Below are 288,358 nucleotides of genomic sequence, written 5' to 3' on the forward strand. Positions count from 1 at the left end.
TCTTTGAGATTCTGATTTCAAATACTGCATGATTCCACTTACATGACAGATTAAAATAGTAAAATTCACAAACTGAAATAGTGAATTTAGTGATTGCCAGGGACTAGAGAGAAGAGGAGATAGGAAATTACTATTCAACAAGCATAAAGTTTCAGCTGAGCAAGATGATTTAAGTTCTAGGACCACGTTGTACAAATAAGTCAACAATATTGTATTTCACATTAAAAAAATGGTTATGAGCTGAATCATGTTCTAAGTATGCTTAACACAATAAAAATAAAAATCTAAATATAAATACAAACAAATCTTCCCCTTAATATCCTTCCATGTTTCTACTTCAGCTAAATTTACCACCACCTACCCAGGAGCTAAAGGTCCCTGGCCCTCACTCTACATATTTTATTAGTTAGCTGATCTTAAATACTTCACAAATATGCCTCTTCTCCTCCATTCCCATTGCCAGTCCTCTAGTTCAGGTTCCCATCACCACTCACATGAACCAATTTAGTGACTTCTCACTAGAAATCCTATATTGACTCTTCACCCCATCCAATCCTCTCCCCACCTCCACCCCAGTGAAGATGATCTTTCTAGAGTTTAAATCTATTTATTTACTCCCTGGATTAATACCTTTCAATGGGTGTCTATGACCCTCTGAGTAAAGTTAAAAAACTTCTATCATGGCGTATGAATCCCTTCATGAATTAGTCTCTGCTGCCTTCTCTGGTCTCATTTCCCCAATCCTTTTCCATTCCATTGTACCGTCATTCCATTAAGAACAAACTATTAGCAGATACACAAATTTGCCAGGTTCTTTCATATCTCCCTATATTGGTAGTATTGTTACAACTGACATTTTCCCCTTTTCTCTGGCAAAGTCCCATTTTTCTACTTTGACAACTCATGGATGTTTCTTTCCTCTGCCTTGGATGTTGATGAGCCCCTTTTAATTCCTTGCTTAGCTCTTTCATTAATTACACTTGTTACACTGTAGTACAGTGACTAGTTTTCATGTCTGTTTCTGTATGAGACCGAGAGTGCCTGAGGGCAAGTTCTGTGTCTTATTATCCTTGTGTCTCCTGTATCTAGCAGAGCATCTGACCCATTCGAGGTCCTCGGTGAATAGTTGAAAAGTAAATGAGACTCCTCTGTATTTCCTAATTCCTTCCTATCAGAATTTCTTAAACAGTAAAAGGAAGAGGGGGTTATAGACAAATTCATTTAGATTGGGAAAGGTGAAGAGAGCTGACATGATAGGGTATGACTTTAGCAAATAAAATACTTGTGAGGTTCAAGATTACCAGCATGAAAAGAGCTTAGTCTGCCTTTGTTTTCATCTGGCTGTTTCAACAGGAAGTGTGCATGTTACCAAATGCCCTGAACACAGAAGTTAGCAAATTTCAGGGAAGGAAAGAAGTGGCAATGAAATATGGTTCAAAATCCTCATGTACCACCTGCCTGGGGCTCATTGTCAGGACCCCTTCATCAGGAGCTGGAGTGCACCCAGTCATGTGAAGATGATAGTACAAGTGTCATGGCTACTTTAAGCAAATCTTAAGCTTTCATCCTTAAAGGTCATGCAGTTAAAGAAAAGTGCTTACTCCTCCTGTCTTACTATTTACATTGGAATGAATGCACAATAATTTTCAGGCAACAGCTGTTAATAATTACAAAGAAAGCATTTTATGGCTGCCTAGCTAGACCATTTTTATGTTTGAGACGATGATGTGTGGGTTGACAGCTTCTTTCTCTACTTCACCAGTTTTACTTTTCTCACCTTCGCTTACATTTATTTCTATCCCAGACACCACACCTGTCCTAATAACCCATGACATGACCCTTTCTTGTTAACTAAAAGCTCCACCAAGTCAATTCAGACTCTGATCTTTGGTCTCTGAGCTTTGGCTAGTCTGTCATCGGTTGTCCAGGACATAGCAAGTCAGTCTGAAATCTGGAAAATAAAGCACAGCCTATAGAATAGCATATTTTCTTCCTTTTTCAGATTCTCTTTGAGAGTCATGAGAATAAATTGGGTGGGGACATGTCGTTAAATGGACTCAACTTGTATGTATGCTGGTGTGCCCTGTATTATTTTCAGAAGGAATAAAGAAAATGTTTAGATGCCACATTTGGTGAGGCAACATATTAAGCATGTCCATATACATTAACTTATTCAAGCTTCATAAGAAATCAGTAAGGCATTATTTTCATATTTTATAGATACAGAAAAAAGTTAAATCAAGTCACATAGCAAGTAAATGGCAGAACAGGTATATGAACCTGGACTGGTTTCTGTCAAAGCCTCTTGTAATATATGTAGCAAGCTGTGAGTTCATGGTTATTTACACCAGGAAGAAAGATATCTGGAGATGTGGCCACCATATCCTCAGCCCTTGTGCCTGTCTTATTTCTCAACCTTTAGTTTATTGTTCATCAACAGAAAATGCATCTCCCCTGACACTTTGGCATTTGACAGCCCGTCTTCTGCCCCTTTCATTTTCTGGTTACTTCCGACTTTAACTCAAGAAGAAAGGCATGTTTAATAGTGTCACGCATGGGTGCATACTCAGTCGCTCAGTCATGTCGAACTCTTTGCGACCCCATGGATGGTAGCCTGCCAGGCTCCTCTCTGCATGGAATTTTGCAGGCAAGAATGATGGAGTGGGTTGCCATGTCTTCCTCCAGGGGATCATCCCGACCCAGGGATCGAACCTGAATCTCTTGCGTCTCTTGCATTGGCAAGCAGATTCTTTACCCCTGAGCCACTTGAGAACCCCTCAATAGTGTCATAGTGTCAGATAACAGAACTTAGATTTGCTGTAGGCTCTCCTCCTTCCTAAAGGCACGAATTTGGATAAATGATCAAGCTCCTCAGGACTCAGTTCCCTTATATGTATAATAAGTAGATTGGATGAGTTTAAGTTTGCTCCCTGCGTAGTTAATGTTTAACCCTAATTGTGAGTTCATGAAATTTTCACATTAGGATGTAAATATTATTTAAACTCTAATTCAAGGAAACTAAAAATAAAAACTCTCATTAAGGAAATCAAGGCTCTGGAAGACTGAGTAAATTGTCCAAGGGCCCAGAAATAATAGGTGGTTGATCTTAAATTTGAATCAATCTTTTTCTTAATTTTTAAATGTAAATTTTTTTTTATTTTTTAACTGGAGTATAATTACTTTTACAATGTTGTGTCAGTTTCTGCTGTACAATGAAGTGAGTCAGCTATGCATGCGGGGGTGATCAGTCAGTAACCAAGTCCGGCTCTTTGGAACCCCATGGACTGTAGCCCGCCAGGCCCCTTTTTCCATGGGATTTTCCAGGCAAGAATACTGGAGTGGGTTGCAGATGGAACCTGCATCTGTCATGTCTCCTGCATTGGCAGGCAGGTTCTTTACCACTAATACCACCTGGGAGACCCAAATCAGCTATACGTATACATATATCTGGGCTTCCCCGGTGGCTCAGATGGTAAAGAGTCTGCCTGAGATGCAGGAGACCAGGATTCAACCCCTGGGTTGAAAAGATCCCCTGGAGAAGGCAAAGGCAACCCACTCCAGTATTCTTGCCTGGGAAATCCCTTGGACAGAGGAGCCTGCTTGCTACACTCCATAGGGTCACCAAGAGCCAGATACCACTGAGCGACTAACACGCATACATATATCCCCTCCCTTTGGAACCTCCTTCCCAAACCCCACCCCATCCCACCCAGCTAGGTCATCACAGAGCACCAAGCTGAACTCCCTGTGTTATACAGCAGGTTCCCACCAGCTACCTATTTTGTACATGGTAGTGTATATATGGGGCTTCCCTGGTGGTTCCACCGGTAAAGAATCTGCCTGCAATGCAGGAGACCGGAGCTTGAGCCCTGGGTCAGGAAGATCCTCTGGAGGAGGGAATGGCTACCCACTCTACTATTCTTGCCTGGAGAATTCCACGGACAGAGGAGCCTGGCAGACTACAGTCCTGGGAGTCACAAAGAGTCAGACACAACTGGGCGGCTGACTCTCAGTGCATGTATGTCGGCCTAATCTCCCAGTTTTTCCTGCCCTTCCCCTTCCCTCCACACATCTGTTTTCTGTGTCTGCATCTCTCAAGTCAAATCTTAACAGAGCACACAAATTCTTCATGAGCTTGGCCTGTCTACCTCTCTAGACCTAACTCTCACACTCTGCTTTATATTCTAGTAGCTGATGTGTGTGTACATGCTCTGAGCAAATCATGGACAGGATGCACACAAAATTTAACTTGTCTTCCACCTCTCTGGGCCCTTGCTGATGTTCATATATTTCCTCTGCGATGCAGCTTTACTTCCTCTCACCACTGGGCTAATTCCTATTTGTTCCTCCACAGTTTAGTTCATGTGTCTATTCTCTTACAGAAATTTTTTCAAATATTCTGGTTGGGGTAAATGCCCTCCTTCCTTGCTCTCTCAGCACAGCATGCAAACTTTCATCTTCAAATTTACTGCATTAAAGAAAAAAATGTACGAGTTATTCTGTCTCCCCCATAAGCTTTTGGCAAGAATGCACCTTGTCCTGTTCATCTTTGTGCTCAATAAATATTACTTGAACTCAACTGAATGGAGTGATGCCAATCACCGGACTTTGCCCTTGCATTTCTGAGTTATTTTTGGAATATGATTATATTTACACTCTCACATTGTGGATGGGGAAGTGAAGGCTATGTAACTGAGAACAGAACCTCAAAATTCTGCTTATTATCAGGCTTCTAAGAAGAGTAATTATGTGCACATTTTCCTAATGCCTTCACTTCCCTTTCACAGCTCTGTTCTCTCCAATCGACCATAACTCTAGCTGTCCTGGCTAAGATCTCAATGGTGACCCCATTGCAAAATCCTCCCCTTACTTGACTTCCTGTGTGATCACTTTCTCTATCTGAAATTCTCTTTTTCTTGGCTTCTGTAATACACAACTTAGAGTAACACACACACAGTCTACTGTTTTTTCTACCCCATCATGACAACCTTTTTCATTCACCTTTGGTAAAGCTTCCTCCTCTGCTTGGCAACTGGAGCTTTTCAAAGATCAGTCTTGGAGCCTGTTTATTTCTTACCTTACATTCTTTTCCCATGAGCTCTCATTCACTTCCACAGCTTATAAATAATACTGTGTATTCACCATGACTCGGAGGTTGCATTCTCCAACACAGATCTCCCTTGTAAGCTACAAAACTGTACGTACATTTATTTGCTATCTCCTCTTGGTTACGTGTCCTGCATTTTATCCCTTAAACCAACTCTTCATTTGATATTTTCAGTCTTCGCATCTCCCATGCTTCAAGTTGCTCATGACAGAAATGCCGATATTACCTTTGACTACTATCTCCTTGATAAGAATCTTGTGCCTTCCAGATGAATCTTGAATCTGGTTACATCTCCATGTACCCACAGCTACTCCTCTGTCTCAACTGTCATCATCTTTTACCTAGACTACAGCAGTAGCCTCCCCAGCTGGACCTTTACTCTCATCCACATCTGCCATAATCATGTTTTTCTCATCTCTTCTAATTCTTTTTACTTACAGACACCTAGAGTCATCTTTTAAAAATAAAATTTTAATTATAACGCTTCCTAAACTTTACAGTATTTACCATTTATCTTAGGATAAAATAGAAAATCCTTGAGATAGTTTATAAGGCATTGTACAATCTGGCTCTCACCTTTCCATTTCTCAAAAAAGCTCCATTTTGGCTCTAATCACAATCATAACTATCTCGTTATTCATGTGTTCCTGTGTTCATTTTTACTTTTTAATTATGTCCTTCCACCCTAGAAAGTAAATTCTATGAGATCAGTGTCCATGTCTGTGCTGTTGTTTAGCAAATCACAGAAACCCAGAACAATTCTTGGTGTGCAGAAGACAGACAAAAAATATGCAGTGAATAAATGAAGGAATAAAATAGTTAATGAAACTTTATTATGCATTGAGAATAGGTCATCCTTTAGGGTTGGAGAAGGAAATGGCAACCCACTCCAGTGTTCTTGCCTGGAGAATCCCAGGGAGGGGGGAGCCTGGCGGGCTGCCGTCTATGGGGTCGCACAGAGTCGGACACGACTGAAGTGACTTAGCAGCAGCAGCAGCAGCATCCTTTAGGGGCCCCTTCTGGGAAATTCTCCCAGTTCAAGAATCCTTAAAAAGTCTTATTTTTAAGAATTAAATCCAGCCACATCATATCCCAAGATACTCACTTTTCTACCATTTGTTTATTCATATGTAAAATTCAACTATGTGCCAAACACAGAGGTAATAGGACAGCAAGGTACAGTGAGAAGAAAAGAAGAGAAGGGTTATATGAAGCTAGTTGTTTTAATGCTCAGAACAAATATTTACTAATTTGAATATCAATGCTCTGGGATATTTCTCTGACATTTGAAAGATGATTGCTGAGGCCACTGCTTGAAGAAGGTGGTTCTGCCCAACTTTTTATGTGTGTGGTCTATGATGTTTGGGTTCTGATGCTTTTCCAGTCTGCATATGCTGTTAGGAGCATTGATACTGCTGCTGAATGTTAGTCCATTTTTTCTGTGATGACTCAACGAAGCTAATCCAATCCTTTTGGGAAACTGTGGTCATGTTTCTCTTTTTCTTCAGCTTTTTTTTTTTTTTTTAATGATGTAAGCTTTAGTCTAATATTGTAAGGAATCTGATCTGTATTTTTGTTAGACCAGTTGTTTCCTCATGCCCAAGGCAGTGTGGCCTTGTGGAATCTGGCTTAAAAATGGAGTGTTTGTGTTTCCTTACTTGCTCAGTTGTGTCCGACTCTTTGCGACCCATTGGAATGTAGCCCACCAGGCTCATCTCTACATGGAATTTTTCAGGCAAGAATACTGGAGTGATTGCCATTTCCTCCTCCAGGAGATCTTCCCAACCCAGGGACTGAACCCGCGTCTCCTATGCCTCCTGCATTGTAGTCAGATTCTTTCCCCTGCTGAGCCATCAGGGAATCCCCCCTACAAACAGACAGCCAATATAAGTAGTGGACTAAATTCCATATTGGTCATTATTTATCCAATCATCACTGATTTTTCTTCATTATGGGTAATCCTAAGCAGGAGATTGCATGATTAGCTCACATCATTGTGAGTCAGCATTTTCAGTGAGTGTATACTGTTGAACTATTGAAAGAAAGAGAATGCCCAGGGTGGTGATAAGAGTTGGGATAAAATCAAGGCATACATATCTTACTAAAAATCTTTATGTCAAAAATGTTAGAACTGTCAGGAATTCACAGGACTCGGTTATTATTTGTACACGGTTGTTTCTTCTCCCCAAAGAGATATTCCAGTACGTGGGTCTTCAAATTAGTAGATATGAAAATGATAGGTGTGAAAAACTGAGGCCTGGCGTGCTGCGATTCATGGGGTCGCAAAGAGTCGGACACGACTGAGCGACTGATTTGATCTGATCTGATAATTTCATTTATTTTTTATTACTAAATCTTTTGCTCCCAGGAAATCAGCACAGTTTTCTCCTGTGTGTATGAAAATAATGATTTTTGCACAGCACTAGTGTTTTATTGTACTGAGAACATCAAGTGAGAAGCTGACTCCCTTGAGCTTCCATAAATATTGTGGGTTTTTGTAGGTTGAACAAAATGTGTAGCATTAAAGTATTGCAAATTCCTAGACTGAAATCTAAGGCAAAGATCAAATCTCTTCTTCTTTTTTTTTTTTTTTGCTGACTCTGTGTATTTCTATTTAAACACAATGCTGATCCTGCCCAGGATGCTCATTTAAATGCTTCTTGATATTAACATCTTTACTTAAGTTTTATTTAACCCATTAGAAGGGTTTCTGGGTGGGGGGCGGGCGGGTATTAGGATACCATAGCAGTATAACATATTTTAAATCTTTTTCAGAATCCCTATTTAGTATTACTTAAATGAGAAAACAAACATGATAACTAAAATATTCACTGACAGAGATGGTCTACATTTAATTACATCTTCTAGATAAACTTCAAAGTGCTGTTGTTCTTTGAGCTTAAGCCTGCATTATTGAAATCTCTGTAAAATAAAAATTTCCCTTTTCCTATATTGGGTGGGTAATTTCGAGCAGATCTTTATTTCACAGCTAAGCTCCTGCTGCTGCTGAGTCGCTTCAGTCGTGTCCCACTCTGTGCGACCCCATAGACGGCAGCCCACCAGGCTCCCCGTCCCTGGGATTCTCCAGGCAAGAATACTGGAGTGGGTTGCCATTTCCTTCTCCAATGCATGAAAGTGAAAAAAAGCGAAGCCGCTCAGTCATGTCCAACTCGCAGCGACCCCAGGGACTGCAACCTATGAGGCTCCTCTGTCCATGGGATTTTCCAGGCAAGAGTACTGGAGTGGGTTGCCATTGCCTTAGTCGTCCTAAAACACCTGACCCGGGCTCTATGTCGTGTGCGCGTGCGTAAATGGATCCCTTGGTGATGCACAGCCCCACGCTACTCTTTCTGCCTCCCTCAGGCTGACCTGAGAACTCCAGGTGTGCAAAACCATGTTCCATGGAAAGAAAACCTATGTTTTTATTTTATTTTATTTCTTTACATTTCCCAGTGTCTATTTTGACAGCTTATCCGTAGTGGGTAGAGGGGGAAAGCACAGCTCCCAAGGGTGGCCCAGGAGCAGCTGCCACAAAACTTTTTCTTTCCTGCCCTTCTGTGGCACTTGTGCCAAAACAGCTCAAGATAAAAGGCATTTTCAGTATCTAGTGTATTTTTCCCTGGTGTTAAGGAATGAAAATTTAGAAAGGAGAAACCACTGGAGGAGACCATCACTGCTGAAAGGGCTGAGCAGGGAAGGTTCTGAGGAGCAGCCCTTTCGGCGCCTCAGACGAAAGGGTGCAGCCGGGAGGACCCCGTGGACAGAGTCCAAGTGGAAACAGTTCTCTCAGGCTGAGAAACTCCAAAGGTGAGGGAAAGGAGGAGAACCGGTCCAGGGGAGAGAAGGGGATTAACTGGAAAGCTTGACCTGATACTCTGAGTCTTCCTGGGGAAGACACTTCCTGTGAAGAGATGATCATCAGAAGTGAGGAACACGGCTGAAGAGACGGCAGGGAACAGCTGAAGCTCAAAGGCTGAGTGTTGATGGAGAAAGAAAAGTAGAAGACAAGGAAGATGTTAAGGGCCTTGCAACGGTTAGCAGGATGCCATGACTTAGTAATAATAGCTCATAAGCAGGAGAGGCACCATAGTTCATATTTAAGAAAAAGAATATAAAATGCCCAATACAGAGTATGTACAAAAATAAGAAGAATGAAGAAAAAAATCACAGCAAATGATAACTTACTTTTGCTATGTGACAAAAACACACAACCATGAGAACCTACTGCCAGGGCTCCTCTTAAGGCTTGGGAAAAACCCTTGCAAGAGAAGCAGTTAAAGCTTAAAACTTCACTAGATTTATGGCAAATCCACCTCTGGTCATAAAGGGTATAAATACCACTAGAGCAAAGATCTGGCCAGCCCACTCTCAGCATCTCAAAGAAACTTTCATCAAAGCCGATGTTGGATCCCTTTATAACACTGCCTCAAACTGTTCAAAATATACTCAGAGAAGCTCTAATTTCTGATTTTTTACAAGCCTCAAGTAAGAACATGTATATGAAAGCACTTTAAAAACTTGTAAATTACTCCCCAAATACTACTAAGTGCTTTTTTTCTGAACATTCTCATTCTCATTTACCACATTTATCTAAGACTTCAGAGAACATTTTTATTTTTACCCTGTATAAACTCCTTATAAGTTTATTTTATAATTACTATGCAGTATTTCATTTTTTACTAGAACATTGTTCTTTCAGCTTCTATGCTCCATATTTGAGAAAATAATATTGTTTTAGTCACTCTTAAAAAATGATTCTCCATCAGCTTTCATTTTTCTAGACTGAGGTTCTAATCTTGGCTTTCACCTTCTATTGGTAACTCCTTAATTCTCTTAAAAATGTACAGTTCTCATCTTTGTAGTTTTCCAAGGTTGGTTCTTGTGTTTCTTAAGTACTTGGCCAGAACTGAAGCCAGTGTAGAATGGAAAAAAAGTGTTATGGTTTTAGAAATTGTGTGTGTGTGTTTCCAATTTCCTTGATATGTATGCCTAGGATTTGCTCAGCCATTGGCAAAATTAGGCAGATTTTTTTTCTCCGTTGAATATATCCTTTTGACTCCCATTTAATAGTAGTTAGTTGGGATCATAGGGGAAATTTGATCAGAATAATCCAAGATACAGAGGGCATTTGGAAGAATAGGCAAGGGCATTCAAAGTACTAGGGAGAATTGATGCACAAGGCAAACAGAAGTTGATAGAAGTGGGACTACAATCTGAAAGAAGCACTTGAGAGCCCATAGCTGGGAAATTCAGGTCACAGAACACCGGGAGCACTGGTTAATTGACAAGATAAGAAGTTATGGTCCTAGAGAAAAAGCAGGAAGTTATGACACCAGGTTGATATAGTGGAGGTGGACCTGTACCTTGTAATTAGGTCCAAAGATTTTTCATTTGATGAGTGGCCGGTGTGCGACTGATGTCAGGATGATCGACTAGAAGGATCATGTGAAGTAGAGATTAGAGGAGTAGTTCCCACCCCTGTTTGCACATCACAGGAACCTGCAGAGTTTTAAAACACATCAATGCCCTTGGCCCACGGGCCAGTTGAATCAGAATCTGGGGGTGGATCTAGGCACTGGCAGGCTTTGAAAAATTATCAGTTGATTCTTACATACATTCAGAATTGAAAGCTGGAATGGAGCAGTGGTTCTAAACTGAAGTTTTTATGTTTTCTAAGTTTTCTAGGTTTTTATAATTCTACTGGTCGAGGTAATCTCACGCCTTTTGGAACATTTTGGGGTGAGATCTAGGCCTCACGAATTTTTTTTTTTAATTCCCGAAGTGTTTCCAAAGTTCAGGAACCTTTGGAGTAGAGGCATTGTGTCCTGTGACCCACCATGCATCACCACTAGAGTGAAAGGATATTTTGTGACAGCGCTTGTATGTTAAAATCATACTTCCAGCCTTAATTAAGACACAGAAAGGAATCCAGATACTGCTGTTGTCTTGGTTCTGATGCTTTAGCGCATCCATCTAATTTAACAAAATTAGAATAAAATGATTTTTGAGAACTGGAGGAGAAGTGACTTTTATGTATGAGAAATAAGAGGCCCAGAAAGGACAGAAGAATTGCTTGTTATCACTTGTGTAGTTAAAGACAGAGTGGGATCCTCTGACTCAATTCTTTTCCAATCTTCTTCCACAATGCTGGCTATATTAAAGCTCTTAGCTTTGAAATGACAAACATTAGAAGTGATATTATTTAATTTCTAAAATCTACAAAGTACTTGGACAGGGTCAATGTCAACTTGTACTCAAAATGCTAGAACACTATGAGGTATCCTTGAAGCATACCTTGAAGCATAAATGAAAAAACTCATTTAAAAACAAGTAAATTAAACCATTAAAAAAAAAAAACCCTAATACACAACATGGCATTTGTAAACTTGCTTTTTGGCATTTATAAACTTGCTGGTGTGAGAATTCTTCACACCAAAGAGATAGCCCCTAGGCAGCTACTCTGTTTTATTTAGGAAAACTGTAGTTGGAAGGAGTTTAGACCTGGGAAAATACTTGGGTTTCCTGAGGCCACATTCTAAGATGTAAAAGGAAGTTTTGCAATTGGTACCTAGACCCTCAATCATGTGGTTCTCATGTGTTTTCATATCCTCTGAGTTGGTTAGTCTAAGTCCTGAACTAACCCAACACTGAAGAAATGAAACAAAAGCAGGTTTCTTGAGGGATAAAGTTAATGGCATATGATTATATTCTGTTTGTTGAAACGTGCACACTTCCCTGTGTATTCACAGACTCAAGTCCCGGTATATGATCTTTGCAGAAAAATGTAGGGGGCACTTCCCACCTCACAGGGTGATTATCCTGTCACTGGGGTTTTATCTCCAGCTATTTCCTGTCTAAGATCTTTGCCAGGGCTGTGGTGATCAAGACTAGAGCTGACTTGAAGAAGGCATAGTGAATAGATTAGATCACAGCGCCAGGGTTTAGGAAGGTCTCCATGGGCTAAATGAATGACCACAATCTAAGCCGACGTAATTCAGTGGCAAGAGAAGAACACAAGCCCTTTCTTGGACATGGTTCACAGCACGGAGGGTAAGAGTGCTCTCTCACTTACAGCATTTGAAAGGCTGTTATTGAAGAGGGTTTCTAACCTTGAGGTTCACAGACCATTATATGCCTTCAGAGGGCTGCTTGTCAGCCTTTTTGTGTATGGCTGTAGTCTTTTTTTTTTTTTTTTTCCCAGGGATAGGGTCTATATAGTTCATTAAATTCTCAAAATAAAAACAAATAAACAGACTTAATACTTATAATTGCAAAAAACAAAAAGAAGTCACAGGCAGATTTTTTTTTTTTCAATATGAGAAAAGACATTTCTCAATTAAAGCTGTCCAAGATGGAATGTGCTAACATGGGAGGTTTCAAATTTCCAGACTGCTTGGCCAGAGTATCATAGAGGAGATTTAAGCAACAGATGAGTAGTCGAAATGTGCTTTTTGCATTTCTACAAAACAAACAATGTTGTACATGGAAAGAATGCTTGCTTACAACTAATGTGAATGCGGGTGGAATTAGGGAGTCTCGGGGTCAAGGCCCTCAACCACAGAGGCTGTGCAGGAATTGTAAGGGGGTGCCTCTTCTTGGCAGATCCCGGGTCACAGATTGTTAGATGAAAAGTCACCCTTGTGGTTTTGTTTTGCCTTTGGGTCTAGAGGGAGGACTCACTCTATGATGAGTTCCTTTATGATATCTGATAGACAAATAACCCACAAATTTTTGTAGGGAAGTAGGTTGAGAAAGAGGTAGAAGTGGGTAGAGAAATAAAACCACTTTTGTATAGTGGTTAAGAGCAGGGCCTGTAAATGTCCCTCCTGCCTGCATATTTGCTGGCCAATGTGTGATGCTGGAGCAGTCAGGGAGCTTCTCTGAGCTTTGGTTTTTCACATGTGGAATGAAAATGTCAGTAGTACCTACATTATAGGTTATAGAATCAAACAAACACAAAAAGTCACGTGAAGAATGAAAAACCCTGATAATAAAAAATTGGCTATATGATTGTTGTCATTTCTAGCTACTGGTGGAAGATGCTTGAATTCTATTACAAACTCATTTATCCACTGTGTGATGTAAGGAAAATTCCTTACCTCTCTGATTTTATGTTTGCCAACCATAAAATGGTGATTACACTTACATAAGACAAATTAAATACTGCCCTTAAAAACTAAGAGATTCAAAGGATTCTGACCGATCTTTGTTTTGAGGTTTTTTATTTTGCTGCTCTGGGTCTTGGTTGAGGCATGCGGGATCTTCCCCCCTCGTCGTGGCATGTGTGAACTTTAGTCGTAGTATGTGGGATCTAGTTCCCTGACCAGGAATTGAACCTGGGCCCCCTGCTTTGGGAGCACAGAGTCTTAGCCACTGGACTGCCAGGGAAGTCCCTCTGAAAGATCTTTCTTAGGAAGCAGAGTTCAACAATAATTTTAAAAGTTTAGGTTTGTATTAGTGTTTTAATTCTTAATTTTGAAGCAATGGTCTAGATTAGGTTTTTAAATCATCAGCAAGGTATACTGACCTGCCTTATCACCAAGCTTTGTTAGAGCCTCACCTATGTTTTGAATCTGCTGTCTGTAGAACTCCACCCAAAACTTTTAATATGAAACACCTGAGAGAGATTTTTTTTGTATATCTTTTTTGTGATTACTGTATCTTTTGAGGTTACTGCCTCAAGTAACCTAAGGGCCTCACAGTAATTCCTGATTTGGCCCCCAGCCAGCGCTAGGATTCCCAGAGCCAGAGAAGAACTCTGCCTTCCAAGCACTCAGATCCTTGGACGCCTCCTAATAGATGACAGACTCCTCTCCTGGGATGTTCTCACAACAGGGAGCAACCCAGCCAATTGGCTAGGGAGGTTGGTCATGCTTTGCAGTCTATTTATAAAGTTTTATTTTTGTCTTAAAATGAGGCCTTGCGTATGTGTATTTAATGTGTAAGAATGCATAATCTTTAATTAGTAACTGATGGAGCTTCATATGAAAGGTAATGGGTTTTTGCTTTTAAATCTAGCTTCAAAAGCTGCAATCTAGCTTCAAATGATGCATGTGAGAAAGCATGCATCAGGACAGGCCATTGCTTTGGCCTCTACTACTTGAGGTTTGTGGTAACTGGCTAGACCAATTTGTGCATTTGCTAAGTCAGTCATTTTCTTTATAACGTAAATTAGTACCACACCTGAGCATTTAAGAGGCGTAAAAGAACTGCTTGTAAGTGCTTTTCATTATAGATAACCATGAACATGCTCATTATAATTTTTTTCTCAGCAGCTCATTTATTAGCCTAGCAAGAAATCCATTTACCAACGTTGAATTAGCAATTGAAGAAATGTAATGAGAGAAAGCAAGTATCAAGGCGATCATGTTTTTTAGGTTGAACAGTTTCTCAAAGGGTTGAAAATACTAAGAGTGACATCAATCATCAACTTAAAGACACGCAAATGATCTCGAGAGGTTTTTCTTGGCTCTTGATGTCAAAAGATGTTACCAGTACTAGTCAGCTGTTACCAGAGAAGCCAGTGATGGGTTTGAAGTGACTGAAGAATTACCCTCCATGACTTCTCTGTGTGGAACAAATGCTTTCAAGGATTTGCTCATTATAATTCACTTTTAATTATTTATCACATCTTTTCTTGAGAGGAATCAGAGACTTTAAGTGTTGACAAGGCCAATCTTCAAATCTGAGTTCTTGGCATTCTTTGGAAAGAATGGTTTTTATTAGGTACTTATCTCCAGCCCAGGCTTCAGCTTTCCACCCAGTCTTCCATCTGCCATGTCCTGCTTGGCTGCTTTTTTAATATATTACTCATGTGAAATATTTAAGAGCTAGTCTATGCTGATTTGCAGATGTCAGATTTTCTTCAGGCTGTTTATCTCCTTCTGAAGTGTCTGGGAAATCTGCTTTCTAGCTGTTCTGTTGAGTTAAAAGTAAAACAATCAGGAAGGAGACAGTCTCTCACATGACTTTCCTTCATGACTAGAAAACATTTCTGGGACAACCAGCAACAGTCACTCCAGTCTGGAGCCATACAAGGAAGCATGCAGAGTCCTGACGCCCATCTCCTCTCTCAACCCGCAAGCTCACTGAGACTTGGCTTCCTCTAGTATATATATAGAACATTCCTTCTGAGAAGGGCTCCGTAGCTTAAAATTTTGCTCTTTGAACCTTTCCTTTCCCAAAGTGAAAGACCTGTTTAGAGAACATTTATACAACGTCTTACATTCAAGAGCAAAGGAACAAAGGATCACAAATATTTTTCAGTGTTGAAGTACTTTGAATTTAGGACTGAAGTCCAATCTTCTGACCACTGTGAAGTCGGGGAGAATGAGCCCCTCCCCTTTTCCTGTGTCCTTGAAAGTCTAACCATACAGGTCCTCTAAGACATCACCACAGCTCTCAGGGGACTGTATCCCCAGGCCTCTGCCTGCCCTGGCTGGCCTGTCACACATGGGAAGGACCTTCAAGACCTTTTCTTTTAGGACCCAGCTCGCCACCACCTCCCCTATAAAACAGTCCTGTACACTGATCTCACCAACTTGTGGCTGCTGCTCCCCTCACTCTGCGTACTGTGTCCTCTTCTTGTAAAGTCATCTTGCTTCATGCAGGTTCTTGACCCTGACTGGGTGCCTTTCAGGATCATCACACCCAGCGTAGTGCCCTGATAGCTATATACATTCGCAGCACAAATAAGTCTGTAGCACTGAGAGAATTCTAAACATTGGACTATTTTATCAGAGATAAACAGAATTAATGCAGATTTCAGAAATTACAAATTTGGAGAGGTCAGTGCCAGCCAATTACTCTGAAATAGATGGAAGAGAAAGATTATTTTAAATAAGATCAACCTAGAGTAATAATCTTAATCAATTATGTATATCAACAAATAACACATACCCAGTCAAAATTAATGCAAAATGTAAATAGGAAAGGTTTTTTTTTGTTTAAGCAGATGTTGTTTCTTACTTTTAAGTAGAGAAAATATCTCATACTAGGCTTTAAAAATGCTGCCTGATGGTAAGTCTTCATTTTAACTCAGCTATGTGGCAGGAACTGTCAAGGCTTTTGAGAACTGCTCCTTTTGAAATACTACCTCTGATCTGATATTAAAGAAGCATTTTAGACTGACACTGGTGAAATAAATATTTTTGTTTCCAGGAATTTCATAGGAATAAGAACAATATATACTTTAAATGGTAGAAGTAAGATAAACATAAGGTTATATTAATACACTAAGTAATTATGATCAAGGCTGATTAGAATTATTATACTACTTAAACCAATAAAACATTTAAATAGGAATGCAATTTTATTACATTTGGCCCTTGTACAACTTGCGGTTGGAAGCGCCAAGAGCCCCCAGGTTTTCCACTCTGCACAGTTGAAAACCCAAGTATAACTTGGTCCTTTATATAAGTGGTTCCTGCATAGCAACGGTTGGATATTTGCAGATACTACCAACCATGAATTATGCAGTATTTACTGTGGTATTACTGTAGCATTTACTGTTGAAAAATATCCACATATAAGTGAACACTTACAATTCAAATTCTTGTTCAAGGGTCAACTGTACTTTCAAATAGAGACAGGACCTGGATCTAGGTTAACATGCATTCTAGTAGAGGTTGTTTTTAAGGAATATAGAAGAATGGTCAGCAAATCCATAGTTAGACAATGTGGCACTGATTCATCTCACCACAGAAATGTTTCCATTGGCATATATTCAATCCAAACTTCAACACAATTTGTCCATTCAAGTAAACATAAGTTTTGAAATTGTGTCTACTCTTCTTGCTTCTTGAAAGATGTGCAAAACAAAAGTTTACAACTAGGTCACTTCTAAACTACACCAAATTTTCAGTAAAAGAAAAGATTGAATTAATGAGAAACTGAACATTTTAAAAGTTGAATGTGTATGGTGGGGGAGAGGTACTCAAAAACATCATTTACCATTTCATTTACAAATGCAAGTCAATTTTAAATGATTTTTAATCCATATATAGAGAGAGATGGGCGTGTTAGGATACAGAATTTTAATTCCAAAAGAAAGTATTCAAAATTGCAAGTTCTGATCAGTGACTCAGCAAATCACAAGGTCTTTCCACGTTGTCAGCATTTGTGTCACAGGATTCTTTGTTTTGCAGTTCTCAGGAGTGATCTCTGAGACTTGTGACAGCCTTAAGAACCTGGTACATTGACCTGAGACAATGTGAAATAAAAATGAAATATTCTCCAACCATGTGATGCTTGGACTAAAAATAACACATGTGCCTTTTCCAGTTCTGAATTCAGTAGATGGCACAACGTGGGTCGAGTTTGAGAAAATAGGTGAGGGGGAAGGAAAGGAAACGAAAGGAAAGTGAAGTATTCTCCCGGAGAAGGAAAAGTAACTGGAGGGTGGAGAGGGTAAAGATACAAAGAAGCTCTTATTTTGTCTCACAGTTTGGTTTTGAAACCCTTGCTCTCTCTTGAGTGTAGTTTATTTTAGAGAGTACAACCTCTCCCCACCTCAAATCTGGCTAGTCTGGTTTCCCATCTTCAATGTCATTTTACTAGAAAGAGGGGCTGATTTTAAGAGCCATGGTGGGCAGGAAGCTTGCTGACCTGGGTCCTGTTGGGAAAATTAAGGAATTTATGGTGAGTCCACCCTCCCTCTGAGCGCTTTAGTGCTTCCAGATATTCTTTCTTTTCTTTCTTTTTTTAAAAGTTTCATTTCTTTTTCTTCATTGGGATGGTCCCAATTATTTTCAAACCTTCTGAAACTCTTTATCCTACTCATCTTCTCATTCTAGGTATATGACTTTATCTCTTAAGTCACAGATACAATAAAGCCCATTTATTTCCCTTTCCTATCCTTCCAGCATGAATAACTTCACCCACCACTCCCTCTGCTCTTTCTGTCTCCCTATGGGAATCCTTTCTCTCCCTTTTATGACTTTGTTCAGTCGGTTATTGTTGGCTCTTTTAGAGCCATAAAGGACTTTACAGAATCGCCCCTTTTTCTGCCTCAAACTAGAGTCATCCCTTGGTATCTGTGGGGGATTGGTTCCAAGATCCTCCGAAGATGCACAAATCCACAGATGCTCAAGTCCCTTAACTAACATATAACCTAACACACATACTCCTGTGTGCTTTAAATCATCTCTTGAATACTTATAATACCTAATGCAATGTAAATGCTGTGTAAATAGTTGCTGTGTGCAGCAAATTCAGTTTTGCTTTCTGTAACTTTCTGGAATTCTTTCCCAGCATTTTCTATCCAAGCTTGATAGAATCCACACATGCTGCTGCTAAGTCGCTTCAGTCGTGTCCGACTCTGTGCGGCCCCATAGATGGAAGCCCACCAGGCTCCGCCGTCCCTGGGATTCTCCAGGCAAGAACACTGCAGTGGGTTGCCATTTCCATCTCCAATGCATGAAGTGAAAAGTGAAAGGGAAGTCACTCAGTCGTTTCCGACTCTTAGCGACCCCATGGACTGCAGCCCACCAGGCTCCTCCGTCCGTGGGATTTTCCAGGCAAGAATACTGGAGTGGGGTGCCACACATGAGGAACTCCCAAATATGGAGGGCCAACTGTTCTGCTTTATCTTCTTCCTTTTGACACCAAAATGTGTATAAGATTTGGCTCTATTTTCTCTCTTTGACTTCCTGATCTCTCTTTGCAAATTGACTTCTATCACCACAACCCCTGAGAAAATATGCTGGTTAGGATTGCTAATAACTTTATTACTGACAAGTCCAGAACCTGTTTCCAGGCCTTACCTTCCTTGACTTCTTTGTAGCAGTTACACTATTGATCATTTTTTCTTGATTTCTACAGTGTTACCTTTTCTTAGTTCTCTTCTTACCTGTTCTATGGCTCCTTCTCAATTTCTCTCATTCTTTCTGTTTATTCACCCAGGATTAATTTGGAATTGCTTATTCACTTTCATGTTCTCCCCCTGAGATAGTCGTTTCATGCATTCCCACCCTATCAATAATTACCACCGTGCCATCAACTGCCAATATCACATTATTTCTCCTACATTACTTCTTCTTTTGAGCTCCATTTAGGCATTAGTGACAGTAGCATTGACATCTATATGACTACAGACAATTTATACAAGTTCCTGAACTTCTGTTTTTTTCCCAGCTATAAAATGTTGCTATAAGATTAAATAATACAACATTTATTGTCATGTTCTGGGATAACAAAGGTCAATGAATATTATTTTTTATTACTTATGCTTTGTTGAAAGAGTTGAAGGTGAGAAACAATTTATGTATTACCTACTTATGTAGCTATCTTTGTAAGCTTCTTGAGATAAGCATCTGTGTCTTATAATAATGTGCACACCCAGGCATCTCTGCTTGGCACAGATGTGTTGTGGAGGAAGTTGGAATAGAAGATGTCAAAGAGGGGAAACACCACATCTGCTTACAGATGAACTAATATTGTGGAATAAATAGAGAGTATGACTGCCTGTGACAAACATGATGATTAGCAAAAATGAGGAAACAGAACTAGTCTCAAACTAAGCAACTCAAAATGCTGAGTATTGTTCCATTTCAGATCAGTCGCTCAGTCATATCCAACTCTTTGCAACCTATGGACTACAGCATGCCAGGCTTCCTGTCCATCACCAGCTCTCAGAGCTTATTGATCCATTTAAATACCAGCATATTCCAAATAAGAAGACATTGCCTTGCATCTTGTGCTGGTGAATTAGTGTTTTCTTTAAATTTATGCATTTAGAAGTATTAATAGGTAACAAATTATGTATTTTTCATCATATAAATAGTGAAGACTGAACTATGTTGAAGATATGATTTTCTCAGTGTTTTGTTACACTGAACCTCAAGCATTATAAAAATTAATTTATTCATTGATTTAACAAATCTCTTTTGCATATTGCTCTGTGACAGGCTTCCCTGGTGGCTCAGATGGTAAAGTGTCTGCCTGCAATGCAGGAGACCTGGGTTTGATCCCTGGGTCGGGAAGATCCCCTGGAGAAGGGAATGGCAACCCACTCCAGTATTCTTGCCTGGAAAATCCCATGGTCGAAGAGGCCTGGTAGGTTATAGTCCATGGGGTCGCAAAGAGTCGGACACAACTGAGTGGTTTCACTTCACTGTGCCAGGCATGGATGTATGATGGTATAGAATATTACAATACACAGATGCTGCCTCAAGAAACTTAAAAATATAACTACATAATGAGACAGAACATGTGATAGACATGTGCAACAGGTAAGAATGGAGATCATTTCGCTCAAAACAGTAAGCAGAACAACCCATGACTAGAGCTTGCCTTCCTTGGCCAAATGGCAGTAACAACTCAGGAAGGCTGATGAGTTAGCTATCCCAGACATCTCTCTCTGGGTCAGTATCTCAAGACAGCCTTCGGCTTCTGTGGAAACAATATAGAGACTCCTCAAAAAATTAAGAACAGTACTACCATATGGTCTGACTATTCCACTTCTGGATATTTATCCAAAGGATGTAAAAATGGTCATTTGAAAAAATACATACACCCCTATGTTCATCCCAGCATTCTTTATTATAACTCAGATATGGAAAAAACCTAAGTGCCCACCAATGGACGATAGAACAAAGAATTGTTGTGTAGTCACTGAGTCATGTCCAACTCTTTTGCGACCCCAGGGACTGTAGCCTGCCAGGCTCTTCTGTCCATGGGATTCCCCAGGCAAGAATACTGGAGAGAGTTTCCATTTCCTTCTTCAGGGGATCTTCCCTACCCAAGGATGGAACCCTCATCTCCTGCGTTGACAGGTAGATTCTTCACCACTGAGCCACCAGGAAAGCCCAGGATAGAGAATAGTGGAATATGTATACAATGGAATAACACTGGCCATAAAAAGAGAGAAATCTTGCCATTTTCAACAACATGGATGAAGTTCAAAGTTTCATGATAAATGAAACAAGTAAGAGAAAGACAAATATCATGATTTAACTTATATGTGGAATATAACAAACAAACAACAAAATAAATGAATAAACCAAACCAGATAAACATGTAGATAATGAGAACAGAGTAACGATTACTAGAGAAGAAGGGACAGGGAAGAGGGCAAAAGGAGTAAAGGGGGTCAACTGCTGGGTGTTGGATATAAGCTAGTTTTTTGCATGGTGAGCACACTGCTTACAGAAGTAGAAATATAATGTTATACACGTGAAACTTACATAATGGCATAAGCCAATCTTATCTCAACTTAAAAAAATCTGTGGCTCAACTCAAGACTAGAATCTGCCATATTTTCTTCCTCCTTACCAGCAACACTTCTCTTTTCTGTATCTTGTTCCCACAGGACTGACCTCTCTACCAAACCATTCCCACCCCACACCTAATTGCACTGTACTGAGTCTTGATCTAGGCATGTCCCAGGATCTCAGAAGCCTGGAGAGTTTTCAGACCTGGTTTGATCTCAGGTCTCAAGTCAGTCTTCGAATAGTTGAAGACATTGAATAGGATTAAAGTATTTGCTTGGGGAGTTGTCTTGATTAATGATAAAACCATTTGAAAGATAATCTGGATTTTAGATATTAGAGGCTGAAATGGTTATTATTTCTTTCATTCTTAAAAGGTTTAAGAATAAAATGGTATCTTCAAATGTTTGATTAAATGAATCTTATTAATTAGGTGCAATAAATTCAAGAAAAAAAATGGGGAAAAATTAGTATTTTACTCTTCAGGTATTGAACCTTCTGGAATAGTTGAAACTTATTCTTATATAGAAATCTGACTTAAAAATGAGTCAGCACTCCTTGTATTCTGGTCAGGACTTACTGTTGAAGTGAACCTTGTCTTATGAGGGAAGAGCCAGTGTTTACTTCCTTCTCAAAGGAACTGACTACAGTGTTTCTATTTTGGTAAGACACATAAACAGGTTTCAATGAGAGCAAAAAAAGCAGAGCATAACATGGTTGGTGATTTAACAAAAATGGGGATGGCCGTGGTCAGGGGAAAAACAATTCAGATCTATTTATTAGTACCACTTCCACTGACTCTCAATGATCCTGCTTTTAAAGTTGTCTGAAGAAGGAAAATTAGGCTGTTTTTGAAAATTCACTCGATTTGAAGCTTATGGTAGAATCGCAGCAGAAGTGACTGATAGGGAGTACTGAGGTAATGATCCAGTATTTGCTCAGACTTTACCTTCCAGATAACATTCTCTGCCGAATTTGAAGTTTCTGTACTTCGGACTACACACAGTCATAGTCAATATTTTCAAGAATAAAGGATGAGATGTCTTTTCAATTACCTTTCTTTGAAGCCTGAATGCTTAGTCTGTGAACATGATGTTGTATTTGCTGTCTGAGCTTTTTTTCCCCCCCTCATTTTAGGAAATTAATCTACCAAGGCAGCCACATCTTACTTCTCACTGTCAAAACAGGTAAAGCTCGGCTGTGAGACTGTGAGATATAGGGATACGGGCCGAGGCAACATCAGCAGCGTAGGCTTCCCCTGTTCTCAAGAGTGTGAATATAACTAATACAACAATCTAAGTGCACTGCATTGGAAGAGATTTATTGGAAACTTACAGTTCGATGGCTCATTCATTGAACCAATATGAATTGGCCATTTACTATGTTGACACGGCCTCTGACCTCACAAAGCTTGTAGTCTAATGGTAGAGACCATCAAGTAAACAGACATAACCAGCAAACACTTTGGAAAAGCGAAACACATGTAATTTTAATTCCCATTATATCATGTATAGCTCCCCACCACGCATGTACACAGACAGACCATACGATCCAAACTTGGGCTGAGGACGTAGTGTTATAAGGAGGAACAAAAGCTGGGGGCTAAAGAGTGTCAGACAAAAGCACAAATAAGTGCGAGTCCCAGTAAGAGCATTCGAGGAACCGAAACAAGTTCAGCATGACTGAAGCGAGAAAGGAAGTGGTAAAAGATGAGGATGGAGAAGTTGGCAGAAGCTAGATTATGTAAGGCCAGATAAGCACTGTTACCATGCGTTTGGTGTATTTGACGAATTGAAAGGAGAGCACTATGATTGGAACCATCTAAGTGCTATAGTTAAAATTAGTTGATAATTAAAACTAGCTAGTTAATAGTTAAAATTATAGTATAAATTAGAATTATCAGTATAAGCAGTGACCACTTTGAACATTAGAATTCAGTAAATTGATCCAGCTTGGGGAACTATGAAATAGCCAAGGATGTTCTTATGATCTGATTTGGATTAGTGTCTTGGGTGAATAAAAAAAAATGAAATGGAATTTAGGTGTTTGTTCAAGTTGTCTTCATACTGAATTGGATACAGAGAAGTGATGGACTCCACACAGCAGCCCCTGGGTGGACATTCACAAATATTCGAGGGCTTATTTGCAATAAGAGTAGGCTTAGTCTCTAGTTCCAAAAAGAGCAGGAGAAAGTCTGTGAAGCAGCTCGGAGTATTCTCCTCTCTCCCTAACTAGGGGCACCTCTCTGGAGGCAGAGGAATGAGCATTCATTTAAGAGGCTCTGAGTGTAACCCCTGAAAGAGCTGTAGGCCCCATAATGGGGTTCAAGGCAGAGTAAGACAGGCCTATGCAGCACTATGCAAGGTAGTTATTATTTAACCCATGTGGGTCAGAGGCATCCAGAGAGCTAGTCTGTAGTATGTACCTAAGAAAGAGTGCTATGGGTCAAAAAAAAAAAAAAAAAGTCAGGATCCAAAAGTCAAGAAGGAATCTAAGAGTCCAAGAACAAGATGAAGAGGAGTTTAAAGTACAGTAGTGAAGGCGTCTTGTTCAGTCACTAAGCCGTGTCTGACTCTTTGTGACCCCATGGGCTGCTACACAACAGGCTTCCCTGTCCTTCACCATCACCTGGAGTTTGCTCAAACTCATTAGATGGTTGGGCGGCATCACCAACTCAATGGACATGAGTCTGAGCAAATTCCTGGAGATGGTGAAGGACAGGGAAGCCTGGCATGCTGGATCTAGCCCATGGGGTCACAAAGAGTTGGACACGACTTGGTGACTGAACAACAACAATGGCATGTCACTGAGTCGGTGGTGCCATCCAACCTTCTCATCCTCTGCTGCCCTCTTCTCCTCCTGCCCTCAATCTTTCCCAGCATCAGGATCTTTTCTAATGAGTCGGCTTTTCGCATCAGTGGCCAGAGTATTGGAGCTGGGGTCCAGGCCTGGACTTTTTGCAATGAGCAGAATAACAATGCTTGGCTTCTCCTTCATTGGGCATTGATTGTATCTGCAGAAATCAGTCAGTCTCAGTTAAGACACAGGGTCATGGTAGACATGTACAAAAGTGAGAACACTGCTAATAGGATGGTCTTCACTGATCACCTGCAAGAGCAATCACCAAGAAAATTTGTAGTAAACCAGAGAAGTGCCTGTGATCACACATCTGGAACTGCTGACGTTGGGAACTGAGAGAGAAACCAAGGAAAGCTACAGCTGAGAGCCCCAGGGGGATATGGCCCCTGGAAGGGCCAGGCTGGGAGGCCACATGGCTTGGTGGTCTCTCTCCAGTTTTCTCTGAAATTCCAGTGGAAGTCACTTTTGATAGAGAAGAGAGGGGTAGAGATGGAAATAAATTGGAACAAAGAGACCGCCAGCTTGGACCAGCTTGGACCAGGCAGAGGAATGAGCATTCATTTAAGAGGCTCTGAGTGTAACCCCTGAAAGAGCTGTAGGCCCATAATGGGGTTGAAGGCAGAGTAAGACAGGCCTATGCAGCACTATGCAAGGTGGTTATGATTTAACCCATGTGGGTCAGAGGCATCCAGAGAGCTAGTCTGTAGTATGTACCTAAGAAAGAGTGCATAAATCAGGAAAATTAGGTACACGGTGATAGTGTATCCTGGCCTTCCGGCAGAGGGTAAGAGAAAAGATGGTTACCTAGGCCTTTGCTTACACCCGAGCAGAAAATACATTTACATAAAAGTCATTCCTTCTATTTAGGACCAAAAACAATTTGAAGGAATTTCTGGCAGAGTAGGCTTTTTTTCTTTTTAATGCCTACCATATGAGTTATACTTAGTGATTTGACTTTAGATACAGGAAACCTGTTTTTCTTAAATGAAGACAACTTATGAGTTTGTTAAAATAGGGAACTAAATATCCCTGAGTCTTAAGTTTTAAAATGAATAGAAACACAAATATATTAAGTAATCCTGCATGTGTCCTTTTGCTGGTTTTATTTCCATAGCGTACATTGTTTATCTTTTTGGAAAAAGAATTAAAATACATAATGCTTAAGTAGTATTATAGTGATGTTATTAATTGCAAGAATTAAATGAACTTCAGTTGGCTAAGATCTTTGATAAAATTTTAGTAAGTACAACCTTTAAGACAAATTATATTGAAAGTAAACAGGTATGAGGAAGAGAAAAATATCTCTAGTTAGGTAAAAGTAGTAAATGAAAACAAAGCTTAGATCTGAGTTTCTAGGTAGGACAGAAATAAATCATGTTAGAGTCTATATTTCTTGTGATCTAATATAATTATACTTTTGTATTCAAAGGGACATTTCATTTTCTCCAATACTCTGAGAAAAATTTGTCACAGAAATTATTACATAGGAGACATTTAATAATATGGTAGTGCACTCAATTCATAGTTTGAGGAGATGCAGAAACAGTCTTCAGATGGTTATTTCTTATAATAAACCTTTCTAAAATAGAAAGGAAAATGTTAAGGTGTGCTGGGAAAGCATGTCTGTGTTGTGCTCAGTTGATGGGTTGTGTCTGACTCTTTGCGACCCCACGGTCTGTAGTCCACCAGGCTCCTCTCTGTCTGAGTAATTTTCCAGGCAAGAATACCGTGGTGGGTTACCATTCCCTACTTCAGGGGATCCTCCCAACCCAGGGAGGAACCCGTGTCTCTTGTGTCTCCTGCACTGGCAGGCGGATTCTTTGCTACTACTGCCACCTGGGGAGCACCATATCTGTGTTGCCGCTGCTGTTGCTGCTAAGTCGCTTCAGTCGTGTCCAACTCTGTGCGACCCCATAGAGGAAGTTAAAAATGCATTTTTTAAAATGTGATCTGATTGCTGCAGTGATAAGCTGTTGAGAAGCTATGGTAAAGAGTTACCCCCTCAGGATTCAGATGAGCTTGTGAGAAAAAGAGCAGAGAAGAGGGTTCAAAACCAAACCTACTCCAAAATTGCAAGATTCTGAGTTATAAATGGATAGGAGTTCCTCGTATGGCCACTGCATGGCTAAGAAGCAAGGTCAAAATTTTTTAGGCTAATTACAGAGCTTTTGCAAACTCCCACCCAGATGGAGGTTCCTACTTACATTTTCATAGAAATGGATTATGAAAAAAAAAAAGCTTTGGGAAAAATTAATAGTAGTGGTTTTTGCACAGTAAATTGGCTCCTGATGTTATTTGAAAAGAATATAAAGTACTCATTGGCTATCGGAATAAAACCTACTTGAACTATCATTTTCCAGCCATCCTATTGACACAGCTGTCTTAACCTTCATGTGGCAAAGTGTGTGCTCACTAATAGTCACTGCTCATCACCATTTTGCTTAGAGGAGTACCTCACAAAGAAAAAACTGTGGTAAAGACTTTTTTGGACTTCCCTGCTGTCTCAGAAGTAAAGAATCCGTCTGCCAATGCAGAAGACACAAGAGATGAGAGTTCAATCCCTGGATCAGGAAGATCCCCTGGAGAATGAAATGGTAATCCACTCCAGTATTCTTGCCTGAGAAATCTCATGGACAGAAGAGCCTGGCAGACTGCAGTCCACAGGGTCCTAAAGAGTCAGACACAACTTAGCGACTAAACAATAAAGACTTTTGTATTTAAAATTAATTGAGATATTACTAGGTATAGATTCACATGCAGTTGTAAGAGGTAATATAGACAGATCCTGTTTACACACTTCCCAGTTTCTCTTTGTGATAACATTTTGCACACTCTAGTGTATCATCACAACCAGGATCAGGATAAAATCCACTGATTTTATTGAGATGTCCCCAGTTTTACTTGTACTCACTTGTGTGTGTGCATGTGTGTTTAGTTGTATATGATTTTATCACATGTAGGTTTTCCTGTATCTGTCACCAGTCATGATACTGGACAAGTACCTTTCCCACTGCCCTTTAATAACCATATCCCCTCTTCTCCCCTGCATACCTTTCACCCTATACCTCACCCCTGGCAACCACTAATCCATTCTGCATTTCCAAAATCTTGTCATTTAAAAAATCATATATGAAGTAACCTTTAGGATTGATGTTTTTCACTCAACATGATTCTCTGAAGGTCCCTCTAAGTTGTTGCAAATATCAGTGAAAGTAAAAGTGTTAGTTACTCAGTCGTGTCTAACTCTTTGCAACCCCCTGGACTGTAGCTGGCCAGACTCCTCTGTCCATGGAATTCTCCAGGCAAGAATACTGGAGCGGGTTGCCATTCCTTTCTCCAAGGGATCTTCCCAACCCAGGATCGAACCTGGGTCTCCTGCATAGCAGGCACTCTTTCCTGTTTGAGCCACCAGGGAAGCCCCTTGCAGATATCAATAGTTAATTTATTTTTATTGTTTAGTGGTGTCCCATGGTAGGGAACAGTTTGTGTTGAAAGACATCTGTTTTAACTTTTTGGCTCTTACAAATAAAGCCGTAATGACAATTTATGTACAGCATTTGGTGTGGGCATATGTTTTAATTTCTCTAGGATAAATGCCTAAGAATGTATTTGCTGGGTTGAATAGTATTGTTTGTTTAGTTACATAAGAAACTGCCAGCTGTTTTCCAGGGAAGCTATACCTTTTCACTCCCTGCCAGCAATGTATGTGTGATCTACTCCCCGCACATCCTCACTAGCATTTGGTTGTTACTAATTTTATTTTAGCGGTTCTGATAGGTGTAGTGCTATTTCATGATCATTTTAACCTGCATTTATCTGGTAGCTAATGATGTTCAATGTCCTTTAATGTGCCTGTATACATGGGGTAGCGAAGAGTCGGACACGACTGAGCGACTGAACTGAACTGATACATCCATATAGCCTCATCAGTGAAACATCTGTTCACATCTTCTGTCCTGCTTTGTATTTTAAAGTGTACAGCTTTCTAACTTGTTGTTTTTAAATTGGAAAATACATTGATACCATATATGAGTTATTGGTCATTGATTCATTTCAAACAGATGGCAACATATGTCCTACAGACATAATCCTTTTATTTGTACTCAAGAGTCCCCTGAGTACACAGCAAAAGAGAAATAGCTTCCAGAACATTCTCAAAAAAATTTTTTTTTTAATTTTATCAATTATTGGTGATCCTTAGGGATTCTAACTGGGTTTCCCTGGTGACTTAGATGGTGAAGAATATGCCTACAATGCAGGAGACCAAGATTTGATCCCTGGGTCAGGAAGATCCACTGGGGAAAGAAATGGCTATCCATTCCAGTATTCTTGTCTGAAGCATTCAATGTTCAGAGGAGCCTGGAAGGCTACAGTCCATGGTGTCACCAACAGTCAGACACATACACAGCGATTTTAATTATTTCAGTTAAATGTTTACTAAATTAGATCAGTAATGGAAAATAAATTTACTTTTTGACAAAAATACATTTTGGTTGTAGAATATACTACACTGCCCATTGACATCTAGGTTTAGCTAGAAGAAAGCTTCCAAAAAGAGGCAGCAGGATCTAGAAGATGTTGAACCTGTGTTTGGGGGCCAGACTCAGCAGGCTTGCAAGACAAGTGCCGATTGCCAACCTGCGGTGTGTGGTTTACTATCAGTGAATGGCAGAGGAGAACTGCCGGTGGCAAGAGGCACTGGAATCTCATCTTGAGCAACCTCAGCACAGCCCAGCATAACACCAGTGGCTGGGTGCTCAGTAGAAGTCTCTCTGCTGTTAGAGGATGAGGGGTGAGGAGTGATGACCAGGGTAGAGAAGATAGTGACATCTCCCCTGAGCCCTGGGGCCATACCTGTCTAGGGCCCAATATACAGGAGATGTTTCCAAGCCAGTGAAGACAGAGATGGATTAAATGGACTCACAAGAGGTGTTAGGAAGGAACAGGACATGGCTTTAAATAATTGTCTGGGAAAAGAAGTCTGAATGAGAGGAAAGCCCACACTTATATTGAGATATATTACATCTTTCTTTCTTCCTTCTTCCAGTAACATATCATTGAAAGTTTCTTTTAGAAATCATAAATGCTGGTGTGGGACTTGTTGATAGTGGGTAGTGAGGAAATGAATGATCCATTTATTTATTTATTTTGGAGACTATATTTGTCAGACTATCCACCCTCCTCTTCAAATACTCTCTAAGGACCAACACCATCCCAAATTTAAGGGAGAAAGAAATTCTAGACCAATAGAGTGAGTGACCAGCTGATTTGGGGGATGGACAAAAAGTCCCCCTATATTTCTCTATCTCCCTCCTCAGCTACCACACTCTTTTACTTGTAGTTTTCATAACCAAATGTCTTAAACAACTTAGTTCCATTTCTTTATTTCCTCTCACTCTTTGGCAGACATTTGTTCCCATCTTGCCTCCAATATAGTTCTCTCTGACTTAATGCCCTCCATGTCACTAAACCAATGAGCATTTTTTCAGTTTTCACCTTACTAGACCACTCAGCAGCAACTTTCCCCCTTCTGACTCTTAATGCCCCTCTTATCTTTCTATCTCTTGTTTTTAGACTTCTCCTCCTCTATTGAGACTTTAAAAGTTAGAGCCGCCCAAAGCTTATTCCTCAACCCTTTCTCTTAATCTACATCCACAAATATGGGATGGTACCCAGACCTCTTTTGAAACTAGCGAATTCTCTCCATTGAATCAAACTTGCCATGTTAATCAAACTTACTGTTTTTCACTTTTGCGTCTCAGCTCACCAATTCACTCCACAGTGTTATCTCAAGAAAGTAATATTGTCACGTCTCTGCTCTCAGATACAGACTGCTGCTGCTAAGTCACTTCAGTCGTGTCCGACTCTGTGCGACCCCATAGAGGGCAGCCCACCAGGCTCCCCCGTCCCTGGGATTCTCCAGGCAAGAACACTGAAGTGGGTTGCCATTTCCTTCTCCAATGCATGAAAGTGAAAAGTCAAAGTGAAGTCGCTCAGTCGTGTCAGACTCTTCGAGACTCCATGGACTGCAGCCTACAAGGCTCCTCCGTCCATGGGATTTTCCAGGCAAGAGTACTGGAGTGGGGTGCCATTACCTTCTCCAGGCTGGTTCCTGCTTATTTCTTTGACTGTCTCCAGTTCCAGGCTCCTTCAACACAGCCTCCTTTCAGCTGTTTCTGTCTCAAAGTCTTTGCTAAAACATTTCTCTCTGCTACGATCCTCTCCATTCTGCCCCCAACTTCATCTCATTGTTGCTGTCATGTATTAGTCCAAATGTTACTTCCCCAGGAAAGCTTTCTGACAAGACCAAAATAAGTCTGCATTTCATATGCTTCAGAGCCACCTGAACTCTTAAAGGCTATTCACTATTTTAATGTATTTAGGTAATTAGTTGATTGAGTTGTGTCTCTCTTACTGGACTTTAAGTTCTAGAAGAACATATGCCTTGGCTCTTAGCCCTCTCTGTATCTCCAGAGCCTAGTACAGAGTATGAATGAAGAAACCAACTCATCCTGGTCATTCAGGAACGTGAAAATTTTCCCCATGGCTCCCAGGTCCACAGACTGAGGCTTCCTTGCACAGCCAAGGGCATGAGGATCCTGGGATTAATACACTGGCCTGGTAAGTCAGCATGAATTGTGACTATCTCATGCTCAATTGTGCCAAGTTCAGCTTCTAATGATCTTCTTTTCTGATTATTTAAATAATTCCCAGAGGGCCTGCTCAGCTAGGAAGTTGTCTCAGATTTTATTTTTTAAATGTTTTAAAATGACATTTGTAGAGCATTTTATTATTTGTAAAATATATATATTTCCATTATGGCATTTGAATGCTCAGCCATCCTAAGAAGTGGCATATTATGCATTCTTAATGTCAGATGTCGAAAACTGAGGTTTAGAGGTTTTAAGGGACTAGCCCAAGGGACTGAGCAGGGACTTCATCCCAGATTTTGCAATGCCAAGTTCTGTCTTTTCCCAACACTAGTAATTGCTCTTGGCTTCTCTTCACTTGGTCAAGTCTGAATTTGAACGTTTGTGGTTAACAAAACCACAAGAATGATGTAGCTTTCATCACAGTTACATATATGGCATATACAAAATATATCACAACAGACACACACACACACATTCCTAATTTAGGAGAATACTTCCAGCTGTATCAGTCTTTCTTATACTTGAGAGAGATATTTGATTTACAAAGACTTTAGATGTTCATTTCAGAAGCCTATTAGCTACTACTGAAAAATGAAAAATATGGAAAAAAAAAAAGAATTGCAGTGCAGAAAATTAATCTCTTTAATTTTGGTTTACTAAGATTTCTTTTTAACTTGACATCTTTATTTTTTAATATAAATTTATTTATTTTAGTTGGAGGTTAATTACTTTACAATATTGTATTGGTTTTGCCATACAGCAACATGAATCCACCACGGGCGTACACGTGTTCCCCATCCTGAACCCCCTCCCACCTCCCTCCCCATACCATCCCTCTGGGTCATCCCAGTGCACCAGCCTCGAGCATCCTGTATCCTGCATCGAACCTGGACTGGCGATTCATTTCATATATGATATTATACATGTTTCAATGCCATTCTCCCAAATCATCCCACCCTCTCCCTCTCCCACAGAGTCCAAAAGACTGTTCTGTACATCTGTGTCTCTTTTGCTGTCTCACTTACAGGGTTATCGTTACCATCTTTCTAAATACCATATATATGCGTTAGTATACTGTATTGGTGTTTTTCTTTCTGGCTTACTTCACTCTGTATAATAGGCTCCAGTTTCATCCACCTCATTAGAACTGATTCAAATGTATTCTTTTTAATGGCTGAGCAATACTCCATTGTGTATATGTACCACTGCTTTCTTATCCATTCATCTGCTGATGGACATCTAGGTTGCTTCCATGTCCTGGCTATTATAAACAGTGCTGCAATGAACATTGGGGTACACGTGTCTCTTTCGATTCTGGTTTCCTCAGTGTGTATGCCCAGCAGTGGGATTGCTGGATCATAAGGCAGTTCTATTTCCAGTTTTTTAAGGAATCTCCACACTGTTCTCCATAGTGGCTGTACTAGTTTGCATTCCCACCAACAGTGTAAGAGGGTTCCCTTTTCTCCACACCCTCTCCAGCATTTATTGTTTGTAGACTTTTGGGTCGCAGCCATTCTGACTGGTGTGAAATGGTGCCTCATAGTGGTTTTGATTTGCATTTCTCTGATAATGAGTGATGTTGAGCATCTTTTCATGTGTTTGTTAGCCATCTGTATGTCTTCTTTGGAGAAATGTCTGTTTAGTTCTTTGGCCCATTTTTTACTGTGTCATTTATTTTTCTGGAATTGAGCTGCAGGAGTTGCTTGTGTATTTTTGAGATTAGTTGTTTGTCCGTTGCTTCATTTGCTATTATTTTCTCCCATTCTGAAGGCTGTCTTTTCACCTTGCTAATAGTTTCCTTTGTTGTGCAGAAGTGGTTTACTAAGATTTTTATCAAGAGTGATTTCCCCTTAAAGCTAGCTTTCTGGTGACAGTTATTATCTAAATCTTGGCTATACAAATATTTCGTTAAAAGTCAAATGTAAACTTAGGTCATGGTTCTAAAACCAATACGTTAATATGATTAACACATTCTCTGTGGGGTTTCAGAAAGAAAAAAAAAAAGATGTTAAAAGGAGCATGCTCAATATACTTGCAAAGTACAGACACTTGTCCAGACAACATCCATCATATTAATAAGATTCACCCCTCATTTAAAATCGTTTCCTTCCTTTTTCATGGCAAAGCACACATGGAAAGCTGGCAGGAGGTGATGGACCTGAGGGCTCCAGGAGTACCAGTCCACAGCAAATCTCTCTGAAAGCAGAGGGGATTCATTAAAAAAAGAAAAAAGAAAAAGGCAGAACAAAAGAACAAACAAAAATCCTCCCGGGTCACTGGAAAAGAACATGACACTATTTTAAATATAATTACCCTAACATAGAACCATTTGATTTTAGAAAAGTTAAACTGGGGAAAAGTTCATCTTAGGATAGAGGAAGCCTGGTAGCTAATTCTGTGTGGCCAATTCTTTTGTAGTTTACAAACATTACACCAAATCTTGGATGAAGGCATATCAAAGAGATTTTGCTTACCAGATATCTCAGATGAGGGAACATCAGGCCCTGTGAGCTTCAACACTGCTTGCCAAACATTCTGTGCTATTGTGCAACTCAACATATTTTAAAAGATGGAATTTTAAATGATGTGTACTTACTGACAACAAGATATTTCTTCCTTAAAAAAATCCTTGAGCATTTTAGAATCTCATTTAGATTCTTTCTGAATGAATAGAGAAGAATCAAGCAAAAACCTTTGTATTTTTTGTATGGTTTTTTTTCAGGCTTTGAAACATTGACTTCCATGTTCTAAAAGAAACAGTAACGCATTTCTGAAATGCATAATGTGATTTCAGATAGATGACTTAAAAATAGATTCACAAAATAAAGATTAATTCATTTACACAGAAATGGTATTTATAGACTCGCTAGCATTTATAACCACAGGAAAATTTGCTATAACAAAATATATGGATTTGATTTGGTAAGCTGAAAAAAATGATTTCCTGTTTATATCCCGATGACAGTGGAATGCATTACCGAGAGGTGACCTGTTAATTCCACATTGAGGATGACTCTCCAGATATTGGTGAAGCGCACAGTGCAAACAGTTTCACTGGCATTGCCTCAAATAAAAGTTTAAGTGCTTTTAAACTACTAATATTCTGCTGAAAGTTCTTCTCTAATCTAAGCATAAGATTAAGTTTTGTATTACTAAGAAAAATCAGTAGTCTAAAATTTAGAAAGTTTTTCTGAATAGCAGCAGTTGGGAAAAAACTATAAAGAAGTAAGTGGGATGGTTTTAATTCAGAATCATATTAGAAAAGCCATTTGTCTCTGTTTTCTGTAAATTCCTTCTAGTCCAAAAACATCTTGTCCTATAGTCAATGGTTTAGAAAAATCATGCTTTTATTTATTTTTTATTTTTTTATTTTTTAGAAATCATGCTTTTAAATGAGATCTCTAAAAATATAGTCTGTTGTCTGCATGGGAAAGTCTATAAAGAGAATTTTCATTATAATGAGTCATTGTTTTTAAAAGCCCCTATATATTCTTTGTGGTATCTGTATACCAAATGCGGAGAAGGCAATGGCACCCCACTCCAGTACCCTTGCCTGGAAAATCCCATGGACGGAGGAGCCTGGTAGGCTGCAGTCCATGGGGTCGTGAAGAGTCAGACACGACTGAGCGACTTCACTTTCACTTTTCACTTTGATGCATTGGAGAAGGAAATGGCAACCCACTCCAGTGTTCTTGCCTGGAGAATCCCAGGGATGGGGGAGCCTGGTGGGCTGCCGTCTCTGGGGTCGCACAGAGTCCGACACAACTGCAGCGACTTAGCAGTAGCAGCAGCAGCATACCAAATGCTGAAAATAACTAAATTCCTTTGTTACTGATAAATTACCAAAAAGTTGAACATGTTTAAACAAACGTTTTATTGTTTTTGTAATTTTCCTCCTAGTTGAAAAATGGTCAAACCTTAAGCAAATATCTTCAACTGGGTCAAATATAGTTTGACTTTGTTATTGTTTTTGTTCTTGTTGTTGTCATTTAACATCTCTTGTCACGATTGGCTCCATTGGAGATGCCCAGAAATGGATTCTTAATGAGTGAGATCACATGGTTGGATTGAAAAGTTTGTGTCCCATCTCCAGAGATGACAATGTGTGGCTTTATATGTGATACCAAATAGCAAGAATAGAATTGATTCTGTTTGATGGTAACCTGAAGTCTTCCTGGCAAAACATATTCAGAAGTATGAAGTAATATTTTAAAAGTTTTAATTCTTTTTGTTTCAGAATAAGCCTGTGGAATTTAAGCCTGAAGCTTCTATGAGGAGGTAAGCTGCCTTCAAAGATCTTAGCCCTTTTTGTATCTTTTACGTTTTTCCAGCAGAGAACTCATACTTGCTACAAATTCATATTTGTTAGTTTGACACAATGTGTCCTGAATTCAACTAAGGAAACTGTCCTTTAATGTTAATACTCTTTCCCTTTTTAGAGTATTCACCATCCACCTTCTCAGTCTCAACAAAGTAGATTTATTTTCTAGGGAAATTTTCTCTTAGATGGCCACTGCTGATGGATTAATCCACTCACATGATCTGTGCTGGACTTCCCTGGTGGCTCAGGTGGTAAAGAATCTGCCTACAATGGGCGGAGTTGGAGGAGGACCCGGGTTTGATCCCTGGGTTGGGAAGATCTCTTGGAGAAGGGAGTGGCAATTCATTCCAGTATTCTTGCCTGGAGACTTCCACGGACAGAGGAGCCTGACGGGTTACACTCCATGGGAACACAAAGAGTTGGGCCTGACTGAACGACTAACACACATGATCTATGCTAATGGATATTCTTGCAGGTAGGTAATTAGAAAGGTCTTTGACTTCCCTCAAATACCAGGTGCAGACCTTGCCTCTTGGACTGAGAAACCTTTCAGTGAGTCAGAGGAACAGGTTAATTGTGCTTAATCTTATGTAAATCAATTACTGGGAAATATTTGCTACTTATTCCATAATCATTCTCCCTGTTTCTCCATCAGCCTCCATATTCCACTCATGCAGCAAAGATCATCGAAGAGAGAAAACTCTACGACAGTGTTTACCTTCCACTCAACTTGAGAATATTCGTCTTTGTGCAGCGAATGTGTCCACTTATAGGCAAACAAGCTAATATTCTGAAAAAAAAAAAAAAGGAGTTGTATTAATGAACCACTGTTCACACAATAAATTCTGTCTTTTCCTTACAGATAGGATGTGATTGACTTATTGACATTGCACTGGACACTAGAACTTATTTGATTTCATTAGTGATGGTGGATTTTCACAGAGCCATCCACCTTGCATGCCTCATTGCTGGTGACCTTATAGGCAATTTGAGGCACACTTGGCAGAGGGTTAGGAATCTAAGTGCGAACTGGAAGCTTTAGTCTTGTGCAAGTGTGTTCTTGTTTTTGAGATGATGTAAACAGAGTCGGTGGAGAAGGCAATGGCGCCCCACTCCAGTACTCTTGCCTGGAAAATCCCATGGAGGGAGGAGCCTGGTAGGCTGCAGTCCATGGGGTCGCTGAGAGTCGGACACAACTGAGCGACTTCACTTTCACTTTTCACTTTCCTGCATTGGAGAAGGAAATGGCAACCCACTCCAGTGTTCTTGCCTGGAGAATCCCAGGGACGGGGGAGCCTGGTGGGCTGCCGTCTCTGGGGACGCACAGAGTCGGACACGACTGAAGTGGCTTAGCAGCAAACTGATAACACAGCAGCGACATCATTGTTGCTTTTAGGAAAACCTCATTTAACCACTTACAAATGAATCAGAACAAACCACACCTAACCAAATTGTGGGAACAGATGCTGCCTCTCATTGAAAGCACCCAGATAACCCTTCTATCTTCTCCATTTTTAATTTCTTTCCACATTCTTTCACTTCCATTTTGAGAAGTGGCAATGTTTAGAGAAGTCTTCTAAGTTTCTTTTTTGCCATTGCCCTAATGCTCCCTACATATCTGCTGCTGACTTGAAATAAAAGCAAACGGTTTGTAGAATGACTTACCTTGGCTCATTTATTTAACTACTAGACAAAATACTGTCTGAACTGTTCCCACTTGAATTTTGCCATGTATTCATTAGCTTGATTACACACCATTTTTCAGAATAGTTGTTTATTGAAAACAAGAGTATTGCTGAGGACCAGAGGTACTTCAAATACAGTGAGTGAACGCTGAGATTGATGCCCAGCAATTCCTTCTGACTCTGCAGCCCGTGGTCATGCTTTCTACTGAAGTTAAGAGAAATTTTTGTTGCTAGTATCCCACATCAGGAACACAATAAAATCTTCCAGTACATGCCTCGTCAGTGCTTACTCAATGGAATGGAGGTATAATTGAAAAGGGGAGCATCAGCATCATGGTTCACGTAAATTATAGACTGTATCGTTTTTTTGGCTTGGAAGCCCAACCACCATTTTCTAAACTGACACAAAACATACTTTCCCACAGAAACAAACAGCCTAATGTACAAGCAAATGCTTTTAACAGGAAACTGAATGCACTACACAGAGGCAAGGGAAGGTCAAATTAAACCCAATACATGAATAGACAATTTATACTGTGTATAGGGGGAATTTCACTTCAGAGATTGGGAGTGAGGAAATGCATTTTATAGGTCAGCAGAGTTGATCAGGATATAGTAATTCCAGATACACTTTGTGGAGAAAATGATAGGAATGCGTTTTGAAGAGGTGACTGAGCTGTAATTCAGAAGAGCTGGACAACAAAAATAGGAAGGATCACTTTCCAAAGCTGCCATATCCAAAGATCCAGGTTCAAACTTGAAAAAAAAATCATTTTACTGACCTTGAATAATTAGCCAAAATGCCATGGCAAAACAGATATGATTCCTTGTTAAGAACCATGGAGTTTCCATGGTTTCTTCCAGGTCTATAATCTGCATTTTTCTTGAAAAGATATTATTTTACTTACGTAGCTAAGTATTTTTAATAATTTCCTCTTCTTTTTTTTTAATCAGGAAAGGTACTTCAGGAAGTGATGCTGTAACAGAAATACTATTCGCCCATGGTCCTCTAATAGTATAGAAACTATTCTAGGCAATTTTATCCCCAAATCCTGGCTACAGGAACAAGTATGGAAGAACCACAGCACCCTCTAGCCTGCATGCCTTCATAGCCTGAGGCTGGGCTTTCTCCTACTGTAGGAAATCATTGAGCTTTGATAGTGGGAGATATTCTTCACACAATATGTTTTCTTATCATTTGTTTATGTAACTTATAGACTTCAAAAGTGTTGCTCTCTCTTCAAGTTAAAGGAAACAATTTCTCATTTTAAGAAAATGAATTACACCACCCCCAAGACCTCTATTCCACTTATCTGATGTCCCTTGGCAGTTTTAATTTTTAAAACCTGATCTGTGGATATTTTGTCCCCACTGAGGGGCTTCCCTGGTGGTTCAGATGGTAAAGCGTCTGCCTGCAATGCTGGAGACCCGGGTTCAATCCCTGGGTCGGGAAGATCCCCTAGAGAAGGAAACGGCAACCCACTCCATACTCTAACCTGGAAAATTCCATGGATGGAGGAGCCTGGTGGGCTACAGTCCATGAGGTCACAAAGAGTAGGACACGACTGAGCAACTTCACTTTCTTTGTACCCACTGAGGACAGAATTTGACAGCAAAACTTCCTGATATATATGAAAACGTCACCGAGCTTATTATGGTCATATATTTGGAAAAGTAAATGGATGTGCATATCATATTAGGTGGAACCATATTGCATTTCTGAAAACTTTAAACTGTGTTTGATCTACAAAACTGGTTTTTTTTTGTTTGGTTCACCTTGATATCTAAAAGGATAGAGAAACTAGGGAGAAAACCAGGAACTGGGAGACATATGAGAGGTAGGCTTACTTTTCTCCACACATTCTTTGAAATCCAAGGATATTTTTTTATCATACTCAAAAAATTAATATAGACATTTTATTTTTTATTTATTTTTTTAATATAGACATTTTACAAAGAGAAATAAATGTGGTCATAAGTCTCAGATCAGTTCAGTTCAGTCACTCAGTCATGTTCAACTCTTTGAGACCCCGTGGACTGCAGCATGCTGGGCTTCCCTGTCCATCACCAACTCCCAGAGCTTACTCATACTCATGTCCATTGAGTCAGTGATGCCATCCAACCATCTCATCTTCTGTTGTCCCCTTTTCCTCCTGCCTTCAATCTTTCCCAGAATCAGGGTCTTTTGCAATGAGTTAGCTCTTCACATCAGGTGGTGAAGGTATTTGAGTTTCAGCTTCAATATCAGTCCTTCCAGTGAACACCCAGGACTGATCTCCTTTAGGATGGACTGGTTGGATCTCCTTGCAATCCAAGGGACTCTCAAGAGTCTTCTCCAAAACCACAGTTCAAAAGCTTCAATTCGTGAGCACTTAGCTTTCTTTATAGTCTAACTCTCACATCCATACATGACTACAGGAAAAACCATAGCTTTGACTAGATGGACCTTTGTTGGCAAAGTAATGTCTCTACTTTTTAATATGCTGTCTAGGTTGGTCATATCTTTGTCTATATTGACTTATTTTTTCCTCTTCCCCCACAGTGCCCATGCTCTTCTCTCCTATGCCAGAGGCTAAATTTTTTAAAAATTATTATATGTTATAGGTATACAATATAGTGATTCAAAAATTTTATAGTTACTGTAAAATATTTGTTATATTCCTCTGTCTGTACAATATATCTTTGTAGCTTATTTTGTACCTAAAATTAGTACCTTTGAATTCCCTACTCCTGTATTGCCCCTGGGATTCCCTGATAGCTCAGACAGTAAAGAATCTGACTGCAATGCGGGAGACCTGGGTTCGATCCCTGGGTTGGGAAGATTCCCTGGAGAAGGAAATGGCAACCCAGTCCAGTGTTCTTGCCTGGAGAATCCCAGGGACAGAGGAGCCGGGCGGGCTCCAGTCCACTGGGTCGCAGTAAATAGGAAACAACTGAGTGACTAAGCACGTGGGCACATATTGCCCCTCCCTCCCCGCTCCTTACTGGTAACGACCCATTTGTTTTCTATGAGTCTATTTTTTTTTAAATTACATTCACTAGTTGTATTTTTTAGATACCATGTATAAGTAATATTGTACAGTATTTGTTTACTAAGCTAGCTGATAATCTATTATTTTCAAACATTTGGCAAATCACTGTTAGCAATGCATCCTAAGGAAATTTACCATCTGATTACAAATATCAATTTATAAATATATACACACAAGAGTTTTTATCATTTTAGGATGGTGGAAAATTTAAACAACATAGATAGGAGCCTGTATAAGTAGAATACAATGCTTTCTTCTATTGGAATACTATGTAGGCATTGGTGGTGGTGTTTGCTTTTAGTATGTTTTGTAATTTTTTTCTTCTGATAAGCAGACATGATGTACTGGGTAAAAGGAAATGCTGTATTGGGCCTTTAGTAATATGGTGGTGAGGTATGTGGCGTAGGGGGAAGGATTCTATAGCCCTGTGATTAGGGCTCAGTCTCTCAGTGAAGTTGTACCTCTGGACTGTGAACATCACAAGTGTTTCTCAGTTACGTGGGAGGGGATGCTAGAGTGGGCTGGGGCTGGCTGGAGTATTTCCTTCCCCAGCCAGGTGAGTTAGGTTCTAATAACACTCCAAGGTGTCCGGGTCTGGTTAACTCTGTTTAACCTGAGGGCCGGCCTCGTTGAGAACGCGCTGACATATTTCAAAATAGGCCCCTTCCCCCAATCCTGCTGGAAACAGGACAGGGTTTTTCTCCAATGTTTACTATGCGAACCTGCTTGAGCTCCTGGAAACAAACCTCGCGATACTGCGGGGGCGCCCTCTGACTGGGCCCCTGAAGTTTTTTATTCTCAGCGCTGCCCACACTGAGCCTCCAGCTGTGCATCGGTTACAGCCCCGCTTTCCTTCCCTGCAGCTGTTTCCAGAGGGGCTGTCTGGTCTGGAGAGTCGTGACTCTGTATTTGCTGTCTGCCTCTCCAGTCTTGGGGGCAGAAGTTTGCTGCGTGTCCTTCCCCTTTTTTATGGGTCCAAGAAGATTGTAGATTTTTCAGTATGTATAGCTTTTTACTTGTTGTTAGGTTGAAAGGGCTATGGCCAAGCTGTTTATTTAAATGCAAAGCAGCAAATGGCTTGAAATTTGTTTCTCGGTAAAGACACTGAGGTTCTTTCTAATGAACATTAAAGGTTATTACAGCCATTTTCAACAACACGGATGGGCCTTGAGGGTATTTTACTAAGTGAAGTAAGTCAGAGAAATACTGTACTTACGTGGAATCTTTAAAAAAGATTTTTGTTGCTGATGACACATAGCACTGGACCTTTATTTGGGTGGATTATTACTACCAAATCTAATTTTCCCAGGTCAGTTTGTGCATCTAACTTTTTCAAGGAGATTGAATATTTCTATTAATTTTAGTCACATTTTTATTGTGTACAGTTTTAGTGATTTTTCAGTTTTATTTGGACTGAGCTTTCTTCTAAGAAAGTCTGCGTATTTCAGTTATCCTTAAACTGGTGTCCTATTATAATGAAGTGGGGTCCAGACCACACGGAGAGACAGAAGAAAGACGACGGGTGCACAAAAGCAGGTAGATGTGGCACTGTGAAAATGACAGATGGCTACCTAACAGCTCCTGTTTTAGTGGGGGAGGAAAAGAACATCAGCTTTTGGAGAGAGAAGACTGTGTGATGTAGTTATTTTGGAGAGAGGTGAAGTCATCATATTAGCAAAGTGTGGAAGGACTGTTAAGTGTTCTTTTGAGATTTGTAGTCATGGATTTTAAGTGACACTAGCTGTGTATTTCCACCCCCACCCCCACCCCCCATTCCCTTACTAAGCTCAGGAGCATGGAAGACAGTTGACTTTCACCTGAGTTGGAGTTTCGCAAGGTGTTCCTGGCTGAGGGAGAAAGCATTACTCCCATAATTATGTCTTTTCTTCCTGGATTGTCAAACTTTTATTCATTGATTTTTTCCCTTTGGTATAAAATATGTCCAGTACCTATCATCTTTAAATAACACCAACAAATATAAAACAATATACAAAGAAACAAAACCTTTCTTTTACCAATTCCTCTTAAAAAGGCCATGTTACCACCCCATTTATCTGTTCCCTTCAACTCTTAACTTCTTAAAAGAATTTTCTATAGTCTGAGCTCCATTTCTCATTTCACATTTTTCCTTAACCCAGTCTAATCAGATCTCTCTCCCATCACTCCACAGAAATTGTGATTATCCCAGAAACAGTGACCACTACCATGCTAAATTAATAGTTCTCAGTCCTCATCTTACTTGACGTCTCAAGGCTTGACCACTTGAAACCCTTTCTCCTCTCCAATGCCTGGACACCACACGTCTTTCTTGCCAATTCCACCCTCATTTAACTGGAGCTCCTTTGAGATCTCCTTTGCATACATTTTAAACGTTGCAGATCACATTCTTGGGAATCACTTTATCTACTTTGTCTTTCTTAGGGAATCTCCTTTATTACTAAGGATTTAAATATTATTTATATTTCAGTCACCTCCATAAATAGATTTTCCAGTGTTGGAAAATCCTTGCGTTTCTAGATCCACCGTTGGTTATGATGTAGTGTTTTTTCTTGTACATTGATGAGTGTTGTAGGGTAAGGGAGTTAGAGAAGGCGAGGTTCAGAAAAAGGAGACCAGCACTTTACAAATGAGGTGAGATAATCACGATGATGTCATCACTCACCTACAGCCAGACATCCTGGAATGTGAAGTCAAGTGGGCCTTAGGAAGCATCACTACGAACAAAGCTAGTGGAGGTGATGGAATTCCCGTTGAGCTTTTTGAAATCCTGAAAGATGATGCTGTGAAAGTGCTACACTCAATATGCCAGCAAATTTGGAAAACTCAGTAGTGGACACAGGACTGGAAAAGGTGTTTTCATTCCAAACCCAAAGAAAGGCAATGCCAAAGAATGCTCAAACGACCACACAATTGCACTCATCTCACACGCTAGTAAAGTAATGCTCAAAATTCTCCAAGCCAGGCTTCAGCCATATGTGAACTGTGAACTTCCTGATGTTCAAGCTGGTTTTAGAAAAGGCAGAGGAACCAGAGATCAAATTGCCAACATCCGTTGGATCATCAAAAAAAGCAAGAGAGTTCCAGAAAAGCATCTATTTCTGCTTTATTGACTATGCCAAAGCCTTTGACTGTGTGGATCACAATAAACTGTGGAAAATTCTGAAAGAGATGGGAATACCAGACCACCTAACCTGCCTCTTGAGAAACCTATATGTAGGTCAGGAAGCAACAGTTAGAACTGGACATGGAACAACAGACTGGTTCCAAATAGGAAAAGGAGTACGTCAAGGCTGTATATTGTCACTCTGCTGATTTAACTTATACACAGAGTACATCATGAGAAACCCTGGGCTGGAAGAAGCACAAGCTAGAATCAAGATTGCTGGGAGAAATATCAATAACCTCAGATATGCAGATGACACCACCCTTACGGCAGAAACTGAAGAGGAACTAAAAAGCCTCTTGATGAAAGTAAAAGAGAAAAGTTAAAAAGTTGGCTTAAAACTCAACATTCAGAAAATGAAGATCATGACATCTGGTCCCATCACTTCATGGGAAATAGATGGGGAAACAGTGGAAACAGTGTCAGACTTTATTTTGGGGGGCTCCACAATCACTGCAGATGGTGATTGCAGCCATGAAATTAAAAGACGCTTACTCCTTGGAAGGAAAGTTATGACCAACCTAGACAGCATATTAAAAAGCAGAGACATTACTTTGCCAACAAAGATCCATCTAGTCAAGGCTATGGTTTTTCCTGTGGTCATGTATGGATGTGAGAGTTGGACTGTGAAGAAAGCTGAGAGCTGAAGAATTGATGCTTTTGAACTGTGGTGTTGGAGAACTCTTGAGAGTCCCTTGGACTGCAAGGAGGTCCAACCAGTCCATCCTAAAGGAGATCAGTCCTGGGTGTTCATTGGAAGGACTGATGCTAAAGCTGAAACTCCAATACCTTGGCCACCTCATGCAAAGAGTTGACTCATTGGAAAAGACTCTGATGCTGGGAGGGATTGGGGGCAAGAGGAGAAGGGGACGACAGAGGATGAGATGGCTGGATGGCATCACCGACTCAATGGACATGAGTCTGAGTGAAGTCTGGGAGTTGGTGATGGACAGGGAGGCCTGGTGTGCTGCAATTCATGGGGTCGCAAAGAGTCGGACATGACTGAGTGACTGAACTGAACTGAATGGAATGAGGTGAGAAGGGGCAGCAGTCAGATTAGTGAGCTGCTGCACTAATCCAAGAAAAGAGTAAGTATATATAGGCATATAGGTGGAAATCTACTGCCTTAATGGGGCCTATTCTTCTCCAAGGTTGTTCAGGTTAGTTATCTCTTAAAAGGCTGGTGTAAGGAATTCTGGAGATCGGCCAGAGGCTGGGACCAGCTGGGAGCTGGGCGTAATCAACCTTAATGTCCATTTTTTTCTTCAGGTGAGAAGACCCCTTTGTTTTGCATAGAATGGTGGGGAGGATAGGAGGGGAGTTTTAACTCCAGGCTATTTTGAGCCTTGTAACTTTCCTTCAAGTGTAGTTTGTGAATATTTTATTTAGGAATTTTGCAACTGTATTTATCAATAAGGTTACCTTTAAAATTTTTTTTCCCATGGGAATTAAACTCAATTTTTCAAAATAAGCCCTATTTCATTTTACTGTCATTTTTAATAGTTGTGTGTATATACTGATTTTTGGCTACACCGGGTCTTCACTGCTGTGTGCAGGCGTTCTCTAGTTGTGGCAAGCGGGGACTCTCTTTAGTTGTGGTGTGTGGGCTTCTCACTGCGGGGGCTTCTCTTGCTGGTGAGCATGGGCTCTTGAGCACAGTCGCAAGAGTTGTGGCACAAGGGCTGAGTTGCTCCTTGGCCTGTGGGATCTTCTGGGACCAGGGATTGAACCCATGACTCCTGCATTGTCAGGTGGATTCTTTACTACTGAGCCACCAGAGAAGTCCCCAAATAAGCCCTATTAAAAAAATTATTCCATATCGAAACTATTAGTTTTAATAGAACTTTTCTTTCTAGAAACAACAATAAAAGAAACAAAGCATTTTATAAAATGTGGTCCTGAACAAGTCACTGTAAATGAATAAATGTATGTTTAACTTCCACTTCCTCCAAGCAGAGGCTGCTTGCTGTTTCTCTGCCTTGGAAACAGTGTGAAAAACAATCCATAAGCAATTTTACGGAAGGGCTGCCAAAGCCAAGCTCAAGCCAGTTGGATGTGGACACCTCTTAAAAGAATTTGGGGGAATCTGACCAAGGAATCCAAGTTCTATTTTTAGAACAGATACAAAGGTCAAGTGGTCTCTGCCAAGCAGCAATGCCTCCTGAATCAGGCCCACCCTATGCTCACCTCTGCTAAGCTCCCAAATAAATCCTGATGCTTTCACTCCAGAGGAAGTGTTTTCTTTTTAGAGGTCAGTGTCCAGGGAGCTCTTTATGTGACTGAGTGAACACAGGCGCCACGTGGGTGTTTAAGGGTTGGAATCAAAGTATTTTCCTAATACCAGCTAGAGAGAATCCAGCTGTCAGTGGCTCATTTCTGGTTTGTCCTACTTCCCTACCATGCATTTGCAGACCTAGGACCACAGACTTTGCTATATCATTATAAGACCATCTGATGCCCATACTAACTTATGATTCACATTCTGTGCCTGGAAACGGCCCCTGTATTTAACCATAATTCCTACACAGAATCCACTGTTGCAATGTATTAAATACATGGTCACAAAACATGAATGGTCTGTAGAAGATCATAGTCTTTTAACCATAGTTATCATGTCTCACATTCACAGCCAGAATCCCCAAGGATTTTTTTTTTAATTGAACAAAACTAGCAATAATGTAAAAGATACATACACACACGTCTTACAGAATTGTGCACGGGGAAACTCCATTCGTTAAATGCCACTGAAGGTATATTTTGCTAAGTTGTTCCTCCAGCTGTTTTGTTTGGAGAATCTATCCCAGTAGGGCATGGCTGTTTATTGGGTGAACAGAAATGAGATCCTTGTTGCAACCAGAAAGTTTAAGTTCATAAAAAGGACCTGTAGAAACACTTAAGTGTTCTCAGGTTGTAGTAAACTTGGAGTGAAATATGAAACCAAACCAGCTGCAAAAAGTACATACCAGCCATCTCTTTGATGGCTAGCCTGGTACCCAGACGTGCAAACAGCTTCAGGACACTTAATTTGTTGGCCTCCTCCCATCTCGTGGCCTAATCTCACGATGTGTGAATTTCACAAAAGATTCATACCATTCTGCTAATTAGCTGTAGAGGATTTGCTCATACCCTTCCCAAATATGATCTTTTTAGTCTTGTAAGAGATGCTTACACATAATTGCAACTTGTTGGACGATGGAGGAGGACTGATTGGTGTTCATACAGGAGGAACCTGGAGAACCTAGATGCTGGGCATGCCGAGGAGGGAGATGAATTCCCAAAACACAAGCTTTAAGAACAACTTCTGAATGACTCCACTTCTGATAGTGACTGTAGTCTTGCTTGACGCTCTGAAAAATTTGCTCCGGCTGAAAGGCGCCCTGGATATGGAGCAGGGCCAGTCTGCTGCAGTGTGGGCGGTGGGCTCCGGTCCTCAGCGCGGAGTCGGGGCCCTGGACCGGAAGTTCTGCAGCAGCAGACGGGCGGCGGCGGGCAGCCCCACAGCTTTGGGGAATCAGCGCTTAGCAGCGCCGTCCGGGTGCCGACAAATCGCCCCGCAGTTGTGTCGCCAGGTGGCTGGGGACCAGGAGCCGGAGTGACGGGCTGCCGCCCCACTTGTGACTCTTCAGTGGACCTGGCAGGCAAGAGGGCTCCAAAGGTGCCTCCAGCACCCGAATACGAGGCGATTTTAATAATTATGGCTAAAATGTAGTGTGATTAATTAGCAGTTGTAAAGTATTATGTGAACATCAAGCAGATAAAATAGTGGAATCAATGAAATCCAGTCTGTGAGATTTAAAGAAAAAGAAACGACAACTGTCATTTTATATTTTGATATCTTCTCTCTTAGTTTATAATTTTGAAACACTAAAAATATACCAGACCCATGACCCCAAGTGTTTTAAGTGTGCTCACTTGTGTCCGACTCTTTGTGACCCCATGGACTGTAGCCCGCCAGGCTTCTGTGTCCATGGGATTCTCCGGGCAAGAATACTGGAGTGGTTTGCCACTTCCTACTCCAGTGGATCTTTCCAACCCAGGGATCGAACCTGTGTCTCTTGGATCTCTTGCAATGGCAGGTGGATTCTTTGCCAGTAGCGCCACCTGGCGCTTTTGAAGAGTTGATGCTTTTGAACTGTGGTGTTGAAGACTTGAGAGTCCCTTGGACTGCAAGGAGATCAGCCAGTCCATCCTAAGGGAGATCAGTCCTGGGTGTTCATTGGAAGGACTGATGCTGAAGCTGAAACTCCAATACTTTGGCCACCTGATGCGAAGAGTTGACTCATTGTAAAAGACCCTGATGCTGGGAAAGATTGAGGGCAGGAGGAGAAGGGGACAATAGAGGATGAGATGATTGGATGGCATCACCGACTCAATGGACATGAGTTTGGGCGGACTCCGGCAGTTGGTGATGGACAGGGAGGCCTGGCATGCTGCGGTTCATCGGATCGCAAAGAGTTGGACACGACTGAGCGACTGAACTGAACTGAGTACCACCTGGAAAGCCTGTGTTAAGTGTGAGGAACCCTTTTTAACATAAAGTAGTTAACAGGCCTTTATGCAATAAGTTTATAACTAATATCTTTTAATGAGAAAATGCATCAGAAAACGCTGTATTGATTTATTACTTTACTGGAAGAAATCTATTTTCTACTGGTCATGGACTGTGCATGGCAGGTGTGGTGAAAAGGTGGATTCTGGAGTCAAGTGGCTTGGTTTCTAATTCTGCTCCATCCGTTTCTCAGTTCAGTTCAGTCACTCAGTTGGGTACCAACTCTTTAAGACCCCATGGACTACAGCACACCAGGCTTCCTTGTCCATCACCAACTCCCGGAACTTACTCAAACTCATGTCCATCGAGTCAGTGACGCCGTCCAAGCATCTCATCCTCTGTCGTTCCCTTCTCCTGCCTTCAGTGCTTCCTAGCATAAAAGTCTTTTCCAATGAGTCAGTTCTTCACGTCAGGTGAGTTTCAGCTTTCAGCATCAGTCTTTCCAATGAATATTCAGGACTAATTTCCTTTAGGACTGACTGGTTGGATCTCCTTGCAGTCCAGGGGACTCTCAAGAGTCTTCTCCAACACCACAGTTCAAAAGCATCAATTCTTCAGTGCCCAGATTTCCTTATGGTCCAACTCTCACATCCATACATGATGTGAGAACATTCCCTCTCACAAAGGTAACAAAGGAAACCTCTCAGGATCTCAGTTCATTCATACTTAAATTGTGGAATAATAGTACTTATCTCCAAGAGTAGGCATGATGGTTTATTGGAATATATCATGATAAGCTTTTAGAAGTGTAACTGGCATAAAGTATATTGATTTAAAAAATAAAACACATTTGTCTTGGACTCAATTTTTTTTAGTTGACATGTAAAGTCCAGTGGGCTGGGAAACTTAGAGACTGAGATCTGAAGTCCTGGAGGTCAGGGACTGTGTTATTGGCCTGCATCCTCAGTCAACACCTGGTGAGTAATAGATGGCTGAGTGAATGAAATCAGAGGGATTTGGGCTTCGCTAGTGGTTTTGCCATGTGTGCGCAGCTGCCTAAGTCCCCTGACCACTTAACTGTAAAGTGAAAAAGCTTCATAAATTTGTTGTGAAGATAAAGTGAGTTAATGCATTCGAAGTACTTAGTGTCATACCTGGCACCTCCTGCATCAGAGACACGCAGGCTATTTGCAGGCAGTCAGACTGTGAAACTGAGAGTTTGAGTTGTGAAACAGTCTGTCAGCCTATTCAACTAGCCATCAATGTTATAGCTGGAGACCCCTGCCCAGGAAAGCAGTCTGTAACTTTACTGTTTCCTTACTTTCCCCTCTTCCCTCTGCTAACTAAATCAGAAAAAGAAGTTTCTAAGGCTTCTTTTGACTACTCTGGTGGGAAGACACTTCTGGATGCCTCCCCAAGAGCCATTCCTTTCTTTCTCATTCCCCAGGTTGGTGGAATTAGGGGACAGATTGAATTTTTGTTCCCAATTCTTCATTCTCTCTAATAGAATTACACACCCATTAACGCACCTTTTGGCACATGACTTTCTAGCACTTTCCACCGGAATAGGCAGAGCGTATATTCTCGCCTAGTTTGTATTGGACTTGGCCAGGTGATTTGTCTGGCAAATGTAATGTTACTGGACAGGACATGAGCAGATCCTCTAAATGTATTAGTATAAATTGTACCTGGCTTCTTGTGCACCTATCATTTGCCGTGAGAAGAATAAGCTATGTGGCCAGTAGTACCAGAATAAGAAGATACATGGAGCGGACGTGAAAACACACAGCCTACATTCAAGTCCAGTTGATCCTAGTCAAACCCAGCAGAGTCACAAATGACCTGTGTGTGTTAGTCTCTCAGTTGTGTCTGACTCTTTGTGACCTCATGGATTGTAGCCCACCAGGCTCCTCTGTCCATAGGATTTCCCAGGCAAGAATACTGGAGTAGGTTGCCATTTCCTGCTGCTGCTGCTAACTCGCTTCAGTCGTGTCCAACTTTGTGCGATCCCAGAGACGAGAGCCCACCAGGCTCCCCTGTCCCTGGGATTTCCCAGGCAAGAACACTGGGGTCGGTTGCCATTTCCTACTCCACACAAATGACCTACTCAATCATAATTAAGAAACAAATGCTTGTTCTTGTAAACCACTAAGAATGTGGGGTTGCTTGTTATCGAGCATTTTCACAGCAATAGCCAACTAATACAGGCAGCAGTCTGCCCAGTTCCAGGGGATGAATCATAATTGGTCTAAGCTAATTTTGTTATTCTTTTCAATACAGTTGATTTCCAGATTCTCTTGGAGGTAGGAGTGTCCAAATGACCCAGACTGGCCAAAGAAATTTGCAAAGGTATTTACAGGGGACTTCTGGAGAAGCTTTTTCCTTCTTGATAAAAGGCATGGTGGGGACTGGAAGTGATCTTTCCCTCTTCTTCTTTGCTTGAAAATTCAGTGGGCATCTTGAGACCATAAATCGAAAGACACAAAGATGTAAAGCTAACAGCTAAGGATCAAGGTTGTGCATACATGTTCAGTTGTGTCCAACTCTTTGTGACCCTATGAACTGTAGCCTGCTAAGCTCCTCTGTCCATGGGATTCTCTAGGCAAGAATACTGGAGTGGGTTACCATGTCCTACTCCAGGGGATCTTTCTGACCCAGGGATCAAACCCACACCCCTGGTGTCTCCTGCATTGGCAGGTAGTTTCTTTACCTTTGCACCATCTAGGAAGCCACACAGCTAAGGATGATAGAGCAAATAAAGTCTAGGCTCTTGATGACATGGCTTAGTGGTTGACCAACATCCATGACCGCCAATCTCTACATTCTTTGTTTAGTTAGATTTTCTGCTTCCCAAGGCACTCCTGACCTAGTATACTTGAAATAATGTCAGTTTAGTCATCCTAGGCACTGTTTCTCTGAGGTGAGTGATGAAAGAGAAAAGGGAGCTGTATGATTACAAGTCTCCTCACACAGATTCTAGAAAACTTTATTTACTAGGTTATTAGAACCTTGCCTTTGTCAAAGTGTTTCTAATAACAATGAAGTAGTTAGCTTATGGGTACCTGTAACCAAAAATGTTAGGGACTGATGTGGGTTTAGAAAAGTACATCCTGGCCACTGTTGCTGCTGCTGCTGCTAAGTTGCTTCAGTCGTGTCCGACTCTGTGCGACCCCATAGACGGCAGCCCACCAGGCTCCCCCGTCCCTGGGATTCTCCAGGCAAGAACACTGGAGTGGGTTGCCATTTCCTTCTCCAATGCATGAAAGTGAAAAGTGAAAGGGAAGTCGCTCAGTCGTGTTCGACTCTTCACGACCCCATGGACTGCAGCCTACCAGGCTCCTCCGTGCATGAGATTTTCTAGGCAAAAGTACTGGAGTGGGGTGCCATTGCCTTCTCCGGGCCACTGTTGGAGACATCTATATCAAATGGCAATTTCTGAAAAGGAAGCCCAGTCCACAGTGCAACCGTATAGTAAGAGCGTCTCTTGGAGGGTTGCTAGGAGTGAGCTGTCAAGGGTGTTCAGGAACTGTGTGATGTGTGTGATTCCACCATCTTCAGTTTGCACTGAGTGTATCCTCAGTGTGAATTTGGAGTTTGTGTGAATTGCTACTAGATGAAGGGGGAAGACTGCCAATGGGGTATTACCTGCAAGACTTTTTCTTGGTTGAGATGAATGAAGAGTTAAATACATGAACCAGGGAACTTGATGCCTACACAGGTCATTCTTAGAAAAACCCTCTATGATGTTGAAGTCTGTTCATTTTATGAGTAGTGAGGCAAATTGTTCATACAGGCAGTTTGAACTCTTTACAAAGTCAGTCTCAAAGGAAGACATAAAACAGAATGCCTTAGTCAGGAAAAAAAAAAAATTCTTGGTGCTATGCTCCTGCAGAATTTCTCAGTGTTGGAATGAGCATCTGTGAGGAGCGGTGCAGCCTCCAAGCCAGCTAGCCGCATGAAATCAGCCTGTCCAATTAGTGCTTCCCTTTTAAACTGGCTGTCAGATCTAACCAGCAGGCATGTCCACAGGGAGGGGAAAAAAGACATATAATGAACTTAAGAGCACAGTAAAAATCCTTGATGACATTTTTCCTTCTTTGGTAAAAAATGTCTTTCTCTGATTTATGTAAGAACCTCAAGGGCACAGGACATACCTGGCATTCTATGCTCTTTACTGCTGACCGTGGGAGTAATTGCTTTCAGTACTTGCAAGATCCCAATATTAAGAGCAATTGGAATGTGTTCAGAGAGTACTGGAAACAAGGGCAACCAGCCATCATAAACTGGACACTGAATTTTGGAAACCCGACTCCTTCAGCAAAGTGTTTGGTGACCAGGAAGTAGATCTACTAAACTGTAGGACTGTTCGAGTTGCTGTAACAAAATACCATAGACTGGATAGCTTAAAAAAACCAAACATTTATTTCTCACAGTTCTGGAAGATGGGAAGTTCAAGGTCAAGGCGCCAGTAGATTTGGTATCTGGTGAGGGTCCACCTCCTTGTTCATAGGTGGCTGTCTTCATGTGTCCTCATGTGATGGAAGGGGGTGGTGGAGCTCTCTGGGGTCTCTTTTATAAAGACACTAATCCCATTCATGAGGGCTCTGCCTTCAAACCTAAGGCCCCACCTCCAAATACCATCACACTTGGGGATTAGGTTTCAACATACAAATTTTGGAAGGACACAAACATTCAGGCTATACCAAGGAACAATGAAATCGTCACAGAAGCCACAGTAGGATACTTCTGGAATGGATTTGAAGATTTTCCAAATCTCTTGGAAAATGAAAAAGAATTAATGATGTTGATACTTAAGGACTGACTACTGGGGAAGTTCAGAGATGCCATGTCCTCCAGCTTTGATGGCCAAACCAAAGCCAGCATCCTGTTCCTTGAGTATGCAGGGTGAGCTGACAATTGAATTTTGTCTCTAGGCTGCCTAACTACTTTATTTGCTCAGACTGAGGTCCCATAATGGGGTCCATAATGCTTATGGATTAATTACTCCAGAAGATTAAAAATGTGGAGCAATGTCTTTACTGAGACATCAGATACGGCTAATGTTCTGGTCTATGTGGGAATTCTCAAAGGACAGTGTGACCAGGAAGTCCTTAAAGTTGTGCAAGATGGAAATTCTCAAGAACTCACAATAAAGCAATTTATTGGAAGAGGAGCCAGGAGCCTTCTGGCAAATATATGTTAATTAAGACATGAAAAAGATATGAAGATATGAAGATTCTTTAAAAAGGCATCAAAAGAGAATGTTCAAGAAAACCCTGCAACCATGATCTTATCAGTGATTAGAGCTGGTATTTAGATTGATCACTAAGAAAATATCTTCATAAAAAATATGGAACTCAAGGCTGGGCTATTATACAGTTTATACAGTTCCTAGAGATGTGGCATTTATCCCAGCTGGAATTACATGCAAGGTTCATAACTTACATAGTCACATCAAAGTGTTTGAAGATTTTGTTTCTCCAGAGCATGTTAATGCTTCTGGCTAACTAGGAATTCTGGTATCTGTCACAAACTTATACTAATCATGAAGATAAATTAAGGTGAAGAATGTTATTTACCACAGAGTGAAAGATGCACTTGCTATACTGAAGACCAGAAAATCCAGTTTGGACAAACCCTAAGGGTCCCAGAGATGCCTTAACTCCTGCACAATGAAGATAAACCCTTCAGGCAGGATTCCCTGGACCTTGAAAGTCATGTTACTTCATCCTTTTTAAAACCTACCCAACTTTTGAAGAATACATAGACCTACCCTGTCTAACATATTTCTAGTGTTTATAGACACTAAATGTATATATGTAATTTCTATTTAAAGAGCATGCATTCTTAAACTGTGACAAAGTTTTTACTAAGTACTTAGTATAAAGCTTTTACTAAGCTGTAAAAACAAAACTTATCAGCCCGGGAGCACTATATTTGGATTGTGTTTTGCTTTGTGTCTGTCTGATTACTCCCTCCTCTGCCCTTGAGTGAAGAATAGTGAAGATGCAATTCTCATTGTATCGCATAGGATTGGCATTATATAGAATTATATAGCAGAAATGAAATAATTCTTGGAGTTAATCATCATTGTTTAATAAATTTTTTATTTAAATAAAGCTTTGATAATTTTAAATGCTAAGCATTTGCATTAAAGTATTCATATAATTTAAAAAAATTATACAGGATACCTTTGCTTAAAAAAAAGTGATGCAGCATTAGAACATGTAAGGCATAAGCTAAGGGAGTTACAAGGAGAAATAGATGAATCCATTATCATAATTGAAGATTTCAGTGTCCCTCTATCAGAATGGACAGACCCAGAAGGCAAAAAAGCAGCGACCTCAATCAGTTGAACCATAGTTGAACCATCAATCAACTGGATATAATAACATCTACAGACCACTTCATCCAACAATAGTAAAATATACAAGGACTTCCCTGATGGTCCAGCGGTAAGACTGTGCTCCCAGTGCAGGGATCCTGGGCCTGGTCAAGGAACTAGATCCCACATGCCACAACTAAAGATCCTGCATGTGGCAGTTAAGACCCAGCACAGCCAAAACAAACAAACAGCAACAACAACAAAAAAAAAACCCACAAAAAACAAAATTAAAAAAAACCCATAAAATATGCATTCTTCTCAATCTCACAGGGAACATTCACCAAGACCACATTCTGGAATACACCTTAACAAATTTAAGAGAATAGAAATAATGAAATGTCTGCTCTTTGACTATGGTGGAGTCTACTAGAAATCAAGAGAAAAAAAAGGTAATTGAAAATTTCCAAAATATGCTATGATTAGGCACCATTTCTAAATAACACATTAGTCAAAGAAGATATCTCACAAGAATTTAAAAAACACTTTCAACTGAATAAAAATGAAAATGCAGCTTATTAAAATATGTGAGATACAGTGAAAGCAGTGCTTAGAGGAAAATTTATAGTATTGAATGCACATATTAGAAAAGAATAAATTTCTATAATCAATAATCTAAGTTTCTACCTCAGAAAACCAGAAAAAGAAGAGTGAATTAAATTAGTAAGCAGAGGAAAAGAAATAATAAAAATTAGAGCAGGCATCAATGAAATTAAAAGAAGTTACTATGGAAAACTGGAGGTTTCTCAAAATATTAAAAATACAACTACCATATGATCTAGCAATTCCACTTCTGGATATTTATCTGAAGAAAACAAAAACACTAATTTGGAAAGACATATGCATGCCTCTGTTCATTGCAGCGTTATTTACAATAGCCAAGATACGGAAGCAACTTAAGTACCAGTTAATAGCATATATATATATATTTATATAAATTATATATTTTATATAATATAAATACATTTATATATTTTATATAAATAATATACCAAAATATTATATATATATATATATATAATGTTGCTCAGCCATAAAAAAGAATAAAATCTTAACATTTGCAACAAAATGGATGGGCCCCAAGGGGTATTATACTAAGTGAAATAAGTCAGACAGATGAAGACAAATACTGTATGATTTCACTTACATGTGGAATCTAAAAAACAAACATGGCAAAACAGAAAGAATCATACATACAGAGAACAAATGGGTGGTTGCTCAAGGAAAAAGGAGCGGGGAAATGGGAGAAATAGGTGAGGGAGATTAAGAGGCACAAACTTCCAGTTAGCAGATAAATGAGTCTTAGGTATGAAATGTACACTGTGGGGAATATAGTCAATAAAATGTCATATCTGTAGGAGATGACGGATATTTACTAAACCTATTGTGATAATCATTTCATGATGTATGAAAGTAGAATCATTATGCAGTACACCTTAAATTTATACAGTGCTGGATGTCAATTATAGCTCCAAAAGATCCAAAATAGAGCAAAAATAAATGAAATTAAAAACAGGAGATCAATAGAGAAAATCAGTAAAACCAAAAGCTGTTTCTTTGAAAATATGAATAAAATTGATAAGCGTCTAGCCAGGCTAAGAAAAAGAGCACACAAATTACTAACATTAGAAATGAAAGGAGAGACATCCCATGATCATTAAAGGGATAATCAAGCAATACTATACAACTCTATGCCCTTAAATTTGATAACCCAGATGAAGTGGACCAATTTTTTGACAGACATATTCTGCTAAAACTCACACAAGTAATACAAAATCTGAATAGACCTATATCTATTAAAGAAAGTGAATAATTAATAACCTTCCAAAATGGAAAGCACCAAGCTCAAATGAGTCAACTGGTGAATTCTACCAAACATTAAGGAAGAAATTATACTAGTTGTTTACAATTTTTTTCAAAGGAGAGAAATAGTGGGGATATGAAGAAATACTTCCTAACTCATTCTATGATGTCAGCATTACCCCAATACCAAATCAGACAAGACATTATAGGAAAAGAAATCTATGGACTGATGTCTGTCATGAACATGGATGTACAAATCCTAAAAAAAGAAATGAGCAAATCAAATTCAATAACATACAGTTGTGCCATAATATCCACAAGGGATTTGTTCCGGGATCCACTGCGGATACCAAAACCTATGGATCTTCAAGTCCCTTGTATAAAATTCTGTAGCATCTGCAGATAACCTGCATGTATCTTTTTGTATATTTTAAATCATCTCTAGATTACTTATAATACCTAATACAATGTAAATGCCATATAGATAGTTGTAAATACAGCTTAAATGCTAAGTAAAGAGTTGCTGATGCCCAGAAAATTCAAGTTTTGCTTTTTGGAACTTTCTGTACTTTTTTCTAATATTTTTGGTGCCAGGGTTGTTTGAATCTGTAGATATGAAACCCATGGATATGGAGGACCAACTGTATAAATGTACTATACACCACCACCAAGTGGAATTTGTCTCACATATGCAAGACTGGTTCAACATTTAAATATTGACTAATATTACTCTGTCACTAAAAGAGAACAATCTAATGATCATATCAATAGATGGAAAAGCTTTTGACAAAATCCAATACTCATTCATGATAAAAACACTCAGTAAACTATGAGTAGGGGGACCTTCCCCAACTTGATAAAGAATATCTACAAAAACAACCAAACCAATAAACACAAAATACAGCTAACAGCATACTTAATGCTGAGAAAATGGATGCTTTCTCACTAAGATTAGATATAAGGTAAGGCTTATATCTGACCACTCCTTTTCAGCATCATAAAGCACTGTTATTCAAATTATAAAAGAATTCCTAAAACTCAACAGTAAGAAGATAGTTTGATTGAAATGAGTGAAGACCTTAATAGACACCTCACAAAGAGGAAATACTGATGGCGAATATGCATGTGAAAAGAGGCTTCACACCATACGTCATCAGGGAAATGCAAATTAAAACAACAGTGTGATACCTCTGCACTCCTATTAGAATAGCCAAAATCCAGAACACTGACAACTTTAAGTGTTGCCTAGGATGTGGAACTTACTGGTGGGAATGCAAAACTACTTTGGAAGTCAGTTTGGTAGTTTCTTAGAAAACAAAACATTCTTTTACAATATAATCCAGCAAACACACTCCTTGGTATTTACCCACAAGAATTGAAAACTCACACAAAAACCTGCACATAGATGTTTACAGTAACCTTACTCATAATTGCCAGATCTGGAAGCAACCAAGATGCCTTCAGAAGGTGGATGGTAAATAACCTGTGTGATAGCAAGACAAGAGCATATTATTCAGTGCTATAAAGGAATGAGCTATCAAGCTATTAAAATACACAGGGGAAAGTTAAATGCATATTACTAAGTGGAAGAAGATAATCGGCAAAGGCTGTTTAATGTGATTCCATCTATGACACAAAACTATGTAGACAGTGAAAAGATAGGCGGTTGCCAGGAATTGTCGGGAGAGGAATTAAAAATAAAGTGATGTCATCTTAGATTATCATGTACTCTACTATCCCACTTACTGCTGCCACTTTCCAGTGTTTGACTTATGCCATATGGTAACGTTAGGACTTCAGTGAATTCTTCCACAGTTTCTTAAACTGGTCTAGTTTAAGAATTTTTAACATTTTCATGTCATCAGAACTTGGATGAGATATACTGTAACTATTGCATTAATTAACATTATGATATTATAAACATTATTGATTACTTACAGAGAATTACATAGAATTCACTTTGTGAAAAGGATTCAGGTTTTGTGATCAAAGATCTGAATCAGAATTTGATTTCTATTTTTCATTCATCACTTTGGGCAAGAAACTTCACTTCTTCTGGGCTATACTCTTCTGACTGATTTTTATGGAGATGAATGAGCTGTTTTACGGGCATTGCATTTTGTGAACTGCAGAGGGGTCCAGATAGATAAGTTTCTATTAATAGTACAGGTCTTCAGGCGCTCTGTGTGCAGTGACAGTGAGGCAGCAATTTTCATGTGGTTGATCTGAGGTAAAATATCTGGTTAGAATCTTTTCTTGCTATGTGACAGTTAGCCTGCCTGTATGTGATATTGATGTGTCTGCTCTGAAACTGTAAGCACTAGTTTCTAGTCCCATTGGCCTGTAATAACTTGACTGCATGCACCATTGCAAATTAGGAATAATATCTTACCTTTTCACAAAGTATAAACTCAAAAGTTTATTGAACAAAATTAATTTTTTGAACATCAGAAATTTCTAGGCACTCCTTGGGTTAGAACATGGTGAGTGTTTACAGGAAGATAAAGGTTTCCTGGCTTTCATGGTACCCTGCAAAAAAGTCCAAGCCTCCTGGCACTTTTCCTAGACCATGAGAATTAGATCTGGATCCACCTGTCTGGGTAATTGATTTGATCTGAAGTGATAATACAATTTCTCTTATGTCCCTGAGAGAGCTGAATTGTTACAACACAGACTCGGTCCCTAGGTTGAGCCCCAGGGTGCTGGCATGACCACTGGCAGTGCTAGCTCTGGTTTGCCGTCCAGACCTTGGAGACGTCTCTAGCTCATAAATGGGGTTATGTGGCTCCTGGAGTTATTTTAGTCACATAAGGAGCAAGGACTCAGATATATTTCTAAGGAGACTATTTCAGGAAGGGAGGGGGACAGGTACTACCCTTCCTTTTTATAAGCAAAAGAGAAAAACCACTGTTCGTCATCACTCCCTTACAGAGGGTCCAGCTACTTGTGTGAGACACTTGACCTGGCTCTTACTGTAATACCCTAGGTGGGGGGTCAGTGTATTTCTTGTATACCTGATCCAGAATACCTCATGTTCATATTCAGGATAAAATTGATAAATATTGAAAACCTCAATGGTTTTGCCGTAGTTATAAACTGATCTGCTGAGTTTCTAACCAAGCTCACTGATGATAAAGATACCCCTGGACTGTAGACGTCTCTTCATTCCGCCTTTTAAAACATGCTTCCCGGGTGGCACTAGTGGTAAACAACCCGCCTGCCAGTGTAGCAGATATAAGAGACCTGGGTTCGATCCCTGGGTTGGGAAGATCCCCTGAAGGAGGGTGTGGCAACCCACTCCAGTATTATTACCTGGAGAATTCCATGGACAGAGGAGCCTGGAGGGCTACCATCCATGGGGTTGCAAAGAGCTGGACAAGACTGAAGTGACTTAGCACACACAAACACACACATGCACACATGGCTAGTAACTTTATTTAGGGAGAAACTTAAGGGTATGGGGCAGGGCGTTAAGTTGAAGCTTACAGTGAGTGAGAAGTGAAAGGGTGGAGGACTAAAGGCCAGCCAGGACTTGGGGGAAGGGGTAGAAGACCCCACTCTGTCAGGGCACACTGTGACAGATTGAAGGGGACACAGAAACCAGAGGTCAGAGGTCCTGGAGGTGAAGGCTCTTTGGTAACTTATCTGCTGAAGTTCTAGGAGTCCTGCCCCTGGATGGGAGTGGGGTGTTCCAGAGATTGAGAGGAAGGTGGGTGTGTGTCCCATCAGGTCCAGGGAGGCTCCTCCCCCAGTAGCAGCTGGTCCTCTCAGAGAGACTGTTTTATCAGGACAGAAAGCTGCCTTTCATGGTAGGTCCTCAGCTACAGCTCTACCGCCAAGGGGAGGATGTGAGCAGGAGCTCCAACTTCCAGGGGGTGGAGGGGGGATGAAGATGTAGAAACCTCAGAGTATCACTTCTGGCTCCAACATCCAAAGATGGGAACACCGGCAGCAGAGCCCAGAGTGGGAGTCAGAGTCAACCTCAAAGCCGACAAGCATCACTATCTCTCTGATGACTCCAGTTTAATAAGAGAGGAAGTCTCCATTGTTCAGAGAGTCTTCAGTCTTCTATTCTCCTCAGAGATAATTCTTGGCGGGATGTTCAGAGGCTCCTGAAAAGTTAGAGGAAGGGGCAGAGCAAGGCACTATGTAAGGGCTGGAGCTCTTACACAGCAGCCTCCCACCTTCATTCAGCAAAGGGCCAAGGCTGGGATGGCCCAGCCCACATGCTGTCAATGTTGGGGATGATGTGGGCTCTCCAGCAGGTGGGGATTAGGGTCAGGATTGGGATGAAAAAGATAATCCCAGAGGCGAGGACCAGGAGGACCGTGGACTGCCTGTCTTCTTCGAAGGTGTTATACCTGGCCCTGCTATACCTGGCAGACAAGCAGGCTCAGCAGAGCCACAAGGAAGATGGTGATGCAAAGGGGTGCGGGCAGCCTTGCACTGCCTCTGACTACTGCTCTGTACACAGAGGACATCAATAGCCTCTCTCATACAAGCTGGGTTGGCAATGATTCTGTTTCTGAGGCAGGTGGGCACCTTCCACAGGGGCAGCATCCAAACATTCTACCCAGGTGAGCAACATTAGGACAATGGATGCCCTGGATTTGCCAGTCCATCGAGCCTATGGTGAGTTTGGGAAGAGGTACAAAGGAGACCAAAGAGCCTCCAGTGGTACGGGCAGAAGTGGGGATTGCTAGACTGCACAGCCATGGAGGAGGACTAGAGGCCCCAGCTGTGACCCAGCTTCACAAGACGGAATACACCTCATACAGGAGGTGCTAAGTTTGCAGGAGGCCCCAGCGTTGTAGTGAGGAAACCCACTTGCTGGCTTTGGGGACCACAGTAGTTCTTAAGAGAGCAGGTCCTGGAGCCAAATGGAGCTTAATATCCACTCTGCCACTTACTAGTACTATGGACTTGGGCAAGTCACCTCACTTTCCTGGATTATAGTATCCCACTAAGATCCTTAGTGTCCTACTCTGAAAATTAGAGATAAAAAGACTGCATTTTAACATGTAACTAACATGCTAAGGCATGGGCTAAATGGCACGTGGTGAGCCCTAAAAAAATGCTAGGTATTCCCATCATTATACCTCTGAAGTCCCTAAGACAGAGAGGTGGAATTCTCGATGTGATTCAGTGCTTTATGTTTGACCCTCCCTGTGCCATTCTGCACCCTGCACCCTCCCGACTCCATCACCATGCAGGTGCACATGTCCAGACTAGAGCACTGGGAGGGCAGAACCTGGAGTGCGTCTCTGTGGCCTGTACAGAGGTGTATTTGTTGAATTGTGATGCCTTTTAATTGTATAGAGAATTCTGCACACCATTTGTCTGTTAGTATATTCAACAATGAATTATTGCTATCAACGCATGGGTGCTTAGGCCCTCAGTTGTGTCTGACACTTGGTGACCCCGTGGACTGCAGCCCTCCAGGCTCCTCTGTCCACAGAGATTCTCCAGGCAAGAATACTGGAGTGGGTTGCTATGCCTCCTCCAGGGGATCTTCCCAACCCAGAGATCAAACCCAGATCTCCCACATTGTGTGCAGATTCTTTACTGATTGAGACACCAGGGAAGCCCAGGAACACTGGAGTGGGTAGCCTATCCCTTCTCCAGGGGATCATCCCAACGCAGGAATCAAACTGGGGTCTCCTGTATTGCAGGCAGATTCTTTACCAGTTGAGCTATCAGGAAAGCCCACCAAGGTATTACCATCTTAATTGCAGAAGATTTTATGTAGCATCCTTGTGATCAGGGACTCTCAGGGCTAGAAGGTATCTCAGTGATGACAGCCTTCTCCTGCCTCACTGATGAGTAAACAGATGCTTATGCAAGTTTAATATTTTGTCACTGCAAATCATTTATTAAAACAAAGCAATGCACAGTGAAAAAAATCCTATTAAACTTTTTTAGTGGGAGTAGGATGTGACAAGGAAGGTATAGGGGCAGATGGAGACAGCAGAGCCAGTTGTGACTGAGTTGAGGGTTGAGCTATGCTTTCTTTGCCCTCCAAGAGCTGCTCACAGGGGAGAGTTTATAACATCCTGAATGGGAAATACAGGTCTATAGTGACGGGCGTATAGATTACTCCTGCTGGAGATCTTCCAAATGATGCAGAGATATTCAGGGTGGCTGAAGTTCCCATTAAAAGTTGGAAGTGTTAAAAGACTGAGGTAAAATGTAAAATAGTGATTTATTGTCCTTGGTTTGAGATATTCCCAATTATTGGACATACCAATAAAGATGCACTTTCTGGTTAGTTTAGCTTCAATAGCCAATCATATCCCCATGATCCTTTATTTAAGGGACATGAACACATCAGTATATTTTGTGGTGTTCATTATTTCCTTTAAGTTGGCTTATATAGTCAATAGGATATTTTCTATCTAGGTTATGAATTGGGGGGATGAGAAGAGTTTTACACAGGTCAGATACACCAAAGGGATAGAGTGGAATGGATTTAGGCATATTCAGTTAGCAGGAGTTCCAAAGATCTTCCAGGTTTCGGGACTAGAGATAAAGCAGAAATGTAGAACGAATTATGTCACATAAGGGGAACCATTTGAGTAGGAGAGCTTAGTGCTCCTGCAGGAAAAATGGGAAAGGTCAAGATCTCAGAAGTCAACTTGGAGGATGACATCTGGTCCTAATGCAACAGAATAGGAGAGCAAGATAAATGCGAAGGAGGCCAAAGGAGCAGAGAGTAAGGTGAATAAGCAAAGGTGGTGTTATCAGAGCTGAAGCGAGATAAATTGCTTAAGAGGAAATGGTGGAAAGTCATGGGTTGTAAAACTCCAGGAGAACAGAATGAACTCATTAATTAACACCCCCTACCAAGTGAAGAATCTCAGTGGTTCTGGAGACAAACTAAAGATAGCTGAACAGAGCTGCAAAGATTTGGTCCTGCAATAATAGAAACAGCAGAAGTAGAAAATTTATACAATTTTAAACTTTTTTTTGTATTTTCATTTTGAAAGCTTTCAACCTATGAAAAATTTGCAAGAAAAATACATCGAGTATCCACATACTCTTTATTAGATTTATTATACAATGGTTAACATTTTACTAGATTTGCCTCTATCTATCACATACACACCCTTTTTTTTTTTTTCCTGAACCGCTTACATTATCTGTGAATTTTTGTCTATATCACACTTCATGCCTGAATATTTCATCATCTGTTTCTCAAGAACAAGGGCAGGGCTATGTGACAACAATTCACTTACCACTTTCAGGAAGTGTAACATGGATATAATTCCATGTCTAAAATGTGTATATATTCCAATTTCCCCAGGTGTTCCCAAAATGTCCTTTGTATCTTTTTCTTCAGTTCAGGATCTGACCAAGGGGCAGACGTTGCATTTAGTTTTGTCTGTTTTGAAAGTGAAAGCATTAGTCACTCAGTCGTGTCCAACTCTTTGTTACCCCATGGTAGCCCGCCAGGCTCTTCAGTCCATGGAATTCTCCAGGCGAGAATACTGGAGTGAGTAGCCATTCCCTTCTCCAGGGGATCTTACCCAAGTCTCCCGCATTGCAGGCAGATTCTTTATCGTTTGAGCTACGTCTGCTTTAGTCTCCTTTAATCTGCAGGAGTTGTCTGTCTTCTTTTCTTTCAAGACTGCTACTTTGGGGTCCTGAGTTCAGCTGTTCTGCAGAATCTCTGCCTGTTTTTTCATAATTGGATTTGGGTTAAACTGTTTTTGTAGGAGTACCACATAGGTGGCATGGTAGACAGCAAGCTTTGCAGTAAGTCATGATGCACCACAAAGTCCTATAAGCCTGCTGTGATTCTGCTTGCATCTTGAATATGTTTTGAAAAGAACAAGTGGGACGATTCTTCGGTGAACGAGGGATGTGCTGACAGTTGTGCTACACCTCCGTGACGTAAGTTGGATTCATCTTAAAATCCTACCTTACTCTCTGCTCCATATAGTATTTCAGGAATCAGAGGACTGGCTTCTGTTACTGATTACCAGATCTTTTTATTCTAGAGCTATACTTTGCACTTTTGTTTTCTTAAAGGAATGGATTTGAAAAACAGATACATTTGGCAATGTACATGTCAAGTGTTAACCTCAAGTTAGATATATTCTTGATGTAATTTATCCTCCAAGTGAAACTGAAATCCTTTTGTTGTTCAAGGGGATACATTTTAAGTAGTGTGGCTAAATATACCAACTGGTTTGCTCAGCTTTTATGCAAAAATTTGTATTTTTATGAAGAATTTACCATTCAGTTCCGTTCAGTCCAGTTCAGTCCCTCAGTCATGTCCAACTCTTTGCGACACCATGGACTGCAGCATGCCAGGCCTCCCTGTCTATCACCAACTCCCAGAGTTTACCAAACTCATGTCCATTGAGTAGGTGATACCATCCAACCATCTCATCCTCTGTCCTCTTCGCCTGCTGCCCTCAATCTTTCCCAGCATCAGGGGCTTTTCAAATGAGTCAGCTCTTCACATCAGGTGGCCAAAGTATTGGAGTTTCAGCTTCAACATCAGTCCTTCCAGTGAATATTCAGGACTGATTTCCTTTAGGATGGACTGGTTGGATCTCCTTGCAGTCCAAGGGACTCTCAAGAGTCTCCTCCAGCACCATAGTTCAAAAGCATCAATTCTTCGGCACTTAGCTTTCTTTTCAGTCCAACTCCCACATCCATACATGACCACAGGAAAAACCATAGCCTGACTAGAAGCACCTTTGTTGGCAAAGTAATGTCTCTGCTTTTTAATATGCTGTCTAGGTTGGTCATAAATTTTCCTCCAAGGAGCAAGTGTCTTTTAATTTCATGGCTGCAGTCACCATCTGCAGTGATTTTGGAGCCCCAAAATATAAAGTCTGACACTGTTTCCACTGTTTCCCCATCTATTTCCCATGAAATGATGGGACCAGATGCCATGGTCTTGGTTTTCTGAATGTTGCGAGTTAAGCCAACTTTTTCACTCTCCTCTTTCACTTTCATCAAGAGGCTCTTTAGTTCTTCTTCACTTTCTGCCATAAGGGTGGTGTCATCTGCATATCTGAAGTTATTGATATTTCTCCTGGCAATCTTGATTCCAGCTTGTGCTTCATCCAGCCCAGCGTTTCTCATGATGTACTCTGCATATAAGTTAAATAAACAAAGTGACAATATACAGCCTTGACATACTCCTTTTCCTATTTGGAACCAGTCTGTTGTTCCAAGTCCAGTTCTAACCATTGCTTCCTGACCTGCATACAGGTTTCTCAAGAGGCAGGTCAGGTGGTCTGGTGTTCCCACATCTTTAAGAATTTTCCACAGTTTGTTGTGATCCATACAGTCAAAGGCTTTGGCATAGTCAATAAAGCAGAAATAGATGTTTTTCTGGAACTCTCTTGCTTTTTTAATGATCCAGCAGATGTTGGCAATTTGATCTCTGGTTTCTCTGCCTTTTCTAAAACCAGCTTGAACATCTGGAAGTTCACGGTTCACGTATTGCTGAATGTTAATAACCACATGACATTGTGAGATGACTGAAGCCTCAGAGAGGAGACTAGGGTAGTCCCAAACCTTAATCACACTCACTGTCCTTTGCTTGTTGAGAGTAGTTTTCAACCACACATATTAATACACGACCTTCCTGTTTGCCTGAGAAAGGGGATTGTTTTCAGAATTGGTCACTAGAAAGATCGGGTTACCAGAGAGTTCAGATTAATTGAGATCTTGAAACCTACAACAATTTTTGTAGAATGAGGGACAGTCTTAAAAATATCATCTTTATTTATTGTTTTAGTTTTATGTTACCTAATACATTAAGATACTCATTTACTCATTGAGTTCTCAAACTTCCATTTGGAACTTACTTTGCTAGATGCAGGATGACAAATTGGCTATGATACCTGTTGGAACATATGAATATTTGCATGACCTTAGATGCAAGTCTAAAGATTTAAAACAGCTTACAGAAAACATATGATTTAACAACAACAACAGAAATAAGAAAAAAGGAAGCAAGTGCAACTGGGATGAAAGAAAATGCCAACACTGACATTCGTAACATGACACAGTGTAAGCTGTGTGATTATGTTTTAAAAGTTGACAATATCAAGTGTAAGCATGTTCTTACGCCAAGTGGGAAGGGGACAGTGAAAATTATAGAACAGTTGGAAGTGATGATTGCTGGGCAAGGTCCCAAGCAGACCAGAAAAAGCAAGATAAAAGCCAGGAGGGTGAGAGTAAAAAACTCAAAGATGTGCTCCTACACAGGGTGAAATAGCATCCTTGTTAAAGGTCAATGTGGAAGAGAAATCAAGCTGACCTCCTCCCATCTCAGTGCTAGGGGCTCAGACATCCTGGGAAGTTCTATATTTTAAGACTGGAACATTCCATGTTCTTCTGCTAACTCCACCGCCTGACTAAAATTCATGGACTGGGCTACTTGTGTTGCAAAATATATAGTTCCTCAGTGGTTTCTGGGAGCACTTGGAGCCTGGGAAATAGATTTGATGAAATAGGGCATCTCTGGCTTTTTATTTTCACCTTGACTTTGAATATAAGTAAAAACAATAAGTGTCAGCCTGTCTTCTCTTACCTTCCTTATGGTTTCACTCAACAAATGTGAGCACCTCTTGTGTGTCACATGACCTGCTGCTCCTTCATGCCGTGCATCTTTTTTTTTTTTTTTTTTTGGCTTTTGTTTACAGTTTCTGGGAAAATTGCTGGGAGCTCTGATTCTAATCTGGTGTCTGGGGTGAGGTCTGCAGGCTTAGGCCAAGGGCATCTTGAAACTAAGCAGGTGCAGTCCTCTCTTATTCAGAAATGGAATCTGTTTGAGCTACTCTTTCCTCTTCTCCCCACCACCAGTGGATGCTGTGATGAAGCAGCCAAGCCCCACATATCTGTATGAGCAGGGCCAATAGAATTCTGGGCATTTGGAAAATTACAACTTGAGGGACAAGAATGGGCCTCAGAGGACCATCTAGGGAAACACAGTTTTCTTATTTTAGAGATTAAAAAAAAAAAAATTAAGGCCTCAAATAAACTTAATACGAGAAGAAACCTAGTAGGAGGCCAAGCTGGCATGGGGGTCTTCTGACTCCTAGGGCAGTGGTCTTTCTGGCATGAAACACTGCTCACCAAATGAAGTTGGGCTAAGGGGCTCAAATTTTACAACTGCAGACAGGCATTTTTGATGGAACAAGAAGTTTATATTTATTTTCCTATGTTAGCTGGAATATAAGATCAATATTTGCACTTAAAGTGCTTATTTTCAGAGCAGGTACATTCATCCTTCCATTAAAGCAGGCGACCACTGAGTGAAAGGATTATCAAAACTCAGCCCAACAACGGGAGGAACTGGTGTGCCTTCATGTCTGGCTGTTTCATTTTGTGAACTAAGCGCTCTGATCTCCAAAGAAGTTTCCAAGCCAGAGGTATGTCATGCTTACATGTTTACATAACAGGTACCACACATTAGTATTTGTAAGACCAGATCCTTGGTGTTTTGGGGCGTGAGGTGGCGGTGGAGGCTATAAGACACCAGTCTGACATCTTAGTTCTGTGGTCAGAGTATTGCAGCTAGAAGAGGTCATTTTGCCTAATTATGAAATTTAGATGAATGAACTGTAACTCAGAGGTTAAGTGGTTTTGCTCATGGTTTTAGAAAAGCAGAAGCAATTTACACAATTTAATCACTGACTGCATCTGCATCCCTCTGCAGGCTTGTGTTGTATTCACACTCCCCACTGCGTGGTATACTATCAAATCCCAGCTCCATATCCATTTCTCTTTAGTCCCAGTGATAAGGAATCTTCCTGGGATCACATAGCCTTCCTGGGGCTTACCTTTTTCCATTTCATTTAGGCCTGCGTGGTGACACAGAATCTTGACTTTGGTGTGTAGGATAATCTTGCCATTTTCATGGCTATCAAGCAGCACCCAAGCTGACAGAGAAAGCACAGTTTCCTGTAGTTCAGATAAAGTAGCCTCACAGAAAAATCAGTGCCATGTACAAGACTTCAGTTAAACATAACCATTTGGTTAAAAGCAATTAATACGTTTCTTTTAAAGACTCCATTATTGTCATACTGCAAGACCTGAAATTATTTAAGACACATTATACATATTACATTCTATAATTTCTATACTGAGTGCTAGTCTGTGAAAAGGGAACAAAAATAAAGAGGAATTGCTTCAGCATAGGAACAGTGAGCCTTATCTACTTAATATGCAGCTATTTAATTAGCCTAGATTTTTCATTAAAATTTGGCATATAATCAAGTGCATAAGGGGGCTTCCTTGGTGGCTCAGACAGTAAAGAATCTGCCTACAATGCAGGAGACCCAGCTTTGATCCATGGGTCAGGAAGGTCCCCTGGAGAAGGGAATGGCAACTCACTTCAGCATTCTTGCCTGAAGAATTCCATGGACAGAGAACCCTGGTTAACTACAGTCCATGGGGTCACATTTGGAGAAGGCAATGGCAATCTACTCCAGTACTCTCGCCTGGAAAATCCCATGGGCGGAGGAGCCTGGTGGGCTGCAGTCCATGGGGTCGCAGAGAGTCGGACACGACTGAATCGACTTAGCAGCAGCAGCAGCAGCAATGACTAATACATGACCTCCCCCATGACTCAATTGCATAATCTCATACAATATCCAATTATACTTTTCCTATATTTAGAACATAATAGTACTAGCCAGACACATGAATAGGGAGGGCACACTTCATTTTACAGATGGGGGAGGGGAGCTGAAGCTCAGACAGATTAAAGGACTACAGCCTGGTCTCAGAGCCAGAGAGTTCTTGTTTGCAGCTGGGACTGGCCCTCAGTTCAGTTCAGTTCAGTCGCTCAGTCGTGTCCAACTCTTTGCGACCCCATGAATCACAGCACGCCAGGCCTCCCTGTCCATCACCAACTCCCGGAGTTCACCCAGACTCACGTCCATCGAGTCAAGACTGGCCCTAAACCTGAGCTATTCATCCAAAAAAATTTTAATCACAACTCCTTCCCCATTATAGATACGTTTATAATGCTAATTAGTTGCTTAAAGTGTCTGGGAGACAATGGATTTTCTATACAGAGCATAGGATTTGGTATTTGACGGATGAGGGGCTCCTATCTTAGCCCCGCTTCCTGAGAACGCAGTGACCTAGACACCAGGTACTTGTTCTCTATGGAGCCAGTTTTCCTCATTTGTCAAATTGGAGTAAATATCTGACATGGAGTTGGTGGAGTCCCAATGTGATGTGTGTGTGGAATACGCAGACACGGTAGGTGGTTAACATGTGGTCCACCCACAGTGAGGCTGAAGTTGTCTACTTTCTGAAGTACAGGATGCAGTAATGACAGCATCGAGTACTGGATTCATGCTTTGGCAGATGAACTAGACACATGAGGGAGGCTGGAAGGTGAATAATCCTTACGGGTTTGCTTACTATCATAGGACAGAAACTGAGGGATGGTGCTACAGACTTGCTGGACTGAGATCCAGATTTTAAGTGAGATTGGCTATCACCCTTTTATCTGTATAGCTGTCTCTGGGAAAATTTTAATTTATTTCTGGTATTGGAGAATAACAAGGTTGTCATGTTTTAGTGTGAGAGATCAATTCCTTGGAAAACTCCACATTTATAAAGCAATTATTCAGATTATTTAATAATCATTTTAAAAAGCTTTTTAAATACTTTGATTTGAAAGTATGAAGCCTTTCAAACACAACTGTAAAAAATAAGCACTTCTTAAACCTAGAGGTGCCATGTCAGTGTTTAAATATGGTAAAATAATTAACTGGTAACTAGGTCAGCTCTACTCTCCAGGCTGAGAATACTGGTCACCTGGCTGGCCTTGCCCCAGATAGTCAGGGCAGAGGTTCCAAATCAGGAGAGACAAAGACGAGAGGTTATTGTCTCTGCTGTTTGTAAAGCAGAGGTGTCATTCTGACATCCAGAGAAGGGTGGCTGAGAGATTTTGCCCAGGGACAAGAGACAGCTCTTAAGGATAGAGTTCTGACATTATTTTAAATAGAGTGAAGTTCAAGCCTAAGGTATTCTTGAAAATAATGGAGATTTTGGTGGTAAGCAACTAAGGCTAGTAGCTCTAGCAGAGCAGCAAGATAATCCATAAACCAGCTAGTTTACCAAAAGGAACCAGAAGAGACAGCTAAGGAGTCCTCCCAGGAATCTCAAACACTGGCCTCAGAGACTAGCTAACCTTGCAAAGGTACCTAAATTTAATGGATCAGACTGTGGAACAATTTATGTCCTACACAATGCAAAGAATGTTAAGTAATGGAAAATGGTGCAGCTGGCTTGTAAAAATAGCTTTGTGATTCTTTAGAAAGTTAGTTACCAATTGACTCAGTAATTTTGCTCCTAGATATATAACCAGGTGAAATGAAAATAAAAAGAAATGAAAGTACTGATATCTGCTACAGGATGAATGCTAAGTGAAAGAAAGTACTAATAAAGCCCACATATCACACAAATATTTTTATGAAATATCCGGAGTAGGCAGATTTATAGACACAAACCGCTGCCTATAGTGCCATAGTGGCTGCCTATGGCATGGGGTGGCACAGGCTCGGAGTAATGGGGAGTGACTGGTAATGAGTTGAGTTTGGGGGTGATGAAAACGTTCCAAAATTGACTGTGGTGATGGTACATGACTTTGAATATACTAAAAATGGCTGAACTATACACTTTAAATGAGCAAACTGTACAGTTTGTGAGTCACTTATATCTCAGTCTAGCTGTTTAAATGAAATGCATAGGCCTTACTTGGATACTGATACAGACATAAAAAGCTACTTACAGAGAACAAGATGGCGGAAGAGTAGGTGGACATGGAGCACATCTCTCTCCACACCTTCAGACACAGAAGTGCACACAGAACACCAGCTGAGAGCAGACAGGAGTACGTGAGCAGAGGAAAAGAATATATAGACCCACGCAAAACTCGGGAGGATGAAGGAACTAGGAGTGTTAGAAGGACCGGACCTGCCCTCGGCGGGTGGGGGAACTGAAGCAGGGGTCTGATCCCCACACTGGGGGCAATTGTCTGAGTCAGAGGAGAAACATTTAAGGCTGAGAATGAAACAGCTGCTCTGTGGCAGCCTAAATGGAATGAGAATCAGACAGTCCTTGCCGCAGCCATACCAACCCCAGACAGTGACACTGGTCCCCTGGAAGGCGCAGTGGCTTGGACCTGGAGTTTAGGGGTTGTGGAGCAATCCGGGGGGAGGGCTGCTGTTGACTGTGGAGAGTCAGATGGACGGGATATAAGGGAGGAGATTGTGGGGGAAGTGCCTGTGGAGGAAAGCCAGGCATCCATGGAAGCAAGGAGATACTGCTGAGTCACGTGTAGGGGGTGGAGCCATTACCATAGGCTCTCCACACATGCCCCCATCTGCAGCTGAACAATAGAGAGGCTGGCCCATCAAACGCCTGACACACTGAACTACAGATCAGAACCCCACTCAGGGTGTCCCTTTAAGTGCTTGACGTGATCTACAGAGTAGGAGCCCAGCCAGGGGGGCCCCTCTATGTGCCTGACGCACTGAACAACAGAGAGACCCCAGGCGAGGGAGCTCTCTAAGTGCCTGAACAGGCAGAGCTATGGAGAAAGACAGGTCAAAGAGGCCTTCTGATCGCCAGCTACAAGAGGCTCCAAAAAAGACTGATAGGGCCATAACTTCTGTGGCAGAGGCAGTCCGTGTCCCTGCACAGTGCCGCCAGGGACCCCGCAAGCCAAGCAGCTGAGCCACCTTCTCGCTCAACTCTCACTGGGGCAGAGCTGCCACAGGCAAAAAGTCTAGCGTCTATGCGCAGAGTCACTTTGGTCATGTCCAACTCTCTCTTTGTGACCCTGTAGACTGTGGCCTGCCAGGCTTCTCTGCCAGGATCGGGGGGGGGAGGTTCTCCAGGCAAGACAAGAACACTGGAGTGTATTGGCCCAATACTGGTTGCCATACCCTTCTAGAGCACTATATTTCCTGCTGCCCTAGCCACCAACTCCCCTGAGTACCTGGTTCTGCCAGAATCCCTGCGACCCAAGCAGCTGCACCACCTCCACACCTGACCCTCACAGGGGCAAACCCAAGTCCTCCAGGGCAGCCTCAGAGCAAACTCTGGTGGATGACCCACATGCAGAGGTGGAAATAAAACCACAATTGAAACCCAGGGGCAGTGTGGCTAAGGAAGAAGACTTAAAACCATCCCACCAGTTGTACAAGCTACAGATTAAATTGACACAATCAAACTAGGCAGACTCTGTGTCTATGGAAAATATAAAAGGTCATTGAGAGCACTCACAAAAGAAATCACGCTAGTTCTGATAGCCATGGACATTGGAGGCAAGAACACACAGGACTAGGACCAGATTAGAATCTGAGCTGCACCCACAGCAGGTCCAGAGATCAGCACAATGTTGAGGGCATCCTAGGGAGGTGAGGTGGACTGTGACTGCCAGCAACGGAAAGTACTCTGACAGCAGTGACTCAAGAAAAACATTTATTATTCTTATGTTTTGACTTGTTCTGTAGATTCTTTTGGATTTTTTTCTTTTCTCCCCTACCTCTGTTGTAGTTGTTGATTTTATTGGCACTATGAAATCTATTTTAAGCTTTTGAGTTTTTTTTTTTTTTTTTTGCTCACATTTTTTTATTGTTATAAACCTCTGCTTCTATGCTGAGCTTTTGCAGTTCTGTGGTTTTCCTTTTTTTCCCTCCTTTCCTAATAATAATAGGTTTAAATATAAACCTATTAAGAATGAACGGATGGAGCCAAAGCAAAAAGAATACCCAGCTGTGGATGTGACTGGTGATAGAAGCAAGGTCCGATGATGTAAAGAGCAATATTGCATTGGAACCTGGAATGTCAGGTCCATGAATCAAGGCAAATTGGAAGTGGTCAAACAAGAGATGGCAAGAGTGAATGTCATCGACATTCTAGGAATCAGTGAACTGAAATGGACTGGAATGGGTGAATTTAACTCAGATGACCATTATATCTACTACTGCGGGCAGGAATCCCTCAGAAGAAATGGAGTGGCCATCATGGTCAACAAAAGAGTCCGAAATGCAGTACTTGGATGCAATCTCAAAGACGACAGAATGATTTCTGTTCGTTTCCAAGGCAAACCATTCAATATCACAGTAATCCTAGTCTATGCCCCAACCAGGAACGCTGAAGAAGCTGAAGTTGAACGGTTCTATGAAGACCTACACGACCTTTTAGAACTAACACCCAAAAAAGATGTCCTTTTCATTATAGGGGACTGGAATGCAAAAGTGGGAAGTCAAGAAACACCTGGAGTAACAGGCAAATTTGGCCTTGGAATACGGAATGAAGCAGGGCAAAGACTGATAGAGTTTTGCCAAGAAAATGCACTGGTCATAGCAAACACCCTCTTCCAACAACACAAGAGAATACTCTATACATGGACATCACCAGATGGTCAACACTGAAATAAGATTGATTATATTCTTTGCAGCCAAAGATGGAGAAGCTCTATACAGTCAGCAAAAACAAGACCAGGAGCTGACTGTGGCTCAGATCATGAACTCCTTATTGCCAAATTCAGACTTAAATTGAAGAAAGTAGGGAAAACCACTAGACCATTCAGGTATGACCTAAATCAAATCCCTTATGATTATACAGTGGAAGTGAGAAATAGATTTAAGGGACTAGATCTGATAGATAGACTGCCTGATGAACTATGGACTGAGGTTCGTGACATTGTACAGGAGACAGGGATCAAGACCATCCCCACGGAAAAGAAATGCAAAAAAGCAAAATGGCTGCCTGGGGAGGCCTTACAAATAGCTGTGAAAAGAAAAGAAGCAAAAAGCAAAGGAGAAAAGGAAAGATATAAACATCTGAATGCAGAGTTCCAAAGAATAGCAAGAACAGGTAAGAAAGCCTTCTTCAGCGATCAGTGCAAAGAAATAGAGGAGAACAAGAGAATGGGAAAGACTAGAGATCTCTTCAAGAAAATCAGAGATACCAAAGGAACATTTCATGCAAAGATGGGCTCAATAAAGGACAGAAATGGTATGGACCTAACAGAAGCAGAAGATATTAAGAAGACACGGCAAGAATACACAGAAGAACTGTACAAAAAAGATCTTCACGACCCAGATAATCACGATGGTGTGATCACTGACCTAGAGCCAGACATCCTGGAGTGTGAAGTCAAGTGGGCCTTAGAAAGCATCACTATGAACAAAGCTAGTGGAGGTGATGGAATTCCAGTTGAGCTATTCCAAATCCTGAAAGATGATGCTGTGAAAGTGCTGCACTCAATATGCCAGCAAATTTGGAAAACTCAGCTGTGGCCACAGGACTGGAAAAGGTCAGTTTTCATTCCAATCCTAAAGAAAGGCAATGCCAAAGAATGCTCAAACTACCGCACAATTGCACTCATCTCACACGCTAGTAAAGTAATGCTCAAAATTCTCCAAGCCAGGCTTCAGCCATATGTGAACTGTGAACTTCCTGATGTTCAAGCTGGTTTTAGAAAAGGCAGAGGAACCAGAGATCAAATTGCCAACATCCGCTGGATCATCGAAAAAGCAAGAGAGTTCCAGAAAAACATCTATTTCTGCTTTATTGACTGTGCCAAAGCCTTTGACTGTGTGGATCACAATAAACTGTGGACAATTCTGAAAGAGATGGGAATACCAGACCACTTGATCTGCCTCTTGAGAAATTTGTATGCAGGTCAGAAAGCAACAGTTAGAACTGGACATGGAAAAACAGACTGGTTCCAAATAGGAAAAGAAGTATGTCAAGGCTGTATACTGTCACCCTGCTTATTTAACTTATATGCAGAGTACATCATGAGAAACGCTGGACTGGAAGAAACACAAGCTGGAATCAAGATTGCCAGGAGAAATATCAATAACCTCAGATATGCAGATGACACCACCCTTATGGCAGAAAGTGAAGAGGAACTCAAAAGCCTCTTGATGAAAGTGAAGGTGGAGAGTGAAAAGGTTGGCTTAAAGCTCAACATTCAGAAAATGAAGATCATGGCATCTGGTCCCATCACTTCATGGGAAATAGATGGGGAAACAGTGGAAACAGTGTCAGACTTTATTTTTGGGGGCTCCAAAACCACTGCAGATGGTGACTGCAGCCACAAAATTAAAAAACGCTTACTCCTTGGAAGAAAAGTTATGACCAACCTAGACAACATATTCAAAAGCAGAGACATTACTTTGCCAACAAAGGTCCGTCTAGTCAAGGCTATGGTTTTTCCAGTTGTCATGTATGGGTGTGAGAGTTGGACTGTGAAGAAGGCTGAGCGCCAAAGAATTGATGCTTTTGAACTGTGGTGTTGGAGAAGACTCTTGAGAGTCCCTTGGACTGCAAGGAGATCCAACCAGTCCATTCTGAAGGAGATCAGCCCAGGGATTTCCTTGGAAGGACTGATGCTAAAGCTGAAATTCCAGTACTTTGGCCACCTCATGCGAAGAGTTGAGTCACTGGAAAAGACTCTGATGCTGGGAGGGATTGGGGGCAGGAGGAGAAGGGGACGACAGAGGATGAGATGGCTGGATGGCATCACTGACTCGATGGATGCGAGTGGACTCCGGGAATGGTGATGGACAGGGAGGCCTGGCGTGCTGGGATTCATGGGGTCGCGAAGAGTCAGACACGACTGAGCGACTGATCTGATCTGATCTGATTATTTTTCTACATTTATTCCTTTGTTAGCTTTTCCTACTGTTCTTATATAAATCTTTATGTACCTTTTTAACTTTGCATATCTATTCTTTTCTTTCCTCTCAACAACTTGATAGTTTTGTTCTCATTACTTTATTCCCCAATTGGGACCTTGCTTTAGTTCTGTAATCCAGTTTGTGCTTTAGTTAGTTTTGTTCTGGTAGATATAATTTTTGGTTTCCTTTGTTCGCTGGGTCAATCTATTGTACTTTTTGTTGGACAGTTTTGATTTTGTTTATGGGTGCATATGTATAGGTGTATATTCAGTCTCTTTTTATTGTTGTGATAAACCTCTGTCTCTACATTGGACTTTTGCAGTTCTGTGGAGTTTTCCTTATTTTTTAAACCTATTATATTTTTTCTACAATTATTCCTTTGTTTGCTTTTCTTACTGTTCTTTCCCCCTTGCAGTTAAACTTATATAATTTTTGATTTCCTTTGTTCGCTGGGTCAATCTACTGTACTTTTTGTTGGACTGTTTTGACTCTGCTCATGGGTGTATATGAATATGCCATTATTTTAATTATTGTTTGCCTGCCTGATTTTGTAATTGCCATTTGTCTTGGGTTCATCTTTAGTTTCTCATTTTTGGATATTTGTTTCAATCTCACATTTAATGCCATAACAAACCACTTGTGGAATCTTCATTCCTGACCAGAGATCAAGCCCTGAGCCTTTGGAGTGGGAGCACTGACTCCAAGACCCTAGACTACCAGAGAACTAATCCTAGGGAGTATCAAATAGTGAGAACTCACACAAAGGAAACCACTTGAAGGCAAGACCTGGCATCATCCAACCACCATTAGCACCCTGTGCAGGACGCCTCCTCTAAACAAACAAAACAAAAATACAAACCCAATCATCAACAGATAGGATTACCAACTCACTCAGCCTTGCCCATCAGAGGAAAAAAACACAAAAACTCAGCACAAATCTCACCCTATTTGAAGCTTACACAAACCAGTGCACCAACCTTAGGAGGGCAGAAACCAAAGGGAAGAAAGAATTCAACCCTGAAGCTTGGGAAAAGGAGACCTCAAAATAATGAAAAGGCAGAGAAATACTACACAAATGAAGGAACAAAGTAGAAACACAGAAATTCAAATAAATGAAGAGGAAATAGGCAAATTGCCTGAAAAAGAATTCAGGATAATGATAGTAAAGATGATCAAAAACCTTGAAAACAAAATGGAGAAAATGCAAGAATCAGTTAACAAAGACTAGGAGAATTAAAGAACAAACATACAGTATTGGTGTTTTTCTTTCTGGCTTACTTCACTCTGTATAATAGGTTCCAGTTTCATCCACCTCATTAGAACTGATTCAAATGTATTCTTTTTAATGGCTGAGTAATACTCCATTGTGCATATGTATCACAGCTTTCTTATCCATTCATCTGCTGATGGGCATCTAGGTTGCTTCCATGTCCTGGCTATTATAAACAGTGCTGCGATGAACATTGGGGTACACGTGTCTCTTTCCCTTCTGGTTTCCTCAGTGTGTATGCCCGCTGGTGCACTGGGACAATCCAGAGGGAGGGTATGGGGAGGGAGGAGGGAGGAGGGTTCAGGATGGGGAACACAGGTATACCTGTGGCAGATTCATTTCGATATTTGGCAAAACTAATACAATATTGTAAAGTTTAAAAATAAAATAAAATTAAAAAAAAAAAGCAACATTGAAAATTAAAAATATTTAAAATTCAAAAAAAAAAAAAAGAACAAACAGAGAGAGACAAACACATTACTGAAATTAAAAATACTCTAGAAAGAATCAACAGCAGAATATTTGAAGCAGAAGAACGAATCAGTGAGCTGGAAGATAAGAATGGTGGAAATAACTTCTGAAGAGCAGAATAAAGTGAAAAGAATGAAAAGAACTGAGGATAGTCTCAGAGACCTCTGGGACAATATCAAACGCACCAACATTCGAATTACAGGGGTCCCAAGAGAAGCAGCTCCACTGCAGTACTCTTGCCTGGCAAATCCCATGGACAGAGGAGCCTGGTGGGCTGCAGTCCATGGGGTCACTGAGAGTCAGACACAACTGAGCGACTTCACTTTCACGACTGAGCGACTTCACTTTCACTTTTCACTTTCATGCATTGGAGAAGGAAATGGTAACCCATTCCAGTGTTCTTGCCTGGAGAATCCCAGGGACAGGGGAGCCTGGTGGGCTGCCGTCTATGAGGTCGCACAGAGTTGGACACGACTGAAGCGACTTAGCAGCAGCAGCAGAAGAGAAAAAGAAAGGGTATGAGAAAATTTTTGAAGAGATTATAGTTGAAAACTTCCCCAACATAGAAAAGGAAACAGTCAATCAAGTCCAAGAGGCACAGAGAATCCCATACAGGATAAACCCAAGGAGAAACACACCAAGACACATACTAATCAAACTAACAAAGACTAAAAACAAAGAAAGAATATTAAAAGCAGCAAGGGAGAAGCAACAAGTAACATACAAGGGAAACCCCATATGCTAAACAGCTGTTCTTTCAGCAGAAACTGCAGACCAGAAGGGAATGGCAGGATATATTTAAAGCACCGAAAGGGAAAAATCTACAATCAAGATTACTCTACCTGGCAAGGATCTCATTCAAAATTGATGGATAAATAAAAAGCTTTCAGACAAGCAAAAGTAGAGAATTCAGTACCGCCAAACAAGCTTTACAACAAATGTTAAAGGGACTTATATAGTCAAGAAATACAAGGGAAGGAAAAAGATTTACAAAATGAATGCCAAACAATTAAGAAAATGGCAATAGGAACATATATATCAATAATTGCTTTAAGTGTAAATGGATTCAATGGTGCAACCAAAAGACACAGACTGGCTGAATGGATACAAAAACAAGACCCATATAAACACTGTCTTACAAGAAACCCACTTTGGACCTAAAGACACATATAGACTGAAAGTCAGAGGATGGAAAAATATATTCCATGCAAATGGAAAGCAAAACTAAGCTGGAGTAGCAATCCTCAGTTCAGTTCAGTTGCTCAGTCGTATCTGACTCTGGGACCTCATGGACTGCAGAACGCCAGGCTTCCCTGTCCATCACCAACTCCCAGAGCTTACTCAAACTCATGTCCAGTGAGTCAGTGACACCATCCAACCATCTCATCCTCTGTCGCCCTTTCTCCTCCTGCCTTCAATCTTTCCAAGCATCAGGGTCTTTTCAAATGATCAGTTCTTTGCATCAGGTAGACAAAGTATTGGAGTTTCAGCTTCAGCATCAGTCCTTCCAAAGGACACCCAGGACTGATCTCCTTTAGGATGGACTGGTTGGATCTCCTTGCAGTCCAAGGGACTCTCAAGAATATTCTCCAACACCACAGTTCAAAAGCATCAATTCTTTGGTGCTCAGCTTTCTTTATAGTACAACTCTCACATCCATACATGACCACTGGAAAAACCATACCTTTGACTAGACAGATCTTTGTTGGCAAAGTAATGTCTCTGCTTTCTAATATGCTGTCTAGGTTGGTCAAAACTTTTCTTCCACGGAGTGAGTGTCTATTTCTTTCATGGCTGCAATCACCATTTGCAGTAATTTTGGAGCCCAAGAAAATAAAGTCTGTCAATGTTTCCCCATCTATTTGCCATCAAGTGATGGGACCGGATGCTATGATCTTGGTTTTCTGAATGTTGAGCTTTAAGCCAACTTTTTCACTCTCCTCTTTCATCAAGAGGCTCTTTAGTTCTTCACTTTCTGCATAAGGGTGGTGTCATCTGCATATCTGAAGATATGATTCCAGCTTGTGCTTCATCCAGCCCAGCGCTTCTTATGGTGTACTCTGCATAGAAGTTAAATAAGCAGGGTGACAATATACAGCCTTGACATACTCCTTTCCCTATTTGGAACCAGTCTGTTGTTCCATGTCCAGTTCTAATTGTTGCTTCTGGACCTGCATACAGATTTCTCAAGAGTCAGGTAAGGTGGTCTGGTATTCCCATCTCTTGAAGAATTTTCCAGACTTTGTTGTGGTCCACATAATCAAAGGCTTTGGCATAGTCAATAAAGCAGAAGTAGACATTTTTCTGGAACTCTCTTGCTTGATATCCAGCAGATGTTGGTAATTTGATCTCTGGTTCCTCTGCCTTTTCTAAATCCAGCTTGAACATCTGGAAGTTCATGGTTCATGTACTGTTGAAGCCTGGCTTGGAGAATTTTGAACATTACTTTACTAGCACGTGAGTGCAGTTGTGTGGTCATTTGAGCATTGTTTGGCATTGTCTTTCCCATTCTATTGTTTTCCTCTATGTCTTTGCACTGATCACTGAGGAAGCCTTTCTTCTATCTCTGCTATTCTTTGGAAGTCTGCATTCAAATGGGTATATTTTTCCTTTTCTCCTTTGCCTTTTGCTTCTCTTCTATTCACAGCTAGTTGTAAGGCCTCAGACAACCATTTTACCTTTTTGCATTTCTTTTTCTTGGGGATGGTCTTGATCTCTGCCTCCTGTACAATGTCACGAACCTCTATCCATAGTTCTTCAGGCACTCTATCAGATCTAATCCCTTGAATCTATTTGTCCCTTCCACTGTACAATTTGATTTAGGTCATACCTGAATGGTCTAGTGGTTTTCCCTACTTTCTTCAATGTAAGTCTGAATGTGGCAATAACAGAATGATCTCTGTTTGCTTCCAAGGCAAACCATTCAATATCACAGTAATCCAAGTCTATGGCCTGACCAGTAATGCTGAAGAAGTTGAAGTTGAACGGTTCAATGAAGACCTTCAAGTGCTTCTAGAACTAAAACCCAAAAATGATGTCCTTTTCATTATGGGGAAATGGAATGGAAAAGGAGACAATCAAGAAATACCTGGAGTAACAGGAAAATTTGGCCTTGGAGTACAGAATGAAGTAGGGGAAAGGCTAATAGAGTTTTGCCAAGAGAACTCACTGGTCATAGCAAACACCATCTTCCATAGCAAACACCCTCTTCCAACAACGCAAGAGAAGACTACATATAGACATCACCAGATGGTCAATACTGAAAATCAGATTATATTCTTTGCAGCCAAAGATGGAGAAGCTCTATACAGTCAGCAAAAACAAGACCAGGAGCTGACTGTGGCTCAGATCATGAACTTCTTATCCAAATTCAGCAATCCTTATATCAGACAAACTAGACCTTAAAATAAAGATTATAAGAGATAATGAAGGACACTACCCAATGGTCAAGGGATCATTCTAAGGGGAAGACATAATTGTAAATATCCATGGACCCAACATACTAGCACCTCAATACATAAGACAAACACTAACAGACACAAAAGGAGAAATTGACAGTAACACAATAATAGTAGGTGACTTTAACACACCACTCACACCAATGGACAGTTCATCAAAACAGAAAATTCATTAAAAACCACAAGTCTTAAATTATACATTAGATGAGATGGATCTCATTGATATCTTCAGGACATTGCATCAAAATCTAGAATACACTTCTTCTCAAGTGCTCATGGAACATTCTCCATGATAGACCACATCTTAGGTCACAAATCAAACCTCAGTAAATTTAAGAAAATTGAAATCGTGTCAAGCATCTTCTCTGACCACAATGCTGAGACTAGATATCAATTACAAGAAAAAAACTGTAAGAAACACAAACACATGGAGATTAAACAATACGTTTCTAAGTAACCAACAGGTTACTGAAGAAATCAAAAGGGAAATTTTTAAAACCTAGAAAAAATGACAATGGAAACACGACAACTCAAAACCTATGGGATGCAGCAAAAGCAGGTCTACGAGGGAAGTTTATAGCAATACAATCCCAACCTAAGAAACAAGGAAAAACATTAAATAGAGAAACTAACTTCATACCTGAAACAACTGGAAAAAGAAGAACCAAAAAAATCCCAAAATTAGTAGAAGGAAATAAATCATAAAGATCTGAGCAGAAGTATCTGAAAAAGAAATAAAAAGAAACAATAGTAAAGATAAATAAAACTAAAAGCTGGTTCTTTGAGAAGATAAACAGAACTGACAAACCTTTAGCCAGATTCATGGAGGAAAAAAGAAGAATCAAATCAACAAAATCAGAAATGAAAAAGGAGAGGTTACAACAGACACTGCAGAAATACAAAGGATTTTATAAGAGACTATTATGAACAACTATATGGCAATAACATGGATAACCTGGAAAAAATGGACAGATTCTTAGAAAAGTTCAATCTTCCAAGACTGAACCAAGACATAGAAATCATGAACAAGCCAATTACAAGCATTGAAATTGAAGCTATGATAAAAACAAAGCCCAGGACCAGATGGCTTCATAGGAGAATTCTATCAAACACTTAGAGAAGAGCTAATGCCTATCCTTCTAAAACTCTTTCAAAAAATTTCAGAGGAAGATACACTTCCAAATTCATTCTATGAAGCCACTATCACCCTGATACCTAAACCAGACAAAGACAATATGAAAAAAGAAAATTATAGGCCAATATCACTAATGAACATAGATGCAAAAATCCTCAACAAATTTTAGCAAACAGAATTCAGCAACACATCAAAAAGCTCATACCCCATGATCAAGTTGGGTTTACTCCAGGAATGCAAGGATTCTTCAGTATACAGAAATCTAGTCAATGTGATAACACCATATTAACAAATTGAAAGATAAAAACCATATGAGCATCTCTATAGATGCAAAAAGACTTTGACAAGATTCAGCACCCATTTATGATTAAAACTCTTCAAAAAACGGGCATAGAAGGAACCTACCTCAACATAGTAAAGGCCATATATGATAAGCCTACAGCAAATATTATTTTCTATGGCAAAAAACTGAAAGCATTCCCCCTAAGATTAGGAACAAGACAAGGGTGTCCACTTTCAACAATATTATTCAACATAGTTCTGGAAATCCTAGCTACAGTAATCAGAGAAGAAAAAGAAATAAAAGGAATCCAGATCAGAAAAGAAGTAAAGCTCTCACTGTTTGCAGATGACATGATACTGTACATAAAAAACCCTACAGATAGTATCAGAAAATTACTACAGCTAATCAGTGAATTTAGAAAGTTTCAGGATACAAAATCAATACACAGAAATCACTTGCATTTCTATATACTACTATGAAAAATCAGAAAGAGAAATTAAGGAATCAATCACATTCACCATGGCAACAAAAAGAATTAAATATCTAGAAATAAACGTAAGGAGAGAATAGAACTGTACACAGAAAAGTATAAAACACTAATGAAAGAAATCAAAGATGACATAAACAGATGGAGAGATATTCCATGTTCCTGGGTAGGAAGAATCAATATTGTGAAAATGACTATACTATCAAATGCAATTTACAGATTCACTGAGACCCCTATCAAATTACTAATGGCATTTTTCACAGAACTAGAACAAAAAATTTCACAATTCATATGGAAACACAAAAGCCCAAGCCAAGGCAGCCTTGAGAAAGAAGAATGGTGCTGGAATCAACCTTCCTGACTTCTCATTACACTACAAAGCTACAGTCATCAGTACAGTATGGTACTGGCACAAAACAGAAATACAGACCAATGGAACAAGACAGAAATCCCAGAAATAAACCCATGCACCTATGGGTTCTTTATTTTTGACAAAGGAGGCAAGAATATACAATGGGGCAAAGACAGCCTCTTCAATAAATGGTGCTGGGAAAACTGGACAGCTACATGTAAAAGACTGGAGAAGGGCATGGCAACCTACTCCAGTATTTTTGCCTGGAGAACCCCATGGACAGAGGAGCCTCGTGGACTACAGTCCATGAGGTCGCAAAGAGTCAGACACGACTGAAGCGGCTTAGCACGCACACACGCACTTGTAAAATAACGAAATTAGAACACTTCCTAACATCATTCACAAAGATAAACTCAAAATGGATTGAAGACCTAAATATAAGACCAGAAACTATAAAACATAGGCAAACATAGGCAGAACACCTGATGACATAAATCAAAGCAAGATCCTCTTTGGCCCACCTCCTAGAGTAACAGAAATAAAAACAAAAGTAAACAAGTGGGACTTGATTAAACTTAAAAGCCTTTGCACAGCAAAGGAAACAATAAGAAGGTGAAAAGACAACCCTCAGAATGGGAGAAAATAATAGCAAACAAAACAACTGACAAAGGATTAATTTTAAAAATATACAAGCAGCTCATACAACTCAATGCCAGAAAAACAAACAACCCAATCAAAAAGTGGGAAAAAGTTCTAAACAAACATTTCTCCAAAGAAGACATACAGATGGCTAACAAACACATGAAAGAGGATCAACATTGCTCATTATTAGAGAAATGCAAATTAAAACTACAATGAGGGATCACCTCACACTGGTCAGAATGGCCATCATCAAAAAGTCTACAAACAATAAATGCTGGAGAGGGTGTGGAGAAAAGGGAATGCCCTTGCACTGTTGGTGGGAATATAAATTGATACAGCTACTATGGAAGACGGTATGGCGATTCCCTAAAAAACCAGGAATAAAAGTGCCAAATGACCCACTCCTAGGCATATACCCTGAGGAAATCAAAACTGAAAAAGACACATGTATCCCATTGTTCACTGCAGCACTATTTACAATAGCTAGAGCGTGGAAGCAAACCAGACGCCCATGACAGATGAATGGGTAAAAAAGTCATGGTACATATACACAATGGAATATTACTCAGCCATAAAAAGGAACACATTTGAGTCAGTTCTGATGAGGTGGATGAACCTAGAACTTATTATACAGAGTGAAGTGAGTCAGAAAAAGGAAGATATAGTATTGTAATGCATATGTACAGAGTCTAGAAAAATGGTACTAAAGAATTTATTTACAGGTCAGCAATGGAGAAACAGACATAGAGAACAGACTTATGGACATGGGGAGAGGGGAGGAGAGGGTGAGATGTATGGAAAGAGTAACGTGGAAACTTACATTGCCATATATAAAATAGACTGCCAACAGGAATTTGCTGTATGGCTCAGGAAACTTAAACAGGGGCTCTGTATCAACCTAGAGGGGTGGGATGAGAGGGTGATGGGAAGAAGGTTCAAAAGGGAGGGGATATAGGTATACCTATGGCTGATTTATGTTGAGATTTGACAGAAAACAGCAAAATTTTGTAAAAATTATTCTTCAATAAAAAAGATTAAAAAGGAAAAAAGGATGTAATACGTTAAGGCACAATAATAAAAAAGGACTTACAATGCTATTTTTTTAAATAAAATAAACATTTGCATGAATACTGAAAGCCACATTCAGTTGAAATAGAGATCAGAAGAGAAAATAGAGCAGAGGCTCTAAGGGAGTGAATGGCTAAGAGCAAAATGTTCAAGGATACTTCATTTCCTATGTTCTTTCCTAGTAGCTCCTTGGCCAGATACCTCAGTTCTGCCATCTTCTGCATCTTCTGACTAGAAGTGATGTATTCAATGAAGCTAATGAATTAAGTGAGACAAAAAATTAAGAAAATATAAAGGCAATTTTAAGATCACAAGGTATACCCTCAAGAAGTTGAACTGAACCTCAAAATAGAGCTTTCAACAAAATTACAGGAGGACAAGTGCAGGGATCAAGTCTGTAATCATCATTTTTCCACAACCCTATCTGAAAAGAACTGAGCAAGGGACACTGTGTGACAAGAGAAAAAAAAGATCCATAATTGTTCTGCTTTGTACCAATTTATTCAGCAGTGTTTAGCATCCATGAAAACCAACAAAACGACCAAATAACTGGAGTGGCCATAAAGAGACATGAAAGGACGTTTAACCACCATAGTAGACAGTCAGTAGAAGACACTCTCTAAGTCTATAAATCATATAGATGTTTAAGCATATTATAGAAATTTATAAGGTTACTTTCAATGAGTACCAGTATAAAAGTGTAAACTCCAAAAACAGTAGAAATAGAATCTAAAAAAATAAAAATATTAAAAAAAGCCACTTAGAGCAAATTTGTGAACATTCCCTGAGATGTGCACTTATGATGTGTCCACTTGTTTTTGCATTAACTTTTTAATATAGATTTTACAGAAGAGTATCATTGAATTGCAAAACTCCTAAGTGATTGTTACGTGACTGAGTAGACACAGTAACACGGATAGAGTAACACAAGCTCTTCTTATTGGCTCTAAGGCTGTCATGAAAACCATATTTACAAGTATAGTACAAGTATAGTAGACACCTTCTCAGAAAGGTATGGGGTCAGATGATGTGAATTTAGAATTTTTCAGATTTTAGGCAGCTTGTATTATATAACATTCTCAATGAAGTCTGTGAAATACCACCATAATCATCTCCCTAAATTTCTCTATGAAAAATATACAAGACGGATGAAATCAAGACTGTAGAGAACCTCACATCAGTTCAAGTCATACTTGGCTACCAAATGAATTCTGAAATTAAAACACTATCTACAAAACCTTAAAAAACTTTTTATATCTCCAAATTGCAGATAAGGGGACTTATGCTATTTAAGTTCAACTTCTAGCTCTCCTTTAGGGCTGATATGTGATATGGCAACTGTAAAACATGATGTAAACCCAACTTCATATTACCAGTTATTTAAAAGTAAAGCCTGTTAATATTTAACATCTCAAGAACAGAAAAAACATTTAAATAGATTTGTGGAGTATCAACACACAATGAAAACAAATCAAAACGTGAAAACAAAGTGCAGAACCCTCCCCCATCCTCCAAGGCTCAAAGAGCAGCTATCCAGCTGTAGTCTACTTTCCTAAATTTTTTCAGTTCTTTTTCTTCTGATTTTGACAACTGATATATAATGTCTTCTTCCAAATCTGTGTTATTTGTATCCTGGATCTTTTCAGTGAAATTATTTTCTTCATCTGAATCATCACTTTCTTTTTCTTCCACCATATCGACATCATCAGGATGTTCTTCAGCACTTTTAACAATAACAGAATAAAATGCAATTACTATTGAAAAATATTTCTAAACAATAACTTTCTAATTTAAGATACTTATGAAAAAAATCATATGAACAAAATTAATGAAAATTGTTGTTACTGAATACACTTTTATTTGACTTATTTATTTGACTTAGTAATTCTATACCCTGTAAATACAGATTAAAGCTGAAGGAGAAACACAGGGAAAGAATATTCTGATCAATGATATCACAAACCATCCTGTTTCTCAAAACAGAGTATCTGAACACATGTGATAAACTGCCTTACCTCTTAGTCTCCTTAGACAGCAGGAGTGAGTTTACAAACATGGAGCAGAGGAAAGAAGCAGATGGCAGGACGTGGGCTGGAGTGCGAAGAAGCTAGAGTGAAACAGAAACAGGGTTTCATTTAAAAAGAGGAAATGCCAAGGCTTTTATCAACACCAGGTTCTGTTGATGAAAAACCAAAGAACTCCTACTTTTATGCAAACAACCCCTCCTCCAACCTCATCAGAAATCCTAAATTTTATGCCATTTAGTTTGAGAATTAAAGTTGCACAATATACAAATGATAATCCAAAAATTATTTGTTACAGATTGATTATCCAAAAATTCCAACTTTAGTTAAAGTCCTTTACTGCATTTAACCCCTGTCACATAGGTATAAGCAATTAATTTATACTGTTAGTTTCAGTATTATAATAAACTTATGTAATTAATAATTACTTACCTCACTAATTGCAGGTATGTTTTCTGTTAAGGGCAGCTGTACCAGCTCATTTTCCAAAGCTTCATTTAACTTGTCATTCTGTTGTTCCTTCCTGTGCTTTCCCAATAAGAAATAAAATGGGGTTGTTGGAAGACTTTCTTCTGCTAAGAGCTGTAAGGGTTAAAGAACAGGGAAATAATTTCAATAAAAAAGGAGGAACTGCCTCTGATCCAAGTACTACAGTAATAAAATAACAGGGATGAAAGGAATTGTAGGTTATCTTGTATGATTCTTTCACTTCACAAGTAAAGCAACTGAAACTAGTCCATTTACTCTGAGAAAAGCCAACGTGGACACTTAAGATGACTGTTGGGGGCCAGTGTGAGGCACTTCACCTGTGGCAAAGGTCATGAGGAAGGAGGCTCGACATACGCAAAGGTGGGATCGAGCCTCAGGAGTCCCCCTGGAAATCCTCAAGCATCTACCCCCATAACCAGAGCCTGCCTACTTTACTACTTTGTGCTCACCTACACCTCTGACTTTACGGGGGGCTGTCCCCCACCACCTCTTTCGGAGAAGGAGTTAACTTAGAACTCCAGTTAATAATAATTCCTGGGCGTGATAGGAGTGTTTCAACCTACAAACTCCTCTGAAGGTTCTCTAGCCTGCCTGACAGGCTTGTCCGGCCACATGTGATTGCTCACAGCCTCCCAACCGTGAGAGGCACAAGATGCTTTAAACCTTCTAAAAACAGGTTCCTTAGAAAAGTTAGAAAACCATTAGTATAAGTATAGTTGGCTGATTAGAAATTGTATTGGTGAAGGGTTTTTCATTTGTTGAGCCAATGTTTGTTGCTAAGTCTCCACATCCCTTGCCCTTACACACATTAATGAATATATAGAAGAAATAAGTATTAACCTTTGATATTAATCACGTTAGACCTTAGGCTAAGTAAATTCTTTCCATAACTAAAACCCACTACACCCTCACCCTACAGGAATGTAACTTTATTTGGGTGGCGTCTGTTTTAAGAATAATCACCCCTGGAGAAATAAGTGTCCTGGTTGACTGACCGCTGTCACAAGGAGAAGGTCATAAATTGTCAGCAGGCCTCCTGGCCAGAAGATGATGTAACACCCCTAAGACCTCTGTATACATTTGTATGAAGCACCTGACTTTGATAAAAGTCAGGACTGCTGACCCCACGTGACTTTTGCATAACATCTCAGTGTATAAAAGTAGACCATGGAAAATAAAGAATGGGGATCAGTTTCTCGAAATACTGGTCTCCCCATGTCTCTCTCTCTCTCAAACTCTGGCTGAGTCTCCATCTGGAGCGCGGAACCCGCCATGCTTACTAATTATGCCTGGGCTTCTAAGATCTGACCGGGGAGGCCTCAGTGTCTCCTCTCCTTCAGGAGAATGGAAGGACGCCTGCGGCCTACGTAAGTGGTGCAAGCTTCTTGTCTTGAAGTTTTATTGGTCTCCCGCGTAAACCAAGCTATCAGCCTCTTTTCTCCACTGAATTTTCCTGCTGAGCTATCCTCATTCTATTACTCTTTATATCTCTAATATCTAATTGAAGCTATTGTATCCTGATCCTCTCTGACGCCGTCCCTGCTTCGAACTCCCTGGATCAGCCGGGGCTGGACCCCGGCAGATGACAGAACAATATGTACACCTACCACTACTTCTACCCCCAGTCCTACAAAAACAGCAGCAAGGGGTTTTCAAAAGGGCACAGATCTACAGTAATAAAGAAACTGGGTGATGTGGGAAGTGGAGAGCAGGCTGAGGGGTGCTAACTGACCTAGTAGACCCAAGAGAACAGGATTCTAAGCTGGTGGTGGCCAACGCTAAGAAGCACCCCAATTTATGCTGTGGTGGTGGTTTAGTCACTAAGTTGTGTCCAACTCTTGTGACCCCATGGACTGTAGCCTGCCAGGCTCCTCTGTCCATGGGATTCTCCAGGCAAGAACACTGGAGTGGGTTGCCATTTCCTTCTCCAAATGTATGCTGTAGGATCTCACAATGCTCAAGAATTGGTACTAATAGTGCTTCTGAAAAAGGCTAAAAGAAAAAAAAGAAGAAAACCTGTTAGCCTGGTTACAGTCTATCTCTAGAGCTCTCGGATTTCCAGATCTCCTCCTCAGCCTCAGCAGAAGGCTGGCAAAACCAAGTGTGTCTTTAGACTAGACAGCTTGGTGTGTGGAGGGTGAGGGTGGCCGCGCAGCTGAAGGCAGCTGTGGTCCATAGAGGCTGCTTCCTGCAGTGCTGGCAGTCAGGTGACGCCTTTCAGGCAGGAATTTGGAAGAAGTTTACCTGGGTGATAATGACCAGTCTAAGAGAAAAAGTTCTAAAAGTAATGACTTCAGAGATTTTCTCCTAATAGCTCAGTCAGCTAGTGGAGACCAGAGGTCAAGTTCCATCCAGGCGAACTTTCAAAGGTGACCTTGCTCACCTTTAATTAAAAGCAGACAGCCAAGAATCATCAGACTCTGATGAAAATCTCCAAAACAGATTGAAAAGAAAAAACCTAATGAAAATAAACCATACAAGAGAGACCAAAAAAAAAAAAAAACCCAAACATATACAGAAAAGATCAGATGAAAAATAAGAAATCTCTCATACTATAAAAAACGGGAAAAAAAGAATTACTTTCTAAAATACTATATATTTTAATGTTTATTATCTGTACCTTCCTATTAGACTGTAACACTACAAATTTATAGAGACTTGATCCTTCCATTCACTGATACCCTAAATGTCTAGAGCATACAGTAATGATCAACAAAAAAAATGCTAAATGAATTCAATGAATTTTCAGAGAAAACTAAGTCAGGTTACAGATAAAGTATAACAGTATCTTCAAAGTTCTGAGACAAAATGATTTTCAACCTAGAATTCTACGTAACCAACCAATCAAATGAGAGAGAATAAAAACAAGTCCAAACCTGCAATGTCTTAAATTTACTTCCCATGGAGATATTTACCAAAGCAAAGGAGTAACCAAAGCAAGCGATAAACCACAGGATCTATTACAGGAGAGGTGACTGAACCCCCAGAATGGCAGCAAATGCAGATCCTAAGATGACCACTGTGTAGCAGGTGTTAGGTTTATAACAGGGCAATCAGTTCAGAGTAAAGCAGGTCAGAGGCTCTTGAAAACACTTCTTCAAGCTCAGCATACCTAATATGAAGACCATGAGAGGACGCACACACTGGGGGAACTAGGTGCCCCCAGTGTAGGAGGCCCAGGCTCGATTTCTGGGTCGGCAAGACCCCTGGAGGAGGGAATGGCTGCCCACTCCAGTATTCTTGCCTGGAAAACTCCATGGATGGAGGAGCCTGGCGGGCTACAGTACATGGGGTCACAAAGAACTGGACATGACTGAGCGACTGACACTCTCACTTTCACTAGATGAGAATAGGAAACTGAGCAATTGAAAAGATAAGCAATCATTAACTCCAGATAAAAGAAGCTGGTCATAAAAGGAAAAACAACCTGTTTGTTACTGCATGGCTCAGTTACCAATGGTGTTAACATTTTTAAGGATGAACAGTGATCTAAGATAAATTTATCTACACTGCAAAGATTAGGGACAGAATGTATGTGGGTGTATGTTGTGTATTTGGGGGGAGGGATGTGAAAGAAATTTCAACTTCAATAGATCAGAATTAGAAAATACCAAGTCTAATGCCTAGATGTGAAAAATCCAGAATTAGCAATATAAACATGTTTCTTAGAGACACAGAGGTAAATAAAAACTTCAACTAAAAAGTTGTGAGTGGGTATCTGTGTGGGTAATCTCACTTGGTGGTGAAGTTCAAGTTTTCTCACAAACGTCTCATAAAACTATTTGATTCTTTGGATCATAAGCATACATTACTGATATTACAAATTAAAACTACATTTTCAAAGACCACTATGACACCAAATGAAGCAAGAAGTTTCTAAGTATATAATTTAAAACTCCACTTCAGGGCAGGTAAAACATTTTTGTCATAGCTGAGTTTTGAAAGATAAACTTATCTTTGCAGGGAGGCAATGTGCATGATCTGAGCTACAAGTGACCAGAACGTACCTGTTTGCTTGTGGGTGTGAGTTTCTCTTCTGGACACTGTGTACTGAATGTCAATAAACTCTGAAAAGAGAGGTCAATTAATGATGCAAAATATAAACTGTAGATATTACAGTTAGAAAATGTCAACTTTTCATGCTTATATATATATGCTCACAGAAAATGTATTTAGTAACTGCTGTGACAGTTGTAAGATCGTTCTGAAAGAGAGAGAGATATATATATAGATATATATATATATAAAGTCAATTGATAGATCTAATTTAAGCCACTGATTTCTTTATGGTAAATCAAATAAAAAAGTTAAAAAAAGGCCATTCTAACAAATACAATTCAAAATACTCTAATTATCTTTTAGATCATATCTTTTTTACTGTCATGGAATGAATGAATACAAGAAAGAGCCTTTAAGGTGGGGGCTAATATACTCCCACCAATAATATGACTGTACTGAGCATACTAGATAGATGATTTGGCAGTGGGTTGAGGTGGGTAGGGAGAGAAGGGGTAATCCTTAACAATACTATTTCACACATACTAAATGACCGCCTTTTCTGAGGTGGATGGTTACCTGTGATTTTGTTAGGAAGTAAAACTGGGATCTGTTCAGCCACTGGTAAGCTTCTGAGGTGAACGATTCAGGGACATCTCGGGGAACAAACACTCCCCACAAGACTTCCTCTCTGCAGATATTCTTTTGAATATACAATGGCCTTGGCTCGCTAGGTTTAAATACAAACACTAGAGGAAAAAAAAACAGACAATAACATTTTGCTGGCAAAGGTTAGTTCTAGCCTCAGATTGGAGGCCCACACTCACCCTGGGACTTACCCCATTGAATAAATGGCCCAGGTTATGATTCTTTTAGGCTTTGATTCAGTAAGTATCTGTGATGCCTACTATGTGTCAAGCAGGTTAGGAATGAGGGATTTGAAGATGGAAAAGAGAAAGAAAAATTCCTATTTCTGAGAGCAGGGCCAACTGCAGAAAACAGACACCAAAACACTACAGAAGTACTTTTTGTCTTAAGCTCTAGAACAGACATCTGTGGAGCTTTAAGATCACAGAGAAGGAATGATTAAAGCTCCTTGGGGGTTGGGGGGTGGTTTCAAAACCCTTTAAGGAGGTGAAATCTCTCTTGGATTTTGAAGACTGAGTAGGAGATGGATGACATGCTGAAAAATGAGGGACGTCCTCAAGCTGGAACTCAAGAAAGAGCAGTGGTCAGGCAAGTGGCTTCTGATCCAAAGTTAAGTTTAACTCAAATTACATTAAAGATGTTAAAAAGAAAATTTAGGGAACAGATTTCTTTTGTCAAAGAAATATGTGTACTTACAGTCTGAACCAACAGAAGACTGAGCAATGGCAGCAATATTCTCTGAATTGGGATCAGGTTCCATAACTCTCACATTTAATTTCGTACTCCATTCCACTGGGGGAAAAAGGGATTCACTTTTAAGAAGAGATTTACCAAAATCTTCTTAAAGTAGGTACTCAATATTTATTGGGACAATCAATTTTCTTATTCTTAGGAAGAGGGATTTTATGCTTCCAGATAACACACAGTCAACATACTGAAATTATCTGTGGAAATCTACATTAAGATGAGGGGCAGGAAGCAAAAAAACAGTATTTCTTCCACATGCAATGAAATGGTTATTATTTCAATGCAACTATGGTCTCATGTTTTTCCATTACTGCTAAATGTGGGCAATGTTAACCAGAATTGTCATAGAGAATATTAAAAAAGTTATAAACATTCATTACTAAGCAACCACCATGTGTTCCAAACATACTTGAAAAAGTAAAATGCCACAGAGTCCATGTTTGTTAGGAGGACTGTTAATAGGCTCCATTCAAATTTAATGCTGACAGGGGCACTGCAGGTTAATATGCATTATGAATTAGAGAAACTTTCCACAAATTGTTATGAGGATGGAGAATACGGAGGGCGGCAGAGTTGTACACACTGAAGACTGGGGAAAACAGCAAGGACAATGGAAGTTGATTTGTTGAAAATTGGGCAATTTATAAACACCGCTGACCCTGAATAACACGGATCTGAACTGAGCCCGTCTGCACGTGTGTGCTCTCAGTTGTGCCCACTCTCTGTGGCCCCACGGACTGTAAACCTGCCAGGGTCCTCTGTCCATGGACCTTTCCAGGCAGGAATACCACAGTAGGGTCCCATTTCCTACTTCAGGGAATAAACCTTCTTCCAGAGAACAAGGCTGAGTCTCTTGCATCTCCTGCGTTGGCAGGTGGATTCTTTACCACTAGTGCTACCCGGGAAGCCCTTTATAAATACAGCTGACCCTTGAATAACACGAATTTGAACTGAGCGGGTACACATACACAGAGACTTTTAAAACAGCAAATGTTACAGCACTGTTCAACCCAAGGCTGGTTAAATCCACAGAAGGTTGTCTCTAAGTTATACGTGAATTTTTGATTGTGCAGAGGGTCAATGACCCTAACTCCTGCATCACTCAAGAGTCAACTGTAATCAAAGTCTATTATTACAGGCATAGCACTCCAAATTTTCCTGTGTGCTCTGATACTACTTTATAGCAAAAAATATCTTACATGCACAACTGAGCAGATTCCAACAGCACAGAATGCCATTTTCAGTGACACCAAGAAGATACTTGGAACAAGTCAATCTCCCAAAGCAAAGGTGCCTAGATTAAAACAAGGAAGTTAACAATTTAGTTCTACCACACTCAGGTACAAAGGACTGCAGACTTTCCGCCCTAAATTAAAACAAGGAGGGTAACAAGTTAGTTCTGCCATACTCAGTTACAAAGGCCTGCTGACTTCTTGCTTTATATTAAAACAAGGAAGGTTAACACGTTAGTTCTACCACACTCAGTTGCAGAGGACTGCAGACTTCTCGCCCTAGATTAAAACAAGGAAGGTAACAAGTTAGTTTTATCACACTCAGTTACAGAAGCCTGCAGACTTCCCGCCCTAGATTAAAACAGGGAAGTCAACAACAGTAAGTTCTATCACCCTTAGCTGCAAGGGACTGCAGACTTCCCGCACAGTACTAGTTTTGTGCAAGGCCGACTTTTAGATACACACGTGTTTTTATTCATAATCATCCTGCAGAAAAAGGGGGTAAGGAGCACAAAAGGAAAGGTTTATTCAGTTACTTTGTGTCTTTAGGAAAACAGATTTGATGACCAATTCTTTTCTAATATGCTGTACAGTACGGTAATTGGCACATATAGAGGACGTGTATGTGAAACATACTAAGTTACTTAAAACCTTTTATGCTTTTTTTTTGCCTCAAGAGGCAGATCTGCAATATGAATTGTGAAGTTTTATAAAGTAAATTCAGAATTAGATATGTTAGAAATTAGAAACAATTAGCCATTCTGTCCTCAAATGCTCAAGTGACCTGAAATAAAATGGAAGATATTACTGTTAATTCCCTTGCCATTATTAAAAATAATGAAGTTTGAGCATAACATTGCTTTTTTGAAGATGCAGAGAAAGTAAACATTGTCTGGATCTACTGAGCTTATGCATGGCATCTACTGTTGTGCAGTACAACCGAGAACACTAATGCACACGGTTTACAAACACAGCATTTCTTAGCTTCCCAGTATTTTGCTGAGCTGCTGGCACCACTGACACACCGGATACCTTTGGAGAAGGCATAAATTATTATTAAAGTTTATGTAGAAAGACTTGTTGAATTAAAAAAAAAATCCAGCAGTTTACACTCTCCCAATTATTTACCTACCTTATTTTCCCAGCTCGTTGACAAAATGTACATTTAAGTTCCCAAGTCTCTGAATCCCATATTGTAACTATTTCTTCAAAACTAACTGCTAGCAACGAGCCATCTTCAGAGAAACAACAGTTAGTTGCTTGGTATTTATGATAACTACCCACAAAGTCACAGGTCCAGCCAACAGCCTTTTCTGTGGAAATGTAGAGCATAGAAATAGTATATAGTATAACGCTAGATAATATTTTAGGGAATTGATTAGACACACAGATTAAAAAACAAGGAAGCAACAAAAACCTTTCCTCCCCCAAATTTAGTCACAAACCATTGACTGATATGAGATTCGTATCCCTTCCAAGAGACCTTGGCCTTCCCTCTAGTGCAACAGTAAAGGGAGCGATTGCAAAAGGAGTAACTTTTTTTAAAACTCTTTCCTCATAAAATGGAGTAATTAGCACACAATTAATCAAGAATGTCATAAAATAAGTAAAGATTTGGGAAAGAAGGAATGTAAAAATGTTATTTCCCAAATCATTTGAAAGTAGGCAGTGGTCTACAGAATTATAGTTGAAAAAATCCTCCCAGAATGGATATAATTTTCTTGAGTTAAACATACCAATTCTTAAACTTGTACACTACATATGCATACACTATATTTAAGCAACTTACTGTATATATCAGAATCATCTGTTAATATCCACACTTTGAAGTGGCCATCTTTACTTGCTGTAACCAACGTGGAGCTTTCAGATTTTTCTGCATTACAGAAACAGAGAGCTGTGATGTGGTCCTCATGTGGCATGTTAACCTTTGTATTAAGAACAAACCTAGTAGGAAGGAAACCAATTTATTTTTATACCAGGACAATATGAGATACTATCACTGAATATTAAGAATTCCTTACAAGTTGTACATTTTCCAACAGAATCATTAAGATTAGGCAACTTATATATTACTACCCATAAGGAGCAGCAGTTGAGTGCTCTGTCACTAACAGACAAAAGACGCAGAGAGTTCCGGCACATTACCTCTGGCCTCGTGTAACTTACATTAACACAGACGATTACGTAGTGTCAACTTACTGGTACACAGTGAGTATAAAATAGGGGTCTGTCCAAACATGACACTTGAAAGGCTACTACACTAAAGTACAGGAAAACTGCAGAACACATATACCTATTTTGAAAAAAAAAGCAAAAAAGGAAATGGCTATAAAGCCCCTCCTCGTGGCAAGAAGGTACAGAAACACTACCTATTTCAAACTGCCCTGGTCAGTATCTAATAAGTCACCCAAACTACCTCCCAAAGTTTGTTTCTGCCTCGACAGAACACTGGTGTGAATGAAAGGAACTCATGCTAGCCCTGTTTTCTAGAATATCAGGGCAGTGGTCCTGTCTGGCTGACAGATTTTTTAAAAGTCCAGGTTATGAGAGTGGTGTGGAGGGACTGTTTCCTCACCTGTAAAATGCAACAACAGGCTTATCTTGTGAAGATTCACAAGATAACTGGCACAGAGAACTAAGCCTAGGTCTTGACAAGCAAGGACTTGCTTGATAAATAGCTATTACAGCCATACTATGAGAAACTAGTGGGCTCCTTATCTAGTCGAAACTGCACCACACCACACTTCCACCACCTGCTACTGTCATTTTTCCCAAAGAAGGTAGTATAACATCAATGAAAGAGCCAAGGAACAAAGACAGCTGCATTCTAATCCTGGATCTGCCTGCAATTAGGTGTGTCCTTGGGGGTGCCACTTCTCCACGTTTCCTCATTTATGCAATGAAGTGACTCATAACTTGGAGGACACCACTGCTTTCTCAGAGCAGAAAGCTTAAAGGCTTTATTAGAGGAGTAACACTTCCTTCATTTCTCTTAATATAAATGTATCAAAAAGACCAATAATTGAAACCACAAGCTAGAAAGTCAAATAATTTTCTGCTCTGAAATTAAACAGCTATATAGGTAATCTTACCCTTGTGTTTTCTTATTATACATCCATAGTTTCATTTGCAATTCAAGCTCAGTTTCCTTTTCTTGACGTTGTTCCACCGTTGCAAGCCAATTACCATAGCAGCCAAATGCAGCCTTTGTTAGCTCAATTTGGATCAGACCAGAATCATTGATATATTCCTGCTGTATAATATCTAACTGATGGGTTAAAAAAAAATCCAAAATTTTTATTAATGTAAATATGTAAATGTTAAAGCATTCAAGGAATAATAAATAACCACATCATAAATATCTTCTGGAATCTAGAGTAACAGGCTTTTAGACAAAAATGAACTAACCATTTATGGTGATCAAAACTGCCATTAAAAAATGAAGCATATTATGTAACAAATTCAGTGGTGATAATTTTTCAACAATCTTGAATTTTAGTAATGATTATGCTCCATTTATAGATCTTAGAACAAAATCTTAGATTACAGTAATGTTTTTCTTTTGTTTCAAATAGTTTTATATAAAATCTCAAGACTAGATTTCACATCACTAGAAACAAAGAGAGCAAAAATAAAACCTACAATTTTTAAGGAGTGAAAAAAGAACAATACTGTAAACAGACGAGCATTTATAATTGTTTCCTTTATTTTATTTCCTCATCTACATCTAAAAATGTATTCAGTGTCTACTATTTCCAGGCATTGTATTAGAATGTACAAAGATCAGTACATTCTCTTTCTTTGAGAGGTTAAAAGGTATTGGAGGGAAAGAGACAAAGTGTTAGAGAGGCTGTAATAGAAATCTATAAAGGGTACTAAGTTGCTTCAGTCATGTCCGACTCTGTGTGGCCCCACAGATGGCAGCCCACCAGGCTCCCGCATCCCTGGGATTCTCCAGGCAAGAACACTGGAGTGGGTTGCCATCTCCTTCTCCAATAAAGGGTACTGTGGGGCACAAAAGAAAAAGTGCAAAGTCTAGACTGCATTTATTAGGATTACAGAAAGTGTTCCTCTTTAATCTACACTGAGAATTTTATCTTCAGTATGCACATATGACACTGTTTTGCCACAAAACACAGACGTGTCTGTGCCGTCAATCCACATATTCTCATATCCCATCCTTGTGACTCAAAGGTAGAGATGTGTGTAACAGTTAATTAGTGTTGTCTGAAACAATAAAAGAAGAGCCTACACAACAGTGCTGACTGGCTTTTACAGGCAGACTTCATCTGCAACTGTGGCTGTAAACAACTGATAATACAATGTTTGAATAACACAGGCACAACATCTTAAGAAGTCATAAAAAGCTACCTGACCCCAGTGGGTGCTATAAAACTTTCACTAGTTTTAAGATTAGTTAATGCATCAAAATCTTACATTGTATAACTGTTTATCACTTTGGAGAGAATAAAACTGCAGGTGGCCAGGTTTCCCGTTCAAAACCAAAGCTTTAGTTCTTGGGTCAATCATCAAACCAGTAAAGATACTTCTGTCTGCAAAAGAAGTGATGAATAGTAGCTGAAATCAGAAAAATATTCACTCTAAAAAATGTACACTATTCCACAGCCAAAGGTCTGCAGTACCTTTTACCAGGCCTTGAATTACTGCAGACGCCTCAAGGTTTCGGTGAATGATTGTTATCTCTGTGGGTAAAAAAAACAGTTAAACATAAATGAGTCAAATTTCAAGGCAAAAAAAAAAAAAAAAAAAAGGTGAATTTATATTCTTCTGATATATACCAGAATACAGAAGACAAGTGAGTTATGTTCTTGGGGTGTGACTGGAGAGTTAGGACTACTTTGTTATTTAACAGAAAAACCAGGGGTGTGATGAGGGCTTTTCATCCCACCTTTCAGTCCCTGTTGGAACCTCTAAGTTTTCTGCTGTGACTATGACTACACTGAAAATGTTAACTCAGAAACTTATTTGCCCCAAAAGAGATGGTTACAGTTTACTTTGAAATGAATCACTGCATTAATGGGTTGGTTGGCCATGCTCTCTGTTGAGGGGAAACCAGGCAGTGGGCTATGGGATTCACATCTCAGCTGAGTTATAACAGGATGACTAAATGTGTTGGAGGAATCACAAGACTGCCTCCATTTCTGTCAAAATCCCACACTGAGATAATAGCTCTCACACTGAGATAATGGTTATACCAAAGGAAAATCTCATAGCATTCTTACAAAAATGACATTATATTGTAAAAACACAAACGCCCATTTCAAAACCCTTCTTTTATTCCCCCAATCATCCTACATGAAAAAGATCTTTAAATATAAGTGGCATAACAATAACTAAATACACTTAGCCATATACTCTCATAAAAACAACTCTGGAAATGTAGGATTCTGGTGGCATCTAAGGGCAAGAAAAGGATGGAGAAAAGATGAGAAATGGAAGAGAAAAAAAGGCTGGTTAAATCCTATGCTACTCTTAGTTTGCTATTTTCCATTCCCTACAGACGCTAGCTAATTTATGACATTACACAAAATCATATTTCCTCACGACAACAAATTCAGACCTACTGTTATCGGAATGTGAAGTACAGAACAAATCCCCGGCTGGTGACACTGAGATATGTTCAATGGTAGCTCCTAAGCGGGGGAGGAACTCCTTATTCTTCTCTGCCGCCTCTCGCCACTCTACGAGGACAGACTCACGGCCACCGCTCAGCAGACTGCTGCCTTCTCATCCACCCAAAGAAATGAGAAAGAGAAAAAATACGAAGATATAATCAATGTTGTGATTTTTCCTATGTTAGAGAAAAACTATTTAAAAAAACGTGCAAACAAGTGTCTTTATATCTTTTAATAAACTTGGAAGACAAAAGATTTAAAGATCACTGATTCATGGATTTTTTTTTCTTTCTGGTTATGTCATTACTTCATTGCTGACCAATTCTGCCAATAACTAGAAAATCTGGGTAACACAAACATCCTCCAGGCCCAAATGGCTTCACTAGTGAACTTTTCCAAACATTTAAGGAAGAAATAAACCAGTTTTACTCTCTTCCAGGTAACAAAAAAGAAAGAACACTTCCCAATTTGTTTTGAAGACCAGCATACTTCAGCACCAAAACTAGTACACTCTTAAGAAAAGTGCAAGCCAATTTCTTAACTGGCAAAAACCACCACATGAAAACAGCAAGCTGAATCCAACGATACACTAAAAAGACAGGACATCACTGCAGGGTAAAGTGCACTGCAGCAATGTGAGGTTATTTTAATGTCTGAAAAATAAGCCAATGTAATGAACTCTACTTCGAGATAAAGGAAAAATAAATAAATCATCAGTATTTTACTATAGATGCAGAGAACATAAATGATATTATTCTAGACCCATAATAAAAACTCAGTAACCAAGTAGTGAGACCTTTAAAATTTCACCAAAACACCTATAGAAAATCTACAGGTAATTTAGTGGTGAAACACTGAAAACCTTCCCCCTGTGTTGGGAACACCGTACCACTTTTATTCAACATTAACCTGAGGTCCTAGAGCACTGAAATAAAAAAGGCTTAAAGATCAGAATGAAGTAACAAATTAGATGCTAACAAGATGGATGAACCTAGAATCTGTTATAGTTAAGTAAGTCAGAAAGAGAAAAACAAATACAGTATATTAACACATATATATGGAATCTAGAAAAAGTGATACTGATGAGCTTACTTGCAGGGAAGGAAAGGAGATGCAGATGTAGACACAGAATGGGCTTGTGGACAGTGGGGGAGGGAGAGAGAGGGATGAATGGAGAAAGTAGCATCAACACGTGTGCACTCTCGGGTGTGAGGTGGACAGCTGGTGAGAAGCTGCGTGCAGCACAGGGAGCCCAGTGTGGTGCTCTGTGATGGCCTGGAGGGATCGGATGGGGGCAGGGGAGGGGGCTAGGGAAGGCAGGGATGTATGAGTAATTATACCTGATTTGCATTGTTGTACGGCAGAAACCAACACAACATTGTAAAAATTAAAAAAAAAAAAAAAGAAATTAACGTGATTCAGCATTATTAACTGAAGTACAGATTTTGTTCACATCTCATAGAATTTTACGTTAGTGTCCATTATTTGTTTTCATACCTTATTCAAGACTCTGCTGCTGCTGCTGCTGCTAAGTCGCTTCAGTCGTGTCTGACTCTGCGACCCCATAGACGGCAGCCCACCAGGCTCCCCCATCCCTGGGATTCTCCAGGCAAGAACACTGGAGTGGGTTATTCAAGACTCTACATTGTATTTAATTGCACTGAGCAGTATCAGCTGCATGCAAAAAATTCCACTGAATTCTCTTTTCACTTTTATTCTATTAAAAATATTTTGTAATTTTCCTTGTTATGGCATCTTGGATGTACCTCTCATTCAAAAGTGGACATTTAATTTCCAAATATATGGGATTTTTAAAGGAGCTTTGCTATTCATTTCTCATTTAAAAGATTCTCTGCAATCACCCTCTGTGTTTTTTTCAGTCCTCTAACTTTTCAGGTCTTCTATATTCTTGTACTCCTCTGTACATTCATTCTAATAATTTCTGAGAGTTTGATATTGAAACTCTAACTAAAAATCTTAATTTATCGACTTAAAACAGACAATTGTAATATATATGGTGAAACTACATGTAACTTTGTTTTGTATTTTCCAGGTCTCCTGTAAATGTGTTATTTTCATAATTTAAAAAACAATAAAACTTAGATGCTCACAGAAAGCATGACTGGGTTCAAAGTGGAGCCAAAACAGTTTATACAGTTAATATTTAACCTAACTTATAAACAGTTCTAAAAACTGTTTGCACAGACAACTAATTTCTTTCTTCAGTTAACTCTTATACATATTCAGGGTCAATTCTAACATTTCACTGACAACCATGTACTATATTACTTCTTATTTACAAACATTCATGTGATTTAAAAAAATGACATCAAGAATTCAGCTCTATTAGCCAAGATGATCTGCAGTACCTCCTGTAAGAAAGCCCTGGTTCACAGTAGAGGCACTTGGTATTCGTTTTTTCTTTCTTTGAGTGCCAACTAATCTAACTATGCCTTCTTCCCTAAACCCAACCTGAAAAGGCCGATCCTGAATGTTCCAGGGCTTAAGGATAAGTAAGGCTATCAAGAAAGCTATGACTAATAACTAGCTTGACAGGCAGTGGGCAAGATGGGTAAGGACAACAAAAGAGAAAAGTCACAATGACAATATTTATCAGTTGATCTTGGTCCTGATTTGAGCAGGGGTCACAGCAGAGAAAAACAAACAGTAGGAAGGGCTGAAGAAACCACCCTGGGTCAGGAAACAATAAAGACACAGCCTGAAACATTACAGACGCATACATACAAAACGCCACAAACACCCTCCTTTGTACTCTGGGGGCTGGGGTGGGGGGCGGGGGCGGGTTAAAGAAAAGGTGGCCTATGTCTTCCATCCACAGGGTTAACACCCTCTTCCTTCTCCTTTTGTTCTCAGTTCCCGTGGACTCCAGCTGTACTACTCTAAGTATCAGGCTGCGTCCCACCCTTCCACACACCACTCCCCAACCCCCAAAACCAAAAGCACAAGTGGGCTGAGGATACCTTCTACTTCCCAAAGCTCCAGTGAGTTAAACCCAAGAAACCCTGTAGGAATCCAGAGCCCACAGTACTAAGACTTGTCCTGGCCGTCTCTAGGAAGACCTGCAGGAAGAAAATCCACCTTCTCCAGGGACACCAACCCCTGGAGCATGCAGCACCCCGTCCCCTGCATTGTTCGGAACCAGCCAAAATATAATGACATGATTTTCAGCACACAGGTGTAGGGATGCTAAAGTAACCAAAGGCAAAATGTACCCCAAATTTCTATTGTAGGTCATCCTATTTCCAAGGGGGTGTTTTTACTCATTACAGCCACTCTCATGCAGCTTAAATGGAACGAAGGACTGAATTAACTTCAAACAGTGAATGTGGCGATCTTATAGGTAAAAAAAGAAACTTTTGAACTAGATCTAGGTCCAAATCGAACTTACTAGCCATGTGACCTTTTAAGCAACTTAGTTCTCAACTATAAAGCTCATTTATGGCATCTGTACGACGAGAATAAAGGTGCCTATTATTTTTGGAGTCAACGTAATGAGATAATGGATGTGAAGCATCAGCAGTCACTTGCTCTTGATAAACTGTAGTTAGACTCATGGACAACAAGCACTTGACAATGTGCACATACATTAAAACAAAAAAGTAATATAATTTAAATAGGTGTGTATTAACAAGAGGCTTTATGACAGGTGTACAGTTTGATACTCTGAAGGGCTCTGAAACCTTAAACAAATGGTATTGTGCAATAAGCATTGTGCTAACTATGCCTAAAACGTGAGTAATATATAAGCGCTTAAAATTCATTTTGCCCAGGCAATTCTAAGTCTTTCAGACTATAAATACAATGAATTAAAATACTTGGTTCACACATTTCAAAAGTTCATTTTAATTATTAAATCTGCACTTACCTGTCACTGAAAAAGCCAAATCCATAACCAAATCATGATGCCAATGTAAACATGTATATGTATATTTCTTTTCATCATCAAAATTCCTCCTGTTGGAAAAAACCAAAATTCTTAATTTGGTCACAGGGGTATGTTTATCAAGCTCACTGGTTTTAATGTGCAAAAAGAACACTTTCTATTTCTAAACCAGTCACTTCTGCAAACAACAGGCCATCATAGTATCCTACCAGTTCAATATTCACTGTTGTTACTCTTTCCATTTTACTTAAAGGCTGACAAAAAGCTCTCTTATAGATAAAATGCACCTTTTTCACTCCTAGGGCCAAGGGTGGAAATCTTAAAATAGTAAGTGTGCAATGAAGAGTATAGTAATATAAAAAAGGGAGAAAAAAAAAAAGACAGGGAGGACGCCAGCAAAGCCTCATCTACTATTAGCAGCTGCTTTTCAGTTCTGTCCTTCTCCCTGTACCCAGGTATACCCCTGTTCTGCAGGACTAATCCAGAAGAAATAAATGATCATCAAGCTCTTCAAGAGTAAACCGACCAAAGACGAATTTTGCCATCCTTGTGACCAGTTGCTATGCAATCTTCCTTTGGGTGACATGTTACACATGTAAAGTTGTTCCTAGCATGTTTCTTATTTCTTGATGATGATAAGGTAAACCTAGAAGAAAAAAATTTTACCTTGATTATTAAAGACTTGGTGGGTGTGATATAGTTAAGTAAAAGGAGGTCCATCCTTATCAAGCCAAACTGGTGAGCTCTCAGAATGCACTGAATATAAATGTACGATTTTTAAGAAAAACTGTGACCAGGAATCATCAATTACATTTTATAAACATTTATTATTAAACAATATAAACTTTATGTGAATAACATTCTACCATAATTACTTATCCATGGAGGCTACTGAGAGTGAAATAAAGAACAGACAGTCCTTTCCGTGGTTTTCTACCTGGCCAAAGTTTGTTAAAATTTCTTGTTTAAGCTAAGTTTTTAGTATTAAGTATGGATAAGCTTCAGAAATTATATCTGAGACAGCTGGATAATCTGTTCAAAGATGTAAGGATCCTTCTTATACTGCAAAGGAAAACAGATGTTAATCTTCAGGCAGGGTTCAAGAGGACAGCGTCCTTTGAAGAGTGACTTCTCATGCTTAGCACTGTGTTGCTGTGTGCTGGGCTCAGTTCTGTCTGACTCTTCACAATCCCACAGACTGCAGCCCACCAGGCTCCTCTGTCCATGGGACTTTCCAGACAAGAACACTGGAGTGGGTTGCCATTTCCTTCACCAGGGAAACTTCCCAATCCAAGGATCAAACCCATGTCTCTAGTATCTCTTGCACTGGCAGACAGATTCTTTACCAATGTGCCGCCTGGGAAATCCCATGCTTAGCACTAGCCTCTTTAAATATATTATCTCAGTCATCCTTACAACTCTGTTCAGTTCAGTTCAGTTGCTCAGTCGCGTCCGACTCTGCAACCCCATGGACTGCAACACACCAGGATTCTCTGTCCATCACCAACTCCTGGACTCTACTCATGTCCATCGAGTTGGTGATGACATCCAACCAGCTCATCCTTTGTCATCCCCTTCTCCCCCTGCATTCAATCTATCCCAGCATCAGTCTTTTCCAGTGAGTCAGTTCTTCGCATCAGGTAGCCAAAGTATTGGAGTTTCAGCTTCAGCATCAGTCTTTCCAATGAATATTCAGGACTGACTTCCTTTAGGATAGAATGGTTTGATCTCCTTGCAGTCGAAGGGTCTCTCAAGAGTCTTCTGCAACACCACAGTTCAAAAGCATTAATTCTTCCATGCTCAGCTTTCTTTATAAACTCTCACATCCATAAAAGACTAGAAAAACCATAGCTTTGACCAGATGGACCTTTGTCAGCAAAGTATATCTTTGCTTTTTAATATGCCATCTAGATTGGTCATAACTTTTCATCCAAGGAGCAAGTGTCTTTGAATTTCATGGCTGCAGCCATCATCTGCGGTGATTTTGGAGCCCCCAAAAATAAAGTCTGTCACTGTTTCCCCATCTATTTGCCATAAAGTAATGGGACCGGATGCCATGATCTTTGTTTTCTGAATGTTGAGCTTTAAGCCAACTTTTTCACTCTGCTCTTTCACTTTCACCAAGAGGCTCTTCAGTTCTTCACTTTCTGCCATAAGGGTGGTGTCATCTGCATATCTGAGGTTATTGATATTTCTCCCAGCAATCTTGATTCCAGTTTGTGCTTCATCTAGCCCAGCATTTCATATGATGTACTCTGTATATAAGTTAAATAAGCAAGGTGACAACATACAGCCTTGATGTACTCCTTTCCCTACTTGGAACCAGTCTGTTGTTCTACGTTCTATTCTAACTGTTGCTTCTTGACCCGCATACAGATTTCTCAGGAGGCAGGTAAGGTGGTCTGGTATTCCTATCTTTTGAAGAATTTTCCACAGTTTGTTGTTATCCACACAGTCAAAGGTTTTGGCATAGTCAATATAGCAGAAGCAAATGTTTTTCTGGAGCTCTCATGCTTTTCTGATGATCCAACGGATGTTGGCAATTTGATCTCTGGTTCCTCTAAATCCAGTTGAAAATCTGGAAGTTCATGATTCACATTCTGTTAAAGCCTGGCCTGGAGAATTTTGAGCATCACTTTGCTAGTGTGTGAGATGAGTACAACTGTGCGGTAGTTTGAACATTCTTTGGCATTGCCTTTCTTTGGGATTGCAATGAAAACTGACCTTTCCCAGTTCTGGGGCCACTGCTGAGTTTTCCAAATTTGCTGGCATATTGAGTGTAGCACTTTCACAGCATCATCTTTTAGGATTTGAAATAGCTCAACTGGAATTCCATCACCTCCACTAGCTTTGTTCATAGTGATGCCCACTTAACTTTGCATTCCAGGATGTCTGGCTCTAGGTGAGTGATCACACCATCGTGGTTATCTGGTTATCTGAAGATCTTTTTTGAGTAGTTCTTCGGTGTATTCTTGCCACCTCTTCTTAGTATCTTCTGCTTCTGTTAGGTCCATACCCTTTCTGTCCTTTATTGTGCCCATCTTTGCATGAAATGTTCCCTTGATATCTCTGATTTTCTTAAAGAAATGTCCAGTCTTTCCCATTTTATTGTTTTCCTCTAGTTCTTTGCATTGATCACTGAAGAAGGCTTTCTGATCTCTCCTTGCTATTCCTTGGAACTCTGCACTCATATGGGTGTATTTTTCCTTTTCTCTTTTGCCTTTAGTTCCTCTTCTTTTCTCAGCTATTTGTAAGGCCTCCTCAGACAACCATTTTGCCATTTTTCGTTTCTTTTTCTTGGGGATGGTCTTGATCACTGCCTCCTGTACAATGTCACAAACCTCCATCCATAGTTCTTCAGGCACTCTATCAGATCTAAATCCTCGAATCTGTTTGTCACTTCCACTGTATAATCGTAAGGTGTTTGATTTAGGTCATATCTGAAGAGTCTAGTGGTTTTGCCTACTTTCTTCAACTTAAGTCTGAATTTTGCAATAAGGAGTTCATGATCCCCATTTAATGGTATCATCCCCATTTAAAATGTATGTTAATCTGAAGTGCAAGGTGGTTCAATAAACTAATTTGAATCATGTTAAGCCCAGATATCCAAAAGCCTATATTCATCTCTATAGCCACAATATAAATGAGGATAATCTAGAAAAGACTTTGGAAACCACATCTCAATTCTGACAGCAGAAATCTATGTGTGGATGGAGTTTTAGGCAGACAAGCTCCCTAGGATTTTGTGTGTAATAATTTTAACTCACTGTGGATTAAAAATTCTACCTTTATATCTTGTGGTTTCATAATTTTAATATGGTATAGAAATAGCTTTGGGTCACAGGATGAATAAAATTAAGATAAATAAAATTACAATAAACTCTTGAGTAAATAAAATAAAGCTATCAAAACGGAATTCTTACCTTGTTGTTGTTTTCTTTTTGAAAAAATAAACAGACAAGTAGAAGTCCCGTACTGCAGCAACATACTCCCCCTGGTATTGCAAAGAGAAGATAACATTCACAGTAACAGTTAACACCCTTTAAAAAGAAATATTCTCGTCACAATAGTTAACAAAGCAACAAAACTGTTTTGCTGATCAAGATTAATATGAAATGATATATTACAGTTTAACAATGGAAAGGATGTGCAATTGCTTAGTTGACTCTTTGTGACCCCCCCATGGACTGTAGCCCACCAGGCTCCTCTGTCCATGGGGATCTCCAGGCAAGAATACTGGAGTGGGTTGCCATGCCCTCCTCCAGGGGATCTTTGCAACCCAAGTCTCCCACATTGCAGGCAGATTCTTTACCATCTAAGCCACCAGGGAAGCCCAAGAATATTGGAGTGGGTAGCCTATCCCTTCTCCAGGGGAACTTTCCGACACAGGAATTGAACTGGATCTCCTGGGTTGCAGGCGGATTCTTTACCAGCATGATTATTGTATGGAAAGGATACTCCTACTTTTATAATAATCAGAAAGTTAAAGATTAATGTAGATCCTATATCCTAAAACTAGAGTCTCGAACTTTAAGTATAATGATTAAAACTTTTTCTATTATGGCACAATTTATAAACAGTAAAGTGCAATGTCTGACATGTATCTAACCACGTAACCATCACCACAATCAAGATTTAGGACATTTTCTTTGCCTCAGGAGCGCTCATTTGTTCTTTATTCCAGTCAATCCCCAATGCCCCTAGCCCTGCCAGCTATCACCATGGCTTACCTCTCGGCCTGTTGTATAACAGAACGGTAAATATTAGGTTGGTGCAAAAGTAACTGTGGTTTTGTATTGTTGAACTTTGCCATTTGATATTGGAATACATTCTTAAATACACGTGGTTATGTTATACATCATTTTAATGCATATTTCTCAGTTGATGTTTTTTGCTAACAACTTATTGCTTGCTGTTTATACTTATTTTTAGACTATAGAAACGGTATTAGACGAAAAGCAAATTTATGTGATTCTCTTATTTGAGTTCGAAATGGATCATAAAGCAGCAGAGACAACTCACAACATCAATAACACATCTGGCCCAGGAAAGACTACTGAACGTCCAGTGCGGTGGTTGTTAAAGAAGTTTTGCAAAGAAGACGAGAGCCTGGAAGATGAGGAGGGTAGTAGCTGGCCACTGGAAGTTGACAATGACCAACTGGCAGCCATCATCAAAGCTGATCCTCTTACAACTTCATGAGACTTTGCCAAAGAACTCAATGTCAACCATTCCGTGGTCATTCGGCATTTGAAGCAAATTGGAAAGGTGAAAAAGGTCAATGAGTAGGTGTCTCAAGAGCTGACCAAAAGAAAAAAAAAAAAAAAAATATATATATATATATGTATCTATATATACTTTTGGCACACACAGCGCAGCCGAGAGGAGCTACCCCACGTCCGACGTCAGGGGCAGTGGCTGAGACTGCCAGGCTGCAACTGCATAGGAACGGCCAAGAGGAGCTACCCCACGTCTGAGGTCAGGGGCAGTGGCCGAGACTGCCAGGCTGCAACTGCATAGGAACGGCCAAGAGGAGCTACCCCATGTCCGAGGTCAGGGGCGGCAGCCGAGAGGAGCTACCTCGTGTCTGAGGTCAGGGGCGGCGGCCGGGAGTGCCAGGCTGTGACAGCGTAGGAGCAGCCGGGAGGAGCTACACCATGTCCCAGGCCAGGGGGTGGAGACAAGCAACCCCAAGTCCAATGAGCGTGGGCACAGAAGGGCCTAGAGGAGCTATTCCACTTTCAAGGTCAGGAGGGGCGTAGGTGAGGAGATACCCCTCTTCCAAGGTAAGGAGCAGCAGCTGTGCTTTGCTGGAGCAGCCGTGAAGAGATACCCCACGCCCAAGGTAAGAGAAACCCAAGTAAGACGGTAGGTGTTGCAAGAAGGCATCAGAGGGCAGACACACTGAAACCATACTCACAGAAAACTAGTAAATCTAGTCACACAGACCACAGCCTTGTCTAACTCAATGAAACTAAGCCATGCCCGTGGGGCAACCCAAGATGGGCGGGTCATGGTGGAGAGATCTGACAGAATGTGGTCCACTGGAGAAGGGAATGGCAAACCACTTCAGTATTCTTGCCTTGAGAACCCCATGAACAGTATGAAAAGGCAAAATGATAGGATACTGAAAGAGGAACTCCCCAGGTCAGTAGGTGCCCAATATGCTACTGGAGATGAGTGGAGAAATAACTCCAGAAAGAATGAAGGGATGGAGCCAAAGCAAAAAGAATACCCAGCTGTGGATGTGACTGGTGATAGAAGCAAGGTCCGATGATGTAAACAGCAATATTGCATAGGAACCTGGAATGTCAGGTCCATGGATCAAGGCAAATTGGAAGTGGTCAAACAGGAGGTGGCAAGAGTGAACATTGACATTCTAGGAATCAGTGAACTCAAATGGACTGGAATGGGTGACTTTAACTCAGATGACCATTATATCTACTACTGCGGGCAGGAATCCCTCAGAAGAAATGGAGTGGCCATCATGGTCAACAAAAGAGTCCAAAATGCAGTACTTGGATGCAATCTCAAAAACGACAGAATGATCTCTGTTCGTTTCCAAAGCAAACCATTCAATATCACAGTAATCCAAGTCTATGCCCCAACCAGTAATGCTGAAGAAGCTGAAGTTGAATGGTTCTATGAAGACCTACAAGACCTTTTAGAACTAACACCCCAAAAAAGATGACCTTTTCATTACAGGGGACTGGAATGCAAAAGTAGGAAGTCAAGAAACACCTGGAGTAACAGGGTAATTTGGCCTTGGAATATGGAATGAACCAGGGCAAAGAATAATAGAGTTTTGCCAGGAAAATGCACTGGTCATAGCAAACACTCTCTTCCAACAACACAAGAGAAGACTCTACACATGGACATCACCAGACGGTCAACGTCAAAATCAGATTGATTATATTCTTTGCAGCCAAAGATGGAGAAGCTCTATACAGTCAACAAAAACAAGACCAGGAGCTGACTGTGGCTCAGATCATGAACTCCTTATTGCCAAATTCAGAGTGAAGTTGAAGAAAGTAAGGAAAACCACTAGACCATTCAGGTATGACCTAAATCAAATCCCTTATGATTATACAGTGGAAGTGAGAAATAGATTTAAGGGACTAGATCTGATAGAGTGCCTGATGAACTATGGACTGAGGTTCCTGACACTGTACAGGAGACAGGGATCAAGACCATCCCCATGGAAAAGAAATGCAAAAAAGCAAAATGGCTGTCTGGGGAGGCCTTACAAATAGCTGTGAAAAGAAGAGAAGTGAAAAGCAAAGGAGAAAAGGAAAGATATAAGCATCTGAATGCAGAGTTCCAAAGAATAGCAAGAACAGGTAAGAAAGCCTTCCTCAGCGATCAATGCAAAGAAATAGAGGAAAACAACAGAATGGGAAAGACTAGAGATCTCTTCAAGAAAATTAGAGATACCAAGGGAACATTTCATGCAAAGATGGGCTCGATAAAGGACAGAAATGGTATAGACCTAACAGAAGCAGAAGATATTAAGAAGGGGTGGCAAGAATACACAGGAGAACTGTACAAAAAGATCTTCACGACCCAGATAATCACGATGGTGTGATCACTGACCTAGAGCCAGACATCCTGGAATGTGAAGTCAAGTGGGCCTTAGAAAGCATTATTACGAACAAAGCTAGTGGAGGTGATGGAATTCCAGTTGAACTATTCCAAATCCTGAAAGATGATGCTGTGAAAGTGGTGCACTCAATATGCCAGCAAATTTGGAAAACTCAGCAGTGGCCACAGGACTGGAAAAGGTCAGTTTTCATTGCAATCTCAAAGAAAGGCAATGCCAAAGAATGCTCAAACTACCGCACAATTGCACTCATCTCACACACTAGTAAAGTAACGCTCAAAATTCTCCAAGCCAGGTTTCAGCAATACGTGAACCATGAAATTCCAGATGTTCAAGCTGGTTTTGGAAAAGGCAGAGGAACCAGAGATCAAATTGCCAACCTCTTGAGAAATCTGTATGCAGGTCAGGAAGCAACAGTTAGAACTGTACATGGAACAACACACTAGTTCCAAATAGGAAAAGGAGTACGTCAAGGCTGTATATCGTCACCCTGCTTATTTAACTTATATGCAGAGTACGTCATGAGAAATGCTGGGCTGGAAGAAGCACAAGCTGGAATCAAGATTGCCAGGAGAAATATCAATAACCTCAGATATGCAGATGACACCACCCTTATGGCAGAAAGTGAAGAGGAACTAAAAAGCCTCTTGATGAAAGTGAAAGAGGAGAGTGAAAAAGTTGGCTTAAAACTCAACATTCAGGAAACGAAGATCATGGCATCTGGTCCCATCACTTCATGGGAAATAGATGGGGAAACAGTGGAAACAGCATCAGACTTTATTTTTATGGGCTCCAAAATCATTGCAGATGGTGACTGCATCCATGAAATTAAAAGATACTTACTCCTTGGAAGAAAAGTTATGACCAACCTAGATAGCATATTCAAAAGCAGAGACATTACTTTGCCAACAAAGGTCCGTCTAGTCAAGGCTATGGTTTTTCCTGTGGTCGTGTATGGATGTGAGAGTTGGACTATGAAGAAAGCTGAGCACGGAATAATTGATGCTTTTGAACTGTGGTGTTGGAGAAGACGTTTGAGAGTCCCTTGGAGTGCAAGGAGATCCAACCTAAAGATCAGCCATGGGATTTCTTTGGAAGGAATGATGCTGAAGCTGAAACTCCAGTACTTTGGCCACCTCATGCGAAGAGTTGACTCATTGGAAAAGACTCTGATGCTGGGAGGGATTGGGGGCAGGAGGAGAAGGGGATGACAGAGGATGAGATGGCTGGATGGCATCACTGACTCGATGGACCTGAGTCTGAGTGAACTCCGGGAGTTGGTGATGGACAGGGAGGCCTGGCGTGCTGTGATTCATGGGGTTGCAAAGAGTTGGACATGACTGAGCGACTGAACTGGAATATACTTTTTATTCTATGCAACAACAATGAACCATTTCTTGATCTGTGACATACGAGGAAAAGTGGATTGTATATGACAACCAGCAATGACCAGCTCTATGGGTGGACTGAGAAGCAGATCCAAAGCACCTCCCAAAGCCAAATTTGCATCAAAAAAAGGTTGTGGCCACTGTTTGGTGGTCTCCTGCCTGTCTGATCCACTACAGCTTTCTGAATCCAGGTGAAACCATTACATCTGAGGAGTACGCTCAGCAAGTTGACGAGATGCAGTGAAAACTGCAATGACAGCAGTCGGCACTGGTCAACAGAACGGGCACAATTCTTCCCCAAGACAACGCCTGAGTACACGTCACACAAACAACACTTCAAAAAATGAATGATTTAGGCTATCAAGTTTTGCCTCATCTATTATATTCACCTGACCTCTTGCCAACCAACTACCACTTCTTCTGGCATTTCAACAACTTTTTGCAGGGAAAATGCTCCACAACCAGGAGGCAGAAAATGCTTTCTGTGAGTTGACGAATCTTGAAGCATGGATTTTTATGATACAGAAGTAAGCAAACTTATTTCTCATTGGCAAAAATGTGTTGATTGCAATGGTCCCTAGTTTGATTAATAAAGATGTGTTTCACGTGTATATGTGTGGTGGATTCATGTTGTTGTATGGCAAAACCAATATAATATTGTAATTAACCTCCAATTAAAATAAATAAATTTACATTAAAAATAAATAAAAAATAAAAGGAAAAAAAATAAAGATGTGTTTCCGCCTAATTATAATGATTTAAAATTCATGGCCTTATGATCAAGCAATCCCACTGCTGGGCATACACACTGAGGAAACCAGAATCGAAAGAGACACGTGTACCCCAATGTTCATCGTAGCACTGTTTATAATAGCCAGGACATGGAAGCAACCTAGATGTCCATCAGCAGATGAATGGATAAGAAAGCTATGGTACATATACACAATGGAGTATTACTCAGCCATTAAAAAGAATACATTTGAATCAGTTCTAATGAGGTGGATGAAACTGGAGCCTATTATACAGAGTGAAGTAAGTCAGAAAGAAAAACACCAGTACAGTATACTAACGCATATATATGGAATTTAGAAAGATGATAACAATAACCCTGTGTACGAGACAGCAAAAGAGACACTGATGTATAGAACAATCTTATGGACTCTGTGGGAAAGGGAGAGGGTGGGAAGATTTGGGAGAATGGCATTGAAACATGTAAAATATCATGTATGAAATGAGATGCCAGTCCAGGTTCGATGCACGATACTGGATGCTTGGGGCTGGTGCACGGGGATGACCCAGAGGGACGGTATAGGGAGGGAGGAGGGAGGAGGGTTCAGGATGGGGAACACATGTATACCTGTGGCGGATTCATTTTGATATTTGGCAAAACTAATACAATTATGTAAAGTTTAAAAATAAAATAAAATTAAAAAAATAAAATAAAATTCATGGTCTGAAACTGCAATTACTTTTGCACCAATCTAATACCTCCCAATGGTAGCTCAATATCACCTTTCTGAGATTCACCCACACTCTTAAATATATCATTAGTTCCTTTTTATTGTTTAGCAGCACCCAGTGAATGCATATGTATTACAAATCGTTGATTCTCTTATTGACGCACACTTTCTCGTACGTGTCATTTGGTGGCCACGCTTTCATGTTGCTACCTATAGGCAGAACTGCTGGGTCACAGTAAGGCACATGCTTAACTTTACCCCATATTCAGCCACCACTTGGTACTGTCACTATCTGTTCTAGTGGACGTGAAGCAGTATCTCATTGTGCTTTTAATTTGTATTTAACTGATGACTACGCTGCTGAAGAGTAATGACGTTTATAATGTTAAAAGTGTTTTCTCTAAGAAATTAAACCTTTTTAGAACAAAGCCAAAATAATGTTATAAAACTTAAGACTAAAGAAACATGCCATCACAATGATATTTAGGGGCTTTCTATGGTACTTGATTTGATAGCTAAATAAATTATTGTATGAACATCATACAGTTAGTTTCAGATAAAAATTTAAGTATACACATGCTGCAGTGCTAAGTGAAGAAAAAAAAAGATAAAGCCCTCAGATAATTATTCAGATTGGGAAGTTATTTTATACATATTTAAGAAAAAGTCTAGAAAAACATTCCTCAAATATTATTGCCTGTTGAGATTTCATTTCTTTACTTTTCTGTAAAAGCATACTATTTACAGACATGGAGGTCATATTTTCAAAAGACATATATCTATAATCAAGTGGCTACAATATCTACAATCAATTTAAGTGGCTTTTACATGGTATAGGCTAAGAAGTACAGAAAATATGTCAAACCATTGATTTTTCTGAACAATTACAGAGTTTATAAGAGCAGTAAGACAATATACAAAATAAGAATGGCCCTAAAAAAAATCTGTACTGCAAACATATGCTAAAGCTGCAAGACAGTTTTTTTAGCTACTAACAAAGGCACTGTAACTCAAGGCAATATTAAATGACTGTAACATAAAATACTCAGAGGAAAGATCGCAGGAAAGAGATTTTATGTACACAAAAGAAAACCAACAAAGCAAATTTTACCTCATTTCCAAAGGCAATGCACTTGGGTGACTGGTTTACGTAATCCAAAACAAAGGAGAGCTCCTTAGCTTCTATTTCCTGACTTGATGATTTTGGTAGTTTCACTGAAGCCAGCTGAAAGACATCTAGCCAAAGGCAGCTATATTAATAGAAAGCTTCTCCAGAGAAAGCATGTGTGTTTGTTCATATAAAACCGTTTATCAGAACTCCAGAGTTCACTTGATGCCAAGATCATCATTCTAGGCTATCTGAACAAGCTGTACTCTTTATTTGAATATACAAGTTTTAACAGAAGTCTAATCTCAGAACTCATTTATGTACACAAGCATCATATGTACATTCAGAACATTTATGTACACACAAGCATCATATATGTAGAAATAGGAAACAGTTTCTTTTACTGGCACATTTTGCTTTCCAAAGTGCTGAGATGAGCTTTAAAATGGAGACAGAATATGACATACTGGTGAAATGAGCAGCCACAAGCAACAAATCATCTGAGAGCTTTCACAAATGCTATGGACTTGCCACACATACATAGGATAAATCTTTTCTGTAAACTGGCATGCTTTTCTCTTTGCATTCTGTTAAAATAGCTTCTCCTTAACAGGAAACAGTTATATTTCACTGCACTATTTCTTCCTTGTCCTCTACCAGGGAAGCCCCCTAGATTTTATAATGAATACAAAATTCTGTAACGCGTTGATCTACTATTTTTTTCTGTTTTCCAGTCTTTCTTACAGCCTTTTCAGTCATCTCGAACTTTATATGCCTAAATCCTAAACACATATTTTCTTTTCTAAAGTTAAGTCTTCCCCAACACTGCCCACTTCAACTGAGGAATCATGTGGTGAGTATGGGGAGTGGCTACCAAACCACAGTGATGAGCAAAGCCACCTAGGAAGACACAAAAAATGCTCACTCCTAGACCAAATCTCAGACCCAGTGAATCAGAGTTCAGAAACATGAATTTTTAAATAAGCATACACATTTAAGAATTAAGATAGACATTAAGATGCAGAAGGAAATGGCACCCAACTCCAGTATTCTTGCCTGGAGAATCCCATGGACAGAGGAACCTGGCGGGCTACAGTCCATGGGGTCTCAAGAGTCGGACACGACTGAGTGACTAAACAACAACAAGAGACATTAAGAATTCACATATTTATGTACAGGCAGAACCTAAATACTGAAAAGTGCTATTTTAAACAGTCACCTGATAAGGCAACAATCATTTTAAGAAATATATTGCCATTTCCAGATATTTTTTGAAATGTCCCTTAAAGATGGTTTATGGGCCACATAAGAAAACTCATAGCTTTTTATTCTTTCATGTCACATTTCTGATAGATAAAAACATTACTCCTTAACACGGTTGGTACCAAATGACTTCTAGCTAAAAGCGATTTCGCTTTCACAGTTGTGACTATTCTCAAGTTACTTAAAAGTCCATGACATTAGCAATCTGCAAACTGTTTCAACAAAAGAAACAACAACCCCCCTCCCAAATCCCAAAAATCTGACTACCAACACTCCCCAAAAAACAAACCAAAAATCCCCCCAAAACTTCCAAACCACCCCCATCATGGAAAGGATTACTTAGTTAATGAGTTGTGAGCCAATCTCACTGACCACCCAGTTACAAATTTAAAGCTGGTCTGTACTTTGAATTCTGAATACAACTCTATTTTAAGGAGGATGCACACAGGTTGCATTGGGATTCTTGAAGTCTGAGATTAGAAAAATGCTTTGGATATATTCTTCATATCAATGTTGGGGTATTAAACTTGCTAAAGGATAATTACTTGTAACTACTGAAGATATTCTAGATTTCCTAAAATGCTCTGAAACATAGCAATTTCAGTGAATAATGTTCCAATGATAACAAAAATATAAAAATAATTTAGCCACCCTCTTAGCTGCTAATAATTTGTTTTCTATACCATTTCTTCCAGATTCAAGGTCAACAAATGGGTGGTATTTGAGGATGGGTAAAATGATAGGGATGCTTAAAAATGACATTTGTTCAGTAGCAAGACACACTGTAGCTCAAAATAGCTTTAAAATTAGAGTTAGGTTGTCCATTATCACAACCATATTTTAAATAATCATTCCCTCATCAATACTTCAGAAAGTAATACAAACCCTCCCCCAAATGACTGCAATAATGATGAAACCAATTTAAACACCAGCTCCAAAAACTGACTTCAGACTAAAATGAAAATGTTAAATTTGAGACACTGTAAAAAGAAAAAAGCCACTCAAAGCTATATAAGTCAAAATAAATTAATTTACTATACCTGGTTTTTCTTTATTTATTGTAACAAAGACAGAATCCTCAGCATGGGAAAGAGTAAAAAGGGCGTGAAGTTCACACCCAACTCTGAAGGTCTGAAAGATGAAGAGCACAATATTATTTATTCCGTCCACCCCCTGCAGAAGTTTCATTAACAGGAGGGATTTTTTTAATCCATTTTGCTCACTGCTATATTGCCAACATCAGAAGAAAACTTGGCCTAGGGAGACACTCAGTATGTATTTACTAAATAACCTTTTAAGTGAATATCTCTAGATCTACCTGGTTCTTTTCCATGGGTGCACAGTATTCAATTGAATGAATATCCAATTTTAACTTGAGTAAATTCAACTTTTTTCTACCATGAACAATGTTTAATGTTTTAAGAATCATATGTACCTGGCATTATTTCAACAAGAGATTCCTAAAGGTGAGATTGCTGGAGCAAAGGTATTCGTTTTCAGTTTCATATACTGACTATATACAAAAATGTATATTTCTCTATACTTTATCACTATATATTTTCAATTTGCAATTTGTCTAAACTGACAGGGAAAAATGCTGTTGTTATCTCTTAATTTACATTTAACTATTAACAAGGTTAAGAATCTTTTCATGTTTATTGGCTATTTCTTTTTAGTGTATTACATATTCCTACTCTATACCATCGTTTTTTTCCTGTGGGGTCTAGTTTTTCCTTATTGGTTTTTGGTAATTTTGTGTATCACTGATAATATCTCTTGTAAATATGTTCTTTCACTGCTCATTTTTTGGTTAAAAAAGTTTAAAATTTTATATAGTCAAATTTATCTTTTATGATGAGTGAATTTCATGACATTTTAGGAAGGCTATCTAAAAGATGAGACCTTAGAGAAGAAACAAAACACATCTGTCTTATGTTGCCATTCCTCTTCACATAATGAAAATAGAAACTCAATCCACGTACCTTTATCAAAATGCCATCTATATAGTCCCACAGTTTAATTGTGCCATCAACGGAACAAGAATACAGCTAAAAGGGTAAAAACAGTACAAAACTGATTAAGAAAAAGAACTACAATAAGATTATCAAGTAACTTAAGTGCTGATACAGAAGGTATTGCCTATTCATTAATCTATCATTAGCTTTAAAGACGTGAAGTCACTTATACTCTTTTTGCAAAATGAAAAATCTTATCACAGCTCTTTGTGGAAATGAGACCTATCAAATTTTAATTAAAAGAAGGAAAAAAGTCAACCCTCTACTTTCAAGAGGGAGATGATAAGGTACTGAGTAATAAAAAACTCTTGAGAGCTTGTGACTATTATCCCAGAGCTCAGTTCTTTACCAGCAGAACTACTTTTATCTTGCAGGGGTATCAAAGGAATGTAGGGTAACAGTCAATTTCTACGTTTATCTCATTGTAACCAACAGTCTGTGGGCCAAACTCTGGTAACACGAGAATGCTTTAGTAACATGTTTTTATTTTGGTTTCAGTGGACCGAGTTTTACTAAGGTTACACTGAACTTCTGTGTGTGATATTATTGTGAAAACAATTTACAAGAAAGATGGTGGAGTAGGACATGCAACTCATCTCATAAACAATGTAGTTCCAGGTTGTGAACCCATTTTAATAATTTACTTTTAATTTTAATAATTAAAAATAAGTGAAAAATACCCTGAATCAGAAAATCAAAATAGATATTTCCTTGATCATCACCTAGAAAGCTTCTCAGCCAAATTCAATTTAAATTACTCTGGCAACAGTAATGCCAATATTAAAAGATTCGAGTGTGAATTGTTTAACACCTGTAGATGGTTGTTGGGATTGAGCTGGATTCCGGTCACCAGATTTCTGTGCCCTTGCAATATATGCACACATTCTTCTGTAGCTGTGCTATAAACTTTAATAAAGTCTCCAGAGACACAGAAGATATACCTGGAAATAAGAGAGAAAAACAAGATTCACTTTTCCATACAGTATAATCTGTCTATTGTCCATGAAAAATTAAAACATGCAATGGAGATTTCATTCAAAATAAAAGTTCAAGAACTGTATACTCAAATTGTGCTGCTCACACCTGTAGGGACATCTAAGACCATTTAGTTCATTAACTCTCAAAAGTAGATCAATGATGCCAAAAATCACATCTCTGACCTGTGCCAGGGGCAGAGGCTATATGGCATCATCCTGCAAAAACGGCTGACCTAACCAAGCTGCCTGCTGGCTAACGGATGCAGAGACTGTGCTATGCACTACCAGTTACTCTTCTGTGGGGTGTGGCTAACAGCAGTCTTGCCTTGTCCTCCAATACTCCATCATTCATTGCGGACACCAGTTTACAAGCACGAAGTCAAAGATTCTCTACTCAGTGAGGTCTCTCATATAGCAAAGTGTAAAGACTTTATGGCAGTTCTTTTTCTTGCTGCTAAAATGCTGATTTTGCCTTTGTTTTTCTAGATTTGTGGCTTTCTCCCATATAGCAGAGGCTACTAAATTATTAATTGTGGTTAATCTGGGGTAATATTTGACTTTTTTCATAGTAGGTATAACCATAAGACAAAGCTCAGAACTGCAAATATTCTAGTATCAAATAAAAAATGTTTGTTCTGTGCCTATTAGATCTAACACTGTACATGCCTAATATGGAGCTTCCTCATACACTATAGAAGGTAAAAACCACAGAATCCTTAGACTGGACCTCTCTCTACTCTGTGATCCCAAATCCTTTGATCTATTTTTGAATTGTGTTGAAATTCCTCATTTATCTAAATATCCATCTCCCTTATGTAGCCATAAGCTCCTGTAGGGCAGAGGCCTTACTTATATTTGATTTCCAATGTCCAATCCAGTCTGTCAAACAGAACTTGCCCAATCTTCAAAGGTTTTATAAACTATTTAAATAAAATGAACCAGTGAAAGAATTACTACCAAATAATCAAAGGGTAAATCTATGCTGACTAGGGCTGCTACTACCCTATTTTATCATTTCTAAGACACTTGAGTTTTCACACATACATCTCTGAAATCAAGATGCCTCTTCCAAGTGCTGTGACCAGAGGACACAGTTGTGTTCAACTGTTTAATAAGATCAACAAAGAACAAGCAATGAAGCAACCGAGGCCCATGGACGCCCCTGCTGGCTGGCTCCTCCTCTCCACGCCCATGAGTACCCAGGTTCTCACCATCGTCAGCCCAGACCACTCTTTTAAGGGCCCCCTTCAGTCTCCAGGTGCGGCTCTTCAATTCACTTTTCTTATTCATTTTTACAAACTTGACCATATTATGTCCTTAAATAAAGACTAAATTAAAATCCTTCAAGGTTTTTTCACTGGTTTCAGGATATGATCCAATTCCTAAGTTTGACTCCAATCTGACTAGAACTTTTTCACTTGAACAGTAGGCCAAGTGGTTCAAAATTCCAACAATCTGCCCAACCCCGCTCCCCCCCTGTATTAGCAGGTCCTTTAGGCAGTACTTCCTTGAGACGGTGGTGGGTGAGGGGGTACTGAAAACTCACCCTAGCTGATTTTGATACTCTTCTCTAGAGGAAAGTCATTTCCTCTCTCCTTGCTCCTCAGCAGAGAATAATGGGTTTAACTACCAATATTTGAATACAAACCCCTAGAGGAAACATTCCAAGCCTTTGCACATTCTGCTATCCTTGGAGAATGAGAACATTTTCTACATCTTTGACACTCAGTTAGGGTGTCTTTCTACCGGAAACCTTCTCTTGCCGCCGCTGCTAAGTCGCTTCAATCGTGTCCGACTCTGTGCGATCCCATAGATGGCAGCCCAACAGGCTCCCCCGTCCCTGGGATTCTCCAGGCAAGAACACTGGAGTGGGTTGCCATTTCCTTCTCCAATGCATGAAAGTGAAAAGTCAAAGTGAAATCGCTCAGTCTTGTCTGACTCTTCGCGAGCCTGTGGACTGCAGCCTACCAGGCTCCTCCGTCCATGGGATTTTCCAGGCAAGAGTACTGGAGTGGGGTGCCATCGCCTTCTCCAAACCTTCCTTTATTTTGTTCCAAATCGGTGCCTGTCTTAACCTGCTTCCACAGGGTGCAGGGCTCAGGTCTACTCTGGCATTTTCCACACAGTGTTATGAGAGACTTTCCCTACCAGACTATGAGCTCTTTGAGGGGAGCAATTGTGTTTACTTACTACAAATAATAATGGAAATACAGTGTGGTAGAAAAGAATGCATTTTAAAGAAGTCAAGCCCAGATGGGTTCGAATGTCAGCTTTTATCCATGTATGGGCTGAATGATGTTGGAGAAGTTACTTAATCTCTTTAAACCTCACTGTTCTCTACTCATGGGTCATTATAAGGATTATTATAAGATTTTTATAAGGGTACATTGAGACAATGTGTGCAAGTGCAAGATTTGCACAGACAGCTGACACTCAATAAATCTTCTGTAAAATGAGGATAACAATACCTAAACCATGCAGACAGGAGTGCACATAAAGCACCACCACAGTGCCTGTCACAGGGGACTCCAGTCATCTTTGTTGATAAAGTGTTGACGAAATTAATGATGTTTTCAAGCAGGAAACAGGATTTATATGAGGTTTTGAAGAATGTATGATTTAAGGGCTGGGAAAGAAAAATGATGCTGCTAAAATGCCACGATTCTGTCATTTCATTTACTATTTCAGCTTTTTTGATAAACTCTTTAAAGTAAAATACAACATTTCCTTATTCCTTTTTGTATAAGTTAGCCAACTCCTTGTAGTAGCTTTTAGATAATATTCAAGTCCTCAGCCATTTCATTATAACCCTGTTAATTTGCTAGAAAACTGGCTTTAATTATTAGCTTATATATATATACATGAAAAAAAGTTATCTCTAAATCTTGACCAAGTTCCTATTTTGAATTTCTACCTAAACACCTGCTACATTCACATTTATTTTCAAGGTACTTTAAACTCAAGAGTCCCGGTATGAACCCAACATCTTTTCCTTGTTAATCCTATTGGCTAAAGCACTCCAAAGCTCTGTCTTTTCTCTTCACCTTCAACAGTATCTTAATTTTGGCCAAAGTCATCTCTTGCTTGGATGCCTGGATTAGCCTTCGGAGCCCTGGTCTATAACCTTCTAGACTCTTCTCCCACCACTTCCCTTCACCCTATGCTGCAGATATACTGACCCCACAGCCATGATAACCCTCTACCTATTCCAATTTAAGTTGTTTGCTTTGCTTGATCTCCCTGCCTCCCAATGTATCACAGAAGGAGCAAACTCCTACTGGTTTTGCAAGATCCTACTGCTGAAGGGAAACTTTCTCACTGTGTAACTCCCTCTTCTATGCCAGCTTGTACCTTGAGTATGCTTTCCTACTCTCTTCCATCTCTCCACCATGTTTTATACAGCCTTATGCTTTTGAACTCTGGTGTTGGAGAAGACTCTTGAGAGTCCCCTGGACTGCAAGGAGATCCAACCAGTCCATCCTAAAGGAGATCAGTCCTGGGTGTTCACTGGAAGGACTGATGTTGAAGCTGAAACTCCAATACTTTGGCCACCTGATATGAAGAGTTGACTCACTGGAAAAGACTCTGATGCTGGGAAAGATTGAGGGCAGGAAGAGAAGGGGACGACGAGATGGTTGGATGGCATCACTGACTCAATGGACATGGGTTTGGGTGGACTCTGGGAGTTGGTGATGGACAGGGAGGCCTGGTGTGCTGCAGTTCATGGGGTTGCAAAGAATTGGACACAACTGAGTGACTGAACTGAACTGATACATTTTTCAGATTCATATTCTGAAACACAATCTTACGTTATCACCCCCTGCCTGAGTATACCTTATCTAGAGAACTAAAAAAATACACTCTCTTTGGACCAAACAACAACCAAGAACTGATTCTACATTTTCTTTCGAAACTAACATCCCCAGCTCTCTCCATACACCATTTCTACTAGCTAACTGTACCACAGTTCTCATGCTTATACTGTGCCCCCTATCCCAAATGTCTTCCATCTATATCCTCTAGTCAAAATACCATCCATTTGTTGTAGTTCAGTTGCTCAAGTCGTGTCCAACTCTTTGCGACCCCTTTGCCTGCAGCAAGCCAGGCTTCCCCGTGGTTCACCATCTCCCAGAGTTTGTTCCATTCCTGTCTAGCCTAAACATCACTTCCTCATCAACCTTCTCCATCCTTTTAGTCTGAAACACTGTTTCTTATGGGCTTCCAAAGACGCTTACTCCTTGGAAGGAAAGTTATGATCAACCTAGATAGCATATTCAAAAGCAGAGACGCTACTTTGCCAACAAAGGTCCGTCTAGTCAAGGCTATGGTTTTTCCTATGGTCATGTATGGATGTGCTGAGTGCCGAAGAACTGATGCTTTTGAACTGTGGTGTTGGAGAAAACTCTTGAGAGTCCTGTGGACTACAAGGAGATCCAACCAGTCCATTCTGAAGGAGATCAGCCCTGGGATTTCTTTGGAAGGAATGATGCTAAAGCTGAAACTCCAGTACTTTGGCCACCTCATGCAAAGAGTTGACTCACTGGAAAAGACTCTGATGCTGGGAGGGACTGGGGGCAGGAGGAGAAGGGGACGACAGAGGATGAGACGGCTGGACGGCATCACTGACTCGATGGACGTGAGTCTGAGTGAACTCCAGGAGTTGGTGATGGACAGGGAGGTCTGGCATGCTGCGATTCACGGGGTCGCAAAGAGTCGGACACGACTGAGCGACTGAACTGAACTGAAAGTGCAACTGTATGAAACATGTTACTGGTTATCTTCTTTTCCTCATTAGGTTTGAAATTCTTGAAGGTAGGATCAATCCTGGAATTATCTTAGTTTTTGAAATATCAGTTTGTTACTAACACATAGCTGGTAAACACTTAAAAATTAACTGCACAACTAAGGAAGTGAAAAACATTAGATCCCAATATAACGAATAACTTGTAGAAATAGTACACTGGAGGAAGAAACTGGATATAAGTCCAAAGTGGCAGAACTTTGGCAATCTCTTGAAGCCTCAGTTTCCTCCTGACTCACAAGTTGAGTATCAACAAAGCCCTTTGTATTGTAAAGACCAAAAGATTTTTTTTTTTTTTGCCTCTAAGGCAATTTACAGAAGTTTCTTTAAGTCATGCATGCATTCAATCACTATTGCCATACACCCATAAGATATTGTGGCAATATAAACTTTCGAAAGATACTACCTCTGCTTTTCCAAGACAGAAAGGGTGTTTGATAAGTGTCTATCCCTGAGTGACTGGAAACCTTTTTATATTGTATCATTTCTAAATGATGTTCACAATATAGCAATGATGGTAAGAGCTGACATACACTGAGCCATTCAACGACAAGCATTGTTTGACATGTTCTATATATACTTTGGCCACCTCATGTGAAGAGCCATTGGAAAAGATCTTAATGCTGGGCAAGACTGAGGGCAGGAAGAGAGGCGGGGTGACAATGGATGAGATGGCTGGATGGTATCATCGACTCAAACGACATGAGTTTGAGCAAATTCCGGGAGACAGTGAAAGACAGGGAAGCCTTGGTGTGCTGCAGTCCATGGAGCCGCAAAGGGTCGGACACGACTGAAGGACTGAACAATATGTATTAAGGTATTTCATCCTTTTATAACAACCCTATGAAATGAACTACTAAATATCATTCCCGGTTATAGATGAGGCAACTGAAGCGAAGATTAAGAACCTCGCGAAAAGCACACAATAAATGAACCGGGCTTAGTTACGCTTCCAGCTACACTGAACTCCTGAGCAAGGCCATCAGGGCTTACGCATATATTTATCTCACACAGAATCTAGTATCAGTTTTTACAGAGAGCTCCAAAAAGGCTATCAAAACGCATTTTTTTAGGTGATAGGGAAGTGCAAAGAAATCGGAACCTGCAGTAATCCAAGTCACGATTCGGTCCGAAAGAAGGCTGTTTACTCCTGGTTTTCCAAGAGTAGCGGCGTACACATCTGTGCCTGAACTATGTTCCAGCCTCTCCAATGCAGAGCCTATTCTAGACACAAGGGTCAGCCCGGGGGCCCCCTAAACCTATCTGCAGGTCCAGGGAGCCGGGAAGCGAGCGCGCCCCAGCCTGCGGTGCCTCTGGATTAAGGGGCTTCCGACTCCTCTTGCAGCACCCGGACCCCGGCTCCCTCCCGCGCGCGCCGCTTCCTCGAGCCAGAAGCGCCGGCTGGCCGGTCCAGACGCGCCCGGCAGTTCTCGCCCCCCACCACCCGTGGACTCACGCCCCTCAGCCGGGCCGGCAATTACCCATGGCCTCATACTTAGAATCCGCAGAGAACACCGCTCTCCTGAAGTTCAACTCGCTGCCGCCACAACGAACCACGCGGATGCCCTCTTCCTCCACCATCTTCGCGCACGCGCAAGGACTCTCTACCGCCGGGCCAGCCACCAGCTTCCTCAACGGAAGCCGGTGGGTAGGGAGTCTGTCCCGGCCCACAGGCCGCCAAGAGGGGGCATTCTAGGACTCAGTCTCTATGGTAGGTTTCTATGGTAAGACCCAGCGCCTGTGCGGCCATCTTTGGCTTGGGCAAGTAACATTGAAAAGTGAAAAGTGAAAGTGAAGTCGCTCAGTCGTGTCCGACTCTTTGCGACCCCGTTGACTGTAGCCTACCAGGTTCCTCAGTCCATGGGATTTTCCAGGCAAGAGTACTGGAGTGGGTTGCCATTTCCTTCTCCAGGGGATCTTCCCGACCCACATTAGGACATGTGTAAAAGGTAAATGAGTTTGAATAAACTCCGGGAGTTGGTGATGGACAGGGATGCCTGGCGTGCTGCGATTCATGGGGTCGCAAAGAGTCGGACACGACTGAGCGACTGAACTGAACTGAAAAGGTAAAAGCGAAACAGAGACATAGACACAATGTATTTATATTAGATTCCTCTAAACTGTTGTTTATTATAGATACATTTCTCTCCTGCTTTGTTAACCCTTCTCTATAGTTTCTTCCGCCGGAAGAGAAAGGAGGCCCAAAGTGTCAAGTGACCTCCAGTCTTTCCCCAAACTCTTCCAGTCTTTTTTGCCTTTCTCTTACCTCTGATTTGGGCGCTGCAAGATGACGCCAGCGTTTCGAGCCAACGGCTTGCTTGGTTGCGCAAATTGAGTTCTTGGGTGGAAACGTAGCGTTCTGTATTTTGCACAGCTGTTAGGACCTCTCGTTAGTCGTCCCGTAGTCGTCTTCCTCTGAGCATACATTCCTACAGAACCCTTATAGCTTCATGAGCCTGGCTTTTTCCTTTGGACACCTGGCTCCTACCCCATCTCTCCCACGTTCATTAAATCTTCTCGGCTTTACCCTGGCTAAGGGCTTTAGCCTGCCCCCTGGTTGCTGCTGTTTCGCTCGAGTTTCTGTGGTTTTAGCTTCCCCAGTTAGTCAACCGAATCCCTGAACTCTGAGAATGTTTATGCCTCTCATCTCCATTCCCTTTTGTAAGCTTATATGTTACATATTCGTGGTCCCTATATATTAGGGGGTGCTTCTCTTCGTTGTTTCATTCATTCAATAAACATTTACCAATCTCCTCTGTAATTCTCTTAGGTGTAAAGAGCCACAGACAGCATAACTATAACAGGAACAGGAACAGAAACTGCGTTGATTCTGTAGAAAATTACCACATCCCTCCAGTCTTTGTGGAGGCAAATAATTATTGAGAGCCTTCTATATGTGAGACACAATTCAAGACAGATGTGATCCCTGTCCTGTTACCTTCGATGGGAGAAAGGCAAAAATCTTTAACAAACAAAACGATCACAGATTGTATACTGAAAATAAAATAGGAATATAAGAGAGAGAATAGTTTTCTCTGAGGAGGTTTAGGATTGACCTGATGAATATGTGTTAAGGTTGTATAGTTTGAAAGGTAATAGTTTAACAATTCAATGGTAATACAAATTTGGTATAAAACCAGTGCAGAAATAGAATGGTCCCTCTTGATCCTATTCTCTGTTGCAGAAAGGGGGACCCCTTCCAGGGTTTGAATGGGGGCTCTTGTCTAACACTCGGAAATGAATTGTCTGAGGAGACACACATGCTGATAAAGTGGAGGCTTTATTGGGAGGAGGCACCCAGGTGGAGAGCAGTAGGTAAGGGAAACTGGGAGGACTGTTCTGTCACATGGCTGATGGTTTTCTCTGTCCAATCATTCTGAGTAGGGTCCTTCCTGTTGGCGCATGTATTGCTCAGCCAAGATGGATGCAAGTGAGAAGGATTCTGGGAGGTTAGAGGACGCGTGACATCTCCTTTTTCCCTTTCCTTAACTCTTCCACTTGGTGGCTTATCAGTTCCATGTTCCTCAACAGGACCTTCTGTCATAAAATAAGGCATGGAAGTAGTTACTATGGTGCTTGGCTGGAGTGGGCAGTTTCAGTCAGTTTCCCCTAATATCTCCACCATGAAAAGTTTGGTGTATGTGCTTCTTGATATTTTTATAAGCATACATAGATCAGATCAGATCAGATCAGTTTCTCAGTTGTGTCCGACTCTTTGCGACCCCATGAATTGCAGCACGCCAGGCCTCCCTGTCCATCACCAACTCCCGGAGTTCACTCAGACTCACATCCATCGAGTCAGTGATGCCATCCAGCCATCTCATCCTCTGTCGTCCCCTTCTCCTCTTGCCCCCAATCCCTCCCAGCATCAGAGTCTTTTCCAATGACTCAACTCTTTGCATGAGGTGGCCAAAGTACTGGAGTTTCAGCTTTAGCATCATTCCTTCCAAAGAAATCCCAGGGCTGATCTCCTTCCGAATGGACTGGTTGGATCTCCTTGCAGTCCAAGGGACTCTCAAGAGTCTTCTCCAACACCACAGTTTAAAAGCATCAATTCTTTGGCGCTCAGCCTTCTTCACAGTCCAACTCTCACATCCATACATGACCACAGGAAAAACCATAGCCTTGACTAGACGGACCTTTGTTGGCAAAGTAATTTCTCTGCTTTTGAATATGCTATCTAGGTTGGTCATAACTTTCCTTCCAAGGAGTAAGCGTCTTTTAATCTCATGGCTGCAGTCACCATCTGCAGTGATTTTGGAGCCCAGAAAAATAAAGTCTGACACTGTTTCCACTGTTGCCCCATCTATTTACCATGAAGTGATGGGACCGGATGCCATGATCTTCGTTTCCTGAATGTTGAGCTTTAAGCCAACTTTTTCACTCTCCACTTTAACTTTCATCAAGAGGCTTTTTAGTTCCTCTTCACTTTCTGCCATAAGGGTGGTGTCATCTGCATATCTGAGGTTATCAATATTTCTCCCGGCAATCTTGATTCCAGCTTGTGTTTCTTCCAGTCCAGCGTTTCTCATGATGTACTCTGCATATAAGTTAAATAAACAGGGTGACAATATACAGCCTTGACGTACTCCTTTTCCTATTTGGAACCAGTCTGTTGTTCCATGTCCAGTTCTAACTGTTGCTTCCTGACCTGCATACAAATTTCTCAAGAGGCAGGTTAGGTGGTCTGGTATTCCCAATCTCTTTCAGAATTGTCCACAGTTTATTGTGATCCACACAGTCAAAGGCCTTGGCATAGTCAATAAAGCAGAAGTAGATGTTTTTCTGGAACTCTCTTGCTTTTTCGATGATCCAGCGGATGTTGGCAATTTGATCTCTGGTTCCTCTGCCTTTTCTAAAACCAGCTTGAACATCAGGAAGTTCACGGTTCACATATTGCTGAAGCCTGGCTTGGAGAATTTTGAACATTACTTTACTAGCGTGTGAGATGAGTGCAATTGTGCGGTAATTTGAGCATTCTTTGGCATTGCCTTTCTTTGGGGTTGGAATAAAAACTGACCTTTTCCAGTCCTGTGGCCACAGCTGAGTTTTCCAAATTTGCTGGTATATTGAGTGCAGCACTTTCACAGCATCATCTTTTAGGATTTGAAATAGGTCAACTGGAATTCCATCACCTCCACTAGCTTTGTTCTTAGTGATGCTTCCTAAGGCCCACTTGACTTCACATTCCAGGATGTCTGGCTCTAGGTCAGTGATCACACCATCGTGATTATCTGGGTCATGAAGATCTTTTTTGCACAATTCTCCTGTGTGTTCTTGCCATCTCTTCTTACTATCTTCTGCTTCTGTTAGGTCCATACCATTTCTATCCTTTACTGAGCTCATCTTTGCATGAAATGTTCCTTTGGTATCTCTGATTTTCTTGAAGAGATCTCTAGTCTTTCCCATTCTGTTGTTTTCCTCTATTTCTTTGCATTGATCACTGAGGCAGGCTTTCTTATCTCTCCTTGCTATTCTTTGGAACTCTGCATTCAGATGCTTATGTCTTTCCTTTTCTCCTTTGCTTTTGGTTTCTCTTCTTTTCACAGCTATTTGTAAGGCCTCCTCAGACAGCCATTTTGCTTTTTTGCATTTCTTTTCCATGGGGATGGTCTTGATCCCTGTCTCCTGTACAATGTCACGAACCTCAGTCCATAGTTCATCAGGCACTCTATCTAGTTTCCTTAATTAAAAATAATCTAATCTGACTATCTGCCCTCTTTGTTGCAAACTTCTATGTAAGCTGACTCCTTCCTCTGCCTCCTCGGAGCAGTTTCTTAGGCTACTTGAAATTCTGTCTCCCAGGCTTGAAGTACTAACAATTGCCACCAAATAAACATACAGCTCTCAACTTTTAGGTTGTGTGTGTGTGTTTTCAGTTGAGAAAGCTAAAAGAATTTCACGATTTAATGAGGACTGTGCACAGATTTGCAGATACCACTCTAATGGCAGAAAGTGAAGAGGAACTAAGGAGACTCCTGATGAGGGTGAAAGGAGAGTGAAAAACCTGGTTTAAATCTTCAAAAAAATGAATATCACCCCACCTGGTCCCATCACTTCATGGCAAATAGATGGGGAAACAGTGGAAACAGAGGCAGATTTTATTATCTTGGGCTCCAAAATCACTTCAGTTTGTGACTGCAGCCATGAGATTCAAAGATGCTTGCTCCTTGGAAGAAAAACTGGCAAAACTAGACACCATATTAAAAAGCAGAAACATCACTTTGCCAACAAAGGTCTATACAGTCAAAGCAATGGCTTTTCCAGTAGTTACGTATGGATGTGAGAGTTGGACCATAAAAAAGGCTGAGTGCCAAAGAATTGATGCTTTTGAATTGTGGTGTTGGAGAAGACTCTTGAGAGTCCCTTGGACTGCAAGGAGATCAAACCAGTAAATCCTAAAGAAAATCAGTCCTGAATATTCATTGGAAGGACTGATGCTGGAGCTGAAAATCTTAATACTTTGTCCACCTGATGTGAAGAGCCAAGTCATTGGAAAAGACCCTAATGCTGGGAAAGATTGAAAGCAGGAGGAGAAGTGGGTGACAGAGGATGAGATGATTGGATGGCATCACTGACTCAGTGGACATGAGCTTGAGCAAAATCCAGGAGATAGTGAAGGAAAGGGAAGCCTGGTGTGCTGCAATCCATGGGGTTACAAAGAGTCAGACATGACTTAGTGACTAAACAAGTGCAAAATAAGCCATTAAGTAGAGTCTCAAGTCCTACCCACATAAAAATCAACTTATACAAAACACTATACTTTTAAGTACTTAGACTTAATAAATATTTTATGCTAGTTATATCCCTAAGGGTATTCTAGCTATTCATTACAAGCTTTTACTAAATTTGCCTTACTATATATAAAGGTGTAATTCGCTACACATGGGCTTCCATCGTGGCTCAGCAGTAAAGAACCCACTTGCCAATGCAGGAGATGTGAGTTTGATCCCTGGGTTGGGAAGATCCCCTGAAGAAGGAAATGGCAACCTACTCCAGTATTCTTGCCTGGAAAATCCCATGGACAGAGGAACCTGGCAGGTTACAGTCTATGGGGTCACAAAAGAATAACTTTGCGGCTAAACAACAGCAACTACAGCAACAGAATGACCAGTCACTGACTCTGCTGAGGGCCTGATTTCATGAATCTTTTTTTGGAGCTTCTCTGACCTTAGTCCTTTTCATGTCTATTTGGTTTTGTGTTTATAAGAATTTAGTACACTACTGTGGACACATACACGCACACACGCACATATTCTTAGCCTGTGTGTATACATATATTTGGGGGTGCATTCTAAAATTGTTTCTTCAACTATTAGGGTGCAGAGTTTAACAAGATTACAACCTGGTTGCTAAGAAACAAATGTGAATATAGAGAACACTTTTGACATTTTTAATACAGTATTTATTATTTTTAAACCTGCATTCTAAATTGGTTTCCCAGATACTGCAGAACTTTAAAAAGTTCTTATTGTTTACATACAACTGATGTCTACTCTGTTTTGTTTCCTCATTTTTGAATTAAATTATGTTGATTAATGTATAATTCATAAAATCTGAATTAGATTAAATAATTATCCACTGATACATGCAATCATGAAATTTAATTCAACATGTAAGATGAATTGTCTGAAAATAAATTGTGTTTCTGCATTATTCAAAGTAATGAATTTCTAAGGCCTTTTTTTTTTTTTTTCAAGATACAGTGTTTTTCAACACCTTAGAGTAGACATACAGCCTTTGTGAATTAATTTAGTTTAGAAACTTGACAATTAATTTTTGAAAAACAAGTGAAAATATAAAAACATTAAACAATTATGAAATAGTATATATACTATTATATAAAGTAGTTCATCCATTTAATCTTTTAAAAATCATCTTAATAGGTGTATTCAGTTCAGTTCAGTCACTCAGTCGTGTCCAACTCTTTGCGACCCCATGAACTGCAGCACGCCAGGCCTCCCTGTCCATCACCAACTCCTGGAGTCCACCCAAACCCATGTCCATTGAGTAGGTGATCCCATCCAACTATCTCATCCTCTGTTGTCCCCTTCTCCTCCTGCCCTCAATCTTTCCCAGCATCGGGGTCTTTTCAAATGAGTCAGCTCTTCGCATCAGGTGGCCAAAGTATTGGAGTTTTAGCTTCAGCATCAGTCCTTCCAATGAACACCCAGGACTGATCTCTTTTAGGATGGACTGGTTGGATCTCCTTGCAGTCCAAGGGACTCTCAAGAGTCTTCTCCAACACCACAGTTCAAAAGCATCAACTCTTTGGTGCTCAGCTTTCTTTATAGTCCAACTCTCACATCCATACATGACCACTGGAAAAACCATAGCCTTGACTAGATGGACCTTTGTTGACAAAGTAATGTCTCTGCTTTTTAATATGCTGTCTAGGTTAGTCATAACTTTCCTTCCAAGGGTAAGCGTCTTTTAATTTCATGGCTGCAGTCACCATCTGCAGTGATTTTGGAGCCCAGAAAAGTAAAGTAAGCCACTGTTTCCACTGTTTCCCCATCTATTTCCCATGAAGTGATGGGACCGGATGCCATGATCTTTGTTTTCTGAATGTTGAGCTTTAAGCCAACTTTTTCACTCTCCTCTTTCACTTTCATCAAGAGGCTCTTTAGTTCTTCTTCACTTTCTGCCATAAGGGTGGTGTCATCTGTATATCTGAGGTTATTGATATTTTTCCCAGCAATCTTGATTCCAGCTTGTGCTTTCTCCAGCCCTGTATATAATTGTGTTTTAATGTATACTCTCCTAGTGACTTAAATTTTTTAAAATTAACTTTTTCTAGAGCAGTTTTAGGTTTACAACAAAAGTGAGAGGGAGGTATAGAGATTTTCCATATACTGTGCATAGAAGAGGGGGGGCTTCCGTAGGCATAGCCTCCCCTCTTATCAACACCACTCACCAGAGTTGTACATTTTTTTACCATGGATGAACCTACATTGCCACATCATAATCATGCAAGTTCCTAGCTTACCCAAGTGTTCACTCTGACTGTTGTATGTTCTATAGTTTTGAACAAATTTGTAATGACATCTCCAGCATTATAATATCACACAGAATATTTTCACTGCCCTAAAAAATCCTTTGTGCTCTGCCTGTTCATCTTTCCTCCTCACCCCCACACTTGAAACCACTGATTTTCTTATTGCTTCCATCCCTAGACTTTTCTAGAATATCATATAGTTGAAGTCATACAATATGTAGCATTTTCAGATTGACTTTTTTTGCTTAGTAATATTCATATGTTTCCTTCACGGTTTTTTATAGCATGATAGCACATTTCTTTTTAGTGCTGAATAATAATATTCCATTATCTGAATGTACAGTAGTTTATTTATTCATTCACTCGCTGAGGATGTGACATCTTGGTTGCATCCAAGTTTTAGCAATTATGGATAAAGCCGCTATCACATCCATGTATAGGTTTTGGTGTAGATGTAAGTTTTCAACTGCTTTGGGTAAACACCAAGGATTGCTATTACTGAACTGCTTGGTAACAGAATGTTTAGTTTTGTAAGAAACCTCCAAATTATTTCCAAAGGGGTATACTAATTGGCAACCCCACCACAATGTATGAGGATTCTTATTGCTCCATATTCTTGCCAGAAGTTTTTGTTGTCAATGTTCTGGATTTTGGCCATTCTGATAGGTGTATAATTTTATTTTTTAAATAACATATTTTGCTTCCTAATTCAACAAACATTGAATATTTAATATAAGACAGTGTCCTAGTTCCTGGGAATACAAAGATGAGTTAACAAGATATGATACTTATGTTAAGAGTCTCATATGATATTGAGGGATATGGACACAAAAGTGATCATTATGTTATGGTGTAATCAAGTGCAAGTGTCATATATACATGATGATGTGGGTTTACAGAAGGCCCCATGAGCTGATCTGAATTTCTGAGGGAAGTGACGATTCACCTGATTCTTAAAGGATGAATAGAAGTAAGCCGACTCTGTAAAGAAAATTCCAGGTGGATGAACAGCATAAACAAGACCTCAGCTTTTCCCCATGATTTCTCACATGTGAAGATTGAGGAACTGTTATTTGAATCTCCCCCCGGAGATCTTTTATTCTTCATGGTGCTCTGTAAGTGCATGTTAAAGAACAGATCAATTATAGCATCCAGTAACATATGACCCACAATAAATTTTCTATTTTAAAAAAATTTTACGTCAACCATTTGAAGAAAACTGACCTGGTGCTGGAGTCTTCACTTTTACCTGGCCATCCAAGTCTCACCTAGCAACTGTCCTAGTCCTTCATTCCTTACCTGACTCTGCTCTTCCTCAATACACACTACATTACACTCTGCTTCCAAAGGGGCCTATGAGTCTAAATTTCTTCTCCTTCCCTACAACACTCACCCATCCACTCAGAACAGATCTCCGTAAAATACTAGGAAGAAGGTTTCATATCCCATTGGGTTCAGTCACTGTCCATTTTAGTATGAATTTTTTTTCTTTCTGGAGTGATTTATTGGTTGACTTTGATATCAGGGCTTTGTAATCTCAAATTACCTATTCAGAGTGCAATATTAAAGGGCCTGACTTGTTAGATTATTTTCAACTTGGGAAATAAATTATTTTCACATAAAGTAGATGTTCATATGGCAGATGGATTATTTCTACAGTGGTAAATAAAAGCATGATAATTTGAATCAATGATTCCTTATGAGCTATAGGTAAAATCTAGGCTTCTTGATCTGGCAATGAAGTTCAGTTCTATTCAGTCATTTAGTCGTGTCTGACTCTTTGAGACCCCACACAACAGGCCTCCCTGTCCATGACCAACTCCTGGAGTTTACTCAAACTCATGAACACTGAGTCTGTGTTGCCATCCAACCACCTCATCCTCTGTTGTCCCCTTCTCCTCCTGCCTTCAATCTTTCCCAGCATTAGGGTCTTTTCAAATGAGTCAGTTCTTTGCATAGGGGGCCAAAGTATTGGAGTTTGAGCTTCAACATCAGTCCTTCCAATGAATATTCAGGACTGATTTCCTTTAGGATGGACTGGTTGGATTCTTCGGCGCTCAGCATTCTTTATAGTCCAACTCTCACATCCATACATGACTCCTGAAAAAACCATAGCCTTGACTAGATGGACCTTTGTTGGCAAAGTAATGTCTCTGCTTTTTAATATGATGTCTAGGTTGGTCATAAATTTTCTTCCAAGGAACAAGCATCTTTTAATTTCATGGCTGAAGTCACCATCTGCAGTGATTTTGGAGCCCCCGCAAAATAAAGTAAGCCCCTGTTTCCCCATCTATTTGCCACAAAGTGATGGGACTAGATGCCATGATCTTAGTTTTCTGAATGTTGAGCTTTAAGTCAATTTTTTCACTCCCCTCTTTCACTTTCATCAAGAGGCCCTTTAGTTCTCCTTCACTTTCTCCCATAAGGGTGGTGTCATCTGCGTATCTGAGGTTATTGATATTTCTCTTGGCAATCTTGATTTCAGCTTGTGTTTCATCCAACCCAGCATTTCTCATGATGTACTCTACATATAAGTTAAATAAGCAGGGTGACAATATATAGCTTTGATGTACTCCTTTCCCTATTTGGAACCAATCTGTTGTTCCATGTCCAGTTCTAACTGTTGCTTCCTACCTGCATACTGCTTTCTCAAGAGGCAGGTCAGGTCATCTGGTATTCCCATCTCTTTCAGAATTTTCCACACTTTATGGTGATCTACACAGTAGTGATCCACAAAAGGCTTTGGCATAGTCAATAAAGCAGAAGTAGATGTTTTTCTGGAACTCTCTTGCTTTTTCCATGATCCAGCGGATGTTGGCAATTTGGTCTCTGGTTCCTCTGCCTTTTCTAAATCCAGCTTGAACATCTGGAAATTCACGGTTCACGTGTTGTTGAAGCCTGGCTTGGAGAATTTTGAGCATTACTTTACTAGCATGTGAGATGAGTGCAATTGTGCAGTAGTTTGAGCATTCTTTGGCATTGTCTTTCTTTAGGATTGGAATGAAAACTGACCTTTTCCAGTCCTGTGGCCACTGTTGAGTTTTCCAGATTTGCTGGCATATTGAGTGCAGCACTTTCACAGCATCATCTTTTAGGATTTGAAATAGGTCAACTGGAATTCCATCACCTCCACTAGCTTTGTTCGTAGTGATGCTTTCTAAGGCCTACTTGACTTCACATTCCAGGATGTCTGGCTCTAGGTCAGTGATCACACCATCGTGATTATCTGGGTCGTGAAGATTTTTTTTTGTATAGTTCTTCTATATATTCTTGCCACCTCTTCTTAACATCTTCTGCTTCTGTTAGGTCCCTACCATTTCTGTCCTTTATTGGGCCCATCTTTGCATGAAATGTTCCTTTGATATCTCTAATTTTCTTGAAAAGATCTACAAGAGAAGATGGACATCACCAGATGGCCAACACCGAAATCAGATTGTTTATATTCTTTGCTGCCAAAGATGGAGAACTGTAAACAGTCAGCAAAAACAAGACCGGGAGCTGACTGTGGCTCAGATCATGAACTCCTTGTTGCCAAATTCAGACTTAAGTTAAAGAAAGTGGGGAAAACCACTAGACCATTCAGGTATGACCTAAATCAAATCCCTTATGATTATACAGGGCCATCCTCAGTACCAGTGACTGGATTTCCCTGGTGGCTCGGATGGTAAGGCGTCTGCCTACAATGTGGGAGACCCGGGTATGATCCCTGGGTCAGGAAGATCCCCTGGAGAAGGAAATGACAACCACTCCAGTACTCTTGCCTGGAGAATCCCATGGATGGAGGAGCCTGGTAGGCTACAGTCCATGGGGTCGCACAGAGTTGGACATGACTGAGTGACTTCACTTTCACTATGCTCTGCTGCTGCTAAGTCACTTCAGTCATGTCCGACTCTGTGCGACCCCATAGTCTGCAGCCCACCAGGCTCCCTCGTCCATGGGATTTTCCAGGCAAAAGCAGTGGAGTGGGGTGCCATTGCCTTTTCCGAAGGCACTATGCCCAGTAAATCTTTAGTCCAGTTTTCTGTTGATGGGTGGAGCTGTGTTCCCTCCCAGCTATACCTGGGGCAAACTATGGTGGAGGTAATGAAGATAATGGTGGCTCAGATGGTAAAGCATCTGTCTACAATGCGAGAGACCCAGGTTCGAGTCCTGGGTTGGGAAGATCCCCTGGAGAAGGAAATGGCAATCCACTCCAGTACTATTGTCTGGAAAAGCCAATGGACAAAGGAGCCTGATAGGCTACAGTGTAAGGGGTCCCAAAGAGTCAGACACGACTGAGCGACTTCACTTTCAATGAAGATAATGGAGACCTCCTTCGAAAGATCCCATGCATATACTGCTAGACTCAGTGCCCCCAGCCCTGCAGCAGGCCACCACCGACCCACGCCTCCACTGGAGACTCCTGGACACTACAGGCAAGTCTGGGTCAGTCTATTGTGGTGACACTGCTCCTTTCTCCTGTGTCCTGGTGCACACAAGGTTCTGTGTGTGCCCTCCAAGAGTCTATTTCCCAGTCCTGGGTTGTCCCAGAGCACAGGAAAAACCATAGCCTTGACTAGATGGACCTTTGCTGGCAAAGTAATGCCTCTGCTTTTTAATATGCTATCTAGGTTGGTCATAACTTTCCTTCCAAGGGGTAAGTGTCTTTTAATTTCATGGCTGGAGTCACCATCTGCAGTGATTTTGGAGCCCCCAAAAATAAAGTCTGACACTGTTTCCACTGTTTCCCCATCTATCTGCCACGAAGTGATGGGACCGGATGCCATGATCTTAGTTTTCTGAATATTGAGCTTTAAGTCAACTTTTCCACTCTCCTCTTTCACTTTCATCAAGAGGCTCTTTAGTTCTCCTTCACTTTCTGCCATAAGGGTAGTGTCATCTGCATATATGAGGTTATTGATATTTTTCCCAGCAATCTCTCCTTCACTTTCTGCCATAAGGGTGGTGTCATCTGCATATCTGAGGTTATTGATATTTTTCCTGGCAATCTTGATTCCAGCTTGTGCTTCTTCCAGCCCAGCGTTTCTCATGATGTACTCTTAATATAAGTTAAATAAGCAGGGTGACAATATATAGCTTTGATGTACTCCTTTCCCTATTTGGAACTAATCTGTCGTTCCATGTCCAGTTCTAACTGTTGCTTCCTACCTACATACAGATTTTTCAAGAGGCAGGTCAGGTCGTCTGGTATTCCCATCTCTTTCAGAATTTTCCACACTTTGTGGTGATCCACACAGTAGTGATCCACAAAAGGCTTTGGCATAGTCAATAAAGCAGAAGTAGATGTTTTTCTGGAACTCTCTTGCTTTTTCTATGATCCAACGGATGTTGGCAATTTGATCTCTGGTTCCTCTGCCTTTTCTAAATCCAGCTTGAACATCTGGAAATTCACAGTTCACATGTTTTTGAAGCCTGGCTTGGAGAATTTTGAGCATTACTTTACTAGTGTGTGAGAAGAGTGCGTTGTGCACTAGTTTGAGCATTCTTTGGCATTACCATTTTTTGGGATTGGGGTGAAAACTGACCTTTTCCAGTCCTGTGGCCACTGTTGAGTTTTCCAAATTTGCTGGTATATTGAGTGCAGCACTTTCACAGCATCATCTTTTAGGATTTGAAATAGGTCAACTGGAATTCCATCACCTCCACTAGCTTTGTTCATAGTGATGCTTCCTAAGACCCACTTGACTTCACATTCCAGAATGTCTGGCTGTAGGTGAGTGATAACACCATCGTAATTATCTGGGTCGTGAAGATCTTTTTTTGTGTAGTTCTTCTATGTATTCTTGCCACCTCTTAACATCTTCTGCTTCTGTTGGGTCCATAACATTTCTGTTCTTTATTGAGCCCATCTTTGTCTGAAATGTTCCCTTGATATCTCTAATTTTCTTGAAGATATCCACAAGAGAAAACTCTACACATGGACATCACCAGATGGCCAACACCGAAATCAGATTGTTTATATTCTTTGCTGCCAAAGATGGAGAACTGTAAACAGTCAGCAAAAACAAGACCAGGAGCTGACTGTGGCTCAGATCATGAACTCCTTGTTGCCAAATTCAGACTTAAGTTAAAGAAAGTGGGGAAAACCACTAGACCATTCAGGTATGACCTAAATCAAATCCCTTATGATTATACAGGGCCATGCTCAGTACCAGTGACTGGATTTTCCTGCTGGCTCAGATGATAAAGCGTCTGCCTACAACGCGGGAGACCTGGGTTCAATCCCTGGGTTGGGAATATCCCCTGGAGAAGGAAATGGCAACCCACTCCAGTACTCTTGCCTGAAGAATCCCATAGATGGAGGAGCCTGGTGGGCTACAGTCCATGGGGTCGCAAAGAGTTGGACAGGACTGAGCGACTTCACTTTCACTATGCTCTGCTGCTGCTAAGTCGCTTCAGTCGTGTCTGACTCTGTGCAGCCTACCAGGCTCCCCGTCCCTGGGATTCTCCAGGCAAGAACACTGGGGTGGGTTGCCATTTCCTTCTCCAATGCATGAAAGTGGAAAGTGAAAGTGAAGTCGCTCAGTCGTGTCTGACTTTTAGCGACCCCATGGACTTCAGCCCACCAGACTCCTCTGTCCATGGGATTTTCCAGGCAAAAGCACTGGAGTGGGGTGCCATTGCCTTCTCCGAAGGCACTATGTTCAGTCAATCGTGAATCCAGTTTTCTGTTGATGGGTGGAGCTGTGTTCCCTCCCAACTATTTACCTGGGGTAAACTGTGGTGGAGGTAATGAAGATAAAGAAGGGATCAGACAGTAAGGCGTCTGTCTACAATGCGGGAGACCCGGGTTCGAGCCCTGGGTTGGGAAGATCCCCTGGAGAAGGAAATGGCAATCCACTCCAGTACTATTGCCTGGAAAATCCCATGGACAGAGGAGCCTGGTAGGCTACAGTCTAAGGGGTCGAAAAGAGTCAGACACGACTGAGTGACTTCACTTTCAATGAAGATAATGGAGACCTCCTTCAAAAGATCCCATGCATGTACTTCTAGACTCAGTGCCCCCAAGCCTGCAGCAGGCCACCACCCACACACACCTCCACTGGAAACTCCTGGACACCCACAGGCAAGTCTGGGTCAGTCTGTTGTGGGGACACTGCTCCTTTCTCCTGTGTCCTGGTGCACACAAGGTTCTGTCTGTGCCCTCCAAGAGTCTTTTTCCCAGTCCTGTGTAAGTTCTGGCAGCTCTATGCCAGGGTTAATGGTGACTTCCTCCAAGAGGGCTTATGCCATACTCAAGTCTGCTGTACCCAGAGCCCCTCTTCCTGTGGCAGTCCACTGCTGACCCGTACCTCCACAGGAGACGCTCAAGCACAGTTCTGTCTCAGTCTCTGTGGGGTCCCTGGGTCCTGGTGCACACGAGGTTTGTTTGAGCCCGCTGCTTGCTCTGGCACTGTGCAGCCGGCAATGAAGGACTGACACAAATTGTCCTAACTTTTTTTAATCTATCTTATTTTTCTTGCTTTTATGAACCTCACTGTAGGTATGGTCCTCCTAGCATTCCATGATGATTCTAGATCTGTACCTTTTCTTATGTTGCTTCTACCTGAAATACCGGATTCAGTTCAGTTCAGTTCAGTCGCTCAGCCATGTCCGACTCTTTGCGACCCCATGAATTGCAGCACGCCAGGCCTCCCTGTCCATCACCAACTCCCGGAGTTCACTCAGACCCACGTCCATCGAGTCAGTGATGCCATCCAGCCATCTCATCCTCTGTCATCCCCTTCTTGTCCTGCCCCCAATACCTTCTTATTTTCATTATAAAAACTGAAATCCTTTCTAAGAGTTTTAAATCTTCTCAGTTCTCTTCCATGAATATTCTCATTTATCTTCCTACTTTTTAATCTTCTTACTTTTTCTATATGGTAGCTTGAGTTGTCTCAAGTTAATACTTGATTTGTCTGTGTTTTGGTGTTAACAGATGTATGATCTTAGAGGTCAAGACAGTATATTGTCCTTTTGGATATCATAATGCAGTGTTTCCTGCATTGTGGGTTCCTAATTACCATTTATTGGTTGATGATTTATTAGTATGTAAATTATCTTGGAACCAACCTTATATTCCTGAAGTATTTAATATTATTTGCATGCCAGAGATCTGAGCTGATGATGACTTCAGAACTAGGTATGAAAATTGATTATTAAAAAATGACTGCAAAAATACAAATATACCACGTGGTGGCACCAAAGACACATCATTATTTTTGCAGACTTTGTATTTTACTTGTACCGGAAATTATAATTACCCTATTAGCACATAGAAAAATATTTTTAATATCCAGCTGATATTTAAGCTCAGTAGAGTGTTATTGGATGAGCATTTCTTAGTATAGAAACATTCAAAAAGATCTTTGTAAATCTTTACTTGAATTTATTTACAAAAGATGTCTTTAAGTTCTAGAATTCTTCTATATTGTTTTGAAATCAGATTCCTCTTCCTTCACCATCTTATCCCTTTCTACCTAAAATTTCATGAGCATTAGAAGCTGTTCTTGACATTTGGGTTTTGGGATGGAGGTCATTGGTGGCTCACAGGACATTATATTCTGTAGAATGTGGACCTATACAAATTCCAGCTGTGGATGGTACGTGCAGTTCTTTTGCAGACAGGCTTCTTAGGCATGTTGCCTAAGTTTAATTTCCATGCGTAAAGTCATACTTAAAATATGTAAACTGAAACAGCTGTTAGTCCTCTGAGAATGCACTTGATGCACAGAAGAACAGTTCCCTAGCCTCTCATTCCACCCCCACGTTATTTTGAAACCCTTTTGAATAGGAAAGGGCGTTTTGGAGAGCCATCTAGTGTCTTTGACCCCATTAGTGAGTAGCAGTTTATTTCTGGGAAACCATTGCACCAAATAAATGTTGGATTTTGCTTTAAACTCCTTCCTTGATAACCATAGGATTTCCTCTCCTTCTGTGTAAGCTTTGCTTATTCTTTACTTAGAAAAATATTCACTACTAATACAAGTTTTATTAAACCCAAACTAAATCTCACTGTATTATCATTTAGTAATAGCTCTGACCTTTTATTTTCCTAAAGGTTGGCAGTATTAAAGGCAGATTTTTGTGCAACACCTATGTACCTTTTCATTGCTGTGGTATTTAAGTACTGTATTTAAAAGTATTCTAATATCTGGTTTATGTTGATGATTGCTTATAGAGTTCTAGCCACACAGAATTTGTGCTTCTAATTGTTTCCCCCTCAAGGGTAGTTATTAGTTATTAACTACTTTTGTTTTGTTTTTATTTCTTCTTCCCCCGCTCCCATTTCTCTTTTCAAAGATAATTGTTACAGGCCTAGCTCAGGTTTGTGTGTGTGTGTGTGTGTGTGTGTGTTAGTCACTTAGTCATGTCCAACTGTTTGCAGCCCCATGGACTGTAACCCACCAGGCTCCTCTGTTTATGGAATTCTCTAGGTCAGATTACTGGAGTGGATGGGGAGAGAGATGGGAGGGAGATTCAAAAGGGAGAGGATATATGTATACCTATGGCTGATTCATGTTGAGGTTTGATAGAAAACAACAAAATTCGGTAAAGCAATTATACTTCAATAAAAAAATAAACTAAAAAAAAAAAAAAAGAATACTGGAGTGGTTTGCCATTTCCTTCTCCATGGGACCTTTCCAAGCCAGGGATCGAACCTGGGTCTCCTGCATTGCAGGTGGATTATTTACCAACTGAGGTACCAGGGAAGCAAGATGGGAGGCTTAAACAGGGTTAAGACAGATCCTTTTCTTAAGGAACATTCAATATAACAGGAAAGAAGCACAGATTAGTGGTGCTGGGAAAAGTGGTCATCTACGTGTAAAAGAATGAACCTAGAATACTTTCTAACACCGTACACAAAAATAAACTGAAAATGGATTAAAGACCTAAATGTAAGACCAGAAACTATAAAACTCTTAGAGGAAAACACAGGCAGAACACTCTGACATAAATAACAGCAAGATCCTCTATGACCCCCCTCCCAGAGTAATGAAAGAAAGACAAAAATAAATAAGTGGGGCCTCATTAAACTTAAACGCTTTTGCACAACAAAGGAAACTATAAGTAAGGTGAGAAGACAGCACTCAGAATGGGAGAAAATAATATCAACAAAACAACTGACAATTAATCTCCAAAATATACAAGCAGCTTATGTAGCTCCGTACCAGAAAAATGAACACCCCAATCAAAATGTGGGCAAAAGAGTTAAACAGACATTTCTCCAAAGAAGACATACAGGTCGCTAATAAACACGTGAAAAGATGCTCAGCGTCACTCATTATTAGAGAAATGCAAATCAAAACCACAACGAGATGTCATTTCACACCAGTCAGAATGGCTATACATCAAAAAGTCTACAAACAATAAATGCTGGAGATGGTGTGGAGGAAAGGGAACCCTCTTACACTGTTGGTGGGAATGCAAACTCGTACAGCCACTATGGAGAACAGTGTGGAGATTCCTTAGAAAACTGGGAATAGAACTGCCATACAACCCAGCAATCCCACTGCTGGGCATACACCCCAAGGAAACCAGAACTGAGACACATGTACCCGAGTGTTCATTGCAGCACTGTTTACAATAGCCAGGACATGGAAGCAACCTAGATGTCCACTGGAAGATGAATGGATAAGAAAGCTGTGGTACATATACACATGGAATATTACCCAGCTATATAAAAAAGTGCGTTTGAGTCAGTTCTAATGAGGTGGATGAAACTGGAGCCTGTTCTACAAAGTGAAATAAGTCAGAAAGAGAAAGACAAATACTGTATATTAGCATATATATGGCATTTAGAAAGATGATGCCAGTGATTCTACATGCAGGATATCAAAGGAGACACAGATGTAAAGAACAGACTTTTGGACTCTGTGGGAGAAGGCGAGGATGGGATGGTTTGGAGAATAGCACTGAAACATGTGTATTATCATATGTAAACTAGATGAGCGCAAGTTCAATGCATGAAGCAGGGCACCCAAAGCCAGTGCTCTGGGACAACCCAGAGGGATATGGTTTGAAGGGAGATGGGGGCGGTTCAGGATGAGGGGGACACATGTATACCTGTGGCCAATTCATGTTGATGTATGGCAAAAACCATTGCAATATTGTAAAGTAATTATCCTCTAATTAAAATAAATTAATTAATTAAAAATTTTTTTCTGACCACACAGAAGAGCCAACAACATAAGCTAGGGTAAATGAAGAAGACTTTATCAAGGAGATGTTATTGGAGGTAAGTATTGAATGATAGAAGGAATTTCTCTAGGCAGTGAAGGGTAAAGCAGATTTTTGAGGCAGCAGAATGGAATGAGCACTAGGGTGATGGGTTTGTGGACATAAGGACTCATTTGGTTTTCTTTCAGATACATGGAAGGATAGGTGGTGAGAAAGAACAGAAAGGAAAGGAGATTCCCTGGGGTCCAGTGGTTAGGACTGTCCTTCCACTCGCTGGCAGATGCCTGGATTCACTCCCTAGTCGGGGTACTCTATAAGCCCCATGGTATGGCCAAACAAACAAAAGAGAACCAAAAATCCAAAAAGAAAATGCCCCCAAATGCCTGCACTACTTGGTGCTACCCCTTCCCCTCACAAAAAAAGAGAACTGAAAAGAAGCGTGAGACTAGATTTATTTTTACTTAAACGTTTGGAAATATAAATGCAAAATTTTTTAAAATAAAAAATTTGAGATTATAATTGTAAAGTTTTGATATATGTTTTGACTTATGAAAAGTTTTGATTTATGTTATTTTAAGCTGATAATATATGACTGTTTTTTGCATAGTAAATATTTAATAGGTTTCATAACAGCTGATGTTCTTAAAGTTAGTGGTTCTATGTGAACCAGTAAAATACATCATTGACTAAAAATTTATGCAATTCCAGGTATATTCATATATTTTTGCTTTGTTAAGTAAACATAAAAAAGCATCGTTGAATTTGTCATTGTATTTAATCAAGTCCATAGATATTTAGCTTCTAGATTAAAAAATGAAGCTTTAGTGAAAAGTGTGTCTAATGCATTTGTAGTCTTATAATGTAGAAAAGTTAGTCGCACAAGTGAGTTAGTCGCTCACTTGTGTCTGACCCTTTGTGACCCCATGGACTGTAGCCCACCAAGCTCCTCTGTCCATGGGATTCTCCAGGCAAGAAAACTGGCATGGTTGCCATACCCTTCTCCAGAGGATCTTCCCGACCCAAGGATCAAACCCCAGTATCCTGCGTTGCAGGCAGATTCTTTACCATCTGAGCCACCAGGGAAATCCGTTCTTATGAAACATATGTATAATTATATTTTTGTGTTGGTAATTGATAATTTAGCCTTTATTAATGGCCGCAAAAAGTCGGACACAACTGAGCAAATGAACTGAACTGAACTGAATGGCCAACTTAGATGGCTAAATGATAGCTCTCATGTATATTAAATGTAACAGAAATAACAATTCTCTGGATAGTGTTTTCCTCACAAAAACAAATTCAAAATGAATGTGGAGAAACTTATATTCAAAAAATAAATTCTATGTTATTTTTGTCGAGCTAGCTTTTAGAATCATTGAGAGATATTTCAGGAGCTCTGTGTTTCTTTGATACATAATGCTATTTTACTATTTCTATAAAAATAAGTTAAATTTTCCTAATTCTGGTTTTAGTATTTGTTTTATTCTTAAATATACATCTTTTGGTCTTGCCATTATAGTCTATAGTTGCATGGAAATAGATGATGTTATTTATTGGGATGTATGTGGATATTGGAATCTGCCCTGAAAGTATTTTATGTATATTATTTTTCTACTGGAACAGCATAAAACATACTTCTAATTTAAGAGAGAATCATTCATATTGCTCTCTTACATTTAATGCCTGATATTGAACTTGCTCTTTTTTTCAGCCTGAATTATAGTTCTAAAACAAATAGATTCTTAGTACTTTATTTTCCATTTTAAAGTTTCCCTCAAACTGTGGTTAGGGAGTGGACAGAAAACTATTATGACATTCTGTATGTTTTCTAGTCTGTTTGAGAGACCATAAACGGTAAAACTTCAGTAGTTTCATTTATGGAAGTCAATTGAAAAAAATAATGGCCTAGTAATTTAGTCACAAATTCAGTCTTATGAAAGGGTGTTACAGAGATGGTATTTTTATTTTAATATTAAAACAATTCTATTTTCAGAGTAACGTTAATAGTTTTTAAGGAATTAAGTCATAGTTTTAATCTGAATTTTTCCAGTGACTTAAGGTTTCCCACTTCACCTCCCAATTAGTAGAATGTAAATCTCATTTCCAGATCTTCTTCAGAAAGTATTAAGGAGAAACTAAAGCTAATTTCCTTGTTTCATTAATCTCTTGCACAATATTGTAAGATGAACAGTGCTAACTGAGCAGTTAAACTTGCATTTCTGATTGACTAGGGCATATATCCTGCATTGAGGGAGTATAAAAAAAATCAATAAAATGTAAGGGTATTTCTATAATTCTGTGAGTAGAATCTATCTTGTGTCATTTTGTGAGTGTAATTTTCTGTTGAAACAAAGAAATACTGGTGACTTTCAGAAAGAAGTTTTACTAAACAAGAGTAAATGCCATGAAGTGAAAATTTTATAGACACAGCATCAAATAAGAGTGGATGCATGCTATTTTTCAAGTGAAAGACTGTAGTCATAAAAACTTAAGCTTCTGAAGTACTCAGACCTTCAGTTATTTTATTTTCCTTTGATTGCTTCCAACCTGGGCTTCCACAATCAAAGTAAAGAGGACCAGTTGAATAAATGATCCAGTTCGTTACATCAAAACATCTGAAAGATTTATAAATATTCCTGGATAACTCAGGATAATATGATTAAATGATTATGTCTGAATTTACATGGAGTACCTTTCATCCCTATATTCCACTGTGGTTCAGATCTACATGAGGTCAAAGGAATAGCAGAGATGGTGATTGTTTCTTGTATGGCTTCTATCTAGTGTTTCGAAAGATGATTCAAAGTAAGACCAGTGATAAAAAGATAAATCAGTGTATCTGAATAATTTTTATTATATTCCAATGCCTATTGATATAAAAGTTCCTATTTACTTTTTGAGATGTAATTGACTTGTAACATTGGGTACATTTAAAATGTGCAGTGTGATTGGATACATTTATATTATATTCCAATTTAAAGAATGACTATTAAGAGTCACTGTGGTCACTGAATTATGTACTCTGGGTTGCTTTCCTTCTTAGGCTTTATATCCTTTTATCAGACCAGTATTAAGAATTGATAGCCACAGAATTTTTTAAGAACAGCTTCATTAAGGTATAATAGACAAATAAAGTATATATATTTAAGGTGATGTTTTTGATAGTCACACATGTTTTTCTGAGTCAAATTTGAATAAAATATGTCAAGTCTATTTACATAATAATGCTTTGTACTTTGTTTTGACATCACACCATTGAGAGACAAAAGCAAAACTGTGCACATGTCCGCACACTCTAATTTGTAATACAATGGGCAGCATATGAATGTCTGTGAGACTGAGTTAATTTTCCTTGAGTTTCAGCTTTAGCTGTTGCCTCTTACTTCAAATAAGTATTAGTATTACTTTTACTCAGATTTGTGTTTACTCACCTTTATCCTTCACTCAGAAAGAATGTTGGCTTCCTCGCTTGGAATCAATCCCTTGTGCTAAATAATTGACTAGATAATAAGCACATTTTTTACAATCCCAGGCATTAGAGTGGATTTCATCTTGATCAGCAAATTGAGCACACGGTGGCCAGGTAAACAGAACCAGTCTTGAACAGTCTTAACGTACTCTACTTTCTCCATCCAAAATACTGTGTCCATCCTCAGTGAAAGATCTTTAATCTGCCATCACAGGATTTGGAGTTTATGTTGCTATTACTAGAAAGGCAACTCTAATATTTTTTTTTCCTCCAGAAAATGAAAGACAGAACTCATTTCCTGACTATATGTCTTAAAGCAAAGAAAATGGAGCCTGTCTTTGTTCAGTGCAGTAGTGCTAGTAAAGAAGTGTTGCCTTGCGGCAGTGTTCCTGCAAGATAATTTATTTGCTGCTTTAGAAAGAAATTCTGTTTCCATTAAAATTATGTCTCTGGGTAGGTGATTCATAAGCAGGGGACCTGGAAGTGGATTCAGTCTCTTGAGCCTATTTGCATTCTTAATCATACACAGCTGCTGAGTTGATGGAGGATTTTAGACGTTTCAAAGCAGAAAAAATCTTACCTTCTTCAATTAAAATGTTATATCATGGTCCATTAAACCAATACCAAGCAACATAATACCTTAGAAAACTAAGTTTTGGAGAAGGTGACTATCCCATTCAATATATGGAGAACCTCTTTTTAGGTATTTGAATTGGCTTTTAGTACATAATGATACAAAACAGCTGTAGCTATGTTTTGAGTGGTATAAAGATTCCACTTCACCTCCTCATTCTTACACTTTTCAGGCTCAAGGCAAAGGATTTAAAAACTTTTCAGTTTCTTTTCATCATGCATTTCCTACAATTATTTGGCTTTTTAACTAAATAAACTTCTATAAAGAACCTTTTACAGAAATGGAGTTTGAATGCTGCGTGCTCAGTTGTGTCCAACTTTTTGACACCATGCACTGTAGCCCACCAGGCTCATTTGAAAGTTTACTTGAAGCAAAATAACCTAAAAATGATTGAAAAATATAATCATTTTCTTGACAATTTAGTGTAATCTTAAAGCATCTTCCTATAGGATAGCTATTAATAAACTTTCAAATGCATTTTCTTCTGGGGAAGAACTTGGCCAGCACAGACAGTACAAGTTAAGACATGTTCAACAGATATTTGGGTTGAAGCAGGCAAACTAATTATACTTCTTTTCTCTTTGGATTTACAGGAAGTTATCCAGTTTCTTTAACCCCTATAAATTATAGCTCCATCTTTCTTGCTTTTGTGATGATTTGTCTATGGGCTCTTTGTCTGAATAATATTGAGATCTTACATCATCATTGATGAATTTCCCACACCTTAGAAACAGTGTTAACGAATTAATAGCTTTTTCTTGGCAACTTGTATTTGAATAACATCATGCACAAGTGCTTTTTAATATATAAGCAATCCAGTATAAACCAATTTTCAAGCAGTTTTCCTAGTCACATGGCTAGAGGTTAGAGTTGGGTCAATCACGTTTAATTATGGAACTTTTTCTGTACTGAAATTTTCTTCAATATCTCAAGGAGTACATTTTCTTGTGATGCTTAAGAAGGGGAATGAACTTGATTTTAGACTAAGGAAAAATGCAAGGATAATATTGTAATTTGTGCAGGAAATAGGCACTAAAACTAATTTTTAAGGTTTTAGCAATATGTGCTTTTTTGATGGCCTTGGATATTTCCGAACATAGCTATTAGTAGTGTGAGATAAAATTATTTCAACAGTGCAGTCTACCATGTCTTCATTTTATTTGTGAAATATATTGTTACCAAAAAGTACAGTGTTTTAGGAGAAATATATCTTAAAAAGCACTAGTTCTGTGTTTTTAGAAGTATAGCTTAAAAATTACAATGGGATTGAAATTAAAATTGGCAATTTCCAACACATTATTGTTAACAGATTTTATTTGTTACATTGAACTTTTTTTAAATTAGTAATTCATTTTTTAAAAGACATAACATTAGCACCTAGAAATATGAAAATTAATTACTGTTTGTGAATATACTTTGATCTTAGCTGAAATAAGTTATCTGCATATTTCCCCTTAATCATTGTATGATGTGGTTGCAAATGCTCTAGAAAGAACTAAGCTATTCATATTCATTGCTTTGAAAATAAATTAAGAATTTCAAATGATGCAACAAGTTAATTTATTAGTCCAAAAAATAGTTCCTAAAGGGCCATAAGTATTGACTAAGTTTTGGTAGTAGTTTTAGAAGTTATCAAAGAAACCTTGGGACAGCAGAGATTTTTGACTCAAATGCACTATAGTTCTACATCAGGTTCATGCTTATAGATACCCAGCTGGTTTTATATGCACTGTGAGCATGAAATGATGTGCAAGCGTTTGTCTGTTTTAATTTAGCACAGTATATACGTTATACTTTAACCAGGTTCTTTTGGGTTTCTATTTCCTGTCTATTGCCTCCCCACTGGCCAATATGTAGAACGTTCTATAGAGTGCAATAATCTTAAATTCTGTGACACTAAACTTTGTTAAAGGGTAATTTAATTGCAAATGAATATCCTATGTCTTTTTTTATTTTTGGTGTGTGTTTCTTTTTATTCATTTCTATTCAATTAATTTGAATATTTTCTAGTTAGTAATAAATATATTGATGCTGCTGCTAAGTCACTCTAGTAGTGTCTGACTCTGTGGGACCCCATAGATGGCAGCCCACCAGGCTCTCCCGTCCCTGGGATTCTCCAGGCAAGAACACTGGAGTGGGTTGCCATTTCCTTCTCCAATGCATGAAAGTGAAAAGTGAAAGTGAAGTCACTCAGTCGTATCTGACTCTTAGCGACCCCATGGACCGCAGCCTACCAGGCTCCTCCATCCATGGGATTTTCCAGGCAAGAGTACTGGAGTGGAGTGCCATTGCCTTCTCTGAAATATATTGATAAAAATGGCTAATACTTATAGAGAAACCTCCTGTATGCCAGCAGATTTTGCTGGATTATCTGATTTATTTCTCACAGTTAACCTATAAAGTAGATACAGTTATTATCATTTTGTAGGCAAGAAAACTGAGACACACAGATATTAAATAATTCATCCAAAATTGTATACTTAGCAAATGGCAGAACCAATGTTTGTATCCAGACGATCTGTCTCCAGAGCCTTTGCTTAGGCTCTGTTAATAGGAAAAAATTGAAAGGAAGTACATATTTGATAATTAAATTAGTATGAATCACCTGTGTTCTTAGACACAAAACATAAACAAGAAAAGCAAGTAATTTGGCTTAAAATAAAATAGTTTGTAAAAAGCAGAACACTCAAGTTCTACATTTCTTTTTAGAATTTCTTTTGGATAAAAAAGGCAGTACATACATGTAAATGAAAAACCAGACATTTAACAAAAATTGCAAATAACTATAATCCATCTGAAAAACACTGTTAGTACAAATACTATATCTCTGTAGGGCTTCTCAAGTGGCTCAGTGGCAAAGAATCTGCCTGCCAATACAGGAGACATGGGTTCGATCTCTGGGTTGGGAAGAAATCTGGAGAGAAAGTGGCAACCCTCTCTGGAACTCTTGCCTGGAAAATCCCATGGACAGAGGAGCCTGGTGGGCTACAGTCCATACTGTTGCCAAGAATCAGACATGACTGAGCACACATGTACATATCTCTTTAGATACTCTATATGTATATATTTTATATATTATTGATGTTTTACAAATACAGAACCTTGCCATGTATGTTTTATAATTTGCAGTATTTTCTCAAACACTTCATTATGTCAGAACAGCTCAGACTGATACATAAACTTGGCCAACTTAGGATAATGTGGTTAATTGTTTGTGTTAATCTTTAACTGGAGTGCCTTTCATTACTGCACACCATTGTGGTTCTATTCTACATGAGATCAAGATGGTGATTGTATCTTATATGGAAGATAATTAGATGAATTTTTATATCTACTATACCTCTATTAACTAATTAGATTGTTTCAATTTTATTATAGCAAAAAGTGTGATTAATTACTAAAATATATATGAAAACATCTAAAAATGCAAAACACTTTAATATACTTAAAGTGTTGTAAAACTTTATGCAGATATGCAGATGACACCACCCTTATGGCAGAAAGCAAAGAGGAACTAAAGAGCCTTTTGATGAAAGTGAAAGAGCAGAGTGAAAAAGTTGGTTTAAAATTGAGCATTCAAAAAACTAAGATCATGGCATCTGGTCCCATCACTTTACGGCAAATAGATGGAGAAACATTGGAAACAGTGACAGACTTTATTGTTTTAGGCTCCAAAATCACTAAGATGGTTACTGCAGCCATGAAATTAAAAGACACTTGTTCCTTGGAAGAAAAGCTATGACCAGGCTAGATAGCATATTAAAAAGGAGAGACATTACCTTGCTGACAAAGGTCCATCTAGTCAAAGCTGTGGTTTTTCCAGGAGTTATGTATGGATGTGAGAGTTGGACTATAAAGAAAGCTGAGTGCTGAAGAATTGATGCTTTTGAACTGTGGTGCTGGAGAAGACTCTTGAGAGTCCCTTGGACTGCAAAGAGATCCAGCCAGTCCATCCTAAAGGAGATCAGTCCTGAATATTCATTGGAAGGACTGATGCTGCAGCTGAAGCTCCATTACTTTGGCCACCTGATGCAAGGAGCTGACTCATTGGAAAAGGCGCTGATGCTGGGAAAGACTGAAGGCAGGAGGAGAATGGAACAACAGAGGATGCAATCGTTGGATGGCATCACCAAGTCAATGGACATGAATTTGAGCAAGCTTTGGGAGATGGTGAAGGACAGGAAGCCTGGTGTTCTGCAGTCCATGGGGTCACAAAGAGTTGGACATGACTGGGTGACTGAACAACAACAAAAAGTATTATAAAAGTTTTATAACAAGCACATACACAATTTGGGGATATTTATTTTATTCCAAAGAGTTCTTTCACCCAAATTATTGTATCTCTAAGCTTGGTTTCCATCTTGCTTTTGAAATTATATGCTAATTATGGACCTTGTATCTATGAGACATAGTTGTGGAGAAAGAGGGGGAGGGGAAGCCCATTTCTTTCTACTATACTAGTGGTTTCCAAATTTACTGCATGTACCCTAGTGGGGTACTCAACCAAAGAAAGAAAATTTTAGAAAGGTGCAAACTGAGAATGCTGCTGCTGCTAAGTCGCTTCAGTCATGTCCGACTCTGAGCGACCCCATAAACGGCAGCCTACCAGGCTCCCCGTCCCTGGGATTCTCCAGGCAAGAGTACTGAGTGGGGTGCCATTGCCTTCTCGGAACTGTGAATGAGAGAGGTTTAAATAATCTGAGATCACACACTAGCTTTTTCATCTAGTATACTTACTATTGGGCTTTCCTCGTGGCTCAGCAGTAAAGAATCCTCCTGCCAATGCAGAAGACACAGGCTCAATCCTTGGGTCAGAGAGATCCCCTGGAGAAGGAAATGGCAACACATTCCAATTTTCTTGCCTGGGAAATCCCATGGACAGAGCAGCCTGGCGGCCTATAGTTCATGGGTTGCAAAAGAGTCAGAAACGAGTTAGTGACTAAACAACAGCAACATTTACCATTAAGAACATATCTATACATTTCTTAAATTTGAAAGAGTTTAATAAAGCTTCCCTGATGGCTCAGATGGTGAAGAATCTGCCTGCAATGCCGGAGACCTAGGTTCTATCCTTGAGTTGGGGAAAATCCTCTGGAGTAGGGAATGACAACCCACTTCAGTATTCTTGCCTGAAGAATTCCATGGACGGAAGAGCCTAGATGGAAGAGCCTGGCAAGCTACAGTCTATTGGGTAGAAAAGAGTCAGACATGCCTGAGCTACTAACACACACAAAGCTGATATCAGTAAGAAATTGGGACCAAATGGTAATAAAGTATCTTATAGCAGGACAAAATATCAAAAAGAGATATTTGAGTATATTTCTCACTCAAATATCCTAATTCCTATCTAGTAGATGTTTTATATATATTCTTTGTTACTAGTATATTCTAAATGCCAACAAAACAGCAACAAAAACATGTAGCTACCACTTTTCATGCAAAATTATGAAATTAACCAATAACCTCTTAAGAATGGCATTCTATACTACCTTTGCTCAACTTTTACTTAGAGATGTGTACTATCAGCTATTATTTTCCTAAAACTGTTAATTAAAACAAATAATTTAGTAGTGACAAGAAATTCCAAGTTGCATCTGGCATCTCTAAGATAAAAACCGAAGGAGAACTTTTGGAGCTTATTGATACTTTTATTGTGTGTGTGATGAAGAACAAGCATTCACCTAGAAGTGGTTTGGGAAAATAGAAGAGAAGAGACTAAAGTTTGGTCTACAAATTGTAATGTAAAATTGGAACTATTAATTGATGAACATTCTTTCATTGCTTTCCAGCTTATATCTACATTATGCTTTTCTTTATAAATTCATTTCATTCTAATTCATTATGTAAAAATGATCATTGTTCATAGAGTCATGAAAAGTATGGAAAAATCTTAAGTGATGTTAAAAAGTGTTCAAAAAAGTATGACATAGAACTTGTCTTAGGCATTTTTGGATAGTTTCTCATCATTTATTTAAAGTAAATTGTTTTTGTAGTGTTAAAGTGGAAGTAATTTTATTGACTTTGAAATTCTTTTTAGATGATCATGCTTATGATGACTCAAATTTTCCTGGTACCTTTTTAATTTAAAGAACTTTGTGGAACCTTCAATAACAAGCATTGTACTCTAAGAGAATAACAAATTCTGGAGCTGCTATAAACCATCTCATGAAAAGACAAACCTAAAATGAGTGACTAAAATAAAGTGTGTAAATCAAGACGAATTACTGTTCAGTGTAGTTTAGAGTAGGTTCAGTGTCATGAACAAAATGTGACTATCTGGGATGGGAACCATTTTTAATTAGGTATTCTGTATGGAGAAGGAAATGGCAACCCACTCCAGTGTTCTTCCCTGGAGAATCCCAGGGATGGGGGAGCCTGGTGGGCTGCGTCCATGGGGTCGCACAGAGTCGGACACTACTGAAGCGACTTAGCAGCAGCAGCAGCTTTCTGTGAGCGTCATCTCACTTTTTTGAATACCTTCCCCCTACCACCTTGACTCTCAATCTTTGTGCCTTTATAAGCCTGTAAAAGAGGAAAATATTTTACGAGTCTCTGACTTTGTCATGTGATTAGTTTGCTGAGTTTGCTTTGTTATAACAGAATACCTTAGACTAGGTGGCTTAAACAGCAAACCTGTATATCTCACAGTTTCGGAGGCTGAAATTTGAGATCAGTGTGCCAGCATGGTTGGATTCTTGGTTGAAGGTCCTCTTCCTGGTTTGCAGACAACCATCTTCTCATTGTATTTTCATATGGCAGAGACCAGAGAGGGGAACCAAGTTCTCTTGTTTCTCTTTATGAGGGCACCAATACCATCATGTGGATTTCACACTCGTGACCTAATTACTTCCTAATGGTTCCATCTCCAAATAATATCACATTGGGGATTAGGAGTTTCAACATAAATTAATAAAGTTTGGGGGCGGGGCATGATCATCTCATCCATTGCATAACCCTTCCATGCTTATTTGTGTTTTAAAGAACATTTGTATGAAGAACCTTAAAGGAATTTTTTTTTAGAAGCTTCTTGATATTCTTTAGTCTTATCACATAAATATCTCTCTTAGAGAATCACCTTCTGCAGCTGCTTTAAGCTTGATGTTGTCCAGGAACAACTTAACTTTTCTGCAAGAGGGATAAACCTTTGAAAAAAAAAAAGCATAGCAATGACTAGTAGCAATTATAAGGATTGGTTGCTTTTCAATTTTTGCTTTATTAAGGCTTGCTTATTGGTTGCTTGTGATTGGGAGGTGTGCCCAAGAGGAGGCCTAACATAGTTTCTGATTAATATAGTTCAGCAGAGGGAACTTGCCTACTCAGCATGGGGAAATGTAAAAAATATGGCTGAGAAGGAGCTAAAATTAAGTGGACAGAATGTCTTTTCATGCATGAACAGCAGGCAGGCAGTGTGGAGCTGGTGTGTGGTGAAGGCCCTGCATGTCTTGAAGAGTCAAATAATATTTCTTGCCCCTGTAACTGAGAAATATTGAGGGAGTTTTGCATAAAAGTTCATTTCTTTTGGCATTCTAGGAATGGCAGACCAAAGAGAAGCTATAAGAATGGAGGGGTCAGACCTGGTTATTAAAAGAACCACTTATCACTTTATGACTAATGTTTTTTGGTAGATTAGGAGTTTGTTTGTATCACTGTTGTCCAGGGGAATCCAACTTCAAATCTCTCTGCTATAAACAACATTCCTTAAACCATGAACCCATCCAATCAACCATCAGACATTATACAGATGCTGCTTTGACAATGACTCACATTCCCTTTCTGGGTGGAAATGAAAGTCTTATAAAATTTAAGCAGATAGTTAGACTAGAAAGATAGGTCTCTGTAGTTCTAGCCAGTGTTTAAGCTGATAAAATAGTTTAAAAATGAATTAATAGGACTGTGTAAAACCTTTAAAATATGAAAATTTTCATTTACTATAAAATAGCATGTTGTCTAATCCTATTTTGTTATTAGTTTTATTTCAATTTACAATTAATGTTATGAGTAAACATCAATGTTGCCAGACCCAAGGCTGGAAAATCGTAGTACCTTTACACACAGGGAGTGAAGTCCCAGCTGGAACCAACTTCTTTTTGTATTTTTCTGTAAAAAAATTTGGAAGATTTAAAAAATGTGTCCCAAATGTGGGAGACTGTGAGTTCCAGGGTCACACATATGGTGCTAAATTGGCATTGCTAATTGGGAGCAAACTGGACTTATTTTAGTCTATTTATTCTTACAATTATATTTCTCATTTGTGGTAGAGTTCTGTGTAACAAACAGGAGTAATAAGACTACAAAGGCAACCCAGATGTAACTAGTATACAGTACCCCACTTCCTTTTTTTTTGATAGATAGATAGATGTGGCATGTCTTAAATTAATTCCCTTTGCTTGATGACAGTACTCTCAAGGTAGGTGCTTAAGCTGTTCAGGTGAGCAAATAATTTATGACCAGACCAAATACAAAGAGAGGATGTTAAACAAAGCTTCTGAGCAGGGCTAGAAAGTAGTTGCTGCTTCAAATGATTCCCAGCAGATTGGGTCACATGAAAAGTGAGATTTATTGTTGCTGATGACTCCTACTAACACTGCAGTGAGTTCTCACTCTGTCTTACCCCTTCCTTCCCCCCCACTCTGCTGCATGGCTTGGTCCAAGAGGTTTATAGTCTGGAAGAGATGGGAGGGAGGGGGACTACTCTCCTGGTGGTAAACTCAGATGGTTTGCTTCTTTAGATCAGGAGATGTGGAAGCACATTGGTCTTGTAAAGTTGAAGGACCAAGGAAGACACAGTCTTTACCATGAGAGGTAGGAAAATGCAAACCCTGATTTTGTCTTTTAAGAGTTAAAAAAGAGGGCGAGACAATCATTCGATATGAATGTTGAAGTTTGAGACAACCAAGAGCACAGGGGCACAATACCTGGACTGTTGAGAGTATGGTCAAAGTCAGTATGACATTTTTGAGGAAGTATTTCCTGACTTTTTTACATGAATTTCTAGTTCTGTTGGAATCCCAAGATCTATCAACAGAGTTGTAAACAAACTCTGTCTTGGTACTGCATTGGTTTTTCACATTTGCAAATTTTTCTTTCCAGGTTCATGTGGAATTTTGAGTGGTTGAATCAAGCTCAGTGCCTAACTTTTAAGACATAACCTGATACATAAAAGTAAAAGTGGTTCTGTACTTTCCAATATTAAATTTTCTCAAATTATTTTGTTTTTAAAATGGGAATAAAGGAATATTATAATGTACTGACATGACAAGGGAATTTTTAATAAAAATTAAGCTAATATCTCCAGAGAAGGCAATGGCACCCCACTCCAGTACTCTTGCCTGGAAAATCCCATGGACGGAGAAGCCTGATGGGCTGCAGTCCATGGGGTTGTGAAGAGTTGGACACACTGAGCAACCTCACTTTCACTTTTCACTTTCATGCATTGGAGAAGGAAATGGCAACTCACTCCAGTGTTCTTGCCTGGAGAATCCCAGGGACGGGGGAGCCTGGTGGGCTGCCGTCTATGAGGTTGTACAGAGTTGGACACGACTGAAGCCACTTAGCAGCAGTAGCAGCAAGCTAATATCTCAGCTGAGCATCAATAACTTACATGGACTAGTTATGTAATGGGGACACCATTTCCACATGATGAAAACTTAGTAACATTGAGATGTATAATTAATGTGAGGAAAATATATCTGTTTAAATGGAAAAATTAGGGACCTATTAGCAGTAGCATCAACACGTTATATCACCCCAGTCATCCTAGTGCTGCTTTTTGTGACCCTGAACCGTCAGCCTTCGTCTAAGGAGTCACCAGATTTGTTACTTTTGTGAAATGAGAGAAACAGGTTATCATTTAAAGTTTGTCATCATCAGTGGGATGATAGCCACAAATCAGGGATGTTCTCCATAATTCTGTCATGCAGCCTAGGAACTTTTTCAGCTCTAAACTGAATGTCCTGCAGAGCATGTCTGTCAGATGTTGTATATAGAACACAGGAACCTCCATTTCAGATCTAAACCTCAATCCATCTTAAAAGATCCAGCCAAATTTGAGTCTTAGAGCATTTGTTACTTTCAGAGTAGTTTTTTAAAAAAAAAAATCTTTGAAAATAGCAACCACCAATTTTGCTAATGACTTACCTTTTAAGCCAACTTTAATAAACTCACATTTAAACTAAACAGACTTGACCAAAAGGAAAACTTTATTACTTTAAGAAATTAGCTTCTATTAATACAGTGAGTATCTTACCCCCAGGTGATGGTTTCAGAGCATGGCATTAGTTCCGTTTTAATGAATTCCAAAAATCAATTACCAGTGCTTTATTAATTTGTTATAAATGGATCAATTTGTTAAATAAATCCAGGAAATGGCTTCCAAGTACTGAATACCTAATCTTTTTTTTTTCTTGTATTCATTTAGACTGTAAAGAAAAGACTGCAGTTGGAAACTGGTTATTTAGATCATTAAACAATCTTGGATATAGGTGAGCATAGTCCATACCACATGCTCTTGTGACCTTTGAGAGCAAGGCAGCCAAGAGTAAGTATTTGGATAGCTTATTATCCCAATATTTTATGCCTGATTTTTCTGTCTGTAACCCTTAGCTCTTAACCTTATTTCCCCCCTTCCTCTATTCCAACCCCATGGCCCTGCTTTGCTAGGCAGCAGCAGCAAGATTTGACTTTATTCACATTAATTCTAACTTGTCTTCTGTTCCCTTCTTTTGGGGATTTTTCTCCATTAGGACACGTGGACAGTCAAGTTTACCTTTACTCTTTGATCCGGCAGAAGTTTTGCTCAAATTTGGTAGTTTCAATCATCTTGACATTTTAACTAAAAATAAATATTTTATTTACTAGATCTGTTTTTGTCCTTCTGTAAACCATTTTGGTGACTCTTGAGTCATACCACATACTTACATTCTGCTCTGACTATGCGTATTTTAGCTTGAAGGACCAAGCCATCTGGGTATGTGCTATTGTGGTCTGTGCTGGTGAGTTTCTAGACCTGGGGTTGCTAAGCTGGTGAACCTGTAGTTAAGCACAGAATGATCCTCTGGGGACACATTTTACAACATTATGCTTTATTTAGGCAATGTTTTGGGCTGGAATTTACAGATTTGGGGCATGCCCTGGAGAACCAGGAGGTCCATAAGAGTTCACATCTGTTCCGTGGCTCTGTCATCTTGTTCATTAGAATAGACAGACCGGTTTGTCTCCACTGATGAAGGTGTTTTCACAATTCAAAATACTTCACAGTATTTCCAGGTTTCATGAAATTTAATGAGAGACAAAATGTGTTGATGAAATCTAGCTTCTTAATGCAATAATATCTTCTTTTCAGTTTTCAGATATATTTAGAATTACTGAAAACTTATTAATGTCGGTAGGTCATTAGAAGTTAAAATTTCCCAGTTGCAGTCATCTTCAGTTCAGATTGGAATAGCAGTTGTTTTCATTAATGATCCAGTTAATGATCACAGTATGTATGTGTTTGAGGTGTGAGGATTAGGAGCTCTAGCTGATTGTATTTTCTTCTCCTGAGGAGTCAGCAATAATGTCACAGACCCTTTACAAATTTTGAGCAGATTGTACTTGGTTGTAAAGCCAAATTGTGTTTTCCAACCTAAAACTTATAGAGTTTTATAAATATTGTACTGGCAGTAAGGATTTGGGCATTCTAAAGACACCAGATCAGATAAATTCTCTGAGGGAAAAGGTAAGAAATCTTGGAAAAAATTCCTAGAATCTTTTCCAATTTGTCCATAATGATTTCATTTAAAAGTTTATTTTTATAGTATGATGAATAAAATATTTCCATATTTGAGTTTCCATATTTCTCTCGGCATGTTACTTCCCAAAAGTAATTTATTAAAAACTCTTTTAAAATACCATAAAACTATCATAGATCTAAAGGACTAGATCTGATAGACAGAGTGCCTGATGAACTATGGACAGAGGTTCATGACATTGTATAGGAGACAGGGAGCAAGACCATCCCCAACAAAAAGAAATGCAAAAAAGCAAAACTGCTGTCTGAGGAGGCCTTACAAATAGCTGTGAAAAGAAGAGAAGCCAAAAGCAAAGGAGAAAAGGAAAGATACCCATTTGAATGCAGACTTCCAAAGAATAGCAAGGAGAGATAAGAAAGCCTTCCTCAGTGATCAGTGCAAAGAAATAGAGGAAAACAATAGAATGGGAAAGACTAGAGATCTCTTCAAGAAAATTAGACATACCAAGGGAACATTTCACGCAAAGATGAGCTCAGTAAAGGACAGACATGGTATGGACCTGACAGAAGCAGAAGATATTAAGAAGAGGTAGCAAGAATACACAGAAGAACTGTACAAAAAAGATCTTCACGACCCAGATAATCACGATGGTATGATCACTCACCTAGAACCAGACATCCTGGAATGTGAAGTCAAGTGAGCCTTAGGAAGCATCACTATGAACAAAGCTAGTGGAGGTGATGGAATTCCAGTTGAGCTATTTCAAATCCTGGGAGATGATGCTGTGAAAATGCTGCACTCAATATGCCAGCAAATTTGGAACATGCAGCAGTGGCCACAGGGCTGAAAAGATCAGTTTTCATTCCAATCCCTAAGAAGGCAATGCCAAAGAATGCTCAAACTACTGCACAATTGCACTCATCTCACACGCTAGTAAAGTAATGCTCAAAGTTCTCCAAGCCAGGCTTCAATAATACATGAACCGTGAACTTCCAGATGTGCACGCTGGTTTTAGAAAAGGCAGAGGAACCAGAGATCAAATTGCCAACCTCTGTTGGATCATCAAAAAAAGCAAGAGAGTTTCAGAAAAACATCTATTTCTGCTTTATTGACTATGCCAAAGCCTTTGACTGTGTGGATCACAGTAAACTGTGGAAAATTCTCAAGAGTTGGGAATACCAGACCACCACCTGACCTGCCTCTTGAGAAATCTGTATGCATGTCAGGAAGCAATGATTAGAATTGGACATAGAACAACAGACTGGTTCCAAATAGGATAAGGAGTACATCAAGGCTGTATATTTAACCTTATTATTTAACTTATATTATTATTTAACTGTATATTTAACCCTGCTTATTTAACTTATATGCAGAGTACATCATGAGAAATGCTGGGCTGGGTGAAGCACAAGCTGGAATCAAGATTGCTGGGAGAAATATCAATAACCTCAGATATGCAGATGACACTACCCTTATGGCAGAAAGTGAAGAACTAAAGAGCCTCTTGATGAAAGTGAAAGAGGAGAGTGAAAAAGTTGGCTTAAAGCTCAACATTCAGAAAACAAATATCATAGCATCCCGTCCCTTCACTTCATGGCAAATAGATGGGGAAACAGTGGAAACAGTGACAGACTTTATTTTTTGGGCTCCAAAATCACTGCAGATGGTGACTTCAGCCATGAAATTAAAAGATGCTTGCTCCTTGGAAGAAAACTTATGACCAACCTAGATAGCATATTGAAAAGCAGAGACATTACTTTGCCAAGAAAGATCCATCTAGTCAAGGCTATGGTTTTTCCAGTAGTCACGAATGGATGTGAGAGTTGGACAATAAAGCTTAGCGCCAAAGAGTTGATGCTTTTGAACTGTGGTGTTGGAGAAGACTCTTGAGAATCCCTTGAACTGCAAGGAGATCCAACCAGTCCATCCTAAAGGAAATCAGTCCTGAATATTCATTTGAAGGACTGATGCTAAAGCTGAAACTCCAATACTTTGACCACTTGATGTGAAGAGCTGACTCATTTGAAAAGACCCTGATGCAGGGAAAGATTGAAGGCAAGAGGAGAAGTGGACAACAGAGGATGAGATGGTTGGATGGCATCATGGACTCAATGGACCTGAGTTTGAGTAAGCTCCTGGAGTTGGTGATGGACAGGGAGGCCTGGCATGCTGCAGTCTATGGGGTCACAAAGAACTGAACAGGACTGAACAATTCAACTGAACTGATCATAGAGTCATAGAATGTAGAGCCAGATGATATCTGATTGACAATATTTGATCATAGCTATTCCATGTAGCTTAAGATAGGATATTAGGTATTTTTTTTGGTAGTTCTTTCATTCATATTTCCTGGGATCAGATTGCCTAAGGCACTGGGGATGATCTTATACTCTTGTTGATTAGTACCAGTGCCTAGAACATAAAATGTCCTGTAAAATGTCTGTAGAATGGATGAATGAGAGAATGAATGGAACGTAGGATGTATATACCAGATAGAGTGAAGTGCTGCTCTCTGTTTAGCATTACTCTTACTTAATTACATGAAAACAAAGGGAGCATAATTGCCTTTCAGTTGGTGAATGTACTAGGTTCCTAGTTTTTGATTTAGTTTTCTTCCTCCTTTAGCCTCCTATACCTATAATCTATTGTTTACAGAACAGTGACTTTTATTTTTATATTATTATTTTTAATTGGAGTATAGTTGCTTTACAGTGTTCTTGGAGTTTCTGCTGTACAGCAAAGTAAATCTGTCATATACATATATCCCCTCTTCCTTGGATTTCCTTCTCATTTAGGTCACCACACAGCATTGAGTAGAGTTTCCATGCTATACAGTCAGTTCTCATTAGTTAGCTATTTTATATAAAATAGTATTAGTTATGGAGAAGGGAATGGCAACCCACTCCAGTACTCTTGCCTGGAAAATCACGTGGATGGAGGAGCCTGGAAGGCTGCAGTCCATGGGGTCGCACAGAGTCAGACATGACTGAAGCGACTTAGCAGCAGCAGCAGCAGCAATATTAAGTTATCTTTTTTATACATAGTACTGTATATATGCCAGTCCCAGTCCCCCAATCAATCCCCCAAACTCCTCGCCCCCTGATATTCAGACATTTATTCTGTAGAAAACAGTGACTTTTAAAAAACATAAATAATATAATGTCACACTTATGTTTTGAATTCTTCTAATTTTCAATGTAGCTAGTACAAAATTCAACCATTTATCATGACCTATGAATACATGTTTAGTTTGATACTTACCCAAACATATCCAATCTCATCTTCCGTGGCTCTTTTCCACTTTGGTCACATTGTGTCTCGTTCTCTTTGTAGCTGATTTCCACCTTAGGACTGCTACCCCTGCCTGAAAGGCAGACCTTTGCACACCTGGCTTCTCTCCAGTATATAGTTTTCACCAAAAGTCATCATTGCAAAGAGGTCTGTCTTGACTAGTCACCCATTTCGGAACCTCCTTTAGCACTTCCTGCCAGGTCATTCTATTTTCATAGAGCAGTAATTACTTTATGATATTATCTCCTAGGAGAGCCATCTTTATGCTGTGTCCTCACTGTCTAGAACAGGAGCTGGCACAGGCTGAATGCTGTTTTTTAAGTTGTTTAAATGCTGTTTTTTTTTTTTTTTTAAGTTGAAGTATATGAACATGTATGGATGTGAGAGTTGGACTATAAAGAAAGCTGAGTGCCAAAGAGTTGATGCTTTTGAACTGTGGTGTTGGAGAAGACTCTTGAGAGTCCCTTGGACTGCAAGGGGATCCAACCAGTCCATTCTAAAGGAGATCAGTCCTGAATATTCATTTGAAGGACTGATGCTGAAGCTGAATCTCCAATACTTTGGCCACCTGATGTGAGGAACTGGATCATTGGAAAAGGGATACTGGGAAAGATTGAAGGCAAAAGGAGAAGGGGATGACAGAGAATGAGATGGTTGGATGGCATCACCACCTCAATGGACATGAGTTTGAGTAAACTCCGGGAGTTGGTGATGGACAGGGAGGCCTGGTGTATTGCAGTCCATGGGGTCACAAGGAGTCGGACATGACTGAGCGACTGACCTGAACTGAATAATCAACATATAACATTATTTTAGTTTCATATGAATGTCCCACATGCTGCAGTGAAGATCCTATGTGCTGCAACTAAGACTCGATGCAGCCAAATAAATAAATAAGCAAATATTTTAAGAATGAAGTATTTTTTATTACATTAAAAAACATGTCCTCCAGTTGAAGATTGAGTTTGCTCCTTGTCTGAGCTCTCAGTGTTATCTGTGTACATGTGTAGTTACCACATTACTGTACATCTTACCACTTGTTCACCATCTTTTTCATCAGTTGAATCTCCTATTTGGGATGATCTCTAGCATCTCATGTCAGTAGATTTCAAATTCTGGTCATACCAGATTTCAGTAAGTTATTTTGAAACAAGATAGGCTTAAATTTATTAGACACATGTTATGCCACATCCAGGGCTTCCCCAGTGGCTCAGCAGTGCAGGAGACGCACGAGATGTGGGTTCCATCCCTGGGTTGGGAAGATCACCTGGAGGAGGATACGGCAACTCACTCCAGTATTCTTGCCTGGAGAATTCTGTGGACAGAGGACCCTGAAGGGTTATAGCGGTTATAGTGCATAAGAGTTGGACATGACTGAAGTGATGATGACACGAGCACGATGCCACAACATACAATGAAAGCAGATATTACTTTTGGGTCTATTTATTTAAGGGTTAAGAAAACAGACTCAGAAAGTCACACATAAATTGGGAAATGATCAAAGTGACAGAGAATGCTGATTGCTTACCTCTGCAATCCCTTTTCCCTTTCTACTTTTCTATCAACATCCTGGTTTTATTTTGGATAATCATGGGCCCAATAGAAAGATTTCATTTCCTTGCCTCCCTTGTAACTAGGTATAGACTGCTGCTGCTGCTAAGTCACTTCAGTCGTGTCTGACTCTGTGCAACCCCATATACGGCAGCCCATCAGGCTCCACCGTCCCTGGGATTCTCCAGGCAAGAACACTGGAGTGGGTTGCCATTTCCTTCTGCAATGCATGAAAGTGAAAAGTGAAAGTGAAGTTGCTCAGTCGTGTCCAACTCTTAGCGACCCCATGGACTGCAGCCCACCAAGCTCCTCCGTCCATGGGATTTTCCAGGCAAGAGTACTGGAGTGGGGTGCCATTGCCTTCTGCTGGTGTTACTGCTAAGTCGCTTCAGTTGTGTCCGACTCTGTGCGACCCTATGCACTGCAGCCTATCAAGCTTCTCCGTCCATGGGATTCTCCAGGCAAGAACACTGGAGTGGGTTGCCATTTCCTTCTCCAATGCATGAAAGTGGAAAGTGAAAGTGAAGTTGCTCAGTCATGTCTGACTCTTAGCGACCCCATGGACTGCAGCCTACCAGGCTCCTCCATCCATGGGATTTTCCGGGCAACAGTACTGGAGTGGGTTGCCATTGCCTTCTCCCGCCATTGCCTTCTATGATGTGCAAATAGAGGATGCTGAGTGGGACTTTGCAAAAAGTGTTTAATGGATTAATTCAGCTCTTATTGTACCATGGTAGCTTGAAAAATTTGGTGACAATATTTTGTAGTTTCTCTCACTACTGGGTGGGGTCTGTTTCCCTATCCTTTGAGTATGTCTGGTCTGGTGACTTTCATTGTTTCTTTATGAGTAGTATCTTTTTTTTTTTAAAATTTTTTAAATGGAAGTGTAGTTGATGTACAATATCACATAAATTACAGGTGTACATCATAGTGATCACAATTTAAAAGGTTGTGTTCAAGACTCAGACATGACTTGGCAACTGAACATACATACACAACACATTCCATTTATAAAGTGAAAGTGTTAGTCGCTCAGTCGTGTCCAACTCTTTGTGCTCCATGAACTGTAGCCTGCCAGGCTCTGTCCATTGAATTGTCCAGGCAAGAATACTGGAGTAGTTTGCCATTCCCTTCTGCAGGGGATCTTCCTGACCCAGGGATGGACCCCAGGTCTCCCACACTGCGGGCAGATTCTTTACTGTCTAAGCCACCAGGAAAGTCCATTCCATTTATAGTTATAGCAGCAGCAACTGACTAAATTCCCCGTGTTGTACAATACATCCTTGAAGCTTTCTTACTTACCCATAATAGTTGTGCCTCCTAATCCCCTACGCCTATCCTACATCTTTCCCCTCTTCTCTCCCCACTGATAACTGCTAGTTTGCTCTTTATATCTGTGAGCCTGTTTCTTTTTCGCTATATTTACTAATGTTTTTGGATTCCACATAAGTGACTTCATATAGTATTTGTCTTTCTCTGCCTGACTTACTTCGCTCAGACTTATACATTCCAAGTCCATCCACTTTGTTGCAAGGTGCAAAATTTCATTCTTTTTATGGCTGAGTAGTATGCCATTATGATACCTTCTCTATCATTTGTCTGTTGATGGACTCTTAAGTTGCTTCTGAATCTTGGTAATTGTAAATAATGCTGCTGTGAACATTGGGGTGCATGTATCCTTTTGAATTAGTATTTTCATTAAAAAAATTTTTTTTTTTGATATATACACAGGTGTGGAATTACTGGGTCATGTGATAGTTCTATTTTTAGCTTTTTGAGAAACTGCCATTCTGTTCTCCATGTGGCTGCACCGATTTACATTCCCACCAACAGTGTATGAGGATTCCGTCTGCTCCACATCCTTACCAACATGTGTTATGTGTGTTCTTTTATGTGATAGCCATTCCTGTAGGTGTGAGGTGATAGCTCATTGTGGTTTTAATTTTCATTTCTCTGATGGTTAACACTTTACCAATACCAGGCAGACACTTGATGAATTTTCAAGATAATAGATTTAAAATCAGGCTTTTGAAGAGTTAGGAATCCCTAACCCTTCAAGTCCATTTATTATTTTAAGATTAGCCTAGAGTCCCTAGGTGTGTGTATTTCTTGTCATAGTGTGTAGTGACGGTTCCCCTAATCTCCTCTAAACGTTAACAGAGATACTCAAGTCAGAAAGGACAGAGGAATGAAGTTAGGAAAATAGAAGAAAAACTAACCCCCCTTTTGGCCTTGAGCTTCGGTAGACAGAAGGGATAACAAGAGGGAGAATATGGAGCCAGATAAATATGTGGCCTGGTTTTCCCTCGCATGGCTTTAGCCTGGGTTGAGAGAGTTTGGGCAGCTAGGATATCAGTGGCATGTGACTCTTCCTTGCTCTCCTGACCGGCACTGAAGGAGGAGGCTGAGCAGAGAAGTCCTGATCAACACGGAGAAGCGAGTAGGTTGGACACTCACATGAGAGACAGTGAGGTGAGGTGATTGACCCCGCAGCAGGGGCTGAGAAAAGGCCATCAGGCCAGGGGACTGTATGGAGGCAGTAGGGAAAACCACAAGTGTGAAGTCAATAAAGATTGCGGGAAAGCTGAATTGGAAAGAAGAATAAGCTAGTTTTTTCTGGGAACAAAATCCAAGCCAAAGGAATAGACCATAAATTTTCTGGCTGTAATTTGTAGCAACAGAGGCCAGGGCAGCAAACCATCACCCAGAGGACGGGAGACAGTTCAGACACCAGCAGCACCAGTGCAAGGACTGACATGAGGCTGGTGGCCACCTCATCCCAACACCAGAAGACTATAATACCTAAAATGATGTGACATCACTGGGGGTTGAATAAGAGGTTCTTGTGAGACAGAATTTTTATCCATGTGGAAGACTGAGCATTACTTGAAGGGAATGTTAAATGACCTGATTGGATCAGAAATCTCTCAGAGACCCACTAGGTATTATGTGCAGAAAAAGGAAGCAGGACAGATTGCTTTTAGGCAAAATAAGGAACTTAAGTTTTTGCTGCATATCTGAGTTTTAATGTCTGTTACATTTTATAAACCTGTTTTCCTTGCTTGACTTCAAAAGGAAAATATTGGCCAAGAAACTCTGGGGTTCCTTCTAGCTTTAAACACTATGGTTTCAGCACATTTGCAGCATTTGTCAAACTCTTCCAGCAGCCTCCTTAGAGGCTTTCCTCTCACCAATAATCTTTCCTTCCATACTCTGTCTCCTGGGTTGGAACGGGAACACACTTTCCTAAATGCCTTTTTATTTATGTTATTTCCCTGCTCTGAAGCACAGTGTCTTGGAACAGATGAAAACTCCTTTCAGGGATCTTAACATTGCCTGTTGTCTGTTTTGTTTGAGGCCCTTTGCAGGATCAAATGTATTTACCATATGTTGAAAACAGTTGATTCTCCTGGTCTTGTTTTTCTTTTCTAAAAGGCAGCTCTGTCCTCCTTAAAGTTTTTCAGGTTTATGCTCAGAACTTTTCTTTTTCACACTGATGAAGCAGCTTTTGATTAGGCCCTCATTATAGTTTCAATTTCCTGGAAACAATTCCTCAGTGATGCTGGACACACATTTTTATTTGCTGCAAAAAATACTACAGTGGGTGATGTATGTAGTTCATTTTTCTTTAAATCCCTTCACACGTGTAATTGCAAAGGGACTTAATTTTCATAATTTATTTTCCCTTTAAATATGTTCTATACAGTTCTGCCCTTGGGGAAAAAACTCAAGCAGGCCCTGTAACATTTCTTGAAACTGTTCTCTGGTTCTTTGAAGTCAAATATCAGAGTTGTAGTTTAGTTGTCAAAATGCCCAGTCTCTTGTTCTAGTTAGGTTCAAAAGGGAGAGGATATATATATATATACCTATGGCTGATTCATGTTGATGTTTGACAGAAAACAACAAAATTCTGTAAAGCAATTGTCCTTCAATTAACAAATGAATAAATTGCTGGATGGCATCATTGACTCGATGGACGTTGAGTTTGGGTGAACTCTGGGAGTTGGTGATGGACAGGGAGGCCTGGCGTGCTGCGATTCATGGGGTCGCAAAGAGTCAGACACGACTGAGCGAATGAACTGAACTGAAATTAAAAAAAAAGAAAAATTCAGTCTTATTTTGTATTTGTGTGTCTTCACCCCTTTAAGCACTAGTAATACTCAGACAGGTATTTGAGGAGAAGATGGGGATTATGGTCTGCTCCTTGCTTTTTCCTTGTTTTACTCCTTCTTTCTATCTCACCAGCCACATTTTCTGACCCTTCCAGCATGAGAGTTTTGGAAGAGAGAAGATGCAAGAAGATGCAAGAATGTTGACAGGGCATTTAGCATATATTCTTGCTTTCGAAGGATGTCATATTATATGCTTGTTCTAAAATAATATTTAAATGATTTTAAATTTAAAAAAATGAAGGCTTTCTAGAGTATGTTATGTTATTGCATACAACTAAATATAAGTAATACACATAGTGGGTTTTACCATTTTTCTTTAATTTCTTTTCCTGAAGAAACTGGAAATAGCTTTAATAATTGTATACGAAGAACTATGATTTCCAGTATGGTGGCTACCAACCACATGTAGCTATTGAAATAGAAATTAATTAAAATTAAAAATTAAGGTTTTCAGGTGTACTAATAACAGTTAAGTGCCAATAGTCATAAGTAGCTTATGGTTATTATGTCAGATAGTCCAGATAGAGGACATTTACATCATCACAGACAGTTCTGTTGGACGATGTAATCATAGATTCCATATGTCCCACAAAGGGCTTATTTCACCCACTTTGAGCTTGGATGCTTCAGCAACTTGATTACTGAATTCTTATCTTTTTTGTTTTGCATTTTCTCAATAGTTTGCCTATACGGCTTTTAAAAAACAATATATTTCTTGCCTTTTATTAAATCAACCATACTGAGAAATAATTTACATATAATAAATACAGCCATTTAAAGCATGTGGGCCCTGAACGAGTTGAGGGCAGTGGTCTGGCCCGGCCTCCACCGCGCTGTCGGTGAGCCCTCAGGAGGCCCAGCGGCGGCCCCAGGCCTGCGTTCGCGCACCGGCTGATGAAGCGACGGGCGTGAGAGCTTTCGAGTTGATTGGCCGTGGATTGTATGTTAGGGAGTTTTTAATAGAAGTAGGGTTTTCATGTGCGTGAAAGGGGAAGGCCTCACTGTGTAACTGCGTGTATGCCTACCTTGTCATGGCGTGAAAGCCAGCCAACGGCAGAAACGGAGTGCCGCTTAGGGTTTAGGTCTTGCTTACAGAGATCAAGTAAGCATGGCCGGCTTTACAGGTGAGAGAATGACGCCTGGAGCATAGACTGCTGCCTGTTGATTACTTACTTTCTGGGAGCACAAACGTGACCTAAGGATGTCCTTGGTGAGGAATCTGCCAGTTTGAATCTTCAGGAGTAACTTAGAGTATTTAAAATTTCCAAGTTTGCAAAAAGAATACTGCTTTTGGGAAGTTCATAAATGTACATATTAGACAGTGGGGATATAAATAAAATAATGTGCAAAAAATAAGTTAAATGTATACTTTCAAGTATTTTGGTCCCTGCAATTAAAAGAGAAAACACTTTCTTCACACAAGAAAGTTTCTTTAGGTCTGTTTAAAATTAACCACCATCTCCAGTTCTGGCCCCCACCAGTAACTATTCTACTATCTGTGGCTATACGTTAGTTTAGTCTGTTCTAAATGTCACACAAATGGGCTGATAAAATTTATGCTCTTTTGTGTCTGGCTTTCTTTCCTCAGTCTAATGTTAAGTTCTTCCATGCTACTTGATTAATTTTTAAGTTTCTGAGTAATATTACATTTTCTGAATATATCAGTTTGTTTTTTCATTTTTTCATTCATTATTTTCCCCATACATTCTTTTGGAAATCTTTAGATTTAACTTTTATGTTCAGAACTATGTGCATGGTAAATTACTTTTGTGTACAGCCTTATATAAGGAAAGAGGTTCATTTTTTTCATATATGTATTCAATTACTTCAGCACTATTAGTAGAAAAGACTTTATTTTCTTTTTTGCTACCTTTATTGAGATCTGTGTCAAAAATCAATATACCATGAATGTGGCTCTGTATTCTATTTCACTGGCCATGAATTTATCCTTCCACCAGTACTTCACTGTTTTGATTACTGTAAGTCTTTAAATCAGATTAAGTTCCCAAACTTTGCTTTTCAATTTTTATGGGTATTCTGTGTAATTTCAACTTTCATGTGAATTTTAGAATCAGCTTATCAAGTTCTATAAAATTGGGCCACTGGGATTTTAATCTGTAAACATTTAAATAAACCCTTTTCTGGCTTCCCTGGTAGCCCAGTGGTGACAAATTCACCTGCCAATGCAGAAGACACAGGTTCGATCCCTGATCCAGGAAGATCCCACCTGCTTCGGAGTAACTCAGCCTGGGTGCCACAACTATTGAACTTGTGCTCTGGAGCCCAGGAGCCACAGCTACTGAACTCAGGTGCTGCAGCTGCTGCATCTCGAGCATCCTAGAGCTGTGCTCCGCAGCAAGAGAAGCCAGCAAGATGAAAAGGCCACACACTGCGACCAGAGAGTAGCCCTAGGAGCAATGAAGACCCAGCACAGCAAAATGAAACAAATAAACAAAAAAATCCCTTTATTTCTGTATCAGTTACAATCCAACCTTGCTTTAAAATTACTGGTGTTATGCTGAAAACATCATCTATCTAGTCAGTAGATTAAATTTTTTAAATGGACTTCTTTATAGGATAACTTTTAAAAACTTATACTCATTGCAAACTGTGCTACTTAACATTTGCTAATTAACATCTTTATAAAAGTCTTAACCTGTTGGTGATTTCTTTCTGTGAGCTAGAGGCCTAGAAGTGACATTGCTGAATCAAAGTTTATGTAAATTTTCAATTTTACTGTATACAAAAATTCTAAATAACATATTAGCAAACAGAATACTACAGTACTTCCAGAGTAACATCTCATGACTGAGAAAGACATGGAATTCCTCATTCCAGGAATGCAAGCCTACTTTAATACCAGAAATTTTTGTATTTACCAATTAAAAGAGAAAGCTATATAATTATATAGTAGATACTGGAAAACCTTGAATGACAGAGAGAGGATATTCATGAAACATCTACGTATAATAAAAATAGCAGGCTATGCTTAAATTAGTAAAGGCTCATTAGAAATAAATAGCAAGTGTGAAGCATCACTACAAACAAACCTAGTGGAGGTGATGGAATTCTAGCTGAGATATTTCAAATCCTAAAAGATGATGCTGTTAAAGTGCTGCACTCACTATACCAGCAAATTTAGTAAACTCAGAGTGGCCACAGGACTGGACAAGGTCAGTTTTCATTTCAGTACCAAAGAAAGGCAATGCCAAAGAATGTTCAAACCATCGTACAATTGCACTCATCTCAAATGCTAGCAAAGCAATGCTCAAAATTCTCCAAGTGAGGCTTCAACAGTACGTGAACTGAGAACTTCCAGATATTTAAGCTGGATTTAGAAAAGGCAGAGGAACCAGAGATCAAATTGCCAAAATCTGTTGGATCATAGAAAAAGCAAGAGAATACCAGAAAAACATCTACTTCTGCTTTATTGACTATGCCAAAGCCTTTGACTGTGTGGATCACAACAAACTGGAAAATTCTGAAAGAGATGGGATTATCAGACCACCCGTCCCACCTCCTGAGAAATCTGTATGCAGGTCAAGAAACAACAGTTAGAACTGGACATGGAACAACAGACTAGTCCCAAATTGGAAAAAGAGTATGTTAAGGTTGTATATTGTCACCCTGCTTATTTAACTTATATTCAGAGTACATCATGAGGAATGCTGGGCTGGATGATTGCCGGGAAAAATGTCAATAACCTCAGATATGCAGATGATACCACCTTTGTGGCAGAAAGTGAAGAGGAACTAAAAAGCCTCTTGATGAAAGTGAAAGAGGAGAGTGAAAAAGTTGGCTTAAAACTCAACATTCAAAATACTATGATCATGGCATCCAGTCCCATCACTTCATGGCAAACAGATGAGGAAACAATGGAAACAGTGACAGACTATTTTCTTGGGCTCCAAAATCACTGCAGGTGGTGACTGCAGCCATGAAATGAAAAGACACTTGCTCCTTGGAAGAAAAGTTATGACCAACCTAGGAAGCATATTAAAAAGCAGAGACATTACTTTGCCAACAAAGGTCTATCTAGTGAAAGCTATGGTTTTTCCAGTAGTCATGTATGGATGTGAGAGTTGAACTGTAAACAAAACCGAGTTTGGAAGAATTGATGCTTTTGACCTGTGGTATTGGAGAAGACTCTTGAGAGTCCCTTGGACTGCAAGGAGATCCAACCAGTCCATCCTAAAGGAGATCAGTCCTGAGTGTTCATTGGAAGGACTGATTCTGAAGCTGAAACTCCAATACTTTGGCCACCTGATGTGAAGAACTGACTCATTTGAAAAGACCCTGATGCTGGTAGTGATTGAAGGCAGGAGGAGAAGGGGACAACGGAGGATGAGATGGTTGGATGGCATCACCAACTCAGTGGACATGGATTTGAGCAAGGTCTGGTAGTTGGTGATGGATAGGGAACCCTGGTGTGCTGCTGTCTGTGAAGTAACAAAGAGTTGGACAGGACTGAGCGACTGAACTGAATTGAACTGAGTAAGTGTGAAGAGAAAGTGCTAGTGGCTCAGTCTTGTCTGACTCTTTGCGACCCCATGGACTGTAGCCCGCCAGCTGTGTCCGTCCATGGGATTCTTCAGGCAAGAATACTGGAGTGGGTTGCCATGCCCTTCTCCAGGGGATCTTCTCAACCCAGGGATCGAACCCGGGTCTCCTGCATTGCAGTTGGATTCTTTACCATCTGAGCCACGAGGGAAGCCAAAAAAGTCTTACTTCAGGGACCACTCCACTGTCCGGTCAGCACGCCAAGCATCCCGTCTGACCTGGCATTAGCAGGTTCTACCTAGTAGGTTCCAGAATGAGAATAATGAGTTTGATTTTTTGTTTTCTTTCTTACAACTCTATCGTGAACGATATAAGAATATAGAGGGACTTCTACATCTTTCAAGATGTGTTTAATAGTCTGTTTATTATAACTTTTGAGGCACATATACTAGTGAATAGTAATTTATGCAGTGTCCCTTCTCATTAGCAATTCATAAATATGAAGTGTTTTTCAGGTGACTGATAACTGGATGCGATAGTGACAGTTTGGGCCACATGTTGATGTCCTGGAGAACATATCGATCCAAACTGGTGCTGCCGTTTGTGACAGAAAATGTTTATTTCCTCAGCCCCAGTGACAAAAATTATTTGCTGGGAGGGGGACACAGGACAGCTATTAACATAGTGAAGAAACTTCACAGGCCTAAAGAAACAATTAAAAGGAAGAAGAAGACATATTTCTATCATGACACAGAATCCCACTCCCAAGAAAACACAAATAAGCCCGAATTTTTGAATCATCAGTAGGATTCAAGGCTTGTATTTTAAACGGCATTCTCATTGTTCATGTTCTCCCGGTATCTTGGGGAAACCAGGGCATCTTGGGGAAACCAGGGCAATCAGGACCTTTCTTTCCAGCATCATGCCACCAGGCATGGGAGGATAATTACAGGATTTGTGATAGCAGATCCCCAGCTCCCAAGTCAAGTATTTCCCTCCTCTCTGTTGCTGTCTCCATCCTACTTGATTCAATAAATCTTTCTGACATCCCAGAACACTTCAAAAGAAACCAGAGGAAGAAAGCTTGCTTACTTCCCTACTAGGTTCAAAGCTATTTTTTTTAGTTTGAAAAATAGTAGCATACTGTTAGACAGTGTTGGGTTGACAGGACCTACCATGAGATCCGTAGGAAAGAGAATGTGAGAAAGTGGATAAATACACAAAACTACAGAAGATTTTGTTTCTCAAACCCAGAGACTGTTCTGAAAATAAAGGTTGTTGAAAACTGATAAAACTTAAGGATCTCCTGGTCCCATCACTTCATGGGAAGTAGATGGGGAAACAGCGGAAGCAGTGTTAGACCTTATTTTTTGGGGGGCTCCAAAATCACTGCAGATGGTGACTGCAGCCATGAAATGAAAAGACACTTGCTCCTTGGAAGGAAAGTTATGACCAACCTAGATAGCATATTCAAAAGCAGAGACATTACTTTACCAACAAAGGTCCATCTAGTCAAGGCTATGGTTTTTCCAGTAATCATGTATGGATGTGAGAGTTGGACTGTGAAGAAAGCTGAGTGCCGAAGAATTGATGCTTTTGAACTGTGGTGTTGGAGAAGAGTCTTGAGAGTCCCTTGGACTGCAAGGAGATCCAACCAGTCCATTCTGAAGGAGATCAGCCCTGGGATTTCTTTGGAAGGAATGATGCTAAAGCTGAAACTCCAGTACTTTGGCCACCTCATGCGAAGAGTTGACTCATTGGAAAAGACTCTGATGCTGGGAGGGATTGAGGGCAGGAGGAGAAGGGGACGACACTGGATGGGATGGCTGGATGGTACCACTGACTCGATGGACATGAGTTTGAGTAAACTCCGGGAGTTGGTGATGGACAGGGAGGCCTGGCGTGCTGCGATTCATGGAGTCGCAAAGAGTCGGACACGACTGAGCGACTGAACTGAACTGAATGTGCAAAACCAGAGAATTCTTGAGTTGTAGTCCCCGGTTATGTTCCTTTTATACACAATCTATAAATTTTCCTGTAAATATAAAAAAAGGGTGGAGAAATCGTTAAACCCTGTACTTAATACAAAACACACTGAAAGGGGGGACTTGCCCATTTGGAGTCCTGTCTTAACTGATTTCTGAATTTTTTAAATAAATAGCAAATGTTATTCTAAATGATGAAACAGATATTTCTGTCACAACTAGGAAAAGAGCAGAGATGACCAGTATTTTAGTAGTGTTAAACATTATTTTGGAGGTTCTCTAAAATGCAATAGGAAAAGAAAGAAATAACAACTGAAATATTGGAAGCAAAAACATAAATTTTTTGTCTCTTTCTTTTTTTATCTATATATCTTAATATCCTTAGAAATTTCTGATGACTGAATTATGCCCCCTCTAAATGTATATGTTGAAGTCCTAACCCCAAATGTGACCTCTTTGGAGATAGAGTCTTTAAAGAGGTAAATAAGGTCAAAATAAGATCATAAGAGTATGATAAGATCATAAGAGTATCGAATATGATAGGCATCTTTATAAGAAGAGTATTTTAGGACATAGACAGCACAGATGACTATGCTAAGACACAGCAAGAAAGCTTGGCTGTCTTTTCCAAGCCAAGAAGAAAGGTCTTAGGAGAAACCAACCCTTCTGATACCTTGGTCTTGGACTCTAGGCTCCGAAACTGTGAGAAAACTAATTTCTGGAGTTTAAGCCACATATTTTGTTATGGCAGTTTTAGAAAACTAATACAGAAAACCATGACATACTCATCCTATTATAATAAAAATCTACAAATTAAATGAATTTGATTAGATGGCTGGATAGAAGATAATTATACATGAATCAGAATTTTTCTTGATGTTATATATAGCCACCTATAAGTGGAAATTAGAAAAAATTAATAAATGTAATTAACTATATGATGAAGACAAGATTTTAATATCTTGATCTTTAACTACTTAGGTAAACATTGGTTATCATTTCACTTATTTATGACTGTTAAAAGGAAATTCTTTGACTTCAACACAAAGACACTTAGTTTTATACTGCCTTCTATTTATTGCTAGCTGAAATCATTAGTCATGTAAATAATTGTCACCTGAATTATTGAAAGGAAAAGTTTAAATTACTCAGAATGTTAATTAATTGTTGAATGGTTATTTATTCAGATTATGTATAATCAATGTGAAAAAAATATTGAACATTAGCAGAAAATTATTGCATAATATCATTTTCATGTCAGTAAATTTCATCAAATAGTTTCTGAAAGTCAATCTGAAAGTAAATAATTTTTATTATATTCTAATTTAATTATCCAGTAACACATATAATAAGAACATATTTTTCAGTTTTACTAAAAATGAAAATCATAATACTTTTCTAGTTTTAATCTCAACTTTGAAATTTATTTAAAGACTCTTTGAGGTAGTAAAGATATGTCATTTTAAAATTTATTCAAGTGTTGGAAAGAATGCAAATTTATTTCAAATTTTCTCATTCAATCTTCTCTTCTGAAATTACTGTACAATGTTTTCTATATATAGAAGAATGTGTGAGATACCTCAACTATTTATTATTTTAACATTACTGTTCCATCGTCTTTTATAATGTTTTTGTGATTTTAAGTAAAATGTTATAGAATTATTATTATTCACAGAATTGATAATACTATTTATAAACATTTAAGCAGTCCAAAAATATGCAAGAGGTAACTCCTTTTATTTTCTGCCTGGAAGGCTGGATTCATTCAGAAATGAATTCCCATATTTAATATGGAAAAGTCATCAGATGTCATAAATATACATATATATATAATTATAGCAAGATCTATATTAATTACTTGTGGTTTTATTATTTTAGAAATTAGCTTTTAAAATGGAATATCAGTTCAGTTCATTTCAGTCACTCAGTTGTGTCCAACTCTTTGCTACCACATGAATCGCAGCACGCCAGGCTTCCCTGTCCATCACCAACTCCCGGACACGGACCCATGTCCATTAAGTCGGTGATGCCATCCAACCATCTCATCCTCTGTCGTCCCCTTCTCCTCCTGCCCTCAATCTTTCCCAGCATCAGGGTCTTTTCAAATGAGTCAGCTCTTCGCATCAGGTGGCCAAAGTATTGGAGTTTCAGCTTCAGCATCAGTCCTTCCAATGAACACCCAGGACTGATGTCCTTTAGGATGGACTGGTTGGATCTCCTTGCAGTCCAAGGGACTCTCAAGAGTCTTCTCCAACACCACAGTTCAAAAGCATCAAGTCTTTCATGCTCAGCTTTCTTTATAGTCCAACTCTCACATCCATGCATGACTACTGGAAAAACCAGAGCTTTGACTAGACGGACCTTTGCTGGCAATGTAATGTCTCTGCTTTTTAATATGGAACATACCATTATAATTTTCATTTAAAAAGTAAAGCCAAAATGGGGGCAAATTTCTCTTATTTTCTGCATGATTTTTACCTGGTGTGCTGATTATTTCATACTGTTAGGTTTCAGTTCTGATTTGCTTTAAATCTTTTTTTTTTTTTGGCATTCTAACAACAATCTTTTTTTTTTTTAATTGAAGTATAGTTGTTTAACAATCTTGTATGAGTTTCTGGTTACAGCAAAGTGATTCAGATATATATATATATATATGCATATATATATGTGTGTGTATATTCTTTTTCATATCCTTTTCCATTGTTTATTACATTTATTACATTTCCATTGTTTATTACAGGATATTGAATATAGTTCTCTGTGCTATACAGTAGGGCTTTATTGTTTATCTATTTTATATCTAGTAGTTTATATCTGCTAATCCTAAACTCCTAATTTATCGCTTCTCCACCCCTTTCCCCTTTGGTAACCATAACTTTCTAACAGTTTTCTTGATTCTCTGAACCAGGGAGCATATGAAAGAACTACTAAACATATGCCTAGATTTTAATGCACTATATGATCAAGGTACTTTGCAAAACTCTGTTGCCAGGATTATTCTCACCCCACTGGTTATAACACTGAATGATTTGCCTTAAATCTTCATAGTTTTTAATGTTATTTTTACTGAATTTATTTTTAAAAATTGTAGCTTAAAATAGTTTAGTGTTTTTATTTTTTAGCTCATGTAAAGGTAAGCAAGCAAAGTTTTGTGTGACAATTTTTAACTTAAGCACAGTCTATATTCCAAACAAGGGAGACTCAATGCTCTTTTTTTACCCCAGTAGGTTCTGGAACAGCTCTTTTACCTCCCCTAGATCCCATATCTTATTCCATTTATCATTGACATTCCTAGAATATTTCATGTGAGCAATTCTGAAAACCCACAGTCCAAATTCCTTGCAGTAATGATAATCACTACTTTTAAATACTGAGACTATTTCTTTCACCATTTGTTATGGTTCCTTTTAAGAGGATTCCCATATTCTAAAATCCAAGAAGAACTAGTGCATATTGAACAAATCAGGTTAAATAAAAAACTACATAACTACTGAGGAAGTAGATGAGAGATTCCATTAAGGGAAGACTTCTAGCATAATGCCAGAGATGTAATATTAACCAAAAACTTGATCTTATTTACTTTTCTGGGAAGAGTTAGAATGTAGGGTTTCCCAACTCCTTCCAGTCTTAGTGTGCAAAGCAGAGTAAGGAGTAAGTAAGCTCAGAATTAACAACCTTAGATTGAATATTGATTTTGTCAATATTTTGAAACTCCAATACTTTGGCCACCTCATGCAAATAGTTGACTCATTGGAAAAGACCCTGATGCTGGGAGGAATTGGGGGCAGGAGGAGAAGGGGGCAACAGAGGATGAGATGGCTGGATGGCATCACCGACTCGATGGACATGAGTTTGGGTAAACTCCAGAAGCTGATGATGGACAGGGAGGCCTGGCATGCTGCAGTCCATGGGGTCACAAAGAGTTGGACATGACTGAGCAACTGAACTGACCTGCATATAGGTTTCTCAAGACGCAGGTCAGGTGGTCTGGTATTCCCATCTCTTTCAGAATATTCCACAGTTTATTGTGATCCACACAGTTAAAGCCTAGCATAGTCAATAAAGCAGAAATAGATGTTTTTCTGGAACTCTCTTGCTTTTTCAACGATCCAGTGAATGTGGCAATTTGATCTCTGGTTCCTCTGCCTTTTCTAAAACCAGCTTGAACATCTGAAGTTCACAGTTCACGTATTGCTGAAGCCTGCCTTGGAGAATTTTGAGTATGACTTTACTAGCGTATATGATACTGCCTGATTTGTTTTATTAATTAAATGAAATAATGTCTGTAAAGTATCAAGGACATAAAAAGCATTCAGTATCAGCTACCATTTCTTCAGCTGCAGTAAATCTCAAATATCTCTTTGAAGACATACTGGTTTTGCCTTAGGTACCACTGTACCCTGCCTCTCTGTTCAGTTCAGTTCAGTTCAGTTGCTCAGTTGTGTCCGACTCTTTGTGACCCAATGGACTGCAGCACACCAGGCTTCCCTGTCCATCACCAACTCCCGGAGCTTACTCAAACTCATGTCCATCGAGATGATGATGCCATCCAACCATCTCATTCTCTGTCGTCCTGTTTAGCCTTTAATAATAAAAGTCAACTTTACAATCAGTTCAGTTACCAGAGGCTAAAGATCCCCTTTCATCCAGCTATAAAAAATACCTGCAGAAACAAAAAGTGATGTTGCCTCAGCAGAGAAATACACAGTTATTATAAGGAAAGTTATTATCATCAGATGAAGGAATCTTGCCCTGAGGGTTTTCAGAGTCATTCAGATTAAATATTTTAGGAATTTTAGTGAAGCTGCAGCCCTGAATCATTTACTTCTCATCTTTAATCAAAATTCATTTCTGGAATATATAGAGAAATTATTTTTAAGGCTGTCTAATCCATCTTTACACTTGTCCTTGGGAATCTATGGGTGGGTTTCAAGGAGTCAATGAGCTCCTTGAAATTGTATACAAAGGCAGGTGGGTGTGCATGTGCATTTCTGTGCTGAGAATAGTGTAGTATTCAGCAGAGTCATAAAAGTATTCAAAGCTCCAATGGAATTAAGAACCACTTTCCTAGATACTCTGACAAATGTCTTTGGAGAAATTGAGTCACAGGAAGATTATATTTTGTATCATAATAGCTTAGCCTGTTGTACAATCATCTTCACTGAGTTTTGTTTTAATAATATATCTATAAAATAGAATATGCTACTGGAGAGAGCTGATTAAATGAAAAGACCCTGATGCTGGGAAAGATTGAGGGCAGGAGGAGAAGGGGACGACAGAGGATGAGATGGTTGGATGGCATCACTGACTCAATGGACATGGGTTTGTGTGGACTCCGGGAGTTGGTGATGGACAGGGAGGCCTGGCGTGCTGTGGTTCATGGGGTTGCAAAGAGTCAGACACTACTGAGTGACTGAACTGAACTGAAAATATAATAAAATAACAGTGATATATTTTTTCTAGCAAATATCATATACATAATTGCTGATGGTAAAGTTCATTTTCTTTTTAAATTAAATTTTTTAACATCAAAATCATTTTGTATTGGGGTATAGAAGATTAACAATGGTGTGATAGTTTCAAGTGAACAGTAAAGGGACTCACATACATATACATGTATCAGTTCTCCCCCAACCCCCGCACCCATCCTGGCTGGCACATAACATTGAGCATAGTTCCATTTGCTATACAATAGATTTTTGTTGCTTATCCATTTTAAATATAGCAATCAATATTTCATATTGCATATTCAGTTCAGTTCAGTCACTCAGTCGTGTCCGGCTTTTTGCAACCCCATGAACCGCAGCACGCCAGGCCTCCCTGTCCATCACCAGCTCCCGGAGTTCACTCAAACTCATGTCTATTGAGTCAGTGATGCCATCCAGCCATCTCATCCTCTGTCGTCCCCTTCTCCTCCTGCCCCCAATCCCTCCCAGCATCAGAGTTTTTTCCAATGAGTCAACTCTTCACATGAGGTGGCCAAAGTATTGGGGTTTCAGCTTCAGCATCAGTCCTTCCAATGAACACCCAGGACTGATCTCCTTAAGGATGAACTGGTTGGATTTCCTTGCAGTCCAAGGGACTCTCAAGAGTCTTCTCCAACACCACAGTTCAAAAGCATCAATTCTTCTTTGCTCAGCTTTCTTTATAGTCCAACTCTCACATCCATACACGACTACTGGAAAAACCACGGCTTTGACTAGACAGACCTTTGTTGGCAAAGTAATGTCTCTGCTTTTGAATATGCTATCTAGGTTGGTCATAACTTCCTTCCAAGGAGTAAGCATCTTTTAATTTCATGGCTGCAATCACCATCTGATGTGATTTTGGATTTTGGAGCCCAAAAAATAAAGTCAGCCACTGTTTCCCCATCTATTTGCCATGAAGTGATGGGACAAGATGCCATGATCTTAATTTTCTTAATATTGAGTTTTAAGCCAACTTTTTCACTCTCCTGTTTCACTTTTATCAAGAGGCTCTTTAGTTCCTCTTCACTTTCTGCCATAAGGGTGGTGTCATCTGCATATCTGAGGTTATTGATATTTCTCCCAGCAATCTTGATTCCAGCTTGTGCTTCTTCCAGCCCAGCATTTCTCATAATGTACTCTGCCATATAAGTTAAATAAGCAGGGTGACAATATACAGCCTTGACGTACTCCTTTTCCTGTTTGGAACCAGTCTGTTGTTCCATGTCCAGTTCTAACTGTTGCTTCCTGACCTGCATATAGGTTTCTCAAGAGGCAGATCAGGTGGTCTCCTTCAGAATTTTCCACAGTTTATTGTGATCCACACAGTCAAAGGCTTTGGCATAATCAATAAAGCAGAAATAGATGTTTTTTTCTGGAACTCTCTTGCTTTTTCGATGATCCAGCGGATGTTGGCAATTTGATCTCTGGTTTCTCTGACTTTTCTAAAACCAGCTTGAACATCTGGAAGTTCATGGTTCACGTATTGCTGAAGCCTGGCTTGGAGGATTTTGAGCATATGAAATTTCATATATATATATTGCATATATCAAATTTCAAATGAGAACTTTGAGAGTTCAGGGCCAGAAAAACCATTGCTTATGCTTAGTATCTATCACATTAGTTTCTTTTCCTTTGTAAATAATGAAAATAGATTACTCATTTTATCTTTCATTTGTACCTTAGCTTTCAGGCAACCCAAAATTAGAATTTAATTGAAATGACAGCATCTACATTGTTCTTATTAATATCATATTTATCTATTCCATGGCAGCTCTTTTCTAATTTTATTTTATGTGTTTTGTTATAAACTGCTTCAAATATTTTATGTAAACAGTAGGATATAAATAGATGTACATTAAAAAAGAAATTACTTCTGAAACTGGTCATGTAGAAGTCAAGGAGGGGAAGATTTCCCTTTTCACAATGATCAGGAAGTATATTCTTCAGGAAAAAGAGAGGAAAAATAGCAAAAATGATAACATTTTAAAATGTAAATCATTTCTCTCCAGATTTAACTCAGATAACTCTCAAAAGGGATTTGATTAGTTGGTGGGTGCCTCTTATATCCTTAAACAGTGAGTCAGTTGTGATTTATAAACATATTTCAAGCCTCAGAATAATCTAGCTCATTTACACAATAAAAATTATTGAATAAATGATTCACAAAAGGAAAAAAATCATGTAACTGTTGTGTTTATTCTGTAATGATGTATGAGTCTTTGATATAATAAAAAAAAATTCTCCCTAAGGTATTTGCCACTTCTAGGGATGAGGAGATGGAGAAGGAAATGGCAACCCACTCCAGTGTTCTTGCCTGGAGAACCCCAGGGACGGGGAGCCTGGTGGGCTGCCGTCTATGGGGTAGCACAGAGACGGACACGACTGAAGCGACTTAGCAGCAGCAGCAGCAGGGATGAGGAGAGGGTGGAGTGATTATGACAGAGAAATACAGAAGCTGCAGGATTGTCACTTTTGAGTGAGCCTTGTTAAAAAAAACACACACACACACACAAGAATTGGGTGATGGAGCAATGAGAATAGTGTGAACCTAAAAAAGACTCTTGATTGTATCCTGAATTCATTTTAGACAGTCAATGATTTGTTCAAATGTGCATTTATTCATTCAGAATATATTTTTTGGAGTCTCTACTTTGTATAGGTACTATTCAAGAAATGGGTCACAAACAGGAAAATATCAGTGTTTCCTGTCTTTGAGGATCATCTATGTAGTTTATGGCAGATTAGTAATAGTGTCATGAAGCAGTGAGTGCAACATAACTGTGTACAAAGTGCTCTAAGAACAGGGGAGAATAATTGACAACTCAAGTTCAGAGAAGGGTTTAGAGGAGCTAATTTTGCCCTGGGTATTGTCAAGACCTACTTGTCAAGGTAGGAACTGTAAAGGAAAGGAGTAAGGGCATTGAAGGACTTTCAGTTACTAGGGATGACTTTCAAATATCTGGAAATGTAAGAAAAATCTCAAGTAAACAATCTAACCCTATACCTAAAGGGACTATAAAACAACAAACAAACCTGAAAGTTAGTAGAAAGAAGGAAATACTAAAGTTGAGAGTAGAGATGAATGAATTAGATGCTAAAGAATAATAGAAAAGATCAATGTAACTAAAAGCTGATTCTTTGAAAAGATAAAATTGATAAGCCTTTAGCCAGACTCAGTAAGCAAGTAGCGAAAGTTCCCCCCAAATTAATTCAGAAAATGAAAAAGAAGTTATAATGAATGCCAGAGAAATACAAAGGATCATAAGAGGGTACTATGAACAAGTATATGCCAAAAAATTGGATAACTTAGAAGAAATGGATAAATTCCTAGAGATGTACAATCTCTCAAAATTGAATCACAAAAAAGATTTGGGAGAATGACATTGAAATATGTAAAATATCATGTAAGAAACGAGTTGCCAGTCCAGGTTCGATGCACGATACTGGATGCTTGGGGCTAGTGCACTGGGATGACCCAGAGGGATGGTATGGGGAGGGAGGAGGGAGGAGGGTTCAGGATGGGGAACACATGTATACCTGTGGCAGATTCATTTGGATATTTGGCAAAACTAATACAATTATGTAAAGTTTAAAAATAAAATAAAATTTTAAAAAAAAAAAAGAAAAAAAGAAAAAGTAGAAAATATGAACAGACTGATTACCAGTAGTGAAATTGTGTAAGCAATCAATAAAAAAACTCCAAACAAGCATGATTCCAGGACTGGATGGTTTCATAGGTGGGTCATACAAAACCTTTAAATAAAAGTTAATACCTATTCTTCTAAAACTATTCCAAAAAATTGAAGAAGAAGGAATGCTTCTAATCTCATTATATAAGGCCAGCATCACCATGATACCAAAACTAGACAAGGACACCACACAAAAAATTACAGACCAATATCCCTAATGAACATAGATACAAAAGTCTTCAACAAAATATTAGTAAATTCAATAATATTATATGTTAAAAGATCATACACCATAATCCAATGGGATTTATTCCAGGGATGCAATATGGTTCAAGATCTACAAATCAATGTGATACACCCCATTAACAACTTGGAGATAAAAATCATAATTATTTCAATAGAAGAATAAAAAGCTTTTGACAAAATTATCATTTATTTATGACAAAAACTCTCAATGTAGTTGGTATAGAGAGAACATACCTCAATTTAATCAGGCCATATATGACAAATCTATAGCTGACATCATACTCAATGATGAAAAGCTGAAAGCCTTTCCTCTAAGATCAGGAATAAGAAAAGGATGCTCACTCTAAGCACTTTTAATCAACATATTATTTGAAGTCCTAACCACAGCAATCAGAAAAGAAGAAAAAAATTAAGAGGAATCTAAATTGGAAAGGAAGAAGTAAAACTGTCATTGTTTGCTGATGACATGACACTACATATAGAATATCCTAGTAATGCTAACAACAAACTAATAAAATGCACCAATGAAGTTGGTAAAGTTGTTGTTGTTCAGTCACTAGGTCATGTCAGACTCCTCTGTCCTTCACTGTCTCCCAGAGTTTGCTTAAATTCATGTCTGTTGAGTTGGTGATGCTATCTAGCCATTTCATCCTCTGCTGCCCACTTCTCCTGCCTTCAGTCTTTCCCAGCATCAGGGTCTTTTCCAGTGAGTCGACTCTTCGCATCAGGTGGCCAAAGTACTGGGGCTTCAGGTTCAGCATCAGTCCTTCCAATGAATATTCAGGGTTGATTTCCTTTAGAATTGACTTGTTTGATCTCCTTGCAGTCCAAGGAACTCTCAAGAGTCTTCTACAGCACCACAATCAAAAGCATCAATTCTTTGGCATTCAGCCTTCTTTATGGTCCAGCTCTCACATCTGTTCATGACTACTGGAAAAATCATAGCTTTGACTTTTCAGAGCTTTGTCAGCAAGATGATGTCTATGTTTTTCAATATGCTATTTAAGTTTGTTATAACTTTCCTTCTAAGGAGCAAGCGTCTTTTAATTTCATGGCTGCAGTCATCGTTTGAAGTGATTTTGGAGTCCAAGAAAATAAAATCTGTCATTGCTTCCAACTTTTCCCCTTCTCTTTGCCATGAAGTAATGAGACTGAGTGCCAAAAACCTTAGTTTTTTGAATGCTGAGTTTCAATCCAGCTTTTTCACTCTCCTCTTTCACCCTTATCAAGAGGTTCTTTAGTTCCTTTTCACTTTCTGCCATTAGAGTGGTTTCACCTGTGTATTTGAGGTTGTTGATATTTCTCCCAGCAATCTTGATTCCAGCTTGTGATTCATCCAGCCCAGCAGTTCATATAATGTTCTCTGCATATAAGTTAAATAAGCAAGGTGAAAATATCCAGCCTTATCATACTCCTTTCCCATTTTTGAACCAGTCTCTTGTTCCACATCTGGTTCTAACTGTTCCTTCTTGACCTACATACAGGTTGCTCAGGAGGCAGGGTAAAGTTACAGGGTACAAAATTAATACACAGAAATATGTTGCAAATCTATACACTAACAACAAACTAACAGAAAGAGAAATTAAGGGAACAATTCCATTTATAATTGCATCAGAAGAATAAGATACTATTCTTGTTCTTATTTCTGAATAAATCAGGAATAAATATAACCTATGAGGTAAAAAATTCAGAAAACTATGAGACACTGATGAAAGAAACTGAAGAGTATAAAAAACACATGGAAAAACAATTTATACTGTACTCATAAATGGGGAGAATTAATATTGCTAAAATGACCCTACTACCTATACACAATCTATAGATTCAATGTAAATCCTATCAAAATAAAATGGCATTTTTCACAGAACTAGAACAAATAATTTTAAAATCTGTATGGAAATACCTGTTGTTGTTTAGTCAGTAAGTCTTCTCTGATTCTTTGTGACCCCCATAGAGTGTATGAAGAACACAAATAGCTAAAGCAATCTTGAGAAAAAAGAACAAAGCTAGAGGTGTTACACTTCCTGATTTCAAACCATACATTGAACTATGGTAATGAAAGCGGTATGGCACTGAAACCAAAACTGACCAATAAATCAGTGGAACAAATAGAGAGCCAAGAAATAAGGCCACACTAGTATGGTTAATGAAAGAAGGCAAGAATGTATAGTAGGGAAAAGACAGCCTTTTAAATAAATGGTACTGGGAAAACTGCACAGGTACATGTAAAAGAATCTATCTGAAGTACTTTCTACACCACATACGAAGATAAACTCAAACTGGATTAAAGAATTAAATGCAAGACCTGAAACCATAAAGCTCTTAGAAGAAAACCAAACAAGATAATATAGGTGGCCAACAGACACATAAAAATATCCTCTATATCATTGATCATCAGGGAAATGCAAATCAAAACCGCAATGAGATCTCATCTCTTTGTGAATTGCTATCATCATAAAGTCAACAAATATGTTTTGGGAAAGATATAGAGAAAAGTGAACACTCATGCACTGTTAGTGAGGCTGTAAATTGGGGCAATCTCTGTGTCAAACAGTGTGGTGTTTCCTCTAGAGAGTTAAAGTAGAACTGCCATACGATCCAGCAACTTTACCTCCAGGTATTCATCTAAAGAAAATAAAAACTCTGACTCAAAAAGATGTATGTACCCATAGGCTTCCCTTGTGGCTCAGCTGGTAAAGAATCCGCCTGAAATATGGGAGACCTGCGTTTGATCCTGGGTTGGGAAGATCCCCTGGAGATGGGAAAGGCTACCCACTCCAGTATTCTGGCCTAGAGAATTCCATGGACTGTAAGAATGTTCAAACTACCGCACAATTGCACTCATCTCACATGCTAGTAAAGTAATGCTCAAAATTCTCCAAGCCAGGCTTCAACAATACATGAACTGTGAACTTCCAGATGTTCAAGCTGGTTTTAGAAAAGGCAGAGGAACCAGAGATCAAATTGCCAACATCTGCTGGATCATTGAAAAAGCAAGAGAGTTCTAGAAAAACATCTATTTCTGCTTTATTGACTATACCAAAGCCTTTGAATCACCACAAACTGTGGAAAATTCTTAAAGAGATGGCAGTTCCAGACCACCTGACCTGCCTCTTAAGAAACCTGTATGCAGGTCAGGAAGCAACAGTTAGAACTGGACATGGAACAACAGACTGGTTCCAAATAGGAAAAGGAGTACGTCAAGGCTGTATATTGTCACCCTGCTTATTTAACTTATATGCAGAGTACATCATGAGAAATTCTTGGCTGGATGAAGCACAAGCTGGAATCAAGATTGCTGGGAGAAATATCAATAACCTCAGGTATGCAGATGACATCACCCTTATGGCAGAAAGTGAAGGAGAATTAAAGAGCCTCTTGATGAAAGTGAAAGAGAGTGGAAAAGTTGGCTTAAAATTCAACATTCATAAAACTAAGATCATGGCATCCGGTCCCATCACTTCATGGGAAATAGATGGGGAAACAGTGGAAACAGTGTCAGACTTTATTTTTCTGGGCTCCAAAATCACTCCAGATGGTGACTGCAGCCATGAAATTAAAAGACACTTACTCCTTGTCAGTGAAGTTATGACCAACCTAGACAGCATATTACAAAGCAGAGACATTACTTTACCAACAAAGGTCCATCTAGTCAAAGCTATGGTTTTCCAATAGTCATGTATGGATGTGAGAGTTGGACTATAAAGAAAGCTGAGCATGGAAGAATTGATGCTTTTGAACTGTGGTATTGGAGAAGACTCTTGAGAGTCCCTTGGACTGCAAGGAGATCCAACCAGTCCATCCTAAAGGAAATCAGTTCTAAATATTCATTGGAAGGACTGATGTTGAAGCTGAAACTCCAATGCTTTGGCCACCTGATGCGAAGAACTGATTCATTAGAAAAGACCCTGATGGTGGGAAAGATTGAAGGTGGGAGGAGAAGGGGAGCACAAAGGATGAGGTGGTTAGATTGCATCACTGACTCAATGGACATGAGTTTGAATAAACTCTAGGAGCTGGTGATGGACAGGGAGGCCTGGTGTGCTACAGTCCATGCGGTAGCAAAAAGTTGGACATGACTGAGCAACTGAACTGAACTGAACTACTCCTTGAAAGAAAGTTAGGACCAACCTAGACAGAATATTAAAAATCAGAAACATTACTTTGCCAACAAAGGTCCATCTAGTTAAAGCTATGGTTTTTCAGTAGTCATGTATGGATGTGAGAGTTGGACTATAAGGAAAGCTGAGTGCCGAAGAATGGATGGTTTTGAACTGTGGTGTTTAAGAAGACTCTTGAGAGTCCCTTGGAGTGCAAGGAGATCCAACCAGTCCATCCTAAAGGAAATCAGTCCTGAATATTCATTGGAAGGATTGATGCTGAAGCTGAAATTTCCATACTTTGGCCACATAATGGGAAGAACTGAGTCATTAGAAAAGACCCTGATGCTAGGAATGATTGAAGGCAGGAGGAGAGGGGGACGGCAGAGGATGGGATGGTTGGATGGCATCACCGACTCAATGGATGTGTTTGAACAAGTTCTGGGAGATGGTGAAGGATGGGGAAGCCTGGTATGCTGTATTCCATGGGGTCACAAAGAGTTGGACACAACTGAGTGACTGAACAATAATAACATAAGCATAAAAAATTCAAGTATTTACTAAAGGGAAAGTCAAAGAATAAAATAAAGCATAATATTTTATTGATGCCATAAAGGTAGACTTTGCTTACCCGCATTGTGGAAAAGTCTCAGTGTATGCCAGAAAATTAGAAAAGCGCAAAGAGATTTTACTCTCCTTTTGTAGGATGAGAAAAATGAGAGCCAATTTGAAGTTTGGGTTTAGTTGAAAGCTCATCAGGAAGACTTGGAAATTTTTTTCCATTATTCTGACCTCTGCTAATCTTAGACCTTTATTAACATGCTAGTAGAAAGGGTCATGAAATATAAACTAGTTTTTCCTTTTTATTTACTGTCTTCTGAATTCCAGATGTCTATGTAATTAGTTTCACATATGACAGTTTTATTAAGTTGTGTTCTTTATTCACCATTTGAACTTACCTTGAGGCAAGAACTTGGACCAGTTAGGTAGAGATCCCTTCTAGACCTCCTATATAAGAAATAGTACTGTACTGGGCAAAATGTAATTTGGGAAAGTAATAGTCCCTATATAAGAATTTAAACATTGATAAATAATGTATAACATATGCAACAAACAAAACATAGACATCATATTAGTTGACAGAAGAAGCCATTACCTCCATTTTGTGTTAAACAAACATGAAATCAATAGTTATTTATAATCTATGCACAGTATTGATTAATAAAATAGGACCTTCAAGCTATCCAGCAAAATATAGTTATGAAGTAATGCTATTTGATAAAGGAAATTTGTGTAGAAATAAAAAAATAGTTTATTCAGTAACTCTTTTATCTTCATTTTTGGCTACCCTAGTGTCTCAGTGGTAATGAATCTTCTTGCAATGCAGGAGCCACAGGAGACGTGGATTCAGTCCCAGGGTGGAGAAGATCCCCTGGAGGAGGGTATGGCAACCCACTCCAGTATTCTTGCCTGGAGAATCCCGTGGACAGAGGAGCCTGGTCGGCTATAGTCCATAGGCTTGCAAAGAGCTGGACATGACTGAAGTGACTTAGCACAGCAAAGCACAAAGTAGGTCTTTACATTTTACACATCAATTTACTTTTGTAGGGCCATTTTGGAATACAGACCTTTTGAATGCCTGTTTCCCATTTTTGTTAGTTTTAGGTATGAATTTTCTCCATGTACTTCATATATGTGAATACACATGTATACTCTATATTTGGATACACTCATGTTCTGGCATATAATATTTTGCTTACATTTTGTTCTGTGCATATGGGACAATTCAATCTACGAGGCAGTCAAATTTCCTATTAACTTTAAGGTGCTTTCATTTTCATTTGTTTAGAAACTATTTTTAAAGAGATCTATAGTGTGAAAGAACAGTTTATAAACTATTATGCCCTGAAGATTTATGCATTTATATTAACCTATTCATTCATGTCTTCCTTAGTTCACATTTCCCTTGACCTGAATGCACACTTTCAATGGAGAATAATATATCATATAATACTAAGGAAAAAGTGGATCTTTGATAATTATTTTGAAGCAATGCATCTTTTAACAGTTATGTTTTCTATAAATATAGCTCTTGAGTTATTCCATTAAATTGATTCTCTAGCAGTCATTTATTTAAACATGATACGTAAAATTTATTAAAGATTATTTTGAGGTCATGATCAATTTCTTCCTAAGTGATTTTAAAACTAAAAAACAGTAAAATTGGACTTCAACAACCATAGGAATCTGAATCTTTCTTCCTCAATAAAGCTATGTAAACTTTGAGATTTCCCTAGGTAAGAAAAAATATATGAAAATGATAATTTAATAATTCAGTATCTAGTGAATTTTGTGCCCAACCCATACCTTACCACTCATGCAGTATGCAATTGTCATTTCACTTTTCATATTATGTTTTCTTTACAGTATTCTCTTCTAATTTGTAATTGTCTTTTGACCTGATACTTCTTTTATGGCTTTTTTCTTAGACAGGGTTTGTGCAGGTTACTTTCTATTTCTTCATGGGACATTTTCTTGAAAAAAAAAAAGAAATCAATTTCAAGGATAAGTTCTTTTCACTTGTGTGTTTTCACAGCAAAAATCAATGACATATTGTCCCATTGCTTAAGAAAAAGTTCAAAATGGGATCTGTAAGCCATGCCATGACCTTAGTCAAGTGGGAGATAAAAGGCATTTCCTGAGTTGCAGATACTTCCGTGTGCAGTGTACAGGAGTTACAGAACTGATTTAGTTTTCATATTCTTTACCTCACTTCTTTCCTTTTCTCTCTTTTTTTTTTCTGTATCAGCTATGTCCTTTCTTGTTCTCTTAGAATTTAAGCTTCTCATATCAAATTTTGTTTCACATGAAGCTGAAACTCTTATGTCCCTGCCATATTTCTTCCCAGGCCTTTCTCACTGCTGTCATTCACAAGGAATATTATTTTGAGTCAGATTATTCATAACTATTTGGAAAGTCTAGCACAAAGAAAGGTCTAAAGGGATTTTTACCAAGTAGGAATGTATAATTGAATTAGAATTAAATTTAAACTAAAGAGTATATATTTATTTTGAAAAGTAGAAATGAGAGAAGTTTTTGTCTGTTGTGGGTCCTTAGTCTTCAGTGATCGTATTGAAATTCTCTTTAGATATCTCTTTTAGTTGATGAATATTTCAAACAGCAGAGAACATAGCTTTCTTTGTTAGTCTTGAGCTTTATCCAGTTTGTGGTATATAAAATGATCAATACATGTTTGTTGAACTGAACTGTAAAGAACATTTTCTGGTTAGTAAATAGTAACTGTAACCAATAATGTAATGTTTGGGACCAAAAAAGCTATTATTTAAAAAGTCATATTCTCCCTGCTGAGATATTAATGTCTACTTAACTGGAATAGAAAAAAAAAATGGCATCCTTTGGAGGAAAAAGTGAAGTAATACAGAAATTAATTTTGTCACGAAATGATCCAGAACAATATAGGGCCTTCTGAAGTTATGCCAAATGTAGTATGTGAAAAACTTTTAAAACATATGTCAACTTTCCCAAAATATGAAGTCATTGCCTTTGATATTAACTGACTGGCTTGCAAAATTCACCCTCTGTTAACAGTCCTAACATCAAATGTGAGAGATGTAATTTCATGAAAAGCATTCAAAAATAAAACTTATTTGTATGCATATTATAAAAATCTACAAACCAAAGATGAAGTAATGGCTAAACAAGTCAACAAACCTTATCTTTTGAAATGTAATTTTAAAATATACAAGCTTATGCAAAAATGCTTCATCAGAAGAAAAAAGGGAAAAATTCCACTTTATAATGAGTGTATTTTTTTGGAGAAATCTGTATGTGCTTATTGATGATTTTGTGAGTAATTCATGGTCTTTGTAAACCCTCAGACTTTTCATAAGGACTTAAAATTAAAAGGAAAATTCTCCTGCTAGTTTACTTGCATAAATACTGTCATTTATAGTTTCTTATATATAATTGCAGAAGTTTTTCATATGTATTAGCAAATAGTGAAAGATAGACTTTTATTCATACTCAATGGAATTTGAGCAAACTCCAGGAGATAGTAGAGGACAGAGGAGCCTGGCATGGTATAGTCCATAGGGTCACAAAGAGTTGGACACTGCATAGCGACAGAACAACAAGAAAAAGGCTTTTATTCATTTTCAATGTTTTATATATAAAGTATGAAAATTTGAATAATATTAAATAGTTTAAAAAACTGGACATACGTAAGCTTGAAGTAGAACCATGAAATAATTCATTTTAAAATATCAATTCTTTAAGAACATTGATATATAGAAGTTTGTTGCATTTCTATGTACTAACAATGAAATAGCAGAAAGAGAAATTAAGGCAACAATCCCATTTACAATCATATCAAAATAAATACAATACGTAGGAGTAAGCCTACCTAAGGAGGCAAAAGACCTGTGCTCCAGAAACTATATGACACTTATAAAAAAAATTAAAGATGTTGCAAACAGATAGAAAAATATACCATATTCTTTGATAGGAAGAATCAGTATTGCCAAAATGACTATACTACCCAAAGCAACCTACATATTCAGTGCAATCACTATCATATTACCAATGGGATTTTTCACAGAACTGGAACAAAGTGTTTTAAAATTTGTTTGGAGACACAAAAGACCCTCAATAGCCAAAGCAATATTGAGAAAGAAAAACAAAACTGGAGGAATCAGGCCTTCTGACTTCAGACTATACTACAAAGCTATAGTACTCAAAAAATGTGGTACTGGCAACAAAAAGCAGACATATAGATCAATGGAACAGGAGAGAGAGCCCAGAAATAAACCCATGCACTTATGGCCAATCAATCTATGATAAATGAGGCACAAGAATTTACAATGGAGAAAAGACAGTCACTTCAGTAAGTGGTGCTGGGCAGCTACATTAAAAAAATGAAAGTAGAACATTTTCTAACACGATACATAAAAATAAAATGAGTTGAACACCTAAATGTAAGACTGGATACTATACAACTCTTAGAGGAAAACATTGACAGAATACTCCTTGACACAAATTGCAGCTGCATCTTTTTGGATCTACTTCTAAGAGTGATAGAAATAAAAACAAGAACAAACAAATGGGACTCAATTAAACTTAAAAGCTTTTGCACAGAAAAGGAAACCATAAACAAAAGAAGCCAGCCTACAAAATGGGAGAAAATATTTGCAAATAATGTGACCCATAGGGATTAATTTCCAAATTATATAAACAGCTCATATGGCTCAATATCAGAAAACAAACAACCCTATCAAAAAATGGACAGAAGATTTAAACAGATATTCTCCCAAGAAGACATACAGATGGCCAACAGAAACATGAAAAAGTGCTCACCACTGCTAATTATTAGAGAAATGCAGATCAGAGCTACAGTGAGGTATCACCTCGCACTGTCAGAATGGCCATTATCAAAAAGTCTACAAATAATAAATGCTGGAGAGGGTGTGAAGAAAAAGGAACACTCCTAAACAGTTGGTGGTAATGTAAATTGGTTAGTTGCTATGGGGAACTGTATGGAGGTTCCTTAAAAAACTCAAAATAGAGTTACCAATGATTCTTCATTCCATTCTTGGGCATATATCCGGAAAACCATAATTTGAAAAGATACTTGCATCTCAATGTTCATTGCAGCACTAATTAATAGCCAAGACATGGAAGCAACCTTAATTATGTTCATCAATAGATGAATGGATAAAGAGCATGTGATGTGTGTGTGTGTGTGTGTGTGTGTGTGTGTGTACACATGGGACCCCATGGTACTAAGCCTATGTATAGGTTCATCTCTTCCACCACCACTACTTCATTCTTGGGCCCATTGAAGAAGTACTTGTGTGCCAAAGAGCGGAGGCTGGCAGACAGCCACTGGATAAGTAATCCTGTGTACCTGTTATTTAGGATGTCTTTTGCAGTTGATGCTCTATAAAGGGCATTTAGTGTGTTTCAAGAATGCTCAACCTTTGTGCCCACTGCTACAGGCTCATCTAAACACTTCTTTCTAAGACTATTTTTCTTATCTCTGATCTTCCAGTCTTGCTCTTTCCTGGCCTCTGACCAACCAGTCAAACCACCTTTTCATTGTCCATGTGTCCATGTATGTCCTTATCTTTGGCCAGTTGTTGTCTTCAGATGAACTGGATGACCAGATACACTGACCCAAGTTTTGCTCATTGAGAGAATTTCTCATTACTGTCTTTCAGGGCCACCCTTAAGTTGGGCTCCACCCTTGAGTTGGTACAGCCACAGTCTATTTCTAATCTTGCCTCAACATATCTAGTAATCTGTGAACCAGTTCTGTTTTTTTTTTTTTTTTTAATTTCCTTTGTTAGCTGGCTGTAAGAAACTATTCTATGAGCCCATAGGTGTAAGAAAAGGATGAGTTATTGGTACATAATAAACCTAATCATGAAGCTTACTGAGTCTTCTAAATTTTCTTCTTTCTGTCCTAGGTATACCTGTATGAAGCTTATCTTGAAAGACATATCTTTGCTAGGCCAGTTGAGGGCTTTCCTGGTGGCTCAGATGTTAAAGAATCTGCCTGCAATGTGGGAGACCTGTGTTTGATTCCTGGGTTGGGAAGATCCCCTGGAGAAAGGCATGGCAACCCACTCCAGTATTTTTGCCTGGAGAATCCCTATGGACAGAGAAGCCTGGCAGGCTACAGTCCATGGGGTCGCAAACAGTTGGACATGACTGAGCAACTAGCACACACACAGGCCCGTTGAACCTTATGACATCTTTAGGTCTAACAGAATCTAGTTCATTATGGGAAGCTATTGTCAATGGTTGCTTGCTATTCTGTGGTCTTATGCTTAGTTTTCACCATGACTCAATAGCATGCTAGGAACCGATTTCTAAATAGAATACAGTTCTCTACTGTAGATGGCATGACTTTGATCCAGAACCTTGGAGTTCTTTGCTGCAGCTCTCCCACTGGGTGTTCCCAGAGACTCTACATAATGTTGATTATGTAGATTAACATAAATTCCTTTAAATTATGGGTCTGATGGGCTGTGTGGCCCAAGTGGCAGGACTATTTGTATGTCAGCCTCGATTTACTGTAAAGCCCTCTTTTGAGTCACATGATAAGTGAGTTGAAACACTATTCATAAAGCCCTCCAGGTGCTATGCTTCTAAGCAGTAGGAAGTGCAAAGCACAATAACCTGTTCTTTATCTTGAAAAGGATATTTTAGCATACTGCTGGAGTTCTAAGCAATTGACTGGTAAATTGGGACTTTGTAGGACTTAATGCCCATTTTTAGGAGCTCATGTATGTTACTTGCCATTTTCTTTGCCATCAGAGTACTTGCCTTTTTCTGCTTATCAGTTCTATTTGCCATGTTGTTATCAATAAACTAGAACAATGAGAAAGTTATTAAAGGACCTATGGAAGGTCCAGGTACTCAAGATACATTAAGACTATACAGTGACAGAAGAGAGGTGATTCAACGTAGCCCTGGGCGATGCCATAAATGTATCATGTTGTTGGTCTCTGGTAAGTGAGAACTGCTTTTTAGCCTCTTTCCTGACCAGTTATTTACCAGACCAGTAGCTCTGTATCATATACTGGATGGAATCCCATCTTCCTTGCTGATACTGGGGCCAGGTTCCAGAGCAGCATGTCCTGCCTTCAGCCTCAGCCTGCAGAGGACAGCCATCCATGTTGATCTGCCAAATACACTACATTTAGCAAAAAAGCTAAAGTTGGGATTCATCTGTCTAGTCAAGGCTATGGTTTTTCCAGTGGTCATGTATGGATGTGAGAGTTGGACTGTGAAGAAGGCTGAGTGCTGAAGAATTAATGCTTTTGAACTGTGGTGTTGGAGAAGACTCTTGAGAGTCCCGTGGACTGCAAAGAGATCCAACCAGTCCATTCTGAAGGATATCAGCCCTGGGATTTCTTTGGAAGGAATGATGCTGAAGCTGAAACTCCAGTACTTTGGCCACCTCATGCGAAGAGTTGACTCATTGGAAAAGACTCTGATGCTGGGAGGGATTGGGGGCAGGAGGAGAAGGGGATGACAGAGGATGAGATGGCTGGATGGCATTACTGACTCGATGGATGTGAGTCTGAGTGAACTCCGGGAGTTGGTGATGGACAGGGAGGCCTGGCGTGCTGCGATTCATGGGGTCGCGAAGAGTCAGACACAACTGAGCGACTGAACTGAACTGAACTCAACTGTCATCTGCCATGCTCCATTTAATTTTTATGGCCAAATTGGTGAATTAAATGGGTTATTAATAGTAAACACCTTCACTGCATTTTTTTTAGGCCTTTGAGATTGGCACTAAACTGTCCTTCTATCCGAAATGCAGTATTGTTCAGTATTGTTCTTGATTTTCTATTTTTCTTGGGTGGGGTATCTATTGTAGTTCTGTTATCAGAGTCAGTTTAGATTCTGAATTTGGTAGGCCTCACAAGATCCTGGTCCCCCCCAACCCTGCCACATACACTGTTGGTGGGAATATAAATTGGTACAGACACTATGGAAAACAGTATGGAGGTTTCTTAAAAAAACTAAAAATAGAGCTACCACAGGATCTAGCTCCCCACTCCTGGGTATATATCTAGAAAAGATGAACACTTTAACTCAAAAGCAGTACTATTCATAGCAGCACTATTTACAAAACCAAGACATGGAAACAAACCAAGCACCTGTCAATAGGTGGCTGGTTTAAGATGTTTTATATATGGTGGCAGTTTATTCGCTAAGTTGTATCTGACTCTTGTGACCCCATGGACTGTAGTCTGCCAGGCTCCTCTGTCCATGGGATTTTCCAGACAAGAATACTGGAGGGGTTGCCATTTCACTTGATAAAATATATATTTATATTATATACAAATATACATAATTTATAAATATATGTGATATGTGTTTTATACATATATAAAATACATATTATATATATTTGTATATAATATATTATATTAAATATATATTATATAATATATATACATTTAAACAATATATATTTTATAAAATATATACATATATATTTATGTAAAATATTTACATTATTTGAGAATTTCATATTAAGTGAAGTAAATCAGGCAAAGAAATGCAAATATTATGTGATATCACATAGGTGGAATATAAAAGTATGAATATAAAAAATACAAATGAATCTATGTATGAAACAGAAGTAGATTCACAGACAGAGAAAACAAACTTGTGATTACCAAAGGGGAAAGGGAGGGAGGGATAAATTAGGAGTTTGGAACTAGCAGATACAAACTACTTGCATAAAATAGGCAGCAAGTATTTATTATACAGCACAGGGAGCTATACTCAATATCTTAAATAACCTATAATGGAAAATGATCTGAAAAATATACATGTAAACAATGAATGATCCTAGGTCACTGTGGGAAAAAACTGAGGGAACTGCTACCTTCACTTACTATGGTATTTGAGAATTTTTCCTTACAGACATCTGATCTCTCTTTTAATCGATGACTTGTCTAAGAACTGGCTCAGGTATATATAGAAGGTTGGTGAGAGATTGCAGCATTTGATTAGTTCCACTGGGACAGCTGATATCATCTTTCTGTTCATCCATTTTTGATCTCTCTTGAATCTATTTATATTATGTGTATATGTATATGTGCATGTATCAATCATGTGAAGAAACGCCCTGTTTTCTGTTTATTTGTCTTGCTCTTTAGAACCATGGACTATATTCGTCATCATGATAGTTCACTGTGGGTCAGGATGCCCTGGATGCCACCATTTCAACTATGCTGTCAGTTACAGTTATTACATGCATCTTTTCTCTGACAATTAAGTGCTACCAGCTGTCTTTGCTACTCTGGAATCCCATCTTCTTTGCTGATACTGGGGAGCCAGGTTCCGTAGCAGCATGTCCTGCCATCAGCCTCAGCCTGCAGAGGCCAGCCACCACTAAGCTTCTCATTAAGGGTGGCATCTCTGTTTCCACTGCATTTCTTATCACCACAGTTAATGAAATCTTCTCTGGCCCCTTCCAGGAAAGGTCAGCTGGTGGGTTCTCACATCTTATGTAATGGACTCATTTTGCCATGTTCATTTCACTGGGTCATTTTTTTCTTTCCTTCAGCAGCCTATCAGTTCTGGCATCTTAGATTTAATAGAAAGCCATCATTATTATTTTTTTTTCAAGCTTCCAAGATTCATCCCAGCAGCATATTAGAACATGCCAGGGCATTAAATCCTGAGTCACAGAGCATGCCCCCATATCAACAAATTCTTCCTGGGATTTCCCTGGTGGTCCAATGGTTCAGACTCTGTGCTTCCATTGCAGGGGGTGTGGGTTCAATCCCTAGCTGGGAAACTAAGATCCTGCATGCCTCACAGGCTCAGCCAAAAACAAACAAATCCAGCTCTAAGTTCAGATCCCCTCCTGGTTCAGGACTTTCAAGGCATGCTGTCCTGCTTCTTACCAGTTCATATTAGCAAGGCCTTACAGCATCTTTGGTGGAAAAATCCCCTTTCCCCTTAGTAGAGACAGCAATTCCCAAGTCAGGTATGGTAACACAGCCCTCAACATTGATCTAGTGGCTAGGAGAATAAAGAAAGGCACATCAGAGGTGGTCAGTGTTTTCCAGCAAGGAATCTGCCTCAGTTGAGGCTTCTACATGGTCTTTTGACTACCATTTAGAAATCAGTGTTAAAAGAAATGAATTTGTTTCCATCTGTTTCAGAATATTCTCTTGAAGACCTATTTCTCAAAGATTATACATGGTATAAGAAATTAATTTTTGTTTTCCTTTCTTAATGACTTAAAATTGATATTTAAAAACATGATCTAAACATTATTCAGTGAGATTGAAAACAAGTTCAAAAATGTTTGAAGTGAAAATGCACTTTAACCAGGCTTATATTAATAACATTCAATTATTGATCTGTGAGTTTGGATTCCTAATTTCAAAATATGGAGTATTTTCCTACCATAATTAGTAGTTTCTGCTGAACGTTTTCTTACCAAGTAGAACCTGGGCTTATTCAGAATAGGGAGGCTAATATGTTGAATAACTTATTGTTCACATTTGGCAGTTAACTACAGAGATGTAAAGTTAATAATATGCTTGCCAGGAAAGTTATAAATCAAAATGAAAAAATTCTGACAGTGAGGACACAACTGGAATATTTTGCACCAAGACAAGTAGTGAATCATCATCCAGCTGTGCTTTGGGTTAGTAACTCATCAAATATAAGAAGGAGACAAATGACCAGTGTTTTCCATCATCGTGGTTCTAGTGTACTGGGTTGACAGAATGCTGTTGGTAAAATTAGGAGACAAACTGTGAGGAAAGGGAAAAATGGTCTATTTAAGACCTAAGTTGAATACTTTTTTTTCTACTGGTTTGAAACATTATAACACTCTACACTCTTCTTTAATAATAGCCTGGTGACCTTATAAACCCATTATATAATTACCTAGACTCCATAGACAAAATTCTTGCTTTTAGACATTGGGAATGGTGGCAGTTGATAGATTTGTAAAAGACTTGAGCATAAATTATTTTGTAGTATTAAAAATCATGGACTCTCATTCTACATATCCTAGCCCATGTAAAAGTGAAAACAGACAAATCTCTTAAAAGTATAGTCCAGTATATTCTCAATTCTGTCATGATATTTATATAATACTATGTGATGACTTGTATTTTCATTTTCTCATTCAAATGTTACATTTATTGGTAGAAACATGTGCTTAGTTGCTCAGTTGTGTATGACTGTTGTGACCCTATGGACTGTAGCCCGCCAGGCTCCTCTGTCCATGGGGATTCTCCAGGCAAGAATACTGGAGTAGGTTGCAATGCCCTACTCCAGGGGATCTTCCCAACCCAGGGATCGAACCCAAGTCTCCCACATTGCAGGTGTATTCTTTACTGTCTGAACTACCAAGGAAGCCATTTGTACTTTTCTGAGGGTGTTTTTCTTATTCATGAGATTATATCATTATTTAAATTTTATGAATATTTTAATAGATTTCTTAAAATGGACTTAGGACCTTTCAGAAATTGTGTTTTCAACTTCAGAGTCTAGCTCAACCTTTTATTTCATCATGAATTGATCAATGAGTTAATCACTTAATCATAAACACAGTACTGGGTATAATATTTCTCAGGTAATAACTTTGAATGTGCAAAGTAGCTCTCTTTATTTTTTTGTAACTCAACCTAAGCTTCATTTTCAACTTCTGCTCTATCTAGGGGCAGAAAATTTAGTCGTTTTGCAGTACACTTGGTGGACTTACTTTCTCTTTGCTTGGCCTCTTTCAAAAAGTGAAAAAGTTTTATTCACCCATTTAGTTCAAGGCTCTCCATACTTCTTGAAGCCCTTAAGTCATCCAAGTATGCATGAAGTCATTTCTATAACCTTCTGCCAGTGAATATTTGGAGCCTGTTAGCTTGCTTCTTCTCAAGGCAGCAGATGGGAAACAAAGAATAAGCTTTCAGTACTTAAATTTACTAGAGATTCTATTTACACCTTCTTGCAATGGGAAGAAGTGAGGGCAGAGTCTCTTCTAAGAGACTCACATACGCATCTCACGCTATTATTATTTTTAAAAGTTTCTTCCTAGATTGGAGAGCTAATTTCTTTCTTCATCATCCTTCAGTTGTTTAAAGCATGCATTTTGTGCTGTATATTATAGACTTTCTGACTTTTTGCTGTCTCTGTGTGGGCTATAAAACTTTTGAAAGTCAAGAACTAAAAATTGGTTCCATCATGTATTATTATTTTTTTCTGCATTTCTGCTGGAACAACTCTACTTTGAGAGTTATAGAATTCCTTTGCCACCTCCTAATTTGAGGAGGAGATCAGTTAGAAGTGTTGTTTGTGTGCATGTTGGAGGAAGGAGGCATAGGCAGAGGTTGGGAGGAGCGACACTGGTAAGTAATTACAATGACCTTTCCGCTACACAAGTATTGATTTAGAATTTATTGCATGTCAGACTCTGCTTTGGGTATAATGAAGGAAATGAGAATATATGCTCCCTGTTGACAGGGAGCATGTAATTAGTGGAGTGTGCAAAAAAACAAAAAATGTGGAATAATTAAAGTGCAGTGCAAAAATATATAATATATAATTAAATTTTAAATTAGGCAATTCATGCCCTAGGGGTAAAATTAATGTGCATAAGACAGACTGGGTTGTGAATTTAGAGTTGGTCCTAAATGTTGGTTGAAATATATGTGAGAGGAGAAAACAGGGCATTTAAGATGAGACAAATGATGTGAGTTAAAGCACAGAAGCAGGAACAAGTACTGTAAACATGGAGGGAGCAATGAAAAGATTTGTCTTTTCAGAAAAGAGGTTGAATGCTCCCAACTGGGTGAAAATAAGTTAGGTTGAAATATTAATAACTTAACATGCAAATATTTCAAGTTGGCAGGAGAATTTATGCTTTCTGTCACAGAGAGTAGAAGATTATACAGAGGCGTGATAATTGGTTTTGTAGAGGAAAGAAATGGTGGACGCTGGGATGAACTGGAGACTCAGGGAGAATATTGATGTAGTCCAAGTGTGAGGTAAGTGCCCAGAAAAGGGTGATATGAAGTGGGAATGCAGTGAGAATGAAAAAGGGAAAGAGAAGATAAATGATGGAAAGATCTGGGAAAAACAGAACGGGATAATATACTGACACAGTAACCTAGTTTTAAACTTTGCATTGTGTTTTTCCCTTTTTCTTTTCCTAGTCAAGTAAGTATTTGGTTCTGGGATCACTGTCTAAGGGAAGGGATATGGCTGGTTGGAACCACAAAACTTGTCTTTTGTTTTAGAAATCTAAACCCCATAATGGAGGAAGGCTTTGTGAAATTGGTACAACAAAGGGAATGTGAATACAAAGGAAAGCGTCTTGGCTGGATTTCTGAAGGGAGAATTGCTTCGAGACTAGAAGAAAATAGATTAGGCTAGGAAGAGAAAGCCTGGGAGACGAGGGCATCCTACAGATCTGACTGTTCAATTCTGCTTTCTGGCAGTGTCCTTGAGAGGACAGGATTTGGTAAGATGCTATCAAGGAAACAGCAACGTGAGGCTTTTAGCAGATGGAGACTGGGAAACTTTGTGGACACACTCCTGTGCTCTAAGAATGGGCAGGAAGGTACCTCAGAAAGACCGTAATCCCATGGCCTGCGGGACTTCTCTGCTGTAACCTTTATATGAGAAGTGACGTTAGGGCTGTGTTAGTTCCCCATCTTCCCCAATTCGTAACCTTACAAAATCCTTTACTCTTCTTTAAACCTCAACAAAATGCTGCAGAATTGGGGGAACCTTCAAAAAGACTCAAGGGGAAGCTTCAGCCTGACATTCAGACTCATAATAACAATTCACTGGAGTAATGGGAAATACATTTGCATTAATTGCATATCTGAATTTGTGGCCTCCATTTATCCCTGCTCTGATCCACTTTATTCCTTGTGAATATAAATCACAACTTTGTTAGAAAAGGATTAATCCACTAAATGTTAAAATCCTTTTTGGAAAATATTTCTTGTATTTTCTTTTTAAAAAATATTTATTCTTTTGACAAATAATTATGATAAGCTCCTAGTGGGAGTCAGTCTCTAGCAATATGGAAACACATAACACACAGGTACTAGCCTCAAAAAACTAAATGAGGAGGAAAATGTAAACAATGATTCTAACATAGGCTGTTTCAGATCCACTGTGTAATAATAATCCACTGTGGAGTAGATTAGAAAAAATATATTAATAATTAATAAATAGAATTCCTGTATCCTATTATACATACCATATGTATAATTATGAATTAAATCTGGTGGTTGTATGAGAAGAGAGTAGTTTATTCACAAAAGTATAATATTACATAAGAATTTATTGGTTAACAACCTGGTTAGAATACTGTTCTTGGCTGAAGGAAGAACAGAAGGATGGGGTATATACTAAGGTAATTGTAAAAATCTTCCTAACTTTGAGGAATTTGGCATTTCATTTTGAGGGCAATGCATGCACATACATAAAACATGAGAACAAGAGAGACTGGGGAAGATCAAGTTCAGTGTTTAAATAGCATCTGTTGGGAGTTTTCTGTAGGCAGTCAGAAAATGTGGTTGGAAGGCATTGAGAATGAAAAGGGAAAGGGAAGACGAGAGGTAAATGACAAAAGGTAGGCAAATGCTGGAGATACAGCTTTATGACTTATCTACAAATAAAATGCCATTAAGGAAGTATCTGAACTACTGAGGTCTAGTCACTAAGCTCTGGGAAATGCCCACAACCAAAGCTTTGAAGGGTAGAGGGGAGGATGAAGAGCCACCTGAGAGCAGAGAGGAGTGACCAGTGACCATGTCAAGAATCAGGGTGAGAGGGCCTTATCAAACTTATAAGCTTTTGCACAGCAAAGGAAATCATGACAAGACAAAGAAACAACTTACAGAATAGGAGAATGGGAGAAAATATCTGCAAACAATATGATCAACAGAGCTTAATTTCCAGTATATACAAACAGCTCATTCAACTCAACAACAAAAAAACAAACAACCTAAATAGACATTTCTCCAAAGAAGACATACAGATGGCCAACAGATACGTGAAAAAATGCTCACCACTGCTAATTATTAGAGAAATGAAAATCAGGACTACAATGAGGTATCAATTCACTCCAGTCAGAATGGCCATGATTAAAAAGTCTACAAATAACCAATACTGGAGAGGGTGTGGAGAGAAAGGAACCCTCCTATACTATTGGTGGGAATGTAAGTTGGTGCAGCGAGTGTGGAAAGCAGTATGGAGGTTCCTCAGAAAACTAGAAATAGAATTACCATACGGTCCAGTAATCTACTCCTGGGCATATATCCAGACAAAACTGTGATTCAGAAAGATATAGCACTGCTGCATTCACACCAGTGCTCGTCAAGACATGGAAACAATGTTTGCATATTGTCTATTAACAGATGTCTATTAACAGATGAATGGATAAAAAAGATGTAGTACATATATACAATGGAATACTACTCAGCCATAAAAAAGAACAAAGCAATGCCATTTGTAACAGCATTGATATAACTAGAGATTATCATACTAATTGAAGTAAGTTAGAAAAGGAAAGACAAATACAATATGATATCCCTTCTGTGGAATCTAAAATATGACACAAAGGAACCTAAATATGAAACAGAATCAGACTCACAGGCATAGAAAACAGCCTGTGGTTGACAAGAGGGAGGGGGTTGGGGGGGATGGAGTGAGAAGTTGGGGTCAGCAGATGTAAGCTCTTATATAGAGAGTAGATAAACAACAATATCCTACCATATGGCACAGGGAATTATATCCAGTGGTGGTGGTGGGTTCAATTGTTAAGCCATGTTTGACTCTTGCCACCCCATGTACTATAGCCCACCAGGCTCCTCTGTCCCCGAGATTTCCCAGGCAGAAATACTGGAGTGGGTTGCCATTTCCTTCTCCAGGGGATCTTCCCGACCCAGGGATCTAGCTGTGTCTTCTGCATTGCAGGTGGTCTCCTGCATTGAAGGTGGATTCTTTATCCCTGAGCTACCAGGGAAGCCTGAACTATATTCAATATCCTATGATAAACCATAATGGAAAAGAATATATTATAAAAAAGGATGTATATCTCTTTGCTGTACAGCAGAAATTAAACAAGTTTGTAAATCAACTACACTTCAATTTAAAAAAAGGAAAAAAGAAAGAAAAAAAAAGAGAATCAGGGTGAGGCAGTTCATGCAAGAGGAGAGTCTCCAATCATGAGTCAAATGCACTCTGGAGCGCTTGTAAAGGATAAGAACTGCGTCAGGCCAACCTGTGACACAAGTTGGAAATTTTGCTGAGACTATGAGACAGACCCTTTCATAGTTTTAGAAGCTTGAAGTCTCACAGTTTTCTTTTCCTTCTTTCTTCCCTTTTTTTTTACCATGTTCCTTTTCCATTAGTTTTGTTTCCTCAAGACCTCGTTTTATCTTGATTTTACTTTATTTTCACCAAACTTAATTTTTTTGAATAAACAGTGCTTGCACATGGCAAAAATTAAAATCCAAAAGCTACAAAAAGTTACACAGTATGTATTGTATTTTTACACATACATATTGGCCCAGTTCTTTCCCTAACAATTATTATGGGGATTTCCCTTCTTATCATATGTGGAGAACTGCCAAGGTCTTTTTGGGCTGCACATTATTTCTTGTGTGGATATAGCATAAAATATTCTACCAGTCCTCTGCTGCTAGATGCTTTGGTTATTTCCAAATTCAATGTCTGACAAACCATGCTGCAATTACTATCTTTGTATATGATTCCTTGTGAACATGTGTGAAAATCTTTGTATAACTTTCTAGAAATGCAGTTGCTGATTTGACAGCTTGATCATTTTTATTAACATTAAGGCCTTAATTTGAAGTAGCATTTATTTTAGGTAATGTGGCAACAGGGGACATGTAGTTGCCTCTAGAATTCAGTGTTTTTCAATTTGTTAGCTGGGTGGAAATCTCTAGAGTGAATGAGACTCCTGCAGCTCAAAAGTCGTTTGAGAGAAACTGAGGTAGTGAGTCGCAAGGTGGAAATCTCATCAATGTGGCAGTGGCAGGAGTTCCAGAACTCTTATTCTGATATTAACCCCAGGATTTTAATTTTGTAAGTTTCCCGAGACATTACAGAAAGTCCTTTGTTTAAAATATTTCAAAGTCAGGAAAAGAAAACCAAGTTGTAGTTCAGAAGGTAGAGAAATTAGAAACATCTGGTAAGTTCGGTTGCAGACACCGCTTGTGCTGACATGGAGATGTAATACCCAGGCGGTTGACTCCTCCAGTCTAATTCGGGTGAATAATATTTTCTCAGCAGTCTCCTGGCCACAGAGTATCAAAAAGCAATGGGAACATGCTGTAAAGTGCCTTGATGCCCAGAACAATTACACTCTGGAAACATTCTCTTGGCTGGCTGACTGTGACCCATGACCACAGTGCAGTTCATTCCATAAACAGAATTAGTCACAGAGTATATGTGGAACAACACTCTTTGCAGGACTTTCTTGTGTTGACTTTCTCTGTGCATGACAAGATGTTGGGCCCTAATACCTTGGAATGATATTACCTTAAAATAGTAGGATGAAAAATACACAACACTTTGCTTTACTTAAGTATGCAAGTACCATTTTCTCCATATGGTTATTGACTGTGTTCTTTTCAGAGCTCTCTTATGAGTGAGGCCAGTCTAAGGGGGTCTATGCCTTTGGTTTTAATGTTTTTTTTTTACTGTCTTAATATCATTAAAAACTTGCAAATTATGGGTATCTTAAGAAATATATTAATCTTCAGTTCAGCCTTGTACTTACGTGTCTTTCCGATCCTTCTCTGACACCATGAGAGAAAATTAGTAATTTCACTTTTGTGCGATACGTATGTACCTCAAACATTACCCAGTTGATTTACATGTCATTTTGTATTTTAATTTATTTATGTAGCTGTTTCCAATTAGACCTCTACTCCTCAGGTCTATTTTATTTTGTATTCCAGAGTGCCTAGGTTCATAGTAAGTAAAGAATAAATATTTATAACATGAATGAATCAGCCAGCTAATCATAGGCCTTGAGGTACCTTGACATGAAACTCAACTTAACTACTACTAATAATTTTTCTCCTATGGGTGCAGTACTGCGTTTGGTTTCCTTAAAACTTTTTTTTTTACTAATCGATATTTCTAGGTTATTTTCTAAAGGCAAGTATAAGTTTCTGAGTATTACTCTGAAAGCATCAGTATGTAATTCTGCAGTCAGGGTAGACCGATTTTGTGATGTCATTCTCAAAGTTTCCGCTGTATGATGGAGTCTGTTTGTTCCAACCGCAAGTTAGAGTGTCTTGTTTTCTACTGTACCTGGAGATTGTAACCCAGAGAATGTCCAAAATGGTGTATCAAATTAAGGAAGCTTCAAAAATGTTTCTTACCAGGAATCTCTTCTTTGAATTATTTATAAACCATCATCATCAAAAAGTGTGTATCAAGCACTGACATCTGAGTACTATACCTGAGTACATCCTTGAGTACTATACCTGAGTACATCCCTGAGTACTATACCTGAGTACATCCCTGAGTACTTTACCAGTTAAGCTGCAATGCCTACGCAGACCCGATCGATGTAATACACAATGTCCTATTTTCACAGGACTCTTTTCAATTCTGTTATTTTATTTGTCTGTAATTCTATTTGGTTTAAAATTGAATATGACTTTTAGTTATTGTCCATTCCTTTGTCACTTTTAATTTTTACCATACAATCCTGAAAAAAGCACTTTCTTGGATACTTTTTCCCTGCCTTGCCCTTTCATGTTTACATGAACTAGCCAAGTTTCATGTCCAAACCATCCTTTCTTTCTGTGAAAATATAGATGTATTAAGGTATCACCAGATAAGACATAATGGTATTATAGCTTTTACATTGCAAGAGGGCTAGGGGATGTGATCTAAAACATAAGTGAAGGTTTTATTCACAATAGAGAATGTGGGGTTATTTTGTTAGTAACTGAGTCCAGCTATGTTGTGTGGTCTTGAGAAAATTATTTCATGTTTCTGAGTTTCCATGTCCTTAAAATATGGTGAGGGTTAGAAATAATATCTGTTGAGCATCTTGCAAAGCTGAAAGAGACTAGGCACTAAAAATGGCAGCTAATAGCAGAATCTACAGCTGCAAGAAAATGAGAGAAATAATTTTGTCTAAGCTTGGTATATATGTGACATGCACACTGCCCTTCCACATTTGTCTTGCTTACTGCAGACCCTGCTAGTTGGTCAGCAGCTTTTTCATTGCGTCTGGATGCAGCTTTGGGATTACTTAAAAGCAGCCATTGCCAGTTAACCAAAGCAGGAAAATGAGTTGAAATCCACTTTCCATCTCTCAGGTAGCCCAGGCCTTTAGTATTATGGAAGAGAAGACTGAGGCTCAGATAGACTATGGGATTTCCTCATGGTGACACGTTTAGTGAGTGGTCAGAACCCACATTGGAAGTCAGAACTCTTAATTCAGTTCTTCCTTGCTGCAAGGCCTTTTCATTCATCTTCTTTTATAATAACCAGGGATTCGGTATCAGTTGCCATCTTTTTTCTTGAGCAAATAAATTGACCCATGATTTTCATATTTATTAGTTTATGCAAATACGCCCCACTGACCACTTTACACTGGAGATTATATGTAATTTTTAAAAGCCATGCTGTTTGATTCAAACCTTCTGTGCTATGGGCTTTCAGAAAAGAAAAAGCCTGAGGGTCAGCAGATGTTGAAGGAAGTATAATTAATGTAAACAATTAGATAATTAAGAAGAGATTTCCAAAGCAAGAGTAACTTCAAACATTTTCCACATACTCTCCTTTGATCATTTAACCTTTTTTTTTTTTCCTGGTATGGATATTATGCTGTAAATTTTGTGTTGGAGTCCACTGAAGCCGGCAACAGTTAATCCGTCCTTTTACTGCGGACATGCTCATGCTTGCTGACAGCTACAAAATTAATTTGGATTTACTTAGCTAAAGGAAAAACAGGACGAGAAAAGACAATATGAAGTCTCTTTTTCTCATCACTTATGCCTCCACCCCCACTGTTTTTTGTTTGTTTTAGTTACTTTTCCAAATATTCTCTCATTTTTCCCATGTTCTGTGTTCACTTAAGAAAGCTTCTGATAGCACAGATGACAAACAGGAGTTCCAGAAGTGCTGACTCATCACAGCAGAAGTCCAGTGGTTTGGCAGGAGACTTCCCTTCAAAATGTTGAGACTGGCCATTTTCAAAGTAAGTCCACAGCAGCAGATGTCACTGTTGGTCTATTTTAACTTTGGGGTGCTTGACAAACAGTGTTTGCACATGAGCACATGAGCCCAGTAATCCCAAATTTTAGTTACCATGGTCTCGTGGGACACTTCGTGCTTGTTTTCAGCACCAGTATAAGGGCCAATTTCTTACCCTTGGAACCTAACATAATTACACAGAACTTTTTTTTTTGAGATATAGTGTCGATTAAACTTTTAATGTTATGATTATGGTATTTATACCACTGCCACTTTCCTTTTTTAATAGAGATCTTTTCCACAATGTCTAAATTTTCTTTGTTTCTTCCCTCTTTCTGCATGTCATTCCTTAAGCATGGGAGAGCTTTTACTTTTCTGCTCAAACATGCTTGTCTGTTCATGTATAAATCTCCACAGTCTTATATTCTCTAAGATACTTTCTTCAACATTAATATTCATGCTGTTAACTACAGTGCAATCGACATTCACTTTTCTGAGTAAAGAAGTTGTGTCAGTTGTTTACCCACTGTCTCTGTGTCCTTTTTGACTCTGTTCTGTGATGCTAGGGCTATGACTCTGCAAACTTCATTCCTCAGATTTCTTTGCTGGATTCTTGACGGCATTAGGCTGGGACTTTGAAGGTTTTGGAGGTGAGTAGCAGGAAAGGAGGTAAGACTTTCTGTTTTTGAATTTGAACCATTCTTCTTGGCCTCTGTTCCAAAATGGCACTTTTCCTGAGCATCAGCTAGTGGCCACAGCTTGGAAGTGACTCCAACCTCCAGTTCCTTGTGGCTCTTCCAGAGCTAGTCTCACTGTATTCCCTCTGAGGAATTAGCAGCAGCTAGACCAAGCCCCTTCCTTAAAGCATCAAATCTGGGGACTTGTTCTAGTTCTTAGGTTCTGGTTTTCCCCTCGTTTCCCTTTTCGGTCCCCTAATCTCAGGCATTGTAGCTGCCTCCTGGGTTACCTCAGTGTTACCTTTTTGCTTAGTCTGTCCTGTAACACATGTGAAGACAATTCTTTCCATTAAATCCCTTCTGCTGAAATCCCTTCTGTGTGGTTTTTTGACAAACATTTGATGCTTTTGAACTGTGGTGTTGGAGAAGACTCTTGAGAGTCCCTTGGACTGCAAGGAGATCCAACCAGTCCATCCTAAAGGAGATCAGGCCTGGATGCTCATAGGAAGGACTGATTTTGAAGCTGAAACTCCAGTACTTTGGCCACCTGATGCGAAGAGCTGACTCATTTGAAAAGACCCTGATGCTGGGAAAGATTGAAGGCGCGAGGAGAAGGGGACGACAGATGGTTCGATGGCATCACCGACTCAATGGACATGGGTTTGGGTAAACTCTGGGAGTTGGTGATGGACAGGGAGGCCTGGCGTGCTGCGGTTCATGGTGTCGCAAAGGGTTGGACACGAGTGAGCGACTGAACTGAACTGATATCTATATATACATATATATGTAATATATATGTCATATATATCCTTTGCCTCCCGGGTGGCTCAGACAATAAAGAATCTGCCTGCAATGCTGAAGACCTGGCTTCGATCCCTGGATCGGGAAGATCACCTGGAGAAGGGAATGGCTATCCACCCCAGTATTCTGGCCTGGAGAAGTCCATGAACAGAGGAGCCTGGAAGGCTATAGTCCATGGGGTTGCAGAGTCACATGTATATCACATGCATCATCACATATATATCACACATATCATATATATAACATACATATCACATGTATCACATGTACCATCACAAACATATCACATGTTAAAGGATATATATCACATGTATTTTCACTATGTGGTATGAAACATGCCATGTAAAATGTATGACACCTCCACAATCGAAAGCAAAAGTGGGTGTTAACATTGATAGTAATATCTTCTTGAAAAAATATTTAATTGTTGCTAATGGAGTTCTAATTAGGTTTTATCCTAGTTCATACTCCATTTTACAGAAAGCACATCAAGACCAGGAGAGATGAAGAGACTTGCTCCAGGTCATACAAGTGAGTGGTTAGAAACCTGGAGCAGAACCACATCTAATTTTCTTTCTTTTTCCTCAAGCTGACTTAGTTGCTTGTGACTTTACATGTATTCAGTGCAAAGGTTTGTTCCCTTTTGGCCAGAAATGAGCATAAATAAAGTAATTAATCTAGGATTTCTTTAATAATTATATTAACATACTGAGAACTTTCATTTGGAAGGGACGCGTTGGAGAACTTGTTGCCTTCTGATGAAAGTCAATTACTTCTTTATACTGCACATTTATTCATTCATTTATGTTCTGTCAATTAGCTTATGATATATGTATTAACTTTTAATATATAACAATGTGAGGTAATGACATGTGTCAGTGTGTTAGTATCACTTTTGACTGTCTTAGACCTATTCCCGGAGAGAGAGAAAAGAATCATAGACTGTTGAAGACATCCAGATTACCTAATTCAGTGGTTCGCAAACCATTGTATATACCTTAGAACCATTTGGGAACTTGAAAATGCCTATGTCAGCACCCACTCAGAGCAGTGGCATTGGAATCTCTGGGCATTGATACCAATGCTCACTGCAGACTAATCATATTGTAATCTCTGTGGGTGAATTATCCAGGATTGAGGGCCATTTGAGCAGATGTTGGCAAATATTTTCTGTAAAGGACTGGATTGTAAATATTTTTGGCTTTGGTAGTATCTATAATATATTTTGGAGAAGGAAATGGCAACCCACTCCAGTGTTCTTGCCTGGAAAATCCCAGGGACAGAGGAGCCTGGTGGGCTTCCGTCTATGGGGTCGCACAGAGTTGGACACGACTAATGTGACTTAGCAGCAGCAGCATAATATATTTGGCCTTATGAACTCTGTCACAGCTACTTGACTGTGCCATTTTAGCACGCAAGTAGCCACAGATAAACAAATGAACATGCCTGTGTTCAAATAAAACTTTATTTATGGACACAAATTTGAAGTCATACCTTCCTGACCCCTGATCTCAAATAATTTCCCATTTTTTAAAAAAAGAATTCAGCTTTTTTGAGGTGTAAGTGACATTTAAAATGGTAAGATATTTAAAGTGTACATTGTGGTGATTTGGCACACATTTACGTTGTGAAAGGATTCCCCCATCTATGTAATTAACGAGCACAACTGTCACCTCACCAATTTACCTTTTTATGAGGACATTTAGGTTCTACTCTGTCAGCAAAGTTTAATTATACAATACCGTGTAATCAACCCTAGTCACCGTGTTGCATGTTATGTCCTCAGAGCTTATGCATTTTTTAGCTGAAAGTTTATACTGTTTGACCAATCACTCTCTATATCCTCCACCCCCTAGCTTCTGGTGACTGTTTTTGAATTCTCTGTTTCTATGAGTTTGACTTTTTATGTTTCAAGATTCCACATATAAGTGTACCATGCAGTATTTGTCTTTCCAGTGCCCTTAAGTTACCTACAGTTACATAGTTGCAAATGGCAGGATTCCCTTTTTCATGGCAGAATAATATTCCACTCCATGTGTGTGTATCTGTCTGTCTGTTTCATATCTTCTTCTTTCTTTGCTCCTCCATTGATGCATACTCAAGTTGTTCCATCTTGGCTGTTGTGGATATTGCTGCAGTGGACATGGGAGTGCAGATATATCTTTGATATCTGTTCATTTCCTTTGGAAATCTCTACTTTTTGACTTACTCTTCCAATTTTTAAATGTTAGAAACTAACTGCAAAAAGTCTAAAATACTGTGTAAGTCAAACTGAACATGTGTTTGGTCTGGACCCCGTTTACCATATCTCTGCAGAGTCTGACCCGCAGAAGAATCAAGGGAGAGATGTGTGTGGAACCTGGGAAAGGAACCACATTTTCAAAGAGACTGTGTGTGAGGGAAATGCCATCTGTAAATGAGGGATGGAGAGTTGATCTTGAGAGTAGAGTGGTGATGAGTCGCTTAAGGAGTCAAGGGAGATCAGGCCTTCCTCTATTACCATACCTACTATATGAAGGAATAGCTTTTATTTGGATAATGCTAAAGTGTTTTATAATATTATGGCTTTTCTCATGTCCATATCTTTATAGTTATTGTCAGGAAACAAACCTACAAGAACCATATACAGATGATGAAAATTATTAAAGACCAGGTGGCTTATTGTTTGGGACATGGGAGGGAGGGAAAGACAAGAATGTGGGAGCTGGTTGGGAGTAGGAAATAGGCCTTGGAGGTGAAGATACTGATCTGTAAATGGACTGAAGTAGACTTAGATGAGTATGGGGAGAAAATACCTCATGAGTGATATTCAATACTTAGAACAGAAAGGGAGAACTGGGGCTAGACAAAAGTGGAGAACAGCCAGGAATCAAGTCCTGGTGGGCTGGGAGGTGACTTGGCAGTTTTGGTCAAAGTAGAAGCCAAGGTGAGATACTGAACTGGGTGGCCAAGATCAGAGCCAGAACTATTGAATACAGAGCCAGGGATCTGGAGGCAGTTTGGAAGGATCTGCAAGGCGGACTATGCCAGGAATATATACCCCCTAGTATGGGCGTTTTCAAATGGGAAAACTGTTGAGTTCATAATACATATTATGTAACATAGTAATTCTTAATTGGATATCCTTTAAGTTAATGTTGAATTAGGAGTTAAACAAATTTAAAATCTGGAATTTTGTTTTAAAAAATGAAAACATCCAAACATACCATCTTTCCAACAAATGTTTTTTAAACAGATCTTTCAGCCAAGTTGCCTAAGAACAACAGTTGACTAGAACTGCACGTCTTCAAACTGTCTACTGCAGAATGGAAACAGGAACCTCTGGGAATATCTATGAGTCATAAAATGTTGTAAGGAAGTTTCCAAAGACCTTTTTTTCCTTTTTTTTTTGCTAAAATGGAGAGTTCTAATCTCAAATTGGCAGGCTTTCCTGGCGGCAATGTACATTGTTTACTTTGATTGCTTCTCAGCTGTGCTGCATGACCTTAGTTCATCAAGTTTTTGATATATTGTAGCAGAAGAGTTGCATAATATGACAAGATTGTAACTCCTTCTTTTTTTCTACTCTCTTAAAACAGATAAAAATCAGGATCCATATCTATGCTTCCTCTGTGAGGATGTTTAATTCAATTGTCTTTGAAGAAAGTAGTTCACATTACTCCCACAATTTTGAAAGCTTATAGTACTGGTAATTGGAGACATATGCTTTCATTTCATTATAAAAAGGATGTAAAAAGCACTTCATAATGTTGCCAGAAAGGAGTATTTCTGTGCGCGTGTGTGCATGTGTGTACTGAGGTTATTTGCTGCTAAGTCACTTCCGTCGTGTCCGACTCTGTGCGACCCCATAGATGGCAGCCCACCAGGCTCCTCCGTCCCTGGGATTCTCCAGGCAAGAACACTGGAGTGGGTTGCCATTTCCTTCTCCAATGCATGAAAGTGAAGAATGAAAATGAAGTCGCTCAGTGGTGTCCAACTCTTAGCGACCCCATGGACTGCAGCCTACCAGGCTCCTCTGCCCATGGGATTTTCCAGGCAAGAGTACTGGAGTGGGTCGCCATTGCCTTATTTAATCTAGTTTAAATATTGCAGTTTGAATTTGGCAAAATGCAAGTACAAATACATATCATATAAACATAGTTATCAAAGTTAAGAATGAACCAAAAAATAGGCCACGGAAAAAGAGTACCTAATCCTTAGTCCACAAATTCAAAATTCTTCTGAATCTAAATTCTTTGATATTTTATGGAGTCTGAGTAATTTGTAAAATTGATATATTGCTTAGATATGTTTTCTGTTTTTAGTTCTTAAAATAGAGTTATACTTCATTTAATGTGAACATTTTAAGTTTACAGTTAAAAAGGTTTTCAACTCTGTGTAGTCACCACCCAAATCAATATAAAACATTTCCATCACTCACGAAGCTTCCTTGTGCCCCTTTCTAGGCTTTTTTCCTACCCTCCTCCATATACCAGAAAGAACAATTAGTTTTGCATGTTCCTGGACTTCATATAAGTTAAATCTTATAGTATATACTCTTTTGGGTTTGGTTTCTTTGACCCAATGTGTTTTAAAGATTTATCCATATTGTTCCATGTATCAATATCCTTTTTCGATTAGAGTTATCGAGATCAGGCCTGGGATTTCTTTGGAAGGAATGATGCTAAAGCTGAAACTCCAGTACTTTGGCCACCTCATGCAAAGAGTTGAGTCATTGGAAAAGACTCTGATGCTGGGAGGGATTGGGGGCAGGAGGAAAAGGGGACGGCAGAGGATGAGGTGGCTGATGGCATCACCGACTTGATGGACGTGAGTTTGAGTGAACTCTGGGAGTTGGTGATGGACAGGGAGGCCTGGTGTGCTGTGATTCATGGGGTCGCAAAGAGTTGGACATGACTGAGTGACTGAACTGAACTGAACTGATCTTTATAATCTATAAGTCTTTTGTTAGATAAATATTTTCTGAACATTTTCTTCTAGTTTCTGTATTGTCTCTTTCCTTATTGGTTTCTTTTATTGACTAAGAAATTATTCACATAGCATCAAATTTAGAATAAATCCCATATCCATTATCATTTACTCCCCATTTCCTCCTTCTCCTCCAGGCCCTGGCAACTGCTGATATATTTTTTGTCTCTATGGATTTGCCTGTTCTAGACAGAGGACACATATGAAATCATACAATCTGTGGCCTCTTGTGTGTGGCTTCTATTTATCAGTCGATGGATATTGTGTTGTCTCTACATTTTTTGGCTGTTAAGAATAATATTGCCATGAGTATCCATGTATCAGTTTTTATGTAAAGATATATTTTCAGTTCTCCTGAGTATATTCCTACTACAGACTGATTCGTGTTCCCCCAACATTCGTATGTTGAAATCCTAATCTCTAATATGATGGCATTTAGAAATGGGGCCTCTGGGAGGTGATTGGCTCATGAGGGTGGAGCCTTTCTTATGAGGGATCAATGCCCTTAAAAAGAGACAAGAGCATTTGCTTCCTACCTTTCCTTCAGGTCACAAGAGGATACAGAACAAAAGTGGCCGTCTCCCCGCCAGAAAGCAGGTTCTCCTCAGACACCGGATCTGCTGGTGCCTTGATCCTGGACTTCCCGGCTTGCAGAGCTGTAAAAAATAATGTTTATTGTTTAAGCCAACCAATCTATGGTGTTTTTGTTATATTAGCCTGAACTAAGATAATTACTTAGAATTGAATTACGAGCAATTCCGTACGGTAACTGTCTGTTGAACTTTTTGAGGAAGTGACAAACTTTCCCACACCAACTATACTATTTTCCGTTTTCACCAACAATGTGTGAGGGTTCTAATTTCTCCATACCCTTGCAAACCATTGCTATTGACCGTTTTTTAAAATTAGAGTTACTACTATGGCTTTGATTTGCATTTTTCTAATGACTAATAAGCACCTATTCATGTGCTTATTAACCACTTCTGTATCCTCTTTGGAGGAATATCCATCCAGATCTTTTGCTTATTGAAAAGTTTTTTTTTTTTTAATTGTTGTGCTATGAGAATTTTCTTTATATATTCTGGATACCAGACCCTTGTTAGACACATGGTTTGCAAATATTTTCCCCCATGTTTTGGACTGTAGTTTTACTTTCTTTATAGTGCCCTTTGAGGCACAAAAGTTTTAGTTTTGATAAAGCCTTTGTTGTTGTTCAGTCACTAGCTCATGTGTGACTCTTTGTGACCCCATGGACTCAACATGCCAGACTTGCCTGTCTTTCACTCTCTCCCGGAGCTTGCTCAAATTCATGTCCATCCAACCGTCTCATCCTCTGTTGCCCACTTCTCATTCTGCCCTCAATCTTTCCCAGCATCAGGGTCTTTTCTAACGAGTCAGCTTTCGCATCAGGTGGTCAAAAGATTAGAGCTTCAGCTTCAGCATCAGTCCTTCCAATGAATAGTCAGAACTGATTTCCTTTAGGTGACTGGTTTGATCTCCCTACAGTCCAAAGGACTCTCAAGAGTCTTCTCCAACACCACAGTTTGAAAGCATCAATTCTTTGGTGCCTAGCCTTCTATATGATACAACTCTCACATCTGTACATGACTACTGGAAAAACCATAGCTTTGACTATATGGACATTCTTGGCACAGAGATGTCTCTGCTTTTTAATATGCTGCCCAGGTTGGTCATAGCTTTTCTTCCAAGGAGCAAGCATCTTTTAATTTCATGGCTGCAGTAACTGTCTGCAGTAATTTTGGAGCCCAAGAAATTAAAATCTGCCACCATTGCCATTTTTTCCCCATCTATTTGCCATGAAGTGATGGGATTGGATGCCATTATCTTAGTTTTTTGAATGTTGAGTTTTAAGCTTTTCCACTCTCTTTTTTCACCTTCATCAAGAGACTCTTTAGATGCTCTTCACTTTATGCCATAAGAGTAGAATCATCTGCATATGTGAGGTTGTTGATATTTCTGTCACAATCTTGAGTCTAACGTGTGCGTCATCCAGCCTGGCATTTCCCATTATGTACTCTGCATTTAAGTTAAATAAGCAGGGTGACAATATACAGTTTTTATGTACTCCTTTCCCAGTTTTGAACCAGTCCATTGTTCCATGTCCGGTTCTAGCTGTTGCTTCTTGACCCACATATAGGCTTCTCAGGAGGCAGGGAAGGTGGTTTGGTATTCCCATCTCTTTCAGAACTTTTCACAGTTTTTTTTGTGATCCACACAATCAAAGGCTTTAGTGTAGTCAATGAAGCAGAAGTAGGTGTTTTTCTGGAATTCCCTTGCTTTTTCTATGATCCAACAGATATTGGCAATTTGATCTCTGGTTCCTCTGCTTTTGTCAACCCAACTTGTAGATCTGGAAGTTCTTGGTTCATGTACTGTTGAAGCCTAGCTTGAAGGATTTGAGCATTACCTTGCTAGCATGTGAAATGAGCATAATTGTGTGGTAGTTTGAACGTTCTTTGGCTTTGGCCTTATTTGGGATTGGAATGAAAACTGGTCTTTTCCAGTCTGTGGGCACTGCTGAGTTTTCCAAATTTGCTGGCATATTGAGTATAGCACTTTAACAGCATCATCTTTTAGGATTTGAAATAGCTCAGGTGGAATTCCATCACCTCCACTAGCTTTGTTCATAGAGATGCTTCCTAAGGCCCATTTGACTTCATACTCCAAGATGTCTGGCTCTGGATGAGAGGCCATACCAGTGTGGTTATCCTGGTCATTAAGACCTTTTTTGTACAGTTCTTTGGTGTATTCTTGTCACCTCTTCTTAATCTCTTCTGCTTCTGTTAGGTAGGTCCTTGCCATTTTCTGTCCTTTATTGTGCCCATCTTTGCAAGAAATGTTCTCTTGGTTTCTCTAATTTTCTTGAAGAGACTTCTAGTCTTTCCCATTCTATTGTTTTCCTCTATTTCTTTGCACTGTTCACTTAAAAAGGCTTTTTATCTCTCCTCGCTATTCTTTGGAAGTCTGAATTCAGTTGGGTATATATTTTTCTTTCTCCTTACCTTTTGCTTCTCTTTTTTCTTAGCTATTTGCAAGTCCTCCTTAGACAATCAGTTTGCATTCCTGCATTTCTTTACCTTTGGAATGGTTTTGATCACAGTCTCCTGTACAATGTTATGAATCTCTGTCCATAGTTCTTCAGGCACTCTATCAGATCCAACCCCTTGAATCTATTTGATAAAGCTTAGTTTTCTTTTGGTTGCTTGTATTTTAGATTTTATGTCTAATTAACCATTGCCTAATCCAAAATCACAAAGGTTTACATCTAGAGTTTCATAGTTTTATCTTATCTCTTAAATCTAGGTCATTGATCAGTTTTGAATTATTTTTTATACATGGTATGAGGCACAATTGCAGTTTGATTCTTTTGCATGTAGTTATCCAGTTCTCCCAGTACCATTTATTGAATAGATTCTTTTCTTTCCTCATTGAATTGTCTTGGTCCCCTTGTTGGAAATCAATTGCTTATGAGCGATTACAATAATTTGAGCAATAAATGCAATAAATATGAGCAATATGTGTTTATTTCTGGACTCTGAATTTCATTCCAGTGATATGTATGTCCATCTGTATGCCAGTGCCATGCAGTTTTGATTACTTTGAAAGTGAAAGTGAAAGTTGCTCAGTCGTGTCTGACTCTTTCCCACCCCATGGACTATACCCCATGGAATTCTCCAGGCCAGAATACTGGAGTCGAGTAGCCTTTCCCTTCTCCAGGGGATCTTCCCAACCCAGGGATCGAACCCAGGTCTCCAGCATTGCGGGCGGATTCTTTACCAGCTGAGCCACAAGGGAAGACCAAGTATACTGGAGTGGGTAGCCTATCCCTTCTGCAGCGGATCTTCCTGACCCAGGAATTGAACTGGGGTCTCCTGTATTGCAGGCAGATTCTTTACCAGCTGAGCTATGAGGGAAACCCCTTTGATTACTTTAGCTTTGTGGTATTGGTTTCTTTTGCTAGACCTTTTCAATTTAATGAATCTTTAACTTTGGATGATTATGATGAAACAGATAAAATTTTAATTTTTCCTTTTCTTTTATGGTTAATATGTTTTGGGTAAGTAATATTTGTCTCCCTAAGGTCATGAATATGTTCTCTTACTTTTTCTTCTAGAAGTTTTGTGCTCTACATTTTATAGCTAGATCAATGGTCAGTAATGAGTTAATTTTTTACATATAGTGTGAAGTAAATGTAAAGACTTATTTATTTTTCCATGTGCATGTAACATTGTTGTAGTACAGTTAATTGAATAGACTATAATTTCCTCCATTACATTATCTTGAGACCTTTTTTGTAACCCAGTTGACCATATGTGTGTGTTCTATTTATGAACTCTATTCTGTTCCATTGATAGATACATCTGTCTTCATGTGAATACTACATGATATTTGTAGCCTTGAAATCAGATAATGCAAGATGTTAATTTTGTTTTCTTCTCTTTTAACATTTTTTTTGTTTCTTCTAGGTCCTTTGTCTTTGCATACACATTTTAAAAATTCCTTGTCATTTTCTACAAAATCATCTACTGAATAATTAACTGAAATTTCACTAAATCTGTCCATCAATTTGATGATAAAGAGAATCTATTAATACAAATTTCTCTCCTTGTTTTATGAACATAGTATGTCTTCACATTTATTTAGATCTTTAATTTTAGGAATAGTTTTTATTTTTTAGTGTAAAGATCTTGTGTGTTTTTTTTAGATTTAGTCTCAGGTATGTGATAGTTTTGATGCTATTGTGAATGGTATTGTTTTAAAATAATATTTTCTAATTATTTGCTTATAGTATTTAAATATTATTAATTTTTGTATACCAATTTTATATTCTGAGACTTTGCTAATTCATCTGTTAGTCCTTGTAAACTTTTGGAGGATCTCTAGGGTTTTATTCATATACCACAATGTTATCTGTAAATGCTGGTTGGTTTTACTTTCTTTCTACTCTGGCTATTTTGTCTTTTTGCACTAAAGACTTCCAGTTTTGTACTGTAAAGAAGTGGTGAGGCTAGTTATCTTTACTATAATCCCAGTTGTAGGGTGACACCTTTCAGTGTTTCACTGTTATGAAAAATGTTAATTCTTTTCATAACTGTCTTTTATCAAATTTGGTGAATTCCTATCTATTCCTAATTCACTGAGAATTTTAAATTTCAAATTAGTGTTAAAATTTTTTTGATTATTTTGAATCTTTTGAGATGAGTGCCATTCTTTTTGAATTTATCCAAATTAGGTAGGGTTCTCCAAAAATAGAATGTATATATATAAATATAGACAGATATACAGACAGACAGATAGATAGGTATAGAGAGATTACAAAGAATTGACTCACATGATTATGGAGGCTGAGAATCTTACAATATGCCATCTGCAATTTGGATATCCAAGAAAACTAATGGTGTAATTCTAGTCCTAGTTCAAAGGCCTGAGAATCAGGAGAGGCTATGGTGTAAATTGCAGTCTGAGGGCAGGAGAAGATGAATGTTCAAGCAGTCAGGCAGAGAAAGAATGAATTCTGTCTTCTTTTTTCTCTTCTATTCAAGCTCTCAAGGATGAGAAAATAGAAAGAGAAATTAAGGAAGCATTCCATTCACCATTGCAATGAAAAGAATAAAATACTTAGGAATATATCTACCTAAAGAAACTAAAGACCTATATATAGAAAACTATAAAACACTGATGAAAGAAATCAAAGAGGACACTAATAGATGGAGAAATATACCATCTTCATGGATTGGAAGAATCAATATAGTGAAAATGAGTATACTACCCAAAGCAATCTATAGATTCAATGCAATCCCTATCAAGCCATCAATGATATTCTTCACAGAGCTAGAACAAATAATTTCACAATTTGTATGGAAATACAAAAAACCCAATCTTGAGAAAGAAGAATGGAACTGGAGGAATCAACTTACCTGACTTCAGGCTCTACTACAAAGCCACAGTCATCAAGACAGTATGGTACTGGCACAAAGACAGAAATACAGATCAATGGAACAAAATAGAAAGCCCATATATAAACCCACGCACCTATGGACACCTTATCTTTGACAAAGTAGGCAAGAATATACAGTGGAGAAAAGACAATCTCTTTAACAAATGGTGCTGGGGAAACTGGTCAACCACCTGTAAAAGAATGAAACTAGAACACTTTCTAACACCATACACAAAAATAAACTCAAAATGGATTAAAGATCTAAACATAAGACCAGACACTATAAAACTCTTACAGGAGAACAGACAAAACACTCTCCAGCATACATCACAGCAGGATCCTCTATGACCCACCTCCCAGAATATTGGAAATAAAAGCAAAAATAAACAAATGGGACCTAATTAAAATTAAAAGCTTCGGCACAACAAAAGAAACTATAAGCAAGGTGAAAAGACAGCCTTCAGAATGGGAGAAAATAATAGCAAATGAAGCAACTGACAAACAACTAATCTCAAAAATATGCAAGCAACTCCTGCAGCCCAATTCTAGAAAAATAAATGACCCAATCAAAAAATGGGCCAAAGAACTAAACATTTCTCCTAAGAAGACATACAGATGGCTAACAAACACATGAAAAGATGCTCAACATCACTCATTATCAGAGAAATGCAAATCAAAACCACAATGAGGTACCATTTCAGGCCAGTCAGAATGGCTGTGATCCAAAAGTCTACAAGCAATAAATGCTGGAGAGGGTGTGGAGAAAAGAGAACCCTCTTACACTGTTGGTGGGAATGCAAACTAGTACAGCCACTATGGAGAACAGTGTGGAGATTCCTTAAAAAACTGGAAATAGAACTGCTTTATGACCCAGCAATCCCACTGCTGGGCATACATACCAAAGAAACCAGAATTGAAAGAGACACGTGTACCCCAATGTTCATTCCAGCACTTTTTATAATAGCCAGAACATGGAAGCAACCTAGATGTCCATCAGCAAACGAATGGATAAGAAAGCTGTGGTTTATATACACAATGGAGTATTACTCAGCCCTTAAAAAGAATACATTTGAATCAGTTCTGATGAGATGGATGAAACTAGAGCCTTTTAAACAGAATGAAGTAAGCCAGAAAGAAAAACACCAATACAGTATACTAACGCATATATATGGAATTTAGAAAGATGGTAATGACAACCCTGTATGCGAGATAGCAAAAGAGACACAGATGTATAGAACAGTCTTTTGGACTCTGGGAGAGGGAGGGGGGATGATTTGGGAGAATGGCATTAAAACATGTGTAATATCACATAAGAAACGAATCGCCAGTCCAGGTTCGATGCAGGATACAGGAAGCTTGGGGCTGGTGCACTGGGATAACCCAGAGGGATGGTATGGGGAGGGAGGTGGGAGGAGGGTTCAGGATGGAGAACACATGTACACCCATGGTGGATGCATGTTGATGTATGGCAAAACAAATACAATATTGTAAAGTCAAAAAAAATTAACCATTACAATTTCTTTCATTTATTTCAGAAAATTCTTAACCATTATTATTTAAAATAAATATTTCCTATTTTTTTCTCCCCTCTTTTTCTGGGACTTCAAGTGAGTGAGTGTACATCTCTCAGTCATGTCTGACTCTTTGCGACCCCATGGATTATATAGTCCATGGAATTCTCTAGGCCAGAATACTGGAGTGGATAGCTATTCCCTTCTCCAGAGGATTTTCCCAACCCAAGGATCGAACCCAGGTCTCCTGCATTGAAGGCAGATTCTTTACCAGCTGAGCTACCAGGGAATCCCTCTGGGACTTCAAACTACACATATTGTATAATATGTGCTGTTAGTCCATATTTTGCTTGCTCTCTTTAGGTTTTAAACATTCTCTTTTCTCTTTTTGCTCAGTTGGTTCATTTTTCCTGTACTTAAGTTCACTGATTCTTTCTCTGTTCTATACATCCTGCTGTTATGGTCATCACATGACTTCTTCATTTCTGATTTTGTATTTTTCAGTTCTGTAATTTTCATTTGATTCTTTTACACTTTCCATATTTTTGTGCAAATTACCTACATTTTCTCACAAATTGGCCCTAAATCCCTTAATATATTTGTTATATTATTTAAACATTCTTGTATGGTTCTGACATCTGTGTCTTCTGAAAGCTGATTTCTACTGACCGTTTTTCTTTAATTCCGATTCACATATTCCTGTTTTATACATGTCTCGAAGTATGTATGCCAGTATTGGTGAACTCTTAATTTCTGCTTGTGTGAGTTCTTTATTTCTCTTTTAATTATAAATGATAATCTTGCTAAGTAGAATATCCTAGGTTTCAGATTTTTCTCTTTTAGCATCCTAAGTATATCATGCCACTTCCTTTTGCAGTTTCTGCAAAAAATTCAGCTGATAGCCTTATGGGGGTTCCCTTGTCTATGACTCTGTTTTTCTCTTGATGATTTTATAATTCTCTCTTTAACTTTTGCCTTATTAGTTAGGATATTTCTTAGTGTGGGTCTGTTTGGGTTCATCTTTTTTGGGATCCTCTGTGCTTCCTGTATCTTGATCTCTGTTTCTTTCTTTGGGTTTGGGTCATTTTCAGCCATAATTTAATTAAGTATGTTTTTGGCCCCTGTCTCTCTCTCTTCTCCTTCTGAGACTCCTAAAATGTGAATTTTGGTATGCTTGATGGTATCCCAAAAGTCCCTTTCATTTTTTAAAATTTGTTTTTATTTTTGCTGTTCTGATTGTATGATATCCACTTTTCTATTTTCCAGATCACTTATACGTTCTTCTGTGTCACCTAGTCTGCTGTTTATTCCTTCTACTGTGTGTTTCATTGTTATTTTTCTTCAGTTCTGATGATTCTTTTAAAATATTTTCTAGTTCTTTTTTAAGCTTTTCACAGTGTTTTTAGGCTTTATTTAGCCCTCTCCTGAAGCAAAGATTCAGCAAAATAAGTATGTATGTAGAATGTTTTATTTTGTAGTTCTTTACAGATTTTAGGAATTTTCTATTTTAACTTGATGAATTAATTAAATTTCTGGTGAAATTTCTGTGTTCTGAGTTACTCAAACAGTGAAGCCAAACTTAGGAGCTGTTTAACTATGGTATTAACTATTTCTTTTGTCATATACTTTAATAAGGTTATAGTGCATAAAATTTTGGCAATGACCTTGTATAGATATATAAATCAAATGTAATTCACTTCACTTTAAGAAATAGTGAAGATGATTAACCATTTTTTCCTTGAAAATGTAAACAAATATATAGAAGCTTAATAACTTCAAATATAAAATTATACAGATTCTTACTTCTTAAATATTTAATGATTTTGATTCTAGGAGATAATACATTATTTTGCTGGGTTTAAACTGGTTCAATGAGCTTGGTAGGGCATCAGAAAGGTATATTTTGAGCATGTTATTGTTCCATGTAATTTGCAGTATTGCATTTATATTTTTATTTATTCCATAAGCATTTTATGTTCCAGACATTGACATAGATGTGCTCACAGATCATCTTTTTAAATCCTTACAAAAAGTTCTTCGAGGTGGTATACACATGCCTGTTTTGCTGGAGAGAAAACAGAGTCAGAAGCTATGACTTCTTCAAAGTCATATTTCTAGTCTTTGGAACAGCATTAGACTGAAAACCCCATGTGTGACACCATAATCCATGCCTATTTCAATAATGAATACCACTTTGCATGTTCTGGAACCATCTAGGCCTTCTACTACTAACCCTGTTAGCACTTAGTTCTCAAATGCACCCCATCTGCAGGCTGTACCCTATGGCTCTTGAGGACATGTCTACATTTCCTTCCTGAGGAGGGTTATCACTTCATTCTTTGGGATTCTTCTCCTCCCAAGACTGGCTGAAGAGTGGGATGGTTTCGCTCTTCTTCATTTCTTGCTGCCTCAAGCACGGAGTTATTTTTATTTCTCCAAGTTAGCTGACAAATGTGGAATCTTTTAATTAATTTGTTTTTGCCTCTAGATATGTAGAGAAAATAAAGAAAATCTGGGAACACTCAAGGTTTCCTAATTTCAAGAAGTCTCTGTGTAGTCTCAGGTTTGTGTAGCTCTGACTTTCTTCTGAGAATGTAGATAGTAGATAAAAAAAAATGCAGCCACAAAAGGAAAGACAGAAACACACAGAAAGATATTTCCACACAACTCTGCATGCAGGGATAAAAGACACAATATAAAGAAGTATAATATATAACATACCAAGGGATATGTATTTTCAGTCAGGAGACAGTGTTATTATTAAAGCATCAGAATCTTGACCTTCCTTGGCTGTAGTATCTATATATACTGAAAGGGGTTGCGTCACTTGGAGATTTATGCATACTATGGGAAGATTTGATGTGCAAGGTTGGTACTATAGTTTATCATGAGAACTGTTGTCAACATATCCTTATTTACAATGAACTATAAAGGCCATAGGGGGCATCCTTGTCTGAGTCTCTGGTTCCATCTTGCTTCTGAAATTAGTCCTTAAAAATTATGGGTGTTGCTTTTTTTCTTTTTCCCAGGTTTTATGTGGTCTCATCTATATTAAGAAAGATCTTTATTTAGGGCCACTTTTTATTAAGTTTGTGTTTAAGCAGGCACTTCAACATAATATGGAAACACCATGACTTACTTTGGAATTGAAACAAACTGATTATACCAGAAGGCATTTGCTGTCTTTCAAAACACATGTTATTTGTCAGTGGCAATGATGCCTTCCCTGTAACATGTAGGTATTGTCGAACATTTATCAAAGACCCATCATATTTAATAGCTTAAAAGACTTATATTGTGAAATTTGTGGAATATACTCTTAAAATATTGAAATATGTGTGTTCCCCAAGTTATTGGCAGGATGTTGATATCAAGTTTTGGTAGGTCTTCCATGGAAGTTACATAGAATTGAGCCATGTAGCAACATGGGTTCATGGGTTTAGGGTGTAGAGATTTCCTAAACTAGATGATGTCTCCAGTGGACAAAAGTGCAGAATGATTTTAAGTGATTACCTCCAAATACTCTAGACCTCAGTGAATTAATGAGGTTTCTGAATTATTCTCTTTGGAAGCCAATAGAATTGCAGTCTGAAAATGAATATTAAAAAATAATTATTTAGGGATTTTAGCTTAAAGCTTTAGTTTAAACCTTACCTTAGTTTAAAGATATATCTTCCTGGTTAGTAAGGTGCAAAATTCTAATATTAATTGTGTGTCGTAACCATGGGCTCAATACCGTGACTACTTTTGGAAAAAATTTAAGAAAATAGTGGCTGAAAGCTCTGGAGTAGGATTAAAAACATGAAAATTTGTTTCTGCCCAGGATATTTAGTGGGATTCAATGTTTATTGTTTAGGGTCAGAGCTTAAAAACTCTGAGGTGTTAAGTATTCCAATTTAAATAGAACTGCCCCAAAGATGGAATTATTAGCACTTCTCTCAGAGTTAATAATAAGTGACAGAATCAATCCTTCTGCATCAGCCACCCCCCATCCACCCTCCTTTTTATAGAAAATGACTAGACTGGGGAGACAGGAATCACCATGAATGGAGCTATTGTGTTAGAAGCTTCACTCTCCCTTCCCTTGGGGAGGAAGAGAGATGCTTTCCTTTTTAAGGCCAAATTGGGAATAGGAGGGGCTCCACTAGAATTTCTCGTAAAGAATGCAGACTCTTACCAAGAGAGACTGACTGGCACTATGTTTCTTGATGGAACATTTGCTTAGCCAGCAAACTTGCTGGTCTACCTCTTGGCCTATTTCAGCAGAAGAGAACACAATGAGAGATTGTTGGCAGAGTGGAGAGAGCCTGTGTTTTCACCATCTGGTGTGCTAAAGATGAGCTCAGGCATACATCAAGGAATGTAAGCTGGCTTAGGCCTGCCTGCCTACTGATGTGGGGTGAATGTTTGTGCCCCTCCAAGATTCATATGTTGGTGATAGTATTTGTGTTTTGGGATGAAATTAAGTTTAGACAAAGTCATGAGGGTTCAGTTCAGTTCAGTTCAGTCGCTCAGTTGTGTCTAACTCTTTGTGACCCCATGAATCATAGCACGCCAGGCCTCTCTGTCCATCACCAACTCCCAGAGTTTACTCAAACTCATGTCCATCGAGTTGGTGATGCCATCCAGACATCTCATCCTCTGTCAGTCCCAAAACTGGCTTTATGTCCTTTTGTAAAAAGAGGAAGAGACACAAAGTCTCTCTTTCTCTGCCTCTCTCTGTGTACATGCATTTAAAAAGAGGTCATGAGAGGACATAAACAGAAAAAAGGACCTCACCGAGAACCCAACAATGCCTCTACCCTGATCTTGTACTTCCAACCTCCAGTACTATGAGAAGTAAGTGTTTGTTAAGCCACACGTTCTGCAGTATTGGTTACAGTGGTCTGAGCTGATTAAAAGGCTTTTTGCTGGACAGGGAGGCCCCAACAGGAAGAGGCAGTTAATGTATTACCATGGGAGGGAGTTGGGAGTGGAGAATGAGGTTGATCTGGAGCTTAATCTCCCTTAATACAGAACTGTGTTATGAGAGGACCCCTTAAGGCTTTCCCAAGAACTTTCACAGCCCTCTCAAGACAGTCAGCATTTGGATGGCTGCCTCACGTAGGGTGTCAATATCCAGCCAGAGAAGCAGAGAAAACCAATAGAAAGAAGTTTTTAACAGCCATAGTTATACAAAGAGGCACTTGTTCCTCTCTGTTTCTGTGCTCCCTGCCCCCAACAACCAAAGGAGGGAGGTCTTGAAGAAAAAGGGTGGCCCAGGGACAAGAAGAATATAGTTATACAAACTTCCCTTCCGCCCCCACCTCATCCCTACCCTTAGAAGTCTGTGTCTGCCCTCATGCTTGAAGCTGATGACATTTAGATTGAGTTTCAAGTTTTATATTAGACTGAGTTTTAATAATAAAAGATGACTGGAAGTTTATGGAATCTACCCAATGTGATGCTGAGGGATGAGAAAAGATTGGACAAAGCACAGTCAAAAGCAGTGATTGAAAAAATAAGTGATTTCACATTTCTGTCTCAGCTGTTTGAGATTGCACTGGCATTCATTTTGATAAACTGTCTTTCACTGGTTTGGCAAACAGAGTGGAGAAATAATGGGAGAAATGTGCAATGAGGGGCCACCTCATTTTTACTTCAGCTTCTGGAAAATATAAGACTTTAGAGACTTTTGGTATTAAGATACAATCAGCAACATGAACGGCATTTTTGTGCTTATCGTTTTATACCGGATTAGGCTTCTGAGTAAGAACATTCAAAAGAAAAACTCACACAATATAAAAAGCATCTTAATTTTTCTTCACCAAATAACAAATAAGTTGTCAGTTATGTGAGCACGAAGGTGAATCACTGTGAATCAGTTTTTGAAATGGACACATCTGGGAGATGCCAGTTTGCATTAATGATTCTAAAGGAGTACACACAGATGGTAAAGCATGCAGCCTCCGCAAGAAACTGGAGCTGCCCAGAAAGCCCCCGGCAGACCTGTGTTTTTAAGCACTGACATTTTACATTATCATTTAAGGTGTCCCCATTTTATGCTAAAATTTAGATGTTTCTCATGTGCTTCTAAGATACTTTTGATTCCCATAGGGTCACCTTACACTATTAAAACACATTGAATTCTGCTTCTTTTGGTATTACTATCATCTTGAAAGAATTAAAAGGGAATACAGATCTTATTCACACCTATGAATACAAAAAATGAAGCTTGAAAAACTTTCAGGTGAAAAAAACAACCTCTTCCCTCCTCTTCTCCCCAAGGGAAGTGAAGTGGCTCAGTCATGTCCGACTCTTTGTGACCCCATGGACTGTAGCCTACCAGGCTCCTCCATTCATGGGGTTTTCCAGGCAAGGATACTGGAGTGGGTTGCCATTTCCTTCTCCAGGGGATCGTCCCTACCCAGGTATTGAACCCGGGTCTCCTGTATTGTAGGCAGACGCTTTACCCTCTGAGCCACAAGGAAAATCCCCCTATTCCCCAAATACACCCCCAAATATAGATCAGGAGCAGAATCTACAGATGGACTCCTCACTGTCTGCCATTGTAACACAGTCCTGTGGTCAGAGAAACCTCTAGAATGGGGACAAAGAAGATTGTAGAGGTAAGGAAGAGTGAACAGGAGAGGCACTGAGCCTGGCCTACACTCCCCATCAGGCATCAGAGGTGTGAGAACCAAACGGCCCTGTCCCACACGCGTCCATCTGGTCAGTAATGGTTGCAGCCTCATAGGAATGGAAGGGAGGCACCAGGGGAAGAGCAGACACTGCACTCATTCCTAAATTCCCCCCACAGTCCTCAGCAGGGAACCAGAGAATAGTCAGATCTCTACAGTGCTCATGAGAAGGGTGGAATGGGTAGAGCAACTCAGAAAATTCAAGTAGTGGGGGGAAGTAGAGGGGGCCATGCCAGACCCTTAGAATGTGGTGAAGGAGGTCAAAGATATTTAGGATCAATTATGGGAGGAATTTTATATGCACTCCTAGAGATTATCATCAGCCCCAGGAAAAGAGGAATGGGGACAAAGAAACTATGGTTGCTTTTTAAACTGAAGTCTTTGAAAATCACTCAGTCGGACCGAGTTTACTACGTTTGGCAGCGTGGGGCCTGAGAGTCCAAAAAAAAAAAAAAAGGAAACTAAAATAAGCTATATTTTTGTACAAATACATTTTGGCGGATATCATAACTTTTTGTAGAATCTGAAATATATACCTGCTGCACACTTCTTTTACAAATTCAGCGTCCTGGAGACATTTCTTCACTATATTTTCCCCACAAATAGTACTCCTGTTTCCTCATGCACAACATCTCTTGTCTGTGATGTTGTTATCTTTGCTGCAAAGTTAATTATCCAAATGCCATTTATCTCTCTCTTGTGTTCTCATAACATCTTTCCTAGTGTTCCTGCCTTGTTTTGTTCTTAAATCAGTAACTTTTATAACCTTATAACTCTTTTATTTTTCTTATGGTACCATTTCTTATGGTACCATTTTTCTTATGGTATGTCGTAATTCATTCTTTGATTAGACCTTTTTAACTTTCCATGTCATACAAACCTATTTAGTGTGATTTGAAGACCAAGAGTATATTATACCCTAGTATAATTTATTTATGATTAACTTTCATTCTTCTAATCACCGAATCAATTATTTCTTTTGGAAGCGCTACTTGACATAAGTGTTTAAGTCAAAATCACTTAAGCCTTGATATTTGCTTGGAATTATATCTGTATCCTTATGTTTATATTTTGAGACTTGCAGAATTTGAAGGATTAAACTAATGCAGATCATTTTAAAAAAGCAGCTGGATAAAATATTTTAAATAATTTAAAGTGCAATAATATTTTCAATGAAAGGAAAGATAATCTATAAGTGCCAGGAATTGGAAAAAATAAAAGGCAGCTTTTTAAATGGAAGCTGAGTCCATCAAAGCTCACATAGGTTTCAGTTTTTACACAGGCTCTACGGATGTAATTTTACACACACAAAAGGATGACAGCCATGCCATTTGATCCACAATAGGTACTGAATACCTTGTACTGAATAGCTTGTACTGAATACCCGTCTTAAAAAGACAGTACTCTAAAGTAGTGCTCTCCTAGCAAAAATGGACTAGAAACATCCTGCACACAAGGCTTGGGAAGCAGCCTGGAAGTCTGCTCTTTGCTTGGAGCTCTAAGTGGAAAAAAATACTAGTGAGAAACTGAAAGCCCAGATTTGTGCCAAATGGGGTCACAATTGATATTTCCTGAATGGTATGGGAAATATAAGCTAAGGAATTCGAATAACATTTGGTCAAAGACCTTTCAAATCTACTGTATTCTGTCAGAAAAAAAGAGTGCAAAATTGATCTGTCAGGATAATTTAACAACTCAGGGAACATAGAACTCTTATGAAAAACACAGACCCATTGAAGATGAATTTGCTTTGTAATCAAAATTTCAATCTCATTAACAAATGAGCCATTATGAGGCAGAGTAAGAAGGAATAGCAAGCAGGAAGAGTAACACTCCCAAGAATAAAGAATAATAAACAATCTGAAAGAGATTATAAAATAAGTTTACTTAAACTGTTTAAAAAAAGATAGAGATGGAGCAGAAACCACAATGAAGCAAGAAAATATGAAATAAAGTATAAGAAGATAAGTATAATACATAAGGAGACATAGTTCAAGAGAGAAATTGTGGTTAATTTGGGGAAATCATCTCCATGAAAGTATCTCAGAGAGATAAAGATATGAAGAATAATAAAAAGTAGCTGACAGATATAAAGGTTAGAACATGGAGGTTAAATGTATATGTAATGGAAATTGCAGTGCTAAAAACAGAGAAAATGGAAAAATGGCAATAGAACAATAATTTATTGGTTGAGGATTTACCAGGTGTAAAGAAGACAAGTTACCCAATCAAAATAGCATAAAATAAAATTCTCACCTAGAAGTATCAAAGTACAGAATACATAAGGCAAAGAAATCTTAAAAGCAACCAGGGAGAAGGACTATATATAAGGTGTGAGAGAGCAAACTATCTTTCTAGCACGAGGAAAAAACTCTAAAGACATTTTCAGATAAGTGAGGACTGAGAGTAGACTACTCACCATTTCCTGAGAAAAGAATTATTAGAAGACAATTAAACTTAGAAAGACAAAAGGGAATGTGAGAAGCAAATGGAAACAAGTTGGTGAAGATGTAGCTTAACCTAAAGAATGAATTGCCTAGTAGTCCTTGGTAGCTAAGCAGGTAAAGAATCCGCCCGCAATGCGGAAGACCTGGGTTCGATCCCTGGGTCGGGAAGATCCCCTGGAGGAGGGCATGGCAACCCACTCCAGTATTCTTACATGGAGCATCCCCATGGACAGAGGGGCCTTGTGGGCTATGGTCCATGGGGTTGCAAAGAGTCAGACATGACTGAGCGACTAAGCACACACATGGAAAAATGCTAGATTTTGAAGAGTATGAAAATAAGGTAGAATTAAAATACCCTATGAAATAACGTAGAACATGTAATAAGAAGAATTCAGAGTTAAGTGCTTTTATGGTTCTTGTATATAATGGTGGTGGATAAAGATATTTTATTTTATAGTCATTCATGACTAGCTATTTTATTTTAGCCACACCATGCAGCTTATGAGGTCTTAGATCCTTGACCAGGGATTATAAAGGGCCCAAGGCAGTGAAAGTGCTGAGTCCTAACCACTGGACTGCCAGGGAGCTCGTCAAGATATTTTTTTTCTTATGTTAAATTTGTATGCTAAGGTTTTTCAGTGTAACTACTAAAAGAATAGAAATAGATGTGTAACAGAAAGTAGTAGAGGTGAAAAAAATTAACTGATTAATCTGAGTAAGTCAAGGATCAATATAAGGCAGAAAGGATGAAAACAAAGAAAAAAAATCAAAGAAACTTAAAAATACCAAAATATAGTAGAAATTAAAATAGTTTATAAAAAGTCAAAAATTTTAGAGGGAAAAGTGATCCAATTAAAGAAAAACTCTCTATTAATGTATTGAGTACCTCACACCTGGAGTCAGAGCATACAAAATTGTCTTCACTGTAAACTGCAAAGAAAGTTGCCACTAATCATCATAATATTCTTTGAATGTAGTGTAGTAAAATTAGGACTCAGTAGCGGAAAATCCCATGGATGGAGGAGCCTGGTGGGCTACAGTCCATGGGGTTGCTAAGAGTCTGACACAACTGAGCGACTTCGCTTTCACTTTTCACTTTCAGGCATTGGAGAAGGAAATGGCAACCCACTCCAGTGAGCTTGCCTGGAGAATCCCAGGGACGGGGAGCCTGGTGGGCTGCCGTCTATGGGGTCGCTTAGAGTTGGACAAGACTGAAGCGACTTAGCAGCAGCAGCAGCAACAGCAGAAAGCTATTGCAGATGTGAAGTCTGGTTTCTGGTAACTAGAGGAGCTTGTATTGCACTAAATTTCTTACCAATAATAATTACAAACTTTGAACAAAAATATTTTAAAAATCTCTGAAGTACTGGATGTCAATCAAAAGCAGGCAAACTAGAAGGAAATCTTCTCTTGAAAGACAGAAATGATTACAATTTAGATTCATGTGTATATGGCTTTTCCATTGAAGGCATTCTTAAGACTTGTGGGTACAGTGCATAGGGGAACACGTGTATACCTGTGGTGGATTTATGTTGATGTATGGCAAAACCAATACAATATTGTAAATTAATTAACCTCCAATTAAAATAAATAAATTTATATTAAAAAAAAAGACTTGTGGGTACAGTGCATAGCATTTGATCATGAAGTCAATCTTATTGGCCTGAAGAGGCAGAGGATAGGGGCTGACAGAGTTGCTGGAAAATGAATAGAAATATAAGAATTGAGAAGGCCTCAGAGGAAAATCCTCATAACTGGTGTATATCCTTCTTGAAAATAACTCTTCTCAAATCTTTGGCTGTCCTTAAACTGTGCATATATTAGGATCTTATCAAGTAGCTCAAAGAGAAAACAATAGCTTGAGAACTGAAAAGGATGAATAGATCAACAGCTGCCTCCCAGAGGAAGACAAAGTTTGGATTTTCAATCCTATTAATTACAGAGTCTTGGTAAATATTTCAGGATTTTTACTGAAACCTAAGAAGGATTATGCTTTATGAATAAAGACTATACTCTAAGACTAAGAGATTCACCTTTGGACTAAGGGCAAAACTATTCCACCAGTCATCGAGCTACTTGCTTAGAACAAAGTTCACTATTCTTCATGGGAACATAATAGAGTAAAATCACTCTACAATTTATTATAACCAGACAAATGAAGTAGCAAAAGTGACCTATGATTAAGAGAAAAATCTTAATCTGGAATCTGCATATCAACAGAGAATACAGATGTTGGAACTTGCAGAAGGACTTTAAAATGATAAACAGGATAACTATGTAAAGGAATCAATTTTATACCTGTGATGGATTCATTTTGATGTTTGGCAAAACTAATACAATTATGTAAAGTTTAAAAATAAAATAAAATTAAAAAAATAAAAAATAAAGCTCAACATTCAGAAAATGAAAAAAAAAAAAGATGGGTATAATAGATGTTGTGATTGGGAATTTCAGGAGAATTTGGAAACTATCAAAAATAATCAAATAGAAATCCTAGAAAAAGAAGTATAGTTTCGAACTTGAGAGATCCTTCAGATGACATTAATAGCAGATTGGAAGCAATAGAAATGATCTGAAGCATAGAGAGAGAGAAAGAACTGAGCCTCAGTGACTTATGGGATAATGTCAACCAGTCTTACATACGCATAATCAGAGCCCCAGAAAGAGAGTAGAATGAGAATGAGGCAGAGAAATGTTTATTTTTCTATTTTTATCAAATCTGACTTAAATTATTCTGGGAGATGGATTGATGTTGCTGCAACTTATGTCAGAGTGTTCTGTCTAAGTTTTCCTCTGTAAGTTTTATAGTATCCAGTCTTACATTTAGCTCTTTAATCCTTTTGAGTTTATTTTTGTGTATGGTGTTAAAGAATGTTCTAGTTTCATTTTTTCATGTAGTTGTCCAGTTTTCCCAGCAACACTTATTGAAGAGACTGTCTTATCTCCATTGTATAGTCTTGCCTTCTTTGTCATAGATTAATTGACCACGGATGCATGGGTTTATTTCAGGGCTTTCTATCCTGTTCATTGATCTACATTTATGTTTTTGTGCCAGTACCCTACTGTTTTGATGATTGTATGGAAATAAAAACAAAAATAAACAAGTAGGATCTAATTAAATTCAAAAGATTTTGCTTAGAAAGGAAACCACAAACAAAAATGAAAAAACAACCCACAGAGTAGGAGAAAAGATTTGCAAATTATGCGACCAACAAGGCATCCAAAATTTACAAACAGCTTATGTGTCTCAATATCAACAAACAACCCAATCCCAAAATGGGCAAAAGACCTAAATAGACATTTTTCCAAAGAAGAGATACAGATGGCCAAGAGGCACATAAAAAGATGTTCAACATCACTAATTATTAGAGAAATGCAAATCAAAGCTACAATGAGATATCCTCTTACACCAGTCAGAACGGCTGTCATCAGAAAATCCACAAACATAAATGTTGGAGAGCATGTGGAGGAAGGGGAACCCTCCCACACTGTTGTGGAGGAGTAACTTGATATAGCCACTATGAAGAACATTATGGAGGCTCCCTACAAAAGTAAAAATAGAGCTACCGTGGATCCATTTCCATTAGTCCATTCCCAGGCATACATCTGGAGAGAAACATGTTTTGAAAGAATTAATGCACTACAGTGTTCCTGTGTGTGTGATGTGTGTGTGTGTGTGTGTGTGTGTGAAGTCGCTCAGTCATGTCCAACTCTTTGCGACCACGTGGACGGTAGCCCGCCAGGCTCCTCTGTCTGTGGGATTCTCCAGGCAAGAATACTAGAGTGGGTTGCCATTTCCTTCTCTAGGAGATCTTCCCAACCCAGATCTCGAACCCGGTCTCCTGCATTGCAGGCAGACGCTTTATCCTTTGAGCCACCAGGGAAGCCAGGACTATTTGCAATAGCCAAGACATGGAAGCTACCTAAATGTCCATCAACAGAAGAATTGATAAGGAAATTGTAGTTATCTATGGAATGGAATATTACTCAGATATTAAAAAAAAGAAATAATGCCATTTGTAGCAATGTGGAAGGACCTGGAGATTATCATACTAAGTGAAGTATGTCAGGCAATGAAGACAAACATCATATGATATCAGTTATATGCAGAATCTAAGAAAAATGATGCAGATGAACCTAGTTACAAAACAGAAGCACACTTACAGACTTAGAGAATGAATCTATGGTTACCAGGTTGGGCAGATGGGTAGACTGGGAGTTTAGGATTGACATGTACACACTGCTATGTTTAAAATAGATAACCAACAAGGACCTACTGTTAAAAAAAAAAAAAAAAAAAGATTTCTAGTACCAGTAAATCCAGAGGACTCAGAAAATCCCAATAAGGATAAACACAAATAAAATTGTATCTATGGACATCACAGTAAAACTTCTGAAAATAAAGTGATGATGAAAATATTCTGCCTTTGATTAAGATGGGGTTGTCAAAACTCATGAAACTGTACACTTTATTTTTTTTCTTTTTTTTTAATTTTATTTTATTTTTAAACTTTACAATATTGTATTGGTTTTGCCAAATATCGAAATGAATCCGCCACAGGTATACATGTGTTCCCGATCCTGAACCCTCCTTCCCCCTCCCTCCCCATACCATCCCTCTGGGTCGTCCCAGTGCACCAGCCCCAAGCATCCAGTATTGTGCATCGAACCTGGACTGGCGACTCGTTTCATACATGATATTATACATGTTTCAATGCCATTCTCCCAAATCTTCCCACCCTCTCCCTTTCCCACAGAGTCCTTAAGACTGTTCTATACATCAGTGTCTCTTTTGCTGTCTCGCATACAGGGTTATTGTTACCATCTTTCTAAATTCCATATATATGTGTTAGTATACTGTATTGGTGTTTTTCTTTCTGGCTTACTTCACTCTGTATAATAGGCTCCAGTTTCATCCACCTCATTAGAACTGATTCAAATGTATTCTTTTTAATGGCTGAGTAATACTCCATTGTGTATATGTACCACTGCTTTCTTATCCATTCATCTGCTGATGGACATCTAGGTTGCATCCATGTCCTGGCTATTATAAACAGTGCTGTGATGAACATTGGGGTACACGTGTCTCTTTCCCTTCTGGTTTCCTCAGTGTGTATGCCCAGCAGTGGGATTGCTGGATCATAAGGCAGTTTTATTTCCAGTTTTTTAAGGAATCTCCACACTGTTCTCCATAGTAGCTGTACTAGTTTGCATTCCCACCAACAGTGTAAGAGGGTTCCCTTTTCTCCACACCCTCTCCAGCATTTATTATTTGTAGACTTTTGGATCGCAGCCATTCTGACTGGTGTGAGATGGTACCTCATAGTGGTTTTGATTTGCATTTCTCTGATAATGAGTGATGTTGAGCATCTTTTCATGTGTTTGTTAGCCATCTGTATGTCTTCTTTGGAGAAATGTCTATTTAGTTCTTTGGCCCATTTTTTGATTGGGTCATTTATTTTTCTGGAGTTGAGCTGTAGGAGTTGCTTGTATATTTTTGAGATTAGTTGTTGGTCAGTTGCTTCATTTGCTATTATTTTCTCCCATTCTGAAGGCTGTCTTTTCACCTTGCTAATAGTTTCCTTTGATGTGCAGAAGCTTTTAAGTTTAATTAGGTCCCATTTGTTTATTTTTGCTTTTATTTCCAATATTCTGGGGGGTGGGTCATAGAGGATCCTGCTGTGATGTATGTCGGAGAGTGTTTTACCTATGTTCTCCTCTAGGAGTTTTATAGTTTCTGGTCTTACGTTTAGATCTTTAATCCATTTTGAGTTTATTTTTGTGTATGGTGTTAGAAAGTGTTCTAGTTTCATTCTTTTACAAGTGGTTGACCAGTTTTCGAAACTGTACACTTTAAACCTGTTTTACTTATGTATATTTCAGTTAGATGGAAAGAGTAACATGGAAATTTACAACAACATATGTAAAATAGATAGCCAATGGAAATTTTCTATATGACTCAGAAGCTCAAACAGGGGCTCTGTGACAATCTAGAGGGATAGGGTGGGGAGGGAGATGGAAGGGAGGGGACATGGGTGTACCTATGGCTGATTCTTGTTGATGTATGACAGAAAACCACAAAATTCTGTAAAGAAATTATCCTTCAATTAAAAAAAATAAAGTGGCAAAAAAAAAAAAAAAGAGAATACACGTGTCAACTACTTTTATTAGAGTTCTACCTAGTAAAATGTCTTATAGGTTTATTTTCATGATATGGCTTAAACAGAAGAAAATTTTATGGTGGTATGACTAGATTTTCTTACTAGCATAATATTATTGTAAAGTTGAAAACAAGTGTTTAAGTCAAGTCTTTTCACTGTATTGCTGAGGAAATTAAACTCAGAGATTAAATGACTTGTTCAAAGTCATTTATCTATTTCGTCACAGACTAGAACTCAGAGCAGTCAAAATAAAATTTAGCTGGAAACCAGAAAGCATAGGACTAATGCTGTCATATGTTTAGGAGCTTTCTTTAGGCATTTTAAGGCTCTTGTATAAAAATATAATAATAAAAATAAGCATTATATTGTACATTTTTGTGTTATGAATTTATCTGAGAAAGAATTGAAATTGAAATGAAAATTAAATTCATTATTCTTTAATTTGCTTCTAGTGACTTATTTTCTTTTATTGATCAGTATATTTTCAAGTAACCTTCTGTCAACATATCATCATTTAAAATACTTATATCGGACTTCCCTGGTGGTCCAGTGGTTAAGACTCCATGCTTCCAATGCAAGGGTCATGGGTTTAATCCCTGGTCAGGGAACTATGGCAAGCCACTCCAGTACTCTTGCCTAGAAAATCCCATGGATGGAGGAGCCTGGTGGGCTTCATTCCATGGGGTCGCTACAAGTCGGTCGCGACTGAGCAACTTCACTTTCACTTTCACTTTCACGCAATGGAGAAGGAAATGGCAACCCACTCCAGTGTTCTTGCCTGGAGAATCCCAGGGACCGCAGAGCCTGGTGGGCTGCCATCTATGGGGTCATACAGAGTCGGACACGACTGAAGCGACTTAGCAGCAGCAGCAGCAGGTAACTATGATCCCACGTGCCACGCAGCCAAAAAATTAAATAAAAATAAAATAATTAATATATATATTATCAATAGCATATCAAGAGATTTTATTAGCTTACATAAAATTAATTTTGGCTATAAGAACTGTGCAAATTATAATTAGTCAAATTTGAGAAAGAAATATGTGTTTTATACATTTTCTTCTTATTCTTTCTAGTAACCTGTTTATTGTTGCCAAAATAATTTTTATAATAAATTTTAAAAATAGTTACTCAGTTTTGCTCCTTTAGGGATTTCCTAAAGTAGGTTCCTCTGAATATTAAACATTGTTCTCTCAGGATGCAAGGAAATGGCAACCCACTCCAGTGTTCTTGCCTGGAGAATCCCAGGGACTGGGAGCCTGGTAGGCTGCCATCTATGGGGTCACACAGAGTCAGACACGACTGAAGTGACTTAGCAGCAGCAGCAGCAGCAGCAGCAGCAGGATGTGCTACGCCAAAAGGTACATGGTCAAATAAACATGAGAAACTATTTATCCCTTTGTAGATTCTGAGTTCAGTTCACTATATTGAAAATTCTGAGAGGTCGTGAAGTGGAGAAAACTTAGTTTGACTGAATCACTTCAGCTATAGGGCTCTATAGAGCACATTATATTCAAAACACTTGGGTTCAAACACTGGTTCCACCCTTTCTATCAGTATGACCTTGGGTAAGTTAAATTTCTTGAGCTTCAGTTTCTTTACTTTTTCTGAAAAATGAGGACATTAATTTTAACTGCCCCATGAGTTTGTTGAAAGGATTAGTCTACTCAAGTGTAGACTTCTACCTCAGTGAATGTCATATGGGAAACATTATTTTTTTAGCTATTTTTATTCCTGAAATTATTCGCATTTTAAGTATTTCTCATGACTTTGGAAAAATATGGTGCAATATCCCACGGTAGATGAACTACTGTATTTTCTGGCATGATTGTTCTTACACTTCTTGCTTTCCTCTTTATTAGCATTCCACTGTGAAAGTTGCCAAGAATTGAACTAAAAAATATTAAAAATTCAGAGATGTGGAAAACCCCCTAAATATTTAGCATAGATATGTCTCAAGGGCAATTTTAATTTTTAGCTAAAGAGTAATATATGAAAAATCTGTGATACTTTTTTCCTAGCAGCATAGGAATATTGATTGGAATTAGTGTGTTACTTTAAGGAGTAAAGTTTCACTCAAAGTATAAATTAGAACATGGAGAATGTGGTAGACATGTCTCCATTCACTTAGGGGTATCTGTGTAGAAATAAAAATGTAATTACAATGTATTTTTAGCTTTTCTCTTGGAAGACATTTGATTTTCCAGTACATATTGAAGGTATATTTGACTGTTGCTTTGAAATTGTCTAATGAGTTTTTATGAGTTTAGTTTGCTTTAAAAAAGAATTGTGTTAAAAGATACTGAATATATTGAGTATTTTATTACACTGCCAAGTGTGATGTATTCCAAGAATCACAGGTTATTAGGAATATAATAAAATCTCTGATCACTAAAAAGTAGCATCAGCTTTTTCCTCTAATAGAGTTGACTAAGTTAAATATGAAATAGCTCCTTCTGTTTCATTTTATATAGGTGTATATATATATTCATAGAGCCAGCTGATATACATTTTTCAAAATTTGAGAAAGAAAAATATTAAATAACCTCCAACTTATTGTATATGCCCCTAGTAGCAGACCTGAGTACAAAGTTTTGGGTGCGATTAGTGATTTAAAAGCTGTTTCCAGGAAACACTGACAGAGGAGTTCAAAAGGAGGAAGGAAGGAAGAAAGGCAGATGGGCAGGTAGTAGGGTCTATTACTATGCAAATTACCACTTGCCCTATCCTGTTGTGCAAAGATGGGCACAATAAAAAGGACAGAAATGGTATGGACCAACCAGAAGCAGAAGATACTAAGAAGAGGTGGCAAGAATACACAGAAGAATTATACAAAAAAATCTTCATGATCCAGATAACCATGATGGTGTGAACACTCACCTACAGCCAGACATCCTGGAATGGGAAGTCAAGTGGGCCTTAGGAAGCATCACTACGAACAAAGCTAGTGGAGGCAATGGAATTCCAGTTGAGCTATTTCAAATCCTAAATGATGATACTGTAAAAATGCTGCACTCAATATGTCAGCAACTTTGGAAAACTCAGCAGTGGCCACAGGACTGGAAAAGGACAGTTTTCATTCCAATCCGAAAGAAAGGCAATGCCAAAGAATATTCAAACTACCATACAATTGCCCTCATCTCAGGCTAGCAAAGTAATGCTCAAAATTCTCCAAGACAGGCTTCAACAGTATGTGAACCATGAACTTGCAGATGTTCAAGCTGGATTTAGAAAAGGCAGAGGAACCAGAGATAAAATTGCCAAAATCCACTGGATCATTGAAAAAGCAAGAGAGTTCCAGAAAAACATCTACTTCTTCTTTATTAACTATGCCAAAGCCTTTGACTGTGTGGATCACAACAAACTGTGGAGAACTCTTCAAGAGGTGGGAATACCAGACCACCTTAGCTGCCTCCTGAGAAATCTGTATGCAGTTCAAGAAGCAATAGTTAGAACTGGACATGGAACAACAAACTGGTTCCAAATTGGGAAGGGAGTACATCAAGGCTGTATATTGTCACCCTGCTTATTTAACTTAAAGGCAGAGTACATCATGAGAAATGCTGGGCTAGCTGAGCACAAGCTGGAATCGATTGCTGGGAGAAATATCAATAACCTCAGATACACAGATGACACCACCCTTATGGCAGAAAGCAAAGAAGAACTAAAGAGCCTCTTGATGAAAGTGAAACAGGAAAGTGGAAAATTTGGCTTAAAACTCGACATTCAGAAAACTAAGATCATGGCGTCTGGTCCCATCACTTAATGGTAAATAGATGGGGAAACAGTGGAAACAGTGAGAGACTTTATTTTCTTGGGCTCCAAAATCACTGCAGATGGTGACTGCAGCCATGAAATTAAAAGACACTTGCTCCTTGAAAGAAAAACTATGACCAACCTAGACAGCATATTAAAAAGCAGAGACATTACTTTGCCAACAAAGGTCCATCTGGTGAAAGCTATGGTTTTTCCAGTAGTCATGTATGGATGTGAAAGTTGGACTATAAAGAAAGCTGAGCACTGAAGAATTGATGTGGTGTTTTCAACTGTGGTGTTAGAGAAGATCTTGAGAGTCCTTTGGACTGCAAGGAGATCCAACCAGTCCATCCTAAAGGATATTCATTGGAATATCCTGAATATTCAGTCCTGAAAATTCATTGGAACGAATGATGCTGAAGCTGAAACTCCAATACTTTGGCCACCTGATGCTAAGAGCTGACTCATTGGAAAATACCCTGATGCTAGAAAAGATTGAGGGCAGAAGGAGAAGAGGATGACAGAGGATGAGATGGTTGGATGGCATCATTGACTTGATGGATATGAATTTGAGCGAGCTCCAGGAGTTGGTGATGGACAGGGAGGCCTGATGTGCTGCAATCCACAGGGTCACAAAGAGTTGGGCACAACTGAGTGACTGAACTGAACTGAACTGAACTGTTGGCTCATTTGAAAAGATAGACTAGAATATACCTCAGGCTGAATTCCTAACTGGGGAAGGATGCTTATGATCAACTTCCACCCATCAGTCATTGGTTGAGAATTGGTCCCAGAGGTCATTTACTCCCAAGCATTTCTCTTCTGACTCTTTTGCAGTGCAGCTAGGCTCTGACCAGGCAAAGCCCTCAGACCTTCTTTAGCATGCAACAGAATGGTCAGTGTCAGTAGATAAGAGATTGAGACACTGACAGTATCTCCCAGTTTCAGTATAGTTCCTAAACAATTTTTTACTTAAATGTTAATTACGGATCAATTTACCTAAGTAGATCTCTTTCTCACCCTAAAAGTAAATGACCAACTAATATTAGTAATTTTAAAGTATGATCTTCCATACAATGGAATATAAAGCTGATCACGTTAAACTGGATTACCAAGTTCCCATGAACCAGACTGCTTAGTGGAGTTTCTTGGGTTGAGTATACTACTGTCTTTCTTTCTAAAGAAATGCAAAAATTCTATTTCATAGGTTGTGAAGCTATTTATTAAACTGATTTATTTCTAGGCTATTAGTTATGATTATATAATAAAAATCGTACATGAATTCCTTAAAAGTGAGCTCTTCATTTTTATAATATAAAGAAACTCTAAAAATGTCTAGGTAGATTTGCACAGAAGATATATAAAAGTTAATTATTAAAAATTAATATTTTTAGTATAATCCAAGATTTGGAATAAAACATTACAGAATATAGCAAGCTGTCTTTTTAAATTAAGAAGCTTAATTGCCCGTAGGAAAAACACTAGAAAAATTTTCAGTAATACAGAATGAGAAAACATTTTACCAAGATGTAAAAATTCAAGGCATCATGAAGAGAAATGATCTTGTTCATTACAGTGAGTCATAATTTCCAACTGAGTTTCTTTGAATGTGGCTTACGAGTACATTATATGGTCTGTGTAAGGTTCTTCTGGAATGAGAATCACACCTACTCTGAAAGAATTTATCCATTACATTTAAATGAAAATATAGTCAAACGTCATAATACAATTATGGGGAAAGAGGTGCCACAAATGAAATAATCAATTTCAAATATAAAGGACTAAAACTGAGAAAATGAAAATGTCTCAAATATTTATGAATTTTGTCTTTTTGTTCTTAAGCACTTGCAGGAATTAATGAATGTTTAAAATACCATGTGTGGCAAAATGAGGAAACCTGGTCTTCTGTTTCCTGCCAGATGTGGTTAAGAATTATAGAGCTAAACCTCTGATTCAGAAACAGCAGCAAAGCAAACGTTTCAGTCTTCTGTCAGGAGTGAATATAAAGATGACTGCTAGGACACGAAACCAAAATGTTTACTGAGATTTACAGAGTTAATCCATGGAATTTAGATAAGAGTCAGTATGATTTTTGTTAAGTGGGAATTCTTAAATGCCTTAATTAAACATTGCAAAAATGTAATTGAATGTTTCTTTGACATGTGTTATGACATCAATATCAAAGAACAGTATGTAACATTTTAAAACCTTTTGTCTACTAAAACATTCGTATCTTCAAGAATAAGGCAGTGTTTTAGAATCCACAACAAAACTGTTATCTCTGCATTTGTACACATCTAGGGGAAACCCTAATTTAACCAAAGGGCTCTTTTGTACATGCAAATATATTTTTCCTGGTTTTGAGGTTTAATACCATTCATGTATTTGTTATGTCTAACACTCCTCCTTAAAAAGGAATTCAAAGTGCTATCTCTATTTGTCTTTATATATATATATATATATAAACTATATAATAATGTGTGTATATGTATGGTTGCAATTACTATATATATATGATGGAATCTCAAATTTATCCAGTCCAAATTTTTCCTTTGGGTATTAGACCCTAGACTCCCAAGTATTCAAACAGGATATTGGGAAATCCTCAGAGATAAACTGGTACAGTTCAACCCATCCAAATCTAAAGACTATGCATCTATCTGTATTATTATATCAATATCGTGTAGTTATTTTAAAATAAAAAGTTGATGCACGTTCTTACTATAATGCAAAGAGGCCAATGGGAATTATCTTTTAAGCTATCTACAGTTCTTCAATTACAGAATTCATTTCTTAGCAATTTTTATTTTTCTAGTATTATAAATGTGATTAAAAAGTAATGTTCAGATCAGATCAGTCGCTCAGTCGTGTCTGACTCTTTGCGACCCTATGAATCGCAGCATGCCAGGCCTCCCTGTCCATCACCAGCTCCCGGAGTCCACTCAGACTCACGTCCATCGAGTCAATGATGCCATCCAGCCATCTCATCCTCTGTCATCCTCTTCTCCTCCTGCCCCCAATCCCTCCCAGCATCAGAGTCTTTTCCAATGACTCAGCTCTTCGCATGAGGTGACCAAAGTACTGGAGTTTCAGCTTTAGCATCATTCCTTCCAAAGAAATCCCAGGGCTGATCTCCTTCAGAATGGACTGGTTGGATCTCCTTGCAGTCCAAGGGACTCTCAAGAGTCTTCTCAAACACCACAGTTCAAAAGCATCAATTCTTCGGCGCTCAGCTTTCTTCACAGTCCAACTCTCACATCCATACATGACCACAGGAAAAACCATAGCCTTGACTAGATGAACTTTTGTTGGCAAAGTAATGTCTCTGCTTTTGAACATGCTATCTAGGTTGGTCATAACTTTCCTTCCAAGGAGTAAGCGTCTTTTAATTTCATGGCTGCAGTCACCATCTGTAGTGATTTTGGAGCCCCCAAAAATAAAGTCTGACACTGTTTCCACTGTTTCCCTATCTATTTCCCATGAAGTGATGGGACTGGATGCCATGATCTTCGTTTTCTGAATGTTGAGCTTTAAGCCAACTTTTTCACTCTCCACTTTCACTTTCATCAAGAGGCTTTTGAGTTCCTCTTCACTTTCTGCCATAAGGGTGGTGTCATCTGCATATCTGAGGTTATTGATATTTCTCCCGGCAATCTTGATTCCAGCTTGTGTTTCTTCCAGTCCAGCATTTCTCATGATGTACTCTGCATATCAGTTAAATAAACAGGATGACAATATACAGCCTTGACGTACTCCTTTTCCTATTTGGAACCAGTCTGTTGTTCCATGTCCAGTTCTAACTGTTGCTTCCTGACCTGCATACAAATTTCTCAAGAGGCAGATCAGGTGGTCTGGTATTCCCATCTCTTTCAGAATTTTCCACAGTTTATTGTGATCCACACAGTCAAAGGCTTTGGCATAGTCAGTAAAGAGCTAGTAAAAGAATATGAATTATAGAAGTATTTGAGCTCCTTATTTTGATGGTGTATTTTTTTTCTGGGTTAATAATGACAAAACATACTTCTTTATTGTATTTTGCAAATGTGCATCATTGTAAATAAAGCTGATGCATGGAATAAGAATTTATACATAATATGTTTTAATATTTACATATTTTCTTTACAAAAAGATTGTTTATTTTTCAAATAACTCATAATAATCTAATTGCGTATGAATGTTTTCTAATATGTTAAGAATGCTTTAGATTTGATAAATGTAAGGTAGGCAGTATATAAAATTCTTATAAATGAGAAAATAAAAATCATCTGTGTTCCACCCAGGGACTCTGTTAAAAATTTTTTGTTTATATTTTTCCAATTGTCCTCAATGAGATCACACACACACACATTTTGTATATTGTTTTTTTCTCTCAACTTTTAGAATTTTCTCAGACTTCTACATATTCTTTATATATGTATTTAGCATTTGCAAATTATTGCATAATATAGAAACACTTATTTGATAGTTCCTTAATTTTGAAACATTTTTATGGTTTTTAGTTTTTATTTGATAATGATGCAGTGAATGTGTTTGTGTATAAATCTTTGTGTTTTAAAATGATATCTTCCAAATAGATTCTTAAAATTGAAGTTATTGTGTCAAAGAACTTAAACATTTGAGGTTATTTATGGGTATTGTTAATCATTTTTCTGCAGGAAATTTAATCAATATATAATCCTGCTATATATGCATGATAGTACATCCTTCTTGTTTACCACTTATTACGGACTGTATGTTGGTCCTTTCTCCTAGCGCCAACTCAGGTACTGACATCTGATTCCCAAATGTCGTGGTATTGGAGGTGACGCCTTAGGGAGGAAATTCGATCATGAGGATGGAGCCATCATGAAAGGGGTTAGTGTCCTTGGACGAGACCAGGGAGGTAGCTCACTCTATTTGCACTCTTCGAGGATATAATATGTTGACAGTGTGCAGTCCAGAAGAGAGTTCTCACCAGAACTTGACCATCCTGGCATCCTGGTATCAGATTTCCAGCATCCAGAACTGTAAGAAAGAAAATACTGTTGTTTATAAGCTACCCAGTCTATGGCACTTATTTAGAGCAAAACACAGCTGGGATTTCCAGATGGTTCAGTGGTAAAGAGTATGCTTGCCAATGCAGGAGATGTGGGCTTGATCTCTGTGTCAGGATGATCCCTTGGAGAAGGAAATGGCAACCCACTCCAGTATTCTTGCCTGGAGAATCCCATGGACAGAGGAGTCTGGTGGGCTACAGTCCACGGGGTCACAAACAGTTGGACACAACTGAGCGACTTCACTTCACTCACTTGTCAAATTTAAAACAAATATTTTTCTTGAAATGTTGTTTGCCTTTTGATTTTGTAATAAAATTCGATTTAGGTAAAAGAGTATATTTTAATTTAGTTCTTTTAAGTCATCACATCTAACAATCTTCTGATTTTAAAATGTTAAGAAAGCCTTCCCAATTTGGGAGATCATATTCACTCATATTAATAGATATTTACTTTTAACAGCTTAATGTCTTAGACTTAAATTCTTTATCCATTAATTATTCTGATATGCAGTCTGAATAGAAGATCTAAAATTTAATGTTTCTAAGTCATTATTCAATTATATTATTATTTATTGAATGGTTGTTCTGCCTGACTTTATATTTGTACTATACTTTTAATTATCATAGCTTTATATATTTTTGTATATGGTATATCAAGTTGCCATCCCTGAAATTATTGTTTTCTTCCTTAAAGTTAACTCACTTTTTTTTTCTCATGTGTATTTTTCTAAAGATTTTAATGATAAAATTCTTAAATGACTGTACAGAAACCACCTTGGAATTTTGATTAGATTCCATTTACCTACAAATTAATTTTAGGTGGGTCAATATTTGTTGTGTTTTTTCTTAAACTGTGTTTCTCCCCTATTCCATTCCCACCAGAGCTTTCTCTTCACTTGGGAGCCATACAATTTCAGGGAAGCTATTCCAGCTAAAGCTAATCAGTACATTCCTTCTTTCTTGTGACAGAGATGGAGGGTTAGAGACTTAAATCAATTTAATTACAGGGGATCTCAGTGTTCACTGGGGATGCTAGGTGAAAAGGCTTTAGGCAGATAATTGAGATAGAAAGAATTCAGATATTTTGTGTCATTGTTGGACTCCTGGATCAGACTTCATTTGAAGTATCTGCATTTTTTAGTTATGATATCCAAAAAATTCTTTTCAGGTTTTAAAGGTAGCTTGAATTAGGTTTATTGTTACTGTCAGAGAGGAAGAAATTTTCCTCTAACTTTCTAGGTTTTTCTGGCTGGTCTAAGAATGAAATGTTATGAGACAGATTAACAAGAGAAAGTCAAACTACGGTTTAATTCCCTGTATACATGGGAGAGACCCAGGAAAACTGAGTAACTCTTCAAAATGACTGAAGCCTTCATCTTAAATACCATCTTCAACAGACAAAGGAGGACGCTGGAGTAGGAGTTTGGGACCTCAAAGGAGAGGAAGGCAATTCACATGAAGAGGGAAAAGCAAATGTTTGGTACACAAATGTTTGCTGAGTCATGCAGAGATGATGAGACGCAGAATAAATTCTGATTTCCAGGCCCTGCCAAATTCTCCCAACTAAACCTAGCCCATACCATATTCTTTGTAGATATTTCTAGCAAAAGCTTAGAAACAGGCCCTCTTTGTAAATTCTTTTAGGCAGTTAGGGGAAGAGTCACAGTTTCTTCCTGAGTCTTTTTGGCAAGTTTGCTCCCTTACATTATTTTCAAGTAAAACCATTTATACTGTTATTATGTCATTATAATATCTGTTTTCATCTCTGTAAACATGGTGTGATAATTTCCTTAAGACTTCTTTTGTATGTCAGCAAAGTTGTTTCATTTTCTTCACATAGATAATAGTTCTTGATTATTTCTGAGTGCTCTAGTACATTTTAAATGGCAGTCTAAAAGCTTGGTTTTGCATAAAGCATTGGAGAAATACATGGTAGTCTAAAATAAAGAAATAAATAGTAGTAATAAATAATATTGATGCTCATAAATTTTTATGGAGTAATTATTATGTTCCAGATGCAATTCTTTCTGTATGTTGTCATGTATTATCTCATGAGGTAGCTATAAATATGATCCCAGTTTTATGGATGAGATAAAGGAGGCAGAGATATTGAGAAACTACCCCAAACTGTCAGTAGTGCATCTGGGATTTGAAATCAGGCGGTCTGGGTCCAGGGTCTGTGCTTATAACCAATACCTTATACTGGTCCTTAATTATAACTATATCCAGAATAAATAAAAGTATAGCAAAATAGCTGTGAATTATTAATATAAAATATTTGTTAGTTTTTAGAATTATATGAAATAAGTAGGCCAGTTGGCAGTTTCTAAGTGCTAGAGTTCCTGTCAGCTCACTAAGGTTCTTAGGTGATTTACGTTGGTTTCCGGTTGGACTCAAGACAAAAGAAATGATGATGATACACATGATTCCTTTTATTTTACCACCGAGCAGTCACATTTTGGACTGTCTGATACTGTATGTAGAGCTTTTTAATAACTACACGGTCATAATTAGGAAATCACATAGATGTTTATCTTCATGTACTGAAAATTTTACGTAGAAGATCAGCACAAGTAGAGAGTTAAACAACCTACCACCTCTATATTGTTCAAAGGAGAGAGACAAGGAGGAGACTTGTTCACAATAACTTTAGGTATACATGCATGGTCATAGACTTGTTACAGAGTGCTGGAGTCAAGATCTAGGAAATCAGAGCTGTAACTCAAAACTTTTTCAGCTAAAATCGTGTTCAGAAACCATCATTCTGTAAACAGCAGGGGGCATACTTTCTTTTCTGATCTCTTTTTCAACAGAGCTATCGACATCTGTTGAACTTCCCAGTGCTGTTGTTGCTCTTTGCTTCTTGCACATATATAACTCACAGTTTGGGGAATTCAAGAATAGTTTATGCTCATCTGGATGAAATAACTCATAATCTTGTATCTCTGAAATGTTTGAGAAATTATTAGACATTTAAAATTCAGACATGTGAAACCCAAGTCAGAGGATTTCTGGTTTAACTTGGAAAGCATAAGTAAACTGCTGCTGCTGCTGCTGCTGCTAAGTCGCTTCAGTCGTGTCTGACTCTGTGCGACCCCGTAGACGGCGGCCCACCAGGCTCCCCCGTCCCTGGGATTCTCCAGGCAAGAACACTGGAGTGGGTTGCCATTTCCTTCTCTAATAAGTAAACTAGATAACTAAATAAAGCAAAGTGATGGAAAGCAGTTGGCATTTTACATTTTTTTAGAGACTGGTAGAATATGACATTTTGAGATGTATTGAGAAGAGTAATCATAGTGATTTCCCTTTCCAACAGGTTTTGCATGCATATGGCTTTGAATCTTATAATAGAAAGATTTGTTAGTAAGAACCTATTGTGATGCTACTTATTTTAGTATCTAATCATAAATCTCTTTATTCCATGTGTGAAAGTTTTGTCTTATCATCATGATGAGTAGCTCTTGAATACAGGACAGGGCATCTTTTAGAGGACTAGAGCCCTGGTTGGAGCTCATTCATTAATTCTTATTAGCTGAATGTAAGAATTGTCTGAAAGCGGGGTTTTCCACACATATCATTACATCTCCCTTGCACTCTCCTTATCCTTCCCCAAGTTATCTGTCCTGGGTTCAGTGTGCATGTGCCACATGTATGCCAAATCTTAGCGGTCAGTGACAAAACTGGAAAGACAAGTGACATTATTTATTCAGCTGTTCTTTAGCTTTTTGTGGAAAATTTTTTTGAAACCCTAACTATCATTTATTATGTGCTAAGTACTTTGCAGATGTTACTTGCTTAAATTTACAATAACTCTGCAGTCATATACTCTACCTTTGAGCTATACTCTTTCACAATAACTCTATGAATTAGGTACTATTATTTTCTCATTTTATAGAGGACATGGAAACTTTAAACTGATAAGTGATAGAACCAGTATTGTATTCCTAGTGTCTGCTGGCCATAGCCTCTCAGGGGTGCAATTAACACTGTGTCATATTAGGAAGATTGTCTCTAAAGCACCAATCATCTTTTCCCTAGGAAGCAGGTAATTAAGATATTAACTCTAAATTAATACCCACAAGGTAAATATTTATTTTTCAGTTCATTCTTCATTTTGTTTCTGTAGTTTGAAAAATAACAGATGATAATTTCTTTCTAAAAATGTGAATCTAAAATTAATCAATATCTTAGGATAGTTTTCTCCTTAGAAAGATATTCAAAGATTTAGAATCTTAGACAAAACTCATTCTGTTGTATTTATGAAACCAGAAGTAAGCTAAAAATGATTTTAGAAGGTACATTTGTTAATTTAGAACATTTTTTTTCAAGGATTTGGTTCACTTTTGAAATAGTGCCATAAAGCCTCTTAAAATCATTTAAGACTGGAAATCTCATCCACGTTGTGGAGTGTCTTCAAGTTGTGCCAGAATCTTACCACTCTCAAGATACGCCTTTTCTGTCTGAAGTGCAGTGTGACCACCTCCTGTTTTCCCCTCCAAGCGCCTCCCATGGAATTTCTTGAAAAATAAAGCAACGTTTCAACCCACACTTTAATGAGTGGACTGGAATCCCTATCCCTTTAGATATCTCAGTAGTGACTCATAGAATTGTCTAGCCCTCGCTTTCCTAACATTTTCCATTCACTGTAAGTTATTTCTTCGTCTTCTTTGGCTGCTCAAAAGTGCTTTTCATGTCTGCCAGCTGAAGAACTAGAAATAAATGAGACCTATAGTTTCAAATTTGAATGTGCTATTTGAGCTTTTCTAACACAGCCCTAGTAATCTGGTGTTTGGCAGAAGTACCATTGAAAATGGACAGTTAGGATGCAATTCAGAGCTGCTTGACTATAATTTACTAACGGCAACGCCAAACTGTGCAATCTGACCTGCCTGTGCCATTTAATGCTCTCTTCCATCTTCAGTCATTTGTTTCATCACATGCGAGCTTCTCTGGAGTCACGCTTAGACCACTGAAAGAAGCCAGGCACTGAATTTCAAATTGTCCAGTTAAATAAATGGCTGCCCGGTGAAATAAAATAGTGTCATAAACATATACCAAAAGGGATGTTAGGATACAAAATGGGTTCCTTTGGAAAACTTGAGGAATAGGCAACATTCTAATTAACTGATAGGTTCAACCAGAAATATTCATACCTCAGTCAGTCACTCACTTGCTTCATGGAAAGATTCTCTCAGTTCAGTTCAGTCACTCAGTCGTGTTCGACTCTTTGTGACCCCATGGACTGCAGCACGCCAGGCTTCCCTGTCCATCACCAACTCCCAGAGCTTGCTCCAACTCATGTCCATTGAGTTAGTGATGCCATCCAATCATCTCATCCTCTGTAGTCTAGTTACAGTTTAAAAAGATAAAAATAAGGAAAAGTATTATTAGTAGTGAGAGAAATTAATCTCTAAAGGACATTATATTTTATCAAAGGAATTTTCCCAGGATACACATCTTTAAAAATCATTTCAATTTCACTTTAAAGGGCCACTTTGTCAATTACTCTGAAATTATGTCTTTGACACTGTGCCTGGTTGGACTTGATGTTGCTGGTGGAAAGATGTCGTTAGGTGACCTAACATCATTCTAGTCCTGCCTTGGTAGTTGTAATACGTGACCTTCTGGAAATCAGTTATTTCATGTCAGTTTTAGTTTTTCTTAGTATAAAATGAAAATAATAGTTCTTGTTTTGCATATCCTATAGGATTTTTGTGAGCACCAGATGAGAAACTGTACTACAAATGTAGGTTAGAAGTTGAGGGGCCTTTTCAAATTGTCTTAACTTTGTCTAGAGGTGCAAGACCTGAAATTATAAGCAGTGTTTTGATGTTGATGAGTCCAGGACTTTATATGTAGAGGTGTGATTTTTCAGGCCTTTGGAGAAGTTTTAACGTATGATGTGGCGTTCGGGGGACAGTACCAATGTTTGTCACGGTGGCGCATCTCAGAAAACAGATGCTTACATTCAAGGCCAGCAGACAGGTTCACCCTGTCTTGCTCCATCTTTAATTTTTCTCCCTTGAAAGATACAGCATCAAGACAATGCTTTCCCAGTCTTTCTCATACACTCATTCATACATTCATGAATGCTTACCCAATAGTACACAGGAGGCTAACTCCAAGGTGTCCTTATGTATATCACACAGGAAGCGTTTCATAAAATAAACAAGTGAGTGAAATCAACCAGAACAACTCCATCTTAAACAATAAAACACATCAGCAAAATGTTTGTTATCCAAGCATGCCTTATATTTTGGTCAGTCCTTGGGTTTTTCTTTTCTTTTTTTTTAAATTTTATTTTATTTTTAAACTTTACATAATTGTATTAGTTTTGCCAAATACCCTGTCTATATAGCTGTGGCATTTCAAGGACTGTCTGTATATAGTTGAGGAACTATTAAAAATGGAATCAAAAGACTTTGGTATTCCAATGCAAGCATTTACATTTAGAATGCATAAACAACACGGTCCTGCCATGTAGCACAGAGACCTATATCCAGTCTCCTGGGATAAACCATAATGGAAAAGAACAGTAAAAAAAGAATGTATATGTGTAAAACAGAGTCACTTTGCTGTACAACAGAGATTGGCACAACCTTGTAAATCAACTATACTTCAATAAAATAGACTTTTGTATTCTAAACAAACATGGCACTTGGCAACCCACTCCAGTACTCTTGCCTGGAAAATCCCAGGGACAGAGGAGCCTAGTGGGCTGCCATTTATGGGGTTGCACAGAGTTGAACATGACTGAAACGACTTAGCAGCAGTAGTAAAGAATTCAGCTGCCAATGCAGGAGACATAAGATTCCTGGGTTGGGAAGATCCCCTGGAGGAGGGCATGGCAATCCACTCCAGTATTCTTGCCTGGAGAATCCCATGGACAGAGGAGCCTGGCAGGTTATAGTCCACAGCGTTGCAAAAAGTTGGACATGACTGTAGCGACTTGGCATACATGCATCCAATTCTACTTTGAAGAATACTCCTTGGAAGAAAAGTTATGACAAACCTAGACAGCATGTTAAAAAGCTGAGACATTACTTCGCCAACAAAGGTTAGTCTAGACAAAGCTATGGCTTTTCCAGTAGTCATGTATGGATGTTAGAGTTGGACTATAAAGAGAGCTGAGCACCGAAGAATTGGTGCTTTTGAACCGTGGTATTGGAGAAGACTCTTGAGAGTCCCTTGGACTGCAAGGAGATCCAACCAGTCCATCCTAAAGGAAATAAGTTCTGAATGTTCATTGGAAGAACTGATGTTGAAGCTGAAACTCCAATACTTTGGCCACCTGATGCAAAGAGCTGACTTATTGGAAGAGACCCTGATGCTGGAAAAGATTGAAGGCAGGAGGAAAAGGGGACATGACAGAGGATGAAGTTGTTGGATAGCATCGCCAACTTGATGGACATGAATTTGAGCAAGCTCTGGGAATTGGTGATGGACAGAGAAGCCTGGTGTGGTGCAGTACATGGGCTGCAAAGAGTCAGACATGACTGAGCGACTGAACTGATTGGTCAGGTATTTTGTAGAATACTCCAATGGGTATTTGTATAACGTTTGTCTTATGATTAATCTGGAGTTATGGGTGCTTTGGAAAAAGACCACAGAGATTAAGTTCAGCCCGTATTCTGCTCTTTCGGAAATTTCATAGGCCTTTTTTTTTTTTTCTTTTCTTTAAATTTTCTCTGCTTTGCTTTCCTTTATCTTTCTTTCCTTTTCTGGTCCCCTTTCAATTTTCTTTTCTCTCTTTTTCCTATTTTTTCTCCCTCTTACCTTTCTCTTTGCTTCCTCTTAGTTTCCAAACAAGTCAACAACATTTACTAGTAGTAATGTATATTCCTTGTACATGAAGGTTCCATGGTTCTTTATTCACCACATTTAACTAAAAATCATTAACTGTTTTTGTTGACACAGGAGGCAAATTTATACGTTTGTTGAGTTGAGTAGGCAGCCCTTGAGTGCTGTTTCTCAGATTTTGTATTTTAGGATTAAGCAACTAAGGTGCCTAATTTGTACAATAAATATCATAGACTTTGTAGTTGTTGTTGCTCTTGATATTGATTTTAACAGAAAAAATGATGCACATCATTTAAAGAATCTATAATTAGGATTTTGCATTTGTTCTAGATTTTAGATCTTTTTGGAGTATTCAGAGATCATCAGGTACAAAAACCCTATTGAGTAGAACAATTTACTTTGATCCCACCCACATGTAGTAATCTCTTTTTGTTTTTAATATCTTGCTCTGAGAGCAAAGTCACTGACATAGAAAAGATGAATCCAAGCATTCATATAGTCAGATTGGAAGGTAGCATGTGTTCAAATGGTGTGCTAAAAATTAATCCATCTTATTTCCATGTCTTATAGACAAAAACAAGCTCATCATCTTACATCCTGTTACACAAACATTCTTAGGGTTAATACATGGTTTCCATTAGCCTCTCTGCTTAATAGTCTTCTTTATTCTGATCATAGTTTTATTATTTCCATATTATAAGTGCAAAAGCTGATAGCAAGTGACTCCATCAGAAAGAAACTGGAAGCAGGGTATAAGAGTGAAATTAACCATTCCAATTCCCAACATTTATATTTGTTTTATAATATCATGCTTCTTTTGACATGTTTTCTATCATTTTATCTTATCAATGTTAATATGATTCATAGTGTGAGGTCCCACTTCCTGCCTCTGATATATAAAGGAGTCTTAGGTCAGAGGACACCTGACCTACTACTGGGTCTACTTGCTGATTAGCTAGTATCTATCTGGGTCATTGCCTACTGAATGACAGTACTTTGTATCATAATTCCTCAATGCTTCAGACTAGTTTTGTTGGAAGTAGCATCAGGTCTTTCCACAAAACTAACCTCCACACTCCCTTGCAGCTAACCCAGGTCCGACCAATGAGAGAGAAATGAAAGTTTAATGGGTATTTTGTGTAGTTGTTTAGCTGGGTGTTTGGGGGAAGTTTAGCTTCCTGGGGATGGGGCTGGATGTGGAATAACCATCTCTTAACCCTGAAATTAGGGAATATGCTGATAATGCTGTGTTGTTGCTCCACTGGCATAAGACTGCTAACTTCTAAATTTAAAATTAGAGAAAAACAGCTTAAAAGTTTTGTTTTGATGACACTGTAATTGGATTTGTGATATACATATATGAATGTAAATCTCAACATATATATTTCTTGGTTACTGTGGCAATGGCAGGGCCTCTTCATGCCCTGGAGCTTCCAGAGGTACAGCAGGTGATGTGTGGATGAGATGAGCCTATATAAAGGGCCAAGGATGGAGTGGAGACCTCCCCTTATGACCTTTAATATTTTGTGCCTTGACTTCACATGACTGGGGACTCTGGTCTTTGTATTTTAGACCTTGATCCACTTTGATCCCTTGGCAACTTGTGAAATTTAACACCCAGATTTCTTCTAAAGATTCTGGTAAATTATCTCCCATTTCTGCCTTCCACTCAGTCATCCCTAGTTTCCCTATTGTTTGATCATTTCAGAGGAATATAATTCCCCCCAAATCACGGTCTTTGCTTTGTACATTGCTACATCTCCTTACCCCTTCATGGATCATAGCCTTGTCATGGCAAAGGGCCTTGTGTAACTCAGTGAAGCTATGAGCCATGCCGTGCAGGGCCACCCAAGATGGATGGGTCCTAGTGAAGAGTTCTGACAAAATGTGGTCCACTGCAGGAGGGAATAGCAAACTACTTCAGTGTTCTTGCCACCAGAATCCCATGAACATTATAAAAAGGTAAAGATACATGACACCAGAAGATGGGCCTCCCAGGTCAGAAGGTGTCCAATATACTACTGGGGAAGAACAGAGGGTAATTACTAATATTAATAGCTTCAGAAAGAATGAAGCGGCTGGGCCAACACAGAAATGATGCTCAGTTGTGGTGTGTTTGGTGGTGAAAGTAAAGTCCAATGCGGTAAAGAACAATATTGCATAGGAACCTGCAATGTTAGGTCCATGTATCAAGGTAAATTGGACATGGTGCAATCTCAAAAATGACAGAATGATCTTGGTTTGTTTTCAAGGCAAACCATTCACCATCATAGTAATCCAAGTCTGTGCCCCAACCACTGATGCTGAGGAAGCTGAAGACTGGAATGCAAAAGTAGGGAGTCAAAAGACACCTGGAATAATATGCAAGTTTGGCCTTGGAGTACAAATGAAGCAGGAAAAAGGCTAACAGAGTTTTTCCAAGATAAAACACTGGTCACAGCAAACACCCTCTTCCAACAACACAAGAGAAGACTACACATGGACATCACCAGATGGTCAACACCAAAATCAGATTGATTGTATTCTTTGCAGCCAAAGATGGAGAAGCTCTATACAGTCAGCAAAAACAAGACCAGGAGCTGACTGTGGCTCAGATCATGAACTCCTTTTTGGGAAATTCAAGCCTAAATTGAAGAAAGTAGGGAAAACCAGTAGGCCATTCAGGTATGACCTAAATAAAATCTCTTATGATTATACAGTGGATATGATGAGTAGATTCAAGGGATTAGATCTGGTAGACAGACTGCCTGAAGAACTGTGGACAGAGGTTCATGACATTGTATAGGAAGCAGTGACCAAAACCATCCCAAAGGAAAAGAAATGCAAGAAGGCAAAGTGGTTGTCTGAGGAGGCTTAATGAATAGCTGAGGAAAGAATTGAAGAGAAAAGCAAGGGAGAAAGAGAAAGATATACCCAACTGAATGCAGAGTTCCAGAGAATTGCAAGGAGACATGGGGCCTTCTTAAATGAACAATGTGAAGAAATGGAAGAAAACAATAGAATGGGAAAGACCAGAGATCTTTTCAAGAAAATTAGAGATATCAAGGGAACATTTCATGCAAGGATGGGCATGATAAAGGACAGAAAGGATAAGGACCTAACGGAAGAAGATATTAAGGATCTAATAGAAGAAAAGATTAAAAACAGGTGGCAAGAATACACAGAAAAACTATACAAAAAATATCTCAATTACTTGGATAACCACAATGGTGTTGTCACTCACCTAGAGCTGGACATCATGGAATGTGAAGTCAAGTGGGCCTTAGGAAGCGTGACTATGAACAAAGCTAGTGGAGGTGATGGGATTCCAGCTGAGCTTTTTGAAATCCTGAAAGATGATGCTGTTAAAGTGCTGTACTCAATATGTCAGCAGATTTGGAACACTCAGCAGTGTCCAGATGCATGGAAAAGGTCAGTTTTCATTCCAATCCCAAAGAAGGACAATGACAAAGAATGTTAAAGCTATTGTACAATTTCACTCATTTTATATGCTAGCAAGGTTATGCTCAAAATCCTTCAAGCAAGGATTCAAAAGTATGTGAACTCAGAACTTTCAGATTGCAAGCTGGGTTGAGAAAAAGTAGAGGATCCAGAAATCAAATAGCCAACATTAGTTAGATCATAGAGAAACAAAGGAATTCTAGAAAAGCATCTACTTCTGCCTCATTGATTATGCTAAAGCCTTTGACTGTGTGGATCACAACACACTGTGGAAAATTCTTAAAGAGATGGGAATACTAGACCACCTTACCTGTCTCCTGAGAAACCTCAGTCAAGAAGCAGCAGTTAGAACTGAACATGGAAAAATGGACTCGTTCAAAATTGGGAAAGGAGTATACAAGGGTGTATATTGTTACTCTGCTTATTTAATTTCTATGCAGAGTTTTTTGTTTGTTTGTTTTTTTAGTCACTAAGTCGTGCTGAGTCTTTTGAGATCCCATGAACTGTAGCACACCAGGCTCCTCTGTCCGTGGGATTTCCTAGCAAGAATACTGGAGTGGGTTGCCATTTCCTTCTCTAGGAGATCTTTCCAACCCATGGATCAGTTCTGAGTCTCTAGCATTGGCTAGATTCTTCACCACTGAGCCACAGGGATGTCCCAGTGCAGAGTACATCATACAAAATGCTGGGCTGGATAAATCACAAGCTGGAATCAAGATTCCGAGGAGAAACATCAACAACCTTAGATATGCAGGTGATATCACCCAAATGGAAGAAAGTGAAGAACTACTAAAGAGCCTCTTGAAGAGGGTGAAATAGAGGAACGTGAAAAAGCTGACTTGAAACTCAACATTAATAAAACTAAGATCATGGCTTTTGGTTCCACCACCTCATGGCAAATAGAAGGGGAAAAAGTGGAAACAGTGACAGATTTTATTTGCTTGGGCTCCAAAATCAGTGCAGATGGTGACTGCACCATGAAATTAAAAGATGCTTGCTCCTTGGAAGGAAAGCTATGACAAACCTAGAAAGCATATTAAAAAGCAGAGAAATCACTTTGCTGATAAAAGCCCATATAGTCAAAACTATGGTTTTTCCAGTAGTTATGTACAGATTTGAGAGTTGGACCATAAAGAAGACTGAGCACTGAAGTATTGATACTTTTGAATTGTGTGGTGCTGGAGAAGAGAGAGTCTCTTAGACTGCAAGGAGATCAAACCAGTCAATCCTCAAGGAAATCAGCCCTGAATATTCATTAGAAATAGTGATGCTGAAACTGAAGCTCTAATACTTTGGCCATTTGATGCAAAGTGATGACTCCCTGGAAAAAGACCCTGATGCTTGAAGAGATTGAAGGCAAAATGAGAAGTGGGTGGCAGAGGATGAGATGGTTGGGTAGCATCGCCAACTCACTGGACATGAATCTGAGCAAACCCTGGGAGATAATGAAAGAGAGGGGAGCTGGGCATGCTGAGGTCATGGGATTGCAAACACGACTTTGCGACTGAACAGCATCAACAATAAAAAAGAACTCATTAGATACAGAACACACTCAGTAAATATTTGTTGAGTGAGCAAGTTTTTTTGCATATAGCTGACCTTACTGTTCTTAGAGATGATATTACTGCCAGGCAATCTAATTATGGGCTTCCCAGCTGGCATTAGTGGCAAAGAACCTGCCTGCCAATGCAGGAGACATAAGACATGCAAGTTGGATCCTTGGGTCAGGCAGATCTCTGGCAGAAGGGCGTATCAACCCATTCCAGTATTCTTGCCCTAGATGGAGAAGCCTGGCTGGCTCTGGTCCATAGGGTTGCGAAGAGTCGAACATGACTGAAGTGGCTTAGCATGCATACAATCTAATTATAGGGTATAGTTAATCAAAGATTAATATGGAACAGAGATTCTTTGCCTCACCAAGCAAAGGTAAAGATGCATTTATAATAACAGCCTTTTTATCCTTCTTTTATCATTATTTGGAGAGTCTGACTTTTTGAGACACTTTCTTTTAAACATCCAGTACTTTGGCCACCTCATGCGAAGAGTTGACTCATTGGAAAAGACTCTGATGCTGGGAGGGATTGGGGGCAGGAGGAGAAGGGGATGACAGAGGATGAGATGGCTGGATGGCATCACTGACTCGATGGACATGAGTCTGGGTGAACTCCGGGAGTTGGTGATGGACAGGGAGGCCTGGTGTGCTGCGATTCATGGGGTCGCAAAGAGTCAGACACGACTGAGCAACTGAACTGAACTGAAACTCAGTCTTCTACTCATAAGAGTAAATCCATTTATTGTGATTTTACACTAAGCAGGTCACTTTAATGTAGTTCTTTCCTAGTTATTCATAAACATGTGGCATTTTTGAGTCATTGGTTTGATCCATAAAGTTCCAAGTTCCTCTTACTCTTCCTCCTTATGAAGAACTCTTTTATCTTTCAATCCACTATCTGGTTAGAAATCTTATCCAGCTTCACCATATATTATATGACAGTGGGCATGTCATTTAATTTAGTTGCATTCAGGTTTTGATTTATAAAGTGGAAAACATAATAATAAAGGGAGAGGGTGAGATGTGTGGAAAGAGTAACATGGAAACTTACAACACCATGTGTAAAATAGATAGCTAATGAAGATTTGTTGTATGACTCGGGGAACTCAAACAGGGGCTCTATCAATCTAGAGGGGTGGGATGGGGCGGGAGATGGGAGAGTCGCTCTGGAGGGAGGGGACATGAGAGGATCTATGGCTGATTCATGTTGATGTTTGACAGAAAACAATGCAATTCTGTAAAGCAATTATCCTTCAATAAAAAATTAATTGAAAAAATAGCCATACTGCAATCTTATAGGGTTTCTTTAAGGTTAAATGATATTAAATATTCAAATTTTTATACAATATGGAACTTTATTATAAAATGCAAACATAATTTTAAACTCACTGTTATCCATGCTAATAAAACAATGTTTATTAAATAGTATTATACTTATTGGTAAATCGTAAATTTTAAGTGGGAGGCTGCAAATTGAGTCAAAATAAATTATTTTCATCTTCTTAATTGAGAATTGGATTTTTGCCAGGAAATTATTTTCTTGGGTTTTCTCAACTGACCTAATTGACTTCCTCAGTATAAGAAATATTCATCTTATTTGACCAGATATACAGTGTATATACTCTATGCTGGAAAATATAAAAATTATTGAAACAATGTTGTGTGGAGACATTTACTTTGGAGCTATGATGAATTAGCTCTGAAGCCATATTCCATGTCTCTTGTTTTGGTTTTTTGGTTTATTGTTAAATAGCTGTGTTATGTTATTATACAGATATTTACAATATATGTATATATAATATCTGTATATTATATAATTTATATAACCTTTATAACAGATTGTATAATATCTATATATTATATAATATAAGATATTATAATTATTATGTTTATTATAATTTACAAATTATTTGTTATAAATAAAATATTTATTATAAATTATTATAACATATTTACATGATTCTTATACAATTCTTATTGTATACTCCTTGATGTTGTGCAAAATGTGTAAGAAATTGTTAAATACAGAAATAAAGAATGTATTTGAGAATTCCCTGAGCAGACAAAACCATATAAGCCATGTAAGAAAGATTAAATCTAGTTTATTTCATGAATATAAGTGAAACTTGTCTTAGGTTATTTCTTGTAAATGTCTCTGATAATTATAAAAGAAATCTAAGCCATCTTCCTAAAATGGTATAAGATAATCACATTTTAACCAATCTGCTGCTCTCTGGAAACCTCCATTGTAATAACCAATCATTGTAAAGATTAAACAACTTCCCCATTTTCATTTTGTAAACCATTAATGACTCTTGAACTTCATATTAATTTTAAATTTGAAAGCTTCCAGCTGAGAAGTGTTTTTACACCCTACAATAAACTCTTACTATCTAATCAGTTCAGTTCAGTCTCTCAGTCACGTCCGACTCTTTGCAACCCATGGACTGCAGCATGCCAGGCTTCCCTATTCATCAACTCCCAGAGCTTGCTCAAACTCATGTCCATTGAGTTGGTGATGCCATCCAACCATCTCATCCTCTGTAATCCCCTTCTCCTCTGACCTTCTATCTTTCCCAGCATCAGCGTCTTTTCCAATGAGTCAGTTCTTCGCATCAGGTGGACAAAGTATTGGAGTTTCAGCCTCAGCATCAGTCCTTCCAATGAATATTCAGGACTAATTTCCTTTAGAATTGACTGGTTTGATCACCTTGCAGTCCAAGGGACTCTCAAGAGTCTTCTGCAACACCACAGTTCAAAAGCATCAGTTCTTCTGCATCCAGCCTTCCTTATGGTCCCAACTCTCACATCCATACATGACTACTGGAAAAACCATGGCTTTGACTCTATGGCCCTTTGTCGGTAAAGTAATGCCTCTGCTTTTTAATATGCTGTCTAGGTTTGTCAGGGGCTTCTACTAACTAATAGAAGGCCCATCATATCCATGGATGTGGAATTTGTAGATATGGAACTAAAGAAAAATGGAGCCTTTGGTTTTGAAAAAGCACAGAGTGTGCCAAATAGAATACAGGAAAAATCCAACATCAAACCCTCTCTAATGAATATTAAGAGTGAAGGCAAAGAAAAAATTCTAAATGCTATTTGAAGGTAGGGCTTGTGTCTTTTAATATTTTATTTTCTAATTCTTCCCAGAAGTATGCTTTGCAGATTGTTGATATGCAATATTTTTTGGATTGACTGAACGTTCTTAATTATTAACCAAACAAGAAGGCAACGCCATCCACTATTCCCAGCAAGATTTCCTGAATAAAACCAAGAGGATGGAAAACTCCACTGTCCATGAGAAATGACTTCATTAATTAATTTTCCAGAAAGTATTTTTAAAAAGATTCTTTGTGGGAAGTTAAATAATTTTTTTTCTAAATCTAGCTATTCCTGTCCCAATGTCTGGCCAGTAACAGTATATCTAGTTCAGCTCACAAAGAAGAAGACTATAATAAAGACACTATCAAATTGTGATTTGAAAGAAATATGGCAGAAAATATCTCCTAAAATTGTAAAAGTTGTAAAATTTTTTATTTAGTCAGCAAAATTTTAACTGAAATATAATGATTTGTGCATACATGCACATATATTTAAAACATTTATTTTCCTGGTAATATGAGAAGTCAGGTACATCTTCCATTGGGTCACACTTCTGGAACTAACCTTAAGGAAGTCATTTGCACAATGCTGCTGCTACAGCTGCTAAGTCGCTTCAGTCGTGTCCGACTCTGTGTGACCCCATAGATGGCAGCCCACCAGGCTCCCCTGTCCCTGGGATTCTCCAGGCAAGAACACTGGAGTGGGTTGCCATTTCCTTCTCCAATGCATGAAAGTGAAAAGTGAAGTCGCTCAGTCGTGTCTGACTCTTAGCGACCCCATGGACTGCAGCCCCACCAGGCTCCTCCATCCATGGGATTTTCCAGGCAAGAGTACTGGAGTGGGGTGCCACTGCCTTCTCCACATTTGCACAATAGTTCCTGTTTAAATATGTTTTAAATGACCTCTGGGTTGTTAGGTTATAATACCTGAGAGGCAACTTGAAATCAAACCAAAGAATTGGTTGAGAAGACATTTAAGGTAAATTATATCCAACAATTAACTTAGATATAAATATAACTCTTTACATTTATCTTAAAATGAATTTCCTTCCTAGGAATTTATATTTATCTAATGTTTGTCTGCGGTCAAGGTCCTAATTCACCTTCTGGTCATCTCTTACTCTCCTGAATAATTTATACTGGTCAAAAATTTCAAATCAAAACTAATCATTTGACAGTAGGATCTCTCAGAGGCGTCCACTTTGCTTCAAGTAAGCAATCTACTTTTATTCAAATATAATTTTAGACCCAGATTTTGTTTGCTGCACTACATTTTTGATGCTGATGCACTGGCCATGGAGTATTTAAATTCCCTTGTGTTGCCAGGGCAGCTCCGACTAGTACAGCTTCATCCCTTCATCTCCAGAATGGACCATGCCCTGTCTATTCTGACTATCCGGTCAGTGTTGATCACACCACAGGGCATCTCTATGATTTTCTGGTCTTATCTGAACATTTCTCAGGAGTCTGCAGTTAGCATTCTGGAAGTGGAGAGTGTTTATTTTCCTGGAGGAAATTTCCTATTTTTAGCTGTAAAATTAAGGTTTCTAGAGAAACCTTAGATTTCCAAACCCAGTTTGGAAATCTAAACAGATTCCCATTTTTCCGAAAAGAGAAAGAAAGTTCCTAACAGCCAAACTCACATTCAAATACTGCCAGTTGGGGCTGGCAGGTTGCTATTGTTTTGTCCATTGTGCTTGGTTAAAGAATAAATCGGTGGAAACACTGACAAAGGGCTAATCTTTTAGAATATTGTAAATGAGACTGTGATAAAGAAGATACTGGGTTTATGATACTGGGTATTGCAATGGCAATAAGGAGCAATCTATGTTAGTTTTATTTTAAAATATATGTTTCCATAGATTTTTATGGATACCTTGTCAGTAGTAAGGCTTCTCTTGTTTCTGAAGCCTAGTATCTTCCCAAACTGTGGCCTGCAAAGGACCTCCTCCCTTGTGATTCTTAAGTCTAAGGAAAATGGCTAACATGGGCCTTTGTAATGTCATCATGTTTTGCTATTAAAGGGTATAAAGAAGGGTAAGAATTTATAGTGTTTGACTTAAACTCACAGGTTTCAGTCTGTTATTTAGCTAAATAAGCCAGACTTACTGTTGCTTACTTGATTTGCCTTAATTCTGGAATATACTTCAGTGAATCATGGGCCGTGTTAACATTTTGATAGACTCATTTACATATGTAAATAGCCCTTATATAATGAAAAATTCTATGGTTAGAAGGCTTCTTGTTTTAGTTTATTGGGTAAATGATACTAATAATATTAACAATTAGTACCTTTATTCACTTAATGTAGGCAAGTCATTAAATTATGTGGTTTATTTTTTTACCCAATTTAATTTCTACATATAATTTTTAGTATCTTTATTTCATACATGAGAAAACAGAGTTAGGAAAGTAAAATAATGTCCCCAAATTTTCATAGCTGGTACACAGCAGAGATTTGAATGCAGATCTATTTTATTTCAAAGATCAAATTAAGCTATAATAACTAAGCTGTAATAAATTAAGCATTCATGAAATATAGCTTCAAAATTTGCCTTTTTACATTAGAAAATTAAGAAAATTAAAATACTGAGTCAAGGATTTAATTTTTAGATTTTAGATTAATTTTTAGATTTATGACAACTGAAAGGAAGTTCAAGGTAACAGATGTGATGGAAATGAGATAAGAACTGAAAAATATAGAAAACTATGAGAGTATGAAATAAGCCAATACTTTAGCATAGGAGAAAAGAAATCTTACTTTTTAATATATTAAATTTAAATTATGATGCTTCTGTTTAAGTATATTTTTGAAGTAATTTTCTAAAATGACATGGCTTTAAGTGAGTCAAACCCATATAATATGAATCATAACTGAGAAATTCCTAAAGGGAATTTGTGTGGCAATAAGACAATAATTGTATGCAATATGGTACTCTGGTACATATTTAGCAGTCTCTGGAAATCTGATGTCATTGGTAAAACCAGAAAAAAAATCCCCAGACTGGACTATGTCTTTAACCTCAAGGGAGACAATTTACCATAAATGAGCAGTGGCGAGTAAGACATCTCACCAGACATGTAACCCAGAGAATACATGACATGAAATAGCATGTGGTGGTCATGACACGCAGTGAACAAAGGTCATAATGCTCAAGCAACTCCAGCTGTGCCCTCAGAGTAAGACTACCTAATTTGGAGAAAAGAAATATAAAAGTTGGTTTGGGGCTGAGATAAAAATTTGAAATCATAAACAGTCTGTGTAGTGCATGTGACAGATTCCCACAATTTCCTATTGGCTCTCTGTGTAACTGATAAATGTGTCAACATTTTTCTTTCGGAATGGAAATATGGTTAGTAGTTTGAACCATAAAAAGTGCTGATATTCAGCCATATTTTTCCTAAAAAGTGGCAATTTCATAAGGTACAAATACTAAATCAATTAAATTGTTGGCTTCTAACAAATGAAAAAGATTATTATTATTTAGAAATAAAAAAGCTTTCTGTATAGGGGACGGGGGATGGGGACAGGGGAAGCCTGGTGAGCTGCTGTCTATGGGGTCACACAGAGTCAGACACGACTGAAGTGATTTAGCAGCAGCAGCAGCAGCAGCACAGTTAATGAATTAGGTGGTAGTATTTGAGGAAAAGGCTTAAAATTAAAACAAATTAAATTAATGATAATCTGTAAGATTTGATTCCAAATTATAAACAGTAACATTAATTTGGAGAGATTGGAATTTTATAAGGATTCTTTTATTTGAAAAATAATATATTTAAAGGGATGTTCTGTATTTCAGCTATTGTATATCCATTAATTTAATAATAATAATGATATTTTGAAAAATGTATTTAAATGGCAAATTAGAAAAATGTGCTACAGATATTTAGAGAAAATGCTTTTTCTTTAAGGAAACTAATTTAATGCTAATAAAAATGTTTTGTTAATGGAATTACTATATGATCCAGCAATTAAAATTCTGGGACTATATCCAAAAGAAATCTAACTTGAAAAGATACCTAGAGCCTCATGTTCAAAACAACATTATTTACAATAGTCGAGACATGGAAACAACCTAAGTGTCCACTGATGGATGAATAGATAAAAACGTTTTGATATGCACACACACATACACGAATGTTATTCAGCTGTAAAAAAGGAGGAAATCTTATATTTGTGACAATATGGGTGGACCTTGAAGGCATTATGCTAAATAAAGTAAATCAGACAGATAAAGACAAATACTGCAATCTCACTTAAATGTGAAATCTAATGGAAACACACACACATACAAACCACTAAATCAATAGAAAAAGGGACCAGATTTGTGTTTGCCAGAGTTGGAAAGTGAGAGGAAGGAAAATAGGATGATGGTGGTCAAAACGTATAAACTTTCAGTTATATCATAAATAAGTACCAGAGATGCAATGTACAACTTGATGTCTCTAGTTAACACTGCTGTATGATACATAGGAAAGTTAAAAGAGTAGATCTCAGAGGTTCTCATTACAAGGAGAAATTTTTTCAATATATCTATATGAGATGATGTATATTAACTAAACCTATTGTGATAGTTATTACACAGTATATACTGTGTAATATATATCATTAACATAAAATGATGATATATATAATATGTAATATATATCATGTTGTACTCTTTAAACTTGAAAAAATGTTTTGCTGACTTTATGAGATTTGGGAACCAAATGTCACACAATTTAATTAATAATTTCTTGGCAAGATTATAAATAAATATATAATTGGAAAGATTATTTTCTTATTAATTATCTTAGAGCTCCAGTAAAATTCATTGTCAGTGTTTGATTTACTATAGCCAAAATAATTAAAATCATTGAAGTGTTTCCCCAGTTAAGAGCCATTATACAAGTAATTAATTCACTTAGCAGAATAAAAATAGGAATACCATAAGTAGAAAAATAACATGGGTTCAGTTCAGTTCAGTTCACTCTCTCAGTCGTGTCTGACTCTTTGCGATCCCATGAATCGCAGCACACCAGGCCTCCCTGTCCATCACCAACTCCCGGAGTTTACCCAAACTCATGTCCATCAAGTCAGTGATGCCATCCAGCCATCTCATCCTCTGTTGTCCCCTTCTCCTCCTGCCCCCATTCCCTCCCACCATCACGGTCTTTTCCAGTGAGTCAACTCTTCACATAAGGTGGCCAAAGTACTGGAGTTTCAGCTTCAGTATCATTCCTTCCAATGAACACCCAGGACTTATCTCCTTTAGAATGGACTGGTTGGATCTCCTTGCCGTCCAAGGGACTCTTAAGAGTCTTCTCCAACACCACAGTTCAAAAGCATCAATTCTTCGGTGCTCAGCCTTCTTCACAGTCCAACTCTCACATCCATACATGACCACTGGAAAAACCATAGCCTTGACTAGACGGACCTTTATTGGCAAAGTAATGGGTTGCTGCTGCTACTGCTGCTAAGTCGCTTCAGTCATGTCCGACTCACTCCAGTGTGAGTTTCTATTCCCTTCTCCAATGCATGAAAGTGAAAAGTGAAAGTGAAGTCACGCAGTCGTGTCTGACTCTTCACGACCCCATGGACTGCAGCCCACCAGGCTCCTCTGTCCATGGGATTTTCTAGGCAAAAGTAGTGGAGTGGGGTGCAGAACAATCCTAGGAGGTACATATTATTAGTGTCAATTGCATATTCAAAATTGAGGAAACTAAGGCCCAGAGAAATTAAATAGTAACCTGTGGAAGGACATAGGCCATCAAGTGGCATTAATACAATTTTGAATCAGACCTCACATTCAGACTTTTTATACTTTCTGTCATCATAATTGCCTTCTTCCATCAAAGCAATTTAATTTTATCTGAGATTCATGAACAAAAGCACAACATATCCACATTGCTATTGTAAGAGATCAGAAAACAGCCAGTGTTCTGATCCACCTAATTTGAAATCTATCTTCTGTTAGAATACTATAAAGAAAAGCTATTTGTACCTTCTAGTTTGTGGATGATGGAGGAGAACCACCCAGTCATTTACATTGGCATTCTTGGCAAAGAGAAAGTTATAATCATTTCACAAAATTAGTGGTCATAATGTACAAGGAGTAAAGGTTTTCTCAGTTTCTGAAATATCCATGCTACTTTCTCATGTCCATAAACTGGTAGAGAATTACACTCAGCTCTCTTAAGATCCTCCATGAATTTCATTGTCTGGGTTTGAGACCCACATTTCTAAAATCTAGAAAACTTGGAGTAGAGTCATGGGAAAGCTGGTACATGATTAAATAGTTAGAAATTGAGATTTTTTTTAAAGGAAAGTTTGAGACTATCCAGTCTGGAGAAGAAAAATCTAAGTTGTGATTTATTAGGTCTATTCAGTATGAAATTAATTTTTTCCATACAAGGGAAAGTAATCATCTGTTTTCTAACCACATTATAGAATTATTGGAAGGGCTTAAGATTTAGGCTAGCCCAGAAGAATTTCCTGATTGTGAAAATGGTGAAGTATTGAAGTTGGTAGCCAACCAAATGTTTGAAATCTCTCATTTCATTCCATTAAGACTCTGGTTTCAGTGGATAACAGAGTTTTGGGGACACAAGTGATCATCTTATTTAATATCCTTCCTTTACAAAGGCTATGAGAGTTTAAGCAACTGCTAAGTAGTTGATAACGCTCAAATTTGATTTATGTAAAATGATCTTCTTTACCAAAAGCTATGCAATTTTTCTGTCTATTCTAATGTTTAGCTCTATGTAAAAGGGATATTGTTCTAATGAAGAATTATATGTATGCAAAATAGCCACTAATAGTGACATTTTTTCCTCTAAATTTTGTTTAAAATTAATGATTCATCTTAAGGTCAAATGATAAAATGCTTATGAGTTCTTCAAAGTTTATTCCCAGAAAAGGCATATTATTTTCTACATGTTCACTCATAGTTGAGAGCTTCTTTTATTTCTAATAATTTATTATTTGTAAATGCACACCTCTTAAACAAGGATTTTCTTTGAACCTCAGTTGCATTAATTCTCATTGCTTCTTACTTCTTGGAGGGAGAATGTTTTTCTGAAATTTGTTTCTAAAAGAAGTGTATGCTGAATAGAATTTGCTCAGATGACTCATATAAAAATAGCGTGAGTTCTGGAAACAATTTAAACTTCTGCCACATATTCAGTGAGCCAGAGAAATGGTGCTGGAACTACTAACAATTTTAGGCAACCAAATGAAGTTTTTAAAAGAAGAGAATGTTATACCTTAGAAATGAAATGATATCTTTGTTTCTTATGGAAACAATGACAATTTCCCTAGAATTTTTAGTTTGGTGGTAAGAGTGACTAAAGGAATAGGCCATAGTGATGAAGAGCTTCTTTTTAAAATTATAAAAAAAAAAAAAAAGGCTCTATGACCCAAAAGGTATGGGGAAAAAAAAAAAACAAACAAACAGAACTCTAATAACTGAATGAAAAAATAGTGGATAATATGACATTTTAATTCCAGTTTTTGAGTAGGGAAATATATGAAGCTTAATTATGTATAGCTATATCTTTGTACTAAATAGTCAATAGCAGACAATAAAGAAAGAAACACAAAGTGAAGTGAAGTGAAAGTCGCTCAGTCATATCCTACTCTTTGTGACCCCATGGACTATACAGTCCATGGAATTCTCTAGGGCAAAATACAGGAGTGGGTTCAGTTCAGTGCAGTTCAGTTGCTCAGTCATGTCCGGCTCTTTGCGACCCCATGAATCGCAGCACACCAGGCCTCCCTGTCCATCACCAACTCCCAGAGTTCACCCAGACTCACGTCCATTGAGTCAGTGATGCCATCCAGCCATCTCATCCTCTGTCATCCCCTTCTCCTCCTGCCCCCAATCCCTCCCAGCATCAGAGTCTTTTCCAATGAGTCAACGCTTCGCATGAGGTGGCCAAAGTACTGGAGTTTCAGCTTTAGCATCATTCCTTCCAAAGAAATCCCAGGGTTGATCTCCTTCAGAATGGACTGGTTGGATCTCCTTGCAGTCCAAGGGACTCTCAAGAGTCTTCTCCAACACCACAGTTCAAAAGCATCAATTCTTTGGTGCTCAGCCTTCTTCACAGTCCAACTCTCACATCCATACATGACCACAGGAAAAACCATAGCCTTGACTAGATGGACCTTTGTTGGCAAAGTAATGTCTCTGCTTTTCAGTATGCTATCTAGGTTGGTCATAACTTTCCTTCCAAGGAGTAAGCGTCTTTTAATTTCATGACTGCAGTCACCATCTGCAGTGATTTTGGAGCCCAGAAAAATAAAGTCTGACACTGTTTCCACTGTTTCCCCATCTATTTCCCATGAAGTGATGGGACCAGATGCCATGATCTTCGTTTTCTGAATGTTGAGCTTTAAGCCAACTTTTTCACTCTCCACTTTCACTTTTTCACTTTCATCAAGGGGCTTTTGAGTTCCTCTTCACTTTCTGCCGTAAGGGTGGTGTCATCTGCATATCTGAGGTTATTGCTATTTCTCCCGGCAATCTTGATTCCAGCTTGTGTTTCTTCCAGTCCAGCGTTTCTCATGATGTACTCTGCATATAAGTTAAATAAACAGGGTGATTATTGTGAAGGATGTCTCAAATTTTCTTTTCTTTTTTTTTGCATGTGGAAGACCAGTTGTTGTAGCACCATTTGTTGAAAAGTCTACCTTTTCTTCATTGTATTGCGTTTGTTCAATAGTCAAAGATCATTTGTTTTGGCTAGGATTAGTCTTTTTCCTCTCCATATAAACATTAAAAACAGTTTCTTGATAGCCACAATGTAACTTGCTGGGATTTTAATTGGGATTTAGTCAAACCTTTAGATCAAGTTGGGAAGAACTTGTATCGTAAAAATATTGTGTCTTCCTATCCAAGACCATGGAATATATATCCATTTATTTAGTTCTTTGATTTGATTATGAGAGTTGTCAGTTTTTCCCTTATAAATATTATACATATTTTGTTACATTTCTGCCTAAGGATTTTAATTTTGAAGTTGCTAACCTAAATTGTACTGTGTTTTTAATTTTATCCACTTGATCATGGCTGGTCCACGGGAAAGCAATTGAGTTTTATACATTAACTTTGTGTCTGGAAAACTTGATATCATCACTTACTAATTCCAGGAATTTTTTGTTGATTATTTTTGAATTTTCTACAAAGATGGTCATGTCATCTGTGAACAAAGATGTTTTATTTCTTCCTTCTCAATCTGTATAAGTTTCATTTGCTTTTCTTGTCTTACTTGCATTAACCAAAGCTTACAGTATAATGTTGAAACCAGAATTGAAAGAGACACGTGTACCCCAGCGTTCATCGCAGCACTGTTTATAACAGCCAGGACATGGAAGCAACCTAGATGTCCATTAGCAGACAAATGGATACGAAAGCTGTAGTACATATACACAATGGAGTATTACTCAGCTATTAAAAACAATGCAGTTGATTCAGTTCTAATGAGGTGGTTGAAACTGGAGCCTGCTATACAGAGTGAAGTAAGTCAGAAAGAAAACACCAATACAGTGTATTAACACATATATATTAAATTTAGAAAGACGGTAATGATAACCCTGTATGCAAGACAGCAAAAGAGACATAGACGTAAAGAGCAGACTTTGGACTCTGTGGGAGAAGGCAAGGGTGGGATGATTTGAGAGAATAGCATGGAAACATGTATATTACAATATGTGAAATAGATCACCAGTCCAGGTTCGATGCGTGAGACAGGGTGCTCTGGGCTGGTGCACTGGGATGACCCTGAGGGATGGGGTGGGGAGGCAGGTGGGAGGGGGGTTCAGGATGGAGGACACATGTACACCCATGGCTGATTCATTTCAATGTATGGCAAAAACCACTGCAATATTGTAAAGTAATTAGCCTCTAATTAAAATAAATTAATTAAAACAATAAAAACAGAAAAGTGGTGAGAGACAACATACTTGCCTTGTTCCTGATCTTAGTGGAAAAGCTTAAAGCTTCTCATCACTAAGTATGATGTTAACTGTTAATTTTTTATAGATGTTCTTCAGTAAGTTGAGAAAGATTTCTCTCCATTTCATGAATGGATGTGGGATTTTGTGGAGTGCTTTCTCTGCATCTACTGGTCTGATTATATTTTTCTTCTTCAGCCTATTGATATGTCAGATTACATTGGTTGAGTAAGCCTTGCTTACCTGAGGTAAATTCCACTTGATCGTGGTGTATAATTTTCTTATACATTGTAGGATTCAATTTAATATATTTTGTTGAGGATTTTTTAACATCTGTATTCATGACAGATATTGGTCTTAGTTTTCTCATAATGTCTTTATCTGGTTTTGGTATTAGGGTAATGCTAGCTTCATAATTGGAGAAGGCAATGGCAGCCCACTTCAGTACTCTTGCCTGGAAAATCCCATGGACAGAGGAGCCTGGTGGGCTGCAGTCCATGGGGTTGCTGAGAGTCGGATACGATTGAGCGACTTCACTTTCACTTTTCACTTTCATGCATTGGAGAAGGAAATGGCAACCCACTCCAGTGTTCTTACCTGGAGAATCCCAGGGATGGGGGAGCCTTATGGGCTGCCGTCTATGGGGTCGCACTGAGTTGGACACGACTGAAGCGACTTAGCAGCAGCAGCAGTAGCTTCATAATAGAGATTGTAGAAAATTGGTATAATTCCTTCTTTAAATATTTGGTAGAATCCATTAGTGAACTCATCTGGACCTGGTACATTCTGTTATGAAAAATAATCATTGATTCAATTTCTTTAATAGATATCAGCTTTTTTGGGTTACCTATTTCTTCTTTTGTGAGTTTTAGCAAATTGCATCTTTCAAGGAATTTTTCCATTTCATCTAGGTTATAAATTTGTGGGCATAACATTGTTTATAGTATTCCTTGATTATTCTTTTAGTATTCATGAGTTCATGAGATCTGTAGTGATACCCCCTCTTCATTTGTGATATTAACATTTTATGTCTTATAGACGCTTACTGATTTTATGAATCTTTTCAAAGGACCAGCTTTTGGTTTCAATGATTTTCCCTATTAATCTCTTGTTTTCAGTTTTATTGATTTATGCTATAATTTTTTTCTTCTGCATAATTAAGATATAATTTTCTCTTCTTATTCTAGTTTCTGAAGTGGAAGCTTAAACAATTAACTCTAGATCTTCTTTTCTAATATGTGCATTTAATGCTGCATCCCACATATCTTGACGAAATGTGTTTTAATTTTCATTTAGTTCAACATATATTTAAATTTCTCTTAAAATTTCTTCCTTAGCCCAAGTGTTATTTAGAGGTTTATTGCTTATTTTACAGTATTTTGATATTTCCATCTTTCTGTTATTGATTTTTAATCTAATAATTTATTTCCACTGTGTGAAAGCAGACAATATATGATTTCTACTTTTAAAAAATTTATTAAGGTGTGTTTTATAGTTCCAAATGTGGTCTATCTTAGTGAACATTCATATGAACTTGAGAAGAATATGTCTTATGTTGTTATAGGATGAAATAATCTGTAGATGTTCATTATATGTGATTGATTGATGGGTGTTGTTGTATTTAACTATATCCTTACTTATTTTTTCTCCCCTAGATTTGTCCATTCTGAAAGAGAGTATTGAAATCTCCAGCTCGAACAGTGGGTTCATCTATTTCTCCTCACAGTTCTACCAGTTTTTGCCTCGTGCACTTTGATGCTCTATTTTTACTCTCATATGTTAAGGACTGTTATGTCGTCTTGGAAAACTGACCCTTTTATCATTATATCATGTCTCTTTTATCCCTGATAACTTCCCTGACTCTGAAGTCTGCTCTTTCTAGAATTAATGCAGCTATTCCTGCTTTCTTTTGATTAGTGGTAGCATGGTACATCTTTCTTCATCTGTTTACTTTTAATTTATATCTGTCTTCATATTTAAAATGGATTACTTGTAGAAAACATATAGTTGGGTCTTGGTTATTGATCCACTTTGACAATATCTGTCTTAATTGATGCATTTATACCATGGCATTCTAAGTGATTATTGATACGGTTGGATGAGTATATATCATTATTTTTTATTTTTTACCATTTATCTATTTGTTGCCCTTGTTCTTTCTTTTTTTCTCACTCTTTTTGCCCTTTGAGGTTTTAATTGAGCATTTTATATGATATACTTTTTCTCCTCTCTCAGCATATCAGTTTTACTTAAAAAAAAGCTTTAAAAAATCATTGCCCTAGAATTTGCAATATACAGTTACAGCTAATCCAAGTTGATTTTCAAATAACATATACTGCTTCAAGGGTAGCGCAAGTACCTTATTAGAACAGCATAATCCTAATTCCTTATCCCATCCCTTGTATCAGTGCTGTCATTCATTTTGCTTTTAGTGGCATACATTGTTTCATTTTGATTACTCACTTTACTGCACTTCACAGATACTTTGTTTTTTACAAACAAAGAGATTTGTGGCAATACTGCATCAAACAAGTCCATCGGTGCCACTTTTCAAAGGGCATTTGCTCACTTTGTGTGTCTGTGTCACGTTTTGTTAATTCTTGCAATATTCCTAGCTTTTTCATTTTATAACATTTGTTATGGTGATCTGCCATCAATCAGATGATAATTTCATGAAGGCTCAGATAATAGCATTTTTAGCAATAAAGTATTTTTAGTTAAGGTATATACATTGTCTTTTAAGACATAATGCTATTGCACACTTAATAGACTACAGAAGAGTGTAAACATAACTTTTATATGCACCGAGAAACCAAAAAATTGTATAGTTTGCCTCATTGCGAGATTTGCTTTATTGTGATGGTCTATAACTGTGCAGTATCTCCAAGGTATTCCTGTAGAGAAGTACACAGCTGTTATTTTTGACAAGCCGTTACCTATTACGTCAATTAAGAATAAGCAAAATCAAAATTTTTCTTTTGCCTTCACTTCGTCCTTCTCTGATGCTCTTCCTGTCTTTACGTGGACCAAAGTTTCTAAACTAGATGCCTTTCCTTCTCACTAAAGCACTTCTTTTCACATTTCTTGCAAGTCAGGTCCACTAACAACCAGTTTTCTCAATTTCTGTTTGTCTGAAAAAATATTTTTTTCTTTACATTTTGAAGGAGCCAAGGTATCTCGATGTCTTCATTTAGCCCTATGGTTCTTAAGGTTGAGGTGGAGGTGGTGTGCTGCATACACTTCCTAGCATGTAGTGAAAACCTGTCGTATGTCTTGCCTGATCTGAAGGACTTGCCACTCATTGATTTGAAATGAAAAATTCATTTGTAATTATTTGAGCCTAGAAACCACCTTCATTATATATGCAAACACAATATTATCTGTAAGGTTTTATTATATAATGTATTTTCCTGGAATGCAGCTGTTAAGTATATGACTATAAATTATTTAGCCTTTATGTCTACATATTGAGCATAAATAGTACTGTAATAATCAGATGAATGTTGTCTTAATTGTATTATATGCATATCTGTTGTTTATGAGAAGGTGTAAAAAGAAAGTAGTGAAAGTATAAGTCACTCAGTCATGTCTGACTCTTTGTGACCCCATGGGCTGTAGACCACCTGGCTCCTCTGTCCATGGTAAGAATACTGGCGTGGGTAAGATCCTTCTCCAGAGGATCTTTCTGACCCAGGAATCAAACCTGGGTGTCCCACACTGCAGGCAGATTCTTTACCATCTGAGCCAACTGAGAAGCCTATAGGATTTTATTTCTTATGTCATCTAGCCTACAAATGGCTATACACTTATTAATATGTACTAAAATACATATTATTTTATTTTAAATCCTTTTTAATTTCTTGTTGCATTGCAATTAGGATATTATATTGATTTTTTAAAGTTAGATATGTTTATAAGTTATATATTCTAAGAGCTTCATGATACTACAAAAGTGTTAAAAATATTTATTATTAGAGAAGACTCTGAGTCAGTGTTTAGAATCACTGGTCTAAATAGAGAATCAGTTGGTTAACCATAAATGGTAATTCTTTTTGTAAACAGTTTTAAAGTTTCACCCAACTCCACAAATATAGCCATCTAAGAGCGGCAATAATCTTATGCTTTTATGCAAAAAGATTTTTAAAAATTGATTTTTGTCTTGATAAGATGAGAAAGGTTTGTTTGTGTGTATATGTGAGAGAGTTTATAATGGAAGGATTTAGGAAACTAAAAGCTTTCAGGGAACTAAACTGAAGGAAGTAGAGTTTAGACAGGTGGTATCGTTTTTTCCTCTGTGGCTTACATCTGGTGCTGCTAACATTTTCCTTTTCAGCTGGAAGGCTAGCGGGGGACAGCTCTAAAGGAATGGAATAATTTCAAATTATTTGTATAGATTATTTTAAGGGTTAGTATTTGGAAATTTTGAATTAGAATTCTTATTTTGAAACTATGTTCTCTGAATTTTAGTTCATTAGAAATTGAGGTTAAACCACTTAAAAACTCAGGTGGTAATATTGGTAAAACAGTTACAGAAAATAATTATATTTTTGTAAAGAATATTCTTAACTCTGATGTGGATTCTCAGAGTTATGCCTTGGAGTTATGTTTGAAAATTCTCAAACTACATTCATACCTTCGTGTATTTGGAATTGCTTCCCTCTGCCTCCAGTTCTGCCTTTTGGATTGTCTGTTTAGTCTGTTGCTATAGTGGTCACTAAAGTGCTTCCTAATATTTGGCTAAAAGTCAATCTTCTGCTGTAGGTGATAGAAATGGCAGTTTTGCCTCAGCAGTTGGTGAAAATAAAAAATGGTGAGCATGGATGGGAGGATCGTGACATTCTACTCTAAATTTTGTGTGAGTGTTTTGAAAAAACAGGAACTCTAAACGTGATCATGAAGCCAAATATATAAAGTAGTTACTGACTCTTAGAATTGAGACCAAGAACTGGCTAGCAGACATATGATTCATATGCGTTATATGATGGAGGAGATAGACTTTTATGATTCATATTTTCTCCTGACCTACTGCCAGCTCTCTTTACTGACTGACCAAATGTCAAATACCTTTTGGAGGTTTTTCTGCTGTTTCTGAGTCAATCTGTAAATCTCATTATTTTTCTAACGGTCTTTTCAGGACTTTTTTTTTTTTTTTTTGGTATTTACTTTTCCATTACTTTCTGCATAGTTTTCCAGAGTGTACTTTACTTAAGATATTATTTGCAACATATGTATGTAGATATGAGTCATTTTACTTAAAAATATAATTTCAAATGAAAACCAGACTGCTACATCTTGTTTTCACTGTTAGTAGGAGTACTGATGATGGTGAGTGGCTTCTGTGATTTTGTTGATTAAGAATTATATTAAGCATATTTTTATTCTCAATTTTGTATAGAAAAGTTTGGGTGAAATGTCAGACTAAGGGAATTCAATGGATTTGAAGGCTGTTTATAATAATTATTATAATGAAATAAATGTCAAATATAGACATTCTGGTCTTTAAAGAATTAGAATATGTCTGTATACATCTGACGTGATTTCTTATTTCTGACAATCTTATATTCAAATCCCTGACAACACACTAATGTCCGTTCTGTTTTCAAATGTTACATGGAAAGAGAATAACAATGTCCACCAGTAAGTAATTCTCATGCTTTGCAAAGTTCATTGGATACAAGATTTTCCTTTTATATAACCTGAATTCCTACTACTGTAATGCAATTTCCCTTTTACAGATTCCAAATGGGCCACATCTGGTCACCATCTTTCTTTCTTGCTTTTACCTTTTGCCAATGCCATTTGCAGAGCCCTCTCTTCTGACTTTTACTATTCAGGTCTGACCCTTAAAATCCCACTTTATTTTTGTCTGTGGTGTTTGGGCATGGTGCACAGGCAGCAGATTCTTTGATTGATTCAGTCTAATACGGTGTACCTTATATTTTGACCCTTTCTAGACTCAGCTCTTGAGAACTGGGCCCCCTGATTTTCATACCACAAGTCATTCCTGCTCCATTTTGTAGAAACAAACAGGACATACAGAAGATGGTGATAAACAGCTTCAACTTCCCATGGAGGCTGACTCAATTATCCTCCCAGTCTAGAAACTGGCGACTCCCCACTAGTCAGTAGGATATTCAAATACTTTTAGCTGCTAACTAGATTTGACATTTGCTGGCCACCCTCCTAGCAGGCTTCTCTGGTGGCTCAGATGGTAAAGCATCTACCTGCAATGCAGGAGACCTGGGTTCGATCCCTGGGTCAAGAAGATGCCCTGGTGGAAGGAAATGGCAACCCACTCCAGTACTCTTGCCTGGTAAATTCCATGGACGGAGGAGCCTGGCAGGTTATAGTCCATGGGGTCCCAAAGAGTGGGATATGACTGAGTGACTTCACTTTCACTTTTCACCCTCCTAGATCACCCTGCAGATTTGTTTAAGGGTTTGAACTGAAATCTATGACTAACTTTCTAGGAAGCTGTGAATCCCCTGAAATTGCCCATAAGACACTGATACGTAAGTTTTGTGTGTGTGTGTGTGTGTGTGTGTTTTTCCTGACCAGCTTTCAGCACTTTCTCAAGGAGGAATGCAATACAAGTTTAAAAACAGCTTATATTCTAGAGATGTAAAGTAAAGGATATAAGAGTGCAATATCATGGTATCTACAGCCAGTAGAAAATAAAATTAAAGAAATAAACATTTCCCCTTGCTTCCATATATCCTTGTGCCCAGCTCTGGATACCTGATGACCCACCATGCTCTTTCCTCTCTGTTTATTGCATGGATTCCTAGTACTAATGGGGACCTCAGCCTAGTTACCAAGCCCTGAGGCCCTTGTATATTCTTCTCAGAAGACAACTGCTGATCTGTCAGCTTCCCCCTCATAAGGACCCTACTATAATCACTCGGAAATGCTATTAACAGTGGAGCAATCCTGACTTTGCTTCACAGGCCTTCTAAACTCTATGTGCTCAGCTGTTATAGCTAAACATCTCCCAATGTCTCTGTCTAGTTAATGGATAAATCTTATGTGGGGCTCCATTTTTTTCTGTCACCACATCAGCTTGTGAAACTATTAGCCAAGTACAAAGATGTGAAATATAACATTCTGGGTATCTCCTTAGTCTACTCTTCTCATCTCAAAGTTGTTACTATAATCAGAGAAGAAAAACAGAAAGACAATAGGTAAGTATATGGATAATCATATCTCCTAAGCTTAAAACAAAAGAGATAAAGTTTAAGACTTGGCCTAAATTTTGGATAAAGCTATTGGAAGTGGGGCTGCCTTGGAAAATTGGTGATGTATGGTTACCATAGTGAAGTAGAATAATCACACTGTGTAAGGTTAAACATAACGTTGGAAAATTAGACTTGAATGGCTATTACTATAAGAAGCTATAAATGGAAAATCTTAGAATGGCCTACAACATTGTTAGATTTTTTTTTCACATTTTGAAAAAGAAATTAATACACATGTATTGCTGGTGTAATTACCTTCTAGCATGCTTTTTTTCTTTGAATAACAACTCTTCTGCCATCAAAGGCATTCGGGGGCTAAAATGGACCAAGGATTCCTCGCAGATTACTTGCTTGAGGTAGGTCCAAGGAGACTGGGAATCGCAGTTTGCTCCTTTCACACACAGACAAGTGAAACTCCTCTGTTCTGCTCTGTTTGGGATCGTGGAAGCCCAGCTTGATACGGATGGATAAGATTGGAGTTATCCAAGCATAGACTAGAATATTGGACCAGGAGGGGTCTTGGATGGTCAAATTTTTCAAGGTGGCCAAGGACTGGCAGGTGACTTGCCTTGGCTGTTGGGAAGTCAGAGTTGAGGCTGGTGCCCGTTCTCCCAGCTCCTGGATGCATCTTTTCCCTGGGCCACTATCTTACTCCCTGGCCATCTGGGTGTCTCCTGGGCTCTACAGCTCTGTCTTTCCTCTTTCAGGTGAAAGGAATAAAATTCGAATGTGAGTGGAAAAGCATCCTAACGTTGTCTCTCTGTTTACACACAAAAACTTAATCAAATGTCACCTTCCTTACAACCATTCATTTTGAGGGTAGGATTTGATTAAGAAACTGCATATTGCTTTTTCAGCAATCCTGTGACAAGAATTACTATGTTAAGCAAAGATAGGACACTTTAATTTTTTTATCAAATAAATTATCATCTGTTCCCAATAAAATGATTGGGCATAATTAAGATCTCTGTTCAGAAAAGGATGTTAATTTAAAGTTATAGAGAAAAAGCAGCAGTGTAAATTATTTTGAATACACAATTATACATCATAGGTTAATTATTAGCCCCAGTATTTTGGTCGGAGAAGGTAATGGCAACCCACTCCAGTACTCTTGCCTGGAAACTCCCATGGATGGAGGAGCCTGGTAGGCTGCAGTCCATGGGGTTGCAAAGAGTCAGACATGATTGAGTGACTTCACTTTAACTTTTCACTTTCATGCACTGGAGAAGGAAATGGTAACTCACTCCCGTGTTCTTGCCTGGAGAATCCCAGGGACGGCAGAGGCTGGTGGGCTGCCGTCTATGGGGTTGCACAGAGTTGGACACGACTGAAGTGACTTAGCAGCAGCAGCAGCAGTGGTAAACAATGCACCTGCCAGTGTAGGAGACATAAGAGGCGTGGGTTCAGTCCCTGGGTCAGGAGGATTTCCTGGAGGAGAGCACATCAACCCACTCCAGCATTCTTGTCAGGAGAATCCCATGGACAGAGGGGCCTGGTGGTTTAAGTTCATAGGGCCGCAAAGAGTCAGACACAGCTGGAGTGACTTAGCATATACACAGAAGAAAATATGAGGTAGGTAATCACTCTGCCAAACATTTTAGTAGTATTTATTTAATTGTCTAGAGTTATACTCTTGCATTGACAGAAATTAACTTCACAACAGAATAAACAGGAATTTACCGAACAAGACTTAGATATACTTAGATATATCCAATAAACTTACATATACTTGTGCGTGTTTGTGTGCTAAGTCTCTTGGGTCATGTACCTGACTCTTTGTGACCCTATGGACCGTAGCCTACCAGGCTCCTCTGTCTATGGGATTTTTCAGGCAAGAATACTGGAGTAGACTGATGTTTCCTCCTCCAAGAGATCTTCCTGACCCAGGGACCGAACCTGCATCTCATGTGTCCCCTGCAATGGCAGGTGGGTTCTTTACCAGCTGAGCCATTGGAGAAGCCCCAAATTATGAATGTATATAGCCTTTAATTCTGAGCCCTTATTCTCAAGATAAATTCATTCTTATGTGTGTGAAGTGTACGCATCACTAAATGCAGTATTGTTTTAGAATGGTAATTAATATTGTATAGAGTTTAGTATTATAACAGAAAAGTTTGCAAGTAAGAACTTAGCTACTACAATAGTAGCTAAGTTAAATAATGAGGGTGCATTCAAAAAGGAAATACTATGCAGGTGTACAAAATATTGAGAATACTCTTCATTGACTTGAAAAGATCTCCCAAAATTTTTCCTAAATGATAAATTCCTGAATTAGCCAGTCTTACCTGTCCAGTTGGAGTCAACCATGGACTGCTTGGAGAATAGAGACGTTCAGGGGATCATAAGGTCTTTGAGGTCAAGTGTTCTCACAAGAGGACAGGAAGAAGAATGGGCAGGGCTTCACATATCTGGTTTCTCCTTTGAAATTCATGAATCTGTTAAGTCACTTTTTTCCTCAGGGTGAGAAGAGATGCTATGAGTAATATTGCTGTTGCTGCTAAGTCGCTTCAGTCGTGTCCGACTCTGTGCGACCCCGTAGTCGGCAGCCCACCAGGCTCCCCCATCCCTGGGATTCTCCAGGCAAGAACACTGAATGGGTTGCCCTCTCCTTCTCCAATGCATGAAAGTGAAAGTGAAGTCACTCATTCGTGTCCGACTCTTCACGACCCCTTGAACTGCAGCTTACCAGGCACTTCCGTCCATGGGATTTTCCAGGCAAGAGTACTGGAGTGGGGTGCCATTGCCTTCTCCAGAGTAACACTGCTAGTGACCCTCATTTTGCCAGGAAGGAAACAACAGAGGAGGGAAAAAGTGTCCTTCCAGACATATTAATATTCCCATTTCATTTTCATTTTTGTGGCCCCAATCTATGTAACATATTATCAAAGAGCAGTAGCCTCAAATAAAGGCTCATTTATTCCATCTATTTTTACAAGGGCCTTCAGAAGCTTCTTGTTGCCTACAAAAATGAAATTAAAAGTTCTCAAATTTGCCTTCAAGACTTTCTAGATAGGAGGACATGGACTGAATTTAATCCCGACTGAATCTTTAGTATGAGTGCTCTGCTTGAGTTATAACACGTATGCAGTAGCTACATCTGAGTATATCTAAACAAATAACAAATGAATGCTGAAGGTTGTCATGATTCTCTCTTCATCTTTAAAGCCCCAGCTCCTACTCCAACACTCTGTATACGCTGGCCATTCCACACTATTTGTTCCTCATCCTCCTTGTACTTTTAAGACATGATGTTTCAGAGGGTAGAATATTCATCCATCTCTTTTATGTCACAGTCTTTCTCCTGTTTGAAGATACTTGAGTGCTACTTGACACATTACCTGATTCCCCTCAACAAGATGAATGGTTCTCCCACTCCCCACTCTACTCTTAAAACAGGTTTGCAGTGCACATTAGTTCTTACATCATTCCACTTTATGTTATAGTTAGATATTTTCATATCTATTTTACTTGTTAGACTATTAACTCCCCAAGGGAGCGTATTTTATTGTAAATGATAGTTTAATCACTAAGTTGTGTCCGACTCTTGAGACACCACAGACTGTAGCCTGCCAGGCTTGTCTGTGCATGGACTTCTCCAGGTAAGAATACTGGAGTGGGTTGCCATTTCCTTCTCCAGAGGATCTTCCCAACCCGGAGATCTGACGCAGTTCTCCTGAACTGCAGGCAGATTCTTTACCAACTGAGCCACTAGGGAAGCCCATATAGTATATGGTGGCTAGCATTGGCACCAATCAAGATAAGAATTAATAAATGTCTATCAAATTGAATCATGTCAAAAATTTTATAAGACAAAGTATTTGTATGGCACAAATCATTATTATATTATGGGTAATATAAGCTTAGTTTGTTTTGTGAAAATATTGACATTTTTAAAACATTTATCCCAATAATAGTGGGTTTCAGAACAGAATCCCAGCATCAAAGAAATTTTGGATTCATGTTGGGAAAAGAAGGTGGGCATTTAGATGGAGGAAAGTAAAAGTACAGATGGCATTAAGATTTCCCTATAAATTTTTATTGCACACTGGAAAGAATGTTATATGACTACACAAATTTGACTGTCTTAATTAGTTGGGGAGTGCAAACTTTTGACTTGTATGCAATGCATGTTTGAACTAGACTTCTATGTTTGGATTTTAACTGTTTGACTTAATCACATATTCTGTTAATCAACATTTGGAATTTATGTTTTGATTCTTAGACTCTGTCAACTAAAATATTTGGATCAGAGGCACATGTTTCTAATACATGGGAAAGACCCTTGCTAGCCTGTGTTCTGATTGGTGAAGTGAGAGTAATACATTGCTTTTGTACATCCTTTACAATCTTAGGACTGTCCTTTGGGAAGGGATGTAGGGTGGAGTATGCAGATACTTTCTTTTTGCATTTGATGGATAAGCATAACAATTGTTTGCAGGGCTCTGTAGGTCAGGAAGATACCCTGCAGGAAGGAGTGGCAATCCACTCCAATATTCTTGCCTGGAGAATCCCAGGGATAGAGGAGTCTGGCAGGCCACAGTCCACAGGATCGCACAGTCAGACACAACTGAAGCAACTTAGCATGCACACACAGCAGAATAAAGTCTATAAGATACAGTGTGATTATGGGATCTTTGGAATGAAAGAAGTGTGTATTGATGCTTTCAAATGCTAGGAGTTTTGCTGCTAGGTTGAGTAGGAATCTGTGAGGTGGTTTACTTCCCAAACTGGCCCTTGGTTCACATTTTTCCTGGCATCCCTCAGCAGCATTTACTTCAAATGCAGTAGAATACTGTCTCTTGGCGTCTGGTGACAAGCAGAGGCAGCCTGATGGTGGTACAATGTCAGAGGGAATGTTCTGTGACACAGAGCCTGGGGTGGCAGCAGGCAGAGTGGGAGTGCCACCATGGCCCCAGGCAGGTGCACAGCCCGAGAGGACAGGAGAAGTGACCTGGGTATACTGTCTGCCCTGAGCACGCTTGGGCAGGTTTCCTCCTTTGTCATATCCCCAGACATGGAAATGTGGATGGCACATGTGTTTGGCTGGCTGCTCTCCCAGGATGTTTTAAAGCCCTGCCCAAGATCTTTTAGTGGAGCCGTGGTGCTGGTTTAGATCATTGGCCATCGCAGCCTTGAGTTTCTAAACTAAGTATAAGCCACCCAATATTTACACCCCTTATAACTGCTGTCTGTGAAACATTCAGATACCTGCCCATGCAATGAAATATAATGTGACCCAAGCTGGACAAACAACTATATTTTCTGTTAAATTATAGCACAGTATAAGTTAAAGTTAAAATTATCTTAATTGAGAAGGTTTGAGTTTTACTTTTTGGAAAGATTTGTAAGAATCATAAAATACCCAAGGGCAATCAACGGAAGATCAAGTCTTGTGAACTCAAGATTACTTAATGAACACTTACCAGTACTTCCCCAGAAACAGGTTTCAAGATGATGACACAGTACATATAAGTATTGACTACAAAGACGGTCAGTTGATGGCAATGAGGAGTTTAGTTGGTGGCTTTCCTTGGAATTATTTGTCATATAATTGAGTGAATGAAAAAAATCATCAAGTTGTTATACATTGGATTTATTTTTCAGAGACACCAATCTGCTCATCTATAGAGCCCCAGAAAAGTTGGAGTCAAGAAATGACTCATGAAGCAATGAGGGGAGATTAGTTACATACATCAAGTCCTCAAATGCAAGACTGTGTAGGGTCAAGGATGACATAAAGTCCTGTGAAAGTTCAGGGGCTGGAAAGATCATGTTTGGAGAGGTTTACAGAGAACTTTGAACAATTTTATTCCAGCCTAAGTTAACCTAAATGCTAGGAATTCAAGGATGACTAAACCATAGACTCTGGTGTTAAGTTGAATTTTGGTAGATGGAAACCAGAGTGAAAGAGATGGCATGAAGTATGATCCAATAGAGATAAAAGTGAAAGAGTTAAAAAGTGAAAGCTCAATTGTGTCTGACTTTTTGCGACCCTGTTGACTACAGAGTCCATGGAATTCTCCAGGCCAGAATACTGGAGTGGGTAGCCAGTTCCCCTCTCAAGGGGATCTTCCCAGCCCAGGGATCAAACCTAGGTTTCCCACATTGCAGGCAGATTCTTTAACAGCTGAGCCACCAGGGAAGCCCAAGAATACTGGAGTGGGTAGCCTATCCCTTCTCCAGTGGATCTTCCTGACCAGGACTTGAACCAGGGTCTCCTGCATTGCAGGGGCATTCTTTACCAGCTGAGCTACCAGGGAAGCAAAATGTATTATGTATGAAATATAAGGAAATGTTAACAAATTTGAGAACAGAAAGCTGAGAGAGGGATCTAGAGTCTTATGATGCCTTGCTACATTCTAGGGATATAACTTACAGAGCCCTTAATAAGCAGGTTGTGGTGAATAAGTAGGCTATGGTGCCAAGAACTTGATGTGAACTATTGACTTTAATTCTCACAGCGTCTGTGAAGATAGGTCTTTGGTTATCTCCACCTTACAGTTGAGGAAAATGAATCTCAGGGAGGTATGTTATCTTGATATGTCATATATTTAGGAAGTCTGGAAAGGCTAGGCTTGGACATGGGCAGTCTGACTCCAAAGTCACATAGCATTAAAACATTCTGCTAATTTATCCTTGACCTTATTGATAATAACTCTGAAATGTTTCTTAAGAATTAGATCCTTCACTCCCTCAGCTCCACTGTATTATTTGGTTCTCTTCATTACTGTAATATTCTCTTAACTGCCTTCCATGCCACTAGACATCTCCTCTTCAAATTTTCTCTACCACTGCCTCCAGAATTACCTTTGGAAAACACAGATCTGATCATGTCATTCCTTTGTTAAAACAGTGTTCAACTGCCTTTAAGAACAAACTCAGCCTTCTTAGTGTGGCATATAATATCCTTTATAATCTGGCTCTAGTACAGTTTTCTTTTGCAACCCCATCATCTACTACCCCAACCCCTGCATAAGGCTCTCAGATGTCCCAGTTCTACTCAAGTATGATTCAATACCAGAACTCTAGGAGAGCTCTAGAATCCCTTTAAAATCTTTTTTTTTTTTTTTTTTTGCCTCCTGGGAGTGCATGTTGGAGGAAAGCTGAAATAGTAAGAAATAGATTGAAGAAATAGATTAGGAGTTTAAAAAACTTTAAAAGACACTGAAAGACAGGCTACAGTTCAGTTCAGTTCAGTTCAGTCACTCAGTCGTGTCCGACTCTTTGAGACCCCATGAATCGCAGCACGCCAGGCCTCCCTGTCCATCACCAACTCCCGGAGTTCACCCAGACTCACGTCCATCGGGTCAGTGATGCCATCCAGCCATCTCATCCTCTGTCGTCCCCTTTTCCTCCTGCCCCCAATCCCTCCCAGCATCAGAGTCTTTTCCAATGAGTCAACTCTTTGCATGAGGTGGCCAAAGTGGGGGTTGGAATTTACTAAGCAGGCAATAAAGACCTGCTGAAGACTTTCAAAAAGGAAATAACTTATTTCCTTATCTGTATAAGAATTAATTTTTTGGAATAGACAAAATCAGATGTAGAGAGACTCTCTCTGCTTAGTTTGCTAATGAATCCCAGGTGCTAAGAACCCTGCCTGGAATGTAGTGGGTGCTCTCTAAATATTTGCTGAATCAATGAATTCCAGAGGATAAGTTACACAATCTTACACAAGATTGT

General features: G+C 38.8%; 1 protein-coding gene, 2 long non-coding RNA genes and 1 pseudogene across 6 annotated transcripts; 3 read left to right on the top strand and 1 right to left on the bottom strand.

Annotated features, from left to right (window-relative positions):
• The first annotated feature begins 11,675 nt into the window (after positions 1-11,675).
• Positions 11,676-36,061, top strand: LOC133257343 (uncharacterized). The gene is made up of 4 exons (XR_009739504.1): positions 11,676-12,157; positions 35,065-35,105; positions 35,318-35,623; positions 35,804-36,061. It is a non-coding gene; the product is annotated as an uncharacterized LOC133257343 (long non-coding RNA).
• Positions 36,062-50,942: 14,881 nt separating this feature from the next.
• Positions 50,943-53,346, top strand: LOC133235364 (lysine-specific demethylase 3A-like; annotated as a pseudogene).
• Positions 53,347-85,038: 31,692 nt separating this feature from the next.
• WDR75 (WD repeat domain 75) lies at positions 85,039-126,458 on the bottom strand. 2 transcript variants are annotated; one of them, XM_061433122.1, is made up of 21 exons: positions 126,117-126,458; positions 118,884-119,013; positions 118,040-118,105; positions 117,098-117,188; positions 114,798-114,922; positions 107,162-107,232; positions 103,765-103,884; positions 103,221-103,309; positions 99,284-99,442; positions 98,342-98,401; positions 98,136-98,251; positions 96,791-96,966; positions 95,485-95,642; positions 94,828-95,008; positions 93,663-93,757; positions 92,413-92,508; positions 91,648-91,817; positions 91,080-91,139; positions 87,016-87,165; positions 86,575-86,666; positions 85,039-86,282 (listed from the first exon to the last, which is right to left on the bottom strand). In XM_061433122.1, the coding sequence occupies exons 1-21, from the start codon at positions 126,275-126,277 to the stop codon at positions 86,078-86,080; spliced, it is 2,571 nt and encodes an 856-aa protein (XP_061289106.1). In that variant the 5' UTR covers positions 126,278-126,458; the 3' UTR covers positions 85,039-86,077. The 2 variants fall into 2 exon arrangements, with proteins under 2 accessions (XP_061289106.1, XP_061289114.1); XM_061433130.1 differs by lacking the exon at positions 126,117-126,458 and adding an exon at positions 125,346-125,514.
• On the top strand, positions 125,520-226,054 carry LOC133257351 (uncharacterized). Of its 3 annotated transcripts, XR_009739514.1 has the most exons (7): positions 125,520-125,916; positions 158,532-158,651; positions 190,233-190,414; positions 209,502-209,621; positions 210,214-216,463; positions 216,611-220,706; positions 221,628-226,054. It is a non-coding gene; the product is annotated as an uncharacterized LOC133257351 (long non-coding RNA). The 3 variants fall into 3 exon arrangements; XR_009739513.1 differs by having other exon boundaries at positions 210,214-220,706; XR_009739515.1 differs by lacking the exon at positions 158,532-158,651 and having other exon boundaries at positions 210,214-220,706.
• The last annotated feature ends 62,304 nt before the right edge of the window (positions 226,055-288,358 follow it).

This window comes from Bos javanicus, chromosome 2 (assembly GCF_032452875.1).
Source record: "Bos javanicus breed banteng chromosome 2, ARS-OSU_banteng_1.0, whole genome shotgun sequence".
Taxonomy (NCBI): Eukaryota; Metazoa; Chordata; class Mammalia; order Artiodactyla; family Bovidae; genus Bos; species Bos javanicus.

What these genes read in the sequence shown, in the direction of transcription:
- WDR75 (XM_061433122.1), bottom strand. Translation starts at nt 126,277, where the DNA reads ATGTATGCTCAGAGGAAGACGACTACGGGACGACTAACGAGAGGTCCT. An exon ending in ATCCCAACAACCATCTACAG is followed by an intron (nt 118,106 to 118,883) that starts GTGTTAAACAAT and finishes TTACCCTTTTAG; the next exon opens with CTGTATTCTTGTTCCGTTGA. An exon ending in CAACGAGCTGGGAAAATAAG is followed by an intron (nt 93,758 to 94,827) that starts GTAGGTAAATAA and finishes GTTTTAATCTAG; the next exon opens with GCACCTTTGCTTTGGGAGAT.